Source organism: Cottoperca gobio, chromosome 6 (genome assembly GCF_900634415.1).
Source record: "Cottoperca gobio chromosome 6, fCotGob3.1, whole genome shotgun sequence".
In the NCBI taxonomy this organism is placed as follows: Eukaryota; Metazoa; Chordata; class Actinopteri; order Perciformes; family Bovichtidae; genus Cottoperca; species Cottoperca gobio.
Window position 1 is genome coordinate 21,731,014 of NC_041360.1, and position 288,358 is coordinate 22,019,371.

General features: G+C 42.0%; 11 protein-coding genes across 17 annotated transcripts in view; 4 read left to right on the plus strand and 7 right to left on the minus strand.

Moving 5' to 3' along the window:
* Nucleotides 1-54,328: 54,328 nt before the first annotated feature.
* fbln1 (fibulin 1) lies at nt 54,329-81,793 on the minus strand. The gene is given in 19 exon segments (XM_029433998.1): nt 54,329-54,950; nt 63,762-63,902; nt 65,175-65,320; nt 70,050-70,173; nt 70,278-70,409; nt 70,666-70,785; nt 70,967-71,023; nt 71,224-71,349; nt 71,491-71,616; nt 71,712-71,814; nt 71,816-71,859; nt 72,689-72,826; nt 72,929-73,066; nt 73,219-73,305; nt 73,407-73,469; nt 73,915-74,080; nt 76,271-76,400; nt 78,493-78,601; nt 81,720-81,793. Coding segments are annotated over 19 exon segments (2,145 nt in total). The 5' UTR covers nt 81,775-81,793; the 3' UTR covers nt 54,329-54,810.
* Nucleotides 81,794-84,849: 3,056 nt separating this feature from the next.
* On the minus strand, nt 84,850-95,205 carry LOC115010012 (transcription intermediary factor 1-alpha-like). Its single transcript, XM_029434379.1, is given in 20 exon segments — nt 84,850-85,621; nt 85,624-85,747; nt 85,860-86,015; nt 86,458-86,532; nt 87,363-87,498; nt 87,691-88,004; nt 88,300-88,432; nt 88,614-88,671; nt 88,776-88,827; nt 88,829-88,882; nt 88,959-89,087; nt 90,420-90,796; nt 91,798-91,912; nt 92,054-92,200; nt 92,408-92,522; nt 92,756-92,872; nt 93,188-93,320; nt 93,916-94,063; nt 94,288-94,406; nt 94,644-95,205. Coding segments are annotated over 20 exon segments (2,859 nt in total). The 5' UTR covers nt 94,921-95,205; the 3' UTR covers nt 84,850-85,541.
* A 196-nt stretch (nt 95,206-95,401) lies between these two features.
* Nucleotides 95,402-99,221, plus strand: LOC115010013 (3-oxo-5-beta-steroid 4-dehydrogenase-like). The gene is made up of 9 exons (XM_029434380.1): nt 95,402-95,783; nt 96,024-96,191; nt 96,267-96,383; nt 96,863-96,940; nt 97,507-97,629; nt 98,013-98,122; nt 98,523-98,688; nt 98,784-98,866; nt 99,039-99,221. Exons 1-9 carry the CDS (start codon nt 95,691-95,693, stop codon nt 99,079-99,081), a joined length of 981 nt encoding a protein of 326 aa, XP_029290240.1. The 5' UTR covers nt 95,402-95,690; the 3' UTR covers nt 99,082-99,221.
* Nucleotides 99,222-102,867: 3,646 nt separating this feature from the next.
* Nucleotides 102,868-117,957, plus strand: slc6a13 (solute carrier family 6 member 13). Its single transcript, XM_029434311.1, has 15 exons — nt 102,868-102,998; nt 106,660-106,860; nt 107,412-107,546; nt 108,560-108,700; nt 109,412-109,493; nt 109,775-109,907; nt 110,330-110,464; nt 112,576-112,679; nt 112,768-112,892; nt 113,152-113,264; nt 113,429-113,566; nt 114,100-114,202; nt 114,627-114,727; nt 114,995-115,165; nt 116,660-117,957. The coding sequence occupies exons 1-15, from the start codon at nt 102,992-102,994 to the stop codon at nt 116,822-116,824; spliced, it is 1,854 nt and encodes a 617-aa protein (XP_029290171.1). The 5' UTR covers nt 102,868-102,991; the 3' UTR covers nt 116,825-117,957.
* A 2,154-nt stretch (nt 117,958-120,111) lies between these two features.
* mon2 (MON2 homolog, regulator of endosome-to-Golgi trafficking) lies at nt 120,112-151,424 on the plus strand. 4 transcript variants are annotated; one of them, XM_029433491.1, is made up of 36 exons: nt 120,112-120,618; nt 125,497-125,560; nt 126,692-126,819; nt 129,269-129,400; nt 129,840-129,969; nt 130,155-130,252; nt 130,617-130,742; nt 132,046-132,240; nt 132,608-132,732; nt 132,830-132,969; nt 133,095-133,248; nt 133,893-134,083; nt 134,351-134,432; nt 135,289-135,470; nt 136,210-136,322; nt 137,440-137,544; nt 137,656-137,736; nt 137,832-137,905; nt 138,217-138,307; nt 138,456-138,557; nt 139,281-139,283; nt 140,125-140,235; nt 141,014-141,189; nt 141,359-141,521; nt 142,299-142,592; nt 142,767-142,965; nt 143,601-144,238; nt 144,969-145,112; nt 146,028-146,045; nt 146,615-146,743; nt 148,057-148,247; nt 148,340-148,400; nt 148,480-148,603; nt 148,880-149,087; nt 150,101-150,183; nt 150,664-151,424. In XM_029433491.1, exons 1-36 carry the CDS (start codon nt 120,511-120,513, stop codon nt 150,825-150,827), a joined length of 5,127 nt encoding a protein of 1,708 aa, XP_029289351.1. In that variant the 5' UTR covers nt 120,112-120,510; the 3' UTR covers nt 150,828-151,424. The 4 variants fall into 4 exon arrangements, with proteins under 4 accessions (XP_029289351.1, XP_029289353.1, XP_029289352.1 ...); XM_029433493.1 differs by lacking the exon at nt 146,028-146,045; XM_029433492.1 differs by lacking the exon at nt 139,281-139,283 and having other exon boundaries at nt 150,664-150,827.
* A 5,800-nt stretch (nt 151,425-157,224) lies between these two features.
* Nucleotides 157,225-182,992, minus strand: ppm1h (protein phosphatase, Mg2+/Mn2+ dependent, 1H). 2 transcript variants are annotated; one of them, XM_029434515.1, is made up of 10 exons: nt 182,886-182,992; nt 175,372-175,537; nt 173,785-174,141; nt 168,007-168,119; nt 167,815-167,899; nt 167,496-167,614; nt 163,174-163,237; nt 161,703-161,810; nt 159,338-159,489; nt 157,225-158,951 (listed from the first exon to the last, which is right to left on the minus strand). In XM_029434515.1, the coding sequence occupies exons 2-10, from the start codon at nt 175,429-175,431 to the stop codon at nt 158,804-158,806; spliced, it is 1,206 nt and encodes a 401-aa protein (XP_029290375.1). In that variant the 5' UTR covers nt 175,432-175,537; nt 182,886-182,992; the 3' UTR covers nt 157,225-158,803. The 2 variants fall into 2 exon arrangements, with proteins under 2 accessions (XP_029290375.1, XP_029290373.1); XM_029434513.1 differs by lacking the exon at nt 182,886-182,992 and adding an exon at nt 182,413-182,874.
* Nucleotides 182,993-194,574: 11,582 nt separating this feature from the next.
* Nucleotides 194,575-198,888, minus strand: avpr1aa (arginine vasopressin receptor 1Aa). 2 transcript variants are annotated; one of them, XM_029434534.1, is made up of 3 exons: nt 198,660-198,674; nt 197,347-198,423; nt 194,575-196,587 (listed from the first exon to the last, which is right to left on the minus strand). In XM_029434534.1, exons 2-3 carry the CDS (start codon nt 198,287-198,289, stop codon nt 196,304-196,306), a joined length of 1,227 nt encoding a protein of 408 aa, XP_029290394.1. In that variant the 5' UTR covers nt 198,290-198,423; nt 198,660-198,674; the 3' UTR covers nt 194,575-196,303. The 2 variants fall into 2 exon arrangements, with proteins under 2 accessions (XP_029290394.1, XP_029290393.1); XM_029434533.1 differs by having other exon boundaries at nt 197,347-198,888.
* Nucleotides 198,889-213,003: 14,115 nt separating this feature from the next.
* Nucleotides 213,004-217,073, minus strand: LOC115009956 (uncharacterized). Of its 2 annotated transcripts, XM_029434303.1 has the most exons (3): nt 216,740-217,073; nt 213,985-214,672; nt 213,004-213,772 (listed from the first exon to the last, which is right to left on the minus strand). In XM_029434303.1, exons 1-3 carry the CDS (start codon nt 216,745-216,747, stop codon nt 213,584-213,586), a joined length of 885 nt encoding a protein of 294 aa, XP_029290163.1. In that variant the 5' UTR covers nt 216,748-217,073; the 3' UTR covers nt 213,004-213,583. The 2 variants fall into 2 exon arrangements, with proteins under 2 accessions (XP_029290163.1, XP_029290161.1); XM_029434301.1 differs by having other exon boundaries at nt 213,004-214,672.
* A 32,746-nt stretch (nt 217,074-249,819) lies between these two features.
* Nucleotides 249,820-274,631, plus strand: ankrd26 (ankyrin repeat domain containing 26). The gene is made up of 43 exons (XM_029434502.1): nt 249,820-249,890; nt 250,982-251,276; nt 252,110-252,224; nt 252,351-252,524; nt 253,008-253,114; nt 253,209-253,346; nt 253,470-253,630; nt 254,044-254,080; nt 254,191-254,260; nt 254,342-254,393; nt 254,477-254,673; nt 257,266-257,443; nt 257,858-257,919; nt 258,006-258,105; nt 258,884-258,951; nt 259,037-259,106; nt 259,205-259,254; nt 260,207-260,468; nt 260,592-260,693; nt 260,788-260,858; nt 261,530-262,438; nt 263,658-263,833; nt 264,139-264,354; nt 265,076-265,106; nt 265,219-265,360; nt 265,514-265,727; nt 265,881-266,064; nt 266,239-266,385; nt 266,520-266,982; nt 267,211-267,716; nt 267,842-267,994; nt 268,232-268,407; nt 268,640-268,733; nt 268,913-268,939; nt 269,327-269,404; nt 269,918-270,052; nt 270,149-270,261; nt 270,621-270,768; nt 270,914-271,204; nt 271,432-271,667; nt 271,818-272,061; nt 274,151-274,196; nt 274,288-274,631. Exons 2-43 carry the CDS (start codon nt 251,077-251,079, stop codon nt 274,416-274,418), a joined length of 7,074 nt encoding a protein of 2,357 aa, XP_029290362.1. The 5' UTR covers nt 249,820-249,890; nt 250,982-251,076; the 3' UTR covers nt 274,419-274,631.
* A 4,232-nt stretch (nt 274,632-278,863) lies between these two features.
* LOC115010087 (myoD family inhibitor domain-containing protein-like) lies at nt 278,864-282,134 on the minus strand. Its single transcript, XM_029434496.1, has 4 exons — nt 282,002-282,134; nt 281,527-281,616; nt 281,053-281,304; nt 278,864-280,131 (listed from the first exon to the last, which is right to left on the minus strand). Exons 1-4 carry the CDS (start codon nt 282,060-282,062, stop codon nt 279,860-279,862), a joined length of 675 nt encoding a protein of 224 aa, XP_029290356.1. The 5' UTR covers nt 282,063-282,134; the 3' UTR covers nt 278,864-279,859.
* A 2,842-nt stretch (nt 282,135-284,976) lies between these two features.
* Nucleotides 284,977-288,358, minus strand: part of LOC115010080 (forkhead box protein P2-like) — a 10,002-nt gene continuing 6,620 nt past the window's right edge. Inside the window, exons 8-15 of the mRNA XM_029434483.1 lie at nt 288,075-288,212; nt 287,156-287,336; nt 286,997-287,067; nt 286,309-286,410; nt 286,081-286,202; nt 285,709-285,772; nt 285,466-285,539; nt 284,977-285,378 (exon numbers count right to left, since the gene is read on the minus strand). Of these exons, the coding sequence (XP_029290343.1) occupies nt 285,249-285,378; nt 285,466-285,539; nt 285,709-285,772; nt 286,081-286,202; nt 286,309-286,410; nt 286,997-287,067; nt 287,156-287,336; nt 288,075-288,212 (882 nt within the window). The 3' untranslated portion in view covers nt 284,977-285,248. The remainder of the gene's footprint in view (nt 285,379-285,465; nt 285,540-285,708; nt 285,773-286,080; nt 286,203-286,308; nt 286,411-286,996; nt 287,068-287,155; nt 287,337-288,074; nt 288,213-288,358) is intronic.

Here is a 288,358-nt window from a genome sequence, read left to right on the forward strand (position 1 = left end):
CATTTGGAAAATATTGGCATTTTTAATGTTTTTGGTTAACTTACACTGCACGCAAATGTTGTTAACAAGTTCCAAAAATCAGTCTTGAAGTAATTTGCTCACCTCAAGCAACTTCACTTCATCTCTGAGCTCACTGAGAAGCAGAGTTGGTCCGTTTGCTACTGTAAATCAACAAGTTGTAGCAGCAGCAACAAGTCAATTTCTCTTTTGCTCCACTAAAAGGGCAACACTTTAGAGTCTGGTCCAGAGAATAATCCAGGAATAGCTAACCCGAATACACAGCCTGTGCCAGGGAGATTCAGTGCCAGTGTATCATCCTTCCCTGTCTAGCCTGTGGAAAGAGCAGTGGTGGAGGTGAAGAGGTTCCATGATGTGGGTCATGTACATGGAAAGTTGTGCTGAATCCTTTGCTTTTCCATGGGGATGGAAGGTCACCGGAACAACACACAAGCAGCTCCAACTCAACATGTAGCTAAGTGACAAGAAACACTGGGCCCTGTTGTTCAAACTAATTATCTTACTAAACTTAATGGCTTTTTCAGCTGTGTCAAACCCAAGACGAACTCCAGATATTAAGCGTTTGTGGCAGGTAATGATGAGCGGCATGGTGACAACGTTTGCTTTACACAAGTGAACTTGTCCATCTCCCGCTCAGAGAGTTGATGGCTAACTCAGTCTGTCAGCAGAGCCCACCGCATGGAAAGCAACATCAGAGAAACTGGTTGCCCAGCGCTTGTATATTTCTGTCTCCATCTGTGTCACCGGCTGGAAGTGGGCTAGTGTACATGCCTTTGAATATGTAGGGCATTGGACACCAGCTCCATGTGGTTTGGGAAAAGTTAAAGGCTGGTTGGGGCTTTAATCCGCCAAACCCTCCTCCCAGTTTTTCCCCTCTTTTTCTTGTCTCTGTGGGTCCTGTTTCCCCCCACCAGCTCCCCATCTACCACACAGGCCCGTCAGCACCCGAGCTCCAAAAGACCCTCAGCTCCCCTCCGCCCCCCCCTCCACTGCCTCCACACCAACTGGGCCTTGCCTCTCCGCAGTCCTGACGTCCTAATGGCTGATGGATGCACCGAGGTCACACTGATGATCTAGAGAAGTCCTTTGGTCCATCATTCAGCCTTTGATCAACATACTTAACCCTTTCTTCCTAAGAACCCCCCTCAGTGGATGAGAATGTGGGGATATTGAGTTACACAGTGCTGGGGAGCGGGCAGGCTGACATCCCTTTGGTAACACATGTCTTTGTTTAAGGCAAAGCTCTGGCACTGACAGTCCTCTTCCAGGCTCCTCTCCTTCTCTTAATACCCCACTAGAGTTACCAGGGAGAAGATCTAGGGATGAGATCCAGTCTGTTGTCGCTGAGAAAACCTGCAGTTTGTTCCAAATGACCTGTCAATTTGTTCAGTCGACCGTGCTGTTAAACCAATAGAAAGCAACTCGACATTTTTGGAAATACACTTATTTGCTTTCTTGTTGAGAGAAAGATGAAACCATTGATACCACTGTCAAGTCTGTCCGTCAAAATGCACGCTTACAGCCAGCAGTCAGTTAGCTTAGCTTAGCATAAAGACTGGAAACAGCTAGCTTAGCTCTGTCTCAAGGTAATTCGCCTTGCAGCATTGAAAGCTCTAAAGCTCACTAATTAACACTCAGGAAGAAAGTGAATAAGCATACTGTACTTGCCCAAAAATGTCAAACTATGATATGTTGTTTGACCATCTAAGAAAGAAGATACCTGTCATTTTCGCCCTGCAACAATGCATTTCTTACTTTATTTAAATTAGCTTCAAACATTTGTTGTATCACATATCTAAAAGGTACCAATAATGCTCAGTTGTGCATAATCAGTTCATGGGAAAGACACATTTGAAGCATGTTGCATTAGTCAGTTTCAGTCAGCAATGGGAGTAATCGTTTTATTTGCAGTGCAGGTGTCAGCTTGTTGAGCAGGAGCCTCACTGGCACCAAAGCACATAATGTGTTTTAGATGCAGAAAGCTGTGTGCTACCACAAAGTCATTTAATTCAATAATGCTTCTTAGAAACAGGGTGCAGGTTTCGCTTGAAGCCAGAACTTGATGTTTTATTTACAGCTCATCGGAATAATATTTTCAAGCTATTCTGCAAAGTTTTTTTAACCAATTAACTTCTGTGGGTGGGAACACGACTATGAAGTGCCATATGTGTTGTAAATCTCATAACAGAGTGAAATGTTTCATTATATGGTGTTAATCAGATCTTTCACTTCTGTAACAAATCAAATTTATGTTCTCTTATTAGCAAAACAAAATCTTTGTTTCATGTTTCGAACAATTAGTTGAATACATTCCTTGCTTTGAATTTGTCCAGTGATTTTCATTAGGCATATAAAATGAAATGCGGTTTGAAAAGAGTAGTTCATTTTAGGATCACCTTACCAGTATTCGGATATGTTCTATCAATTAGCGGGCTTGGGCAGAAAGCAGAGGAAAAATTAATGTGTTTCTAATTCTGAGTATCATAGTTTCAGCATATGGACCTGCATATCATCCTTCCAAAGAAAACTTCTACCCTTCAGTTCTCTCTCTTTTATTGAGCTGAATTGCAATAAAATGTATCCACAAATGCATAAACACATTAGTCCTCATTGGGAAGTGCTATTAGGTCTGTCTTGGAGCAGCAGTAAAATCCATTTTTAACTCCTGCCAGTCATCTGGTCTGCGACGTGCAGTTAGACCTCTCAACACTTGGGCCATTTAAGAGTACTGCCTACTCCATGTGGAGTCGAAGTGATAGGGCACTCCTGTGCTGTCATGTCCCAACCATCTGCTTGGCTTTCTCTGGACCTTTCCCATGCGCGCAGGTTGGTGAGGCAACAGCAGCTGTCAGACGGTGGTTGTTGGCAGGGCGTGGTGCCTGACCAGTGGGTCTTACCAGACACTTGTGCTGCTACGCTGAGCCACGGGCAGAGAGTTGACCCCAAAGCCTGCCTCAGACTGCTGGTTGACGCGTTGTGGTTGTCGGGGTCCATGACAGCATGGATGAAACGCGGCAGTGTGGATGACCTTGACATCCTGGGTGTGCTTTGTCGCATTCAGATTTGGCTAACTTTGACAGAAGATGTTTGGGCTCCTTTTACATATGTATTCATCTTTCTTTGATTCAGCTTTATATAAGTTGGCTAAGTGACTTCACAGCTAAACAAACTGTGATTTGTGACCCGCAGTAATCCTGTTCTTTGGTCATATCCCTTCTATTCACTTTCCTAAAAATATGCTACTTGAAGTTCACTCAGAGGGATCTTTAGATCTGGCTGAAGAATAAATAATGAACGCAGCTTGAAGCAGAGTTGGTTTGAGAGGAATATGAGTGATGACTGTCACTATGGCAACCAGCTCATGTTTTCAGTTTGAAGCTGACATCTCAATAGGTCTTGTTGTGTCCTGATATGTGGGGATTGTAAATGTTATAAATGTAGGAGGTGAGTTATTAGTAAGTCTTTTAATTACAGGGGTGGGACGAGGTATAAATCTTGTAGATTACAGGCTGGATGTTAAGCAAAACAGTCTGCAAGCTCAACACTTACTGTAGGGCCCGTGATGGCAGTTGCGGATAACCACAATATAAAGACATTGAAAGAAAGACTAAATTATCAAAGTCAAGCTGAGTTTGCATAAAGTTGATGAATGTAGATTCATAAAATAGGTACGGGGTGGCCGTATGCAGTGACAGAACCAGTGCAAGGTGTTTTCCATGTGATACTGAATTATTCACATACTTATATCGTGTTTAACTTCAAACCCAAAAACAACATTTCTGATTGTCAAGTCCGTACTAGTCAAATCCCTGCACTGCCTTAACTTTAAGGACAACATATTACAACGTATTGTTTATTCTTTGTGTGCAAGTGTTTGAATTTGAGTCAGTTTTCTTCCTTTCTCAATATAAAGTGATGTGTGGTTTTATGGAAAGGTTTGCAGATTTGAAGTGTCAAATGGATCACAACAGAGGTGAAAGAAAGTGAAAGAGGAACACAAACACAAACAAACATTCCTACTGCGTGAGAGCAGGCGAGCCTGGTAATGAGAATGGGTCAGGAGGGAGACTGATGGCTGGAGCTGGAGAGACAGGTCTAGAGGTTGGAGCATTCATGCACAATGGGCCATGAGAGGCTCCTTTCTCTCCTGTGGCAGGCCCTTTCACAGGTTCCTCCTCCCCAGCCCTGAAAAGGACCCCACATGCGTCCCCACTGCCCTGTCAGTCCACTTTCCTTTCCCATCATTCCCCAACAGCTGTTTCTGGGTGGCGTTGTGTCATTATTTGTACTCATTTACGGCCCCCTGCCTATGAAGAGATTGGTTTTGTAAGGGTTGTTGTGGTAGCTCGCTCACATTTAGTTTCAAATATGTTGCATGTAAGTTATTTGATGGTTTGGCTGTTGACAAGCGCTGGTTAAACTAATTTGGGTGCTCATAGAAAAAAAAAAAACACAAGCCTCCAATGCAAGTGAACACTTAAACACATTTTTCAAAAGTGACGTCGTTTTTTCAGCACTGCTGTTCTGAAATTGCAGGAATGGTTTCCTTTAACCATAATATAATGTTGTTGGCGCACAATGTTTGAAAGAGATATTTCCTAATTATGACTGGGGAACATAATCTGTGATCAGATATCAAATGAAACCAACAGGGCATGTTTTTGTGTGGAGAGCAAAACTCCGCTCTGCAATTTTGGCGAAGCAATGAGATGTCTCAAACACTCACTGACACCCGCTCTGACTCAAAAAGACAAGGCATCGTCTACCACAGTAGCTCTGACATTTTCTGGATTTTGGATAAACAGGTGCACCACCACGACCATCATGGAAAGAGTCTTATGTCTAGAATCAACCCGCTATCACTCCCAATCCACATAAAGACCTTGTGGATTGTGCAAAAGGACAGTGGTGGATAAATCACGTGAAAAAGTGATACGGCATACTGTTCTGGTTCTTTGCCAAAAGAGCTATAGGGGAGCCATGTGTGGTCAAAGTGGTGAAGGGAGGCCTCGCAGAGTTGGCAGCCACGTGTGCTATACTTCACCAGATGCTGCTTCAACTGTCATTTGTTTGAGGCAATTGCAGATTTTAGGATCTACCTGCTTACTTTCTAATCAGACTGCAATACGCTTTTAGTACACGCTGTAAATCAGGCAAGTTTTGACGTTCAACTCTGATTTTAAATGTATAATATCGAAAGTCCCAAACAATCATGTGTGAGAATAAGAATTCAACGTATTTGCCAACACAGACCTTCTGAACTGGCTAAATAAGTATCACAAATGTCACGGTTTAAATATTGATTTTACTGAAGATTGTCCAATTGCCATGCATTTCACATTTGGACTCTGCTTGTGGCTCATGGAATGCTTTTAGCGGTCGATATAATTTGTTGCTTCGTAAACACATGGAATTTGTTACAAGGAATTCAGTTATCAAAGCTATACAGTAGTTTTTTTCTTCACATTTTTCATATTTTCATTGCTTTGTTGTTGACTTTGTTTCAAGCTGTGTTTTGTGAATGAGGGCTCTGGTATGGCCTCCAGTGTGATCAGTAATCTTAATATTTTGTGACTTACAAGTGTTTTTCATCACAGTGGGAAATGAGCTGTAACGTTATAGAGGAAAAAGCTTGGAAGTTGTGTGTTTAGCCATATTTTGGGTGAAATATGACTAGTTGGAGAACTGAGCACACAGATGGATTTGAGACGTTTGTATGGACATTTTTTCCACAGTGAAATGTGGTCAGCATTGAAATCCATTGTAGTTGACATGAACTCAAACTGGCCATGGACTGGAAATAAAGAACAAAACGACCAAGGATGTTACCCATTGATTTCTAAATAAGTTACACATAGGATGCAAGGATCCAATCAATGCTCATGTATCAATGCTCAGAAATATAGTTTCAGTTTCTAGCATTTCTGCTATCAATTACCTGAATTCATTCAAAATCAAATGCCTCTGACAAGTCCAATGCAACAAGATATAGAGATTTTGTGAATGTGGGATAAATGAACTGTACCGGATCAGTATTTGGTAATGACAGATACCCTTAAATGAGATATCTGAAGTGGGATTGGAAGAGAAAAAGTAGGATCGTTGTAAACCAATGTGTTTGTTTCATGGGTACACCATACTTACAAATTAGAGAGCTGGTTCTTCAGGAACAAACACTTTTCAGACATCAGAACCCAACAGATCATTACCATGGGGATAACTCAGTCATTCAAGTAGCAGCTGACAACTCAAACAAAATACCCCCCAAGCGTCCTTTCCTTCATTGTAATAGGAAGGTCATGGCTAATGGTGGAATCAGACCCATAGGATTTCCATGCCTGTGTATGTAAGTGGCCATGCCAGTCATGAGGCCTGGGTCACAACAGCCATTCTAGTCGGTGGTCACCATGGTCCAGTTGTTAATGATTGAATGTGTTCCTTATGCTGACACTAAGTGTTGACTCAGGTCAAACGGCCATTCAGAGGAATTCCATCTTGGACATTCCAATGCTGCTGTTCCCTCAGGTTCACATCACGGAGGGTGCGAGGGAAAAACGGTCGAACAATGTGATCTGGAATCTGGGAGGGAGTTTGCCACCGCTTGTTCACAGCTCCTGAGATATGAGTTAAACATGCGGAATGTTAATCTGTCAATGTGTGGTCATGGTGCGTTTTTTTAAGAGGTCGTGATTTGAATCACGAGGCCCTGCGGTTGTGCCGAGGCCCTCTCCGCCAATCAGGCGCGATTAGAGGTAACCAGTTCTGACACCCTGATGGCCATGAGAGACATCCCTCGCCCGCCAACAAAGCCACATGTCACACACGGCCATCTTGTTTTCTCGCAGCAGGCCTCTGGAATGTAGTTCATCCCCTTAGCCTCCTCAATAAGGCCATTCTACAAATTCAGGGTTGAAGGCTATTGAATCTTAACTCTTCAGGGGGATGCAAAATAGCTCTCAGCATGTGAAACTATGTAGAACGAAAGCATTTTAGCACCCTTTATCTGCCCCTCAATAGACTGTCTTCAATGACACAGGCATTCTGGAGCCTGTCTTGGTAAACTTGTCTCCAACATGATCCGGTGAAACAGCAGGGAAGACATATGTGATCATCAACTCAAGCTCTAGCAATGCTAACGATACTCCTGCACTGGAAATATAAATCTCTGGATTTTAAAGTTTACAAAAAACAGCCAATGTCGTTCGAAATAGTTTGCATGAAGTGCATCTGAGACCCCAAACCCGGATTGTACAAGTCATAACCCTCTATGGTTTCTCGTTTGAAGGAAGTGAAAAATGCATTTTTTTAATCTCAGTATGCAGGGATAGATCCATGCCATGTTGGAAAAACATTTGCACCACAGCTCTGGTTTGTGGCTGGCTATTGTACAGGGAGTGGTATTTCACTTATGAAGTGATTCCGTTACAGCTGTCCCCTCAACCATCCCCCCTCTGCACGCACTCACTTACTCCCATTCAACCACTCACTCATACACACACACACAGACACACACACAGACACACACATACAAACACACACACACACACACACACACACACACACACACACACACACACACACACACACGGGCTGAGCCATTTAAACACAGTTCTCCATAAACACGTACAAATCAGTTCCAACGGGTGCTCCAGCAAAACGCAGACATGGACCCAGACCCACAGCACTCAAAAACAGGTTATTTTAGAAATGACATGATATGCCAAGTTGCACATCTGCAGTCAGGTCCTGCCAAGCTGCCATGTGAAATATGATCTAACCCTGGTCTGCTTGATTCCAATGAATGACATCCTTACGCTCCTATCTGTTGAATAATGCATTTTGCTTAAGTCTTCATACAGGGGGGCTCTCTGGCTGTTTGGGGGGAAACAAATCTTGAAAGGATTATTGTATTTACTTTCTTTGGCCAGGCTCTGAATTGGTATGGGAGGTAGTTGTGGCTCTTGTGGTCACGTGTTTATTGTTTATGCTTTGTATTTATCCTTAATTAATGCCGCGCTGATCAGTGCTGTCACAGACACCAGCGAACAACGGTCGAGTCTCACGCAATGTGCGGATGATTTCCTCCCCACATTCAAGGCCTTGGAGAGGAGTAAAACGCTTCCTCCGGCTTGTCTCTTTGAGCCGGAGCAGGAAGACAGATGCTCTAGAAAAACACACACAAAACCAAAGACTGTCAATCTGTGTTCCCGCTACTCCTCAAGTGCACGTCTTTTTTTGGAAGCCCTCTTGTTTTCAGCATGCGCCCCGGAGCAAAGAGGAAGTTCAAAGACGTGTTTTTCGGCATCACAATAGTTACACATTTCCACCAGATGAAGGCTTGTGATCCAGATGCAGATCAGTCACGGGGGTCACTGCGAGGTCTCTCTGACCCCCCACCCTCCCCCCCCCCTCCATGTGGCTACTCCATCCAACCCATCTCTGTCACAGGATTATTGTTTTCAAATGATCTGCTCACTGACAAATGATGTGCGACCAATTTTATAATAATGCAACTTGTCTTCCCTGAGAAATTGAATCCTGAGATTTCATACAGTTGGAAGTTAAATGAACATGCTGTGTGGTATTAAAAGTGACTGATATTCATCAATATTTAGCTTTATACTTTGACGCTTGATTTGATAATCAATAATAGAACTTTGTGGCACAACATAAGACATACAAAATCAAATTTCAATGTGTGACAGAATATTCTAAACTCAAGGTTCACTCAAAGCTTTCTCTTCGCCGAATGGAACTCACACAGGGGTCAACTTAGTTTAATTCCCGACAGATACGTGTCCAGGTTAATGAACCTACAGTATATGCTCATGGTTAGGTTCAAACAAGTCATCTTCTCGTTTCACAGGAACAGCGGTCTCCTGGGTGAAGGGAACCCATCCATCCACTCTGACCTCCTCTTTATGTGGACACAAGATGACTTTTATTAGACACGTGTAATATCTAAAAAAACAAACATCATCGTGAGAAAATTTGTTTTTCTCGGAACATAATTGTCAATTTGTATTGCCAACTTTATTTGCTAAATGCTGCACTATGTACACCAGCTAGCTGCTAACTTTGTCTATCTACCGTTTGGAGCTGATAGTGAGAACAACTTCCTGCTGCATCTGGAAATGGAGCTGATGAGCAGCATTAGTGCAGCTTTTTAAAGACAAGAACAGCAATAAGTGTCCATCCTGCATAACTATAAGATAACGCACCAACATGCAATACAATCTGCCAACAGATGTTAGCAAGAGACACCATAAAACACACTCAATATTTAAATGTCTTCAGCTAGTTATCTCTATAAAGCCCAGTACTGTGTACAGTCACGTGTAAGGCACGTCTGATTCCCAGTCTTTGTTTTCTCTAGGATTTTCTGGAATAAGAGCTCTTCTATATAGTTTACAATAAAGATGTTAAAGACTCGTGTGGCTTGCTAACTCAACCATGGGGGAATGTTTTCTGGAGATGTTGACTCACCCTAAATATACTCTTCTCTATTTTGGTTGAAGCGCTTAACATGTCACGGCTGCTCTCCCCTATAGAGGAAAACACGGCTATGCTCCATTTTTGCCTGGGGTCAGGATCTCCCCGAGGGACAGAGCGGACGGCTTTCTCAACCCGCCGTATCAGCAAGACCATCCCAACACGTATAATCTGTAATGCACAGCTGCCTTTTACTACATACTACTGTTCTACCACTGAAGCCTGACAGTGCCAAAGCCTGTGGTGGCTAGGGCGGTGCAGGCCTCAGAAGTTTGTTTTTGTCTCGAAGGCTCCAAAATCATATCTCACCACCTGAGCACCTGGCTTCATGATTCACTACGGTGCGGTGGGAGAGTTGAGGATCACTTCACTTTGGATTACACAGATCTTTGTTTCACATGTACTGCGTCACAGGAAGACATGATGAGATTTGAGCACAATCTTAAAATCAACTCTGCCGTATTTATTCTGATCTAATGAACTTTTACAGTTAACTGTCCAGTCAATGCCAATAACAGGCAATTATACCTCAAACGGATTTTGAGGGGAAGCAAAGAACGCAAGCAGATGTTAAAGCCATTAAAAGAAATCATACAAGAGATCACGCACACAATAAAAGTACCATTCAAACACAGCTAGGACTTGAAACTGGCAACAAAAGCACAATATCCAGACTCAGCAATATAATCTATTTCTAATCCGTTGTGACATCTGAGCATCTAACACTGTATATTTGTGGATTTAATTGCTCAATTGAAGTCTACTTTAAGGCAAGATTGGACCTTTGCTGGACCATGTTGACAGACGAATCCTTTATTGACACGTAATGAGAGACAGAGCCTGGAAACCAATCAGGTCTACTCAGGACCAGGCCGGGGCAAACAGGGCCAAAGTAGAGCAGGCTCGATCAAGTCTAAAATTAAATAACAAACAGACATTGGTTCAAATTGTTAGCTCAAATGCTAAACATCAAAGACTTTAAAGTTATCCAAAATGTCATCCACATGTTACTGCAGCATGCTTTCCTTATTAAACTAACATAATCATATTATCCATTGAAGCTTCAGCATGTTGACGAGACAATAAACCAGTTTTTATCTGCAAGAGGAGGAAAGTGTATCTTTCATCACTTCTTCCACAGTGCCCAAGGCTGCTTCCTTCTCCGTGGTGTGGCCAGCACCCATCCAGCCACACAGGAAGCATCTTCCACTGCTCCCCCTCTCGCTCCTCTCCTCCTCCTTTCCCTCCTCTCTCTCTCTCTCTCTCTCTCTCTCTCTCTCTCTCTCTCTCTCTCTCTCTCTCTCTCTCTCGGTCTCCTCCTCACTCGCCCATGGTGGAAACTATTAACAGGGCAGGGTTCCATGGAGCAGTGTGGCGAGGTTATCGTTCACACAGCTTTCCCTCTCCCTTTCCTTCTGTCTGTTTCTCTCTCTCTCTCTCTCTCAGTGCAGCAATCCTCAACACACAGCCCAATATAGCGGGGGAGACTCGCTGCCCTCTGTTTTTAAACCTCTACAGCCGCAGGGTAACGATTTTTCCTGATACGCGCGTGGTGAAAATACGTAAGACTTGACCTTTTTTCATAGGCCTCAGTGTGTCACAGGCAGGGGTGACATGGGAAGGAAAATGTGATGGCCGACCGCCTGTAAAACAGTTTTGTTGAGTGTCAACAGAAGAGTAATGTTAAGAAGTAAACAGGCAGCAGCTCAGAGTTTAAAGGAATAGTTCAACATTTTGGTAAATAGGTACATTTCCAGCCACCAGTTTGTATATTTTAAATGTAAACGAGTTTGATGTAGTCATGGTCTCGACATGTCAACCTTATTCTGCTTCTTACATTCTAGAGAGAGCATTCATATCACGCTGCCCTTCACCTTACATGGCTCCACTCCTTTGCGGCAAAACCCAAATTTCAATAATAAGTCTTCAGAGTTGTACGAGGACCCAAGGGGCCCCCGTCCTGGGCAGCAAGTTGCATGTCATCTCCCTATCTGTCACAATAGCAACTGAAAAAAACACCACAGGGCACACATGGATCAGTGTTATGCACATGGAAATAGATGCGTACTTGTGTGCATTTGGCTGTATTCTTGAATTTCCATCCCTCCCATGCAACTTGAAATTCAGTCTCCCTGATTGTAATGTACCTACGTACATATTGTGTACTGTAGTGCAGCCTGTCTTCTCACTTTTAATCTATCAGCCAGCCTCATCATCCTCCTTTCCTCCTCCTCCTTCTCCCAGGCTGCTGAAAAGCTGTCATTGATGAGAACGCTGTGAGGGGGTGAGAGGTGCTCGGGCCCCATGGGCTCGTGTAGCAGCTCCACTGAAAGACTCCCATTTAAACACACACACCTGTTAACAAACAGCAACAATGGGCTGCATGGCTGCCAGCTCGGTGAGTTCCATACCCTGACCCCACTCCCACCCTTTGGCCCCCTGGCGGATATTAAAGAGCCTCTATTTACCCATACTGGCACACAGCTCACAGCTCACAGGCCCCAAAGAGGCTGGCCTGCCCAGGGTGTCCTCAATCCACCATTGTCCTGTGATGGAGAACTAGGCGGATGGATGGCAAGGAATGTTGAGGTAAAATGGAGAGCTGGATGGATGTTTCGTTTTAGTTCTGTCAGAAATGTTGCAGAAGGTGTGGAAAAGAAATGAGCCGTCAATTGAGCTAAATGGTGCCCTGCTTGTCCCATAGAAACTTGTTGTGGTCTATATTGCTCTGTTGTTAAACTGTATCATATCTGTGTTGAATATGCTGACGTTTTGTTAGATGTGCGGATGTTTTGTTAAGTGTATTTTTGATTTTAAATAGGGGGTGTCAGAAAATAAACCACATGCCTAACTAGCTAGTGGCTGCCAAGAGTTCATGGCAATGTCACTTTATGATATTTCTTTGACGTCGTCTTTTTCTATCTTTGTTTAGCAGGATTCAAGCGTTGGCTTGTCTACGCTACTAATAGTGATAGAGCAGGTAAACACGGAGAAAACACATTAAAGATGGCTTATATGAGGCTGGACTCGTCACACTTAAGTTTAGTGCATTAAAAGTGTAAAAGACCATTACAAAGTGTGTTGAAATGACTGCTTTGTGATCTGCCACCACTAAAACAGCTACTTGATTGTGGTTGGGGGATAATAATGGTCATGGTTTAAATAACACCGAATTTTGGTGGGATACAGGAAACAAACAGCAGTCTGCCATGTCTAAGTCATTGACCCAACCGTCCACCCTGACCACATCCACAAGATGTTTTGCAGTTTTATACCAATGTCACATCACACTACATCTGCCTTTGCAGACAACACTCATAATTCACACGGCCACAAAATATACAGTAAACAGTTCATTTTAGGCTTTTAAACATATGACCAATGCTGTTGTTTTTCTGGTGTGGACAGTCTCGCTATTTTAATCACAACTTGTTGAAGGTCTTACTCTTACCATCATTTATAATTATGTCAGGGCTGCAACTAAATATTTTATTATTTTCATGATTGATTAAATTCATAGGCCTATAATGAAATACATACTTATGACCCCTTTTCACCCCTTTTGTGGACATGATAATGAGTTTAAAAAAAAAGTATGATTATTGTTTAATTTAGAGGATTTCTACGAGCCTGAACATGAAACTTATTTATGTGACATTTATTTTTTAAAGAAAACACATTGGGACCCATTGGAAGGTCCAAACCCCCAGGTTGGGAACCATTAGTTTAGTCTATAACAATCAATCCCATTTTACGATGATATAAATCAGATAATAGCTTGAACGGTTAATAGATTTTCTGCAGAAATTTGTCAACAATATTGAAAATCAAATCAGGTGATACCATCCCCAAAAACTCAGCTGACTTTTCTAAGTCTTCTAGGATAAAGAAATAAGTCACTATTGAGACCAAAAGTTTTTGCAGTGTGAAAAATCTTTAGACGTAGAGCCAGCAGGGACCAGACTCCGCTGATGGCTACCATTCTTCAGATGGGGCCGCTCTCCAGTTCGGCTGTGGCCACTCCTTTTGTGTTCGCTGAGGGGGGCCAGCCATTCAACCCTACGGGATGGATAATAGCCTCGCTGGCCTGCTCCCCCTCCACTTCCACTACTGCTCCATCCTCCCATAAAATTCCCTACTTTAATTGCGTTCACTGGAAGCCAGTAGGAGAAGAGGAGGAAGAACTTAGAGGGAGGAGGGAAAAGAAAGAACTCTATAGTGGGGAGTCTGTATTCATCCCTGGCCTATGCATTGCAAACAACAAACTGCGAACCTCAGTCTAGGAAGAAAGCGGCACAACGGTCAAAAGCAGTGGAGGACTGGCCCACCAGTCTCCAATTCAGCGGGCCCTGGCTTCTTAAATAACTGATCGAGTTCACAATTAAACCCTGCTAGCTGGTAATACAAGTCTCCTTAGAGGCTCAATTGCCATTGGTGGGAGACAGGGCCACTGTTGTGTCCCGGGGATTAAAGCAGGCAGGGGGAATCAAAAGCCATTTTACAATACAGTAATCAGCATGTTTTCCCTCTGAAAGGCCCTCTGCTCCCCCATTTAGAAAACACAGAGCATTACCTCCTTTCTGCTCTCTACAAAACCCATTCAGCCACCCGCTTTATTATATGGATTAATCCTATGTGTTGTTGGGAGCCCTGGGGCTCTGTGAAGCAGGGGGGCGGAGGTGAAGAAGTGTCCACTCCAGACAGGTTGGTGAGGGCAGGGAAACCCATGACCTGGCCAAGGACACATTCCCCAGCTGTCCCCCCTTTACCCAATCTGCAGTCTCCCTCCTGTGTGCAGATGAACCCGAGCATGGTAAGTTGGAGACTCTCCCTTAATTGGATGGGAGAAGTAAAAAGATTTTACGGAAAACCACTGTGACTGATGATAGAAGATATATTGAGGCATGTTTTGTTGTTTTTGTTCTTCCAGGATGAACAATGAACGGTGACATTTAGTCAATGAAATATACAGTATTAAAATCTATTCTTTAAAGTCCAGACAAAATCCTTATATGGGTTTCAAAATGAACACTGGTGTTGAATGACAAGTTATAATACTTAGTTATTTACAAGCCTCAGTCAGAACAATTGATATAATATGAAATTAATTATCAGGGATCGCAGGATGTGAGGAAGACTCAAGATCAAATACTTTTTTTTATGGTCAAAAATGTTGACTAATGTAAAAACTCTATGCAATCTAAAACAAGAAACATCTGGAGGAGAAGGGAAGCAGACAGATGTGTTGCAGCAGTGAAACAACAATGCCATTTTTTTCTTAATAATGCTATCAAAGGATGTATTATATGGTCTGTTTTTCCATTGTGTCTGGGTATAACGTATTGTGAAAGGCAAGATCCATGTATTGCAATGGGGTGAGGAAGTATTCGATGTCCCTTCAGCTTCCCGATCAAAACCGCACACATCTGATTCAGTTTATCGTGCGTCATCCGAGGCCATTCACTTCATTGATCTACACGAGAAAGAAAAAAAACTGCTGCATGTCGTGGACTTCACATTCTTGACTGCAATGCAAATCAAGAAACACAAGCATTGATTGTTAGAGATGGGGTGTTTGCAAGTGCACACCAACGTAGGAAAACAAGCTAACTGCAAGCTGAAACCCTGCTGTTCTCAGTCACTAATGTAATGTTACAGCGCTGAACTTTTGTTAGCATAATGGTCCTTAACTTAATAGTCCACATCTGTAAAGTACTGGACAGCTTCCATGTACAGTAAGACTGTAGAGCAAGAGTTGAATGTAACAACCCAAGTGTTTTGCTTTGAGAAGCTCTGTTTGGTAATATAAGGTTTTAAATGTTTCATCTACTGTATCTATACTTGAAGGAGTCTCTGTACGTACTGTATGTCTGTCCTTCGATGTTCTGGACAACCGTCCATCCGATCCACTTCACAATCAGTGCATGTATCGCTGAGGACTCAAGGAAGTGCGAGCTCTTGAGATCTACGGGACACAATTATTAGAAGAGTGTTATTGAGAGGGTACCCCTATTAACTGTTACACCACCCAACTGCATGCAGGTACAGCCAGCTCCACGTCCCTCACTACAGTACATTCAAGAACAGATGAAGACGATCAAACTCACACTTGGCAGGTGTATTACTCAGGACCCAAGGGAGCGTAGTGGCAAGTGTGAAGGTGTTTGGATAAGCGGTTCTTCAGACAAGCTGCAATACAGGAAGTCAAAGCAATAGACCAGTTCCAATTGGCACTGCTCTTGTCAAACAGGAATTAATTGTAATATACGAACTCCAATCTCCTGCATGAAAGTTGGACGCACTCCACCACTATGACTTGCCACAACTATTTTGCTCATTCACAATATTACGTACATTTGACTAGCTTTTCTCACATAATGCATCAAAGTCAAATGTTGTACAATTGATTCTGGTCCGATCTACTTTGTCATATTGTGTTAAAACACTGAAGTAGTAAAGCTGTATGCACTGATACTATTTCTCATACATTTGTTAATGTTTTACGCACTAATCTGCACCATTGGAGGCCATTATCGGTGTGTTGAAACAGGCCATTAAAGGCATCGCGATGACATCAGTCTCACCCACCCACCCAACATCTCTACATGTTATCTTCTGCATCTTAAAACATCACTTTGCAGAAAAGAAAATGTAGCACAGTAAAGTACAAATCCATCTGACGCGTGGGCAGAATGGCCTAAAATAAACTATTATCAATTTGAAGATGCTCCCCCACATTCCTGACCAGGCCCCCCCCCCCCCCCACTGCTTTCTGTGCAAGCCTGTTGCAAGAACCTCAGTCATGGCCTCTGTGTTTGAATCAGAATTGAAAAATTCCAAGGAATAAAATGGAGGACTTCTTGAAATGCTTTTAGGCAATGGGAACGATGACATAAGATGGTACTGTGTCTCCAGGCCTGTTCTGTGGCAGCACACTGTGTATCATGACAGATTGTAACTTCACAGACATCTCATGTCTCTCTTTTCTTTTCCTTTTTTCTACGTTGGGTTATTTCTTTCATAAGGAAGGTAGGGGATTTTTTTTTCGCATTGGGGGGGGAGTTAAGAGCATGCTGTTCGAATGAGAGAGAGAGGGACGGAGAGAGATGGTCAGAGGGGAGAGGGAAAGAGACTGAGAAAATGGGAGGGATGGAGGGAATGAGGTGGAGAAGATTTGGAGAGTTTGGCAGCTTTCCACAGAAACCATTAAACATGATGTGCATGATCGTGTTTGTATATGTGTGTGTGTGTGTGTGTGTGTGTGTGTGTGTGTGTGTGTCTGTGTGTGTGTGTGTGTGTGTATTTTGTATGTGTTTGTGTGCTCTGCTCTTCTCTCTCCCAGGTTACCACTCAGTTCGCCTGGCTGGAGGTGCAGCACAGTAGAGAGTGGGAGCTGAGTCTCATAAGTCTTCCTCCCTCGGGGCGAGTTTGCTCAGTATCTTATACCTGAAGACGTCAGCACTGACGTCCATATCAGGTTTTAATGGTGACACAACAGACTTGTACGCCACAGATATTGTTTTTATGTAACGGCCTTAATGAGAAAGTTGACTAAATCCTAATATGATAAGAAATAATATGCTTTAAACATACCGACAACATGCAGTAAATATATATAAAACAAATTGAAACTCTTTACTATTAAAGGGAAATTCAGGTATTTGTCAACCTGGGTGTTTTTTTCATATTTTTGTCTGTTTTTGACTATTGGTCATGATAACATTTTACTCACCACTTTTGTTGTAGAGGACTTGCTGCCAACGTTTTTGGCTATTGTCCCCTAATAAGCAAAAAATAAGCAAAAATATAATAATAATTCTTTGGAAGCCTGAAACTGTAAACAGAGGCAGTATTTACCAAGAAAAAAGGAAACAAATGTTATGAAAAGGTAAAAAGTAAGTTTTTAGTTTTCCCTTCTTCCGTAAATCATTGTGACCTCAAATTCATCTCTTGACTCCTTTGGGAGGATCCGACCCCCAGGTTGACACCACTCATGCAGACATTTAGGAAATTCAGACTAATGCCAAGAAAAACAATCATCGTACATCAAAAAACATGAAAAATCCCTGTAATATTTTAAACATCATTTAGCCCAAAACTGATGCATTTACTCCTACTTCTCCTTATGCACGCGAGCTACATCGAGGACAATCGGCTGACCCTCACTAATGTTAACAAACCTGCCTGCGTGCATGAATACGTGACACCTTCTTATGCTCGTTTCCTCAGTCGATGTCATTTCTCGCCACCTTTCTCAAATATCTACAGAGATGAAGATCGCATGTAGAAACATATGTAAACATGATTCAGGATGACAAATCCCAGAATTTTCCTTTAACAACTTTTTGCGATAGTTTTTTCTTAGTTTGAAAACATATAGACAAACTCATTATATTAGAAAAATAGCCGGTTGTGTGTTGCTGTTCAAGTGCAGACATGTCATGAATGCTGATACTCTCCTCAGCCAAAGCACTGTGAGACTAAGGAGTCTGTGATTAATATTCCGTGGCTTCACTTGTTAGCATGCATCATCTGGTCCTTACTCACTCTCATACAAATACACTCATGCCCAGACCCACACAAACTATCCTCCCACTCTGCTGCATGGCCTCAAGTGCTGAAGGGAGATTAGATGCTGGGAGAGGCAATGCTCCCCATTACTTTCTTGTTCAGTGGCCCAAAGGTGAAATGAAAAATAGCCCTGTGGTCCTAATCCTGAAGACACTCAACACACTCATATTGTCCTCCCAGGGTGCACTTCTTTTGGCTTCCAGCGCTGCCATGGCGACAGGGGGGTTATAAAACCATTAGTGGATTTGTTGTGAAAGCAGCATGGACGCGTACGCATCAGAAATACAGAGCACACAATTTATAACCACAGCTAGACAAACATGTGGTCTCCTCTTGAACTCGTCCAATGTTTTACCCTGATTACAATGATCACTCTTCTTGCAACGTTTGCTGTCAAGATGAAAACGTATAAGTTTAGTGCAAGAAAAACAGCGTGAGGTGAAGTGAAAATCCCCTCAATTTGGGATCCCAATGATGAGTGGTGCTAGAAACCAGGCTCATTGCCAAGAAACCATTACTAATCCCTCGGGGCTGTTAGAGTAAGGAGTGTGTGTGCATGTTACATGAGTGCGAGTATCTTCCAGAATGCATGTGACTATGTCAATGAGTGTGTGAGTGTGTGTGTGTGTTTCCCAAGCTCCCCGTCCGTGACCACCCTCACGTCTAAAAGAGTCCCAACATCTAGTTAAAGATTACAAGAGCGCTGAAGGAGCTTCAAACACCTGGCAGGAGAGGAGAAATCTGTATATGTTCTTAAGCAAGGACAACATTTCCATACAGATATCAACAACAATCAAAGAGTAGGCCTTCAAATCCAAATAAAAGCCCATTTAAAGCATGAGTAAAAGCTCATTTAAAGCATGAGTAACTAATCAAAATTGTTTATACATAGTTAATATCATTTATGAGTTCCTTTACAACCGCTGGCACATTTATAGCCGGCGCAAAATATGCTGTGACAGCTAATGTGCGATTAAATACATGTCTTTCCATCTCCTTTTCCCTATAGGCCCGGTGACGGCCATAAAAAGTGTTTTTGAAAACATGATGGTGTTTACCAATGAAATACTGGCTGCAGGTCCATGAACTCTGTCCTGCGACTCAACAAACCCAAATAAAAACAACCTAACCCTTTTTTTTTTGTTGCCAAATGCAAAAAGGCCACAACAAACCTTTCCCATGCATGTCTACATGACAGCCTCCAATATCCTCACAGAAACCACAGGAAGATGAATGAATACCCACTGGAGTGCACACACACGTACACACACGGCCCAAGCACAGAGGAAAAGGGAGTGCCAACATCAAGCCGGTGGGTAAAGTCAAGTTCAAGGGTCAACACCGGACTGGCTTGTGGTTCAATTTGGCATTTGGGCACTAATTCACAACAGGTTTAGTTTTTACAGTTGAAAGGCTTCACTGGTCTCTTAAGAAGTGCATAAGTCCATTTTGAGTTCTAGTTTTTAACGAAATACAGATTGCACATTAACATCATCTGTCCCTGATTAGCCAACCATGTTTTGATCATATTCCAGTAAAATTAAGAGCAGGTGGTTTGGTTGTCTTTTGTCTTTTGTATTTCCTGAAATATAACTTCACCATCGTTTTGTTTTTTTTTCCTGAAATAAATCTTCCTTTCTCAGAAAGCTAAATATTGTTTTTTTTTTGTGTGCCAAGAGCATAACATTTGCTTATTTGCTAATCATATGTTCAAAAGAAAATACAGAGAGCATGTTGAGCTCACTGGCTCGACCGCAGGCATGACAAAGACATGAATTCACCCAACATCATAAAATGCGCCTCACAAGAAGCCAAGGCGAAAGCAAACACAAATAAAATGGCGTGCAAGTCTTCCCCCCCCCCACTGTTTCCCAATGTTCTGTGAATGAACCCACTGTAAAAACATCCTCACAGATTCTGCCAATTGAAACATTTAAGAGCAAAATTACAAGGACACCTCTCGCATCTGTCTGGCCCAACACATTTAGCTCTAATTGAAGGAGCTGGCCTGGAATACACAGTTGGCATCGGTTCACTTTGCCGCCTAACGTCTCCTAATTGATTACCGCAGATCCATGGAGCCAAAATAATTTCACACACACATACACACATACACACTCAACAACCTCCAAACCTACGGTGCATATGTCATTAACCATGTCACTAAGTGTACACTTAACTGTCCGAAAGCTTTTAGATCTGCCTATTTGTCACAGTGTCCTAATGTTCCAGTCACAGCGTTGAGTTATTAATCAGGTAGCAGGTCAGAGAGGACCGTGTTAAGTGAGGATTTAATGTCTCAGAGCTTAAACAACTTGTATCAAGTAAAGGATGACTGAGTATATGCCAGCCCAGAGTGATGCATTTTTGTATTCAGTAATGCAGTTATGCAGGAAATGTATTTACTGCACAGTGCTGGACAAGAACAGTTACAAGACACTTAAGAAACTGATGGAAATTAGAAAGAAATAACAGCAGTTGTAAAACATCTCAAAGCAAATCCAAGGTCATAGAAGGGAGGTCAAAGCAATAGTGAAAAGTCTGCCTGTAAAAGCCGTTTAATAAGTTATTTAAAAGATGATTGTCTCATTGCCCAATGTGTAACAAGTGGATACAAGACGCATATTTGAAGTGGTAACCTTTCTGCTCACTCTGTCTTTAGCACATGGTTTCAAAAGGTGACCAAATATGATTATATCTCTCCAGAGAGCCTGATGTAAGTCACACAAGTTCAGCAACAGTGCATTAGTCCAAGTCTTGAATGGATCGAGTGACACTATCTCTCCTTTTACAGAACATCTCTTTTCCTATTTTTGGTTGCAGCCTCCAGAGATCTGCACAATGAGATCCAGCTCATAAACACTTTGATGTATCATTTACAATTTGGAACCAGCGGCAAAATGGGATCAACAAAACCGAAAAACTAATTCTGAAGCTAACATGTGGGGTAAATGTACTAAAACATGGGTCAAGTTATCGCAAGGACAATGAGTGACTGAGGCAGAGTCTCTTCGCATCACAATTGCTTGAACAGATTGTGTGTCTATAAAACTAATTCACACGGGGAAAGAGAACCAAATCTTTACTTAAACCTGTGGCTACATGCGCGTAGATGAACATAGACACACATCTAGCGTTTGAGTGTGTAAGAAGAGTGTGTCCTTGTGAATGACACTGAGTGGAAGTGATGAGAGAGAAATATGGCGCGACTGCAGGTGTGCCTCCTTCTCATCCAGTGAGAGTGGATGCGCCTGACTGCCGTCCATTCCAACAACACTTCTGCCTGGGACACACACTGGAGCCTCCATCAGTCATTTCCACAATCTGTTGATGGATCTCTATTGGTACAGTACAGCTTCCTCTTGTGACTTACAACCGAGGGACGTTGGCTTACAATTGGGTGAATTTTACTCTCAGTAAAAGTATTGCACTGTTAAAAATGTTTATTTTAATGGCTTTTTAATGGGTTTTTATTATGAAAAATACATTAAAATTAACTGTTTTGCGGCTTTTATTGCAATATATGTGTATATAAAGATACTGGTAAACTTTATTGGAGTATTATTGTTTTGGACAATAAAAGAAAGCTTCTTATTCATACTTTTATGCCAACAAAAGTGTCATTGAAAGTGACTGCAGGCTCATTACAGTGGGTTTCTAATCCTTCCTCAGTGGTAACGGGTGGTCTGCTTTTTGCATAAGCCAACTCGCCTCAGAGGGAATTACAAACTGAAGCCAGCAGCCCTTTATTGCCGGATTCATGTCAATACCTCCATCTTGTCAGCTTAGCTTCAGACATGCAGACCATTTAAGTGCAAGAGTGAGCCAGTATTAAGGAAGGATTAGAGAATCTCACAGGTTAAACATTGCCTGACCCGGTTCCTTTTTTTCCCGCCGGGAGCTGGACCGATTAGATGTTTTCTTTTTGTGGGGAACAGCGTTCATTCCAGAGCAAATGAAGACGTTTTTAATTGATTCAACTTTTTAATTATACAGCGAATAATGTGGCTCACCCAGATAATAACGTCTTTGCTTTGTGTCAATATTCTTTGAATGTACATAATATTTTAATTATTGTGAGGCAGACTACGCTCTTATCATAGTATTCATAGAAAAATTAAGGAAAAAACATTGTCGTGCACATTTAAAGTTGATAGTGGTGAAAAGCCATGTTGATGAATGGAAATGATAAGAAATCATCCAGCAAGATTGAAAATGCATTTGAAAATAACCTTCCAGTTCCCTGAACCCTATCTAAAGCGAGCTCATTCCCCTTCACATCTCAATAACAACTGTACTTTATCTCACCCTTAATTCCACCTTTTCTCTTAAACCACACACCCCCTTCATCTGTCTCTGTGTCAATCATTCATTCAGGCAGTCAGACAGGCGGGCAGGCCTGTGCACTGTCTCCCAGCATGCACGGAGCCAATAAATGGGCCAAGCAGGGGTGAGTCATGCTGCAGGAGCATGCTACTGGATGTAAAACAGAACAGTTGCTTCCTGCTGAGTCAAAGCCGCAGTTCTCATTAAGTCATTATGCGGTAATTAGCCTGCGTGTTAGCGGATAGGTAGCGTAGCAAGAGAGCTGCAGTCATAATCTACTGCTGGAGATGTAAACTTGGGTCACTCAACAATAGTCCATTGGCTGCGGATGTTATTTGATCACGTTATTGATCCAATTTGTGTCGACTTTGACATACAGCACGCACACTGGCTAATGCGTAGTGCTTTCTGAGGCAGGTTAGGTTACAGTTACTGCAGGTCATTTTGTGCTCGCCTTAGTGTTTGGCTCCGAGTCCAGACAAGGTTCTGGCAACGCATCTCGTCCACTCCAGAGTGATGAAGAGCCACCGTGCGCATCCGTATCCTAGCAACAGACAAGCCCATAAATCAGCACCAGGCGAAGGGAAACACAGGACCGGCTAAAGACAGACAGAGAAGGTCACTTCTCTAACAAAACACTCCCCTCGCTTCTCTTGTATTCCTCCTGTCCTCTCCTCTCCATTTCATGGCGCAAACACTGCAGCCATTCTGTTTCCATGTAGCACAATAAGCAATCAAACAGGGGGCCATAAAGAAGATGTCATAAAAATATTTGAGTAAAACAGTATCAGGAAAAGCTAAATACTTGGTTTAAAGAGCAGATGTGACAAAGTGCTTTACAATAAAAGCAAGCAAGAAACATATTAATTCAGACCGTATAAAATGCAAAGAATCTGCTGAATCATCTGTTTGTACTCCAGGAGGGGTAAACAAGGCTCGTGTTCTTTTAGCTAACACAAAATGGAGAACAACATTTTGGATTTGAAACCTGCACCCCCCCCCCCCCCCTCCTCACAGTAACATTAGCTTCAGTGTCAGTCATGCTCAGGGACACAGAACATCAATGTTACAATGTAGTTGATGAGAGTTTTACTGCTTGTTGAGTCTGTGGTGTGCACGTACAAGACGTATTTGATTGGTAAACCCTTTTCTATTGTTTTCACATCGTGCTCCAGCACATGGGAGTTTGAGATGAAACAGCACGTCAGGTTAAAGTGCTGAGGTTTAGCTTTAAGGGTGTTTTCACATCACAATTTGTTGACAAATCTGATGCTGTTTCCGTGCTAATGCGTCGTCTGATTCTTCAGTTCTCATTTAAAATAAAAGACTCAGGCGATGTTTTTTTTATATTCTGTAAAATATTAATTCCATGTGTTTGCACAAGGCTTCTTATTGACCTAAGTATGTGTACAGTATCTCCTGAAATTATATATTTGAGACAAGGTGTGTTTAGGGTTGCAACCTAAAATAACACAGGTGTCACAATATATCCATTCACCCTCTCCCTGTAATTTCAGCATTGTTTTGACCTCATGACCTAACCTCTCTGCCTGGGAAATCCCTAATTGCTTCATCAGCAGATGCATCCAACAATCAGCCTCCATTTGTGGTTAATAAGGCTGGCATGCATCAAAGCCCCGACTGGAACGAGATGTTCTGAGCTGCCGTGAGCTGTCGTGAGCTGCTCCGAGGTGTTATGATGTGGTCTTATGATGAGCCATGACCTCAGGGGTCATTTGTCACCAACCTTAATGTGGTAGCTCTGAGTGAGTGTTGATGGTAAAGAGCTTCAGGACCTGGAACTGAACCAGCGATGGGTTTAGCCAAGGAAGCAGCTGCACTCAGCACATGAGGAGCTGATGGCAGGTAGAGCAGGTGCTCTACTCCGAACGAGGGCTTTTATCAAGCTTTAATGACACAAAGATTATGATTTGCTGGTAAATATAACTTTATATTCATTAATCATTTCAGAGGATTTTTAATACTGATGTGGTAACGAATGCCAAGGGCAAAGGTGACGAAAGCAAGACGAGGAAAGAGCCAAGAAAAGCTGGTGAGTAATTAAACGTGCGCCAGTGATCTTGTGAGATCAAAGGTGGGACTTATCAAAAGGGGCTTTTATTGTCCTCAGGCTACTTATGAACAGCTTGATTTTGTTTTGTATAAGTTTGCAATAACTAGTCTGTGTAGTTTAAAAGTTGATGCCCCATTTCCCTTCCATCAGACGATAGCTGAGAGTCAAAATGCATGTTATTTCTTCAGTTTCCATCTTTGAATACAAAATAAAACAAAAACACATTATCACTTCTTTCAAAAGCCTTTAAAATAAACTGTAGTATAGTCCTCCAGCACATTATAAGAGCATCTCTCTTTTTTCATATCATATTATAATCAAAATGATTTTCCTCTTGAAGGTGAGGTGTGAAGTGCAGATCATACGCATGGGACCGGCCACAAACCTTTATAGAAGAGTACAAAAATATGTGCAACAATGCCATCCCGGCCTCCACACAATCACAGTAATACTCACACACATCACAGAACAACCACAGATTATAGGCCACTTCTTCAGTAATTACTACTGGCCAGGCCTAAGGCATAATCTTGCAATTTCCTCTATGACGCGCAAAGCATGCAACTCCATATAGGCACCCAACTCCACATGGATCCCCACGTTCTTTATAGACTTGGAACACAGACTTGTGTGATCCTTCAGATAAGAGATTAGCCATTACTTTAAGTGTGCGTGTGTTTCAAAAACAAACACTGCTTATGTGGTTTAATTTCCTCGTGGCCATGGCTACCGCGCATTGGCCTTCCTCCTCGGCAGATGTCGTACACCTTGCTGCGTCACCGTGTAGCGCCGGCTGAACCACATGACCTCACGGTGAGGGATGTACCTACCACCAGGTCTCATTATCTCTCACACAAACATACGGGCGCTTACATTGAATAGTTTGGTCAAGTGGTGCAGAGACAGAAGAAGCCTTACTTTCAGTCCAGAGTATGGTCAAGTGCTGGATGCTCCAAGATAAGCCCTGCTGACATCCACGGACGTCATTTCTCAAACTCCTCCAGAGGCATTATACAACTGTTTTCACAGGGTGGTACTCCAAGTGATGTAAAATCATTGACGTGCCTGTTTCATAGAACTAGAGTTATAAACCTGATTTCCTTAGGTGTAAAGTAACTAGAGGAACATGAAACATCAGGCAAGATATACTAGTTCTGGATGGTGTAACTTTGTTAGATCGAAGCACCCAAATGCACCTTTTCCTTCTATGATTTGCTGATTCTTCAAGGGGAATTCAATCCTTTAAGATAGACTTTACTTACAGGTCACAACACAGTAGAGTGCCACCGGTTGCAGACATTTAAGGATGCATGCCTTACCTGAATCCCCGATGAGTTCGACTGCTCTCCTCGAGCTGGGAGTTAGCGCTTGGCCCCGGCATCCTCTTGCATTGCCAACTGTACGCTGTCGGCTCACAGTTCAGCATTGATTTAATTTAATTTATTACATATATAAGAAGACAGAAACTAAACCAAAATACTTCAGGGTTGAGGGTCATTATTCATTGCCAGTCACCATCTTGACAAATGTTTTCCTCACTATTTTGCTTTTTCCTCCTCGTCTCCCTTTTCCCTTCACAGGCCCATAAGACCCGACATTTGGCAACCGATCAATAGGAATTACAATAAAGTTGTTCTACATACCACAAGCGTTGCTGGAGTTCTGACCTCTTCAACCAATCAATAGGACAAATGACTGAGGATCTGTGAACGTGACAATTCCCAAAATGCAATAGCGGGACAGCGTGAAACACTAAGGCATTCTTGAAAGCTCATTACTTTGGTGGAGAAAGAAGACATGGCCTCGTCATCTTCACCAAGCACCTGTGTTTCCAGTACAGGGACAGTGGTGCAGGGAGAAAAGCCTTGTCGGTCGACTGCTACCGGATGCCAACAGTGGTATGCACAAGGCACCAAAGGGTCTACTTAAGTATCCACGGTGGAGCAGTAGGGGAAGAATTGGGTGGATGTTGAAGAAAAGTGGATGAAAGGGGTGAACGGGCACTTTTAACGGGGGGAAATCCTGTTTAGCTGAAGTACACACATGCAATTTTTAGTGTGCTCCTTTGCAAGCACGAGTGGTTAAGTCTATGGAGTTACACACAACAAACCTGCACCGCCGACTGCAGAACACCAGCTCAGTACTTCTTTCATATACAAATGAAAGTGCTACATGTATTTACTGCGAGCTGGCTACAATGCCTTGAGGCTGGCTTGGTTTTGTAAAACCGGGAACACCAATCCTCCTCCTTGTTCCAGGAACAACACCTTGTCATCCAGAATGAACTAATCTGCATAATCATCATGAGCCGAGCTACCGGCAGACGCTGAGCCAAAAACAACTGTGCAGTAATTCCAAACTAAAGATTGAGGACGAAGAAGAGAGGAAATACGGCCGCAATGAAATGAGGTGAAGGAAGAAGAGATCAGACGAGAAAGGAAGGAAAGTCAGATGTGGAAGGTCAAATGTATTCTCCCTCGGTGGCGCAGGATGCTGTTGCTCCACAGATCACCATCACGCCGCTGACGTTGTGCAGATCTTCCTCGGCTTTCTCCGCTGCCATGAAGAAGATGTAATGGAGTGTGTTATCCTCAATCCTCATCAGCACAGTGAGGCCCGAGGAGAGGTGGAGGTGCTAACTTTACCTTTTCAACTATTTAAAAATAGCACATTAAACAGGTCATGCACTTGCCTGCTTAATGATTTACTTCTTTTAACAGTACAATACCAAATAGGCCATGATATGTGGTTCTATTTTATGGACTCCGAGAGGAATGCGAACCAGTTGTATTAATCTATAAATGAGTTTTAATAGAGGAATTCTGTTTTAAAGATGTGTTTGGCTTTTTTATAGGGTGTTTCATAAAACTTGAGACGGAGAAGAGTACAGGCTTAATTGATGAATTAATCATCAAGAACCAAACTTCAAACGCTTTATTGCCAAGCACACATATAACCCTTTATTGCACGTTTCTTTGTTGTATGAGGGACTTTCAATATGGTGGAAGGAATAGTCATAACACTGTCATGTCATTGGCCTATTTTTCCTCTAACAAGATCTGCAAAAGTGGAATTTGAAAGGGAGCATCTATAACTGTTATCCTGTCTCTGTCATCCATTGAGTCGTGAGAGAATTTGAAAGTCAGTCAATAAAGTGAGGATGGAAAGTCTGCCGGCACCGCAAGAGCTAGACCCGACACTGACACCTAGTGTTAGAGCGAGCAACTAAAAGAGATCCCCTCACGGGCTGCTCACATTAGGTTTATTTAGGGTGTTGTGTTACAGCAACACAAGACAGTGCTTGTCAGTGATACTTCAGAATACAAGAAGATTAATGTAGGTATGAAAACAACAAACAGAGAGTTAGCAGTTCACTGTATGTTTGTGTTTCCCACGGCGAATTGTCAAAACAAACAGAAGGGAGGCTGGAACCAAAATATAAATTAGGGAAGAGGTGAGTGATGCTGATACTATTGAACGTGACATTGTTCCCCAAAACCACACAAATACACATGCCATCATAAGGCTTACCTACACACTAATATGCACACACACACACACACACATACACGTACAGTGAGCCTCTCAAAGCCATAGAGCAGAGAGTGATAATTATGCGTGTAAATTCCAGGACCCCTCTCAGCAGCTCTGCTGGCTGGTGTTGAGAGCTGCGTCCTATTGGCCCTGGTGGTAATGGTAACCCACATAAAGCCAGCTGTCACTGCTCAGAGCCCCCTATCATACACTTTCACTTCAACACTGAAGTGTTGGCATAATCCCGTTACAGAAACGTGAAGATAAATGTGTGCATTTAGAGCGGTGTGTATGCTCGAGCTGAAAGAATACGGTACGGATGAGCACTCGTGGACACGGACACACACAGGAATGAGACGAATGAAGATGCAGGTTTTTCAGTGTTGATTTTGATTTATTTACAGAAGTTTAAATCAAAGTAAAGGAAATTACAAATTCTAATGAAATGTAATATGCAGGCAGAGGAAACAAACCCCCAAAAGGGCTTATTCAATACTTCTTTCTCTAAGGCAGCCTCAACTCAAGGTCCACTTACTACCTTTTTCTGGAGCTTTCAGTAATATGGTTTAAGTTAAGTAAGCAAGTAAGATTTTTTATTTTATTTTACAAATTACAACTTTAACAATGAAGAAAATAGAAACAGACATATTGTACACGGTCTTCATCAGTGGGTGGACATTGCTCAGAACTCAGTAAATTATTTAAATAACACATATTTGTTATTTTTACAAATTGAGAAGAAAATTGAAAATGTGTGAGAAGATGAACACTTTGAAGTAGGAAATGATGTCTGGAGGATTTTACTCTCAGAATGCTCCTTTAAGATAAGGGTGGGTTTGAGTGGGCTGCAACACAAGTAACAACATGTCACATACTATGCAGCAGTATAAAAAGCTTGTGTACATAACACTAATGTATGTGCTCTGACTGGGAGATAAACAGACAGCGTGTCTTTTGTTATAGAAAGCAGTGGAGAAAGCAATGCAACAAACCAAACGTGGCAGGTGTTTGATTCAGAGTCGTGCTTTTCAATAGTTTGTTATAAGCGTGCCCTTGGTGCAATGACATTATTTGACGTATCGCACATACAGGAAACATTTGTCTACTGATTTAAATCTACAGGATATGTAACATGTAAACACGTGTGAAATGTGTCAGTCAAACTCATTACATTTAGAAGGAAAGATATCCCTATGCAATTGCAGCCATTTTTCTCCTCTACTTTCAGGGACCATGTTCCCCACCATTTTAAAAAGGTACAGTTAAACCCCCTTGTGCAAAAGCGACACTTTATAACCGGTGGTAAGCAGGCAATGAACATCCGTCCACACATTCATTTATATCAATATACAGCCACAATAATGAGGTGCCAGAGCTGACCTCCTCCTTCCTTCAATGATCATCCCATGATGTCCTCAATGAGGTCAGCACGACCACCACAACCACAGAAAGAGGTTTCCCCCTCCTTCATTTTTTTCCCATGGGAATTACAGCAGCATGTTTCCCTTCCTGCTGAATGTTTATTCTTGGAGGCATGGTGGTGGTGTGATATCTGAGGTGCAATGAGCCAAGGCTGTCGTGCACACATTCCTCGCTATACCTGACTGATGAATGTTAAGCATGTAGGTAATGTGAGTGCTGCTGAACCACACACCCCGGCTGCTGGGCATCTCACTTAGCTGTTTCTTAAGTACACAGGGACAACCATCAGGCTGAATTCACATCTGCATCTTAAAGCAGGGTGTCTGCGATGCTAAAAAAGAAGCACACAATTTATTGAACGCAGCTCATGTCTGGCTGGGCAGATGGCAATCACATAATGCAACTCTTTTAGCATCAGAGCAGCAAGCAGGAATCAGCTGGTTTAGTCTGGGAGGTGACTAAGAGGCGCGGAGAAGAGGGATTAGAGAGCTCTGTGGCGACTGGCCTGGTCTAACCTGGCCTGTACTGAGCTGTCAGCAAAGAGGCATATGACAAACACAGCAGAGTGAAGGAGAGGAGGGTAGTGGTGGTGGTGTGGGGACGGGGCTCTGATTCCTGTTACATCATCTGTGGCTGACACACACTGCGGCAGACTTATCTGTCTGTGGTCTCGGGTGGCATTTGTCTGGACTAGCAGTGAGTCACACTTTCTGTTTACCTCAACATGAACCCATCCCTGAAGCTCCTCATTCGCCATCCGCCAGCCTCCGTTCACCAGCCACATGAGGGCCGGTAGCAGGGTGGCTTCCACCCGCGAGTTCGCATGCGATGCCAGGAATGTGCTGTGCCCACACCTTGCTAAAACCATGACACCTTTCCTGTGGTGGAGGAGCTGGTTCCTTTCAAAAAGGTTCTCAGCTGGAACCAGGGGAGTAAATATAGCCCTTCTGCTGTAGCCGCTCTTCCTCTGGAGCAGACGTAGGTCAAACAGTGTTGAAAATACTGCTCTACTGTTTGTTTTTGCCTGCTGAGGAGCCAGATTTGTAGGATGTGCCACACAGGACAATAAGTGAATCCAAGGCTGTTTAGACAAGCGCAGGAAAGTGCTTGGAAGAGAGTTTATTACAGCTTTCAATGACAACTTAACAGACTATCTGAATTGAGCTGATGTGGTAAACCCCAGCCACCTGGTTCTCTATGACTGCTCAAATAAACACAGTCTAATATCAGGTCTGCTCTGTAGAGCAGATTTACACACGGTGTTCTGGTGTTGGCACTGAGAGCTGTAATGGAAGTGGGAAGCTTCCGCACATTATTATTTATTATTACTAGTGCAGGTTGTTGGAGAGTTATCACCTGAGATGTGTGCTACAAAGGTCCACCAGTGGCCTTTGAGTGGAGAAATGTCCTCAAGTAGAGACAAACCACTTGTAAGTAAATTCTACAGTATATTTGGGAGGTGATGCTGGTAGAGAGGAGCGTGTAAGAAAGCATCTGTTGCATATTGCACTGTGTTAATGTTAATTGCAAATATTGTAAACAGGAAGAAGTCATTTGACGAGAGTGGTGTCTTCTCATCTAACTCTTGGCAATAGTGTATAAAGATTTATAATAACAAAGTTATTGAAAGAGCAAAAAAATAGAGTTGAAATATTGAATTAAAGATCAAATTAAAATCATTATGTGTCTCTACAACATAAATGAGGTCTTTGATATTGTAAAACGTCAGTGCCCGGGCCACACACACACCTCTGTCCATCCCATCCCGAGCACATTAACAGTCTCCCCTCCTCCCTCGCACTGCCTGCGGCGGCTGCTTGGCAGCGGCTCATGTGACCCCCCATGAGCAAGTTCAACATTAACCAATGATGACAACATCCTCAACTGGTCAGGAAGCCCCATCAGTGGGACACAAACTCAGATTAGTGGCTCATCCCCGGTGAAAAGAGCCCCTGGCACTTTGCCCTGGCTTCCAAATCTAAACCAGCAGCGCTCTCGTGAGAATGACTGGGCTTGGACCACCGCTGCGCTGAGGCAGTTGCCTGGCGCTCCTTCAGCCAGGCAACTGCCTCACCCACGTTCATGTAAATATCTAAATCTGCTTCTTCTTTTGTGACATAAAATATGTAATGTAATGTAGGAAAACAGTGTTGAATATGATGGAAAGTGTCCAAGAATACCCGCCTCTTGTCTTGGTTCAATGTAAGCTCATAGTTTGTTACTAAAATCTGCGTAACTGTATCCCCCTCACCTATCTACACCTATCTGCTTCTTCAGTCTGCCGAGGAGGAGTAGCAGCCTCCGCATCTCTGTTTCCAAGTCGAAACTGAGGAAACCGCAGAGCACCTAACGAGACAACGATAGAGCCGAACAAGAAAACCAGGCTTTGCATTTATTATAAGAAGCCCAACAAAGACCCTGGACTCATGCCGTGGGGATGAGGCCACACTTCCAGTAGAGCAAGACTAATCATGAATGCAAATAAGCACAATGAAAGCAATGAGAGCGAGAGAGGTGCTGCAACGTCCTTTGGTAAACTTCTGGGAAACAGCACTTGGCACATCTCAGGAGCTCTACTTATCACTCAAAGAGAGACTGAAACACATGGCCGCTGAGACAATGATGTATTCCCACCGAGCAGACAGAGAGGGAGAGGGTAAATGAAAAGGAGAGAACAAGAGATTAGCAGATAAAGTTTGCAAAAAGGCAGTGTAATCATCTCTGCAGTTCGGGGCAACCAGATACACTCATTAGCGAGGGAACAACCTTTACAAGCAGAGCGTGCTGTAAAGTTGTATACATCATGAGGAGATCTTTGACAAAATGTTTTGGAGAGATGAGCAGACTGTGAGGAAGAAGTCTTAATGCGCTATGTGACAGCTTTATTGGGATTGATCATGTTTGAGTTGTGTGGTGAAACCTCCAGAGGGGTATCACTAACTCGAGTCTGGCAGTGCAACTGATATTGCTTCATCTCATGCAAAACTCCGAGCTCTGGGCCTGGCATTCCTCATTATCACCAGAGATTGTTGTAGGTGCAATCATATGCAATAGGATATATTGATAATAAAAGCCTGTAAATTGCACAGACACAACAAACGGCGTACAGACACAACAAGTAGTGTACGTACGGGCGATGGATCCAGACATTAAACAGAGCTCACAAACACACAACTAAAAATGTGTCATTTACATATATAAACACAATAATGTCTGTATCAAGTGTAGCATGTTGTTATGCTTGATTATGTGATTTAAAAATGTGTTTATGCTCGATGAGACCAGATACAGATACAGGTTTAAGTGGCTTCACCGTCCGCAGTTGAAATTGTAAATCAATAGTTGGAGATTTAGAGAAGCACACTATGGCTCCTGGCACCGAGCTGAACCGCTCAGAGCGTAGGCTATCTGGAACGTGGAAGAGTGTGCCAGTTCACACTGAAACATAAGCAAATACTCAATGAATGAGCCAGCTTCCAGGAAAAGCCAAAGCCCAGTGGAGATAGCTGCTAATCTGAGCATGAAGCAGAAACCCAAACAGAGGGCGACCGCAGGGCAGGCCGCCCGAGCACGACGGCCAAATGCATCAGACACCTTTGGGTGATACCAAACCGCACGACGCGCAAGAAGCCTGGGAGCCACGGCAAAAGCAGAGCAACTGTAACTCCACCGTTGAAACGACTGACCACACAGAGAACGCCCGTGAAGAACAACCGTGCCATCGCTGACTTTAAGGAGCAGGGGAACTCTGTACATTGCACTTTAAACATGCAACAGAGGATGCACAAGGTGTCCATCGACTGCCACCGCCGAGCATTTTACAACTGGTTGACATTCAGGCATTTCAGTATAAAAAGAATTCGCAGTGGTCTTAAAAGAGTTGTGCAAATCCAGGGAAAAACAGGCGTTATTAAAGGTTTTTTTGCCAAACAGCACAGAGCATTCAGAGAGGAAACCACATCGTATTGTGTAAGAATGTGTGGTACTATAGTTCATCGTTAACATTTTGTCACTGGGTAGCTGTTTCATGTCAATCTGAGGCTCAGAAAGTCAGTGAGCTTTTCTCTCGTCGCTGTGGGCCTGTCACCTCGAGCCAAGCGGCACCAGAAACAACCTTGATGATCTTCTCCTCCACCAAGAGAAACCCTCCTGGCCTTTCACTGCATCTCTTTTTCTTTCTTAGTTGGATAATTCAGTGCAGATCTTCAAGTTAAACTTTGTAAAAACATTTCTCATGTTGCTGGTCAGTCCCGCGCCACCTGCTTATCCGACACTCGACACCTGAGCAGCGATTCTCTCACGTCACGTCAGATAGAAAATTAGCTGCGGTGAACTTCTCCTCGCTGTGTGGTTCTTCTACTGTGTCTGTCTCTACTTTCCCACCGTCTCAACAAACAGTGCAAACGTTAAACGAGACAGCTCATTTACCCTTTCCTGTCCAAAAATAATGGAAATATTCAAGATTAAAGTGTCCACTAAGCTTACCACTACAAGGTTTGTGTAAATAAATAGTGTTTAGTATTCATTAGTGCATTAGTCGAACAGATTTCACCAAAGGGAAAGTATTTTAATCATGGAAATATCATAAACCACTAAGCACCATTAAAATCAGTCAGAAATCATCCTGTCTGAATAAATAGATATAGATTTAACTTTATTATAAGAGGAACACAGGCCAAAGCTGGACTTAATACAGAACATTTTTGTGTATGAAGAATATATTCTTAGTAAGGGATCTTTTAGTGATTTTTTATATATAGGATGCAATTAACTTTTATGTGTCTACAATGTGGCGCAATGAAGAAATTCTGTAACATAAAAACATTCAACCCACAAAAACATTTCTTGCCTCGCTATAGGAAATGCAGACAAGGCATTGGTGGTATATTTAATCAAAATGCTATTGTATCTCTTGTGAAATTGATAGTTTTTACAACTATTTGCACTGCTCTAAAGTGCCTTTTATAATGTTGTAATGTTGGATACAAAGAAATGGCATAAACTGCAAAAGAACAGACTCTTTTTTGGAAACCAAAATGATTATGGACCTTCATAAGTCACTCAATTAAGTTCTCCCGCAGCAAAGTCGGACAATGTTCGGGGATTCCTTTCACAGAGAAATGGACAATTATAGAGAAAGGCAAAACGTCTTCTCACACTGCTGTAATTCATATCGACAGGAAAACAATAACAGTGTGGTTGTTTCACAAACAAGTGGAAAACACGAATGTGGGCTTTCCCCATATTTTTGTTTGTGGAAAAGCCTGTTTGTCCTCAATATGTCACATTCTTCCCCACCAGTGGCACAACACACCACATGGCTTTGACCTAATGTTGTGGGTTTCCGCATAGGAGTAGCCAAGGATATTTCACAAACACACACTTCACACTAACATGTGTTGTATTGATAAGTTTCCGTGAGCAATTGTCATGGTATGTTAATGTAGTTGTATGAGTATTAAGAATAAGTCCTAATGATGATTATTTGAAGCAAGCGCACACAACTCACAACCGTTGCACGCAGAAATACAAGATCCTACAGCCCGGCGCCCACCCATAAGGACGTAAGCACCACATAAGAAAACAATATGGTAAACAGGAAACATGGGCGTAAGAATGCCAAATGCATTCTGCAGTTTCAGCTCCAGTCTGTCTTCAGCACAGCAGCATCTATTTCTGGGAAAGACTGTGAAAACAGCCAAGCGGGCTATCACTGCTGGAAAAAATAATCTACTCCTTGTTTTGGAGTGAAATAATATTGTATCATACAGTCAAATAAATGACAAGTCTAATCAGTTATAGTTGATATGTAAATGTGATGTTTATGAGCTCAGTTAAAACCATAAAGGAGGCCAGTTTTCCACTTTATTGTCTGCAGCTGCCTCGTTGAGTCACTGGCACTGTAAATTGGCGAGTGGGCAGCGTTTTTTTTTTTTTCAAGCAGACCTGGCACTCTGCCATCTTTTGGTTCCTGTCATTATCTGTGCTTTGTGTCTCAGTGATGGCCGCATGCACGTAATGAATAGGCAACTCTTTTCCATTAAAATAATACCCTCATCAAGTCGGCTCCTGTCAGCAGAGTTGCATCTGTGCCCGACCGAGCTCCGTGCTTCAAGACAGCTCATGGAGTGAGGGCCAAAGGCTGGAATTTTAATTGTTTCACAGGAATCAACTAGTTTTCAAACAGGCTGGCGCAGGACAGCTTTCCATGAAAGATGATGAGCAGATAGAAAGGGGGGGGGGGGGGGGGGGGCCTACATTAATCCTTGACAAGACACGGCTTTGGAAAGTATCGCCTTGTTGAAATGGACTACAAAGGGTCGACAACAAAGAAGGAGTGGACTTGAAAGAAGAGGTTGGACGCAGAACGAGGGGGGGATAGGCGGCTACTTGTGAAGTTTGCCAAAGGAAAGATGCATCCTTTTTAGTCTCAGGGAGATTAGACATTTCTTCAAGTGACAAAACACCTTATTAACCTCCGCCTGACCCTTTGAGGATTGACCTTTGACTTGTGACCCCGACACCGCTGCGCCTTACTCCTGTTGGGAGTCATCAGCATGAGCCTTTTCATTAAAACTAACGGTTGTGCCAAAATTCCAAAAGAAAGAGAGAATGTGAGCATTGTCTGGGACAGAAGATGGAGGGATAGAAGTAAGGGGGGATGCAACAGAGAGAATAGTTTAATTAGAGACACAGCACCTCTGGTAATCCACCCTCACCCTATTCACAAAAAGAATAAGGGTGGGAGGGATGGGCAGGGAGAGATGAGAAGTTTTTAACAAGAGGTCAGAGAAACTTTGGCTTAGAACATGGGCCTTTATCAAATCCACTGGCAAATCCGCAGATTAGTCCCTTCCATTGTTTTCAGGAAGTCCACTCCCACTGACCCCGAATGCAGGAGGCGGATTTAGGAACTTTGCAAGAGCTCCAAAACCACTGAGCTGGATGGCAGCGTGCACATGTGTAACTGTGTGTGCAAGTGTGTGTGTGTGTGTACACGTGTGCATGTGTGCATGGTGGGAGGAGGGTGAGTTGGGGTGACACAGTGAGGAAGGGGTTGTCAAGAAAGGTTGGGCTCAAATGCGAAGCTCTGACCAAAGAATTCCAATGATCGCTCATGACTTTCTGGCCACCAAAAGCAATGCAGACGGATGGCGGGCCGGTTTCCCACTGTGACCTCTCCATAGATAATATGTACTTTGGAAACTGTCATCCCTCATGGTTTCATTAAACCTTTTTTTGATATTTACATGGCCTGCCGAGCTGTTCTCTATACAGAGTCAATTTGGTCAAAATGTGAAATTCTCCCCCTTGAATAAACACTACGCTTTCTTCCCTGCAGAGTCATTTTACCACAAGCAAAGTCACTGGCATTTTAATATAGAGCTATGCTCGAAACAATTGTGGACAGCAACAAAAGTCAACAGAGGACTATGAATCAAATATTCAATTACTACATTTTTGACAAAAGACTAATTATTTGTGTCCCTCCTATACCTGTTACTCGTCACAATGTGTCTCCAGCACTGTGCTTCCTGTGTCCTATTCAGCCCGGGGAAATGGGGCATTGGAGTGATGACAAGGAGGAAGAATCACTTGCGAGCACTGAATCCGTCTCAGCACACGGCTGCACCTATTTAAAGTAGGCCTCTTTCAACTCAGAAACCAAGATGGAGGAGAGAAAACACATTAGCGAAATAGGCAGAAAGCTGAGACACAATAGGACAAATGATTTATTATAGCTTTCAGCAGAAATACCTGCGGAGGAGTGCTGGCCCTCAGGTGCTTCTCTGGCAGAGTGTAGAGGAGGATAAGAGAGTCAGTGCTGAGAGATGCGCTGGAATGAGGAGCAAGGGATTCTTTGGCAGAAGATGTTGGTACCTTTCCTCGCAGGTGAGGACTTCAGCTGAGGGAAGGGAGCTCTTGCCACTGAAGGGTAGCTGGAAAGCATTTCAGTTGTGTTCTTTTACATCACATGTTCATAACCCGCAGACGGGTGGGGTTTGCTCTCGTCTGCTTCCCCTGATAAATATCTTGAAAATATAAAAGAAATTAAAAAATAAACTTGGTATGATGCGTGATGATAATACGGGGGATTTTATTTGTACATTATAGACAATAAAATATATTTTTTGGGAAAAATTAGATTTTTCATTCATATATACCCCATATTATAAGAGAGTTAAAAGTAAGAGTTTAAATGTTGAGTAGTTAACTAAAAGTTACTAAATAAGAAATGAAGAAGTAACTAACTGAACAATATAGTAAATAATGATAGAAAGAACAGATATGTGATACATATATACATCACAAATAATTACACTGCCTTATTAAACACATTTTTTGTAATTATTGATGACTATGTACCTGGTATTTTAACTATTAATACCAAAAAAGGTTCGTATTCAATGTGCGTAAATGTGTCATTAATTAACTGGCAGTAAAACGTTAGCTACAGTAGGATACGTGGTTAGAACCATGCTGCTCTCCACAGTACGGGACATTAAAACGGCAACGTGATTAGGAAGTAATGATGTATTATTTTACTTTGGGGACACAAAAAGTGACATATATATTTCTAATACAATGTATAAGTTATTTAGCTACATGACATTTATCTCAAGAATGATTCATTAAGAAGGTCTGTTCTCGCATCACATGGGCCTTTCTTGTGTGGTCCAAAAACAGAGTTAGAGTCTTACCTCTTTTATTTTTTATTTTATTTTTTACAGCAGTCCAACCAGCCACCACTCTTAATAGAACATACGAACCAGTGGTGCTGGCTGAACAGCGCACATTCCTCCCGATGTGACAGCGCCAAGACTGTTGAGCTGCTTGAAATGGGAAAACACTGTGGAAACAAACTGTGTTGATCAACAACTTTTAAGTCATTACAGAGTTGGAAACAAACATCTCAACCACTTCTGCGACATTCCCAACCAAGTTGTTCTATTTTCTTTTTAAGAGTTCAGAGCCCCTTTTCAAAAAGTACCTCCTTAAGCATTTCTTATAAACGTCCAAGCTAAGGGTGTATTCACAAAGTTACTCATTAGGTTGCAATTAGCTTAAAATTAGCTTGTAAACTGGCTACATTGTGCACGGTGCCGTCGACTCCAACTCCATCTCAAAGTTGCAAATATCCGTAACCCGGAAACCCCAGAAAGATAGCCCCTTGCCTCGGACGCTTATTGCCTGCTTAGTTTCTCACCTCCGTACAGCTGGCCAATCACACGGCTCAACTGTGCAAGGTGGTGACAGTTCACTCCCCTCTCACTCTCACTGCAAAGCTTAGAGACATTGTAACCCTTTGTACCCTTGTCTTCTACCAAGTGCGGTGCAAATTGCTGCATAAAGGAGAAATGGTCATTTTATTATATGGTTCTGTTTTGGTACAGGTGTCTGGCTGGTTTTAGGGGTTCTCTATGTGACACAACTTGAATCACAGGCAACACACTGCATATTTGGTAGTATTTGAAACAAAAGACACAATGCATTATGGATTCCCCATGACTTATTTCCTATAAGGCCGGCCTTTACAAGACGACATCAACCTTTGTATTGCAGTCAAACTTAGCTAAACAGAGTTGCCCACAAACACAAAACGTTGGTCAGGTTGACTAAACAAACCTGGGTTTTTGTTTGGGTTTTGACATGATGTCACGGATGCCAAGTTACTCATTTGTGATGTCTGCATTTTGTCTCAGTGTAAGTCCTAGACGGGACAAGGTTCAAACAATCACGTAATGAAAATAAACATGACTTTACTCGCTTGCAATTTGTTGTTCTCTTACGTAGGGAATGCACCTCAGGATCTCCCTTCCTATTGTGTAATTGTGCCTTTGCTCATTCACAAGATCCCACGTCAACATCCACTCTCAGTATTCGTTTTCACACACGTCCCACCGGTGTCAGGTCCTGCTTTAGTTCTAAAAATGTCGTTGGCAACTTGAAAGAAAAGCAAATATTGAACTAAAACTTAAAAATAATTTTCCACCTCACTCAAGAGGACCACACACACTTACGCAGACACACACACACACTCACACAAACACACATGCATGTTGAGTGCAAGACTCTCCTCTCTCACTCACCCACACACACAGACACACACACACACACACAAAGCCACATCCTGATTCTCCTTCCTCAGGGGAGAAGATTTACACTGTGGTTGACTTTCAGGTACACCATAAGAGTTCTGTATTAAAGCCTCTACTTATACAAACCCCTGATTTTTGACTTTTTACAGCAAAATGGACACAGAAGGAAAGAAAGGAAAGGTGGAAGACCTGCATTTTAGTATGAAATCTTATTAGTAGCTTCATTAAAATGCCAAACGTGCATCTATAGTGCAGTGACTCGTTTCTTTCAGACACAAAGAAACATACTTTAAAGGTTAATGGGGGCTTGAAGAGGGCAGCCAAGGCCAGGGCACAGGAGGAAGCAGCGGAGGGGGTTTATCCAAGCCCAGCACATGATCCAGGTTAAGTATACTCCATTGGCCTCTACCATTGTGGCTTGAGTCAGCTGTGTAAGTGGAATTTATGAAGTGAAAAATGATGGTCCATAGCCTTGGTTGGTACCAATGTTCAAAGAATTTCTGGTAATATGAACATTTTACAGTCAATATCCAAATCAACCTTCTGCAATACTCAATTTGATTGTAGCTGTATCATTTTAATCGTTTAGACATTTGCAAGAATCTGGAAAGCAGCTTTAACTGCATCCAGCGTGGACCAGAGGAGACATGTGCGGCGGGAACACACAGTAGACTGCCAGTCGTAGCAACCGTCTCAAAAGTTCACCTGAATTTCAAAAACAATTAGCGGTTTATTTCACCATGAGCCGTGATTCACCGGCTAAATTGCTGCAATTCAGAACATAAGAAAATAATAGGACACATTTCTATTTTGCAAGCAGCAACATAACTCAAAGCAGCTGAGCATAGCATCATAGAGGAAGGTAGAGTGGGTGAATGTTGATGCTTTGACCTGCGGGTTGCGATACATAAGCAAATGTGTGCATGTTGGGTCAAGCTTGAGTTACACCAAACAGTATTTACCCAAGCTTTATATTTTTGAACTATAATGATAGATAATGTGGGACATTTTACCATTTTCATGTGCGATGCTTCATGGTTTTTAAATGTGTAGTCATGTAATCTGAGCCTGTCCAATCTCTATAGCATCCCAGGTATTACACAGTATAAAGTAGGCATAATTGTGTCTTAAATAAGAGGTGCATGTTACATTACATCAAGGGTGGCAAACATGCGGCCCGCGGGTCAAAACCGGCCCGCCAGAGGGTCCAATCCGGCCCGCGGGATGACTTTGCAAAGTGTAAAAAATGAGTTGTTTTGATCATAAAGTAAAAGCATTGTAGATACACTGTGATCTGTAAGTTGTAACACACACGTGTAAATGATAAACTAATACTATTGATGAAATTGCACCTTTTTTTCTTAAGAAATGTCAGGTTGTTCATACTGTTTTGTAAAAAGATTAAGTTTGAACATTATCAGAATGGACTTGTTTGCACTAAAACGAAGGGGAAAATATGGAGTTGTCGTTATTTAAAGGTTATTATTATGCTGTGATTTTACTGGTCCACTTGAGATCAAATTGTGCTGCATGTGGCCCCTGAACTAAAATGAGTTTGACACCCCTGCATTACATGGTAAATATGCCTTACTGTAATGGAACAAATAATACTGGATTCAGGGGGGCAGCTATTTGACCACGGAACAGTACATATTTGCAATTCCAAACAGGTCATTATATTCAATTCATGCTGACACTGATACAGTTTTACCAATCATTCTGTGACAGCCTATGCAGACGATTGGCTGCCAATAAACACCACCCACCTATCACAAGGGCCACCAATCTACAGTAAACGATGCCTTCGCTTCCTATGGCCAGCATAGTGTCAGCTAACACATCATCAGCATTCCTGAATTCTTTCCCAGTGCAAAGGTCTATTTACACTGCCATAATAACACAATTGTTCAAATGGGCTGTACGAAATATGAAATGAAACGGGAGAAGAACGGAATCCAGCTTGATGTGCTTGGTTTCAGAGAGGAAGGAATTGCCTGTCTCGCCTTGTTTACCATAATCAGGCAACATAAATCAAAATGCTGACAAATGTATATTTCTTTCCAATCTACGAGCATATAATGTCTTTGTGTGGTTTCTTGTCACAGGGCACTCTGTCAGAAGCAATTATGTACAGCAAACCTTCTTTTCAGAAATAAGCAATTTACAATAGAGGTAGCACTACACTCAGAGTTCAATTGATGCCCTCTGGGCTGCATTTAATGTTGTTTTCTTTGCAAAGTAGTGAGTGTATGTACAATAACATGTCTTTTGCAATTTTACTGACCTTGGAAAGAACACATGGCCTGAACAACCAAATGCCAACATGTCTGTGTTTCATGCTCAATATCGAAGGCCATGAGCAGATCGCATAGAGTACACACACAATTCCCATTGTTGATATCTTGCAGGTGTGTGTGAACGCTTCGCTGTAGATTCTTTAATACAGGTCTTAATAAAACACGACAAGATTAGACTCGCCAGTGGTCTCAAAACATAAACATTTGCAAAGAAAGCGGTAGACACCGAGGCTTCCAGATGTCGTCTTTCTATGAGGCAGGTTTCCAAGGAACTTGATCCAACAGCACAAGGTTGGACAAGGCGGAGAAAGAAAAAAGTGTTTTAGTCCGTGGCATTTCTGTCAAGCAGGAGATACAATCAGTACATTGTCTGATGGAGAGGTATGCATGGCTTTCCTGGAACAGAATAAGGGATAGCTCAACAAAACTGTTGCTAAAATAAAAACCTGCTGCGCATATACAACTGTCGCTCAGGAACAAAAAGAGGAAGAATATTTGGTAACCATGAACACAGGTGTTACAGGGTTACCAGTAGATTCTGAGCAATCACTTACTTTGACACGATGTTCTCTTTAAATAGACTTTAGAACATGCTGGGCTTTGAGGTGTGGTTTCTGTCACGACATACAAGATCTTTCACTCACATTATTATAAAATAATTAAGCAATACCTGTTCCATACTAGCAGGTGATACAACATCACTGCTGTTATGCCATGTGGTATATTGTGCGACATTTAGAACTAGCAGTGGCATATATTATAATGTTTTCTTGTGATATTCTTCCATTGTATTACCCTGAAATGCTTTACTCACTCTAAATCCTTATACCGCCTGCCATTACTGAACATATCAATCATGAATGATTATGGATAGTTTTACAATAGGTAATGCCTATGCCAAGTAATATGTCACGTAATTTACAAAACACTATTGTGCGCCAAGTGAAAACCATGTTATTGTCCATCTGTGGTCAGAGCGCCGGCTTCCCCACAAAACAAGGCCCCAGGGGCCAAATATTGCTGGATTTATGGCCAGGGCCAACATGCAGTTTGGCCATTACATGTGTCATAGATCTGTCCGGTCCCTTAATGGTGGAACAATGTGTCCAGGCTGGACTGAGAGGGAAAGCTTCCTGAGGTCAGGGGAGTATAACGCACTAGCTGGCTCTCAACTACAACTGGTTTGTTTTTCTTAAAAGGAGGTTGAGGTTTTTGGGTTTCAGTCCATCACCCCCACACCACCTCCACTCCTCTCCAGTTGTTACAATGGAAGCCTTATGGTGTGTGCATTTTGACCTTTTTTTATTTTAACACAAGGTGGTGATTGGCAGAAAACTTGTTTCATCATGACTGGAGTTCTGGTTTGGCCCACCTAAATGTCAGCTGTGTATAAAGTTGGTGGACTGTGTACATAGTGCTATTGCTGGGAAGGCTTTTGACATTAAGAATATTACACAGAAAAAAAAACATATTGTACATTATGTTAAAAACATAATTTGCAGTGACAGCCAATTCATGAATGGCCATTGCAACAGTTTGTTTCCAGGGTAATTTCATATTTCACAAAAATGGTTAACTTTAGAGACAAAAACAAATCTCTCAACGTTCACTGAGATAGGATGAGACAGATCTCATTGTCAGTCTTCATAAACAGAATGGCCAAAAACAGAAAGAAAATTGAGTCATCTCATTTTATAAGGTCATCCATGAGAAGATGTTTGTTTTATTTTTCTAAGCTATACTTAAGTTAGTGGCTGGCAAAGGCTATGGGGAAAAAGTTGTAAGAGACTCTCAATTCACTTTGTGAGATTACATTTAAGTGTGAATGTACTCTGTTAACCTGGAGATAGCACACATCCAATATAATTAAAGCTCATTGGGTGTAATGGTCAGTAATGGCCGGTGGTTTGGCAGAATCTGCTCCTCGTTACACAGCTCTTCCTGTCCACACACAGACACACACACACACACACACACACACACTGTATAATAAAGACTTCCTCAACAGATTGGAAAGCACTCCACTCTCACCAGCACTCTTGAGTTCCTCTTTCTCTCTCTACCCCCTCTCTCTCATACTTTCTTTCAGTCTTTCCCATTCTCTTTCTCTATCTCTCTCTTTCCTGCTACACACTGACCTTCCCAGGCTGGCCTGGGTCTTTATATTTCAGGCTTTGAGGCTACATCTGAAACAAAAGCAAAATTATGGGTCTGGTTTGGCTTGAGGAGAGCACAGTGACCCCGGCATGTGGTTTTCTTAGGCCAGACCAGAGAGAGGTGAGGTGGGGAGAAGAATTTGTGTGAATCTAGCTGTGTATTTGGAGAAAACCCTAACCACAGCTAATTTGAATGTGTCATTAGCAGGAGGGGGGTGATCTAAACTTGGGCTGGCCAGTGATGGAGTCAAATCCACATACTACCGAAGATACCACTTGTTTTTCCTTTTTTTGGGGGGGGGAGCATAGGGGCCATAGCCTGAGAGAAAGCACACTACTTATCACTTCATAAATCTTCTCACCTCCTCATCACTTGTCCAATTCAGAAAGATATTGTTTCTTGAATCTTCTATCACTTGTTGCTCTGGGCCATCAACATGAAGTGCTTACATACTATCCAAATCTGGACGGGTATTAGTGTCACAGAGTCAACGTTACAATATTGTGTACATATTTAATCAAATAATACACAATGCAATTTTTTAAGAAGATTATTGCAGGTGTTTCAACACAAGGCTTTGCTTAATGCATGTTTTTAAGACAAAACAAACACCTTGGTCACACAAGTCTGTGCTCCAAAGTGTGTGGCATGACGTCCAATAGATGGTATACATGAAACAGAAGTGTAGCAATGAAACAGATATAAATGGAGAAGGATGTATTTTGAGACCTTACACAGAACGATCACCCTAAAGTAAAACAATCAGTGAAGAAAGCTCTTCCTGTGTCTCTTAGAGTTTCCTACAGTGGGCCTGCATCGTACTGTGTGGTCTTGAACCCTATTTAGACCTAGTGGGTGACCACTGTACAATTAGGTATGCCATGTTTCACAGCAGCAGCAGAAAGTGGAATTCCTGTCAATGGAGCAGACCTTCTCATGTTTACTGCTCACATATTCTTTCTACCATTCATGGCAATGCACCCAACCTAGCTTATGGTTGATTGTATCATGCAGTATGAATAACACAATTATAAAACCCCATAAGACACTCCGTGTTTATGTAACTGCAGATCCTCCAAGGGAAGGACTTACTACATGCAAGGATGAAAGTTGATGCCTCAGATGGCAATTTCAGCTCTAACAGTGATATATGTTTCTTGGCCTTAAGGTGTTTGACACAGCTAATTTAAGGATGACACGGTTTCATGTCAGAGCGGGAAGTAGGTCAGCATCTCATAGATTTTCCTGATATAATAGTCATAAACATTTTATAAATATAATGCACATAAACAACACAGCATGCATTCTTTAACACATTATTTACACCAACATCTATGAAAATTGTAACCTTTAGTGTGATTATCCTTCCTTACAAGCGATCAGTGTGTCTGTGCAAACCCCTGCAGTGCAGAACCTGTTTAAGCAACTAAACTTCTTGGTTAGGTTCAGGAAAAGATCGTGGTTTGGGTGAAAATAACTACGGAAGAGACGTTAAATGCGTAGGGAAGTTACGTAACAAATAAGTATATCGAGATATTAGGATGAACCATCACATTTTCATGGGGGTCCTGAAATCAACGTTGACTTCTGGATTCACACCAGGACACGAACACCAGTCCCTTGGGTAAAAATCCTGTGTCTTTGGGCACAGCAACCTCCCCACTTAAGGACTTGTCGCTCTTTATTCCACATCACCTGGCTCACGATTACGTGGGTTGCATACAAATTGATTATGAATTATAATGCATTACTTTTTGTAGGAACAAGCACCAACAGCTACATTAATTGTAGAACATCTGTCCAAATGTACATAAGTTAGCTCAAAAGTGTTAATTTGCAAAGACAAAATAGTGATATATTGGACCATCCAGGGAGGATTTCCTCAAGACTTTGAGAAGACAGTGTTACCACCATAACACAGTCTTTAACTCTCCTCGTTTACTTTTAAGAAGGTGTCCGTTGCCAAGTATTTGACGTGTTTATAGATTCCAGTCAGTGATTGCTGGAAGATGACAGTTAAGGATATGCCCAATGTCAGACTAGTTATTTAGTTTTTAAGGGGTGAGTGTGCAAATTGGGGGAAACATTACAAAAAATTAAGAGAAATCACATTATGGGTTTTAATCCCCTTAGCCAAATGATGCCATGCTTTATTCATAATTGTGGAGAGTAGACTTGAAGCATCGAAGTGTTGAGGGAGGTCTTTTACCAATGACTATCTTGAGAAAATCCAGCAAAAAAAGCCACAGCTCAGGAATCACATGTTAAAATCATTACAGTGTAAGACCCCTTACCACTGCAACCATGGCCTAACGAGAAATCTATCCATGCTGCTGCTTACTGAGTAGTGTTGGTGGGAGGTTTGGTGACAGACTCTTGCATGAACTACTATTGCTTCATCACCATGCAGCCCAATAGCACATCCTTGAGATTAAGCTTCAGAGGCCTCCATGGCGGCTTAGCAAAGACCAACCCAACGCCATGTCTTCTCAGTATCCACAATGCGTTTGAACTGAGCCTTCTAGTTCTCCTCTTCTCTTACCATAATACCACACACACAGTCCATTTGAAAACACAGCCGACGTTCATAAATTGTTGAAACCATTGACTGATTGGCAAAAAGTTATTTTTCAAATAAATGGTTCTCTTAAATCTACCTAGTGGTCATTCAACAGTGGGAACCTTAACAGTCTGATGAGATCACGATATATTTTATAGCTTATTCCTCCCTTGAAACACGCACTCTTTAGTCCTTGTCTAAAATCTAAATGTTACATTTATTCTCAGAAATGTAAAACTTATTCTCAGCCTTTCCTCATAACAAATGGATGGCTTCATGGCAGGTCCATCTGTTGGACAGTAGTGATCCAAAGGGTGACCGGTGGTCACAGCCGGTACCACCATCTTCCCACTCTTGGTGTCTAGGCAAGTGGGCACTAGCCAGAACGTGCTCTGGTTAAAGGGCTGTGTGTGGTCCATGGAGCTCCCACGACAGTCCAGTGTTGTCCAAAAGAAAGCCAATGCCAAATCCACAATGTACGTAAAAACGTAATAACATTTCCTCGAATTTTGGGAAATCATATTTTGAAGAACATACAAAAGCACATGTACTCTTCTAGAATATAATGTACCGTAACTTATATTTTTCATTGTACATGTGTCAGTGTCCCTGTCAAAGTGTTGTTTGTCTTTCTCTATAAAGGACACTTTTTGTGGCACCAAAATGCAAAGGAAACTATTTTTACAATTAGGAAAACAATTGTGTCTTTAGTCCTAATAAATTCCCATTCTAACTCACAAAGAAATTGCTTTTACATTATGATGATTATTAACTCAGTAACTGTGATGACAAGACAGAACAATGGAGGAGACTATTATGATGACATTTTCTGGGCTGACATAGTTGTCCCTCTCGTCATGTCTCAGAGGAGATGGCAAAGCTTGCTTCTTCATCTTGTGCGTTCCCAAGCACACAGAGGGTCTGCTCTTAATTGTGGCAGAGGGAACATCGGCAAGACTCATTCTATTCTTCATTTCATCCCACAGACACACCAGAAAACAGCTAGTAGTTTCTGCAAGCTACATTTTCCACGGGAGACAGCCACAAGCCCAAGAGAGCAAAGCGCAATGTCATCACCCAAGAATCCAAGAAATACCAGAAAGTCTGAGTTTTATTACAAAAATCATCTGTGAGCACAAACAAATGTGGAGCACAAACATGCCTTTTAATTGAGAAGGCAGATGGTCCCATCACGGGCGGGACAGCAGTGAGAAGCGACTGTGGAAAACAAAGCATCCGCGGCGACCACGACCTTCCATTTCTGCAGCTCCAACAGGGAGACAGGGTCTGGGGTTGGAACCCACAAGACTCAAACAGAAATCACCATCGATGCCTCAGCGAGACACACAGACAGACCAATTCACAGGAACAAGTTGTATTGGGTTTCCTGGGGGAATGTTGTTTATCCACTTCATCATCATTGTTGTGTTTGTGTTCTGCTGTTTCTTTCATAGCTTTGGGAATGAAGTCACTTCCATCCCAACTTTACATCCCAAATGCAAAGAGATACCAGGGGAACAGTTGGTTGAAACACAACATTAACACTGAAATAAACACAACAAAGACTCTGGAAGTGATCTAAAGAGGGATCGTCATGAACATTTCCTGGTACTCACGTAATTTGAGGAGTTCCACTGGTTGAAATGTTGTAAGTGATTAAATAAATGTAAATGTTTTCTTTTGGCTGGGATTATAGTGAAGCATTCGTAGGAACTAAGTCTCCCCTAAAGATGCCTTCCCTCCCAGACTGATCATAGTAACAGGATCCTCTGTTTAATAGTTTGCTGTAGCAGGGGACTGACTGAGTGGTTTCCATTCCGCTGGGCTGTAACCGATTGTCCCAGTGACCACAACAAAGGGTAAAAAGGAAGGAGGGTGAGGGGATAGAGAATAACTCGGGGCTCAGTGTGGATTGGAGAACCCTGAGATCAATGACTCAATGGCTTCCAGAGTCTCCTCCGGCTTAGCTACATTTTAACCCTAACCTTATCTGTAGCATCTGCTTCATCCTTACCACACAACAAGTCAAGGCTGTGTTATGCATAGTTTCTATAAGATCATACACACACAGGATATGGTGTCTAACAACCAGTCTGGTTTCTCTGAACTTTACACTAATAGGTCGGAATCAAAAAAGCTTGATCTATTTAATTCACCCAGACATGAGAGGAAACAAAAAAAAAGACATCATCACAGCGGTCTACCAACAATGTAGGCCATATGTGCATTATGTAGGCATTTTGTTCTGTATTGGGAAGTAGATGTATGTGTTCACAAGAGTAACTGCTATGTCAACAGACTGTGTTGCTGTGAGCATTACTGTACATTCACAGACCTGCTCTACTGGTTCCATACTGTAGCGGGTAACCATTAACCGAACCTACTTTGTGTGTATCAGCAAGTACCAATGCGAGAAACAGTTTGATGGATTTCCCCAACCCTCTGAAGTTACAAAGGAAGAAAACACCCTGTTGAAAAACAAAATGTGACATATTAACTATCATTGGCAATTGTAAGCTGCATTTAGTCACACAGAAAAGCTCAATGCCAGCATTCCAGATTCAAAGGCCTTCCACTCATTAATATCACAGATGACCTTTGTCTCATTGTGCTTTCTGGAACCTAAATCAGCCTATAGTCATGCACAGAGTCAAACGGAGCATCGAGCGTGCTGAGATACAATGAGGTGAAGAGGAAAGCAGGCAAATGCTTTGTGACTTTCACCAAATTGAAAATGTGCCTTTTGACACTTTAAATCCTTTCCCCCATGATGATGCCTCGAATAATTGGATAATTAATTATCTAAATGACTTTTCTTTAAACGTCAGTGCACATAGAGACAGTGGTTTAGGAACAATGACATACAGATGTGCTCTGTAAGATCGAGCTTTGCCATTACAAACCCATGAATAGTATTTCTATCAAAAGAAAATCATTGAGCTCAGGCAAAGACAATTACAGCTTTTACATTGTCTCATAGCGGCGGATTTATTCTTCACTTCCCTTGTCAGACTAGGATTGGTAAGTTCGCAGGCTCCTTTTTGTCTTAGTCAAATTTGCTTCACACACATATGTATGTAAGGTCTTACCCAGCATATCTCTATAGGGACTCAGCAGCTAAAGCTCGGTGCTTTACACATTATGTTGATTGATTTGGCGATGAATTACTGGGTGTGATTCTGACCACTGTAAGTGATGATTTTAAGTGTCAAACTCAAAGGGCAAGTGCAAAGTAAGCTCCCGACGATTACATACTTGACACCTCAGCTCAAAACACACGGTACGTAATGGTTTCCCTTGTATCGGAAAGGCCAAAGTCTACCGACAACTCCCTGTGTTTGCAGAGCAAATCTCCTTTCTCCTGATGTGTTCCCTGTCTGATCACTGCTCCGAGACCCAAAGACATCTGAGACGGTGCAAGGTGTCCACCGATGGGTGACAGTTGGGTGTGTGTGTACTCAGCCATAGACAAAACAACACCTCGGCAGACACAGCAAACTCCCGGCTCATTTTCACATACAATGAAAGCTCAAACAGTTGAGGTCTGAAGGCCACTTGTGTCAGTGAAGTCTTTCGCAGAAACTTTGCTGTGAAATCATAGTCATGGTCAGAGAATATAGCTAAAGTCCATAGGGGCCAAGCAGACAGCCAAAGTGCAGACAGCTATTACGTAAGTTCGATATGGGACTAGAATCCCCTTAAAATCCTTTAATGTGTACTGAAACTGGCGTGGCAGACTGGAAAATGGTATATTAGCCTTATCGTGGCAGTACAACGCATTTACTTCTCTAAAACACTACGGCTTTAACTTGTAAAGAAGTATTTCAGACAAGCTCTGGGAGAATCCCTTTTTTTTATGTGTTATTTCCCATTATTGGATATTTAAATCTCATAGCTAGTGTCTAGGGAAAGTTTCCTCCATAAACAATGTGCTTTATATCCTTATGAAGAACACATTTGTTGCAACAGGCAATAAAAGTTGACCAAATATGAAACAAATAAATGCCACATCAAAATCACCCATTTCATTTGAGAAAAGATGACTTTACAGTCTAAGGTCAGCGACTATTTTAGGTGGCCATCGCACCACGTTTATATGTGGTTGGATTTGTTTCACTTCCTTCCCCCGTGATATGCATCCACTTCAGCACTATGGACGTCACAGTGTGTTCTGAGCTGCTTGTAACAACAGAGAGACTGCACGCTGAATTTTCATGAGTACAGCCTCGCTCTATATTCCCAAATGTGATTGATCCACTGTGTACTCTGGCAACAGGTCGAGTTCAGTAGTGGTTGTAAATGGTTATGCTTAAAATCTGTAAGTTATGGAGGGGCACACTTGTGTGCTTTGTGTTTTTCTTTGGGTCAAGGTGGAGCCCTTGTATAATTGGCGTACTGTCCGTCAACCTAAACCTCAGAAGATTTAATTGATTTAAAGGGCGGCAGTAATAGGAGTCCCATATCACAAAGACTGTATGGAACTTGTCATGAAATATAGAGTTGTGGAGCCAATCATCTACGATAATATTTTGGTTGAAGGTCTCAATCCACTTTTCCGTAACTTTCACATCAAATTCCCACATTGTTTTTTTGTGCAATCCAACACTTTGTCAGGGTTAAGTCAGAATCGTAGAGGATTTTTAATGTTGTACTATTTAGGTCCCGGTGGAATATATTTAAAAATGAAGCCTATAAATTTCAGTAAGTTCAAATTTTATTGGAAAGTCTGTCCTACTGGATAGAGGGCTGTATTCATGAGGGGATTTTTGGCTCTTTCTGCCATTGTAATGTAAGGTGGCGACAGTTGTTCAGGGAAATACGTTGTTAAAGCTCTCTGGCTGTGCAGTGTTGTGTTGTATGTGTCTGCCATCTATTGGACTTCTATGAAACACCACTTTGCAAAGTTCCTTTGAAGGCACAGAAGGGGAAGACTTTTTGACACAGGTGAAATATGTTTAAAAAGTGCTTAACAGTGGAGACAGTTACTCAGATGTGTTGCATGACAGACACATGAGCCAAGTTTGCAATAATTGGGCATCTAGACAAAACGTATCACCTTCTCACATTTAAAAGATGTTGGTGGTGCCCATCTACGAGAAACATTTTTGTGTTTATGGTAATAAGAAACAGTGGTTTGTAAAATAGAGGAAAAACATAAATACCCCCAAATTTATTAAAAGAACTCACTTATATCCTATAACATGTGTTGCGGTGGGAGCCGGGGTAGGACGCCAGGAAAAAGAGGGAGTGGGTGAGTGCAGGAGTCGGCCGAGCACGTGCCTCCTAACGTCCTCTGGTCTCTGTCTGGGATCAGTCCGCCTCACCAACCCCAGGGCTAGACTCCCATCAGCCCCATACTCCGTCTACTCTGGGCCAGACACCGCCATGACCACTTGCATTGAGAGGCCTGACCACCATTGTGCCACAGCAGAGTACACAAACAAACAGTGCAGACACACACAGGTCTGCTCCCCTGCCATTACGTCGACTCATCAAGCCCACTCGGCTTAGTCATACCATAGGCTTCCAGTGCAAGCAGCTCCCTCTTGGCTTTGGATGGAGAATCTGGCAGAAGATATTTGCTCATTTGTCCCCACACATGTATGTGGTTTGGTAACGCTGCTAGGGACTGCTGCCCCAGCCTTTCTTACTGTCCAGATTCAAAGCAGCCAGGCCTTTCCTGGGTAATGTCCTCCCACACAGTCTGGCTAGATGGCTTTGTGTTGCTCATGTTTAGCTGTTTACGTCCTTTCAATGTGTTTTTTGTTGTGGATTTTGGGACGGGCCAAATACGTACGCATTGTTTCATTTTGCAGAATTCTCAGAGTCGCTTTAAAGTGTTTCTCCAACACGGTTTCTCATGTAACTGATCAAATAGACTCTATTTCTATAGTATAGACAATGTACTGATTTATTTCCTGAATTAAGTGTTTACAGCTATTTCTGGAAATTGCACTCGTGCTTTTTTCCTCCTTCAAAACGGATCAAAATGGACACTTTTCTTTCTTCTGATAAGCATAGCAATTTAAAGATATACGCAAGATCCAAAATGCCATGAAGAAATATATTTCATACACATATTCTCCAAACAAGGCCATTTGAAAGTGAATAATTATTATAAAATAAGTGAGTTAACTCATAAAGTAAGAACATTGTATTAGAGGCATTAGAAAAGACGTACAATATAAAACATTGGCTGAAAGTGTGGTTTTAGAATTCTGGAGTTAACATACCCACATGCACACACACACACACACACACACACTGCATTTTTTTCCTCTTTTCATGTCGACCACAAGCCTGACCTGCTGGCCTTTATTTCCTCTGAAGAGGATATCCTCCTTCAGTAGAGCCTTAAAATCCATCACGGCAGACGTCTTGCGATCCTGATGTATGCGCCTCCTCCAGTATTGTCTTTGAAGCGTTGGGAGGCTTTGGTTGGGCCCCGCCACAGTGATGATTGCAGTCTCATAGTTAGGCCGTTACTGACATGTGTTCAGCTCACTTTCTGTCTGATGTCCCCCCATGTTTGAAGGAGAGAGCGGTTCTGGTTCACTGATAAATGTAATTAGGAATGTGGTTGCTGGTATCCATGCCCCATGGTCTTTAACTACTGCTGCCACCTTGTTCCCCTCCTCAGTAACTCTAGCAAAGAGGATTTTTTCTATAAAAAAAAATCTCCCAGCTCCCAGAAGGACAAAAAGACCACGAGTGAAACCCACAGTCAACATGTTTACACGCATACACGGAGTATACTGAGTAGAAGCTTATGTACATCCTCCAGCAACTCAACTGAGGGCATTCGGAGGACAAGCTGTCAATAAACGTCTTTACTGCCCCTCAACAGATATCACTGGGTGTAGAGTAAACAGAGTGTCACCATGGAAACTGACGCTCCACAGACCGCCATGAATAAAAGTAAACTGGGATCTATTTGCCCGTCTCTGTCTGTTAGCTGATATTGACATGTCCGAATTATCATAATCAAGTTTCCAGACTTCATTCAGGGCCCGTTCATTGCACGAGTACAGATGTTTGCACGACGAGTAAAATCGTACGTTGTAAGTTTACATATCAAGAAAGTGTGAATCGTCATCATTTAGAATGTGGCACTGCATCTCTGTACTTGTATCTATATGCAGACGTTAGGATTTATTTTAGTAAAAATTGATTGCCCAATTCTAGACGGAAGAAATTGGAACATTGCGTCACATGAGGGAGAGGGACCAAGCACAGACAAGTACAACAATTATAATGACAGATCCCATTCAGCGAGATGAGGTTTAAAATACTAAGTAAGTACTTATACACATTTAACAAACTGCAGCCTTCTAATTGTGTTCCTGCCAAAGGTCCATCAGCAGGTCTGGACAAAGAGAACTAATGGGGCACAACTTGATCTGTGGTGTGAGATGAAAGTGTGGAAAACTGGACTACTGTCTTGGTGAGCGAGTAGCGCTAGCTAACGTTACCTACTCTATATCGATCTGCTGCCGCTAGTGGAAGCAGATCGTGTGAACTGATGGGGCTGCATCATTTCATATGGTCCTGATTTTGATATTCCACCTGGAACTTCTTCATATTTAGAGAAATATAATCCTCGCTAAAATGACCACTTCACCACAGATGCAGCAGCTCTCTCTTCACATTCTTCTTTTGTGTTCTTTTGGCTTGTAAAACATACACATGGAGATATGTTCTCCTTTCTTTATCATCTTCCTGAACCCATAAGTTTAAAAAAAATATATTACTGGGGGGAAATACAATAAACAAATACTGTAACTAAAATAGTGTTTATTCCATACAAAAAAATACCTCATCCAATGCATACAGTGAGAAAGGAGACGTGAATGTTACAAAAACAAAGGCTTATAATGTCATGAAAAGAATATTGTTAAATGTAATCATGGTATCCTTTATTAATGACCTTTCTAAATGCATGCACTTTCTATTTAAAAACGTTCTGGATTTCTCATTTCTTAAGAGACTTTTAATAACATAAAGTTTCTCCATTTTTACAGCTCCGTTATGCCAGATGCGACGCAGGAGTGCACTTCAGGCCGAGCTTGTCATCGAAACAAAGTATAGTGCTCTCATCACAAGCAGCTAGTGGCCTTTCATCTCAGAAAATGTCAAAAAATGATCAAACATAATATTAAAACCTTGACACTGATCTAGGCATTGATATAACAGAACCAATGTGTACAGTGTTGACAATGGATGTCCTAATACATGTGGTAAAGATTTGGCGTCCACTTCTCAGAACCAGAACTCAGAGACGAAGACATGAACGTTGATGATGTTCTGGCCGGAGTCGCCCTGTGTTGTCAGGTTGCGCATGGAAAGTTTCAGTACTGTGCTCAATGGACCAATCAGAGACTTCACCTGGCGAACAACACCTGATGAGACATAGAAGAAGAACAATATCAGTGACAAGAAGCTCTGTAAATAGACTGCAGTACATGCACAACTAAACAAAACTGTTGCTGTGTCTTCTTTGTGGCGTAGTTATGGACTTTGATTGGTTTCACTGATATTTGTCCAATTTTTATTATATTGGTAGATTAAGAGCAGCACATATAAGATTGTCTTTGTGCTTGTTCCTTTTGATTTGATTTTGATCGTTTTGATTTGTGTATTTGCGTGAGATTTAAAGGGTCACCCTAAACATGTTTTCTCACTTATCCTTAGTGGTATCTAACAAAGCACATAGTTTGGGTTTTAAGTGCTGAGGTTTTTATTTCTGCTGCCACCCCAAGACAATTGAGGATAATAAAATGTTGTTTGTGGTGCTCAGCACATTGAAAAATTACATTTCTCTTTCAACCAGCAATGTATCTTTTTAAAAAACAATGTCCCGGTCGCAGGCTGTTTAAACCAGCCGTATTTCAGAATCTTCCTTCAGTCTTCCGTCTCACGCACACGTCTGACAGCGATTTCAAATTTACATACTTCCATTTTATTTAATGCAGCTGTCTACGTTGGTTGCGTAACGGCTCGCGCTTATAGACTCGGATACAAGACTGTTTTCTGTCTGACTGGCCTTCATTGAGTGTCTGTCGGGGTGTGAGTGCTGCCACCGCCAACTGCTTCTTGCGCTAGCTGGAAGCGTAGAAAAGATGTTACGTTGCGGATAATCCACACACATGATTGTCAGCAGTTTTCATAGAGAGTATTTCTAACCCTTAATCAATCGATAACTTTTCGAAAAGTTTGATTTGATTTGAGGTCAGGACTGTCCATGACAATCTGAATTGTATACTTCCCTCCCACCGTCCACCCTCTCCATGGACAACAGACACCCTGCATCATGGTAAAACAGATGGGAGAATAAATATCCTGCAATAGAGCATTACTGAATGCCCGTGGAATTCATTGGGTGCTCTTTTTAAGTGAACATGCGATTACACGGGGAGAAAAATGCCAGTGTTTATACAGGCTGTCAGCGGGCCTTTTCTCTGCACAGGGCTGGTGACATTTCAGCTCTGGCCTGTTTGAACAGCCAGAGTGCAGCCAGGCAGCACAATCCCCACACTGTCCTCCTATCACACCTTCAACCAACCCCTTTGTTTTTCTCATTTCCTCTCTTATTCACTAGTGACTCAGTAGAGTGTTCAAGCTTTGAGTATGATGACTCACGGGTTCAACTCAGCATGGATCAAAATGACGAAAGATCACTGCCTCGATCGCTCTGAATTATGAGGCTCCTTTCTGTGGCTCTTGTAATAAAGCAGTAAAACCCATTTGGTCGTTGTTCACCACAGGGCAGATGATGATCCATTATGCGCCATCCGCTGCGTCTTTTGGGACACTGGCATCGTATGATGGCCGATCAACCCCCCCACCCGCTCATTCTCCTCCTTCTCTTCCTCCCCTCTCTTCCCCTTCCTGAGGGGGCCTAGTGTTTGTGGCACCATCCCTGTGGCCCACAAGGGTAAATGAGTCCCATGTGTTTGATGGAGGGGAGCAGTCGCAGTCACGCGATATAGCCATGGAGGCATTCCTCCAGGAATCCATCTTCAACTCTGGAAGGGGCAAGCAATAGCAGCTTGAACTGCTGTCTCTCTCTCACTCTGTCACTTTTTTTTGCTCTCTCGTCCCTCTCCCAGTCGGATCTGTGTGCACACAACAGATTCCAGCAGATTCCGTCGATAAGCACTTGGAGGAGTGTGGAATGGGGCCCACTTCGACCAGGGTTGCCCCCTTGTTTTGGTGTTTTGGGACTCTGTTGCGTAGTGACACTAGACGGAGGGGAGCGGGACTGAGATTTTATTGTTTCCAAAGCGGCAGCGCCATCAGAAAAAGCTAACCTTTGCTTAAACCTAACAACAGCCGCAACATTAAGAGAAAAACTAACATGGAAAACGAGATTGAATTTTGAGTCTGAAAATCATTTTCAGACATAAGCTATTCGAGATGGCACGCAACTCAGAGTTAACCAATGCAAACTCAAAGTGAGTTCAGAAGGTTCATGATTTGTCTATGTACTTAAATCATACAAAATCATTCAGCTTCAGTGGTGAGTTGAGAAAGCTTACAATGAAGAAGAGTAAGATATTATGAACACAATATGGACCACCGCAAAGACAGTTGGGATTTAGTCCGCATTAAGGCAGTAAGTGTGGTGTCTATCTAACGAGGGCTTATCGCTATTTAATCAGGGTCAACTGCGGGAAGGTTCTGCACTGAAAATCCTTAAAAACATTTCTATGAAAAGAAGCTCAACCATCTCACGACATGAATAAATAACAAAAAGCACAGACACGAATCGCGTCCAAACTGAAAATGTATTAAGGACATCTAAATATTGCAATATGTGGAATGTCTTGTTTGTTTTGTAACCTTGTTTGTGGTCTAATTAGCATACGCAGAAGGCATAACTGTGCTCTCAGAAACCAAAATTCGGTTATAGTGCCCGATAGCTTCTCTAAATCCCCAACTCAAAACAAAGTTCAGTTTTCCTCACATCAAATTTTAGAGTCTGGGACTTGGTATTGGGAGTGTTAACAAACCAAGGATTGTATGTTAACATGTAAGGTGTATCAAAGTTACTGGAGTGGTCTGTGGAACTGTAAGAAACACCTAAATGGTCGAAACATGTTTTATACAACTTGTGCCTTTGTTTAACTTATGTACAGCCTTGAGGGCGAGAAAAGGGTAATTATGTTATTACAACGTGCACCAAATTCTGCAGAAAGAAGCCTGATACTAAAGTCAGTGTATGTGACCGTGATGACTCTTGTGATTCCGTAAGCTTCCCTTCAAAAGCACGGTGGTAAACGCAATAAAGGGAAAGCATCAGCTAACAGCTGGACCTCAACAAACTCACGGTGAACCTGAGGTGAAACCACAACCGCATACTCATCTTTAACATTTCATCCAGGCTGTAAGGCAAAAAGCCAACAGCCACAAAACAGGTTGACTTTGATTGGCCACCTGAGATTCATATAAATAAACATAGGGGGGGTGGGGGGTTTACAAAACCCTATAGCTGACGAGTCGCCCTGTGACTGGGTTGCAAGGTCATGTAATCTGAGGCCTGGAGTTCCTGAGCAGGAGATCCAGTTGTAGTGCTGGAAAGGTTTGTGGTATCTTTCCATCTCACTGAGGTATCTGCCACAGGGTGCAAAGGTGACTGTGCTGGCTTAAAAAGCCACCATCAAACAAACAGCTGTACAATCTGTCCGCTCTCCAAAACATTCCGCCACACCATAAAGTAGCCCCTTAAGTAGAAAATAGCCTTGAATAAATGCACGCTAGTAGCAGAGACACTGCCACAAAACAAAGTGAAGCCAATGCCAGGAGGCATTTGTCATCCTTCATGGCCACGAGCGCTGCACTATTGAAGGGTTACATGTAAACAGTACAATTTCTGGGTTTTCTGGTTTCTACAGCTCAGCGAGGAAGTATATGACAAAATCCAAAATGAGCTGGTTTAACACCAGAGACAAATGAAAAATATGCATTGGCCTCACCACAGTATTGTATAATGACACACTGGTTGTGGTGCTATGCATGCTCACTGCAGTGAAACCATTGGAGAGTATCCAGGTGGTGTTCCAGTATGCAAAGAGGGTACTGGAGGGCATTATTCATCATCATTATGGCTATAACTGTGATGTGTTTTGTATCTGACCATATCGCTGAGGTACACTGTCGGCATAAACATAAACGCAGCAAACAGTTGTTCCTTATTCAATGATTCTTTTCTTTTTTTTACTGACTGCTGAAACATTTTCTCCAAGAACCCATGAATGCTGGAAGACATGCAAAATTAATTGCTGACTAGCTCTCTTGTTACCCTACTCGCAAAGCAACCGATTTCAGTCTTGATGACCCGTCAGCGTCGATATAATCCTTTCAATTTGTCGACATAACCCACTGGACGAAGACTGAGTGCACAGGCACTGGATCTTGTGTTTACGGCCTGGTCACTGGTACAAGGATGGCCCGTCAGGTCAGGCTGTCCAAACACAACTCCGACCACTCCAAAGAGGGGGTGGAAGCCTTGCTCTGAAAGGCCAGCCTATGTGGCTTGATATTTTAAGGTCAATTAACAACGAGTCATACTTGCAGATCTCTCAAATGGCCCATGGGTCATTGTTGGACAGTGTCGCAAACCGGGTAGTGACATCATTGAAAAGTAGCCGTAGGGAATTGGTTGGTTCTTTTCTTGGACTTTCTGTTTTAGCAGTTGTGGGCCAGAGCAGCTGAGATGACATAACATGCACCATTATCTTTACCACAACCTTTGCACCATATTACAAGTGACCTTTTGTAGCTCAGACCCATAACTAAGGAGCGAAATATAGACTTGACAATGTAGACTAAAAAGGAAAGGTTATGAAAATCTGCTTCTGATTTCAGGATGTTGTATTACTGTATATTCTCCATCTACATTATAAACGGAAGAAAGTATACAGAATCTTGATAAGCTGTTTCGGTACTTTGCTATCTCTTTTGGCATGCTACTATATGAACATGGATAAAAAAAGCTATTACCTAAACAACGTTGCATGTTCTTGAAATCACAGTGCCAGACAGCAAAGAGTAATGACGAGTATAGATTCAATAGATCACCAACCCGAGCGAGATAAGTGTATGAATTATTAAGACAGTTTTATTGCAAGTTATATGTACTATGTGTTTGCATACCTATATCTTTTTTTAGCATGACATATCTGCATCGCTAACTCTTCATCAGCGCATCGGTGGTGGAGGACCACGGGGGGGGGGGGGGGGGGGGGGGGAGTAGTTTGACTGTGGGGTTGTTGGGTCTAGAGGACCCTGTTTTGATTAGCTGTACTAATCTCTCATGGGGCAGACAAGGGTTCCTTATGGGCTTGGCGCGCTCTAGTGGGCTCGCTGCTGCCATGTCATGATTCATACAAGCGGAGCAAGTTGTCTGCTTATCTCCACTGCTGCCCTCGACTCCTCACCAGCACGGCCACAAGCCAGAGCCACAAGCTCCACTGGCTCTGAAGTAGTCCTGCCTCACACGGTCGGCTCACATTCCACCAGCCACTGTGGACGGCCGCACTGACGACCATGACTACCTGCATAGAGACAAACTGTCCACTTCCTCTTCCATTCATCTTACTGTCTGCCTCACTGGCTGCCAGCCCCGTGTCAATGGCAATGCAAAAGGTATTTATCCTCTGCACAGGATATAAACCATGAAAGGCATATATTCACCTGCGTTTCAAAAATGAATGGAATTTAGCTACAGCGTCTCAGACTTTAAAGTTTCTCTAGAAGACAGCTATGATTCATGAAGAGAGGGTACTATATTATCTGTCGCTGTCCAGTACGATAAACATAAATCAGTTTTTCCTAAAAAGAAATTAGACAGCAGTGATTAATGGTACAGTAAAATCCTTCCATGACAAATTATTACTCATGAAGAGGAGTCATTTGGACACATTCAAGGGATGACTAAACATGAGCCGACTCTTTGGTTCCACAGTTGGCTACTGATTGTATCGTACATTTGATTTACACACAGTGACAATGGTCAGCCAGCTGGTTGAGTCAAGTTAAACTCGCAATATTCCATAAATATCATCTAGACGTATAGTTACTTTATACTTTACATGGTGAACAGGATGAAATGGTATTGGTGTGTTGTCACATCGTTTCCCCACATAATATATATATAAACATAACTTCAAGTACTAAAGCAAAGCTGAAAGAATTCATACATCAGCAAGCCCACCTCGATACACGAGGGGGGGAAGCAACACTAGCCTATGCTACCCTCAATGGGAGAGTTCAAAGACAATATTGATCCCCACAATGATGTACTGTATGTCACTGAGAGATAATAAAACAAGGGAAGCAGCAGCATTTTATCAGAGAGACTCAGACTCAGCCCATGCTTCCAGCAGAGACCACGGAGCCTGTGTTTTCAAAGGGAGGACCGTCCACCTGCTGACTGCCAAAATCAATCATCCCATTATCAACCCTATTCAAACAACCTGTCCCTAATCAAAAGTCGATGACAGCGTTAGCTTGAGTAATGCATTCCTGCAGTGTTTGTGTTTCCAAATATGTGTATGATGTGTCACAAATGTTGTCTTTGTCGTGAGGCTGACACGTATCCCTTCTGCTGTGTGTCCACATACCTGCAGGGGCTTTGTGCGGTCGCCGCTGTGCTACTGTAGTCGTCATGGGAATCTGTAAGTGTTAGATTGGTTCTGATCATGTTTTCCAAGTGCTGAGGGCTTGTTGTGTTTGCACAGATGCGTAAGGCTGTCAGGGTTGTCTTCCAGAAGTGACAATGCTGGGAAAGCCAGTGATGGATGACCAGGAACTAGGAAAGAGTGGTGCAGTGGTGTGTGTGTGTGTGTGTGTGTGTGTGTGTGTGTGTGTGTGTGTGTGTGTGTGTGTGTGTGTGTGTGTGTGTAAGTAAGTATACATAACGGAAAAGAGCGTCGGCCAATCAAACCTTTCAAGAATCACTTTTTCAAATAAGCAACGGATTCTGAGGATTCCTAATTGCCTCTCTTGTCCCTTTCAAAAACACAAGAAGTGGCCAAAAATAATGGCCAAAGTTAGTTTAAGTTCACGCACTTGTTCATTAGTGGAGCCTCAATGTCTGCTACTCTTCACATCCCACCAAGCTGTAATACCACTGTTGGAGACACTGGAGATACTGGAAACTAAGCTTCCTTAAGTGACACGTCAGCGAGCTTCATACAATGGTTACGCAACAGCATCATCTGTGGGCCAAAGCACCAGCAGCACAACCCACTAAATAAAAACCAAGAGGGCCTTCATCGCACTGTGGACGCCACACTTCACAGCGAGCGCTCAGTGGCCAAAGGCTTCAGTGCACAGGGCCTCAATTTGGATATGTGATGGGCAACTGGTGCTAACATGCAAGAGCTGCATCCAATAAGCATCCAATGGGTTTGGGAGAGAAGTGGCTCCTCACAAACAGGCCTTTCATGTGGTAGTCAGTTTAAGTGCTCTAATGCTCGGCGAGACACTGAGGCCTAGCGTGGGGAAATGGAACAATACATTTAACCACATGAAGCAAAGCGCACAGGATTACTTCTGCACATATTTTCTCTCTCTCTCTCTCTCTCTCTCTCTCTCTCTCTGTCCGTTTTCATTGAATCACAGTCTCTCACTTTGTCTTTCTCTCTCTGCAATTTTATTCTCCCTCCCTCCCTTGCTCACACACACACACACACACACACACACACACACACACACACACACACACACACACACACACACACACATACTTGCCCTTGCAAATGAGCACCAGTATAAACAGGGAATTTCTCCTAAATCCTCTTTACACACACGCACACAGACATCGATTTATTACAAAACAAGCATTCAGAATTACACCATTGCACATGCCAACAAAAACATACCATTATAAGACAGTGCAATATAATTATAACTGCTTCAACAGTGAATTATGTGAATTATTGCTGGTTATAAACATTTTCTCTCATGTCTGTGTGTGTGTATGTGTGTGTGTGCGTACATGCGTTTGTGCATGCATGTGTGCGTGCGTGTGTGTGTTTGTGTGTGAATCTGGGTACGTTTGATAAGCACACATCTGTTTCTGCACAAGTGTAAAAGAGAGGAGCACTTGCGTGCGGCCCACAATCCAGCCTGAACCAGTGACAGTCACACACTCCCCTCCTCCCTCTCTGCCTTTCATTCTGTAAAGACAGATGTGCATACTGACGGGCCATCCCTTCATCCATCAGCGAGAGAAGAAGAAGACGCTGTCCTTCCGCCACCACCCTGCCTGCATCTCAGCACAGAACCAAAACCAAAACACCTAGACGAGCCCAACAATGTGTCATCATTGGGCCCACAACACCCTCATCCTCTCAAGGCCAAGGCTCAGTTCAGCTCTCCCACAGGCGTGCAGCAGCCCTGGGTCACCACCAGACTTAAAGATGGGAATGGCTTCTCCCCAAACATGTGTTGTTGTTACACACCACTGGAGATGGTATCTGCCGCTCGTACTTGAACTAGTGCAGGGCTCTTTTTGCATGCTGGCGGTCGCTGAACAGGTAGTTATAATGAATTGCTTGTCAGCTGCAATCATTCGTGCATAAGTGCATGTGAACACACATATCTAGATTTATGCACTCCATGCCTGGACATTGAGACCAGCATAATTTATTGTGGAAAGTAATGATCTGCGTTGGATAAGCATAGCCATAGATAAGTGAATTAAATGGTACTTTGTTGAACCACAAGACTGTGGAAATTGATGCCAAATATTTGGTGAGACAGGAACAGGGCTTCGTCTGTCTCCAAGAGCCACTCAGGGGACAGCTCTCCAAAGACACAGACATCAAGAGCCCCCATGAAGATGTTGACAGCTACATGATGCCACAACACTGCAAAGACCATAACGGGCTGTGTCAGATGTACTTATGTCAGGCTGTCTAGACATTCCTTATGGGAGATTTTTCTATCTTTTTGTACCTTCTCAATGTGCACATGTGACTTTGAATTGTAAAAAAGAAAAAAATAATAATACACATATTTCATACATTTCAATATAATACGTAAAACCGCCCCCTTTGTCAAAAAGAAAATGCAATTTCCAGTCAAGGAGGCTCTTTGGTGCGACAGACTGCATGGAAAAGCTGCAATCCTCAAATGTTTGCACTGGTTTTGTTCATCCAGACTTCACAACACACAAAGCAAAGTGAAATCCCTGTACTCACCCACATACATTCCATTCTCTACCCGCTTGATGATGTCGAAGGCGTTCTCCACATTGCCCTCCAGGATGTCAAACTTGACGTCGTAACTGCCTAAGTGATAGGACCCGTAAGCCGGCACTGTGGTTCTCAGGAAAACAATCTCTGTTGGAAGATAACAATTAGACACAAAAAGCTTTTGGAGCCTAAACCCTCATAATCACACTGGGATTGCGCCGCCAAGCCAGTGCCAACTCTTGCTTTTCTCTTTTTTTTCTTTCCGAGAGAGAAAGACAATAAAATGGGAGATGGAAAGGTCTGTGTTTATTGTACACTCAGAGGGTCATAGGAAGGTTGAGGCTTTGCAATGCTGTTGTTCAGCTGAATGGCCTCGAGTCCTTTACACCCCAACTCAGAGCTTATGAGAAATGACAAGAGCTTAACTCCCCGTGACGTTGAGCATGAGTGTGTCTGAAACATGCACTGTATGCCAGCCAATAGATGCTTGTCAGCTGTCACTGTCTGCGAGTGATTACCGTGGTTACTCATATCCAACCAGCATGGCACTTACTCTCTGGTGTGGGCTAGCCAAGCCTGGACTGCATGGAGAACATCATGGAATAACTAATTTGGAGGTCAGAGGTAGTCATATGGATTCTGACAACTGCAGGGGAATTCATTTGATGGGAGCTCAGCGATTACGGGAGATAAAGTAGAGCTAAAGAGAGAGAAAAGGCGGAGGACTACATTGACACTAAAAATAAAACACAAGTTATCATGCTGTCTTCAAATCCATTGTTTCCAAAGATTTTAACAGGACATTCTGTCACAAAATGAAGCCACAAACATTGGGCTTTGTAGGTTAGTGAACATGTAGAGTGGAGGGATATGCAGAAGACATTTTAGGGGAGCTTAGATGATCAGTGATATATAGTAAACATTGTGTTAAGGCAACAGTTCGACATTTTGGGAAATCCACATATTTTTCTCTCTTTCTGATAGTTAAGAAGATCGATACCACTCTTATTTCTGTAGTGCGTACAGTAAATATGAACCTACAGCCATCAGCTGGTGAGTTTAGCTTGAAAACGGGGAGAAATAGCTAGCTTGTTCAAAAGTGCCTATTTTCAATTTTCAAACACGGAAATTGTTGTTTTTACACTTAGTTTTTTTATTAACTTCTGTAACATGTTTAGTGCTGGTCCTGTAGGTGGGTTTCATTACTTTGGGGCAGATCCAGGCTAGCTGTTTCCCCCTGTGTTCAGTCTTAATGCTAAGATAAGCTAACTGGCTGCTAGCTAAAGCTTCAGAATTACCCTACACATATGAGAGTGTTACCGATCATCTCATCTAACGGAACGTTGTGTTAATGAAACATTATGATGTATTTTGACCCTTTTTACACGTTTCCACTCAAAAAAAATGACTTGTACCTACCCTCTGGCTTTGTGAACTCTCTGAAGGTGGGCAATGAGATGAAGGTGTGGGACACTGAGTGCATGGGGTCCAGAACACAGGCGACGTCATTGGGTTGACAGGACTTTATACAGCGGAGGGTATCAGAGCGCTCAAGCCTCGCCACTCTAAAGGAGAGAACAAACATACACAGCGACAAAAAAAAACACAAACACACACACATGGCCTCTGACCTTTAGGTAATGTCTATATAAAGACTTCAGAGTCAACCGCCTTTGATTTCTAAAGCTCAAAATAACAGGTCATCCTTGGGAGCAGCCCACTGCGTAATCAAGAACTCAGTGGGGAAAACTCTAATGGCCACTACACAAACAATATCAGAACAAGACAGCAGGGAAATTGGATATAGCAGTCAACATCAAAAACAATCATATTCTGTGTGGTTTGGAAGAATAATAAACCAACAATGGCCATAGCTCATGTTGAAGCCAACCTTTGTAGCTTGTGGAGACGAGCGCTGCCATTGATGCTTTTCTGATGCATGTTTTCAAGCTGTGTGGGAAATGAATTACTACACTCACAGAGAATGATCCACAACCTGCTCAGGAAAATATTTGGATTTGCTGAGCATCCGCGGCTTCACATCAGATAATCTCTTGAGGAGGATTTATGGGGCAAGGGAGTGTTCTAAAAGACTCCTAAATTATGAGCAACATGACTAGACAACTCCCCAGCCTCTCCCCAGGGCAGCGCTCATCCTATTATTTAGGGCTTTGTTTATTCCACAGACTAATCAGTGACAGGTCGGAGGGAATGGCGGGCCTCTGCCGGCTCCTAAGGCTAACGCTACCTAAAGTATCGCTATTCACTACCTGTCTGTTACATAAGACTTTGAGAGAGGGTTCTAAGGCACTAACAACCTCATAAATCAAACGATGGGAGACTTGTGATCATGAGAGAGCTATTGAAACGAAATAGAAGCCTTGACTTCGGCATCCAAGATGTTAAATTTAAGCTTGGTTTTCACAAAGGAGACAAGTCAGTACACGGTTATATTGGGTTATGAAAATAGCCAAGTTGCCATGTATAAGTCCAGTTAATGTGCATGGCAGCCATATAGCCACATTGTGAGTCATGGGCCGTGGATCTCTGGCTCTCCTCAGGGGACCTATAGGCTGCAGCTCAAAGCCCAGGCCTGGCTTGGGTTGCAGGGCTCCTTCCATGGAGAGCGAGGAGAGAAGCCCCTGACAAAAAGTCAAGCCACCACTGGGTAGGGGCTTGTAATTAGCAATTAGCGGGTGGGTCCAAGTTTTGCTTTGGCCCACGCCAAACCCACAAAATGTTCTCTTAGTTTATAATACCACGGCCTGAGCTGCAGAAACACCCGAGTGGGGCTCTAGAGGATGAGGTGAAAGCTCTGTTGGGGTAGAGAATAAATTTACGAGAAGATAATGACCGAAGGTGAAATGCCCCCGTACACACAGATGGACACTTCAAAGCAGGGGCAACAAGTGTGTTAATGCATGTCTGCACCAAAAATACCCTAATGCATGTTTACTTTGATTTGTGCATTTGTGTCTTTATACACGCAAACATGCTTATGTGTGTGTGTGTGTGTGTGCTCGTGAATGAACAAATGTTCTTCATCTCCCCCATGCCTCAAATGGCCAAGCCCAGGAGAAAAACCCCAATACTTTCAGACCAGAAAGAAAAACAGACGTTTTGGATGAAAGTCCTCTGGTCAAGCGTAGGGCCTTTTATTTTTTTGGTAATTATTATTTATAGTCGGCACATTGATAACGCCCCAACACAAACACTGCAGGGCATCATTCATTCTGTGCGCGGTGATGTTGCTGTACCACAAATTGTTCAGACCACCGGCCAGAGCCCAGAGCCCCATAACTCAATGTCAAAGGGGAGGAAAAAACCTTATGTGCACCACTATGTTCTTATTTTAAGGATATCCCCACTAGGGACCAAGTGCATCCTTACGGGCCTGACAGCTCAGGACAGGAGGAACCTGGGACATCTGAATTTACAGTTATTATAAGCCACAGTCGTCGGGCAGCAGCCTCATAGCATGTCAAACTATTTATACTTTCTCCTGCTGGTGCACATTTCCCTCTCCATTGCCACTGCATCCCATCGTGTGTCACTTACTCAGCCTTCATTTGGATTATCTGTCTGCTTTGGGGTTTACAGCCGCAGTATGGAGTGGAAATCTGTGCATTTCACATTAAGCTTAAAATGTAATGGGAGCTAAAGAGATGTGCATGAAAATAACTGCCAGAGAAAGACGTATTTGCGGTGCAAGGTAACTGATGTTTCGGAAGTGGGAGTAACAATACATTAAAAGGCTCATTTCTGACGTGTGGAATTACTTTATGGACTTTATAAATAGTGACATTTGACATATATGCACTCATAGTAGCCTACATAACTGAAGGGTTTGACTTATAGACGGGAAATTTGACTTGTGTGCCTTTCTTGTTCGATTTAAATTACAGGCCTGGTTAGCTTCTGTTGCTACTGATGCAGGACAACTTTAAAATCATCAGGAGACATAAATAAGTTATGATAATATATGTTGTTTTCTAATGTAGTTTGTGTATTAAAATATCGTGTCTATAGACGTTTGTAGTCTTGTATCTTTAACTTTAAAAAATATGCATTTCTAGAGGCAAGTATCAAATGGATTTCCTCTTCACTGAAGCTGCTGGAATAATAGTAACATGAAACTATGTGAGGAAGTCTTCATGCCTCCATCTGTGATTTGCCCCCACATTCCAGCTACTCCCTTTGCTGTATTTGATTAAACCCCACAATGCACCATTATCAAGAACTGGATTTGACTTGAACATGTGTTATTTCTATTTCAATTTTAATAGAAAACTGTTCATCCAACACATAAACCATAAGATTCTGCAAAACGTCAGACTTTATCATGCAACCATCATCAAATTACACTTAGTTGTAGGCAGACGTGGGTCGTTACCATTTTATGATTTACCCTGACCTAGAACGCCACCTAGCGGCTATCACAACGCCTTACCTCCGAGAAGATACATTCAATTGGACCCTAATTCATACTGCTGAATAAAGATCCTTAATTCTAGTGTTAGAAAGTTGATTATGAAAATGCTACAGTACTAAGAAAAAATGTGCTTCTTTCTTCTGATTTGTGTGGTATCGCTTTTACATATCCACTCTTAAAAAATGATGTGTCATCTTTACCCCGTGCTTAGTGATGAACATATATTTTAGGGATTAATTGGCCCCTGAAAACCCCGGAGTCTCTGTGGTTTGTAGAAATCTGATGCATGGAAAATTTGTGTAAAAAGAATAGTTTGACATTTAAGCAAATACACTTGAATCACACTCACTTTCTTTCTGAGCGTTAGAGCGTTAGCTAGCTGCCTCCGGTTTCCAATCTGCTAAGCTAAGTAAGCAAACTGCTGGCTGTTGCTTCATAGTTAACGTACACATGTTAGAATGGTATCAATCTTCTTATCTAGTCCCCCAAAAATATGAAACGTTTCCCTTAAGATTTCAATATGGAGTGAAATTGCCTTTTTTTCACATTGTAAATGCATTTTTATATTTATAGAAGACAGGATAACGCACAACTACTGTAGGAAGGGGCACAGGCATCATTAGGGGGCCCACACCTATAATGTTAATTACTTGGGATTTATAATTTACATGTACCTGGATATATCTATGCAGTATGTTACATACCGTAGTCTATTGCATCATCCTGCTTTGCTATCAAAATACTGCATGGTCATCTCATGTGTTGGGTTTCTTCCTGTTTTCTGTACAAGACGATGCACTGAAAATGACACATCCTTTTTTTTTAAGAGTGTATTAACTTGTGTAACCTTACGGATGTTTTGTGTTTATTCTAGTAGGGGATTGTAAGGTACTCTGGGCTCATCCTGGGTGACAAACACCAGCACTTTAGCCATGTATATGCTTAGCGTGCCGTAGCGACGCAGCCTTAGCTCCAGAGACAGCTCGAAGTCCTGTGGCTTGCTGATGACCTTTGCCACCGACATCACGCCGCCGGTGGGCACCCGCTCCGTCTTGAAGAAACCCGCCTCATTGCCAGCGGTGATAACAATCTGGATGTCATCGCCGACCACGGTGTGCGAGGGGCCCATGCGGAAGATGTTGGTGAAGACGGGGATATTGATGGGGAAGGTGAGGTGGTAGTAGGTTATTCTCATGGGCATGGTCAGGCAGCCGTCAGCCTCATTGCAAAGCAAGCGTTCACATCGACTGCAAAGAGAGAAGGGTTGGGGGGGCAGGGGCAGGACGAGATGGAACAAAACAGGCACAGAGAGAAGGAGAGAGAGACCAGGTATAAATTTAGTTTGCCGTGCATGGCATGCATGCAGTGCAAGGAACATCAGTCTCTGCAGCATAATACTTTACAGGCCAGTCATGGTGCCATCTGTGAGATCATGCAATAAGTATTGTTGCTGGTGCCTGCATAGTTCATACACAGCCTCTACCGTAACTGAGCCAATGAAGAAAAAAATATCCATATGCATTTCATCATTCTAAAACAACAAAACATGCTAAAGTCATTCCAGCATTGAGCATACTGGACATGCAGAACCTTGCATAACATATGATTAGGGGTCGGTTTAAAAGGCCTAACTGTTGTACTCGGAGCTCTTGGGAGGATGACCAATCTGACTTGGGTGTGAGGAACATGGACATTGCTCTGTGAGTGTTAATGTGTGTGTGAGGTTTTCTTCTGATTTTGTCTTATTAATGTAAGTATTTTAATTAACATATTGCCCCGAGCACAGAGGACACATTCAAAGTGTCTGTTAACAAATGTGTCCCGTTAAGCAACAATGTGCACATCAATCCAAAAACACTCACGTCTCTCCAACGCGCCGGTAGTTGTTTGGACAGTCGAAGGACAGACATCTGAATCCTCCCTGTACATTGAAGCAGCTCTGGTTCTCTGAGCATGTGTGTGTTTCCGTCACGCATTCATCGACATCTTGGAGCAAAAAGACAAAGTGTAGAAGGATTGTGTTTTTTTTTTTTTTACAAAAATGACTTGTATCAAAATTGACATACGCCTGCACGCGAAGGATAGCTTACCCTGGCAGCTGCGCCCATTGGGTGACAAGGTGTAGCCGCTGAGAGGACAGGAACAGAAGAAGCTGCCGGGGGTGTTGTGACAGCGATAGGAGCAAATGTGACCTCCAGTGGGCAGGGCACACTCATCTATATCTAAAGGTTTCACAGAGACAAAGACAAACAAGTCAAACCAGAGAGTACAACTGCTTATGATTTACGTTTTAATATCTAATGCAGTTCTCTGTATTGCATGCTTACACATAAGATGACTCTTTAAACTAACACATAGTAGCTTCCAGCTCAAAAAGTACCACAGCAAGCAGAACTTACTCAATGACCTTGATCTTGGGAACACAGAGAAGAAAAAGTGAAGCATTTCTTCAAATATTCAAGTATTCCTCATCTTTACCTTCGCAGGTCATGCCATCTATGTCACTGAGCTGGTAGCCACGGCGACAGTAACACTGGTAGGATCCATACACGTTGGCGCACTCTTGACTGCAAGGGTTGGTTTCACACTCGTTCAAATCTAAGCAGAGAAAAGATGATTACAGACCATCATGAACTCAGAGTCTGTATTCTGGAGTCAAGGTTCTGCGTAACATCTGCTTATATTACATATATAGCTAAATAGCATTTATATTCATTATTATAAATATTATATTATATTATATAGGCCTATTTATCTTTTATATCATATTCACAAATACCTCTTGCTCCAGGGTCCAGTGGAATGGGTCTCCATACTGTGTAAGGAGATTTGTCTCCTAAATGTGCACGCCAAATGCTGTCAAAACTTTCATATATAATTCTATGATGTTCTATTTTATCTGTATTACATCCTATAATATTATAAATATAATATATAATAAAATAAATGCTCTAATCAACCATAAATTGAAGACCTCTGGGCCTACAAGGGTACACAACACATACGGTATAAAAAGCTTTTTGATATTTAACTTACCGTCACAATTCCTGCCATCGACGGCCAGTTTGAAGCCGGTGGTGCAGGTGCACATGTAGGATCCCAGAACGTTCTCACACTTATGAGCACACAGGCGGCCAGGGTAGTGCCTGCATTCATTAATATCTAAAACATACATTTGCCACAGTAAGAATTATTCTCTACACATTTTGACCAACACTAGACGTTTTATTTATTCACGTAGTAATGTAGAGGATACACTTGGATTTATGGAAGAACGTGAAGCGAGATGGACCAGCTGCTTACCCTCACAGACCCGACTGACGCTGTTGAAGATGTAGCCAGCCTCACACTCGCAGCGGTAGGAGCCTACCAGGTTGATACAACCATGACCTGCACAGACCCCATCAGGGCCCTTACACTCATCTATATCTGCAGAGGGGGACGCAAACAACAGAGAATGCCATGATATGCACCTCAGGTAGGTTAGCTAACATGCTTTGTTATCTATGAATGTGGAGCCGTACCAACACAGCGTGTGCCCTCTTCGTTGAGGTGATATCCTCGACCGCAGTTAACGGAGTTCCTCTGGCAGACGTAGGAGCCAACTGTGTTGATACAGACCTGCCCGCTGCGTTGGCATGGGCCCTGTCTCGCTAACACATTCGTTGATATCTAAAAACGCAGACACAGATGACATTGTCATATGACAAGTCCATAATGTCATTATAATTGTCACAACTTCAGCGAGATCCTAAGCATTCATTAACTTACCTGCTCTGTGTTCACCTGCCACACTAACTCTCCCTGACATTATACATCCAGCCACTCCCTCTCCCTCTGCAGTAACCCCATCCTGCCATTCGCCTCACCTGACCATCTCCACCCACCTACTCACCTGCTCCCCATTCCCCTGATTAATCCTGCAGTATTTACCATCTTTATCGTCTGCACTCTGACTTGTAAAATTGTCTAGTGTGCATCCACCTACGTTTCCAGTGTTACTCTGCCTGTATGTCGCGCCTAAAGTCACCTAAAATATTTATTTATTGTTGTACAGTATAGCTGTGATAAATAACTTTTTGCAATCCATCACTATATCCTGACAGTAGTGCGTGAGTAAAATAACCATGTTCCTCTGCCTCCCCCCCGATGCTCCTAATGGCATTTGCATGATTACAAAGGAAAACAACCAAACAGAGCCGAAGACAATTACTAATATGTTTTCATATTTGATCAGCGCTGCCTAGTTTGACAGTTTGATCAGAGTTCACGAGCAGTGATTGACACTGCGTTACAGACTCCTCGGCTCTGATTGGTTGTTTTGGATCTAAATGCCATTAGGAACACTGGGGAGAGAGAGGAACATGATTTTTTCACAGATTATCTCTCTCGTGCACTACACTGTCAGGATACTAGTGACAGTTTCAGCAAATATGACAAAACATTCTCTTAATAAAGTGACCAACTGCAGCTTTAAGGGCTGTCGTAGTACGTTGCTTACCAATGCAGCTGCCGAGGGCATCTTGGATAAAGCCGGCACCACACTTGACCTTAGGGACACAACGAAATGACCCCTGGCTGTTTTGGCATTCAAACACTGGGCCACAGTTATGGATGCCGGTCTCGCACTCATCAATATCTGGATAAAGAAATCACAGGAAAATTGCCACTGAACACACTGCTATAGAAGAATGTGTCGCAGATACACAGTAGCAGATGCTAACAGGAAACCTTGACCGACCTTTGCAATTGTTGTCGTCAGTGAGTTCATAGCCAGTCCCACAGCTGATCTCTCTCTGGCAACGGAACGAGCCCTCAGTGTTGATGCATCGCTCTCCTGCCCGACAGTTGCTGGCGCCAAGCAAACACTCGTTGATATCTGAGAGTGTGTGAAAGCAAAGGTTGTGTTATTGTGCTGATCTTTACGATAGAGACACACAGTATTGCAGTTTTTGTATATATGAAAAACACTTTTGTTGCGCTCTGCATTAAATAATTGATACGTTGAAGATGGGGAAGAGCAGTACCTACCATCACAGGTCTTTCCATCTGGTTTGAGTTTGTAGCCTTTGAAACAGGTACAAGTGTCATTGCCCACACAGTTATGCGCACATTTCCCTAAAAAAGAAACACAAACCTGTTAATAATTGATCACTGCATTTGCAAGATTACATCAGTTGGGTGTAGAAAAGATTGTTTATTGGCATATCATACTATACCTTTGCACGGATCACTTAATACTAAATTATCTTCATTTTTGTTGGTTTCATCCTTGCTCGGTACTGCATGAGAGAAAAGGAAAAACATGTTTATATGTCTCTCTCTCTCTCTTAAGAAGCAGCCCTAAAGATGTTTTTAAAAACATAAAGGGCTGCAACTAACAATTATTTTCATTTAACTGCCAACTACTTTGCAATTAACTGAATAAGTGTTTAGTCTATTAGATATATAGAAAATAGAGAAAGAAATGTCCAATACAATTTTTTTTCTAAAGGCCAATGTCCACATACATCCAGCAGGGGGCAGTGTGGGCTAATGTTTGACACTTAAACATAATTAGTATCCATTCTAATGCTAATATTTTGAGATATTTGATGTGTTTGGGCACAGGTTTTCACAAAAGTGCTCTGTTTTTCTATCCTGGTGTTAATTGCCTACTTTGAAGCAAACAAACTTTGCAAAATTGTATTTATTTTGCCTACTCCATGATTGATTTTGTTCACCCACATTCAGTTTTTGGTGTGGGTATGGTCTGGTTGTCTGGGGCTCCATCCAGGAGCAGGCAGCAGGCCCGGGACACCAGGCCACACTGGTAGCCCACCGACAGGTTGTGGTCACAGGATAGGCCCTGCTCCTGGGTCGCCTTCCCCAGAAGACAACAGTCGCAACACATCTACAGAACAGAGAGTAGAATACAAGTACAATAACTTTTGATGCATAACGCAACCTTAGCATACATAAGAAAAGAAGTAGAGGAAAAGCACTATCATGGATAAGTATCACCAGGGGAAGTGAAACCAGAACTGCAGGCCTGAAAAAAGGAGATTGTGGGATGAAAATAAAATACTGGAGGTGGATTAAACCGGCTTTTAAAGGATGTGATTCAGACAGACATCCAAGCACTCAATCAACTAGACGGACAAAACAGGAGGCTGATTGATAAGACATGTCAACTGACTGGCTTCAAACAGACAGATGAAAAGCAGTAAGTCAGTTAGCAAGACAGACAGACAGACAGACAGACAGACAGACAGACAGACAGACAGACAGACAGACAGTGATGAGATGACATCATCCCCTCTGGCTGAAGCATGCTCAATCAATCATTATGGCAGCCTAGTAATGTCAGCCGGGGAGGAGATGAAAGGTGCAGAGTGTGGGGGGTGGGCGTGTTTGAGTTTCAGTTCGGGCAATGAGGGTATGTACGTACGTGAAATGTAACCATGTGTGGTGTGTTTTTGTAGCGATGGTGATAGCAAGACTGGACACACAAGTCTTTCAAATATCACACATCTATTAGGTAAATACCAGCGGTCGTTAACTGCTACTTTGTTTGTTTAAGAAGTGGACGCAGTTCCCTGTGCCGTTTTGAAGCCTTGAGTTTGGCGTTATGGTCGTCGCCATCTTGTTTTTTTGCATGATTAGGTTGGAGCCAAGTGCAACCGAACGCTGAACAAGACATTTGTAGGCGACTGAAATGCTACAATTAACTTTAATGAACGGAAAACACACTGTGAAAGGGTTAAAGTTGTAAGACGAAAACACCCATAGCGGATAACTGCGTTGTAGCGACCTGTCAATCACGTGGTAGGTCTATTATGCTCTAAATGGGACCAGAATTTACTAAATGAACATCATGCTGTATTGATTGAGAGCGTAGACTAATGTTTACTGAGACAATAAATCAAGTGAAAAGTAGGGTCATTTTCCACTTAGACTTGCATATAATGAGACTTCTGCAAGGCACTTGTGCATCGCTTCCCAAAACCAACATAAAGGGGGATAGTAGGTTTCTGTCAGTGTTGTGTTTACAGCTTGTTTCCCAGTCCTCAAGGGACCACAAGCTCAGTTAATAAAAACGTGCATGTGTTGACCCAACCTCAATCAATCAATCTGAAGCCAGTTAGCTTAGCTTAGCTTAGCATAAAGACTCGTAACGGGGGTTAACAGGTAACCTGGCTCTCTCCAATGGTAACACAATTGGAATACTAGTATCTATAAAGCTCACTAATTAACATGTTATACCTTGTTTGTTTCCACTTGTGGTTTTAAGGGAACTTGTTTGCTGGACTATTTCTTGCAGGGACTATTATGACAAGACTTCACAAAGTCACTTTGCCCAATCAGGAAATAGTCGCGCACATAAAACTGTAAAACCACAAACCGTACTGTAATGTAGTTACTTGTCCATCGTATTATCCTGTTAGAGTAGGTGAAGCCATCTCCTACATATAAATATATTTTGTCTTATTCACCTTATCTGTGCACATTTACGTGTGAGCCCCAGCCTGCACTTCACAGTAGATCAAGTGAAGACAAGCTAGCAATTATGTCATCCTTTTAAGAAAATGCATCAACTTGCATCCCCTTGCATTTGGTAAATGTTGCCAAGCATTTGTCTTCCTGATGTGTTGATATGCAGTATGTTGTGAAAATAGACGGGCACATTGAAGGGTTGGGTCGAAGGAATAAAAACATAAAAAGTCTGTGCTTGGACTTGAGCCTGCAGAAGATTCTAGAGTCTAGAGAGTTGAATTTATAATCTATCTGACAGCAACGAGCTCAATTCCTCCCTGGAGTGACATGCCTCATCCTGCTCATGTTGCGCACACACACACACACACACACACACACACACACACACACACATACAGAAACACACATAAATGCACACCATTTCTCTCGTCAATCATTTGCCTCCAAACTGTCTGTCTGGCAGAGTGATGTACTGTACTTTGATTGAGTAGAGGGAGATTTCTGGTGCACACTTCCCTTTTTCTCTCTGTTTCGAGTATCTTCAGCTAGCGAGGCACACACAAACAAACATAAACATATGTATGTGCACGTACAGGTACAAACACACCTTTGTAGTCTTTGTCTCGCAGGTGTTGGAGAATAAAGAATCGCAGGCTCCTTGGTCTTTTGCCATGTTGATACCAGTGGTGCACATGTTATCCTCAAGCACTGTTACGCAGCACTGCTCTTGCACTATCCTGTCAGCGAGAAAGAAACACGAAACACAGGTATTGCATTTATTCTCAACTCTATCAAATAATCTCCTTGGTGCAATACAACTCTGCCTTAAAGTGTAGCCCATTAAAATGAGCCTGAGGCGAGCCTGATGGGGATCTCAGGGTTGTCACACTGAAAATGTGTGGATGAGTGGGTTGAGTAAGTCCTGTGTGGATTCCAGAGAGAGAGAGAGCACTGGACTTCTTCTTTTTTTATCTTCGCCATGCATAAACCTTTGGGGGGGTTGTGTGTGTGTGTGTGTGTGTCTGTCAACTGCTTATCTTGCATCCTACTAGGTCCATCAGCCCAATGTTTCTTTGTGCACATCATGACTGTATGCTGAAGGACCACCTCTCGTGGTCTGTTCCACACTTTGCCCCGTGTCGTGGCTCAACAGCTGATATCCATAGAACAGGTTGGTCTCATTGTGATCCGGAGCATCTGCAGATCAATTCTGTACCCGATATGTTATGATGTACTAAAGTTAGCCACGATACAAGATGAATTATATCCCCATTTTATATATCTTTGCCGCCATCTTGACCGTAAAGGGACGACTGTGTGGGATTGAACTCTTCTTTGTTGGAAGGGGAGAGTTCTGCACGTTACTGTGTGCACTTGTCTAGTTTTGTTTCGCAACACTGACATCACTGGACTTAAACTGGGTTGAGCAGCCCATTCTGTTGCTTAGGAGTCAAAACCAACATTTCAGTCCCAAGATGGACATTTGTCCACGTCCACATGTCCTTCCTCAGGGTCGGGATTGTGGTTTTTGAAGGAATTAATCTTATTATAACATCCTCAAAACAAACCACTCCCTCTAGATAAGCATGATGTGTCCTGTGAGAATGAAGGCAACTTGCCATCTAATCGGGCGACTAACAGTTGCCAGAAGCCCACGTACAGTTTGCTTCGGGTACATGACATCACCAGGGCAGAATCACACGTCGTTACTGCAACTACTCTATCCAACCTTGACCTCTGAGCTCGGATGAGGATCATAAAATGCATGTCTCTACAGGGATCGATAACATACTGTATAGTGCTGTGATGGCTGCTTAAATGTCAAAAGCAATATCTGGTACAAGCACAGCTGCACACATGAGACCATTATTATCAACATATTAGTTTTATCAGATTGCATTGTATTGTCTAGCAAGTGCAATCAGTTAAGAGCGGGGGCTGTTTCTGTCTGGTCTCTGTCTCGCTGCAGTTTTACGAGACAGAAAGCATTAAACGTTACCCCCCCCCCCCCCCCCTCACAACTCCTCTCTCATTCCCAACTAGCCTCTTTATCAACTCTTACCAGAAATCTCTTTCCAAATAAACTACTACTATACTACTATAGATCTCAAATTCACATGAAGACGCACACCTCCTCTGCAGAACCTTTTAAGGGCACAGTCGTGCTCCTGTTTTCCTTTTCTCTTCTCTTCATACTTTTTCCTTTTGGTGTGTGAAGCAATCGTTCAGATTTCCTGTTATTGCCTCTCTCCATCGTCACTCCATGTCGCGTTTCACCTCGAAGGTATTTCCTGGGTTTTGAAACAGCCACTCTTCTGACCCCCCCCCCTGCTCCCCCACAAACCTCTGCCCTTTCCTCTCTTCCCCACACACTATAATTTAGACAAATTTGGGATCACTTAGGGTGGCTACGGTTAAATGTGTTTGCCATCAGTGTTCACAGACGCAGATCTCCGTGGCTTATGAGCGCTGAACCTGTGGCAGCATACCCTCTAGGGTTACCAGCAGACCTGTTATTATCTCATCACTATTAGTGTTTCCTGCTCTCACGTGAAGTGAATAATGTGGCTGGACATTTACGGGAGTAAGGTAAAGCAATCTCGTAGTAAGAGCCTACAGACATCCTATACATGGTGCAGGCCAGATCCCATGGGGCCAATGCCGAAGGAGCTTCTGTGGTGCGGAGAGAAAATGTAAGATTGTGACAAATGGCGCAGCAGTTAATGACTTGTAAATCTGAATGAGCCACAGGCCAGTCTCCTCGGAACTCCTAGAAACCTTATGGTGTATAGATTTGTGGTCAGTGAGAGCAAAGTAGCGGCTGCTCACCTGCACGTGGTTGACTCAGAGATGAGAGGGAGGGACGCACAATCTTCGTTATCGTTGCCTCGGTTCTGGCCATCTTTACAGCAGCCCTCTATGGAGATCTGCTCTGCTCCTACAAACATAGACAACAACACAAGGTGTGTTTGTGTGAACAGGCGGTACATGTGTGCACATACCCAGTCACTGTGCTCCTTCACAGGGACATTTTAATATCTGGCATTTGTCTGGTTTGCCGCAGTGAAGGGACCCCCACCGACATCACCGCCGCAGGAGATTAGACCCCATATGGAGCACTGCTGCATCTGCTCCTCTTACAACACTTGCCTTAAGACTAGTTGTGTGCCCTTTAAGCTGCTCATGGCGAATCAAAGTGTATCAAATGGCATGGACCAAAGCATTGGTTCATGACATTATTTCTTTTGACACGACTTCTGAAAATCTAACCCAAACAAAAACGCCATCGTACTCCAAGGCAAGTGGCCCAGCGCTCTGTAAACAATGGAAAAACTCAATTCAAAATCTGTCTGGCAATTTAAATTGACCGTAGGACAATTTTGCCAAGGCAGTGAATGATTGATATGTTGTTGCAGACACAGGAGAACAACCTGGAGCACAACCAGCTATGTGGTGATCTGGCTGTTTATTCATGTGGATTAGAGAGCGTGGAATGCCTCAACTCTGTAAACAATCAGCCGTCCCAATCACATCAAGTACATTCATCCGCCTGTGGTTTGTGTGATCTGCCAAACGTGAAATAGTTTTGGCAGATCGGCTCCTTGGACTTTTTTTTTGCCCTCGGCTCAAACCGGGATGCGTGCGCCAAATTGATATTAACAATAAATCCCCGGAGAGAGAAAAAACAAGAAAACAAACTAACCCTGAAATGTATTTTGTCGACCCATTGTAATAGTATACGAGGTGTTGTTGGTGGAGTGCGTGAATGCTCTGTATTATTGTGAAATGTACTGAACAAATCCATCTGTTTGAGACACGGCATCTGCCGTGAACAGTCTGGCAAGAGTCAACTTCAGATAATAAGTTAAATTACGTTGGGAGGAGGAGGACAAGTGTCTGGAATAGCAGTCCTCGGTTTTATTTGCTTTCTCCCAGAGGGTCAGGAGGAATTTTATTATAACCAGTAAATCAAAGCTGAAGCACAAACAGTAATAGCCATAATCACAAACAGTTCTCTGCATTGATCAAGTGTGTAACAACACAATGTGAGCATTGCAATAAAACTCTCAATTGCTCAGATTAGTTTGCAGTAGTGAGGGCAAGATATAACAATGACTAAGAGTTTATTCAGATCCATATGGTTGTTCTTCTTCTGAAGAAAGCGAGTCATTTCTCCAGCGTAAGCTACAGGAAGAGAACGCACAGGGTTAAAATCATCGGGACCATTGCTGCAACACAAAGGATGATTAAGCTGGCAGAAAGGAGTGAATATGGAGAGAGGATTTATTACTAGACAGCCACATTAGCTGACTCACTACTGACTTCTGGAAGTCTGGCATATCCCAGAATCTTCTGGCCAATAAACCTTGTAGCAGCTGGATGAAATGAGATGGCATTTTAAAAGCTTTTCACATGGGCTTACCAAGTGGGCCCTCACAAATTCTCTCTCTCTCTCTCTATCGCTCCATGTCAAAGACCTCCATCTGCTTGCAAAGTAACACCAGTATGTTCCAATGAGACTAAAACAAAAACATTTAGCTTGCAAAAGTATCATCATATGGATATAAATGTCATTAATGCCTCATATAAAGGTGTTAACGACCAAAAAAAATCAAATACTACCGCACATTATAAATGATCGTACTGTAACTGCTCACACAGTTCTCCCCACAGTAGCTGATAACTAAACTCTTACCCACAAGGCATCACAGAGTCATTCCAACGCCAACACTGTCTGCTGCTCTTGCAAACCTAAATTGAAAGACCAGCAGTGGCTTGAAACTGTGCGGTGATGTTTTATCAGAAGGCAAACCAGGCGCAGCCGTGCTCCGGCCGAGATGCAGTCGGGCCACGGTGCTCTGTCTCTGTGATGCATTGTCTGTCTGCAGAGGGCTGATTTCCATCTTGGATGGCGGTGCTGGTTGTGAGGGCCATTCTGTCTTGGCAGAGCAGCACATGGCTTGCCTGCGTCTAGACGCCTCATGTAAACAAGGCTTAATGAGCCCACTGGTGGAGCTCCGCCCAGACAGAGTAGTTGGCCTTAGCCAGACATCCAAACAGCAGTGTGCATCTCCTTCACAGGCTGAGGCTTTTATTCCCAGGTTTTCTGTCAATGTTGGTGATATAAAAAAGCTTTTTATCTATATATCTATCTCCCACACGGGTACTGTTTGTGACTTTTGGTTATGTAACTGGTCGAGCTGACAGCTGACTGAATTTGACTCCAAACTAATCCGTGACACAACCCCCCCTACGAAGAAGGCAGTGTAGAGAAATGTGTCCGTGCTGACTGTGAAAGTTGCCCCATGTGTGACCAGGCAATCATGAGCATTTGGATATGTATAAATCACACTCCTGTGTCCAGAGCACGGCGTCCTGGTGAGACACCGGTCGTTCCTGACATAGCATCACAGCATACCAAGGCACTTAGCCTTTGACTCGCTGGGCAGGGAGAACCCACCCCTTACAACCTGTGTGATCTCCAGCATTTCAACACTCATTATGTCATGTGACATCTTCTTTTATCTAGGACCATAGCATAAACAAAATGTCATGAATGAAATGGAGAGTTAAAGACACAGAGTTGACTTTTTATGACTTTTGCAAGTTATGTAAATATAGAGCATCTGGGTTTATAGCAGCTAGAAATGACTTTATATAATATGATTACCTACATTGTAAGTTGGGATGGAAAACAATAGATACAGAAAAACTTTGTAAAGCAGTAATTATTATGTTTTGTTACATTTTATGTAATGACATAATGGGAAACGTTAACCCTGCTTAATGTCTATACAAACCTGCAACACTTTGAAGCACCCTGCTTTGTGAACTGTGCTTTCATCACATGCCCCAACTAGTCCTGTGACAAATGCATCACCTTCCCCTTGGTCTCACTCTTTCCCTATTACCACTTTCATTCTTACTGTAAATACCTTCATAAAAGTTATCTTGCACTCTAGTATTCACCCACATCAGTATATACACCAATACAAGTATTTGGCTCGGTTTGGATCCTCTCGTCACGTAGCAGTGGTCTTAGAAAGGTCACTTACCTTGGCCAAGAAGAACTCCGAACAGAGAGCAGAGCAGCACTACACGCGGACCCATTGAATGGAAAGAGATTGAACTCGGAGGGTGGAAAAAAAAAAGGAGTCCGAGAGCTTTGAGCCTTGCCGATGCTGGTTATCTGCAGGATGTGTGAAGACAGCAGTGCTCCTTTAAAAAAGACTGACTCCGCAGGAAAGAAGTGGATGTGATGGAGCTGAGTGAGTCGCAGTTGCAGCGTGACTGGAGGAATGAGCGTCCAATTATGACACCGCGAGGGGCGGGCTGGGGCCACAGACACTGACTTATCGCTAATCAAATGTTTTCTTGTTGTTTTTCCACTACAAACTCCAAATTCACGCCATGAATCGCTCATTTACAAAAGCCTATATTACAATAACAATAAAAAAAAAATGTTGGCCAACATATCTGTAATTTACACTTTGGTATACTCAGAGTTTAATTTATTACTATATTCAGACAGGAATGTTTATACTAAAGGCCTATACTTCTTAAACTGTGTAATATGATTGACAGATTTATGCGTCTTGGAAAGTATAAGACCTGAAATACTACCTAGGGAGATGTGGGATGAAATATTGTTTATTGCCTTCAGGAGGAATAGCAAGTGACTCCAGGCTACTGTGCCGTAAGGTATGCACGCACACATGGAAATTGTCTTCCCATCAATGGCAAAGTAGACTTTTTTTGTCTGTGACTAATGATTGTGCTGATTACTCAACATCTGGAGCCGGTTTTGGGGTATTTAAAAAAATAAATCTCGTGTGCCTGTGTCCAGACTGTAAACCTTTTGGATATCTCAGTTAGAGGGAATAAGGGAATAAAAACAATAGATCGTCACTGCCTGCAAATAACTAAGCATTCACTGACACATTTGAGTTTGCTGCACCTTAAAGAAGATGATAGATGGCATTAGAAACGGTCTCTGTGCTGTTTCATTCTGGCTTATATGTGTAATCCCCTTTGATATTGTATCTGCACGGTGGTATTAAAGGTCCCTAGGTCTAGCTGAGCCTATTTTTCTTTTTAGTTATTAAAGTTCACAACTGTACCAAAGCAAATGAAGCATTTTCCCCTCAAAGTTAATGAATGAAAGCTTTTGTAAGAGTGCCACATATGTGGGCACAGCGTCAGCCAAAGTGATCATGAACTGTGAGAAGGAAGCCACACACACACACACACACACACACACACACACACACACACACACACACACACACACATGTGCATACACGCACGAGTCTACTGGAATTGGCAAAGAGCAGAGAAATAATTGCTCGAGTGCATTATAAACATTTTGTACCAACTAAAGCCCTCTGCGAATTTAATCAGTCTACTGACTCTGGGCATGGTGACAGAGAGAGGTTAAATGATCTTCTAATCAGAGCCACATGTCTCCACTAGTCTATCCAGTCTAGAAACATCACCGAGGACTTGATATCAGGCATACAGGGAAGTATAAGGCAAGTTATAAATGGCTAACTGCACGGTGTAAGTGTAGTGTGACGAGTGGAGTCTCTGTGCTCTTCAGTCCAACACAGTCTACGTTTTCTCTTTGTAATTTAACTGTTCAAAAGATCTTTCTATAAAACCACACCGGTGTTTTGAATGCTTTGCATGCACAACATACATTTATGAATGTTATGTGTACCAGGAAGGTGTCGATTATCACTATTGCAGAGCTGGTTTAGGGAACTGGAGCGAGGAATTAGGTATTAAAAGTTATGTTATTTATCTGTTATTATATGTTTATTTACCTTATTTAGAAAACACAACTGTCTTTTTCAATATTGGTATCCAGGATACATTTTTCCCCCCCCCAATAAAACCCACTTGAAAAACATCCCCACTATGGTGCACAAATGATCGTACAGACAACTTGCTTGAGGTTGTAATCCATCACAGTGAGCAGCATGTCTGCTTTTATTTGTGTCTTGTACTTCACAGTTGCGTTGTAAAGGAATCAATCTGCACTTACATTGCCTCGCCACAGTACAGCGATGTAATCCTGACAACAACAAAAAAGCAGACATGGTGTTTATCGTAATGGATTTCTGTGTTAATACCCTTCAGCGAAAAGAATGAAAAGCAGTGTTTGGAAGGTGTAGGAAAAACAGTCCTCACACATAGCATCATACCTTGAAAGGTAAAAGTGAAGGTGCAAAATAAACACCTTTTATAGTCCTGGAAACATGTTTAAACTGTGCACTAGGTTAAAAGCAGACTGTTGCTATAGCAGCACAGATATAGTTCCTGCAGACATTTCCTGCAACCCCCTCTGTGATGTTAGTTATTACAACAACAAAGAGCCCCCCCCCCCCCCCCCCCCCTCTTTACTGTTGTCCTCAATCTTATCTTAGCCTTCGTGTAATGTGCAAAATAGATAATAGGCCTTTAGAGGCCCAATGAAGAAATGCCCAAAATGAGAGCCAGACCAGAGAAAGGCTTGAAGCCCGGCTGGCCAAAGCACAGTGAACATCTGAGGGCAACTTCTCACGTCCGCTAGCCCTCCACTCCACCCCCGAGTCTACATGTTGGGCTTTAACAAGAAACAGCAGCGTGAGCTGACCTCTTAGCTCATAGGTGGAGGAAATTGGAGTGGCATTCAAACAGTGTTAATCTTGTTGTGGGGGGGGGTGCAGTACAGTTCCTTTGAAGCTCAACAGAGCTTGTCTTGCCACGTCTGTGTCAATCAGCAGAGGGCCACTAACACAGCCGGGCAGCCAGAGGCCAGCCCTGTGGGGCCCAAATGACTTGTTCAGCGTTAGTCAACACAAGCGTAGAAACGTGTGAAAGAGGAAGTGGCGTAACTTTGTTTAAGTTGTATAATAAGGGAACAAATAAATCCTTTACAAGTAGGGTATTAATAGACTCCGTTATAGGGTGAAGTAGGTTTATGACATCATTACGAGACATCATCTATCATGTGCTATTGTACCCTGTTAACACCTGCAAGCTGACTTTCATGCAAGTAGCTTTAAAGCTACACGTTCTGTCTCTTGGATATTAGAAGACAACACTTCACTTCTGTGGTGAGTGAGAGGAGGACACGTTACAGACATAAAATCATCTTAGAAAACAATGTGTCACATCACATTTGCACTCTTCTGACCTCTCTACAGTAAAATCCAAGAACCTTTTTATTAAACAAATGAACATAGACAAATTAAATAGCACAAAGCATTTACCTTTACAACATTAGAAGTGTACTTCTGAATTATAAAAGACAACGTAAACTGTCTGTTTTATCAAACAGCTGTATGACTCCTTTGATGTTTTAATTGTACTGGCCTCGAGGAGCCTCGTATCACATCTTGTTCCACATATGATGGAGCCAACATCAAAGCTGCATGATTATCATCCTTCTATATTTACACATGGAGAGCTAAAGAGGAGAAACACACCAGACCAGACCGTGTGGGTGAACGTATCTATTGTTAGCAAATTGATGACGTGACCAAAACAGAAGACTTGCTCACTGTAATATCCGCTTCAGCTGTACCCTGTAAACACCTACATGTGCTGCATGTATGTACTTCTTTTGCATGACTCCCCATGACTTAATCTTTTTAGTCAGATAGTTGACTATTAAAGCTATTTCTTCAGATTAGCTCAGTGTAGAAAACAGAACTCATTTGAGTCCTGTATCATAGTTGTTTGCTGGCAATACAATTGGATCATTAAACATTATAAAACATTCATGACCTGAAGGTGATTGTGTATCAAATGTTTGTATATATAAAGTTGAGCACACCACACACACTGTATGTGTTTTCAAATGTCTCAACGATTAAGAAGTTTTTGTGCTTTCATACGACTCCCTCCTCTGGGAGCTGACAGCTGGGCTGGCGCTTTGCATGCTGGGATATATTGTCAAGAAATGAGAGTTAGGATGAGCGGTAGGCGTCATCTCCAGTTTGATTTCTGGAAAGGTGTGCTCAGGGAAGATGATCCTCAGGTGCTTTTCAAGCAGCTCCTTAAGCTTCCTGCCCGCCGAGGTGACCTCTGTGTCAGCCTGCCATGCAAAGTAAAAGCAAAGAGGACAAAACAATATATTACCAGGTGACAAAAACTGAATAATACTAAAAATAAAAAGGTTTTTTTGCAAACAATTATGTCTACAGTACCTGACCGAGGACTGCACAGTTCCCAACGATGAGCCTGATGTCTGATAGGAACTCTGCAGGGCTTGGGTAACACAGACTCTGCTTGGCCTCCAGTCGTTTCTTCACGTCGCCAAGATTCATCGGCCCCTTTATAGTCAGCCTGTTACTAGCACATACCTACAGTATGTAGAAAGGGAGAGATAATAAAACAACACAACTTCATGGGAGCATGTTGATGTAAAATCATGATTAATATCTCAAATATGTAAAGTATCACATGGCTGGATTGTGCACAAGAGGCTCGGGATGTTTACCTCATTGTGTTATGTCAGGATTTTACACTAAAGAGATATATTTCAAGACGGAAATGCGCACTGCGGTTAAAGTGCTGCACAGAAATATATTGTTGTAATATACAGTTTGTAGTCCATCATTTTTAATGTTCATCCTGTGTCAGCACGACAAATCCCTGTGTACTCATAATACCTGATTAAAGTTGCATAATGTCTCCGTGTTTACTGATAAATACTGCATATTACACGTCATTACAATTACAGTTACAGTAACTCCATGTGACATTAATCCTTGAGCCTGCAGTCAGCCGAGTTTCCAGACTCACCGAGGGGGACGCGGGCCCTTGAAAGTCCGAACTCAGCTTGCTGCAAAACAAGTGCAGCAACAGCCTCTCACACTTCTGCAGAGGTAGAAACAAGACAATTGACTTAATACAAATGCATACAATCAACACAATTCGCCAATCTAGAGTCTATTGCATCTGTATACACCTGACACAAGCATCACATGGGGATGTTGTGTCTAACGCAGATGCTTAGCTCTTCTTAAATCACTACATCAGTCGACATCTGGCATCTTCAATGGTACCATCACTAACGTATGTGTTTGTACGACATAAAAACAGTTGCTGGGCAAACAGTTATTAAGGTTGATTTCTTTAAGTGCTACTCCACCCAGACTCAGCATCACGCCCTCTCCCCCACCTGAGAGGTGGCTTGCAGCGTGCTAGCTGGGGCAGGCTTACTTAATGGTTTCCAACAGTAACAGTGCTTTTACCATCGGGAACAAGTGTCACGCTATGCATGGAAAACTTGTAAACCCACTTTCTTTTGTATTGTCCACCTAGTGTACATGCACAATACTTTGTGTAGCACTCACCTCCCGCTCCTGCTCAGGAGAACTGGACAATCGTGTGCCAATAAATGAGGATGAAGTGAGTTTGTCAGGCTAGCCAATGAGTGAGCTAGGATTCTGAGTGATTCTGTACAACGAAGGGACGTGAGGAGACGTGTGCAAACTATCATATATGCAGCTAGTAAGTTAAGGACAGAGGCAGAATTTGAGCATTCAGGCATATTTTGGGGAAATACGATTGTTTGCCTCCAAATGTACAGAGGTAAGGTGAGGTGTTTAACTATAATAGATTCTTATTATATAATTATATAATTCTATCATCTTCATTGTAGCCAAATTATTGTCATCATATTAAAAAAAAAAAAGAGTACTGACGCGTTTGTCCGCAGGGGCAAATCCTCCTTCAGAATCTGGCTCCTTCTTTACTGTTTTGGCCTCAGGTCTGTTTTCACAGTCGTAATCCATCTCAGGCACTAACAGGTCACGGCAGAAAGAGCAAAACCATTCCCCGCTGAAAAGAGACAGTGCACAGACTCAACACAGAAAGCCAGTAAGCATCTGTCAGGTGAAAACCTCACAGCAAAATGTGAAAACAACGTGTCAAAGAAACAGCCTCATTCTTAATAGCTGAATGCTTCTCATTATAAAACAGGAACATTCATCTGACACCATAAATTCATTAGTTTCCCCCGTCGGAGCTTGCCTGGGACATTTGAGGAGAGTTGGAACATGGCACGAAAGGTGAAAAACCTTGGGACACTTGTGACAGCACAGCAGCTCTCCGCCAGTGCGACACGCAGCACACAGGCCTTTATTAGAGTCTTCCAGCACGTCCACCTGCTGTTCTGCTCCCGGCGGACGGAGGTGATTTGGAGCGTTAGTCTTACTCTGGTCCCACGGGCTGCGTGGAAGCTGTGAAGGACTATGGGGTTTGTCGTCCGTGCTTTGGAAAGGAGCGCTGGTTTGGGGTCGGTCACCTGTGCTGTCAGGGAGGCTGGCTCTTTGATTGGCTTGTAACTGAAATTCACGAACAGAGAGCGAAATATTGTAACTGATATGTAATATAATAAATGGACATTACTGACACTTTCAGGTGCCATCATTTTTGGTTTTACAAATTGTCTCGCTGCTTCTTGCACCGTTTCCAGATCTCATCAATTACTGTGATAAATACAGTGTTATGGAAACTGATCGGGAAATTATAATAAACCACAGTTTTCCTTTAAATTCATACTCTGTGTTGGTCTAGTGCGTTAAAAAAGCACATATGGAATCGTCATTGGACTGTAATCATAATCTATTGTCTCCTTACGTAGCTACTGTCGTCATCTGGCTCATCTTTGATGACAATGATGGGCCCTGGTGAAGATCTTCGTCTTTTCTTCACAGCCGAGCCCCCTGTTCCACTAACCTGGTGCGGTTCTGGAGGTTTCCAGGTAACAGTCCTTCGGGGAGCAAAGAATGAACCAATTAGAATAAAGCGAAATTCACTGGAGAGACAAATGTGAAGGACGAGGGTCATATGAAAGCAGAACTGCTCAGAGCTGCACAACATTCAGAGCTTGTGTGTGTGTGTGTGTGTGTGTGTGTGTGTGTGTGTGTGTGTGTGTGCAGCTGTGTCCTTACCCTGATTTCTCCTCCTGGGATGCAGCAGCGTACCCTAGTGAATTCTGTTGTCCTTGCACTTGGGAGAAATAAAAATCTGTTTTCCTTCATCAAGAACACGGCAAATACACACACACAGTCTGAAAATGTATAAATGGCGGCTGAACGATGGCACAAACACACCATTTATGTGCAGCAGAGAAGGTGGCAGGCTTTGGGGATAGTTTGGTTTTCGGCATATATATCGGTCCGCTTGAATCATTCCTCGTATTCAGATGTGTCGGCTCAATCTAAACACAGCACGCAGCACGTTGTTTACTACATTGTAACGAGTATCAATACAATTCACTTTAATGGTTCACTTGCCGTCTGTCGTGAATGAGGCGAACCGACGCCCCCGTTGATGAGCAGTGGCGTTATATGGGTGTACAGAGGTGGAGAGGAAAATACGTCCATAGGTTTGCGTTGGTAGCTGCTTCCCATCCCCCTCAGAGGCTACAAGACGGAGAAACAGGAAGATGGATGGAGATCATTTTTATCCTACATTCCTGTCAGCGTCTGTAAGCATGTGATGATTGAGGTGGAGATGAAACAGTGAGCTTTCATTACCCCGTGCCTGGCTGCGTGGGTCGCCCCCCTGGCAACAAGCAGAACATGAGAGGACTAAACCATAAACAAAACATTCAGAAGTTCTGACTTCATTTTGCTCTGTTTCAGTGCAGCTAATCGTTCTCCTGCTGCAGGACGTATAACTACACATAACATTCCTATAAAATATTCAAATGCATGAGTTTAGTTCAGATACACTTTAAGGCTCATGCTAATATGTTTATGTTTTAAACGCATAACACTACTCTACAATGACACACCACTTTAAATCACATATATTTATTTTTAATACAAAGATCAGACAGATCAACACACTTAGCGTTAGTGTGTTACATTTAGCTTGTTAAGTCGCGGATATATAATGTTATAAAGAAATACTGCAAGTTTGCAGGGACTTTAATACTAACCGCTTTACTGCTTTTGCAAACCTTCCAGGAAGACATTAGTTTGAATTTATTTTTACAACGCTATAAAAATCAACTTGCCTCATCATGTCAGCTTTTCTATTTGTCACAATTACATGAACGCCATGAGGTCATTGTTCAGAAGAATCTGCACTTACAGTTGCACTGCAACACAAATAAGAGCAGACAAGCTGTATACTTCAAATTACAGACGTTTCAAGTGTCCTTAAATCTCTTTAAGTTGATTTCACCACAGTGACGTATAAAAAAAAACATCAGAATACCCAGAATGCAATCTAAAACAATATGAATATGCTTTGAAAAATACTCATTAAGTACACAAGATGTGCAGTAAAACATGCAAAAACCCTGGTATATGACACGTGAAAGGTCATTATGCAGCTACAACAGCTTGTTCTCATCAACATGACACAACGTATGTGTGCACTTCACACACCAGTGTTGTCCTGTGAATGATCCTTACACTCCAGCGCTGGAACCAAAACACGCTGTAAACTAGACTAAACAACTTGGATGACGAGATATTATCAACGCTTTTCTTTCATATGTGATCTCTGTCACATGTTGGCTGCTCTTACTGCAGATTTAGCTGTTTTATTTTATGATTTTGAGTCATACGCTCGTCCAAGACTAAATTCCATCTTGACAAGGAAAGACATAAATTGCCCGGGATGTGAAGGCTGTCAGCTCTATTTAGGACAATACCATCCACTGTCGGTGCTTGTTAAGAGCGCTTGTCTGTCACATGGACAACAAGTGACACGTGCACACTCACACACAGACACACACTAACCTGGGGGGTAAACCCAGGGCTTGGTAAGCTGCTAGTTGGGCTGACGTAGTTGGGAGGAGGCGCCATGAACCTGCGGCCTGGTTGGGGAAGCATACTGTGGGAGGGAGAGCCTCCTTGCACGGGGCCCGGGATGGTTCGCTGTAGTTGGACACTTTGGTACCATGTCCAGGGTGGAGGAGGTGGTTGGGGCTGCCAGTTGGCCTGCGGGTTTAGCTTGTCCACCTGCATTTGGAGCTGAGCCAGAGTATTATGGGGTGCTCCCAGGGCAAAGCTGTGGGGTGAGCCTGAGGGGCCCTGCCCAGGGAGGGAGAGCTGATGAGGGATACCCTGAAAACCACCCAGCTGGTGGCCTGGTACACTCTCCACCACTAAAGAGCCTGAGGGAACAAACACACAGAGACGTGATGAGCATAACAAGTAGGGATGAAAAGTACACAATACAGAACCAAACTTCTGCAGAGAACTGTGGGAAGGAGAAAGTTTGGGAAGTAATGCGGTAGAAAGTTTGAGAAACTTTGGGGGTTTTTAAAGGGGGAAAAAACATGTCATGCTATGAAACTAATGACACTTTTATCACTTAGGTTATGGATTATACTATTAATTCATCTGTTTTAGATTACGTGTCATGAAGAAATATTGAAAAATGTCCCTCACAAGTTCCCAGAGCCCAACGTGATGTATATATTAGAGATCATCTGTTTGATTTAAACAATGGATTGGCAGTGAACATTTTCTCTGTTGGCTGGCTCTTCTAAAACATATTTCAGTGCAATTGTCAGGCTCGAATGAGATGCAACTGTTGGGGCACATTTGGCTCCGGATCCTCTGAATTCTCATGCACTTTCTCCCCAACGCAGCAACATTCCTCCAAATGACAAAGGGGGGGGAACCAACAAATCGCTGGTAAGTGGTGTAATTTGCGTGAAGAGATGACAAGCGTCAACCTCTGTATGCAAGCAACAATAAAAAGAGATGTTTGGAAAACATGAAAGGGTTTGGTTCGTGCTGCGTCTGGGCTCATAGCATGTGTTATGTTGATGTGCGGATAGTATGAGTATTAAATCATTGAGTCTTTAAAGTGAAACAAGAGACTCTCAAGCAACAGATTATCATGACAAAGGGAATGTGACTGCCATTTCTGCAAGGTTTGCCATTTAAGCGTCATCGTCCACTAGCTTAATTGTCAAGCTTGTTTCATTTTAAGTTCATCAAGAGTCGCCTTTATGTTGCGGCAGGAGATTGCGTTGCAGTTAACCAGTTCAACAATAGTAGTAATGCACTAAAGTAACAATTGGGTGAGGTTTAAAGCCATCAAATAAAAACAGACTGAGAGTTCTAGATCAGCTTCTATAATAAGAGATATTTGTTTGTGTCTTACCCAGGTCAACATTTGAGGCCCAATAAGAGGATCGATTCTGGAAGCGTACAGTGCTCTGTGGTATGAACGTGGTACTGCATTTTGCCCGCAGGAGGTTTCCAATCTGAAACAGAATCTGCAACAGAAGGGATGCTATTAATAATTTTTAGAGGAAGACGCTTCATCACGTCCAGGACAGACCACGCTCCTAGCGGGCTTTCAGAGCAGAGCTGAGCTTCATGTTGGGAAAACAAGATTGCGACGAGACGAGCCTTACCAAACGTTTACAGTACAAGAGCGCTGTGCCCCCGTTCCTGGCTGTGGCCCATTTGGTGAAGTTGATGACATGATCCAGGTGTCTGGATAGATAGCCGATGTCCTCGTGTTGTTTTCGCAGGACACTCTCATGATCCTTTGTAACAGCCTGGAAAACATGAATAAGTGAACATGTGCAGTGTTCAAACAGCTTGAGGGTATGCGCTCTGGGCCTCGGGGGGGGGCGAGACAGCGAACTGAGTTTGCATGCAAGTACTGTTCTTCTGGAAACATCGCCACAGCAACATACCGCATGCAACTAATGGATAACAACGTTTCGTTACGTTTGTAATATATTCTAAAGGTTTCGTCATACCTCAAGTTGATTCACTAGCATCTTGCCCTTTTTGTTTATCTCCAGAATCAAACTGCAGATGGATTTCTTTATTTCGTTGTGAACAGACGTACGGTTCTGATCAACCTGAAGAAGTCTGAGAAGCATAAATTACAACTATCAAGTATTCACGTTTGACCAAACGATATGCAAAATCAAACAAGCAAGTATTTCATTACTGCAATGATGCATGCAAACAGTTGCTCTTGTTCATGGAAGAGACAAATGTTTTATTTCTATTAACAGTTCTACAAACTATAACAAGTTCAACGTTTGTATATGTTTTGCGTACTTGACATATGTAGCCTTGTGGTGTGGGGAAATACTTACCCGTTGTTTATGGAGTTTGATACCTCTTCGATCAGTTTCTTCTTCTCCTGCAGCTGACGGGTCATGCTCTCCATGTGCTGTTTGTGGTTTTTGTAAGCATCTTCAAGGAACTGGTAACTACTCCAGAAAGGAACATTAAGTCAGCGGATGCAATATTATAAATAATAAACATTCTCAACTGGGTGACACGGACGATGGGTGTGTACAACAGCGCTCCTAAAGCTAACACGGGTTCAGTGACACAGAGTGTTTACAATAAGGTTTTCAAGTATTCAAATATATCGCAAGATATAGCTTCAGTTAAAAAATGATGTCATACACATTTAACTGCACAGCGTTGTTACGGGCAAAACTGAAACAACCCTGAACCTTATGATTATGACCTTATGATGATATGATTATATGAAGTTGTATTTGATATTGTGACTGTACTTGTGGTCCTTGTGTTTGACTAGTTGGCAGTCACGACAAGTCAGCAGGTCGCAGGTTTCACAGAACAGCTTCAGTGGCTCTTGTTTGTGGATGTCACAGAACACCGGCCTCTGAGTCGACACACCGCGTACCTCTGGGATCAATAGAAGGGTCATCATTTGGCTTTAGTAGTAGTGTCTGGTGTAACATCTGAAGCTCTTGATAATAAGCTTTTGGCTTTTGCTTCTTTTCAAACTGCAACTTTTAAGCTACTGGATGCCTAAATTTCCCTGGGGATTAATAAAGTATCTATCTATCGAATTTAATTTGAATTGCGCTGCACTTTATGAGCAATGTGTTCCATTATCTAACTGAATGAAAAAGTTTCATCTGCTCTGATTTGCTTTTAAACTGGGTAAAATGAGTAAACAATGTATATTAATCATTCGGGCCATAAAAAATACTCTGGCAATATTTAAGTTTTACCATCCTTGGTAGAAAAGATTAAATATTAAATATTAGTAGAAGTCAAACCGTGCTGTAAAACCGGGTGCCAAAATCCCACAGGTTATTTAATTTTGTACATATTGTGTTGGATCTTGTAAGAAGAAGAAAACATGTTCAATTTTGATGCATTTACCCCCAAAATATGTGACAAGATCTACACTGAACCCAGAGCAAAATGTAGGATCTGCACTGGTCCCATAATACACCATAATTATTGAAGATGAGGACACTGGTGAGAATACCTTGTGATATTTCTGCCTTCTGTCTGATGGTGTGGTCTTTGGTGAATTTGACTCTTTCGTGGGCCTCCACACAGGTGGCACAGAGGTACTCAACGCAGTCCACACAAAACCCCGTGGCTTCAGTGTTGTCATCACATGTCATACAGAGCTACAGGGAGATGAAGTACTGTAAGCATCAGAGGCTGACACGTGTAAGGTGTGCAAGTAACATGATATTCAAGAGATGAAGCAAACTGAATTCTAATCCTAAAGACATAAAGTCGCTACAGCATAGCACACACAACCTTTCTTATCATGAAGTAATAGTATTTCCATGAAACTCCAAACTAGTTGCAAGGCTGCCCCCATATGGTAATGCCTTTTATCACTAACCTGGACTGCCTTCTCCACTGTGCTGCTGGGAGTCTCAACTGAGTCCTTCACAAAGACGTTTTCCATCACATCTACCTCCATACACTCCTGCCTGCACACCGGACAGCGGATCACATTCACTAGAACGAAACAGAATCAGACATGTAGGTCTAAATCAGTCAAATTGGAAATACATATGTGCTTTTTGATCACACATGAACACATGACAACATATATTTATAATCAAAGGCAGTCCATGTGTGTACAATGTATAAACACACCAGCCAAATAGAGCTACAATGAATTGTCACGCATGCAGGGAAGGTGAGGAGCCTTTAATCGATATATGGTCATTGTTTGTAAACAAAGTGACTCACGTGGTTTGGTCGCGCTGTCGACCTGGGAGTTTGGCGGCTCCGCCATGGCCAAATTCCTCGAGGGCGAAGGCAAACATTTCTTGCAGAAAGAGTGCAGACACGGCAGAAGTTTGGGCTCTCGGCTGTGAAAGTTTAAAGTGCAAACGGGGCAAGCGTCCAGTTGGTTTTGCCCGCTCACACCGGACTTTTCCTCTTGCACTTGCTTGCTCTCAGCTTCGTTCTCTACGACGATGGCAGCATCATCCCCCGGCTCCTGTTTTTCTGCGCGTGCATCCATTTGCTGCACTTCAAAGGCTCTCCGTGTCTACGAGAAGTAGTACCCGCACAGGTGAGCTGACCAGGCTCAACGGTCATTTTCCTCCAACCCTTCGCGAAAAGAGCATCTTCTCACACCTGCATGTTCCTCCTCACTGTTCATCCACACAGAGCTGAGGCTATATTATCAATTCTGCTAACATCTCACATGTCCGTTAAAACAGACAATATATCGACTGGAGCACAAACCTACAGCAGGAACAGATACAATACGTCCGCGTGAGGGTGTCGTGCCGCAGATGTTGTGAGGTGAGATTTGAGATGTTGCGTCGCACGCGCTCGTTGCGGCACGAGAGGGGTGGGGTCAAACAGCGCGCGTTCTTATCAAATTGACAACGAGGGACATTATCTGACTAATCTTTTGTTCTTAGTAAAAACCATTCAATTAAATAAATGTGGTGCTGCTTTTAATCATGTGTTGAACTGCTGTAATAACAACAATAACATCATGCTTAGGTTGTATTGCCTGTAACACAGCATGTTGAAAAGCTGGATATTATTTACATTATAAAGAGGGGGTGAAACCATTTCAGCTTACTGGAATAAACACTGTTTATAACCTGTCAAATAGCATCATGAGCCACAAGTCCATCATTGTAGTCCAACTGTTTGTGTTTGATTCAAAGAAGAAGCTAACATTCTTTATAACGTCAGGGTTCAACGTTCAAGGTTTTACCATAAATAAATAACCTAGTAGGTGGGCTAGAGAGCACTTCAGTTTACTCAACACACATGAATCTAATAGCAGAAAGCCACAGTACTCCGCTCAGTGATGGGAACCATATTCCACTACTGGGATTGGGCACCTATGGCGACCCTCGAACGGTGAGAAGAATATCATCTGTGTGTTTTCTAGATCTGTTTACGACCTAGGTTTATTAATGACTGCTTCACCTGGGGGACTCTGTAATGTAGTGACTGTTTTACTTGCTTGGATAAACATTAACAGAAACATGTCAACACACTTTCATAATCCAAACAGGAATACATATCACCACAAACTGCAGCACGACTCAATCCACACCAGATCTAATAATATTTACATTTTCTGTGGATTCACAATAGACACCCAAAGGCACAGCACTTGAGTGCGTCAAGCTGGCCATAGATGTGGGTTACAGGCACTTCGATGGGGCATTGGTGTATTTCAATGAGCACGAAGTGGGTCAAGCCATTAGAGAGAAGATTGCTGATGGAACCGTTCAAAGAAAGGACATCTTCTACTGCGGAAAGGTAATACGTTCAGTCTTGTGCGGACTTTGATTTAATCTCAATCTTTTCTAACTAGTTCTGTGTTTCCTTCCTCAGCTCTGGAATACGTTTCATCCACCAGAGTTGGTGAGACCGGCGCTGGAGAGGACACTGCAAGCCTTACAGCTAGACTATGTGGATCTCTACATCGTTGAGCTTCCAATGGCCTTCAAGGTTTCTATAGAGCACACGAAGAGAAGTGTCTGAACATCGCCCTTAGAGAGTCACAAAGCTGGTGTTTAGTTTAGATAATGCTCTTATTGATGTTCAGGTTTGAAGTAACAAGATACTTCTATTTTAAAACTATTTTGGAATAAAAATAAATAATAGAATTAGAGTAACACAAACCTCACAACATTTAGTTATCAAATATGCACTAGAGAAGATACCAACACAATTGTATTAAACTGATTTTTGCTTTTTGCATGGTAGCTGCATAACACGTTTATGCATAACCATTCGGCTGTGTTTACAGTTGGCATTCATCAGATATTTGTATGAGGTGTGAAGTAGTCCATTTGAAGCCAACATTTGCACCTTCACACCTTCAGATTGCACATTATTTGTACAGTTTGTTACGTGGAGAGATCATGCCACCGTTATTAAAGTATTGGAGTGTAAATGCACATTTTTGAATTGTGCTTTAATTTTAGCCTGGAAATGAGTTCTATCCAAAAGACCAGGATGGAAAACACATCTACCACCACACAGACCTCTGTGCAACATGGGAGGTGAGTTCTACATCACTTTGCTTATCTCCTCGTCGTCTTTTGTAATGTCTGGATATCGTATTTTCTTTGTTTATTATATAAGTACAACTTATGAAGCACTTATAGACATAAGTGTACATGCATTTGTGTTAGAGAGATGAAAAGCAGCATGAAAGAATTACAATAGCTTGAAACTATATCACTATTTAGACACAATCTAAATGTCGTATTGGATGGCATAAGATATAAAATGTGTTATTTCATTTAATTCTGGTGCATAAAACTGCTTTCCACTTCTCCAGCATGAAAGATTTGTTATTTTTCCTGTGCTTTTTAATAAATGTCTTCCAAAAAAATACAAAAGTAAAACAATGAATCAAGAGGGACAGCTTTAGCACGTGATATCCCTTCGTACTTGAAGGTTGATGTCAGAACGTTCTCTGCTGCAGAATCAGAAACTGCCAAGATCGGATCAAAGATCTGTTTTATTCCTCTTCTCTCTGCTTCATGTGTGTCTCCACTCTCTCGCTAAGTCTGTAAAGATAATCAATATCAGTCACAGGATGTAAATCTCTTCTTCTCAACAGGCTTTAGAGGCTTGCAAAGACGCAGGGCTGGTGAGATCTCTGGGAGTCTCCAACTTCAACCGCAGACAGCTGGAGCAGCTGCTGAACAAACCCGGACTCAAACACAAACCTGTCTCCAACCAGGTGATCCCAACTTGCCTCTTCAGACATCCACTGACATCAGAGATGGAATAGCAGCGCAGTCGTATATCAGTAGTATCATAGGCTATAGACAAGAAGGCAGCGCTTAGCTTTCCGTACTTTAGGGAGACTTCTTTGGGGTAAACACTAACATTCCTGCAATGGAAGACGTTTCAGTAGATGGTGCAGGATAGTCGTGTATTCTTTGGGTTGCTTATATAATATGCTTTGTACTCAACACGATCTTAAGAGACATCTTTCTCTAGCTTTAATGGCGTTACAATCTTTTCTCTCCATGCTTAACTTGATCCTGGCTTGTAAGAATATTAATGTGATTGGGGACAATGTTCTTTTAAGTGATTTGTTTTCTTCTCACTCACCTGTAGGTTGAATGCCATCCATACTTCACACAACCCAAGCTTCTGGAGTACTGTCGTCAGAATGAAATTGTAATTGTTGGCTACTGCCCAATTGGCTCCTCCAGAGATACATCCTGGTAAGAAATATGGACTTTTCACCTCACAGATGGTATTTTGTGATGTGTTTGTTCCTCCTGGTATTGTATTTATAGAAGAGTGGAAAAAAAAACTCAGGAAATAAAGCATTTTTCTTTTTAGACATAAGCAAAACACTGAAATCTGAAATCTCTATGACACGCGAGCAGGGGAAACACTGGAGATTCATTACATGACAAATGAATGTTCAACAACAAGTGAATAGACTTAATGAGCAATGACAGAAGCATTACACACAACCTTTCTCATGGAAAAACCCTAACCTACATCATGAAACAAAAACATCTGTTCAATAAGCATCATGTGGCACAACAACAATATTATTGTTAAGCAAAGCTGTGATCAATATCTTTGTCCTGGCTTCATTTGTCTCTTGTTAAGGGTGAATGTGAAATGTCCTCCCCTGCTGGACGACGAGCTTCTTGTGTCCATTGGGGAAAAGTACCAGAAGAGTACCGCCCAGGTGGCTCTGCGCTTCAACGCCCAGAGAGGAGTCGTCGTGATCCCGAAGAGCTTCAGCCCTGAGAGGATCAAACACAACTTCCAGGTGGGTGTTTTTTTAAATCATATATAGACAGCTTATGGTGCCATATATCCTAGTTTATACATTCACAAATTCATTTCAATCATATATTGTTCCAGATATTTGATTTTTCCCTCACTGAGGAGGAAATGAAAGCCATCGAGGCGCTGAACAAAGATATTCGCTTTGTGGAGCTGCTGATGTGAGTATAAGCTTTGATTTAAAATGATATGATCACAAGTGACTTGAACCTAAAACTGTACCTAATCTTTATGTAAAGGTTGTAGTTTGCATTATAATACATCGTGCTGCTGTTTTCTCACATCATCATGCTCAGAAATGATAACACCTTTTTTCTTATTGTTTCAACACAGGTGGAGCGACCATCCAGAGTACCCATTCCATGATGAATATTAATGTTTTAGACTATTCAGCATCTTTATTTCACCAATAAAGTTGACACACACAACACTTTTCACAGCAAACACTAGAGGGCTCTAGCTCATAGTAAATAAAAAGTAGATTTTACAGTAACATACAGCTCACATGTATGATGACAAAGCTCATATATATATATATATATATATATATATATATATATATATATTTTTTTTATATATATATATATATTTTTTTTATTTATAAATAAATAAATATATATTTATTTATATATATATATATATATATATATATAAATAAATATATATATAAATATATATATATATATATAAATATATATATATATATATATATATATATATATATATATATAAAAAAAAAATATATATATATATATATATATATATATATATATATATATATATATATATATGTAAGTACAAGAGCCAAAACTATAAGAAATGGCATTTTAGGGGAACGTTAAGACTTCAGTTGTTGGATCTCAAACATAAAGAATATCTCTAGTTCAAATATTTTTGTTGTGCAACCCTGTGGAAATAAATGATAGTTGAATCCTTGAATGTGCTGTTTGTAGAGGAGGTTAAGCATCTTTGACAGCTGTAACTGGAGAGGAGGAAAAGCAAGTGAATATTGTGGACTCTGCGTTTGTTTTGAGGTATTATGTTGTGAAACTAAAACAATTCATCAATGAGACAAATAAACACAAAGACCAAAGTCAAATATATTTACGGCACAATACAATTCCCCTGAGGGAAGAAATGTTCTGGGAAGAATACATCTGCGAGGCATAACATTCTCATTATCTTGCAGTTTCTGTTTAAGTCTCACAGATGCATTGAGCAGAATAATTGCATGTAGAAGCAAAATCCAAAAATCAAGAATGAGGACAAATGACAGATGATGCGATGATATTAGTGGAGGTTGCAAGTCCTCGTTGAAGTGGCCTGAGTTTAAAACCTCTTCTGTCTAAACACTTCAGCCCCTGAGGAATTTGGGTTGAAGAATTATTTACCACGTCCACGGCTTCATTACATTATACATGAAAACACTGGATCTTGATTTGAACCTGTGTTTTTCAGCCTCTTCATAGTCTGTCAGGAACATCCTTAGATTATTACACATATTACAACATATACACATGCAAACATGTAAGCAAAATACAACTGCAGCTGATACGTTTGTGTGTTAAATGTGTGTTTTCTTGTTGCGCATAATTGAAACTGTAACATGACAGAAAACATCTGTGTTGGTAATCCCCTTTAAAAGCATGCCGTGGACGAGACAACGGCTAACAACTGCCCGTCCGAGCTCTCTCTGTCTCGTTCAGTGAGAGAGAAGAAGAGTTTGATCAGACAGAATCTGTGCTCACAGTGTTGACACGCGGTGTAATCTTTGTGTACACACCTCTTACCTACTTTGAGGTCATAAAATGAAAGCAGTCAGTTTTGTTATTAATGCCTTTATCAGGGGTGTCAAACATGCGGACCGGGGGGCCAAACTCGGCCCGCCAGAGGGTCCAAACTCGGCCCGCGGGATGACTTTGCAAAGTGTAAAAATTAGTTGTTTTGATCATAAAGTAAAACACTGTTCCAGATACCTGTGAAGAAATGTGTTGTGCCTTTGTAGACACACTGTGATCTGTACGTTGTAACACACATGTGTAAATGATAAGCTGAGGTACAATATTGTTGAAAATGCACCTGTTCATAATGTTTTGTAAAAAGATCAAATTTGAACACTTTCAGAATGTCCTTGTTCTTATTTTGCACTAAAACGAAGGGAAACATTTGGAGTTGTTGTAATTTAAAGGTTATTATGCTGTGATGTTACTGGTCCGACCCACTTGGGATCAAATTGTGCTGCATGTGGCCTCTGAACTAAAATGAGTTTGTCACCCCTGATCTAAATCATCAATCTTTTAAGTCTCCTATGAGCGGTGATGTAAAATGTTTTTGTACTTCTTCAGTATACCCCGTTACTTAACAAGGCCCCTCTTGAAAAAAAAGGTTTGTAGTAAATATTTGTATGTCCACTGTTGATCATTTGACTGACAGAAGAAACCTAAAAGTGGGATAATTAATCTGGTGAACCCTCATATCCAAATGCTGCATAACATGACATGTGGTTTTCAATACCTGAAGCTGTTTTCTTCGACTGACGGCAAGTTAGCCAAGTTATTTATGCAATCTGGTCTAATATTAATCATTAACAAGGCCTGTGAGTGAGCCCCCCCCCACAATGTCTGCACTGCTGTTGACTAAATTGTGTCTTCTCATGCCTGGAGACGTTAAACCAGATGCTTCCACACATTTGATTTAACATTTGAGTTTGATCTGAAGAGACGGGATGGACCCTTCAGAGCACAATCTGAGCAGTGACCTGTGGCTGTATACAGTCACAGAACAGCAGGAAGCTGCGGAGAGAATGAAGAAATGCAGTTCATTAATGAGCCCCCTTCCGTGGTTTTGTCTTCATTTATCTTGTTTTGGACATTTGCAAGCATGACAATGGCTCTGGATGAGCTACCAGCATCCGATTGGGAAGAAAGGAACAGTTGCACAAGTAGACCTTTGCTGTAAATGACTGGACCACTGAATAATAATACAACATAATATATATATATATATATATATATATACTTTTTTTTAACCAGTTTTGTATCTCTTATCATGCAGAATCCTGTATATATACACGTTATTTGGGATTTTGCACATCCAATGAATAAGCATACTATTCCTTTAAGATACATTTAGAAGGGAAACGGGAAGACGGTGCTTCATAAATGTGATGAATGAAACTGTAGCACTTGTGAGGTTATGAATTTAACCACCAAGATGAACATGTGCTTGTTAGGGACTATGCATGTGGCAAGGAGCTATACTCTCGCTGTTATAGGTGAAGAAAACAAAGTGACTCAAGGTTTGAAGACATGTGGACTTATGTTTGGTTGTTCAGTCATTAAAAGTCTTAACTGCCACAAATCTAAAGTCAAGCAGACAGCTTCATTTTTAAAGAAAGCTAATGTGACCGTGTGCTGAATTATAATTTGATTTGAGGTGGGGGGTGGGGGAGTTTACATAAAAAACCTCACCCTGAAAGATTTCAGACAGGAAAAGCAGAAGCACATCACTCCCCCCGTCCCCCCCGTCCCCCCCGTCCCCACCTCCATAAAGACCCTCTGGATTGTGACCTTCTAACAAACGCCTTGAACCGGGTCACTCTGGACCCCTGCTGTGGGAAAATGTTCTGAATGGGCTACTGGGTCTGTGGGGGGAATAAAGACTCTTTTCCGGGGGCTGAATCGAGGATGTGTTTGGAGCAGGGGCTTCATGAAGCAAGAGTGATGTTTTAATGACACACATTCAGAAAAGATCAGTGAAATATTGGATTCTCTTATTGTAAAGCTCGTGCACACATTATTAGAAATCCACGGGCATTGTGTACCTTTGCCTTTCAGAAATATTTGAGCTCATTGCACACACACACACACACACACACACACACACACACACACACACACACACACACACACACACACACACACACGTGCATGCCTGTGATATATAATCTGAGGTGCCACCTAAATACAAGTGTGACCAGCCTCTCCCCCATTCTCCCGGGTTGCTCTCCGGACAGAAAGGCCCTGGGAGAATGTGTGTGTCAAAAGGTTACGCAATCAGCCCACCATGCTGAGACAGCACAGACCTCTAGTGTGCTGTGGGGAGTGAGTGTGTGTGTTTGTGTGTGGGGTGTCTGAATGGAATTGGATAAAGGGAGGGGGGGTCTTCAGAGAGGGGCAACTCAGAGGGAAAATCTCACTGCAGATCTCCGCCCCTCCATGAATGTTATATACTGAAACCTAAAACTGCGGCAGGCCCGTATTTGGTGTCTCCTTGAAACTGTCATTATGAAAGGTGAGTGCCTTTTTGATCATGTGATTATTTACTTTGCGCTCAGATATGGATAATAGGTGAATTATATGAGATATGAGATACAATATGCATATTCATAGACCTTTTACCTTTTTAGTTGTTGTTGACGGGGACGCTCAGTGAAAGCTGTTGTTTTAAAAGATATCTGTCATATTTAGTTTCTTTGAGAAGTAAACAATGCATTGTTTTGTCCAGCAAATGAATGGCCAGCAGTATAAAAAACATTATTAACATTCTCCAGTGCAGAGGCTGCATGGAATTAAAACGTGGCTTTTTATAACTTAGTTGTTGTACTTTGCAAATGTGTATGCAGGACAGTTCCATCCATGCTGTCCAATGCTGGAAGCAGAAAGCACATCAAATGGGACGACATGTGCTGTTGATCTTACACAAGAGTTGCTTGTATGGAATATTCCTTATTATTGATAGGACATTAAAACAGATTATTGAACAAATCTAATATATCATAGTTTAAAAATATATGTACGCCATTTTTATTCACAATTTATGCTATTGTTCCTTTTTTGTATTTGTTTTGCAGCAACTTGTGTATATATTATAATTTCCATGTAGATGCACAACAATTAGTATTCAATATCGCATGCTGCAACTGTAAATGTATGGTGTGCCCTATCTTATGTAACTAATCCAGTTTTGCATTAGCCTGCAATCATCCAACATGTTACAGGAGCTTATGAATATGTACGTGTTTAGAAATGGAGCCATCGTCAGGCTGTTGTGCGTACGTCTGATGTTATGAATGAAGCTAAGCACCATGCTAATGTCTAACGGATCTATCAGTGTAATCTTTCACCTCAATATCAGAGTGTGGACTCTACTTATCTCAGTTAGGGTCACTCACACTGGCTAAGTAGTTGTGTGCATGTACAACTCCGAATTGTATCAATTCTAAACAAAAGACAGTACAACAAACATCGACCACAGGATGTGTTCGTGAAGACAAACCCACAGAAAACTTGAAGGGCAGTCGGAGAGTCCAAGCGCCATATATATCGCTGTGTTTCTTGAAAGTGATCAATCGTTTGCGTATCTGCTCCGTGACTCGGAATCGCTCAAAAAGCAGCACAGAAAAACAAACCGTTAAACATCGCCTGCTTGGTGGAGGTAGTTATCGCCCGTATCTGCAGTTCCATGCAGCCCTACACAGTGTCTGAGTGTCTTTCAGCTCGTTGTTTTGGTTTTGCAGGCCTCAGTTTTACTGTTCCGGCTCACCTCACCAGCAGGTAGATGTTTTTCAGCAAAAAAAGCTCTGATACACTCCCAGTGCTCTACCTGCTCATGCACCAATCGGCAGTAAGCCAAAGTTAGCGACTAGCTTGTGCACATAGTGGAGCATTTAGCAGCTAAAAAGTCAGATATTTCCTCTTGGACTTAGTGGATAACATAAGGGTGAGCTCAAGGATGAGTGAATATTGGACTTTTGGACTATTGGAGGCAGGAAAACTACTTGCAGATAAATGTTAATGTTGCTCTGTATATGCAGAATGTGTGCATGTGCTTACAAATATCAACGTAACAGGGCTTTTATGTCAGTGTGACTCCACAGGGAGCAGTGTGAAGTCTGCTAAATGTTTTAGTGGCGTAACATTAGTCGGGGTTCCTCATCTCTGCTTGACGCTAGAAGCTCGAGGTTGCTACCTGAATACCACCTCAGAATCTCTGACCAAACTGTCAGCAGCCACGTTGCATTGTGGGTCACGTAGGCGCAAGGTTTTGGTAAGGAAGTAAAATGCTCGGAATATAAAAAAACGATATTATATGGTTTTGCTGCCTCCATTTTTATACTTAATTTAAACGGTCTATTGTGCGTCTGGTAATGTTATACAAGTTCAATGCTAATCAGGCGGACTATTGTTTCAAGAGCAATGGGTGTATGAGGACAAAACAGAGCTCTCAATGTCCAGTAAGTCAGCCATACATTAATTCAATCATTCAATAGGTCAGTCTGTCAGTCAGTCACTCAGTCAGTCCACAGCTTTTCAGAGTGAGGTTAAGTTGGCACTGTTTCCTGGGATAAAGCTCCACTGTGCCTCAATGAGGTCATTCTCAAACTTATTTTCTCACAGTGGTGCCTCTTCGCTGACGTTCTATAAGCATGTATGTATGAAAACTACCTCAGCCTGACTATGCTGCTATAAGTAATGCTTATAATTAGTCTCACCTATTAAAAGGAATGTGTTTGAAGTGAGGTATTTGGCCTGTGTGTTGAGCTTCCCAGCATTCACAAAGAAACTGTGAAAAAGTGAGGTAAACTGTGATCTGGCTGCAAGGCCACTGAGGATTCTCATTTGCCAGCACAGAGCGGTGGGGCTCCTCGGGCTTTTGTTGCACCGAGCCTTCCTTCCCACCAAGTTACTTCTGAAAACAAGGGGCTCTATTTTTACCTCAGGCCACAATTTGGCTCCAGTGCTGGAGAGTTTGGCTCCTAAAACGGGTCCAACCTCCAACCCCATGCACACAGCACACACAAAGTCACACTTGTGCTCCACCTCTGCTCTTTGCCAGTAGGAGCACATTCCTAAAGGTAGCTTCACACAAGGCTTTCGGCTGTTGTTTTCAGAACTACACTTTAAAAAGAGGCAGCTTTCGTTAGAACCAAGGTCACACAACATGTAACCTGTTTGTTTGTTTGGTATCCATATGTATTCTTGTAACTGAATCAGTTTGAGCATGTCTCCGGCAGACTGACGACCAATCCATTTGAATTTGGGCTGCAGCAGCGATCATGATGTGCTTGAGAGAGAGCTAAAAGGGTAACAGAGGGGCTGGTGAGAGGCCTGTTAATGCAACCTGACAGGAGTGAGCACAGTCAGTGAGTTGTCTGTTTCCTCCACAGAGAGAACTTATTTCAGCAGCACTGGCCCCTAAACAGCCGAGGGCTCGACTAACTTCCAGCATGGTCACGTAACATCCAGCCATTACTGGCCTCATGCAACACAGGAAGAGTAGTCACATACATTATACATCCGCTCATGTAAACACATGCACAGTGCGCTATGAACTAGCCAAGGTCCTGAAATTCCTTCTTCTTCCTCCAGGTCTTACACTTAATCTTCAAATAGATCCTTTTTATACTTATTGACCCCGTAGGTCCAATTAAAGCACACTGTAAAGCCCCTGGAGGACTATTGTGACATTTGAAGTTGGTTCTCTTTTGCACTCGTAGCAGAGTATTATGTTCGGCTGCGAGAATACACATAAAGACCGGCTGCTGTATTTGGAATTAGCTCTTAATGGATGCAAATGTAGGCTTGCTGAACAAATTGTGTCCTATTCAAATAATTATGGATGTTAAAGTGTCCAAAGACATAGTCAACGCTCATAGAATGAGAATTCTAGTTGGTATGATTTTTGCTCACATGTGCCGTAGTGTGGCGTATATCTCCGGCTTCATCACCAGTGATGTCGTTTGTTTCAACATTGCTTGTTGAAATGTACAACTTGAAACTGAGCTGTAGAACATGTACTGTGGGATTGTGTCTTTACATATTTGTCAAAGGGATTGGCACTGGAAAACAAAGATACGCCTCTCACGATATATCAAATAATGATGTCTTTTCCCCCTATTTCTTCTTGGTCATTTTACTTCTTTCTCTTCCACTCTTCCCCTTTATTCCCACAGGGGACACGGAGAACACGTCCAAAGTTGAGCCCTCCAATGGGCACAGCAGGCCCCTGGACATTGTACCCAGCACAGAGGAGAAGATGATAGACAGGGGTCAGTGGAGCAACAAGATTGAGTTTATTCTGTCAGTGGCGGGAGAAATTATCGGCCTGGGGAATGTCTGGCGTTTCCCCTACCTATGTTATAAGAACGGAGGAGGTGAGTGCTGCAATTACTGTGTAACACAAAAGCTTTTGCGTTTATATATAACTATATATATATATGTCTTGATTTACTCCACATCAGAAACACAAGGCTTCGAGAATTTCCAACTTTGCATTTGCTTTGGCAATTGCGTGACAGCAAAATGAAGCTTCTGAGAGGAGGAGATAATATAAGGGTTAATAAGTAATCTATTCCAAGGTGATCCATTTATCAATGAGGGTCATAGTTCACTAAAAATAGGAAAACAGCCAGACACATGTTGGCAGCCAGTCAGCTAATGTTGTGCAGCTATTGACTGATATACAGTATGAGAGAATAAATCTGTTGAACAATAAAAACCTTGGATCGTTAATGTCAAATAAGACGTAAAATTGTTTGATTGATGATTTCAGATTTATTCTACCAGCATAATATTGCATGCCTTTATATCATGACCTTTATTTATTAAGTTCAAACGATTGCACCAGTTTCTATACTCTACATATCTTGAGAGCACATTGAAGATATTTGAGTGAACTGTTCCTTTAACCTGTGTGCTTATACAGGTGCCTTCTTCATCCCTTACCTCATCTTCCTGTTTGCTTGTGGGATCCCGGTCTTCTTCCTGGAGACGTCTCTGGGTCAGTACACCAGTGAGGGAGGCATCACATGCTGGAGGAAAATCTGCCCGTTATTTGAAGGTACTTTTATTTTCTTACAGAGAAATATAATTAAATGAATGTTTGTACGATGGCCTTCAGGTGCCATGCACTCCCAACATCTGTATATTTTACTTCACTTTTATGACATCATTAGGACGCTTCCTGTGCTTTGCAAACGTTTATGTTTGGGCAAGCGTCCATCCTCATGGTGTTTTGAATGTAAATATGTATCTAATGAACTCAGTATGCATGTTCTTCTGAAAACAATTAGTTGCTTGTGCACCACACAAAGATTTATCAAAGCAGTGACAACATCTACGCGTGTCTGTACAACAAGGTGGGATGAAAGAGGAATTTCAGACATGTGTTTGTGTGCATGTATGTGTCAAACAACCATGAACGCCGTACAGATGTGGGATGGTGATGAATGTATAGTTGTAACGGCTGGCAAGCAACCAACACTGGCTAATGTTCAATTTCTTTGCCTTCAAATAAGTCTGCAATCAGCCGTAATCATAACCCACATAGGATGACAGCTGGTGAAGAGTTGAGTCAGTGTGCGATCATGTGTCGGAACCAACCAAAAGATTGTGCCGTTTACAATTTAACCTGCATCTAATTTACTGTACGCTGACGAAGTCATTTGAAAAAGGCAGCAGCGGTGATCTGATGGGTTTAATCAGGAGAGCTCTTGTCACTGATTCACAATCATTTATGTGAGTCATTTAAGAAACTCAAAGTGATTTCTTCCACGTGACGCCAAGAGTATAATGCCAATAATTTGATGTTTTGATGATTAATGTCCCCTTTCCTACTTTGAGGCATAGTGTGAGCAGAAAAGACCTCCAATACAAGTTCCTTAATGTATATGTTAATATATCACATATACACACATACACATGACTCATGGCATTGTCAAAGCCATAATGCAGAGATTCTCTTTGGTCACAACTCACAGCAGCCCCCATTTTTTAAAACAATGCCCCCCCCCAAGTTATAATAATGGCAGCATGTTACTGATCAGTCATACACTTAATGTATCTTTGTTCCAGGAGTGGGTTATGCCACCCAGGTGATTGTTGCTCTGCTTAACATCTACTACATCGTCGTGTTAGCCTGGGCCCTCTTCTACCTGTCCAACTCCTTCACCTGGGATCTGCCCTGGGCCTCCTGCAACAACACCTGGAACACAGGTGAGCCCAGACAAAAGATGTGCTTCTGCTCGACACATACGTATAATGTGTGTAACCAGGTGTAGCCGTTCTCCATCTTTGGCATGCTTATGGAGGTTTGAATAAACATTTTGACGACATGTGTATGGCGATGGCCGTCTGTCGCTCCAGCACAAATATGGACGCCGTTACATTCATGGTCCACATACAGTCGGATGAATCCTAAGTCCCTTTCCTTCATCATGAAGTTGACGTTTTAGTGAAACTATTTGATTCCCGCGACATTTCTTTCCCCCTCAGGATGAACTTTTGTGATTTCCTGACGTTTCATCTGTTGCTATGCTAACATTTTGGTTCACGACCAGATAGCTTATAAACTAATGGCTTTCCCATCAACTCCAGCAGAACTTTGTGCTAATTAGCTCATGTGCGCATAATAACTACCAAAACTAAGATGGTCAACATACACGCTAAACATCAGCATGCTAGAATTGAACTGCTAGCATGGCTGTAGACTTCTAGCGTCTACAGCCTTTTCTTCTGGTGTTCCCCTTCCTTATTTCATTAATGTATAGTTTCATTTTACCTTAAAGGGAGAGAATGGACCTGCACCATTTCACTCCTCCGCCTCAGTGGGGGCATTGTTTCACTTGCCTGTGTGTAACTTGGAAACAGGCAAGCTTGGATTTCTTTACAGGACTGAATGTCTTTCTGTCTTTCCTTTCATTCAAGATTCCTGTATGGCATTTCAGAGGGGGAATAGCTCCATCAATCACCATGAGAACACCACCTCTCCTGTCATTGAGTTCTGGGAGTAAGTGCCTTTTTGTTTGGCCTTGTCCTCAAATGGCCTTAAAGGTGCCAACAAGTTCACCAAATATTTAACTTAAGCATCTTGTATTCCATCCTGTTTTTAAAATGTATGATTATAAGAATAGACACAACCTTTACTACTGTTTCCAAAGTGTTGTAGTTTTGTTACAAGGCCTTTTTTAAATTGCTTATATACTCTTTGATTTTTAAGACTAGATAAAAAGATTAATAAATGTATGTCTTATTCGTGTGTGTGTGTGTGTGTGTGTGTGTGTGTCCCAGGCGGAGAGTGCTGAGAATTTCCTCAGGTATTCATCACATTGGCTCTCTGAATGGGGATCTGGTTATCTGTCTGGCCGTTGCATGGGTCATCTGCTACTTCTGCATCTGGAAGGGAGTAAAGTCTACTGGCAAGGTGAAACCGCTCCTCCATTTATGACAGACACATATTCACTATAGGAACAAGAGAGTATAAGTACTATTCTGCACTAGGATCCTTTTATAAAACGGCTTTTTACGCTTGTTTTGCTCTGGTTTTCATTGATGTACGCTTGCTGTGTGGTGAGGTTTTTCCTCCGCATGCAGGAAGTGTTGCGTTGTTTACAGTGGCAGAAGGACTAAATAATGCATTAACTGGGAAGCTAGTGCAATCAGTGTTAGCCACATGGGCTGAATGCACCAAGATTGGCACCTTCAAACCTCATCAACTTAAAATCGCGAACACAGATTCGACAGAATATTACATTTCACATTTTAGCCTCAACACACTATTGGAGAAGGAATCATTTGTCATTGTTGTAAGTTACATGTCTAAGAAGTGTTACTATCTCCCTGCAGGTGGTTTACTTCACAGCCACCTTCCCTTACGCTATGCTGGTGGTCCTGCTGATCAGAGGGGTCACCCTGCCAGGAGCATCCAGGGGAATCCACTTCTACCTCTACCCCGACCTGGGGCGGCTGTCTGACCCACAGGTAGGCTGGAATGCTCTTGCTTTTAGATATACATTCACAAAAAAATATGTTACACATGAAGATACAACGGAAAAAGACTATTATTCCATATCTTTCAGCATTTCAATGCTTTACAAAATGCCTTAGTCCTAAAACTGGTGCAAACTTGTACGGTTTTGCCGTGGGATACCCAGCCTTTCAGACGATTTATACACCTCCACGCTGATGTGATAATACCCACTCAAACTGACAGGTATTTTCAGCGTATTTCTTTAAGAACTTGGAGTTGCTGAAGTCTGTCAGGTTATATCAAACCAACACGTCCTCCCACGCTCCCTAAAGCTTATGTTATCTCTGGGGTTCCATAAAGAAACTAGAAGGGCAGGCCTTCCGCCAAAGCCATTTCCATAAGTGAAAAATAATGTGTGTAATCGCCTAGATTGGGATCTGCTCCAAAAATGTAATGGGTTCTTTCTTGGCTCAGGCCAGTAGTTCTCTGCTGACAAACAGACAAACCAAACTACACAACAGAAAAGATTACATCTGCCAGCCCTAGAAAGAAATCAGGACCATGTGGAGGAAGTTGTTTTAAACTGGACTGTACACGGTTGGCAGTTTAGGCATTGAAAGCTTTTTATTGACACCATATTTCACAGCATTTGTCTGTCTGAATGTGATCGCTCAGAAAGGCTACACTGTTAATAAAGTAGGTTCTTGTAAGTGCCTTATAGAATTTATGTTTCTGATCTGCTGCACCTTTCTGCTGAGGTATGGCTCGGGAAAGCTGTTTTTGTTTGCACCAGCCTGCAACTTCACTCTTTTGTTCACTCTCACCCCTTTTATAGAGTCATTCATGCCACAGCTACTAGCTACCTCCCGTACACTACCTGCTCAGCACCTCACGGCAGACAGACACACTTCACGACTAGCTGGTGTATGTACAGTAGTGAAGCATTTAGCAGATACTTTTCTCCTGAGTTAGCAGAGACTTTAAACAGATCTGAAAGTAAATATTGGACTCAAACTCGTAAACTAGGCGACAGTTTGCTTCTAGGTTTGCCATATCAACATAAATGGTGATAATAAAGTGAGTTGTGTGTTGGTAGCCTGCTTCCACTGTCTCCTAGAGGACAGACAACCTGCTATGTAAGGTTTAAGGACACGATGTGTGTCCTATCTTCAGTGTCAAACTCCTTTTGAATCCATCTATCACTTTTATGACATGTTGTGGCAATAACTTCACATTACTTCCTGCTTTTGCAAATAAACATAGTGTCATTTAATAATGTGTCCAGCAGAATGTCAAGGACTTATTACTGCTGAAGGAAAGAGAGAGGATTGGGAATGGTGGTGGAAACAGGGACTTTACAATTTCTTCTTTCCTCGCTGTTAGATTGCAACCAGTGTGAAAATCTAAAAGAGGGGCCCACTTAAATCCCTCTCAGGGCTCTGGGGATGAATACAGGCCCTGTGTGTGCAGGCCAAGACAAGCTAGGCTGGTGGAGTTTGTGCTTTGGGAATACCTGCCTTTGTGTAATGTTGTGTCCAGAGCTTGTGTTGCTGGTTGGACCCCCAGTCAATCAGATCTTCAGTGCTGGCTGCAAACTATCTAAAACATGCCCCACTGCCCTGGGACTAGTTTGCCAGAATTGCAAGCATAATGACAAACCTCATTTGAATTTTGAAGTGTGAGTGAGTGTTCAAAGACAGGGTGGAAAAGTGCTGCACTTTATGCCTCAGAGGGACGGGGATGGATAAATAGGCATTGCTGGGCGGGTGAAGAAGGTGAGTTTCAGGGTAAAGAGTTTCGAGATTTGAAAGGTGCCCTGGGTGTTGGATTGTGTTTTTAAGAAGAGATGAGATGGTGTCATAACTCTTTCAATATGACGGGTACATGGGAGGCTGTGTGAGGAGAGCAGTCCCCTTTATGTTTATAATGAAATGCTCCTTGTCATGTTGAACTCCATATTGTAATTATTCTGTATGTGACATCTCAGTTATAAAGGAAGCTGGTTTGGAAACAGGTTGAATACAGTCAGTATGAATAAATGTGTTTCTTAAAAGAGACATTTACAGTTTTTACGCCTGTGTTTATTCTATGTTTGATTATGTTGCTTCTCTTCTGTCCGAAGGTTTGGATGGATGCTGGGACTCAGATCTTCTTCTCCTATGCCATCTGTCTGGGTTGCCTCACCGCCCTGGGAAGCTACAATAAATACAACAACAACTGCTACAGGTAAGGACTGAAATGATAATGCACTTTGCATTACCTTTAACACATGCAGTTCCTAATCGTTGCTTGTCCCTCTCTGTGTTGTTTCCAGAGATTGCCTGTCCCTCTGCTTCCTGAACAGTGGAACCAGTTTTGTTGCAGGTTTTGCCATCTTCTCCATCCTCGGCTTCATGTCCTACGAGCAGAACGTGCCCATCTCAGAAGTGGCTGAATCTGGTTGGTTTTTCTCTTACTGTTTATAAAAGCAGTGTTAGGCCGTACTGTCCTCTGAGAGACTATCTGAGACTTCTATATCTACTGATTTACTGGGGTTGAATTCTTTTTGAAAGACTAGAAAGGATATAAGTCAGAACAGATCAATGGCCTTTATGATTTTATGATTTTGGTCAAATTCTTTCATTGCATTCACTTGAACAAGTATGATCAATAATGGTGATTTTAATGAGAAAATAACATAACATTCTGTCTAACTCAGGTCCAGGTTTGGCCTTCATTGCCTATCCTCGTGCTGTGTCCATGATGCCTTTCTCTCCTCTATGGGCCTGCTGCTTCTTCATTATGATTGCCTTCCTGGGACTGGACAGTCAAGTGAGAACAACATAATCACCGCACACAAAGAAAAACAATTTTAAACATAAGTCTCGCAAATGTGCACGGATCAATGTTGTTTGCTTGTTAGTTGTAACACACTCACATGCACAAACAAACATACAAACACCCATTGATACAACACGTGTTTCTTCCTTGATCAGTTTGTGTGTGTGGAGAGCCTGGTGACAGCCATGGTGGACATGTATCCCTCCACCTTCCGGCGTAAAAACCGCAGGGAGCTCTTCATCCTGGCGGTGGCTGTGGTGTCCTTCCTCCTGGGGCTCATCATGCTGACGGAGGTTGGTCTTGTTTCTACAGAATAAGATTACACAATGAGCTTGTACTCTTGCACAAAGCAGGGTAACGGTTCAGCCCTAGTTTATGGGGAAAAAAAACAATATATTTCAAACCAGATTTCAGAAACTTCTTTTTCAACATAATATTGGACAATCATAGATAAGAGCATAAAGAGGATAATCAATGATGGCTTGTTGAAGGCTTTTGTTTCCCGCTTAAGTGAAGACTTTCTTGTTTTAAAAATGTTTCAGCGTACCAAACTCATTTTTTAAATGAAACTGCCTATTTCCACCTACTGCAGTTTCTTATTAACAACCTTCAGTCCACTTGAACAGCAGATCCTCCCTTCCTGTCCAGACAATTGTTCCTTTAACTGTGTGGGTTTTGAATATGCTCATCTTAACAAAATAATTGCTGTTTTACACTTACATGAAATTGATGAGTGGCTTTCATAATATGTAGACTGGAGTCTCAATTTCTCTCATTATTTGACAGTTTGAGGTTTCGGGTTATAAACCCATGTCTGTCTCTACAGGGCGGCATGTACGTCTTCCAGCTCTTTGACTACTACGCAGCCAGTGGGATGTGCCTGCTTTTCGTGGCTATTTTTGAGACTGTTTGCATTGCTTGGATTTATGGTGAGTGTTTTAGGCAGGCTGTTTGGGAATGCATAAAGGGGGTATTTGAAAGACAAAGGCTTTATTCTCACTAGGCTCTATTCATCCCAGTACACACTGCCCTCTACATTCAGCCAATCACAAAGAATTTGGTGGTTTCTTTGCCTCACACATTCGAGCCAAAAGACTGTCTCAAATGTTATTTCGGTGACTTGGTTTTATTTAGTGGATAAAGTCAAAAATAAGAACATTCAGTAAAATCATAATAAAATAGCATTAAAAACAATGGTATGGTTGCTAAACAGTAATATCTGTCAATCATAAATATTATTAATGTATTTCTTTTCACATTTCTGCTGCTGAAACGGAGGGAGTCTTGACATGATGATTGTTCGACATTGATGTCGGTCTCCACTGCGTTTCCCTCTTCTCTGTCTGATTACAGGTGCAGACCGTTTCTATGACAACATCGAGGACATGATTGGCTATCGCCCCAGCCCTGTTATCAAATACTGCTGGCTTTTCTTCACCCCTGCAACATGCTTTGTGGGTCCCATATTCATTTTCAATATGCACGCATTCACACTACTCTCATGAAACAAGAGCAGCCTCTGCTGGCCAACATTGAAAATACATTTTTTTTTCAAATGGCAAACTAATGTCAACTAAAGTCTTCTTCATATATATATAAATAAGATAGGGATTAAAGTTAAGGTTATGTATAATTATTAGCTATTATTTAGTATTTATTTACTAGTATTTTTGCATAGCCTTACAGAACCATGACTTCTCTCTCTCTCTGTCTTTTAACAGGCAACCTTTGCTTTCGCCTTGATCAAGTATTCACCTCTGAAGTACAACAATGAATACGTATACCCATGGTGGGGCAATGGGATAGGCTGGATCCTGGCTCTGTCCTCCATGATGTGTATCCCTGTCTGGATAGCAGTGAAACTGTACTACACCCCTGGAACACTAAGAGAGGTACTGCACATTTTAGGTGCAAAGGAAAAACTGGCTCTGTCTTTGTCATTTCAGAAGAGTGAAAAGAGAAAAGAAAGTGGTTTACTGCATTTCAGATCATATGGGAATAAATGGTCTTTTTCTGTATTAGCAGTGGATCACATGATTATCGCTCTTATTAACAAACCCAAGGTGAACCATCAACGAACACTGCAGCTCTACTACAGAGCATTTAAGCATCTTTTAGCACATTGTCTTGGTTTCATAACTTTATTGATAGGTTTAAATCAAATCAAATCAAATTTATTTATACAGCCCAATATCACAAATTACACATTTGTCTCTTACAGACTGTGTACAGCATACGACACCCTCTGTCCTTAGACCCTCGCATCGCACAAGGAAAAACTTCCTAAAAGAAACCCCATAATTAAAATGGGGAAAAATGGAAGAAACCTCAGAGGGAGCAACTGAGGAGGGATCCCTCTCCCAGGACGGACAGACGTGCAATAGATGTTGTGTGTAAACAACATAGTACAAATACAACATGAGGTGATCAAATATGAAAAAGATTGATAAATTAATATTTTTATTAATTATGAGCAGGGTAACAGGCACAGCTGCAATTTGTGATCCAGACGTAAACTTTATCAGTGGCAACCTGCCAGATGAGAGACACAGAAACTCCGGGGATGATGCCCCGGATGGTGAGTTAGCAACATGCATTTAAGGGAAATGAATGCATACAGATAGAGAGGGAGAGGAGGAGAGGGAGGAGAGAGGTAGTCTAAGCCTATAGCAGCATAACTAGTAGCTGGTCCAAGGGAAGCCTGAGCCAGCCCTAATTGTAAGCTTTATCAAAGAGGAAAGTCTTTAGCCTGCTCTTAAATGTGGAGACAAACTGGGAACTGGTTGATAGCTGAAGGCTCTAGTTTATTCTCACTACTCTCTTGTTTCCAGCAGACAGCTGAACATAGTGGAACATTTAGCAGCTAAAGAGCCAGATATTTCCATCAGGAGTTGGTGGAGACCAACAAAGAGCTAAAAGCAGGATGAATATTGCACTTCCATTTGTCGGGTGGACACAAACAGAAACTCCAAATGAATGCTATTGTTGCTAACACATTCGCCATAATAACTTAAACCTATAAGGTTATAATGTGTCAATAATGTGTTTAGAGCAAGTGCCCGCGGGATAACAAAATAAATGTTTGTAAGTAAGAATTGAAAAGTTGTTAGATTCATGTATTGTTTTATAAAGACTAAATATGAGTTATCTTAAATTCTTAAAAAAATAAAATAAAGTAACGATTTGTATGCTGCCATGAATTGCACTACTGATCTTGAATAATCTCTTAGATAATGCTATTGAATACAGTTTTAATTAGAGGATTGATGTTGTTTCCTATATATTACAGTAAATATGTGGTTTGAAAATGAAAAGTCCTCAATTTGTCAAACAGTGTATCACTGTATGGCAGGTTTTCCTCCATTTTATGCATTTTTCGTTCGCAGCGCCTTGTTTTCTTGACCACTCCTTCCCCCGACTTACCGAAGACAAAGCAGGAACAGGAGAAGCTGCTGGCCATCTTCGCAGCGGACGGCGACAGCCTCCATCAGAAATCCCCTCCCACTAAGGAAGGCTACTTCCCTGTTGATGAAAAGGAGTCTCATTGCTAGAGACACGAGGGTTGGAATCAGAGCCTTGTAGGGGTCAAAGGTCACTCCTCAGCTTTGACACTCTGTCTGGCCCCATCCCAACTTCCTCTTTAATACCTCACCAGACAAAGTGGCGAAACAGGCACGGCGCAGACTTTAAGAGTCACCTTACCTGTAACTGCTGATCTGCTGCTGGAGCTTTCTCCTTTGAAAAACTGCCTTAAGTACGACGGCATCAGCATTCTTACTTAAAGAGTTACATCACTTGGTTACCATCTCGTTTGCCAGAGGCAGAATCATATTTACACTTGAAAAAATGTTGCCATTGTTGTAACACAATGGCTAAGAATTTACATTTGATCATGTCTGCTTTCTAAGGAAGCATTTTTTCAGTTATGGACAGCTCTAATGTTCAGTTAGTTTGACATTTCAGTTACTTTATTGATTCTAACAGCTATCGGCTGCAGACGGAGAACAAGCGGTGTCACGTGAATACAAGCTGTGTGTTTTGTGTGTGTTTTGAGTACAAGCGTATTCCATCCATCCATCCAATCATGCCGACAGCTCTGTTTTTTACTGTATAGTAGATTGTTATCATCTCAGGATGTTATATTTTCTAATAAAAAAAGGCATACTAATAACCAATGCTTGAGAAAGCAAGAATTGGATTTTAAATGTATATTTAGCTGAACTCATCAGAACTCAACTCAATTAAGCTTTGCTGTTGTTTTTAAGATTAATGTTATAATGTTCATTTATTCCATATGATTTTATTTCTTTTATCGCAGAGTTGCATGAATATGTTACATGATTTTTTGCAATCTTCTGATTATTGACATGATTTTAATTTAGTCAGTTTCGCCTTATCTCTAATGCATTAAAATGTATGACATTAAAATGTAAAGTGCCTGAAGGAGACAGTTGTGCCACTTAGATGATATGAACAGCTGGTTGAAGGGTTTCATTCCAAAATGAATATCTCTCATGTCATCTCTTTTTCTGCTGTTTTGTAATGAACTTCAGCATGTTTTTGTTTTTTTTAGATGTTGGAATGAGTATATGATCATTGATTGCCGATAGGGAATACTTTTACAAATATAACTTTTATATGCTAAAATTATTTTTTATGACTGAATAAAAATACTTTTATTTGAAACAAACATTTTTGTTGAAATATATGTTTACAGTCATGCAGTTCAATATTCAATACATGCATAATCTTAATAATAAAAATATAAAGAATATTCTTAATTGCAGCAATACAGTCCCACTTGGTATTAGGTCATATGTTAAAGTATTTAGGGAGTTAAGGGATGCTATGGTGTATGTAAGACGATCATTTCGATCATCATTTGGCATTTAAAGCAAAACATTAATTGGTTGTAACATGTGCACCCAATTTAGGCAGTGTAATTGATTAACACTTAATAGTCTACTGTTTATTAGAGCCTTAATTCTCTTTAAAAAAAATATTTTAAGATATGGCAGGTGTTAGATATTGCTAATTTAGTGTAATGTATGCTGCATAAATGCATCTTATCATACTGTCAATAATCATGAATTATGTCTAACACATAATATAGACAATACAATGCAGCATACACACTGTAGTATATGTCTAGACTCGATGTAACAGTTGTTTACTGCATCCAATAACATACTATATGCTTTATTGCATTGTATTGTATTTGTTATGTGGAATTTTGATCTAAACGTATGACTTATAATGAGTTACGACGCTTATTCATCTATCTCTGTGTTAACATTTAACTCACAGAAGGCCACCTATTATGCAGCTTTAACAGATTTGCCTTGCAGTCTCACAGAAGTCAACATGATTGCGCAAATCCAATAGATATAGTCCTTGAAGGTCCATCGCACGAGCTATAAATACATTTAAAGACATTCTGTCGCTTCAATTTCAGTGTCAATTTCATATCATTCACCGTTTGTGATCCATGACACATTCAAATCAGCAGGCTGGGTGTCATTTCACATCAGCAGGGTTCTGGAATAAATGAATATGAATTGCTTGGGATATTTCCTTTTATTGTTCAAACACGATTCAGAATGTGGTGCACAAGTCAGATATATACTTCCGACATTAGTGAAGTATTATAACCAGAAGTGTGGAGTGCAGCCTCTGTGATACTGAGAATAAATGATTTGATGTAATGACAGGCGAGACTGTTGCAACACAGTTTTATAATATAAAGTTCATAAATGTGTGCACACTTTAATTTAAAGCTAATGCTGAGATTCTAAACACTCAGATAGAACACTACACAAGCTCTAATCAAACATTTTCAATATTAATTATTACCTATTTTAATTTATACATTTAATAACAATATATTTGTAATAATAATTAAATATTTTCTTTAAGGCAGCCATCTGAAAGTAACTCCATCTACATGGTATAAAGATATTTTAAAAATTCAGCATGAATAATTTAAGATGCCACAGTCTGAATTATATGTTATCGCTATTCAATATTCTCTAGATCCTAGTATGTCAAAATATTGTCTGAGTTTCTATTCTCAGTTATATAATTAAATATTGAGATCATTTACTTAAGTAAAAAGAGCAATACCGCAGTGTAAGAATACTCCTGCATTCAAAAAGCTATTTCATAAATGTACACTATCAACAACTGTACTTTAAATATAATATTAATACATTATATACATTATATACAAGAATGGCCACTATCAGTGTTATATTACTAGATATTTTATTATTGGATTAATATGCTAATGCATAAACATGCAATCCTTTTAATGCTGTAGCTGGTTGAGTTCTAGGTTAATTCTAATGTACTTGGTTACTGTTAACCTGAACAATTACTTGGTTACTGTTTCATAAATTAGTCATGTGTTTTGGAAACAGAATATTAATCTGCAACAAACACTACTAACTACAGCTGTCAGATATATATAGTGGAGAAAAATTAATCTATATTTTCCTCTAAAATGTAAGAGTAGAAGTATAAATAAGCAGGGAATTAAAATACTCACCTAAAATACACATACATCAACATTATACGTAAGGTATTTGAGAAAGTAACATCCCACCACTGTATAATTTAAACAATGAAATATATGTTATAATATAATATAATATATACATAATATAATATATACAGCTGTCTAAAACTGCTCCTGCAACTTCTTTTTTAGCCTTTAGGCGGTGCATACTGTGCAGAAGTGTCCAGACGTGGCGTGTCGTTGTCTGTCTGTATCACGCTTTGCCAGCAGGGGTCGCTGTAGCCATTATTCTGAAACGTACACTGTTTACGGAAGTCCAAGTGACGTGTCACTGTCCAGCGAAGCATTGTGGGAAGGGAAGTGGAGCTGACGGCCGTTGATGGCAGACTGCTCAATTTGACAAATATCTTCGATTAATGAGCATCTTTAGGAAACAGAGATAAAGGGGAGTGGTGCTACTTCACGAAGCTAATGTCAACAGGCTTTGAAGAAGAGGAACATATGCCGGTGTCATCGCTGCTCTCCTGCGCACGAGCGCTCAAAGCAGAGAAGTGGGATACTGTGTCAATGGACCGTGGCGTTTTTATTTTATTTTCCAAGGCAGCCGAATAAAGTAGCAACGGATTATCTTCCCGCTGTGGATGGGTGGGGGGCGACTGCGCTCCTGCTTTCCTTATCGTTTGAAGTTTCTTGAGATTTCTGTCGAAGACGCCGTCAAAGATGTCGACCAGCAGTCCCGAAGCGGTGAAGAAATTGGTGGAGAACATGCAGACGGACCTGCGGTCTCTGTCCATGGAGTGCAAGAAGAAATTCCCCCCAGTCAAAGAGGTTAGCCGGCTACTTTAGCTTCACGAGCCGTTACCTCGGTGTTCAACAGCATGTCTCATTTGTGTTTTTGGGGATTTTACAGTCGGAATAATGTAGGTTTTACATATTAGTTTGAGCCCGTGTCCCCCCCACCACACACCGGGCCTCAGACGTTACTCTGTTGTGGGATGTGGACACTCTCCTCGTACTGTACGGGTACATTAAAAGTTGTGTCAGCTGCTGGGCCTTCCTGCCAACCAGGCGTTCAATTAAAGGGATATACAGGTGTTTTTAAAATGTGTCACACCTAACTGTTGGAAGTTTTAGTTCAGCCATTGAAACAATACATATGATCTTTTGTTAAAATATCTAAATGACACACTCACACAAGTGTTTTTCCACACATGTGCATCACAAAGTCATTGTTGCTCTATTATTCCAATGCTTTGAGCACCTCAAACTAATTTACATGCATCAATGTTGAGTCTCTACATCTAACACCAAAAATAAACAACCTGGGTACATAAATACAACTAGTAAGGACATATGTGTGAGGAACCAGCTGCTTTTAGTTGTGTACCCGGGTAGTAGTGCATTATGAGTGGACACTTCTCAGGTACGATCTCACATTGCAAGTTGGTTTCACAACAAGCTTGTCAGTATTGAAACAGCCGGGAGCAATTTCATACTGCATTTTTGTGTCTTTAAATTCCTTGCATTGAGTTTCTGTTTACAGCTGCTGAGTGTCTTCGTTGTGTAGCAGTGTTGGTGACATCATGGCTTAGTTTAAGAGCAGAATAGTACAAGGAGGAGCAATGACAGGGCCTTTTACAGTCTGTGTATTGTTAAGCGTCACGAAGACAACAGTCAACCTTTTATGTCTCCAATTTGACATCAACACAACCCAAGCAATCTGCGTTCAGCAGTCCACAGGTCTGAGTCGGAGTTAATTGACATCTGAATGTAATGAATGTCTTTTGAATCTTTTAATTTAATGGCTCGAAGTTCAACAAAGCATTATGAGGCTGGTGACATGCAGTACTGGATAAACGCAACCATTCACTCTGTCACGGTTTAACACAGATGCTATGTGTTATTATGTGATTCAACTGACACTTCTCAGTCAGATCCTCTGTAACTTAATTCCCTGTAATGCCCAGGTATAGTAAAGCTCACTGTTCGCTTGTATATTATGTAATAATGGTCACACGTCATTAGATGAAGCACTCTATGGGAGGCTTTTAAGGCTATGGAAATATTTGCCAGCCGGCTCAGCGAGGCAATACATATCCGGCTACACTGGAATAGTTCCCCCCCCCCCCTCCTTAATGTTTAAAGGCAACATTACAATGAAAAAGAGAAATAGTTCAGCAAGTGCGTCTGTGTTTCTGTCACTGCATACAGCTCAAATCTGGTCTCACATCTCTGGCTGCTTGCTGGCCCTTGCCTAGGGCCCTAGTGAAGCATCTCCTTCAATATTGATTATCCCCCCCCCCCCATGTTTCCTGGTCCCTATCAACATCTTCGCCTGAGGGATCACAGCAGGGAGCCACTTTGATGTTGCCCACAACCTGAGGTCACTCACACTCCGGTTGATAGAGTTGTAATTGAAGCAACCTTTTCCAATTTGGGCCGTCAAGGTTATATTTGCTCGGATGTCATCGTGCTACAAACAAGCCGAGTGCTGGTTGTTGTGAATCAAACTCATTTGTGTGCCTGTTTATAGCACACACACGTGTAAACCTAACATAACATTCTTTTAGAATGTGATTTTCTCTCAGTGCTCCACATTTCCAGCACTTGTAAATGGATTTGCTGCTTAGACATCGCAGATGAATTCCCGTCATGTTTGTTTCGTAAATTGTCAAAACTTAATACCGAAGCACTTTATCCTTTTTTTTTTTGTTTAAGCACGAGGAAGCCCTGTCCACATTTCCCAGGGCCATCGACATTCCAGTTCCCAATCTATCTCCCACAGAGAGTTTTCTCCACAGTGGCTGATCTGGGTTAAGAGCAGCCAAGAAGTGTCCCATTGATTGTTCTGCATCATAGCATCACACGCTGAACCTTTCTTTCATTGAGTAGCAGTCAGTGAAACCACCGAGGTTTGTTTGTTGTGTTCTGATTGCTTTTGCCTAGGTGAAAGAAAACATCAGACAGCCTTCCCCCCCCCCTCCCTCTCTCTCTCTGGATGAGTCAGGTGCTGTCAAAAGCATGTAGCTCACAGTGAAATGTGACTGCTTGTCTCGGGGAAAACCTGCAGAAAGCATTAAAGGCAACCTTTTGTATGTCTCGCTTAGCGCAACTCATTTGCTAGACAGGTCATGTAGGCTGTGCAGAGACAAAGTATCAAGCGACATGGAGAGAGGATTCGGTGAACGGACACTATTGCACTGAATAAGCCCCTTTCTTCATGATATGCTAAGTCAGTTCCAAAAAAAACCCCCAAAACTGCTGAGTTTCTAGACTCGCTGCATGTTTCTAAGGAAGACAATCTGATGAGCTTCACGAATGTTGCTTTTCAAAGAAATGAGCTGGCACTTAGACATGGGTCAGTTCTGCTTTTTGAGGATCTCAGAGAAGTACTGAGCGCTTTCTCATATGGTCTGGTTCATTTGTGCAGCAGAGACCAGTGTTCAATATCTCTTTCTACTGGGGTTTGAGATTTTAAAATCAACTTCTGTCCAGGATAGTATGATGTACTATACGTACTGCAGTCACAGTATTTGTGCTTAATTGTTTACATCCATTCTGAAATATTAGCATGGACAATACTTAGAAATAGTCTGTACGTCAACGTTATTGATACAAATGTCATACTATATTTAGAAAGACATAAGATAACCCAATAGCTGAATGAGGGGGTGGATTTTCTGCTTTCTGTTACAATGACTTCAATCCAGCTGCATTTCCCTCCAAAATGGTGGTGACTTCATAATGCTGACAGTTTTCAGAGAGAAGTAAAGTCTCCACTTTACAACAGAAAGCTTATTAAGCGGCACTTTCTATGAGGAAGTAACAAGAAGTAAAACAAGATGTTTTATTGTGGCGGCGATAAGGTTTTGTGCACAAACCTTTTATTCCACGTGCAGGGATTTATTATCGTTGGCTTCCTGATGGAGCATATGGGTCCACTTAAGGCGGAACAAAGGAAACCTACACAATCTGCTTCTAATGGAGACATTTATGAGTTTACTGGCTCTCTTTGGCTGACTCGCAGACACTGCCAAAAGAGGAAGAAAACATCTCTTTTTGAGGAGTTGTGCAGTGAACAGATGAGATTAATCAGGATGATGTCTCTTCATCAGCCTCCCTAACCGCCACTATTATCATTTAACAACATCCTGGGGGCCATATATATCTGGATTAAGACCTTCAATGCTCCCTACATTTGTATCACCCCAGCAATGGAGTCTTGTCTTTAGACATACATGGTCACCTCGGCTTTTGATAGTGGATTTGAGATACTATTTATAACATGTTGAATTGGAGAGAACGTGTTTTGCACTTTCAGTTATCCTTCATAGCCACAGTATAATATGGCTCTGTGTGAACAACAAAGGAGAAGAGGGAGACCAGCATATTTTTTAGGAAGATTAACTTTTTTGAGGAGCTGCTGAATAATAGGCCGGCCCAGTTTGTATTAACAGCCCGACCCACTAACTAGCGGTTGCTTGGTAACCGTCTGTTTCGGCAGGTTGTACATTGTTGACTTCCACAGTGGCTCGACCTTGTGGCTGCAATCCTGTTGTTAGCCAAATACTGTATTCCAGCCACTCTGACACGAAAGGAAAACGCATTGTTTCTCCCCTTCAACGGTGTCTAATCCACCGCAGGACTTATCTTCACATTGTGTCTAATAAGACATTTTATTCTCCGTGTTAGACTTGAAATAATCCCTTAGATACGAGTTCTTATTTTCAAAGTGTGGGCTCGTACTGCATGTGTGCGTGCGTGTGCAGAGACTCCAGGATGATGAGGCATTGTAACGCAGGCGTGCTCGGGATGTAGTCAGATCATGTAGTGGCTGCATGAAAAATGAATCAAGGTGATTCGGGCCCATTGGCTGTTTGTTCAGTTGAGGGTGTTGCTGCCACTGCTGATATCAGTGATATGCCAGATGTTGTGATTTATAGCTTAATGTTCAAGTCCTTTCCTCCAGAATAAAATGATAGATAAATAAAATGCTACATTTTACTTTATCGCAAGGAAAGTCAAATCGAAAAACACGCTGACCCCTTTGTTTCATCGTGAGCTTTGCAGATGCCGGTTACCTCCGCATGCAGACTTGCAGTGCACTTCTCAGGCCACACATTTGCACTCTCGTATCTAATAGTACCTCATTACATACGGTAATGACAGAACGTGTCAGAGAATAGAATGACGATGCATTTGGTAAAGAAGTACAATTGGGAATAGGTAGAAGTGTGAGGAGCAGAGGTTGGAGAGGACATCTCGACGGGCTTGCAGTTGTTGCGGTAAGATAACAGCCTCTGCTTTGACTGGTAAATGCTCGCTATCTCTTTTTCTGTCACACAGACTGACTCCCCCCCCCCCCCCCCCCCCCCCCCTCCTGCCCTTTCTCTCTCCTGACATCCCTCCTACACCCTCACCATTTCACCCCTGCCAGACACCTCACTAGGGAAATCACTTTCCACTAGCGCATCACTCTCAACTGTTCTCAACAGATCCTCCACCAGCCCTCATTCTGTCTCTCTGCAGCCAGGCCTTCCTGCTTCTCCCCTCAGGCCATTCATTACAAGACGTTGTGTCTACCACCACCGGAAGCACAGTGGTGCTGCACCATCAGCGCCTTTTGATGCATGTTACCTTGAATGTTAACCTAAATGTCTACTCTCTCTCTCTCTCTCTCTCTCTTCACCCCCCCCCCCCCCCCAGGCCGCAGAGTCTGGCATTGTGAAGATTAAGACCATCGCAGCCAGGAGTACAGGCATACTGGCAGGTGAGAACATGAGAAGGGTGGTGGTCAACCACAAACTGAGAGTGTGTATTGAACATATTGTATCTTGTTGAGTTATTTATATTGGATTTAATATTGTTAGTGAGATTATTCTTGATTCCCTTGCTCGGTCTGTTTCTTTGTCGGCGTTATTGTTTCGAACACTAACTATGATATATTCACAGGATTGTTTTCAGTGTAAATGTGGAGTAATGGGCTCCGTCAGCCTGTGGCAGCTCATGTGTCGTCTACTGTAAACACATGACCTTTGATTCCTCCAACAATATGTCCTATAATGTTCTCACTAAAAGATATAGGACACCTGCATATTACTATATATCAGTTTCCCCTACCATGGCTTCAGGTGGCTTTTATTTTTATATTCACAACTCACTTCTCACATTGAACAGGTGCTCTTTTATTCAATATACTAAACGCTAAGGTTATCAAATTGATGTGCTAAATAGAATGTGCGTAAATTGCCAAAAGTCTTTTAGCTGACTAGACATCTGCATGTTCTGAATTCACCACAAAGCCCTTTCAAACGTGGCCGCTCTCTTGAATACTTGAATAGAAAATAGTTTCTATGCTGTCTTGATCAACAACGTCCAGCTTTGCAGAGTTGACACATAGTCGACATTTTCAGAGTTCCACCGTTGACTGTCTGACTCCTGCTGGCCCACTGCAAACTGCAAACTGCAAACTGCAAACTGCAAACTGCAAACTGCAAACTGCAAACTGCAAACTGCAAACTGCACAGCAGCTCATTTATCTGCGTTTACAGAATGGACCCGTTAGTTGTCACAGCAGCGTAATGATGTGTGACAAAGAGACTGAGTGGTGAAACCTGTTAATGATGGAGGGAGAACTAAATATAATGAAGGTGAAGAGGATGCAAAAGGATCCACGATATTTGTTCCCCTTCCTCTGCAGTACAGCATCTAATTATAATAACAAGCTTTCATTTGTCTAAGACAACTGTGATTTACGCAGGGATGTTTTGTACCTGATATGTGTGTAAATGTAATGACACTTATCTTTTGATCTTCTCATTTCCCCCCCCTCCCCTGAAGTTCATATTTGAACAATCATTCCCAGTGACATTAAGCTTCATCTCTGTCCTCTTCCCCGCAGCTCTGAAGGAGAACAGCTCGGAGGTCGTGCAGCCTTTTCTCATGGGCTGTGGCACCAAAGAGCCGAAGATCACCCAGCTGTGTCTGGCTGCCATCCAGAGACTCATGTCCCACGAGGTGGTATCTGAGGTGAGCACCTTGAGCCTGCCGGGCATTTGAATAGCTGGCTTGTACACATACAGCACACTAGACTTATGTCCAGAGATATGTGCACACACACACACATATATATTATAAGCCTAATCAAAGGCCAATATATGAGTGTAATTGGAAAAATAAGACACGTTTGGTCTTTCTGGATTTATGGCATTCTTTATAAATGCCATAAATCTTTTGTCCCCTCTGCTTCATAGGTGGTGTATATCATCGCCAAGAATCAATACTCATTTCCCCCATATATTAATTAAGAAAAGCACTTTCTATGTGCCATGGTGCCGTGTGCCTGAGGCCTCAGCACATTTCCACCATGAATCGAGGATCATCTCTGTGTAGATGTTCTGGAGTGTGGAGTTGATTCTCACTTTCTCCAACCATCCCAGCAAATGCATATTGATGAAGACCTTGATGTTGTTGAAATGAGATTCTCTGCACATTCAGTGCACACACTCACACACACTCGCAAATTCAAGTTCACCGATGACCTTGCGCACATCCTTTCTAATATCCTACGGGTAATTCATTCAGATATATACAGTAATCAATACCCAATCAGGTAATGTAAATATTACAAGAGTTCATCTAAATGTATTGCATATAGTAAATATTACAAGGCTGCTCCAGTAGTTTCACATGATCTGTCTGTGCACTGGCTCTGAATGTTCAGGGGGGGAATAAGGTATACATCTCAGGAAATCATTTTATTAAGCACAAAATGTATTTAAATATAAGTTTCTGTGATGGGTAAAGAGGTTTTAAATACCCCCGCTGGAGTGAGAGCTGTTTTTAAAGATGGCACTCTGGAGCTGCTGCACAACGTCCTCGTTAATACACCGTAAAAAAGACTGTTATTAAAAGCTTACGGAGCCGTCTCATGCTTTCTACATTTGGACATCAGTGGTTTATTTAAGTAGGCTAACATAGGTTTCAAAGCTTCTGCCTCTGGTAGGAACTGTAAGAAAATTAAAGCTCCTGTCTCCAGCATTTTGTCTTTGTTTCTTTCCTTTACTCTCCCCCCCGTCACCCAGTGGCTTTTATCGCACTGATGCACTCGACAAACACCTCTTGGACACTTGAGAGACACACACTTCACATATTATAAAACACACACATCTTCTGATCCATTGGAAATCCTCTTTTGCACAAAAGCAATGTGTCTCATCAGAAACTCTGAGCTGCAGGGTTTAAAAGCTACCCGAGGGCCTCGCAAGACAAAGGGCCACGTCCTCGGCATTGATTGTTCAGGTGTCACTGGAGACAAAACCAGTCAGATACTTTGTCAAGTACAGAGAATGTGGTGATGGTTGGAGTCACTTCGTTTTCCTCGGGGAAGGAGATGGAGCTCTTCAAATGTCTTGAAGAAAATGTTGCAATATAAAAGAGCAGACACTGAATTCCCTGATGGCGCATCTATGCGTGCATCTGGTGGTGTCCTACACCCCAGGAGCAACACTGTCAACAGCACAGTATGCCCCTGAACCCCTGAACTGATGCATAATTCAATGACACTGATCCAAACAGGTTGTAGAAATGTTTAGTAGCTGCAATGTAGCATAATCTCATAGCATAATAAGAAATGACCTGTTACCCCAAATATGTTGAATGTAGCTTTGGATTTAGAGCCGAGTGTTAAACAGAAAATAATAAGACAACAGATTGATATCAATTGTTTAAGGACAATTGAAGGACAAACGTTTGCTGGCTCCCGCCTCCCCAATGTGAATATTTGCTGATTTTCTATCCTTTTGTTTGGACTGTTGGTCAGAAATAATAATAATTTAAATGTAAGTAATGAGTCCCCCTGTGACTCCAGCTCAAAGGGGTTGTATGAAGAGTTTTATTTTGTACATCTCGACCCAAGAGAGGACATGTAGTGTCACTGTGAGTTTCAAGTGACATGATTTTAAGTGGCAGCTAAGCTTTGGTGTTATTAAAGCTCTATGACGTTGTGACCCTGAAGCAGGCGGCACCAGCTGAGGCCTGCACACTCAGGATATCTTTGTGTCATCTGGCTTAACTAACCCCAACAACCGCGACCCCCCGCTAAGCGGTCCTACCGGGTGAATCGAACGGAGGGTTTCTGAGTGGGCGGGGTTTGCAGCATGTGGCCAATCACAAACCAGGACAAGGGTGCTGTCAGCAGAGCGTCATATTTTACAAAGAGTAAACTATAATATTAGACAAATAGGAAGACGTTTAACACATGATCCAGGTTTAAAGTTACACAACTGCGAAAGGACCGCTGGCAAAGAATCTCCCAAATGTGTAAATGAATAGATGTATGACATGTGTGTGTTTGTGCGTGTCGTTGAATTAAAGTCGTGTGTGTGTGTGTGTGTGTGTGTGTGTGTGACGGTCAGTAATATTCTGAGGTTTTCTTAAGATCAATGTAAACAGTTGATGGTGTTTGTGTGCGTGACAGGCCGCGGCGGGGAACATCATCAACATGTTGTGGCAGCTGATGGAAAACGGTCTGGAGGAGCTGAAACTTCTACAGACGGTCCTCGTCCTGCTGACCACCAACACGGTCGTACACGACGAAGTGCTTTCCAAGGTACAAGAACAACACACTCCCGTATCGCACCAAGTGTTTGTTTGTTTGTGTATCTGGACCTTGCAGGTATCCATATAAGCCCGTGTTGTTTAGTCATATGACTCATATTCCATATATTATTCAGCTTGAAGGTTTTATTACACCCATAAATAAATATATATGTTTGTGCAGCATCGTAGCACGGTGCGGACTCATTCTGCTCACACTGTTTTCATTAAATGCCACAGGATGGCAACATATTGAAGTAAAACTCTGATCTCCTGCATGAAGTTATCAGATCAATCTTTGTAATCTGTAGAGAGAACACAGAACATGATTTCTCTCCTCCCCCCCCCCCCTCCTGGAGATGGACCACACATGCAGCATGTAGGTTCAGCTTTATACAATGTATTTATATGCACCTGCTGCATAATTGTGTTTATGTTGTATCCCTGCCCAGGCCATTGTGCTATGTTTCCGTCTTCACTTCACCAAGGACACCATCACCAACAACACAGCGGCCGCCACCGTCAGACAGGTCGTCACTGTGGTCTTTGAGAGGATGGTGGCGGAGGATGAGCGTTTCAAAGGTCAGAGGAGTTCACATAGTTGGAATGTAGAAACGTTGATTGGATGACATGGATTTATGGAAGAGAACGATCTTTCTGTGCGCTCACGCTCACCTCGTTGATGAACTTATTTTACTGCTGTACTGCCGATGGAAAGCTTCAATGCATAAAATAAATACATGTATCCCCCCTCCCCCCCCCCCCAGGCATTGTAGAGCAACCTCCTCCTGTCCAGGGAAACACCAACAGGCGGTCTGTTAGTACACTGAGGCCCAGTGCTAAGGATGCATACATGCTGTTCCAGGTATGTCCACCAGGGGGCGCCATTCTTCTACACAGTGTTATTTATGCCCTCTTCCCAACATGACACCAAGTTGGTTTTGAAACATGCTCATGATCTTACCATTTGTGGAATAGAGACAACTAGACAACTGGAGATGTGTTTAAAGTTGAGAATAAGTTGGTAATTGTGTTTTTTCTTGGCAATAGTGATATTTGCAACAAGCTTGTCTCTTGCCATGCCTCACCCACGCTGCACTTTTGTGTGATCATGTTTATCCGTCCAGCAGAGCTCAGTGACGCCACTGTTTCAACCACTGTGGTGTGTGTGTGTGTGTGTAGTACATAATACTCCATTGTTTAAAATGCTGTTGTGCGCCTCCCTGCAGGACTTGTGTCAGCTGGTGAATGCTGACGCCCCCTACTGGCTGGTGGGGATGACGGAGATGACCCGGACGTTTGGCCTGGAGCTGCTGGAGTCTGTTCTTAATGATTTCCCCGGGGTATTCCTACAGGTACATGCAGCGCTACATGTTATGGCTGATATTATGGACACTTATTAGTTAAAGAATTGCACAGATGTAAAACCCCAGACAATGAATACCTCAAGAATAATGACCAAACTAGTCTTTTCTCAGTTCTCTGTGTGATATATGTTCTGTTTGATATTTCCACTGGTTTATAAATAATAATAAGATGAATTGAATCAGAAATGATGTGAAACTTTTGTCCACCTCCTGCATATATTATATTATCTTAACAGAGATTATGCAGCGCTGTGCTGTGAAACAAATTTAACAGTAGTGTCTCTCTCTCTCTCTCTCTCTCTCTGTCTCTCTCTGTCTCTGTCTCTCTCTCTCTCTCTCTCTCTCTGTCTCTCTCTCTCTCTCTCTCTCTCTCTCTCTCTCTCTCTCTCTCTCTCTGTCTCTGTCTCTGTCTCTCTCTCTCTCTCTCTCTCTCTGTCTCTCTCTCTCTCTCTCTCTGTCTCTCTCTCCTGTCTCTCTCTCTCTCTCTCTCTCTGTCTCTCTGTCTCTCTCTGTCTCTCTCTGCCTCTCTCTGCCTCTCTCTCTCTCTCTCTCTCTCTCTCTCTCTCTCTCTCCTCTCTCTCTCTCTCTCTCTCTCTCTCTCTCTCTCTCTCTCTCTCTCTCTCTCTCTCTCTCTCTCTGTCCTCTCTCTGTCTCTCTCTGCCTCTCTCTGCCTCTCTCTCTCTCTCTCTCTCTCTCTCTCTCTCTGCCTCTCTCTCTCTCTCTCTCTCTCTCTCTCTCTCTCTCTCTTCTCTCTCTCTCTCTGTCTCTCTCTGTCTCTGTCTCTCTCTCTGTTCTCTCTCTCTGTGTCTCTGTGTCTCTCTCTCTGTGTCTCTGTCTCTCTCTCTCTCTCTCTCTCTGTCTCTCTCTCTCTCTGTCTCTCTCTCTGTATCTCTCTCTGTCTCTCTCTCTGTCTCTCTCTGTGTCTCTGGTCTCTCTCTCTGTGTTCTGTCTCTCTCTCTCTCTCTCTCTGTGTCTCTGTCTCTCTCTCTCTCCTCTCTCTGTCTCTGTCTCTCTCTCTCTCTCTCTGTCTCTCTCTCTCTCTCTCTCTCTCTCTCTTCTGTCTCTGTCTCTATCTCTCTCTGTCTCTGTCTCTGTCTCTCTCTCTGTCTCTCTCTCTCTCTGTCTCTCTGTCTCTCTCTCTCTCTGTCTCGTCTCTCTCTCTCTGTCTCTCTCTCTCTCTCTCTCTCTCTGTCTCTATCTCTATCTCTCTCTCTGTCTCTGTCTCTGTCTCTCTCTCTCTCTCTTTCTTTTCTCTCTCTCTCTCTCTCTCTCTTTCTTTCTTTCTCCCCAGCACCAAGAATTCAGCTTCCTGCTGAAGGAACGGGTGTGTCCCCTCGTCATCAAGCTCTTCTCCCCCAACATCAAGTTCCGGCAGGGCTGCAACAGCGCCGCCTCACCAGCACCTGTGGAGAAACCTTATTTCCCCATCTGCATGAGGCTGCTGCGCGTGGTCTCTGTCCTCATCAAGCACTTCTACAGCTTACTGGTGAGGGACCAATCTGCAGTGATGGTCCACTGGCCAGAACCGTTGCCTGATGGATGCTTTACTGCTGAGGGATGTTCTCCAGCACAGAGCTGATACTCTTAATTGATCTGGTCTGATTAGCAGTGGATTAGGGTAGTAGTAGTGTTGTTTTAGTTCTGCTCCAAGCGCTTTTAATGAGCTTTAGCTGCATCCAAGTAATTAACTATTGCAGCTGTTCTTTTATTTAGTGAATCAATCTTTTTCCCGTCTGTCAAAACACGTGTAAACCACAAATTGGCATCAAAACCCGTGGGGGGGTTTTCCAGTTTACAGGACAAATCTGGCCAAACATCTGTCCCAATCTAATTGGTGTGTGTTTGTTTTAAAGGTGACCGAGTGTGAGATCTTCTTGTCTCTGCTGGTGAAGTTTCTGGATGGGGAGAAGCCACAGTGGCTCAGAGCGGTGGCCGTGGAGTCGGTCCATAGGCTGTGTGTGCAGCCACATTTACTACGGTAAGCGATTTATAATGAATGAGTCTCGGAGAAGATTAACATTTTAATATGCTGTCTTGCTTAAATGTTAACTCGGCTGCGTTTGTTAATGTTTCAGTTCGTTCTGCCAGTCGTACGACATGAAGCAGCACTCCACTAAGGTATTCAGAGACATCGTCAACGCCCTCGGCTCCTTCATCCAGTCCCTCTTCATCATCCCCAATGCGGGCAACACTACTGCCCTTAGTGCACCTGCCGGTCAGTTCACTGGTTTCAACCAACCGGTGTATTATTAATGTGTTTTTATTCAATAGTTATTATTCCTGTAACTGTCCTGTAGATGTTTCACCTGTAATTCAGAGAAAGTCATCATTTCTGTCCAGGTGGCTCAGGTTCAGGGGCTCAGGGCGCAGCGCTAGGCGGTCCAGGGGCAGGAGGGGTCGGCAGCAACCTGACCACCCAGGCTGCGTTTGAATACCGCGGCACCTGGATCCCACTGATGACCGTTAGCGTCCAGGGCAGCGCCAAGGCCACCTAGTAAGTACTGTTGCTACACAGACTTAAAAAACAGTTCACCTCTCTGACTGACCCATTTTCTTTCATGTGTTCACAAATGTAATTCCTAACAATTGTTTAGTGTTAAACAAGCCCTTGATCTCTGCACTATGATCCTGTTAAGCCTGCTTCAGGAGTGAAAATGCTTTTGTCATTCGCCTTTGGTCATTCCCAGAAAAGCAAGGTTTGTAGTGCGGGGAATTACATTAGCCAGGCGCCTTCCTGTCGCAAAGAGAGGGTGTTGTCCAAGACCTTTCTCATGGTAATGTCTTCTATTTGCTGTATTTAGGGTTGTTGCTGGTGGTTTTGGACGCTGACTTCCCTCCGTAAAAAGGAGAGTTCAGCACACACCTTTTGATGCTTTTAGTGTCTTAAACACAGAGTGCTCATTAATAAGAAGGAAGTCTGGACACTTGTGATAAGGGATGTAATGCAGTAGTTTGTGTAGAGGGAGGCAGTGTTTTGATTTGCTTCCTCCGTGTATGAAATGTGCTCTTTAAACACACGTTCTTTGCCTTGCTTTAACACACACACACACACATTTATTTATTTAAGGACACAATTCAGTTCACACTTTAACCTCCGTCTCATTTGCTCTGTTCCCCTTTTGTTTTTTCATCCTCTAGTCTAGAGATGCTAGACAAGGTGGAGCCCCCATCCATCCCGGAGGGCTATGCCATGTCCGTGGCCTTCAGTGCCCTGCTGGACCTCGTGCGGGGCATCACCGCTATGATCGAAAAAGAATTGTCCGTGGAGGAGGAGGCGGCTGCCGAGTTCAGGGAGACTCATCCTGATCAGCAGTGGCAGCCGCAGCCTGGTGAGGATGGAGCAGGGGGGAGCATGTTATGCAAACTGCACACAATCAGAAGCCTGTGTGTTTTTACTGCGTCATTGCCGAACCCATGAGGATTCTCTGTGGCAGCACTTCTCTGACCCCTGGTGGCCAGTGTTGTGCTTGTGCGGCTTCATCTTTTCTAATGAGATGTAACAATAGAGGCATGTTTCTGTTGCTGTTCCCCAGCGATACTTCGGTGAAATGATTTCTGAATAAACTCACGCATGCTTTTGTGTTTTGTTGTCACAGGAGCCCATCTGGTGTGGGAAGAGATGGTCAGCGCCTGCTGGTGCGGTCTGCTGGCTGCTCTGTCTCTGCTGCTAGACGCCAGGTAAAAGGACTCTCACTCTGACAAACTGCTCTTTTGCTGTCAGCGGTCATATTGGATGTCCACAGTTAGGAATCAGGCAGGAGATAATGAGTTGAAGCAGCCTAGTAGCTGCATCAACGTCTGCACGTCATCAACAGCTGACTGTCAAATCTAATAAAGAAAGTACAATTCAAAAAGATTTAGACAATATTTATTGTCACTTAACATTGAACTATACAGATATATATATAATACTGTAGATATGTTTAATGTTCTTCTCGGGCTGCATTTAAAAATATAAGAGAAAATAAATAAAGTAGCGTTTGAAAGATTGTGCATTAAAATAAAGTGCTTAATCTTAGAAAAATAAAGTGCAGCAGCAGCTTGAGTTTCCCTTTTTCTGTAACTGTTTCACATGTTGATTTAAGTCTCAACCAATGTTAGAATAAATCAGTCTCAACACCTCTTAACAGTTGAACAGTTTAACCCAGGCTAGCACATCCTGGGTTAAACTGCTCTCTGTGGCTGATGATGCTGACAGGTGGCCTATTTGCTTTATTTAGTCACAAATCAACATCACATTGGGCTCTGAGTGCTTATGTTCTGTGACTCAGTTCAGACCTGAGTGGGTATGTTTGGTCAGAAACGTTGTGCTTTGCCTCATAGTGGCGTTTCACATTACCACTGTTAATGAGCACCACGGTCTCTGAGCACATGAGACGCTGGCGTTGTGCTCCCAGTGGGAAGGATGAACAAGAATGAGTCCATTCTGGGTTGAATCATTGAGTCAACGTCACCACTGAAGTAGTTGAAAGTTAAAACATGACACAACAACCGTTTCACTGTTTCTTTTCTCCCTCTTGTCCCGTTACGTCAGCACTGACGAGACGGCCACAGAGAACATCCTGAAGGCAGAGCTGACCGTGGCCTCGCTGTGTGGTCGTCTGGGCCTGGTGACACCCCGTGATGCCTTCATCACAGCCATCTGCAAGGCCTCTCTGCCGCCGCACTACGCTCTGACTGTTCTGAGCAGCAACGCCGCCAACCTCTCCGGCAAAGGTACAGCTCTTTAGTTAAAAGCATGTATAAAACCCAGTAAAAGCAGTACCCTGGGTGTCCCCCTTTAACCTCTCTTTATTTGTACGAAAAGTCGCCTGAATAATAGATACTGTACACACACGACATACCTTTTTGATCGTACTGCGAACCGTTTGGGGCAGAGTTTTGTCTGAATGTATTCCTGCTCTGCATAATTGTACCACACACTTCTAAAAGTCTCCCTTTCCGACCACGAGGATGGCCTCAGGTCATGTGTGTTTATGTTAAACTAATGAGCTTTTCTCATCTCCCATATGGTGAGACGTGCATGCTGCTAAACTGAGCTTAGCATGTAAAGTGCCCGTCCTTGTTGCCCTACTCTTATTGCATTAATCCATAACTTTTCACCGTGGCTTCTAATTAGGAACACCGCGGAGAATGTGTCTAGGGAATGCAGATGTACCCACACGCAGCTGCTCTCAAACCGAGCACTCAGACATCATATCGTTATTTGCATATTAGCTTGTAGAGATAAAGCCTGCAAATTGGGTCTCTACTCGCGATGGATGTTTGCCTCGGAGTTAATTAAGAAAGCTTTTCTTGCATGTCGTAAGCTTGTTACAAAACATATTTGTGTGCATTACTGACTCTCATCGAAAGACCTGACTCCCGTGTGTGTGTGTGTGTGTGTGTGTGTGTGTGTGTGTGTGTGTTTGTGTTTGCGTGGGTGTGTTTGCACATCTCTGTTTATTCTCCGCAGCCTACTCGATCCAGGGCCAGAGCGTGCAGATTATCAGCCCCTCCAGTGAATCTCATCAGCAGGTGGTGGCTGTCGGGCAGCCACTCACCTCCCAGCCCCAGGGAACTGTGGTGGTAAGGCACACACACACACACACACACACACACACACACACACACACACAAAGAGGCTTTGGTTACACTTGACATTTTATTCATTTAATCTATGTAGAAAACAAAGCATATGCACATTTTTATAACAAGGACAAATGAGTCGACTCTTTTCCAGGACTTATTTAACAGCCACATAAAGAAGAGCCAACGTGTTGCTGTGCATGAGGATAAATACCCTGAGAAAGAGGCGTGATTGTAGTCCTGCCCACCAAAGTCTCCGACTGCTCACTAAATGCTAGTCCTTCCATTCATTAGAATCTGGGTGGTGCGTTAATAAGCCTGCGGCGGCGGGGGACCACGAGGGGATGTAAGGAAGAAAATGCAGAAAAGTTTTAAACGCAACCCACGTCGTGGCCGAGCACTGGCGATCCACGGCTGTGACTCTGCCGTGAGGGAGGACGAAGACGTTTAATCGTCGTGCAGTTGCTCGCCGTTAAACGGGCCATTTAAGTAACACTCCCCCCACCTTCAACCACCCCAGTGCTAACTGGCACAACGCCGGATTTGGTGTGAATGCAGCCTGAGGCAAAGACAGAGCAACGTTTTGACTTGACCCTCCTTTTGGGGGAGCCTCGAGTCCAAATGGTCGAGTCCCAAAATAAATAAGTATATGCAAAGCAATTTGTTTACCAGATCGTGCGTGTTATTAGTATGCATTATTTACACAACACCCACCTAAAAACAGACGCACTTTGTCTCTCGAGGCGCCATTAAGTTGAGGGAAAACTGTTAAGAACATAGAGGCTGAGTCAGCGTCTAAATTTCCCTTGAGGGCAATAACATTTCAAAATACATGGGCAATAACCTTGACCCCAACCTGTAATCATTATTCTTTAATTAGAAATGTCCCCATAGTAATAATAATAATGTTAACATGTTCTTTTGTTCTGGTCATAGCTCTTACATTACTGCGTGTGCTCATAGCTCCCCACATTCTTTCTGTCACCGCGGCTGCGACTGACTTCATGGTACTAATAGCTTCTAACTATTTCTCTTATTGTGAAGTGTATTGGCTAAAAACCCCTGATGACGTGTGTGTGAAAATGTTCTATAATACGAGTGTGTGTCCCTCTGTCAGCTGACTGCCAAGAACATCCAGTGCATGCGGACCCTGTTGAACCTGGCCCACTGCCACGGGGCCGTGCTGGGCACCTCCTGGCAGCTGGTGCTGGCCACACTGCAGGTACTACTACCACCTAACACATGACCTGCTACCAATACCTTTTTACAAACCAAAACCATCCAAGTGTCTCTTCACAACGGTCCTTCAGCTTCTCACTTTTCTCTCTCGCAGCACTTGGTGTGGATCCTGGGGCTGAAGCCGGGGGCGGGCGGCGCCCTGAAGCCTGGCCGAGCTGTGGAAGGACCCAGTACCGTGAGTAGCTGCGTGTTGAGCACTGCATGGTTTCCACCTCCACTGTTGATGCCGATGAGCTTAACTGGCTGTGGTTGTGTCCTTAACCTAAACAGGTGCTGACCACAGCCGTGATGACAGACCTCCCCATCATCTCCAACATCCTGTCCAGGCTATTCGAGAGCTCTCAGTAAGGAACAGTCATTTTCTGTTTGAAAGGATAGAAACTCCAGTGACTTATATCCCTGTATACTTACGGAGGAAGTTTTAAACATAATTAATGATTAAAACCTCAAGCTTGAATGTTTCTACTGTGGTTTGGAAAAGATTTGTTCCTCTTCATAAATAATTATTGGATTAACCCCGAAGAATAAACACTCACGCTCTCTTTATATAATGGCTTCATATAGCGGAGACCAGTTCCAGTCACTATTCATGCTGTGCAAAGATCTGCACATATCCTTTGCAATATGTGTGTTTTTATTTTTTAATGTGATCTAGGTACCTGGATGATGTGTCCCTGCATCACCTGATCAACGCTCTCTGTTCCCTCTCACTGGAAGCCATGGAAATGGCTTATGGAAACAACAAGGTACACACTTCTAACGTAGCACTTGGGTGATAGATGTTTGGGGATATGTCATTATTTAGCTTTGGTTAAAATGTCAGATGTGTTTATAATAGATAACTTTACTTATGCATTTGATCAGCGAGGTCTGATTCTCTTGTGTTTGTTTCAGGAGCCATCTCTGTTTGCGGTGGCCAAGCTGCTGGAGACGGGCCTCGTCAACATGGATCGTATCGAGATCCTGTGGAGACCCCTGACCGGCCACTTATTGGAGGTAACATTTATTTACAGCTGCATCCCACAAAGTGCCGAGTCGCCACATTTCATTTCTCTCTCTCTCGCTCGTCTAAATTTGGTAACCGTAATTGTCCCTTTTTTCCAACGCTTATGATCTCATTGAATATGTCATTGAAACATTTGGAAGCAAACTGTATAATAATAATAAAAGCTAGGACCTAAAAGAATGTCAAAATTGCCCCTTATACCCTTTTGGTTACTTACGCAGCAGCAAAGCTCTAATAAAGACATGTTTTCCATGCAGTCTGCAGCACACGTGTGGTTTAGTCATGAAGGAGTTATAGAAGGGTTGAACATTTTTTAATTAGTATTACAGATCTTTGATAAAAGCAGAGCGATGGACTCAAGTGTGTGTGTGTGTGTGTGTGTGTGTGTGTGTGTGTGTGTGTGTGTGTGTGTGTGTGTGTGTGTGTGTGTTTATTGATGGCACATCAATTCTAAAAAAAAGAAGAAGAAAATCCACACGCATATTTTCCCTGATGATGCAACATGAGCAAATGTTTGATCCAAAGTTGCATATGCTGTTTATGAAAGACGACATTGTATATGCAGTAGAGCCCTGGCACATGTCGTCATATCTGTAAAATGCTTCTGGTTGTGTGTGTGTGTGTGTGTGTGTAACAGTGTGTGTTAAGAGGTTTTCTTTACATTGTCTCTGTGTATCTCCCCCCTCTCTTTTTGCACTCCTGTCTGTTTGCAGAAGGTAAGCCGAGATTCCCTCCTCTTTAATCATTGGCCTTCCCATCTCCTTTCTTTTTTTCCGATATTTCCTCTCTCCCTCTCAGTCTGGCATCAACATGTTGGAGTTGAGAGGTCGGTGTGTCAACAATGTGTCCACAGTGCATTTGCTCCGCTGCCAGTGTTTGACCTTGCATTCTTGTGCGCAACTTTTGCACAATCTGAAGCTGCTATTTGCAAAGTCTACTTAATGCTAAGATACAAAATGCTGCTTATCTTCAAATTCAGTGCTTTTGTTTTATATTTGAAAGGAAATGTGACGATGACATCACCTCTTTGTTTTCATTTACAGAGATCGTACATTATGATAACGATTGAAATGTGACGCTTTAATGATCATGCAGGGCTCTATGGACGCCAAATGATTTAATAGATACTCGTGGACCATCTGGGTTCTGAAGGGTTACAGCTACTGAGCAAAAAACGGAGATTTTCTCCTCTTAGAAGTCACAATTAGTTTGACAAACTTCCATTTGCACCAAAGATGATGAATCTAGATCACAGATGAAAGTTAGCAGCAGGTGTTGTACCTGTTCTCCACTGAGCCCGGCCTCTCCATGTGTATCTATTCTAGGTTACACTGTCTGTCACGGCATATCTTACGATCACAGGGGGGGGGGATCCCAGTCTTGATCACACAGACTGTGGTTAATTTCACCCACTTGTTTTCACCCTCCCTCCCCCCCCCCCCCCCACCCACTGTGCACACACTGCTGGGAAAACACTTGTGCTGAGCAGCCTCTGCATCAAATCTGTCGTTGTGCGCATGTGTCTGCATTTGTGTGTCAATGTGATGTGTCCCGCAGGTCTGCCAGCACCCCAACTCCAGGATGAGAGAGTGGGGGGCGGAGGCGTTGACGGCGCTCATCAAGGCCGGCCTGGCCTACAAACACGACCCTCCACTTGCACAAAATCAGGTAGATGCATAGCTCAGCTGCAAACAACGATCTCTTTGCTCTTAGCCCTTCTTCTACAATATGAACATTGTAGGGACGGATGTATTGTTCCTCTTCTCTGGGTTTCACTCCTTTTTAATATTGTTGGTTTATAACGCTGACATTTGAGAAACCTCCTCCTCTGTTGCAGCGCATGTCACGATAGATAAGAGTGTGTGGCAAATGCTTAAAATGTGGGAAACCGAAATGTCACAGTCACTTTCTCTCGTCACTCACAAACACAGAGTCTGTGACCTTCACCTTTTTTTTTTTCTTTTTTTTTTTTTTTAGCTAGACAGATAAAGGGAACTGTGCAGAGCTTATCTGAAAGAGGGCAGAAGAAATGTGTGGAGGTTAATAGAAACGGCACAGAGCCATATACATAATGGCTGCCCTGTAGAAATGCACAACACAATTATTTCTTCAAGGCCTTCTTTCGCAGTGTGGGCAAGCTTTCACCATTGCCTGTTGTGTTAAATAATGTCATCATCCAACCAATTCATCTTATACAAGATAAAAAGAGAGATGATTGAGTCAGACTCACCGCCTACAATTGCACCCACATGAATTTATCAGAAATTAAAAGACCTTTTTTCATTTTATTGATTTGGACAACCTTAGCCTTCAGCCACCTTTCATTAGAACGTGTACACCCATGTATGTCCCCCCCCCCCAAACTGTATGTAATAAATGATATATTTATTGTCTATGTGTACTAAGCGAGTACATCAGTTACCGTTTCCCTCTCTTCGTCCCCAAGCGTCTGCAGCTTCTGTTGCTGAATCCCCTGAAGGAGTTGTCCAACGTGCTGCATGCAGACATCCGGCAGAAACAGCTGGAGAGCGTCCTGCAGATCCTGCAGAGCCAGGGAGACAGCCTGGGGCCCGGCTGGCCACTCGTCTTGGGTGTCATAGGAGCCATCCGCAATGATCAAGGGTAAGAGCACGGAGGAGGAGACGGACAAAGGAGGAGGAGGAGGAGGAGGAGACGGACAAAGGAGGAGGAGCTTTCAGTCCCTGAAATAGTTCTTGTTTTATGCTAAATGCAAGTAAATTAAGAAATGTAACTCAACCAAAGCGTGCCATGTGTCTTCTTCTCCCTTCAGTGAGTCATTGATCCGAACAGCCTTCCAGTGCCTGCAGTTGGTGGTGACGGACTTCCTACCCACAATGCCTTGCACGTGCCTCCAGATCGTAGTGGATGTAGCCGGCAGCTTCGGCCTCCAGAACCAGGAGCTCAACATCAGCCTCACCTCCATTGGCCTCCTGGTGAGATCACTGGTCTTGTGAGGTGCTCTGCACAGTCAGAGTTCCTGCAGGTGTTTAGTTGTGGTTAAAGGTCTACTGGGCTTTGAGGGTTAGTAGGTTGGAAGAGTATCGAACTTTAAAGTGTGTTGACGGCAGCAGGTCTATTAATTACATCCTACATGATCCAGAACTGATAAGAAAAGTGCTTCACCGACCCTCTTCCTCCTAATCGTAGCAACGCCGGTTCTGTTTCTGTACAAGACGTCCACGAGTTCGCTCACAAGATTAGCAATATGGAATTTATCATCAAGCCAGATGCCAAGATATTCATAATCCGTCACCCTTTCTCAATATTGGATCCATACGCAGCGGTTATACGCACACTATGGTGCTCAATATCTCAGGGGTGACTGTGTGTAGCTATGGAAAACCGACACGTTTCTTCCTTAATTATTATTATTACTGAGATTTATTGGTGAGGGAGAAGTTTGACGTTTTAGTTTTCCAATAGTTTTAAAGCTGATAATTCCTTGTTTTGCATTATTGTATCTAATTTAACAGCACTTAAGCTCTCTGCTGACATTTCATAGATGCTTTGTACAGTCTTCAGGACATCAAACCCCGGTATTGATCTGATTATTTATCTTGGAGTGTGGCTGGTCCTGCGAGGATACTTTATGGTAATAGGATAGCAAAACTGCCGGAAGCATTTTACCATCCTTCCTCTCTAATTTGCGCCTGCACTCCTTCCCCCCAACCCCCCCCACCGCCCCACACGCTTCCCTTTTTTATCCACAGTGGAACATTTCGGACTACTTCTTCCAAAGGGGCGAAGCCATCATACAGGAGTTGGAGAGGGAGGAGGAAGCTCTGCAGAAGCAGGCCCAGGAGAAAGGAGAGACCCTGAACCGGCCATTCCACCCGGCCCCTCCCTTTGACTGCCTGTGGCTGTGCCTGTATGCCAAGCTGGGCGAGCTGTGTGTTGACCCACGGCCCGCTGTGCGGAAAAGTGCTGGGCAGACGTTGTTCTCCACCATAGCTGCCCACGGGACCCTGCTGCAGCAGCCAACATGGCACATTGTGATCTGGAAGGTAACAGGCGGTCATCACTGTTGCTTTTACTGAATAAAAGGGGTTGAAATGCACTTTCTTTTCCTTAGATCAATACTCTTGTACTTGGTATCGTATTTGAAATGATTACAGACTTGAGTGGGCCGTCTGTGGAGCTCTTTCTGCCGACTGAACGATCTTTGTCGTCGCCCCTAGGTACTGTTCCACCTGCTGGGCCGCGTGAGGACGTCGTCCACCACGGCCGACAAGGAGAAGATCGAGTCCGGCGGCGGGAACATCCTCATCCACCACTCGCGCGACACGGCTGAGAAACAGTGGGCGGAGACGTGGGTGCTGACACTAGCCGGGGTGGCGCGCATCTTCAACACCAGGCGGTATCTCCTGCAGCAGTTAGGTGAGCCAGACTCTCGTACTCCCCCGCTGTACACGATGGAGACTGTGACACACGGCTGCAGTTTGCCACAGACACCACAAAATTGTAAACAATGAAAATTACATATTGAAATGTATTCGTGAGTCTGTGCCAAACGGCTTTATTACCACACATTAAGTCACGTAGAGCCCCGTGCGGTCAGGATTAATATGCCAGAGAGATATGAATGATACAACATGAGCTCCTCATTAACTGCACTCATCCCTCTTAACATTTTAGCTGCTGCCAAATTACAAGAGGTGACTCGTAATATACAACACGTTCTAAGCGTGCTACACAGTAAAGCACTCGGAGGCTGCTCTTCCTACATACAGCCTGGATGATAAAGACCTGTTGCTGACCTATAACGTCACAGTATGGGCCTCACAGGATGATAAAGACCTGTTGCTGACCTATAACGTCACAGTATGGGCCTCACAGGGTGAATGTATGTCATTGAAAATAGACTCAGGAAACTGTTTGTGACTCGTACACCTGCGGTTTGGGCCGTAGTTCTCAGTATGTGGCCTCTCTAACTCCTGTCAGTTATGTTGGTTTGAATCCTCTCCTATCAAAGCGCTCATTTACTCTCCCCCATCACTGCTGTGTATCTGCAGGGGACTTCTTCGAGGCCTGGGAGGTGCTGCTGAACCACATCCAGTCAGCTGCTCTCAGCAAAAACAACGAGGTGTCCCTGGCGGCCCTCAAGAGCTTTCAGGAGATCTTACAGATTGTTACACCCGTTAGAGACTCAGCAGGTGATGCATTCGCTTCTATGGGCGTCCCCCCAGTGCTCATTGACCCCCTCTCGGCGTCTGGTCCTGGCAGACCCCTGGTGCGCTCAGATTCACTTGTTGAGCGGCTGACGCGATACAACGGCGCTGAGCTGCAGGCTCCTCCCCCAGGGGAGGAGTCCGCCTTAGAGGACTCTGCGTTATGGTGGTCAGCGTGGAACACGTGGTATCGAACGGGGACAGACAGCACACGACCGCCGAGTGGCCCGACAGAGAAGTTCTCCTTCATCCCCAGCCAGCCCTTCCTCACAGCATTGATCCAGATTTTCCCAGCGCTCTACCAGCACATAAAGGCCAACTTCAGCATGGAGGATCTGAAGAAGCTGGGGGTCATACTCCACGGGGCCGTGTCCGTGCCTATCAGCAGTGACGCCTCGCCCTTTATCCTCCCCTCGTACACGGAGGCGGTGCTCACCAGCCTGCAGGAGGCTGTGCTCACCTCTCTGGATGTTTTGCAGAAGGTGGGCGAAGCTAATTGTATTGTCAGAAAACAAGAAAATGGGCAACAAATTGGGTTTATGTACTAAAAATGGCATCAAGATAAGAGCCAAGTAAGGTGTCCTGTTGACCTCGGGGTGTAAGATGATCATGTCCCCAGTTTGAGTCCAGCAGGAGACCTTATGTTGCATGTCAACCTCCTCTCTCCAAATTTCATGTCAATCTCTTTACTCAAAATGCAAGAACAAAAAAGCAACATTAAGGTAAGGAGTGGGAGCAGCCTTAAAGCTCAAATGGGATTTTTAACCTATATATCCCAATACCACAAAAAAGCGTATAAAGACCTGCAATTAATGATTAAAAAAGACAAAATCAATCGATTATGAAAATAAAGTGTCACAACTTGTCAGGCGAGAAAAGCAAATCCTCCCATTTGAGAAGGAGGAACCAGCAAATGTGACTCGAGTTCATCTCGTCATCAATGCAATGTTTTCATTGGACCGACATACTTAATACAATATGGACAAAGCATGTCCTTGTACCTTTTTTATAATTGACTCCTTTCACGCTGAATAAATACCAAGTCTTTGATAAAATCAGACCCTTAATCTGCCTGTCAGGCAAAAGTTATTTCTTCCCTTTTTTCTGCCAACTCAGTCCAGGAAACAATGTGTCAGTCTGCTAAATTATGCAATACGCAGTCCCGTGGTGGATGTCAGCAGTGTTTGTTCCTCCCTTCCCTCCCTGCTGCAGGCCATCTGTGTGGGACCGGAGAACCTGCAGGTCATGTACCCAGCCATCTTTGAACAGCTGCTCCTCTTCGTGGAGTTCTCCTGCAAGCCTCCTCAGTACGGCAGGATGGAAACTAAACACGTGGCCAATGCCAAATACAACCAGGTAGGAGGAAGTGGAGTTGGCCGTTGAACTGCTTTGGTTTTTGTTACTTTCCAACTTGTGTCTTTTTTTTTTTACAGTTTGTTTCATTAAAGTGTTGGATGGTGTACTCGGTTACTCTCTGCCCTTCTCTCTTCAGCCATTCTCAACTAGGTCATGTCTCTTCTTTTGATGTTCATGAAGCACCTTCCCTACCTCCCTCCTTTTAGTCTTTATGAAGCCCCCATCACGGCCCTTCGGGAGATTGACAGCTTATTCTGGACCCTCATTAGCAGCCCCAAGACATGTCTTCCTCGTATTCCCTCCCTCATGCTTTATCCTGCTGGCAGCACGCCAGAGAAATATTTTACTACTTTTCAGTTCAAACACAGTTCAAATTCAGATTTTATATATATATATATATATATATATATATATATATATATATATAATTTAATTTATAAAACCACAAACAATTCTCATTTCTTCTCAAGAACAGAGGTGTCTGTTCACAATATTGTTTTCCGATATCAGTGTCTTTCTTACTCATTGTTGTTTTGCGGAGACCTACAAAGTGCAGCGCGGGGGGGGGAAGGCTGAACGTTGTCTCGCTCTGACACTGGTAGGCCGGTACAGTTCTGCTGAGAAGTGTTAGCGCTGCAGATGTTCATGTCTCAAGTTAGGTCCAGACTCGGGCAATCAGAGTCTGTTTAAATTGTTTAAGTGAACAAAATCAGCCAAAGCGGATGTAATGAGAAGTCTTTATTGGCTCTTTGGTTGTTCAGAGTGTTCTCCCCCCCTTCCCTAAATCAGTCTTTGGTTATTGAATCTCATTTCGCCAACAAGCCGCTGCAAATTCTCTACAACTTAAAACACCAGTTTAATTGCGATCTTCTCTCATTCTGTTTCTTGGGACTACTCACCGGATAACCATTTTAGATCCAGCTCTTTGCACCGGTGAGTTCCGTCATCATCTCCTTCAGACCCCCCCCCCCCCCCCCCCCCTCTATAGTTTTACTAAGCTGTGCTGAATGGTGACGACCTACCCTCTGCGGTAGATGAGATATCACACCGCATGGTCGGCTCTCACGTCTCATCTGCGTCTCCTCCCTCCATGCTCCCCCCTCTCTGCCTGCCACTAACTGGTGGTTATGCCTCTGTGTGCACAGAACCCTGTGCCCTTTTCCTTTTTTCAGTTGATTTTTTGTGTTTTTGGTGATGTTCATATGCACACGTGTGGTTCTTTCTATTTTATTTTGTATTCTTCCTAAAGACACACTTTGTAGCATCAAGTCATTTGTTTGGCTGTAACGTTTCAGATGTGGTACTCATATAAGCCTAACAAAACTTGAAGCAAACTAATAGTCACCGCAACTTTAAATCAAATCTGTGTGATACTCGTGTACTTATACAAAGTGTGCCTTTAAAAACCGCTTTCAATGTGGCTCTGCGAAATAGTAGAGATAACGGGTTTTGAAATAATGTTTGGCTGATTATCCACTCCTGTTTTCTTCTCCCCTCCGCAGGCGGAATGGGTTGCCTTAAACTATGTGCCGTTTGCTGAGCGCTCCTTGGAGGTGGTGGTGGACCTGTACCATAAAACGGCGTGCCACAAAGCCGTCATCAATGAAAAGGTTCTGCAGAACATCATCAAGGTATTTCTCACCAGGAGTCATGGTCACCAAATGTCCAGCAGAGTTTTGGAATTGATAGAACATGTAAATATAATTGTGACGTATCAAAGCACCTCTCAAGGTCGGGGGGTCACATGTGCATTCTCTCTAACGTGGGAGTAATGCGTCAACTTTAGGCCGAGCTCTGTTGTTGTTGTTGTGAGCCAATAAGGACAGGGAGTTGTTTTCGTTTAGTTTCCCAACACTTTCTGCTGCCTCCCCGTTGAGCACCAGTTACTGTTGAACCCTGTGCGGTCATAAAATGTGGTGTAATGTGAGAAGGTTTAATTTTAATATATTAACACAGAATTACACAAGGGCAGAGCTTTGCTGCTGCACTGCTTTGAAACCTTTTAGGCAAGTTGAACTTCTGGCACACCCCCGTCAATGACGTCAAAACAAGTGTTTTCCATTAGCTGACTACGGCTCGTAGTGACGGACCTACAGGTTCCTTGCGGTATGAAGCAGCCCATATAACTCTGTAGTATTGTAGAAAGGAGGCGAGTGTGTGATCCTTATTCAGCGGTTTGTCGTTGTCATGGCTTCTAACGGTATGAATTGACTGACTGAATTACTTTCCAAGAGGATGGATGTATAAAACAAGTCCAAGAGATGCTTTGAATGCATTACATCTGGTGTATGTTGAACTCGCTAGTTAATTCTGTGTCCACCAGCCTCGGAGCAGCTCCACTCGTCTGTCTGGATTGATAGTATGGATCGCGAGGCTTAAATCTTACATGTAGCAGATGTGAAGTGCGGTCGGTGCCAAATATCAGCAGCATCTTTATGAATGCAGTCTGTCAAAAACCAAAATATTTAGTTAGTGCAGGTCATGGAAAACCTTCATTTCTTCTTGCATTTGATCCAGTTTCTGACACCTGTGTTTAACTTCTCTTTTCCCGTCGTCTTGTCTATAAGGAACCTTAAACTGAACAGAGTTCATTTGCCAAAGAACTACTATGAAGCTTCCCTATGGATGGATTAAATCTGGCCCCCCACCCTTTTTTTTTTTGTCTCCAAAACAAGAAGGCAATGCTTGTAAAATCTCAACCATAGGGAGCCCAGCTGTTCTCTCACAAGAGGACACAAGAGGTCAAGAAAAAGATGGTCTATTACTTTCTCCTGGTTGTGCAGAATGAACAGGACGACTGCTTCGTGTAAAGACATTGGTGACATCATACTTAGATGTTAACACTGAATGAGAAGAGAAGTGTTTAGCTTTATAGACTTTACCTTGAGGTCTCGTGATGTATTGTAATGACCGTCTCCTCCTTTGTTTCCCCTTCACCATCCAGACTTTAAGAATGCCCTTGGGTTTGAAGTACGCCTGTCCATCAGAGAGCACCTGGAAGCTCGCCGTTTCGTCTCTGCTCAAGGTGCTGTCTATTGGACTGCCGGTGGCACGGCAGCACGCCTCGTCTGGAAAGTTCGACACTATGTGGCCAGAGCTGGCCAATGCCTTTGAAGACTTTCTTTTTACCAAAAGGTACAGATTCAAGGCGACGTTAAAGCACAATTTGGAAGCTCTTAGTACCAAGCTCATTATTGTTTGGTGGTTTTCCACTTTTGTTTTTTTAGCACACCTCCAGATAACTTGTCCATCCAAGAGTTCCAGAAGAATGAAGCCGTAGATGTGGAGGTAAATACTTGTTCCCAGTAGATCGACGTGTTTCTTTGTGAGCCGGCCCCACATCAGCATTGTGTCCTCTTCGTTGTAGGTGGTCCAGCTGATCAGCACAGAGATTTTACCGTTTGCCAATTTCATCCCCAAAGACTTTGTTGGCCAGATCATGACTATGCTCAATAGAGGTTCCATTCACTCGCAGTCTCCCTCGTTTACAGGTAAGATGTGACTTTGGCAGCTAAAGCAGTTTGACTTGAGCCGTGGTGTTTTTATTATTTCTGACGCTTTTGGGACAGCTGGGTGGCCAAGTGCTGGAGTCACACTGGAACCATTAAGTCCTCGTGGCCCTCCCCGTGGCTCATCCCCAACAATGGCTCCTGTCAAACTCTTTTTGTGTTGAGCAAGACCGCGTGTCTGTCCCCTCATTGTAAATCACTCTGCAGAGCAGCGTCAGCAGAACGTGTAATATGTAAAAGGGGGATTTCTTTTGACAGAGGCTGAGATCGACGTGCGGATGAGAGAGGAGTTTTCTAAGGTGTGTTTTGAGACGCTGCTCCAGTTTTCCTTCAGCAACAAGGTGTCCACCCCGCAGGAGGGCTACATCTCTCGCATGGCGCTCTCTGTGCTCCTCAAGAGATCCCAGGATGTCCTCCGACGCTACGTAGAGGATGAGAGGTTGAGCGGACGCTGCCCCCTGCCCAGGTACACCCCACTATACACCTGGTGTGTGTGTTTTTACATGTTTTATGACAGATGTTCCCCATCAGACATCCAAACACTTTGTTGGTGTCATCATTTTTTTTTTTTTTTTACCACCGAGACATTTCGCAACGCAAAACCAAGACCGCCCCCGCTCCAGCCGCCCCCGCTCCAGCCACGCATCCATCATCTTTCCTTTTTCATCTTTTGTAAACAACACAAAACCACTGTACTTATCCACTTTTACAAACTGCCACCACATTGTAGGGTCGGGGGTGACTCTTCAGTCGACAGTGTTTACCCTTGGGCATCATTTAACTTCCATTAGCACAGAAAATGGCAACAGGATGGTGGTGGGGGTGGGGGGGGGGGGGGGGGTGAGTTCAGAAAAATAGAATAATTAGAATATACACATGAACAGCGAATGCAAGGTTGCTTTAATTTAGACAAACAACACTAATGAAAACCGTTTGCCACTAAAGCCCCCCAAATCCTACACACTGTTGTGAATGGTACTGCTAATGCTGCTACTAGCATTGTTAGGCCACATTAGCCGCTACTAGCATAACATACCCTAATCTCCGACCAAACAAAGGACTGCTGCTGCATAAATCAGATCTTTGTCCATTGCGAGTCCGATAATGTTGTAGGAGTGCGCTGCTAAATATATAGCGTACTCTTTTAATGACAGGATTTGTGAATGTGGGAGAAAAATCGCAACATGCATTGGATATAAATACTGCACATGTTCTATAATGAACGTCGGCTTGTAAGACGCATTACAAACTGGTCTTTCATGCGGCTGTAATGCAACACCATGACCCCTTTCCAGCACACACGGTCGAGTTCACGGGCGGCTGTAACGTTCTATAAAAATCTGATTTGAATTAAAGCGCATCAATAGGAAGTGGCATCTTAATTATTATGCGTTTCTGCCGTCCTCCTAACTGAAACCTACAGTTTCCTGTACAGCATGTTTTTGCGTAGATAATGATGATTGGTCTTTTTCATTTCAGGCAACAAGTGACGGAGATTATCTTTGTCTTGAAAGCCATCAGCACTTTGATGGACTCGCTTAAAAAGACACAGCCAGAGAATGGTGAGTATCAAACTGTGTCAAGGATGAAAGCGATGTTGTGAAGAGGTGGCACTGTGAAAACACTTCAGCAAATACAACGATGCCACCCAATCCATCTTCCATTCATTTCAGATTAATGTGTCGGCGCACAGTTGGGACCATTTTTCGAATGAGTTTTTATCTCCAATCTGGGTGGAACTGTTTACGTTTTCCAGCAAGGTCAATTACAAGAAATAATTCTTTTTAGCCGCGACAGATTGAAGTGAGACATTCGAAAATTACATTTTTTTTTAAGTGCCCTTCAAGATGTTTGCATTGCGTCGTCCTTTATTCAGAGCAAAACTCATTTCCATTCGCCTGTGGGAATTTCATGAAGGAAATTATTACTTTGATTGCTTTCTATCACAATTCATATTCTCTTCTTCCTCTCCCTCCTCCTCCTCCTCCTTATTTTTTTTTCCCCCTCTCTTGTTCTGCGATTCTTTTGTTTACTGTCTGCAGTGGATGGCAACACATGGGCTCAAGTGATTGCCCTGTACCCCACACTGGTAGAGTGCGTTACATGCTCCTCGTCTGAAGTGAGCTCAGCCCTGAAGGAGGCCCTGGGGCCCTTTAAAGACTTTATGCAGCCCCCCGTCTCCAGAGTCCAGAACGGAGAGTCCTGACCAGGCTCACTCAAATGTGTTTGTTTTTTTTATAATGAAGAAATCTTGAATGTGTCTTCTCGGCCCACGCGCTTCACAAGCGCACGGACATGAACTCGACGTGAGCCCCATCTTACGGTGACATGAAGCGACCCACGGTGAAGAGAGAGCCTGCTCGGACCACGGCAACGACCCCGACCTTCATATGCATCATCGTATGCTTCTCATGTGAGCTGATTACGCCTCTGCCCCCTCCATTCTCACACAGACGACTGACTGACTGCGCTCTTGTGTTAACTACAGAGATTTAAAAAAAAAAAAGAAAACTGCAGTGTTGCCTCTGGGTTCAGTTTGTTTTATTCTCCTGATGAGGACCCAATCGATGTACAGTGTGTGGTGATAGTGTTGATGATGTAATTAACAAAAAAAAAATGCAAAAAAAACCGGGGCTTTATTGATCTTAAAATTGAACACTTAGACTTTTTCCAACATTTTCCACAGTAAGGATTTTATGCAAGAAAACAAATCTTACTGTAACATTCCATGTCATCTTTAGCCAGCCACCTGAGAAGGGATGTACTTGTCTATATAAAATAAATGGGACAATTCTACGATCAGCTCTGTGCTCCGAGTGTGCTCAGTTACAATGCATGTTAACTTCCTTAACACACAATTTAAAAAGAAAGAAATATGACGTCCCTGTTGAAAAGAAAGACATATTTTCACTATCGGCCAATGACTCGACTTCTCACTTCATTTATCAGTAAACATTTTCATGGTTTCAATACAGCATAGGGATTATAGTCCCATTTAGAGTAAACTAGACGATAAAGCAGCGTGTGCTTCAGGGCGTGGCTACCCTGGGATTAACAGGCTACCACCACGCCCGGTCTAGGTGCTTTCTGTGTGTTCGTCTTATATATTAAACATTTCCACAGTGTGTTTTCAGTTAATGGTACAGTTAAAGGTAATTGTAACATTTTGGTCGCCTAAATTTTTTTATTTTTCAGCTTTTGGTTGTACTTTGCTGCACTCTCTTGTATCACTGCTGGTTCCAAAAAAAAACAAGATGGCGTCTGCCAAAATGCCCAACTCGAGGCTTCAGAAACCAATGGGTGACGTCACGGTGACTACGTCGATTTGTTATTTACACTTTATGTACTAAAAGTGAATTAGTGAGTTTGTAACTGAGAAACAAACATCACACAGGGAAATTAATTCAAAATGGTGCACAAGACACCTAGAATTTTACCATTTCACCATATGATTATCCCTTTTTAGATACTTAATTCCCAAAATACCACCTAATAATACTAATAATAATACTGAGCAGGCTTATTGTTATTAATGTGTGGTATTACAGAAGTATACCATATTTATTTTAATTTCCTGGTGTTAATATGTTTTCCAATTTTGAAATATTAAGGAACATTTTAAAGAGAACATGTTGAACATTGAGGTGCAGGTGTCGAGGTTTGTGTCCCTTGTACTTCACAGTCCGGGATGCCAGCTCTGTACAGTAGGTGGGGTTATAGCTGACAACAGAGAAAGCTCAGAATTAGAAAACACCTCTTTACACTTTAAACTCGTTTGTGCTCAGTGCCTACGCACGCGATTAAATATGCATTCTGTAGGGACCCCTCGGCTCCTTCTCACTGTCCCCTGGAGGTCCCCGAGCCTGAGTTTCGGTGCATCCAGTAGGTCATATGAGGGGAAAGGACCGTTTTGTGGTTTGCACTGAAGAGAAGGAGGAGGAGGAGAGCGGAGGGAGCAGGTCTGCTTGGGCGGGGTTTCCCTCTTATTTCAAGTCTGCACAGAAGAGCGAGGAGCGGCGCGCGAGAGCACGGACAGTCTCCGGCTGCATGGGAATGTCTCTGTGCGCGAGACGGTGCATTTCTTCACCTTTTAACGATATTTTAAGTCTTTACTTCTTCTTTTTATGTCGTCTTTTTCGTCTCCGAGTCGCATTTTGACCACGTACTGGCTGAGGTAGTAGTTTGTGCTGTTGGTTGGGTTGTGACACTGCCCGCTATGGAGATGACTGCGCAAGCTACTGCCTTGTTAGTGCTGGTGCCTCCACTTCGGCCGAGGGGGGGGGGGGAAAAGCCCTGCTCACAACGCTGTTATTCGGTTGTAACAGGTAATGCACACCGCTTGTGTCGCAGCTAGCCACCATGTTTTATTTAAAACTGTAATGTACTGTTTTTTTGTTTTTACAAAAAAAAAAAAAAAAAAAATGGCTTGTGGTTTCATTCTGAAGCCGTGAACTGTATCATGTTTCATCTAATAAAATAGTGAATGATTGTGAAGAAAAAAGCACTTTGTATGCAGTTTTAATTTGACACAATGTGAGATTTAGTCTCATGAACATGCATTTGGTTTTAACTGATGCCTTTTTTAAAAAAAAATTAATTTATCAGGATGGAGGGAAAATCTTTTATTATCCGTAATCCAAGTTTCTATCATTTGTATGCACATTTTAAAATGCACGAGGAAGTCGATATCTCGTATGGATTTGCATAGTTTTCACCACCTCCAGGCGGGAGTTGGCTGTGTCGAAAGCATGTAGGTCAACAGTACTGTTGCTATGAGGAGAGGAGTGACGTGGCTCCTGCTGCCCACAGAGGTATCTACAATATATCTGCTCTGTACACACACACACACACACACACACACACACACTGGCTTTATGGCTCTCCCTGACGTCCTTTGTTGATAATGCTGCATACCATCACACACTGGAGCAGATAGTGTGTGCTCATCCTGCACCTCTTATATGCAGGGCAGAGCTCAGAGACATAAATCTGTGCAGTGCTGTTGGCACTGCTCTAGTAATAATCTGATTATTATGCTAAATCTGTATGATGTGTCTCAGTATTTGAACTCTATGGTGTGCACGCGCAGACAGACAAACCACATGACCTAACCCCCCCCACAGGCGTTTGAGCAGTGGTGTCCTCACAGAGGTCTTTGCAGTGCAGCGCTGATGTGGGTCATGCGTTGTGAGTTAACCTTTTGAAATCCTCCCTCTGCTGCCCAACAGCATCTGGTTGCTCTGTATCACATTAGTATGGGCAGTCAGGGGTCTCGTGATGGGGGGTGGGGACCAGAATGGGTAATGAGCTTTGATTGGCTGCAGGGGCCAGGCCAGCACGGGTCGATGAAACCGCGCAGGGGCTGCAGTCTTTTGAGTTCAGACCCCCACAGCCCAGATGAGACCACGCCGCTCACTCAATGACTGACTGAAGATTGAATCCTGCGTTTGACCTTCCAAGAACACTCATGAAATATTTATGAGTTCACACTTGATAGTGTGTTAGGCAGAGTTATGCTCATCTTGGGACACAGCTCTGCCCACTGGCATCTGTGCTGATATCAAACAATAAACTCTACTCCAGAGATGCACGTAGGTTGAAAAGCAGTGGTTTTTTTTCTTTCACATAGGAAGCAGATAACTAAACGAGCCACACGTGAGACTCGTGGTTATTGTCATGCCTGTTTAATAGCAGGCCTACAGGTCTGCATTACTAGCCTATATATTCAAATAAGAGTCTGTCTCATGTAAGCAATACAAGTAATCCAGCCTCCAGGGTAAAACCAAACATCATTTATCATATCCGGACTGTGAAGAGAGCCAGCCTATGGACCAGTGAGCAGCTCATCCATCTTGTGTCAAAGCTCTCATTTGAGCCGGGCCGCAGATAAATCATACTTCAGGCAGCCGAAGCCTTAAAGCAGTTAATTCGAGCCCCCTGTGGAAAAATGCTCGCTCAGACGCGTATCACAGCTGCACCGCTGAAGCAGCCGCACCCTTGTCCCGACAGGACAGTTGACCCTTATGTGTGTCCACTAAATACCTTTCAGCATGCTGCTTCTGTAATGCAACATGTTATGGCATTAGTGCTGAGACAAATAGTCGAATAATTGATTAAAGAATAGTCAGAAAATTAAAAAAAAACCCACAAAATATTCAAGTCACTTCAATATAAGAGCAAGAAAAGCTTCTCAGTTTAGCACCTGTAAAGAAATGTAGCGGTTAAAAACAGTTTCATCAATGAATGAATGGATAATTGTTGCAGATTTAATTGTATTATTTTTGGGGTTTGGAGTGTAAAAACATATGGCTCTGAGAAATGGTGATGGGTGTTTTTCACAATAAAAGCTTTAGGTTTTATCAGCCAGACAAAAGAAATACATATTCAGAAAATAATCCAGAATGACACAGCCGATTGTCAAAAAAATATAAAGAATAATATATTGTCAAATGTATCCTCGTCTGAAAGGAGGCTTGAAGGCTGTGGCCCCCAGCAGCATGTCACCTTACCGGTACAAAAGATGAGTATCTCACTGCAGGCCCACTCAGCAACTCCCTCAGATTCATCCACGGGTGGGGTGGGAGTGCTGTAACCTTGGAAAAACCAGCCGCCCACAGGAATGACTGTGTCATCATTGCCGTCATCCAATCTGGACCACACACGCGAGTGGAGTGCCAGATCACTGCTGGCCTGACTGGAGGAGGATGCGGCACTTGGCCTGTGGGGGACCAGATGGCCCTCCAGCTCCTGCAGAGGACCCGGGAGTGTGAGACTCCCATGACAACAACACTTTATGATCGTCTTAAATGTGTACGTGTGTGTGTGTGTGTGTGTGTGTGTGTGTGTGTGTGTGTGTGTGTGTGAAAGCATTCATTATGGTATGTATGTGTGTGATGCACTCATGACCCTGATCTTCACGAGTGGGTAATATAACATGAATCAAGGGAGTTATAAAAGCGATTGTTTACAATTGTTGAAGACATGGGTGGTCCATAAACCTTTCCCGCTCTGTTAACCCTCAGAGCATTTACTTCCCATCCTTTGTGTCTTGTTTACGTACTAACTTTACTTTTATCTTTTATTTCAGACATTAAAAAGTCCAGATTTTACTCAGAAAATCAAACAGAAGAAGAATTAAAAAACTTTGTAAAATGAATGGGAAATGCCACATAACCCCCCCCACCCCCCAGCACAAAGTCATCAGTCGTCATGATTCCATGTTTTATACGTTTGATTTTCAAAACACTTTGTAAGGAATAAAAGACACAAAAGGATTTTCCGTTGGCCTTCCTCCTCAGGAGACGCTTCGACATGTCGCAGGAGAAGCACAGGTGTAAATATTGAAATGAATGATCGCTGAGTTCCATTGAGCTGCTTCATTGTCCTGGTTGCGTGCACGCTGTCACACTCACGGCTTACTGGGACACTTGCATAAGACGATGCCGTCGTTAATGTTACGTAATGTAGCAACACCTGTGCTTCTCTTACTACAAGTCTAAATGTCTGCTTTGAAAAAAAAGCCACTTTTAACCTGATATTGACATTTCTTTGGTGCAAATATCAGATAATGTGCATTTTGGCAGATACTGTATATAAAATGTATAAGTATCTGATATCCGTGTTTTGTAGACAACATTTTAGATCCAAATTCAGAAATAAATGTTATAAATAAGTCACAGATACTGTCTTTCATAAGGAGAAACAACCTCTATAGGGTTCTGTAAGATAGAGCACTAGGGGGTATATAATGCGATGGTTTCCTTTTACGACTCGCAACCCATTGACCTGGAATGCATTTCTCATATGATACCTCTGTCACGTCATGAACGCTGAAAGCTTTATCCTGTGATTTGATTTAAGTCTTTCATATCGCTGCACTTAAGTATTGCACAAGTTTCACCTAAAACGTTGCTGTTCCACACACACACACACACACACACTTTTATGTGAGACTCTGAAGGGAAAGACCAGTTGAAATAGGGGACGCACATCTCGAGTGAGTGATATTGTGTGTGTGTGTGTGTGTGTGTGTGTGTGTGTGTGTGTGTGTGTGTGTGTGTGTGTGTGTGTGTGTGTGTGTGTGTGTGTGTGTGTGTGTGTCAGTGTCAAATTACGCCCTCGCTGCAGCCTCCGCCATGACATCTTCTGTCAGGCTATTCTGTGAACTGATACCCTTCATCATATTGCTTTGGGACTTCGCATGACACAGTTTGTCAAAAGAGGTGACAGTCTTATTCTATACAGTTACTGAAATGTAAAGGGGTTTGCCCCCCCCTCCCCATTCAAGTTCCTAAACAAGTTCTTACATTCCCTTTTGCATTCGACAGTCAAACATCTGAATATACAGAATTTAAATGTCAAAGAAGCAGTTTTAACACAGATTTTAGGATTTAAAATACTATAACGTGTATCTGCGTTCAGTTGTAGAGCCGGGACATTAAGCGTTAAGGAATCTTTCTGTTACTTTCCCCCCCCCCATTTGTCTGTTCACTCCCACACAACACAAAGAGAAGTGCATCGTGGAGCCAGGATCAATCAGCACCTCACATCTGGTTTTATGTCTTTACAGTGACTACACTAACTTTTTATCAATAACACAGCAGTAAAGTTTTTTTTTATTTGTTTTTTTTAATAGAGCAGAAAAGTGAGCATTTAAACCATTTCTTTTACACTGTTCCTTGGTTTCCAAAACAGAACAAAGTACGTCTTTTTGTTTCAGTAAGAAGTACATCACCTACAGTAAAAGAAAGAAAGTATCCACTTAGAACATTATGTACATTTTTACATTTAAATTAAGCGACTCTGTTCCATGTTTCACATACTTCCGCCACTCGGACGGCCGTTTAAGGTACAATATCTGCGCACATTTAGTAGAAGTGGAAAACTACAATCGAACAAAGGAAAATGTGGAAAGCCACGGAATCAGGGAACAATATTGATTGTAGACACATAAGATAAGTTGTCTATGTAATCGCCTGCAGTGATAGTCTTATTTATACTTCCTTTAAAGTGACACATTGTTAGAGGCACCTGCTATTCATAAGGATAGGTTTATCTTAAAAGTGACAATACATCCAACTGATACTGAGAAAAGGTAAACATGAAAGCATGACAAGTAGCATAATATATATGAAAAATATATATATTTCGTACAACACTTTACCATCACACACACCCTGTGAGACTTTTCTTTTTTTTTTTATCCCTTCAGAACATTTTTTTTTTACAAATCTTGCAGGTACAGGAGCAAATCATTGTAACTTGAATAATGGCACAGGAAGCGGCCGGCGATGCAGCTGACGTGGCGTGCAAACGGCCACTCAAAAGAGGACGATGATAATACGTGTTAATAGAATATAAAGGAAGAAAATGATGAGGTAGATGGCTAATGGTTAATGAGTGCAACGGAAAGACTTCTTTTAAAACTATAAGGAGTTTTGCTGACACGGACATCTTGAAAAGTAGCTCCTTCTGTTAGTGTATTCTTCATCAATGTGTTCCTCAACAGTAAGTACAGTATTGCAACTGCAGCATCAGGAGAACCTGCTGACGTACCGTCTGCAGTTTCCCCCTATGGACAACAGACTAACAATGGCAGATGACTGAACGTGGCTTATTTAAAAGCTTTACATGGAACAGAGGAGGTGTGATATATGACGGACATCAGTCTTCAGATTAGTTTTTTTTTTACGTTTTTTTTTATACACTGTACAGGTTTTCAACCAAACATACTAATCAAAGGTCTTACGCCTTGGGAGTATTTACATTTTCACATTTAGAAGTATTGTGCATGAGTTAGTAACTGCAATCCTGAGATGCACATCACCATCTCATCCGTGAGTCTAACGCTCGTAACCGCACAACAAGGTTCATGATGGCTTCCTCGAGATTGAGTTCAACTCTTCAAATGCTCTTTTCATGTTTCTTTTCTATAAAAAAAAAAAAAAGTACCGGACAAAAAAAGAGACCTTCCTGATTGAGGATGATCAAGGGGGGGGGGGGAAACAGCCTGGGGAGAAGAAGAAAAAACAATCCCATTTGTGATCAGAGACATCTTGGATCCCTCAGCGGAGGAGGAAGTCCACACTAAAGCACTTTAAAGAGAGCACAAGGGACGAGGGGGAACTGCAGAAGTCAAGGCAGGGTTACGTTTCGGGTGGTGGTTGTAGTTTCGTAGTGTGGCTAGTTCTGCTTGTTGCCGTACATGAGGGGAATGATGTAAGCCGAGATGTCATCTCCAGAGCCTAATCTGTCGTTGGATATCCTCCAGCCTCGATCCTTCAGCACCCCTCGTGCTCTCATTACCAGGTCTTGAGCTGCCATTGTGTACCTGACAAAATAAAAGTGAGAAATGATTACGGCGTAGCCTAGCATGGTGATACACAATAAGATAAATGGTCAAATCTGATAATAATTATGCACAGTATTTGACTAAGTACGCCTGCAGACAGATTGGGCGGGGCGGGCAGGGGGGGGGGGGAGAGAATCGGAAAATATTATGTTAAACTCTGGAAACTAAGCTCACAGGAGAAGAGGAGTCAGAGTGCCTCGTTAACATTCTTACAAGCTTTTCCTCGACATCAGAGAAATGACAAAATGTTTGGAGATTTGCATAATTACAACAAGATAACAGCGTTCATCCTCTGCAAATAGGACCGGGGTGAGGGGAAGTTCAGCCCTGACTGACGGCTGCAGCTGTGTGATGAGCCAACGTGCCTGTGCTGGTCGTCGGGGTCGCAGTTTGCCAGGAAACAGGTGACCGCTTCAGCTACTTCCTGGTTGGAGAGGACGTCCCACAGACCGTCGGTTCCCAGCACCAGAACGTCATCGGCTCCATGCTCGCACTCAGTCAAAGGGTAAACTTTGACCTGGAGGTGAAGGGGGGAAAAACGAGGCAAGGGTTGAGAGATGTATGGTTTCTAGGAATCATTTGAACCTGCTGCATTAACTTCCTGTGAATATGTCACGTACATAGCTGCATGGCAGAATACAAACGGCACAAACAGCCTACATTATCTACTCTTATTGCAATAGCATCAGCTGAGTTGATTGTATTAGTTTTAGTATATATATTTTAATTTGATGTAGCTGACAGCCGTTGTTCATTTGCAGCCGTTCTGCCAACAGTTTGATGACACGTTTGTTGGAGATACCATCTGCGTTTGTGATTCCCAGTATCGTGATATGACGTGATTTTTTCCCCCACTCTGCTGCTCATAATTACAATTTAAAGGATAGGACGTGAACGCACCATAAATTCTACTTTGAAGATGTTATATTACCAAAAAATCCCCCCCCCCCCCCCACCCCTTACTCCTGATGGTGTTTATAGTGCACTGTTTTTGACAGAGTAAAAAGAGGTTCTTACAGAAATGAAATAGTTTCAGTGTCAACACGTGTGGATTATATATAAACCATTTCTAGAAGGACATTTTACTATTGGACTTTCTATACAACCGTTTTTTTTACAGATACCTTAATAACGTAGGCAAGAATTTCTTTTGACACATCTCTCCTTTATATTTATTCTTCTGAAAGTTATTGATGGCCTCAAGCTTTCAACGATATCCAAAGATATACTGTACGTTACTGTGGCAACTCTTTTGTGCCACTATCTATGCCTGCGCAGAAAGCAGAAAATAATAGCCCCTGGCCTTGGCATTTGCAAAACCAGCCTTCATGTAATTTCTAGGCTACCCTGGGGGATTACCTTGGGGGGGGGGCTATTCACAACAAACACACCTATTTCTGCAGAGGCGATGGAGGAAAAAAATGAAAGCGGTTATAAAGGAATCAGAATGACCTCCGCGTGGATCATGAGCCTCTCTATGTTGGAGTTAAAGTCAAGCTTTGTGACAGAGAAAAGGACTGAGGCCGTTCATGGAATTGATTCCAATCCAAAAGCAATAAATGATCTGGAGAGGAGGGGGGGGGGGGGGGGTGATGACCTGCCACCGCTGAACGCCCGTGTTAGATCTCGTGACGATATGATGACTCAAAGTGTCATGGTCAGCGAAGAGAAATCAGTAACTCTAACTTGACATGTCTTACATATACTAATAACGTGTTTACACTCTATATCGGGGGGGGGAGTCAAACATGTGGCCCGTGGGCCAAAACCGGCCCGCCAGAGGGTCCAATCCGGCCGGCGGGATGACTTTGCAAAAAATGAGTTGTTTTGATCCTAAAGTAAAATACTGTTCCAGATGCCTGAGACGAAATGTGTTGTGTTTCTGTAGATCCACTGTGATCTGTAACTTGTAACGCACATGTGTAAATGATAAACTAATACTATTGTTGAAATTCAACCTTTATTTCTTCTGTAAAAAGATAAAGTTTGAACATTTTCAGAATGAACTTTTTTGCATAAAACGAAGGGAAACATTTGGAGTTGTGGTTATTTACAGGTTATCATGCTGTGATGTTACTGGTCCGGCCCACTTGGGATCAGATTGTGCTGCATGTGGCCCCTGAACTAACATGAGTTTGACACCCCTGCTGTATATGATCGGGAACAACAGCGACGAGCATCTGAAAAGAAAAGAAATGCAACATCTGAAAAAGGAGGCTGAACTACGACTGAACTCAAAAAGGCACTGAATTAAAGATCAAGACGATCCACGGTCTTCGTGACTGCTGCAATCATGTGCTGATAGACGCAGGGAATGTTAATGTGCACGTCGTTCACAGTGCGGACTGTTAATGCCCAAAGGCCGAAGTATTGAGGTGAAGGGAAGATCCACACACGCTATCAATGATGAGAATCACATTTCCATTATGTCAGTGCTGTAGTTTCCATATGCTCCAGTGTGGATGATGCGATGTGCTGAGTTTGGTAGCGGAAATGCAAATGTCACACATGAAACAATAACTAATGCTTACTTTAACTTTAAAAAGAAACTTTTTGAACTTTCTCACTTCCCTTTTTGGACATTAATCAGTCAACCAGAAGAGAAGAGGAGGCATGCAATAGTTTCTCTTGTAGTTGCACTCTTACTGATGAGTAAGTACATTTCAAAGTGTCTGTGCACACTGTGACGGAGGACATAATGAAGGGACACATTATCAAAATGGAGCCTACCTCTGGGCAGCAGGACAGGAAGGGCTTGATGTAGATGTTGGAGTCGTGCACTTTGAGGTTGTGATCCCCGAGGCCTCTGGTGACTCCGATGGTCGCCAACACACGAGCCTGCGGAAGATCAGAGGCATGTAAAGCACGACCTCTACCCGAGTCACACAAAGCAACGACACGTTCTTAAAGATGCTACTCTGAGTTTATTGGAACATGTGTGCGTGTGCAACTGACCAAAGGCGATACACTCCTGGGATGAAGTTAAGGCTTAGTTCGACATATTCCATGGCTTCAGGGAACCTGATAAGCGTAACGAATGACCTAGGACACATCGCAGGTGGATGTATGAGTACAATTTAGGCAAACAAGCTCAAGCTCATCGTCTGCCTCTTGAAGCTTTCTGAGTGCCTAACAGTCGTTCCCCGGGGCCCAGACGCCATCGGACGTATGTGTAAAGCTGTGCGAAACTCCTTTAGATTCCTAATGTCTGCACAGGTCAACACCACCACCGGCTGCTGGCACAGGACTGGGGAACTGGGCTAATTGAATCTACCGGACAGCTTATGAGACAGGGCAGCACATAAGGTCGGGGAGAGGAGCGCGAAGGCTACTCAGGCCTGGCAGGAATGAGCGTGGATCAGTATGCAGCACATGGAGAGAAGGAGACAGAGAAGGGAGAGCGTTTTTCAAAGCTCCTCCGGCGGAGAAGGGGAAACATCTTGGGATTAAACGTTGAGCGTTGGGGCCCAGCGGGCTGCACACCGGGCTTTGAAGTGCTCTGGCGTTCCTCTCACTCGCACAAAGCCCCCTCGCTCTATCTAGCCATCCATCTCCGCGCCTCACTTCAAAGGGGGAGAGGACGCGACGTGGGCACGGCCAACTGTGCAGGGGTAAAAACCCCAATGTGGTTGCAGGCGGAGAGAGCACTGTGGGGTGACATCTGCCCCGGTCATCAGTCAAACATAAATCTCCCGTCTGGGTTAAATAGAAAACGGCGAGAGCGTATTCAGATCTCTTACGTTTCCTCTCTGACCTTTTCAAATGCAACACGGACAAGACGCCGCACACCACCACATGTGCAGCATCACTGGGGGAAATGTCACGAACAGCGTGCTGAGCTCTTGACCTTTTCTTTTGTGTTACGTGTCAAACGTGTCAAATTCAAGTCAAGGCCTTCAGCGACGTTATATTCCAATTACCCAATTTCCAATTAGGGCTTCCTGTTACCTGAGGGACATAAACGCACAGAGTCCACTAGAGCAGAGATATCTTCTGTGCCATGGGTTGTGGGTGCACGATGTGTGAAAGAGGCCGGGAATGCCTTCCACTGGCCGTCTCCTCCACACAGTGACAAGGGGGGGGAGGGGGGGAGTGTGTGGGGGGGCTGACTAATGGTGCCCTGGTGAGTTTTGATTACAGGCAAGGCGCACAAGGCCGTGGGAGTAACTCTGTCAGCAAGCGGCCGTCGAGCACTTCTTACCTTCTTTCCTTCGCCGTAGATCAGGGGAAACTTTAGGTCATCGTCCTCGATGGTTTTATACGCCCTGCACAGAGGAGAGACGACACTTTAATTGCTTTTTTTGGTTTATGGCAGGCAGCGTACACGTGCCCTGGAGATACATCGCCCCCGCAGGCCCTGCAAGCCGAGCCGACTGGCACGAAGAGAAAAGAGCAAGCGAGGAGGGAAAAGAGAGACAGCGAGGGAGAAAAAAAAAATCCACCCAGACATCACACGGAGAACAGAGCGCGGGCATATCTTTCTCCTTTTTTTCTTCCTAACTGATCTTGTAAAAGTCTCCCTAGCGACAAAGAGAGAGACGTCTATGGATGTACGAGACACTCTTGGTTTACTGTTGGTTTTCTGTGTGACTGTGGCTGCAGTTGTGTGTGTGTGTGTGTGTGTGTGTGTGTGCATGTATGTATCTGGAAGTCTGAAGGGAAAGCAGCTGAATGATGCAAGAGTATCCACGTTTACATTCCCCCTGCTCTCAGAGCAATGTTTAAACTTCCTCAACTAATGAATAATTTACCGTTTTCAGACTGGGACCAGACAGCGCTGCAGTACAAGGAGAAAAAAAAAGAAAGAGACTGAATAATACTGTATGTATTCATGCCAGGTCTCGAGACACTTTTCACCTCTGTGCTGGAGCTCAGAAGCCAGCAGTGGAGAAACCCTGCACTCTTGCTCACGGCTGGTTGGACAGTTTACAGCTGTGTCACGATGCAGCACCACAAACGTTAGAAACGAGCTGCCAGGACACACTTTTACAACTCACAACTCACGGCAGGTGCTGCCAATAGAAAAATGGAAGGAATAATAAAACAAATCATAAAAATAGTTTGAAATTCATTTAGATGAGAAAATTAAAAAAAAGGGACATATTCTGAAAAGTCGCTTAAAACAAAAGTGTTATTTGCAGATGTCATGTGATCCCCACACACACACACACCTTATCCAATGTATTTCAGCTATTGTGAAGCAGATTAGCAGGGACCGGGATGGTTTTTACATTACCGCTGGTTCCACTCAGAGAGACCATATGTTTCCACCTTAGGCGAGCGCTGTACTGCTGCACTCAGCACTTTTCTTTTAACAGTGTGCAGAGCGAGGACTAGCACAGCGAACGCAGCCCACAAACACAAAAATACAGTTTGCAGCCTGAGACTCTTCAGAGCGCTGAGCTGTAATGCCAGTCCAAGAGTTTCCTCACTAATAGTTTGCAATATTCATGGTGTGGAGAAAGCTCTAAAACAGCAGTTTGATGATGTAAAACCTAAAAAAGAGACTTAATTAATGACGGGTGCAGGTATTACCTTCGCTATTTAAAAAGGGGAAACAGCATTTATCCCTGCAAACTTCTTTCATTTGAGTATTTCACCTTCAAGAAGTGAAGAAATACCACTACTACACACTCTTTATGTCATTATTTCAAAGACGTCTGGCATGAAATCCCCAGAGCCTGCTGTCGGAGACAGTCTCCCTCTCGAGACTTTTGTTTACAGAGAAGCCATCCTGTCAGGCTTGAGATAAGGAGTGTGTGACAGAAAAAAAAGGAGAGATACAAATTAATCCTGTTATGATACCTGCTTCCCGCTCTGGGACACAAATTACCCAAAACAGCGAGGAGAGAGTCGCTCAAGGGCCGTACTGTTTGACCACAACACTGAGCGCTTTCACATTCACGGGCTGCTCGGTCGCCTGATACGTTGCAGAGTGTGACCGACAGAGAGAGAGAGAGCGAGAGCGAGAGCGAGAGAGAGAGAGCGAGTGGGGGAGGGGAGAGGAAGAGAGGGATGCAGGGAGGGAGGGGGTTCTATGTATTATCCTCCCTGCAGGTGACGAGAGACGGGCAGGAGAGGAGTGATGTCATCTCCCCTCGGTGCAAAGAGGGGTGACAGAGAAACATTAGCAGTGTGTGTGCTTGGCATCCACATAATTATATACATCTAACACACACACACACACACACACACACACACACACACACACACACACACACACACACACACACACACACACACACACACTTTGAGGTGACTTTGTGTCAGCACTTGACGAATCAGACAAATTGGCGCAATTGACAGTTGGGTTCAAATAAACTTTTTGGTCAACCTTCACGGGCTCTCCGTAGATGGAGCGGTGCTTTCAGGAGCAAAGCAAGGCCGGAGTTAATGGCAGTGACCCAACGACTCTCCAAATGTAAGCTATCAGTCATATCGGTGCAAAGGCATAATGGACAAAGAAGGGAAGAAGAGAGGCGGGAGCGGGAGAGGGAGCGAAAGTGGATGACAGTGATGGAGGTGTGTGTTCGTCTCTCTCCTCTCACATTCATTATCTATAGGATCGGGGGGGAGAACAGACACCCTAGTGGGCGTGAGACAGCTTGAGCGCTGCTCATTGTCATTTCTCTCTGCCCTCCTATGTGGCCTACACACCGTCTGATTTTCACAACATTTTTCTTCCTCGCCCTTTTTCCCCCTCTCCTCCTCTATCTCTATTTCTATCTTTGAAACTTACATTTCTCTCTGTCACTGTCGCAATTTCCTTCTCATTTGTTCTCCCACCTCTCTCTTCCCCACCTTCCCCCCCCCCCCCGCCCGCCCCGGCTGGCTGTGTAGCCGTGGTGTTTGGATCGTGTCGAACACGGCCGACCGCTCAACATCCATCACTCCGGGACGTTTCGCAAACAAAACTGCCTGCCATCCTGGGCGAGCATTACAGTTTGCAAGGCCAAAGAGTCCAACTATCCGAGGGGGGGGGGGGGGGGGGGGAGGCGAGGCGAAGAACGCGAGGGAGGAAGACAGACAGAGGTGGGCTGCGGGCCTGTATGCCTTCATTAGAGCGTGGCCTTGATCATGGATGCCTTTGAGGGAGCTAGATGTCGGTGTACACCCACACACACACGCAGCATGTGGCCACACTGGCTGCACACACTGACAGGAGAGTACATGTGCAGCCTGAAAGGATCCTCTGCACCTATAGAGCGTCTGAACTGCACCTATACAAGATGACACAGTTATGTCACACCCACGCACATCAGAGCCACGCCGGCTGACAGGGTACTAATTTAAGACCTCGACTTAGTCCGGGTGAAACGAGCAGAACTGGGTTATGGTTAGAACCCGATTAAAAATACATCACAGGCCGTCTGCGCTGCTGAGAGAGCGAGCAGGCAGACGACATGCTGGGAGTTCTCGGCCCAATAAGGAACACAGCGGCTGTCTGACCTACATCTGATGAACCGAGCGGCGCCAGTGAAACACAACTGCACCTCACTCACCTGCACTCACATATCTACATGCATGTGCACATCCTTACTTACTGTTGCTAACTGGCAAACGCTGCTACACAGGTGTGTTAGGCCTCCTGTCCCAATCATCCAACACGGTTTCATTTGGCATGTCCCACAGTTCACGTAGAGTTTGGGCACAGATCGTTTATTTATTTATTTTAATCACAGAGTTGATTGCGGAACCTATTTTGATGGCTGAGGACGCTGCCAATTGGCATTTAACTTAATGTGACCACAGCAGTGTTTGTAATCTACTTTAGGATTAAAGTCCTTGGACACTTTGTTACTTAGAAGAAAAGATAGCGCACGTGAAATATCTTTCCCTCCCTCAGATTCCCGTTCCCTTTTCTCACCCTTTCACATTTCCATCCGTATCTCAGTCCTTCCAGTACGCACTCTCTCTTTGCTGCTTTCTCACACAATTTCCTAAATCTCTTTGACCTTTTTTAACCTCTCTCTCTCTCTCTCTCTCTCCACTGTAAGATAAAGAGCTGTCCTTGCTGTGCCCACAGATTCCTTCTTACATTCCTCTCACACACACACAGAGAGAAATGTCAAGGCCACTTCTTGGCCTCCTTCTCACGGTGAAGCTTTGAATGGCTTTACACTGCTGCACACTCAACAGGATAGAGATTGCTATTACTGGCTATTTCATGAGGGGCACGTTATAGGAAATCGCCCAAACGTAGATAATCACAAAAGTAAAGTCCCACCAAGGCACATTTATTAAGAGGCTAGGTAGCAGAAAAGATGTTTGACATAAAGTGCTCGTGAATAGATCCCACCAGATAAAAAAGGAAGTCTAATGATGTAAAAAAAAAAAGAAGTAATTTCAATGTTTAGCGTTAGATGATTTAGCAGGAAGGCTCACACACACACACACACACACACACACACACACACACACACACACACACACACACACACACACACACACACACACAGTGTCACTTGTGCATTGCGTTTGACATTAAGAGATGAATCCAGTCAGTAAATCACTCAAACCCACCATCCTGACATGGTGAAGTCACGGTACAGCATCCTCTTCCCCACCTCTTTTTTCTGGACTCTCCTCGGGAATTCCAGATGTGTAAACTCGTTCCCTAATAAGTGGGGCTGCATGTAGGCCTTTGATATGAGAAAGAAGGAAAAGATTGACATACCCAGGGGATAGGAAAAACAATTCCATTGTCTATTAAGCTGGCAAAGTGAGCCGGCAGTATAAGAGAGACGGAGCTAAGCATAGCCAGTATCTCAACGGGAGGGGAGGTCAGCGCCGCTAATATCTGACAGCTGTGCTCGCTAGAAAGGAGCTGCTTGTCTCTTACCAGGAACTGCAGTCGCTGTCTCTCTGACTCCGGCGTGAACTCTGCTGACATGGGGATAACTTCCCCGCCCCGGATAATGATAGCTCTGCGGGATAGGAGCAGACAAAACAAAAAACGTCTTTATTTAAGCCGAGGCAAAGAATGCGCGTCATCGCAAAAGACGCACTCATCCCACGTGCACGTGCGTCTCACCTGCTGTCTCCAGCGTTCGCGACGTAGAGCTTCCCCAGCAAATAGACGACCGCCAGAGCAGTGCAGCCACCTGAGATGTTGTAGACGGCTTTCTCCTTCTCGATCTGCACATCCTAAATATAAAACACACGTATACAAATTCATCTTCTGATGAGAGCACTGGTCCAAACACATCATCTGCAGATAATCACGTTTGTAATTGTCATCCTATCACGCCGTGGCAACAGAGCGCTTCGGCAGGAACCTTGACCACGATGCTATTATTAATTATAGCACCATAATGAATTCATTTATCAACAGCGCCATAAGTCTAGGAGCAACAAACGGAATGAAAACCAAAAGGAAAGGAGAGATAGATCGGCGGGACCAGTGGTTATTATACCAGTTAATTAGCCCAGATTAATTTGTGGCTAATTAAACTGAAACATTTTTTTTTTTTTTTGAAAAGTCCCATGTTATAAATTCATTAATTAGATGAATCATTAGCCTGTCAGTGAATTAATCAGAAATGTTAAACATAAATTTGAACCAAGCCGCTCACACTTGCTTTAACCCTTTTAAGCTCTCTGTGGCTGCACTGTGCTGCTGCTAACAGCCCCGTGCTGCTGCTAACAGCCCCGTGCTGCTGCTAACAGCCCCCGACGGGCCGTTAACGGCAAAACAGAAGCAGGAAGTTATCCTGGGAAAATGGATGACCCCTGTGGCGCCTCCTTCGCATCCCTCCGTCACTGTCAACAAAACGAGTTGGATGAAAAATGTTGCCGAACACATTTGCAGCGAGGCGATCCCCAACATGTTCTCCCATGAGGGATGTTACCCAAACTTAAGCATCTCGCCTTCTGCTCCACTGCTGACGACCTCCATCTGATTACAACTCTGTGGACGTGGGTGTTTGTGTACAGTGTGTGCGTTTCTCTAACAGGAGGCAGCAGTTTTGTACGTGTGCATTGTGTGTGTGTGTGTGTGTGTGTGTGTTTATTTGGCAGAAAAGACAGTAGTGTGTGTCAACCAGCGTGCATGTGTATGCATGAAAAGCAATCAATTGTGTGACCGGATGTGTTTGTACGACTTCACACGTGTGTGTGTGTGTGTGTGTGTGTGCAGACTGTTTTGTACGGGGCATGTGTGTTTGGGTGCATGTGTGTGTTTCTGAAATTCTGCACTCCATCTTTCTTTCCACACACACACACACACACACTTGTTACTGTACACATTTCCCAAGAGTGAGAGGGCATGATGGAGTATGGATACGTGTGTGTGTGTGTGTGTGTGTGTGTGTGTGTGTGTGTTAGGGAGGGTGAACAAATGTGTCCTTCACCCTGAATGAATTATACATCCATAGCGAGCCATACATATTTATTCTCGCTGTTTCCAATACCTCTTGCTGCAGGCAAAGTCTTTAATAATGAAAATGTCTGCATAAACATCTACACCTTTCTCTTCTCCACTTCCACAAGGAAGAATCTAACAACTGGGCAGGCAGAGAGACAAAATGGTTTCTGCACTGGTACAAATTAAGCTCTTTATTGTTTCCTTGAAAGAAAGAATAAAATGCCACGAGGAAGGACTGACAAATCAGGAATTACCAGATTTCACATCCATCTCACGTCACATCATATGACCTAATCAGCCATTATAACAACAATAATTGTCTTTAAATAAAGTAATAACCCAGTAAGTACAAATAAAATCTAATCTAAGGACAACAGAAGTTTATATTCTCCAAAAACCACTATAAACACACACAGTACACACCCACACATTAAACTACAGTCATGAAGAAGACACAGAAACTCCTCTCATCTAAAACACTGTTGTTGTTTTAACCTTTTAGATACGTCCTAAAAGATCACCTAGTGATGTGTTTGACCATTAAAGAAGAATAAGGTCACCTAGCAGGTGTAAAGTAAATGTTTCATATCTTCAGAATGAGCTTTTAACATGGCCACCATCTTCACAGCAATGTGCAAACCGGCTTACTCTCCAAAGAAGATGAGAATGTTTGACTGCTGTTGAGTCACTGTACTACCTATGAGCTACAGGTCAGGGCGAACACTACCTTCTCCGTGCTGTTTGAAATGTTATACGTTAGTGAGTTTGCAGAATCAATGAGAGCCTAAAGCTGTTAGGTCTAAAAACAGAAGAAAACAAAGAGAAGCGATGGCAGGAAAACAGGCGGAGCGTCACAAAACTATGGAAAACTGACAGTGAGACGCGTAATTAACTGAATGAATCCTTTTCACTGATTAGCAAAACATATCAGCTGTTTTTGAGGGCTAATGTTCCTTTAACACACACACACACACACACACACACACACACACACACACACACACACACACACACACACACACACACACACACACACACACGATTCATTTAGGTCAAAATTGTTAAAACATATTGATTTAGCTTCACTTCCTGAAGGTTAATGCTTAACAACTACATACATCATGCTAATAACTACAGTACGTAGCTTAATGGAATAGTTAAATATTATGTGAAAAACACTTCTTTGATGTCTGTCTGAGCACGAGGAGATCGATACACTGTGAGGTCTGAAGCCAGGAGGCTGTTAGCTTAGCTTAGCATAACCAGAAGTGGGATGGAAACAGCACGCCTGTCTATTTATAGTGTTCATAATTATGACCAAAACACTTCGGCTCCAATTAAAAGCAATACTTCGACATTTTGGGAAACATGCTTTAAACTTCCTTGCCAAGAGTTAGAGGGGAAGATAAGTGTGATAAAGTATGTTGCCGCGAGCAGCCGGTTAGCTTAGCTAAGCCTGGCTCTGTCCAAAGACAACACAATCTGCCCAACAGCGTGGTACGTCTTACGGGTTATGTGCGTGACTAGTTCTTGGCCGGGAGCGCTGGCTTCCTGGAGTTTCCTCCGTTTTGCATGGCAACCTCACGGTGATGATAAGACGGTGATTTCACACCACAGTCTTTGTACAGAATATACAAACAAGATATGTTGTGGTGAATACTGAGCTTTATAGGCTAGAGCTGTTGCTTTGTGCTCAGCCCTGTAAATCACATGGTGGTAAAAAAGTCAAGTGACAGTCTGCACAAGAATAGTGAAACCTGACCACACACACACACACACACACACACACACACACACACACACACACACACACACACACACACTAGCAGGTAGAGGTTACGTGTACATGTTTTACACTGAAGAGGATCGTACGAGGCTGGTGATCTCATCTCCTCTCTTTCTTTATATCTTTATAAGCCTTTGTCTCTGAGCTACATGTTGTTGTGATGTTTACACATCCGGCTTGTTTATCAGGCTTCAGCAGCCACACACGCACACGCACACACACACACACACACACACACACACACACACACACACACACACACACACAGGAATGCAGTGAGTCGTGTCAGAGGAGAATTAAAGGCGGATCCCGCTGATAAGATACAGACTCGATGAACTCGGAGGCAAAGATTTAGAGAGATACCAAACCTTCCCGACGTTCTCTCGACACTTCCCCATTTTCTTAAAGAATGAGCTTCATTAAAGAAATATAAGACTGGAGGCTTTTAGGGGGGAGATCCTGCCAAAATCGACTTTTGGGTAGTTACTCAGGAAAAGTTAAAGTGACAGTGTTTTTGTTCCAAGATGAAATGTGAACCAGATTGCATCCAATTTCATAAAGATTATGACCGAAATGTTTTTAATTTGGTGGTTGCATCAGTTTGTTCCCCACCTAAGGGCTCTAAATACAAGTAAACCCGTGTGTAATTAATGTGAAATACATTGTATATGCTTTAATATATAGCTTTCTGAAGAACAACTCTAAACCAACACAAGACAAAGTTGAAGCTACAACATTTGAGCTGCTCTGTGACATCAACTGTTTGAAATGGTGGATTTCAGTGCAATTCCCCTTTAAGAAACAGCGAGGACACGGAGGTCAAAGAGTGCAGATCCAGAGCGGTATGAAGAGCCAGAAAGGCACGTGAGAGAAGAGACGTAGATGTTTGCTGGGGGTTGTGGGGCAGATATACTTCTGACAAGGGGGAAAAAAAGGAGGGGAGAACAGAAGCAGCAAAGAAAGAGAAGCTTTGTAAAGTCAAAATATGCGCCGACTTTGTGAAAGTGGATCATAATGTCTGTTTCAATTCATCCATATCCTGAACCCTGCTCAAACAAATAGATCTCTGCACATTACTGCCATTCTACTTTAACAAACGTTATGGGACGTTAACAACAATGTGCAGCTCTAGTTCCTCATGACTGTGTGAAACAAAATCATCTCATCATTAACCATAAAGTGAGATTAAAACCTTTCAATTAATTAACTGATCTTTATACAATCATTAATTACACCTACACAAGCCATAAGTGCCCCAACACACTACTTCCCCTTTTATGGCCGTGTCGTTAGTTAGGAATAAGTAATCGCACACTGCCACCTAGTGGTGGAAACACCAGGCTGCACTGAGTATTATATATTTATTTAGCTCCACTGCCCTCTTATCAAGATCTAATTTAACCTCCCGGAGTGACACAAATGTTTAAAAGCATTTGTGCTGTGCAGAACGGGCTCGAGCGTTACTGGCGTTCTGTTTTAACCTGTTTATGCCGGGGTGTAAAGCAGCAGGACGTCTGTCAATCACACAAATAATAATCTAAATAGATGTTACTCATGTTTTTAATCAGTAATGCTTCATGTGCTTTTTTTTTTTTCTTCTTTTAATCCCACGGGGCCCACTGTATCTTGTGTCCTCAGCTGAAACTATTTAGCTGAATATAATCGTATGGAGATCTTTCCTCTTTCACAAACCATTGACCACAGGCCATTGACCTTTGACCTGAAAACAGTGTGTGACCTCTTCCCTATTATCTTCTTGTATTTATTTCTTCTTGTGAAGCACTTTGTCCCATTGTTAAGAAAAGTGCTGTATAAATAAAGAGTATTATTATTATATTATTATCATCATACTGAGCACACTACGAGCAGCAGAGAGGGGAATCATTGTGGGGAGTTTTTATGGGTGTTTTGATAAAGTATATTTTCCACCGGCCGAGTAGAATAAATTGTAACTGTGAGTTTAAGATGACCACATCCTCAGCCCTTCTGAAAGGAAGCTGCAAAGAGCTTTCTGCGTCTTTCTTTCCAGTCTGCTGAAAGGGAAAGGTTTTTAATTCTTAAAATATAGATTTTGTATTTAGTGTCGTTTCCCTGGTTTGAACGGGGTTTAGACATTCTGTATACAACGTGTTGTTTTATTATTAAGGTCTGTTGTGATGTGGGTGTAAAGTAAATTGCAAATGCATGCAATAAAAAAAGAAATGATGGTATTTTGATTGAAGGTTTGCATTTAGAAGACATTTCTTTCTTGTTCCAGCGACTCGTTGTTTTCAAGCAATGCAGATGGAAAGGGCCACGACTCGCCCTTTTTTTAGCCCAACGCCGGGCGATTTGACGAGTCCAATGTTATTCTTGGAATTATAGGACATGACTAACCAAAGTAGCAGCAAATGAGGAGCATTAGGGGAAAGTCTATACGGAACAACAAGTCCTAAGAATAATATATTACACATCATAAACTGATATAATGCGTAATGGCACAAAAACTGAATCAGTGACATCATCATTAAGATTTTCTGAAGGTGAAATCGTCCTTTTTTCCAGGATTAGAAGTTCGTTTTGTTTTATTTAGTCTTCGTCTTGTGTTCGTATTTAGTCAACCTCAACATTTTTATTTAGTCAAGCTAAACTAAACTTCCCACCAATCACGCGCCTCTTACCATGTCTTTGAAAGCGTTCTCGATGGCGCCGACCACCAGGCTCTCGTGTGAAACCTTCTTCTCAGTAAAGAAGCGTGTGGGTGGGGTGCTGGGGGAGCCAGGAGCACCTGCGGCGCCGCGGAGCGAGGCGGCCCTGGTGAGGGCGCGTTGGGACGTCGGGGTGAGGTGGTGATTGACAGGCTCCTCCCCGAGGCATGTAGGGGGCAGCAGGTTTGGAGTGCACACGATCTCCAACACCTCCTGAAGGTGCAGGGCGATGTGGTGATGTAGAAGGCGGGAAGCCATTACAGCCACCCCGGAGCCGGCGTGGCCGTCGAACAACGCCCAGTAGTGGAAGGTTAGTTCTTCGGAGCTCTCCTGGATACAGATAAGAGTCAGATGCACATCAGACGCATCAATCAATGGATGGAGTGCATCATCATTATGTTTGTCAGCTGATAATTGTTATGTCTCATCACGCGTCATATGATGTACTGCTGTGGTCAATGACGTTTTAGTATCCTTCATCTTGGGGGGGTGAGGGGGGGGGGGTGCCCCACCTGGTCTGCTATGATGTTAATGTGTGCTCTGGGATCAAAGCCTCAATATGCAGGTTTTAATAGCCCCGACATGATGCACTGTGTTCATCTACACAAGTGCCGCCTCCCACACAACGTTTAGACAAAGTGTCTTTTGATCCGGTTTTATTCACTGCACACCTATGATCTTCTGCCCCCCCCCCTCCCCCTCCTCATTCTAAATATAGAGCAGGCAGATTGTACAACATGAAGCAAACAAAGAGCAGTAGAAAGGCTCGACTCTACTTCTATTCTTGGGGGTCCAGTATCACTGCAGTGGTGAGTCAGAAGGTACTTGCATGAGTTTGCTGTAGGCTCTGGGTGGGCCTGAGTAAAGTACTGGTGGGCTGAGGGGGGGACATGTGTTATCAGCAGTATTACTTTTATACAGATATCTATTGCCTTTGAAAAATGAAATGACAAAGTGCTTATTATGAACCGTTAGAGATGAAAGAAGAAGAGCAGGGAAACACAGAAACCACAGAGGGCACGTCAAATGGAGAGATAGACGTCAGTGTTTAGTGGTCTTCAAAGTTTTCTCAGCTGAAAATGGACAGTCATTGAATAAAGTGAGTCAATGCACTGTGCTCGCTGTGAGCTTAGGGTTAGCCCTTTGTACACAACATACTGTATTTGCAGAAGGACACGTGGTTAACTTTCGTGTGTTCCTGTGAGCAAATGCATCGTATGAGAGGCTGTCGAGAGCTGCTGAAGGCCGAGGCTGCGATGTGTAAAGGACGCTGTGCTGTACGCCCCAATGAACTGCTGATGGGACGGGACGAGGGGACAGTGGGTCCCAACAGCAGGCCCCCAGGGGCATTCAAGGACTACATCCACCATTACCTGGAAGTCATCAGTGAAGAAATGCTACACATGTAGAAGCTTCCAGTCTGTGTCCAGTATTAGCATTTTATTCATTCGTGGCTCAAAATTAGCATTTGATTTTATAACATGTGTGTGCAGATTCATCATTCACGCTGGAGATGGTGCAGAATTTCCCGATGGGAACAGACCCGTTAGTTTGACTCACCAGACTCTCCCGGGGGCCCACACCCTCTCCGTTGGGCAGGGAAGACCTCCTGCGGGCCATGGAGGTCCGGTTGGGCGTGGAGCATCCTGCAGGTCTCTTTTTGACCACCAGCACCTCACAGCAGGCCTGGTCCTCATTCAACGCACTCTTTCCAGCATTGATCACCCTAAACAGAGAGAGGGTAACAGGACACCTTCAGGTATGAGATAATACAAACAATTATAATTAATTAAGTTAAAAAACGTATACATTGCACTGTATACAATACTATATAATAAATATTTGTGAACGAAATCCAGAAATCTCGTAGTGCAACAGGAGAGCACGATGTGTGAACTATACATGGTACAAATACAGGTACAAGTTTGAATAATTATCATCATTAGGTCATTTAAGGGATTAACATTTCAAGCTGTGCCCTTTAAATCCTATGGTTTTACTAGGATACTATAAAAGGTTCCCTTTATGACAATGGGAGATAAAGTCAGCAAATACACACTCTTTAAATACACATCTCAGTTTGAGACCCACGCGATAAATGCTGCAACACACAGCACCTGGGAGCTGGTGCACTGCTGCTGCCAGCTGCTGTGGACGTGGAGAAGCACACGCAGCTTAACAATGCTCCAGGCATTCTTCATTTAGCCACACCGTAGGCGATGTTAAGTTTACAGAGGCCCTATTAAAACTGTGCATGTGGTAGATAGACGGAACAAAATATGTATTTGTGGAAGTCTGTCACTTTTTACTTCAACAGATGGCTGTCTGGTTATTAAAGACGTAGAGACTGGTAGCATGTCTCTATTTCTTTAAGCAAAGCTTAAGTGAGAATCACATCAAAATGAGACATTATATGGCGACACATTGATGTAAGAGGCAGCCATAATTAGTCCCCCATTACTTCCGTATGGAGGATCCTGCATAAATAATCCTAATTGGTCATGGAGAGGACCATGCAGAGCACAGATCCTCTGTCTCCAGCTAAGAAAACACTGTAGGTTGTAAAGCGGGCAGGATATTGACTGGGCAGACCTTCACTCAGGGAGATTGATTTTAATTGGGAGACTTACACAATGGGCTATTCACCATGTCCCTGTCCTGAAAACTAAAAATAACACACTCCCTGTAGTGTGTTAATAAGACAGGTTGAGAGGAAACGTCTACACACAGTTACTCAACTACTGTAATAGACCTACACCTGGTTATATAAGTGTGAAGCATGGAAAGATGCTCCGTTCAGAACAGTGCGGAAAACATTTGTCAATTAAATCGATTTGTGTGTCGAATCAGAATTATTACCAACAATAAAAAAAATATAAAAAACGTCATTTAAGTCATTTGTCCACACAAGATATATATATATATATATATATATATATATATATATATATATATATATGGCGACAGCAACTATTATATTAAAACAAAACTAAATATATAAACACTTATATATTTATATATAAACACTTATATATTTATATATAAATATATATATATATATATATATATATATATATAATAATATATATATAAATATATATATTATATAATATATACAATATATATATATATATATATATATATATATATATATATATATATATAAATATAATATAAGTGTCTATATATATTTAGTTTTGTTTTAATATAATAGTTGCTGATTGAGTCACACATACTTTAGAGAAATCCCTGATATTACTACAAAGTTTTTCAGTTTTATTGTAAATTACTGCAGATTATTTTTTCCAAACGTTCCCGGCAGCGTTAGGTTTTTTTTAAGTTTGCGCCACAACTCTCAAGTGTTGTAATATAGTTTAAGTTTTCACACAAGCGTTTAAAATCCGTTATGCTATGAAATTATGCTGTGGTTTTAACTCCTTTCCCGAACTTCATGCGAGGAAAAGAGGCCACACACTTCATGCGCCATCATGCATGTCTGAGACCAAAGCACTGCAGGGAGATGTTAGTTTTGACCCGGGAAGATCACAAGATCACAGTTGTGCTGTCGAGACTTTCATCTCTGATATGAGAGGGAAAAGCCATCCGGACCCTCGAGGCACGAGTCGGGTCGGAGAGCAGGGCTGTCACATTCGGTTACCTCATTTCATTTCTTCACATTTGAGACAATGACATGACCTTAATTACTCTGCCAGAGCTGTAAACTACAGCGTCCTTCTTTTCAGGAACACTTGACCTGAACTTTTGCTTCCAAAAAGGCAGAATCCAACATTATATATTATACAATGCAATATTAAACACTTGCATAATGTGTCAAAAGTGAATACTTTCCCACTCAGCTGTATAGCAAACACACGCCATACTTCTTCATACATACAATTAATCGATTATTGATCAGCAGAAAATGATTAGACAATCAATTTGACATGAATTGCACAGCCCAAAAGCAAACATAAGTGATGCCAAGCTGTTAAAGAAACACACATGTGAGTACAGTTTGTCAGGTTTGCTATTGAACCGCTGCATTACCTGATGCACTGTAACTGATTCTCATGCAGCACTTCATTCAATGTATATGTTGTGTTTAAAGTTCCATGAGGAGTCTTTAATCTACATCTTGTATATTAAATACTTTTGGTAAATGCATCATCGTGTTGATGAAGCAGGAACAACACAAACACATGTGCTGCGTCATGTGACTGAGCACTAAGTGCTGCTCACGTGCTTCCTAACCACAGTTGAGTGGAAACTTAACTTAATTTCGCTCCTCGACAGTGAAAAGAATCTGAAAAGATTGAAGAAAAAACAAATGCTTAAACTTACAAAAAATAAAATAGAAGGATAACGTGCACAGTAAAGACATTACTGTTGTGTTTACAACACGTGTGAACACTTCTGCATGTGGAGCTTTCTTATCTCTATTTCCTTAACCTAGATATTAAAGCTGAGTATGCAAAAGTACAGCCTTCTGCTGACACTCACACATGCATCACCTGCAGACAAAACATGGCGTTAGCAGTGGCGGTGCTAGTGTTCAGCTTCCAGACACACATATTGATTACGCATTGATAAGGACTGCTCCTGAGGTTGCAGTATTTTATTGAAAGAGTAAGTGAATGAACGAGTGGCTGGGAAAGCTTTGTCACAACATATTCTTCACCCTCTCATCGCCAACGAGCAAGATGGAGAAGGTGAAGAGAGAAAAGAGGTGGAGGAGAGGGAGAGCTGAGCTGAAGCCCATTTAAGAATCATTTTCCCATTGATTAACCTCTTCTTCTTTGGCATAATCAGGGAGAGAAACTTTCCGTCTACTATACCTACGCTAACTGCCAGCCGAGACAATACTGTGCGTCGAGGAGGAGGAGCCCACAGTTTTTTGCACCGTTATTATTAATTATATGAATTAATCATAAGAGGATCTTACACCGGTGACTGTAACTAAGGCTGCCACTGATGATTATTGTCATAATCAATTTATTTCTCAATTATTTCCATCATTAATCGATCACTTTTACATTTGACCGCATCCAAAGAATTAAGTGACGGAAAACTTGAGTTTAAAGTGCTGATGGATATTTATGAGGTGGCCTTTAATAACTTAAGTGCACAAACTGCTGTATATGTACACTAAGTTGAAGGTGGTGATGTCAGAGGCCACTTTATTAGGTACACTTGTATGAAAATGTTTGAAACACCTCTCAATATAATTCAGTCTAGTACAACAGCCACATTTAACTGTGACTAGTAATGAACAGGTGTACCTAATAAAAATGGCCACTGTGTGCACATATGACTTGGCATTTTTTGAGTTTGCAAAAAAGGAAAGAGAGACAAGCGAGGTCAAACCCTCACAAAAGTGAAAAGACTTCCTGGAAAGAGTGATTTAACGAGTGATTTAACTGGAGGTGACACCAGGAGCAGTTTCCTCCATGCCAAGCGGCATGTAAAACAGCAGCGCAGTGATCTACTGGAGAGGAACAGCATCGATGTAGCCCGTCTATATAAAAAAGGGAGGCCTGTAAGTGCGCTGGAGGAGAGAGGGCGTCGAGCAATACTCACTGATCCATTCAAATGATTGTGCTCAGCGGAACTGACAGTGCACCCACTCACAAACAGTGCATCAGAGTCGCTCCCGTAAAGCTAGAACTGCTCTCCCCGTCTCCACAGGGAGCGAACGCAATAGCCCACGATAACCTCAGAAAGCTCAGCTCAGAGAGGCCTACTCAAAGACAGGCAGGAGTAGGAAGGGAAGAAACCACAGCTACAGATCAGGAATGTGCAACTCATCAAGCTAAACTTTGATTTTACATTCTACTGCTAATGATACCAACACGATGGAATCCTCTCACGTTCATTACAATGAGGAAATAATGAGTACGAGCGTTTATATTCAGCTAAATCGACTGGATGCACACGCTGTGAAGATTCCCTTCAAACCATGTTTTCTTCAAAGAACATATTGGATATATATATATAAATAATAGCATCAGGCATTACAGGCCTACACAAAGCTACCGGGGCAGCTGGAACCACCAAGGCTTCAAATGCACCGCAAGTATCTACGCTGGCGTTTTATCGGTCTAAGAGATCCGCACTGTTAACCCCTTACATCCCATCATCTCATACGGGCTCATGTTTTCTCCACAGGCAGTGAGATTTCACAAACAACAAAGCCCGCTGGTCAGCCAGCTGTTGACAAATCCCCAGTATGGCTCAACCCTGGCTGATGCTACTGCCAACCTGGCACACACACACACACACACACACACACACACACACACACACACACTCTCTCTCCTAGAGCAGCAGCATGACGTGTACTCGTGAAGTAGGGCTGTTCAACTGATCCCGTACATCTTGTTCAGGTTTGGTGACACCTCAGTAAAATAATGGTGTTGTTTCAATTGTAAACTAGCAATCATTCTAAAAATAGCTGAAATGATGCAGCCTACTTCAGAACATGAGTGAGTATGGTTTCCTTTTCTTTTTCGAAAAGATTAAAAATTCTTCAAGGCTTAGATTAGCATAAAGAAGCCTAGCGGAGGGCGTGTGTACGAGGATCAAAGGATTTCTTCATTCCATAGGAAGCAGAGAACACATGGATCTCTTTTAGTATGGAAACTGTCAATTAATCAATCGACACAAATCAATTACCACCAATCAACACATTGATTCAATTAGATAATAAATCAGCAAGAAGGCTACATTTAGTCTCCTTCCACTTTCTGCAATGTGAAGATTTGCTGCCGGTTTGTGTGTTTTTTTACATCACAGCAAATTGAATATCTTTGACAAAACAAGCAACTCAAAGACATCACCTTGAGCAACACTATTTTCTGACATTATGTTTCAAACGATTCATCTGTGAAAAAGGAAAAATAGCCACTGGATGAATAAAATGTTAGTCGCGACCCTAATCTCTCTCTACATGCTGGTAGAGTGTGAATATGTCCTTGGGGGGGGAGTGAGACTGACCTGGTCAGCCATGTCGAAGCCCTGGCTGACTTAAGATGACAAGTCTTTGCACATGTACGTTTGAGTTCACAGAACGGATGAAACATCGGACGCAAATAGAGAGGGGGAGTTTCTGCATGCAGCTTTCCTACTGAACGTCGAACATCATTGATTAAACAATACAACTTAAAAAAAAAAAAAGGAACAGACGCTCTATCGTAACAGGATGAAGACGTCACGTGAAGGGAAAAACACAGAGCAAACTGACTCTTCTTTGTGAATGTATGAATGCAGGGCACTAAACAGCTGTGTCACACACTGTGCAGTTAGGATTGTCTCAAGGAGTCAACTGTGACCTCTATAGGTTATGATACAGCCTCACTCTTCACTAGACCACCCGGATACTTCATGTGGGACTGCATGAGTAGAAGTGATAGTGACTCTGTGCTCTCGGGCGTTAGATGATGATGAGTGTATCCTACTTTTGGGTTTTGTTCCGTCAAAGATAAATGTAAAGATGAAGTGAAAAGGTTGCGCAGGTCTTGTTTTAGCCTGAGATGGCATACGGCACACTGCTCTTATACCGCCATGCTGGCTTCCCCTTCCAGTTTGTTGCCATTGGAAAAATATTTCACAAACTCTGCATTATCTCATGTTATTTTGCCATTTGTCTGCAGCTGCACTCTGTACTGACAACACGGTTTATAGAGGCAAAGTAACAACAAGACTTTTCATGAGTCAAGCTGCTGCACGAGATGCTGTTTATAATATGGCCTTTCAAAATACAACACAGCTGCTTTATTACAGGCTTGGCATGAGGATGATGGGAGCCAAATGGATTGTGTACACCCAAACATAAGATGCAATATCAATAATAAAACAGGTGATCTTACGGTTTGTCCAGTTGCGATTCTGGTCTCAGTTGCCAAGTAGAAAGAGGACGACGTTTAGCGTCTCACAAGACAAGAATTAAATGAGTCAAACTTCCATCCTGCTTTTCTACAAGTGATAAGGCTACTGTGTCTGTGTGTTTGCTACTACACGGTCAGGTCTTACCAGCTTTGCTGAGACACTGCATCGTGTATGCACACAACATAGCACAGAAACAGGTAAAGTGGTAAACCTGGTGACTATTTGTGAGAGCTTTCCTGCCTGGCCTCATATATAAAGTGCCAATAAAACATGTTGCTATTCAAAATAAAACCTAGCTCTGTGGATGCAGTTTAATGTTGATGGCAGTCACTATGATGTCCTGTTTTACAGTGAGTCTGCACCAACAGTAAGCTAATGGTACTTCTCAATGCACTACGTAATCCCAATAATAAAGCAGTTGTATATGGCCTAGATTATAGAGATCTGTTAGGTGGAGGTAGGCTATGTTGTATGCCCTATGGTATGGAAACTGTGATGTTTGTTTATACTGTGATGTGAGCTATTACTGGAGGAATAAATGGGGAAGGGCCTCGGCCTATTTTTTATTCCACATATACATGAATCATGCAATAATAACAACAAAGGCTGGTGCTCATGTGCACGCCTTGCTGGGTGATATTAGCGGTCCGGGAAAGGACGCTCTCACTTCCAAAAGGATGCTGTGCAAGAAAAGATGGACGCATGCAGGTTACTCACTCTGCGTAGCCGGTGGACCACGGGAGACGTTTGGTCTCCTTCAGTATGAGGATCGGTCTCGCGATGTGATCCGCGGAGCACTCTATCTCGTCCGGCGACAGTCCCAGGAACTCCGGTCTGCTATACGGATATTTCAGCGGCAGATCCGAGCCGCCGGGATGGTCACCGTTAGAGCCACCAGCCATCATACCTCCCATAAAATTGGCCACCGCCGATTTCACCCGCGTGAGCATGATCCTGCTGCAGCGTGGGTCCAGGCGATGCGATTGCGTGAGTTTCCCCCCGCCCGACAGATCCCCGCACGGCGATGCAATTTCGCGGTGTGAAAGGTAGACACACAGCGGCCGGGAAAACTCATTCAGCCTCGCGCTCCCTCGGTGAACGCGGAAATAAAAGCCCCACAGTAGACACACACACACACACACACACACACACAAGGCAGGCAAGAGCTGCACGCTAGTCATGTGACAAACCGGTTGCTGCTGGTGGATTTGGTCGCTGTGGCGTCTCAGTGAGCAGCTTACTGTTGACAGTGCTGGAGGTCAAAGGTGCGTAAATCCCGCAGTGACAAATACCTCCTGGGCAAGGTGCAGCGGAGCACTGGGTGCTGCCGTCGGAGGGATGACCCATGAAGAAGTAGGCCCTCATTCACACAGGAACACATATTAATAAACACACTTGTAATACTCCACATGTGAGCACATTTCCCACATGTTAAACACACAATGCATTGTACATTTAGGCTACTCATAGTACATTGAACTGGACAAATAATATTATTAACCAATATGTAGTTAAGTATTGAAGTGGTAACCTTTCTCATTTGATGAAGGTGATAAAACACTGAAATGACCATGTGGTATGCTATATCGGCTATATATATATAAAGCATATATATTATATACAGATATAATATATACAGCATCCCACAATGATGTTACTTTTGTTTGGGGTCAATTAGAAGTGTACATCCCTGTTAAGCCTCTCAACTTTTATAATACTCCAATAAAATAAATCCTAATAGAATTATTTGGGATTTGGGAAGAATAGTGCTGCATAAAAAATACTGTCAGCATCAATCACAGTTATAGGCCAAGATATGAAAATCCATTGTATTTAGTCGTGTTTTACAGCAGGAGGTCCCTGACTCCCCCGAACACATGTGAGGCATCATTTTCTGGAGTGGATTTTGAAACATATTATCAGATCAAGGAATTGTCTCATAATTCAGTTTAGTATGTGTGTCTGTGTGTGTGTCTCTCTCTCTCTCTCTCTCTCTCTCTCTCTCTCTCTCTCTCTCTCTCTCTCTCTCTCTCTCTCTCTGTGGCTTTCTCTCTCTCTCTCTCTGTGCTCTCTCTCTCCTCTCTGTCTCTCCTCTGTCTCTCTCTCTCTTTCTCTCTCTCTCTCTCTCTCTCTCTCCTTCTCTCTTCTCTCTCTCTCGCTCTCTCTCTCTGTCTCTCCTCTCTCTCTCTCCTCTCTCTCTCTCTCTCTCTCTCTCCTTCTCTCTCTCTCCTCTCTCTGTCTCTCTCTCTCTCTCTCTGTCTCTCTGTCTCTCTCTGTCTCTCTCTCTCTCTCTCTCTCTCTGTGGCTTTCTCTCTCTCTCTCTCTGTCTCTCCTCTCTCTCTCTCTCTCTCTCTCTCTCTCTCTCTCTCTCGCTTGCTATCTCTCTGTCTCTCATCTCTCTCTGTCTGTCTCTCGCTCTCTCTCTCGCTCACTCTCTCTCTCGCTCTCTCTCTCTCTCTCTTTCTCTCTCTCTCTCTCTCTCTTGGCCTCTCTCTGCTGCTGCTCCTCTCTTCTCTCTCTCTCTGCTCTTCTGCTCTCTCTCTGGCTCTCTCTCTGGTGTGTCTCTCTCTCTCTCTTCTCTTTTCGATCTCTCTCTGTCTCTCTTTCTCTCTCTATCTCTCTTCCTCTCTCTTCTCCCTGTCTCTCTCTCTCTCTCTCTCTCTCTCTCTCTTCTCTCTCTCTTCTCCTCTCCTCTCTCTCCCTCTCTCTCTGCTCTCTTCTCTCTCTCCTCTCTCTCTCTCCTCTCTCTCTCCTCTCTCTTCTCTCCTCTCGCTCTCTCTCTTCTCTCCTCTCTCTCTCTCATGTCTCTCTCTCTCTCTCTCTCTTCTCTCTCTCTTCTCTCTCTCTCTCTCTCTCTCTCTCTCTCCTCTGCTCTCTCTCTCTTAGCTCTCTCTCTCCTCTCTCTCCTCTCTCTCTCTCTCTCTCTCTCTCTCTCTCTCTCTCTCTCTCTCTCTCTGTCTCTCTCTCTCTCTCTGAAGACAGTGTGAGAACAGTCATCTGATGTTGGCATGCTCTCTATACCTCCTGACTGGGATTCATATATGAAGTGTAAACTGAGTAACATAATAGTTGTTCCTTAATTACAAAAAGGAAGGTTTGCTGTAATATGACACACACGATTAGTGGATTCATATCAATTTCTGTCGTTACTTTGGTGTTTTCTTCATTTCAAATTCTTTTGTCAGTTTGTTCTGGCCTGTGAGTCTGTGAGTTCAAATGTGATTGGCTGGTCGTTCACACAGCCCACCAGGATGTGTGTCTAGACATTCATCAACTTACAAACACACTTGCGTTTTGGAGTAGTAAGCCTTACAGAATTATCTGTTATACAATACTGCAGTCTATACACCAGCCAACCCACAGATCAGACTTGGCAGTGTTGAAAGGTAAAGTTTGAAATGTGATGTATTTTAATGTATCTGGCTGCTATGACGTTAGCATTTTCCTCTGGAGATTATTAAAGTAAACTATTGAAGATCCTGACAGTCTGAGAATTCTTTTTTATATATATTCTACTTTTAATGACTGACACAAATTGGCACTGTTAGACTCATCTGGGAATAGATTCAAATCCATTTAGTACAAAGGTTCACTGGAAAAAATGCTGCTATTCAGACAGTTTACTTCTGTCAACAGTGAACTGAAGGTTGGCAGACGTCTGATCAGCCTTCGAATAGAAGTTCACATGTTTAGCATCAAAATCACAAGCATAACTGATTGAAGACACTAACTTTATCTCGTACAGTATGTGCATTATTGTGCATTATTGCTTGTTTAAGTCTCAAGTTCAGCAGTTTGGTTGCCCCAGGGCAAAAACACATTGCTGTTAGCCTTCACTGGCCCCACACCTACCCACCTCCTGCTTTACTATACACACAGATACCAGTATACTCCAATCATAATACCACTTCACATGTTAAATGTCTGAAAACCCTACATGCTTATAAGGTCATTTATCAAGCGAGCTATTTATAGTCTCACGATACCAGACCATCGGAGATCTCCGCCTACCGATCTATTTGAGCGAAGTGTTTATTGACTTGTGAGTCTAAGATATTTATAACCCACATGTGAATTTATATATTTTCATGAAACACTTTCTATGATGTCTATAAAGCATTATAAGCATACTTATGATGCTTTATAATTATATATAATAATTATAGTTTTAAGCACTCATAATATTCAATAAAGCATTGTATAATGACGTATAGGATGCCGTATAATGCATTATAATCATATATTATATGCAGTATAATTATAATAACTGCATTATAAGTATCTACTCAGGCCAATGACCCCCAAACTGGTGTAGCATTGTTGTAAGGGTCTTGTGGTTGATTGTTTCAAACTGAGCAGCGCGTGACTCTCTGAAGATTACAAAACAATAATAGTATAGTACTTCATTTAAATTCACCAACACACACAGAATTATTTTCAATCTTCACAAGTGCACATGCTCATTACAGCCGTGTGCTCAGTCATTATACAGAATGTCTCCAGTGAGAGTGAATGAACTCCAATGAAAGTGGAGTTGCCAAATTGGCAGACTATATCAAATCAATAATTCATGGGTTTGCCAGCAAAGAGCTTTTCTGACCTAATTACACACGTCACGCCAGTTGGTGAGCCGGGGTGGAGGAGATGATGTACCTTAGGCCGGAGATGCAATCATCCATAGTTAGTGAACGCAGCACTGAATGGGACCCTGGTATAATCTATGCTACAACCTGTTTCAACATGACAACGCCTCCTCACAAAAATAAATAAAAAACATTTTTCCAGTTTGATATTGAAGATCATGAGTGACCTAAACAGAGCCCCTAACCTCAACCCCATTAAAAACATTTGGGATTAATTAAAATACCGATTACATACCAGGCCTTATCACCCGACAGCCATGGTCCCAAAGGAACCTTCCCCAAAAATGATCAAATTAAATCAAATCAAATTAATTTATACAGCCCAATATCACAAATTATACATTTGTCTCAGTGTGCTTTACAGGATACGAACACCCTCTGTCCTTAGACCCTCGCATCGCACAAGGAAAAACTCCCCAAAAGAAACCCCATAATTAAAGGGGGAACAATGGAAGAAACCTCAGGGAGAGCAACTGAGGAGGGATCCCTCTCCCAGGACGGACAGACGTGCGAATAGATGTCGTATGTACAGGATAAACAACATAGTACAAATACAACATTTGATAGAAATGATGTTGTGATCAAAACAAGAGAAAGTATGGATGAATCCAGGATATGAATACAGGATTATGGCTGTAGATTAATGCACATGGATTTGAAATGAGATTAGATCGCTGTAATAGTTGGGTCTCTACATACTTTGTTTGGTGACGTACTTTTGGCCACAGTACCATGCCATCTAGCGAGGCTACAAAAGTGTTCAAGGTCACGTAAAGCCCTCTATATGTCTGTCATCAGTGCAGCACGTCAACATGTAAAAATGTTTCACTATGAGCGCACACCTTCAACTCTTGTAGGATGCAGTTTCTCGGGTTGAACTAACTGCAACATCACCAGAGGCTTTAGTCCTCAGGGAGGAATAATTAATGTGAGCGAGCGAGTTGACGCAATGATCTGTCAGGAACATAAATTGTGAGGGAGGCTCTGAAGTGATTTGAAAACAATGGGAGCCACCTTGAAATCAATAAAGCTCGTAGGCAGCTTCTGAAAAGATGAGAGCATAAAATACATTTGTCTTCGTCCTGTAGGATAAATAGTGTAACCGTGGCAGTGAGTAGAAAACCACTTACAGTAAGTGAAGTTCCACATCTGCATTTCAATGTTAAAAAAAGGGATCAAGGGCATTATCATTTAATAATTCCTGCGTACATTTTAGTAATGCAGATTTGGGTCAGAAATCTTGTTTCATCTTTCAAACCTGCTTGTGGTTTTAGATTGGATCAGTCAGTTTACATGAAGCTCTAACTGTGATCTGTTGTAGTCATGAATTTTGAGACCTTTCCCCTTCCCAGATTACATCATTTTGCAGTATTGATCAATAATGTTGGACAAATATCTACTGCAACTCTACTGAATGCTAATGTGAGATTGTTTTCTATTTTGTGTCTCCACTCCCTGCACACCATCATCTCCCTCCTGCTCTGTCTCCGTTTTATTCATCGCAAGATTATGAAAGTGATGACGGGGTCAAGATGCCTTGATAAATGCATTTGTTATAGATGCCTGTGTGCGTGTGTGTGTAATCAGCCTGCTACTCCAATTCATGACTCACAGATGGCACACACTCATCCCAGAGATTAATCTGGAGGTGGTGAACCCGTGTCTGAGTGTGGGCGATCGCAAAGGCTGGCGTTTCGTCTGTGTGAGACAGACAGTCCAACACATCTTCACGTCAGCACTGGCTGCATACGTTTGTCTTTTAACTCAAATACTTGAGACGCTACAAATACGATGCAGTAATCGCACATGGTGGTTGTGTTTAGGTGAAAGTAAAAAAAAAACAGCAGCAACTAAACTCTTCAATCACCACGACTACTTCCACTACTGCTCCTGCTACGATTGTATTTGTACATTTTATTATAACTCAAGTTGTTTTATCTCATATTATATGATGTAAATAATGAGGAGGAAGAGCCAAATAAGTGCAAGCAAAGAGCTGCATGTGGCTTATGCAGCACAATATTGCATTATTTCTAGTCAATTCAAACCATTTTTTTTTTGTTTTAATATTGTTTTCACGTTACCATGCAAGCTCTGGCCTGTTGATACACCCTTTTCCAAAGTTATTCTACTCTATGCACTAACACTGGGGGCGAGTCCCCAATAGTGCACACGACAACAATACAATTTAGTAAACAGTATAAAGTGCAGCCTTGTAATCACTACAATAAAATCAGGGAGTGTATCTAGTCTCATATCGTGACATTAGAGACGCTGGGTTCTTCATCTATCCTAAAACAATATGGTATTGATATTGGATGTTGTATGGCAGCATTGGAAAGGTAATACATTGCAAACTTTTATTTTATTTTATTGATTCATCTGTTGAGAGTTTGGTCAATAATTCTTATTTTACTCTGAAACTTGATATTGAACTCCTACTCTGCTGCGTGTGTGTGTGTGTGTGTGTGTGTGTGTGTGTGTGTGTGCGCTGCAATCAGGGATTTTATTTTATCCGCTTTTGTGGGTTGCTTGTTGTTTTAATCTCTGACCAGCAGGTGTCACCAGCGTACTGACAACCTTACAAGAGAAACCTTATCTTACAACTATTTTGTAAAAGCCCAGCATGCCTTGGTGTGTGTATGCATGTGTGTATGTGTGCGTGTGTTGCCTTAAGTGTCCAACGCAGACACAGATATGTTTTTGTGTTATGAAATAAGGGAACAACATTGCATTGGTCACACACCCCCAACAGGGCTGCTGCTGGTGTTAAACTGTGAATGTGTGTTATTTATGGGTGTCGATGGGTCCAGGTTCCGTTCCCCTCTGTCCCATCAGAAGGTTAAGCTCGGGGTCTTAAGGTGCTCTGACCTTTTGACTGTTATTGCCTTCCTGTCTGCGTGATATACAGCAACTTTAGTTAGTGTCTGCCAATGGAAAAACAGGACACATATGTTGTTGAAGTTATTCAACATGTATGTGTTGTTTTTGGCGAGAACCTTCATCAATAACACATATCCTATATCTTTTTATTACCGGAGAGGGACTCTCCACATTGAAAAGCTGTCCATGTGCTACAGTCAGCCAAAAACTAAAAAGATTTATACAAAGGCTAAAGGTGTTTTTCTTTGTATGTAGGTTTTATAGTGGGGTTTTTTTCATGGCACAGATCTGGAAGTGGGCTTCTGTTCTTTCATCGCCACAAGGTTATAGTTGTGATGTCGGTTTAAATGCAAGCACACAGGTGGCAAATCTGTTCTGCTAAAGATTTAGTACTGAAATTACAGAAAAATACTAAGTGTTTCATTGTTGTTTTGTATAAAAATGCACAACATTGACTAAGATCCAGTCACTTATAACTGCTGCTCATCGCTTATTGTTCTTTTGATTTTTTAAACAAAGTTTTTTTCAGATATTTCTGTTATCACAACTTTGACAGTCTACTGTACAAACACATTTGGAGTGAAGTTGTTTAGATTTTTTTAAACAATGTTCTCCTTGGACACAACCCAATGTAGCCGTGGACTTGACAGTCGGCCACATCACCCTGGCAACTGCCTCACGCAGCCGCCAGAAGACCGGATGAAATCCCATTTCACAGAAGGCATCAGCTCGCCTCTGTCAGACGCAGGAACATGCAGCACTAGCCTGGCACGGAAGGGATTAAGAGCAACACCTCATCTCTCTCCGGCTTGTGACATTACTGTTCACAAGTAAAGCTTTCTTAATTAGAGAGGGTCATGTTTTCCCTGACCTGCAGGCATGAGCAGGGAACTCTATCGCAGTGACGTTTCATTAATCATTGCCCAGCCAGCCAATTTAACCTGCTACTGGTTTCTAGGCAAGGACTCCGCAGTGAAGGCATCACATGCTCTTAATATTTTATTGGTTGTGCTGTGTGTTTGTGTTTGTGAGCGTCAGTCACTTGTATCTCAAATGATAAACCTTAACATTTTGTGTGAATTTAGAATATATACATAGCGATGTATATTTTATACAAGGTTTTCAGGAAGGCATGTTCCCTATGTGTGTGTATGTTAGGTAACATACAGAGGCTGGATGAAGGATTAGATAACATGTCCAGTAGCAGTCTCATCTCACCTGCCTGACTCTGCCTTTGATTCCCACCTGGCTCTGGACTTTCAACCAGCAAGTCAATCATCTGTCATCCTGTGATCCCACAGCACATCAAAGCACATGTTTGATTATTAAGGTATCTGTGTGACCTTTCCAACTCTTTGAGAAAGGAGCCTTGTTAATGCCAGCAGCTGTGTGAAGCTGTAATGGAGCCAATGGATGGGTGAGATGAAAGACAACTTAGTTTCTTCTCCATTTTTCGTAACAGGTTTGTATCTTTGGTAACAATCAGTTATTGTTTGGATGCAGATAATGAGGTTTTTTTCTTTCTTTTTCGATCCGTGCCTGTAGCGGGGTGAAAGGGAACAATTATCACATCTTGTCCTTCTCTTCTGAGTCCAGAAAAGCTAGAACCACTTTTTCATTCTGATGTGCGTGTACCGTACAAACTAGTTCATTTTGATCATACCGGTCACGGTTCAGGACTGGGGAGGACCCAATTGCAGGACGCCAGACAATTTTAACAAAAAGAGAACTTTATTAACAAAAGCTTGCAAAAGTACAAAGTAACAAAATAACAAACCAATGAGAGGAAGACACGAGGTAGACACGAGGTAGACACGAGGTAGACACGAGCAGGACACGAGGTAGACACGAGCAGTACACGAGGTAGACACGAGCAGGACATGAGGTAGACAACAGCAGGACACGAGGTAGACACGAGCAGGACACGAGGTAGGCACGAGCAGGACACGAGGTAGGCACGAGCAGGACACAAGGTAGGCACCAGGTAATATCAATGACGCTCCGACAAGGCACACTGGGGCAGACAGGGATATATACACAGACACCAAACGAGGTAGCAATACACAGCTGGGGGAGAAAGGCGAAGACACAAGGGTAGAGTAAATGAACACATGAGGAACAAATTAACAATCAGAAAGGGAGGGAAAACACACAGACAGGAAGTACAACTAGACATGACACAAGGAATGAATGAACATTTCAAAATAAAAGTGACAATACCCAGTAAATCCTCTGTACAGTGGATGTTGAGCGACTTTTCAAACTCTGGCTCCTAAAAAATACTTTTATATACTTCTGATGTTTAACAGTGAGTGCATTTTGAAAGAAACATGTCCACATTAGATTTAACCAACAGACAACCGGAGGAGGACGTTCTGTAAGCTCAGCTCTACACTGTCATTGCATGTTCACCGTGAGCTGAACGCTAACATTGATACTGACATGCATGTTAACTATTGATCATGTTGACATTTAGCATAAAATCATCATTATTTGTGATCATAATGTGGCCTATTTAACATATTTCTTACTTATTTTAATGACATCAAAGTGTACAAGTTGTTGCAGCAGCCAGGGTTCCAGTATTTATTAGTATCAAAACATATATATTGTAAGTTTAGTTTAAATAAGTACACGGAGCGTGAAGGTTAATTCTTGACCTTGGGAATAGGAGTTTGAAAAACTAATCTTAACTTAACGTCCACTTACTGAGATGGTGTTTAACATATGTTTAATGCTTACTTACAGTGTTATTTCTATGTCAATAGTCATATATTGTCATAACCTTTTGAATTATTTTTTGACAATATTATTGTTCATACAACTTCCCTGTTTTCAGCTACTCTATTTGTGTTTGTGACGTTTCATATCAATGGGTTGCTTCCTGTTTTACAATATTTATGTATTTGTATTTTACAGGAAATCATAAATAATTCTGTTGTTCTTCTTTTTTGTAATATTAGCAAAGAAGAGCAGAAGTGTGTGTGTGCCCTTTATACCCTGTCACCCACGTTATACGGTCATTATCTTAATTAGTAGGCAAATTCCTTTGGTGCTTTTTTCGAGGACCTCAGCAACAAATACGAGAACTAACAGCGGAAACAATAACTTCCAGACACTGAGCTGACACAAGAGTTAAGCTGACAGTTGAGACTGGAGGTTCACAATAGACAAGGTAACAATTGAACGCAGATCCTGTGAAGACAAAACAGTTTTGATGACACCAAGAAAAATCTTGTTCTGCTAAGCAAACCTCCTAGATAAACATAGATTAAAAAAACAAAAACTAGGACAGGCTATATATATATATAGTTTCCTCAGGGGGGGGGGGCAACAATGTGAATGTACAGTCTAACTATTCTGCCTTATTCACACAGCCTGACTGTGTTGGAAAATAACATTTGATTGCGTTTGTTGTGTCCCAGCATGTTTAGACATTCTTGTTTCCATGTAACCAATGACCTGTGGGTAGTGACGAAACAGCACAATACTAAACAGAAACGTTTGTTATTTTTGAGGACGATTGAAGGAGAACAATGGAGCAGGAAGAGGGAGGCTTTATGTAATCGAAGCCGGGATCCTCGTCTCATCTAAGTCCTTTGATCGGAGCGCTGAAGGAAAAACTTGTTCACGTCTAATCCATTAATAACCAATGAATCTGGCCCGCTGTACTGACCAACACAAATCTAGTTCAGCGAATCTCCATTTGTTACTTTGTACACACTATTTAGTTTGTTTCGTTTATGCTGGCCGGCCAATAGACGTGTCTGTATTGGGCTGAGGAAGGGCCGGAGTGTCAGGTGAAGGGAAGCCAGCTGTGGACACAATTGTCCAGACGGACAGAAAACAGGACTTGTTTCCTGTGCAGGAAACTTGGAGAATGTTTAATTACTAAGAAAGGAAGCCTGCATCTTCTTGGCATTAGTCCCACACAATGTACAATCAAAATGTTTTTCTAGTGTAAAGAATACAGGGGGGGGGGGGGGGGGAGCGCCATGAGGCAATCTTAGTAAACATGTTTTCTTTGAGTAACTGCATTCTTTTAGATACTTCTGTTCCAGATCCAGAAAACTGATGATTAAAGTCATGTGTTATGTCTGAGAGACTACAGTTTCAAATGTGTGAGGTGATTATTTCGAGATGTACCAGGGAACAATTGATCTTCATATGTAAGTGCAGCTCACATCTTCTGCTTATTTGTTCGACCTCTCACATCCCTTTTTCTCCCAGAGAATTGATAAATAAAACATACAGAGGACACAAAGGATACGAAGGTCTTTGTTGTCGTTGCTCTTCACAAACCCCTGTCGGACGCATTTCTCTGTCTTCCTGCATTCATCTTACGAGCAGCTCAGTACATACTGTACTGTTTGAACCAGAGACTGTGGAGATGTTCTGAAAAATGCAATGATGAAGCTGATAGATTACAGTTTGTCAGAGTTGATACATTTTACACACAGACATGTATTGAGTGAAAGACGTGTCTATTTCCATGTGCAGAGAATTATTTTTTGAACTGGTACAAAGAGCTTCTTTTATGGCAATGCTTCTTGTTATGTCACTCTTTATAATAACAGTCTGTTTTCTGGCTTTCTAACTTTAAAAAAAAACTCTCTGAAGAAACTAAATCACTGCCTCTTAAATATTTTTCCAGTCTCGACTCTGACGAATGACCTTTGCTTAGATCATGTTAGCATGGCGAGCCTTTCACAGGCATGCTACTTAACCATTGGCATGTCTAATAAGAGACAGAGCGAGTGCTGGACGGGGAATTTGAGATATGTCCATCAGAGCTACAGCGATAATGCCTCCATACCCCCTGAAGTAGAGATCGTAGCTGCATTATCCCAGTTCATACCAGGCGCGATTGCCTGATGCTTGTTTTATTCTTCTTTTTATTGCTGACCACGACCACCTGTATCCTTTATGGTAGGTCTTAACTTTCTCAACCGTATTTGAAGGGCTCACAATATTTCCTGTAGGACTTCCTATACGTCTCTGCGATATGACTACCAGACCTTCATGTTATGAGGTCAGATGGTCAGAGATAAACTGAATCAGAGGATTAAGGGTTCAGTTACTATACGGGAAACTGGTCGATATCACCGGCTCTGCAGAACAATGTGCATCACCAGAATACTGTGACAAGCTGCTATAATTACCAATAATAACCTTAAAAATGTCGTAGAATTTAGATTTTGTGACGTCTAACTTTTGTATTTTTCAGCAAGAATCGGAATAATGTGAACACAAACTGCGACTATAATATCTTCACATATTCAAATGAAATGATGTTGCACTCCCGATGGAGTCCAAAAGACATCTCATCACCCAAATGATACAAAAACAAATATTTTCAGAGTATGAGCCATGCAGATTTGCTTTTATTTACACTTGTTTTGAGATCTCTGTCTTTCTTTGTTTAGACTTTTAAGTGAGACAGACAATTTACATTCAACAGCTTTACAGGCCATTACATTTTATGTTCATATATTATAAGATTTATGGAGGTGGACAGCTTGTTGACTAAAAGCCATCCATTAACAGAACTTCTCTTTCACATCGTTTTCAATTGAAAGGTCATAATAAAGGCATCATTCCAGAGCTTGGCAGCTTATTAGTGCTTAGATTGGCTACAGATATACATTTAAAATTGCTCAATTTTCTGCAAAAATAAACACCGGAGATTAATGGTTGTGTAGCAACTGCATGAAGCATAAACAAAGCAAACCACCCATGCCGTGGTTGTGAAAACAGGAGTCCAAGCCAGAGTACTAATCAGTGCATCAATATGTGTATTTCAACATATATTTAGATATTTAGATTATTTTCAATTTACACAAGCCATTACAGACACGTATAATTCATGTTGAACAAGATTTACATATAATATTCCTATTTACAGATTTCTAAGGGCCTTTTCTATACAAATATTCTGTACAGTCTGATAGAGATGTCTTGATACATCATAACATTCATGTTCTAATAGTGGTCTGACAACTATTACGCATTAATGTGCAGGAGATTGTTTTCGTCTGGAGTGCAAATGAAGACAAAACGTATACTGTAGATCCCCTAATTGGTGCAGGATGTCCGGAAAAAAATCAGGAAGCGTGTTGACGTGGAGTGTGAGGAATGTGTAAGCTTCTCCACAACATTTTGTGGGAGGGGCCTGTGGGTCGGTAGGTAGACTCCACTAATGTCCTGCTATTTTATTGCCTCTGCTGAAAAAGAAATGTGAGTGACTCCCAGCTGCAACATTAAATGTGAATTCACGCAACAGCCTGATTAACAGATGTAACCTAAACCCCACACACCCATTGTTTTTCTTCTTCTTTTTTTTGGTCATAGGTCAAAGGAAAGGTTTCTTTTTTTTTACATAAGCTGCTAAAATATGAGTAAAACAACAAGGTGGAAAGCTACACACAAAAGATGAGCTGACTGCCTCGGTTTCTTAGAGACGTGCGGTCTGGAAGAGAAGCTTTCACCACCGCACGCCTCCTGGCTGCCATGTAAGTTTTATCTCTGTAAACACTCCAACAGGAAAAGGGTGTTCGGCAGCACTGCAGGGAAACATAACCACCAGTAAAAGCACGAGTATTCCTGGAAAACTGTTTTCAAAAAGAAAACCCTATTGGGACTCTTGACTATTGTACTTGGGGCTTTCAAATGTTCAAGTAATTCAACGGAGTTCAAGAAAATGTTGCGCAATTCTCTGCGTCTTGTGCTTTTACAAACAATTGTGATAAAAACTTTGTTACCCAATGTTTTTCTAATATTTTTGCGAAGATTCTGTGAAAAAAGAACACTTTTGCACACATAATCTATCAAGAAGACACGGATAATGTGCCAATATTTTCTGTCCGTGTTGCAAAATTCTCAGTCGACACCATATTTCCTGATTTCCATGCAAAAAAAGCTTCATGTGCTTTAAACGTTTTGGAGTTTGGGGGACATTTCAGTCACAGTCAGTCATGCCCAGGGTTAAGATGAGCTGATACTGTACTGTATGTGCACCTTGATGCCACTCCCTGACATGTTTTCATCCCCACACCAGTCAACAGAGATGCCTGGCTGCAGGTTTACTCCGCCTGAATGGAGGACTTGGGAGACATGTCCAGCTCTCTCCAGTTGCCAGAACTGCCCGTGGGGCTCCGATTGGTCATCCTAGTCAGTAATGTTGTTCTGCGGATACTGCTGTCTGAGTCCTCCTTCTTGAAGTCAGTGTTAATTCTGAGGAAGCAGGAGAAGCAGTGCAGAAAATCCTGCAGGAGGTGACCACTGAAGATCATGTATATCCACGGGTTACAGCAGCTGTTGAGACTGGCAAGGAGCGCAGACAGAGTCACTGCTGTGTTCTCAGAATCTAGAGAACAGAGAGAGGGAAGAGGAAGGGGATGATTAATCTGCAAAACATCTGGTCCAGGCTGGCTGCTACAGTGACCTGTCTAAATCAATGTATCTGGTGTTGAAATCTACAAATCTAGAAAATCTACGAAATGAGTTTATGTTGAAAAATACATTTTTGGAAGACTTTTTGGATCAAGTGTCATTTTCTTGATTTGAGTGAACCGGTCAGTTTGCTGCAATTTGATTCTGTCCCAGAAAAGTTCATTAAACAAAATGACCAAGCAAGTGTAACTTATCACCCAATTACATTGACTTTGTTTCAAGATAAAATATTTATCTGGCAGAATATAAGAGTAAACTTGGTATGAGTTAAAGGGTGGTGGCGTTTCTAAGAGCCCACAGCTGAGGAGGCTGCAATCATGAAAACAAGTAAAAAGCAAATTAAAGATATCATATAACTTTTCATAAGACCGTTTCTGCAGGAACATTTTAGTTGAGTGCTGCACTCAGTTATTTCATGTAAATGTTGTGGCTTGTAAACAATCAGTTCAAACATTTTTCTTTGTGTGGTTTTCATTCATTTGTGTATGCCAAATCAATCTGTGCGTAAAGGCTGTGCGCACGTGTTTGCGCACGGTGATTTTCTTTCATTTTGTAACAAGTGACCAAGTGTTTGTTCTGGGCTGTTATGTGTTGGCAACATGTCATCGTTCGTAAAGAGTTTTACATTCAGTAATAATGAATACAGTTCTAGTTTTATTTATTCAGCACTCACCGGCATACTGGAAGTTTTCATCCCACACAGACCACATCTGCACGATGAAAAACGGCCCCCAGCAAACAATATACGCCAACACGATCACAAAAGTCATTTTAACAGTCCTCAGTTTGGCTCTTGATATCGTTGTAATGCTGCTGACTGAATTCTTCCCAATCAGCCCCTTCTTGCTCACAGCACCACCCGTCGATTTCCTTTTCTTGTATTTGATATTTTTCCATATGCTGTGGCAGATGAACCCGTAGCACATCATGAGGATCACCACGGGCACGAGGAAGATGCCCACAGTTATCCAGGTGATGTACGCCTTGGCGCCCCACGGCTCGATAAAGTAAGCCCAGCAGTCGTAGACGCCCGAGCCGTTCTTGACCTCGCTCACGGAGAAGATGAAGTACTGCGGAGTGCTGAACACCAGGCTGCACATCCACGTGGAGATGATCATGATGTAGGAGCGCTGGGTGGGCTGCTGGAGGGTTTTCAGAGGGTGGCAGATGGCAATGTAACGGTCCAGGGTCATCATCACCATCATATAGGTGGACGCAAACATCCCCATCACCTGGAGGTGCTTGACTATCCTGCAGAGAAAGTCTGGACCGTAGAAGCGGAAGGTGATGTCCCAGCAGAGCTGCGGCAGCACCTGGAAGAAGGCTACCACCAGGTCAGCCAGGCTGAGGTGTTTGATGAAAAGGTGCATGCGAGACATCTTCTTCTTCGTGCTGTACATTGCCAGCAGGACGCTCACATTCCCAATCACAGCCACCACGAAGGTGATACTCAGGACCATGATCTCAATTTGGGCCACATCCTCGTTGCGCGCAAATTGATCCGAGCCGTTCGTGTGGACGGTGTTGTTTCCAGGCTTTTCCATCGTTAGGTCATTCCAGGGACTGAACACCAGAGACTGGTTCCCTTCGCTCAGGAGCAACGCAGGAGTGTGCATGGCACTGTCCCTCCGTGCGCCCTAGCAGATACAATGCCAGGGGCTGTGAGGTGCCTCTCCAAATCCGTATAAGGAGCTACCTGATGCTCGCAGAAAGGAATCCGTTGCTCTGTGACTTGTGGCGGCTGCCCGGGCTTTATAAACGCGAATCGAATTTCAAAAAGCGTGTGCGTAAAGCGGATACACTGCAAAAAATACCTACACCTAAAAGGTTATTTGGTGTATGGATAAGTCATAAAAACATGGCATGACATACATGTTTTATTATTTAATAAAGTAATGTTAATGTTTCCAGTGCAAATTAAGACATTAGATATTAGAGGCCTATTTAAATAAATATATATATTAATAACAAGAACAAAATATTTACCAGTGCTGTTTCTTTCCTTCTTGTTTTTGCTTTGTGGATGTTTTATAGTTTATTACAATGGCTAAGTATTTCTTGCAGTGGGTATAGCCCTTCCCCATGGCGTTAGCCTGCACAACCCCCACATCACCACCGACCCTCCCACATGGGCAACATGTTTAGAAAGAAATGTTGTTTGAGTTAAAAAGTCACAGAAAGAAACAGTTGCTATATTTCAAGGGAGTAAGTTGAGTAACAAACAGTTCAAATAAGCAGTTTCTACCGCAATAGTAACACTGCATTGACCAACACACTGGAATGTTGTTTGCTTTCGGCATGCTAAGTAATTCCTCGTGTAATGACGGACTGTTTATAATTGTTTATCTGAAGTGTTTTGCTCGAAGAATCACCAGCCTCGATTTGTTCAGGGTCAGTGGCAAACTGAGTGAACCATTCCGGCTGTGAGAAACTGATGTTGATCATTAATGCTGTTCAAATGAGGAGTTTAGTTTGGTTTGTTCATGCTTTATGTGTATGTAAGCATGTGGTTACTGATCATTTTGTTTATATTCCAAGCTCATTTTAAGCAGAAATCTCAGAGGTGGATATCGTTTGAAGTTATCTGTGGGATAGATCCCATCTGCACCTTCTCCTAAATATTTTTGATTTCAAAAAGTTCACTAAAAAGTCCATTCTCAGTGTCTGTGCATGGGTTTCAAGTTCCCACATAAATGTTCCGTAAATGATATTGTATTGTTTTGTATTGGACTGCTTTACAAACGCATGCTCATGCCTTAAACTCAGAATAAAGATGAGCTCTTTCAACCTGCAGCTAATTCATTTGAAAAACATCCTTCAGTGTCAAACTCTGCACAGACGTCATTCAGCACAGATCGACACACCCGGGTGGAGGGAGGGGTCTTTAACATTTTTTATCTTGACTACCTAATAGCCTTTTTGTACTTCCTGCATGCTTCTCTGTCTATCTTATAGCTTCCCTTGTTAGATCACCCTTCTCCACTGTTGCACACTCGTCTACCAGTTATTTGCTTTTCTAGCACCGCCTCAGTTTCCAAGTGACATAGAACAATATGAATTGCTTATTACAATTTCCATTACGAAGGAACATGATTGCCAACAGGCGGTGGGTATCCGTCAGCTATTAAGCTCATCTGATCCATGTGTTGATAGTGAGGATAGTTATCTTTATTGCTTTCCCTTCGCAGTCACTGTCCAGATCTGCTCCCTTTCACAACCAATGGCCGCCTGTTAGTGACTGGTGGAAACTGGAGCCCCCTTCCTAAAATGTCCTGCTGGCCGTTTGAACTGGCTCAGTGGTATAATGAAGTTTTCACAATTATCCCTGTGTCAGTCTCTGCTAATCTTTCCATCAGGACCACAGCCAGGGCCGTTTCTGATGCCTCGGGCTTCTGTTGACCAGCTAACCAGCCTCCTCCCATGTCTGATCTATTCCCCCCACATCCACTCCGGTACAGTCTCGTCTTCTCGTGGGGGTTCAAGGACAGTAGAACGGATGTCTCCCTTCACGCTGGACTGAACCGTGTTTACCCTCATCTCTTGTTTTTGAAGACGTTCACCGGAGACTCCCTGCGCTGTTATTACAGCTCCAGGCTTGGATTGTCTCATCTGTTCATCAGAACATGAAGGTTCACCACTCTTGTGTGCGGACGGTGTGTCTGGGGCCGGGAATCATGGGAATGCATGTTGTGTCTCCAGTAGCTGGAGTAGTCAGTCTGAATTATTTCCGCGATGTTTCCCTTTTGCTCACTGGGCTTAAGGTTCTGTAAGAGCACCTCAGACTCTCTGGCAGTTGTTTTATCCTTGGGGATAAAGAAACTTGTTAAGTTTTTTCTTTCATACAACAGAATGTCTTTCATGCACAACATATAATCAGAAAGCTTTGTGAATATCAGCACATCTTCAATACACATTTTAATTGAAATACGTAGCTTGATTAAAGTCCAAGTCTAAAATGGAGTGGATCTCACAACCTAATGTCTTCCTCAGATCTCTCCAATGTTTCATTTACTGTGTGGGCACAAAGGTACACTCACTAGCTCTGTTCATTCTCACATCTCAGTCAGTAAAGGATCAATCTGTTACGAAACAAATCGTTTCTAAAAGTTAAACATTACGTTGCAGGGGCTTATACATTGTTTATGTCGCTGCCATACGTAATCTCATGCATGAGAAGAATGTCTGCTCTTAACAAACCGCATAGTATGCATGCTTCCCTTGTTCTGTCTGGCTTATATCATCAGCACCTCAAGCTTTAATGTACCCCGTCAGTTTGTTCCCGCTCCCTCTCTATGACATAAACTGTGCTTATGACATAGACTGACAGACAAAAAAGTCTAAAACTAAAGAAGCTGAGAGCGTGAGCAGCGTGCACCTCCTGAGTCAGAGAGTTACATCTATTTTCTTTATAGTAGTCATAAAAGCACAACTGTTTGTCCCCTGGGCAACCTCAGTCCTGCGAAGATCATGTCAAACAAAACATTTAATTATCTATATATCTTTATGGATGAAGTAATGAACATTACCAGGACCTCCGCAGAGACCAATAATACATTCGTTATGTAAGTTTATATGTATTTTCTCCTTTAACCTCGGGGCTGATAATAAATCAGTGCTTCAGTAAATAAAACATTCAAGTTTCTAATCGTGAAAGTCCGTACCTGGTACACACAGTGCTTGTGCAACCTGGGCCTACAGTACGTAGATGATATACTGAAAACTCTGCAGATACTTTAGTTTGAAGACTTCTGTGTTTGAATTTGAAATACCACAGTGGCTCACAAATACATGTACAAACCACAGGTAAGGTTGGAGTTTTGGTTTCTTTTATAAAAAAATATTATTTTTCTTTGGGGTTAAAACAGAGGAACACGACAAAGGAGATTGAAGCCAGTTAACTATATCTGCTATGTAAAAAGCATGTGGACCCTGTCTTCATACTTTTGGTCTAGTTCAGGCCCCTTAGTCACAGTCATAGTGAATCTTAATGCAAGATATTTCAGATACAACAGTATGCTTTCAACTTCGTAGCAGCACTTTGGGTATGGCGCTTTTCTGTTTCATGTCATGCCTAAAGCCAACCGCGCCTTCTGGAAATTACTTTTATATATTACGAGATTGCAACAGCAAGATATGCTTTGCACCATGATTGTGATTTCTATCAACATAATGAGGAAATGTTGTTCATTAACAAATACTTCAAGTCGCAAAAGCCTATCAGCAAACATGTTTAATGGTAATGTATTTAATTTGGAGGTGTTCCAGGCACGTCCAGCTGGGAGGGGACCGCGGGGAAGACCCAGGACTCGGTTGAGAGATTATATCTCCTCACTGGCCTGGGAACGCCTCGGGATACCCCAGTCGGAGCTGGAGGATGTGGCCGGAGAGGGGAAGTTTGGGGTTCCTTACTGGAGCTGCTGCCCCTGCGACCTGACTCCGGATAAGAGGTAGACGATGAATAGATGGAAAATACAGTAATACATTTAAAACATTATATTATCATAAATTATACAAACACATGACATTTTACTATAAATAATAGAGTAAACTGCTGCCCCCGCGACCCGACCCCGGATAAGCGGTGGACGATGGATGGATGGACAGTATTTAATTTATGCTTTTCTTTAACGTACACCCATTAAAAGTGAGGGAATGGCCGTTGATGTCATAAAGCCATCTTTTAAGACAGTGTGATGTATGGTTAACCCTTTTTATGACTGTTGCTTGTAATATATATTGTTATGATTTTAATGTTGTTGTGCGCTATCATGGTGATGAACTCTTGTTGTGTATAAATATTTGCATGCTTCCTTTTCCACAAACTGTCATAACAAAGACACACAGACTAATTGACACACCTGAACCCAGCATTGCTAATTGACACACCTGAACCCAGCGTTGCTAATTGACACACCTGAACCCAGCTAAAATCAGCGATCTCCGAACCAGACCTGGAAGGATGTAGACCCTTAAAGATGTTTCCCTCGCTGATCCTCCTTGCCTGGTGACCCAGACCTTGAATGATGTTTCCCAGGACAGTTGCTGCCTTGCCTCCCCGCAGATCGGACCGGATCGGATCCCTTTTGCTCCTCGCCGCGCACTGATCCTCCTCAGCTCCTCCTCGTCTGGTAAACCAGACCTTGAAGGATGTCTCCCAGGATAGTTGACTGGAGGATATTTCCCAGGACAGTTGCTGCCTTACCTCCCCGCAGATCGGACCGGATCAGATCCCTCTTGCTCCTTGCTGCACTCTATCGACAGTCCTGCTGAAGCACGCCCTTTCCCTGGCGCAAGGGAAAACGGAGCGGATATTCCATATTAACTGGACTGGACTTTTGGTATTTTAAAACAATTTGCCTGAACTATTGCTTGACACATTGAACATTATTTTGACTATTTATTAACGTGGTGTTTTAAAGTAATGTTGCAATAAAAGTAAATGTTATACATTTTCTTGATGTCATTCTCGCTGTGTTGGTGTTTAATCCAAACCTTTTAGATAAATTTGATGTTATCAGGCTATTCTAGTACGTTGACTTTTTGACGTTTTATATTGAAAAACATCCAAAGTGATTTGAACATGGACATTTGAGCAAACCCAAGATCATTACTGAACCTTACCCTACAGGCTCAGCACTTTGTACATCCACCATCAATCACCAGCAGAGATAAAAAAAAAGAAAAAGGCACACAGAATTATGAAACACACCGAAACTAAACAATCGTCACCTCGATTACACAATCTCAACAAACTGCATATCATGACCTTCACAAAGCTGTTTTTTTTATCACAGGTCTTCTATTCAGTGACTGCTTGTGTTACAAAAAGTACAAAACCTGGAGCTCAAGCCTCCTCACAGATGTCACATAGATATTTGTTGGATGATTTTGTACACTGATAGAGTTGTGATGTGTTCTTTCCAACACAAACAAGTCATTTATGATAGATGTGCTACAGGTGTTATAAGAACAAGATAAGGACAGCTCATTTTGTTTCTGAGCGTTGTCGAAGTCAAACACTTAGACGTGATTCTAAACTAACAACAGAGCAGAAATAATCTCTGTGTAATGGGAACCGTTCAACAGCTCTCATCACATTATTGTAAATGGTATTATTACTTTGATATGAAATCACTTTATCTACAGATTATGAAAACATGGCAGTTTTTTTTTTTACACTCTCAAAGAGATGTTCGAGACCAATTCTTCAGCGGACGGATCCACTTCTCCCGACCGACTGTTCTGCCGTCACACGGAAATGGAAGTCTGATCCCGTCTACTGCCAGATCCCAAGGCCAGTATCCCATTAACAGATTTCTCTTCACCTTTCATTGGGTTTTGGTTTCTATTAAAGTGCATTTTGTAATAAACAATACACATTTATATCCAGTATGTTTCTATACTTCTTTTCCTTAAACTGCATCTTTACAGTGAGGCTTTAACATTTTAAAGTGTGAACTATCCCTCAGTAAACTGGACAGCATAGAGGAGAAGTCATGATTTAAAACAAATGCTGCAACATAATTAAGTGTCCTAACCAGTGGTGGGCCGTCAGGGCCAGCAAGGCCTTCTCTGCTGGCCTAAACATCATCAGAATATAAATTTAATTTTGATATATTTTTTCCACATATGTATTAAATTATTCCCCATAGTCTATTCTCTTCATTATATTGATTGGATAGCACTATTGAGAGGCAGAGCTATGCGCAAAGCTAGCAAACTTGAACGAGCTAATTTGTGTAGATTTCTACGAGCTGTTTTTTTTCAACCCACAATGGCTGAAGGAGGAGAAGAGATCGATTTGGTCGCAGATATTCATGAATTAAAATGCCATTTTCATGACGAACCTTTCAAGAAAAGATAGGACATCGTGAGAAGAGAACGGCCAACCCCGACACTAGCGAGCCTATCACAGCCGGGAAAAGGGTTTGTCCGCCACTTTCAAATCACTAACTGTGAGCGGTACCCCGGCTCACAGCCTCCGAGAGCTGGGAATGCCTGCTATTTACAACTAAATGTTTCGGAAATATCAATATAACTCTGTTAAGGTGATGCAACGCCCGGTTATACTGCGTTTCTATGTATAGTTTCTAGAGCCATGGTGTCATAATGATGGTATTAAGAGGTGGAATAATTCAGGTAAGACTGTGTAGGACATCACTTGAAGGCCTAGGTGTGAAATGCACGGCCCGCCACTGGTCCTAACTAATGCACTGTACTTAAAGCTCCATTAAGACATTTATTTTTTAGCATTGGCAGCAGTATGACCGTACGGATTGAAATGTCAATCTGTCTGCCCACCACTTTGGTGCAGACCAAAATATCCCAACAACCTTTGGACGGATTGTCCTGACATGTTTGACAGACACTAACGGTGTATAAATATCTCATAACATTATCCTTCACACGCACCATGAGACATGACGACATGTGTGGTTAAATTACAATTTGTCCAAAGGCTTTCACCTGAAGAGGCAAATGTGCATTCATTCTAATGGCCAGCAGGGCGCGACTCCACAGCAAAAAAATTGTGGTTGTATAGAAGTCTATGAGAAAATGACTTCTTACTTGATTTATTAGCTCAGTTAACATTATAAATACAAGTGTATGGTCTCAACCGATATGTTCAAGTTTTATTCTATACAGCATGATGTTCATTTTGTAAAATACGGTCCCATCTAGAGTAAAATAGAAGATAAAGGTTGGTATGCTTTAGGGCGTGGCTACTGTTGTGATTGACAGACAGGGGGTCATGACATGCAGAGGAAATGGCTTGAACACTAAGGCAAAAGCAGGATATGACACAACAGGAGAGCTGGTATGAAGCACTAAAGTGCTCCTGCCACTCAGAACACTATGAGACGCACATAAAAACAGACTTCACGTCCTGTAAGAAATCTGGAATACAAACTAAAAATCACAAATTAAAAAGTTAGTCAAACAGAACAGATTCTCCACTCTGATTCAAGTGTATATGTCCTATAAAAAATACCACCCGGAACATATTAATGAGGCAACTTTGAATACAAGATAACAAAGCTGGCTTGAATTGAGCAATAATGGATTACCAAAGTGTACAGTGTGTTCATATTACACATACAGTTTATCAAATATATATCATATTGAAACCTCCCTGAAAGGTTTATCTGATGTGCAGCTCACACTGCGGTAAGTACGTAATCTGATTTACTGTTACAAGACAGATATATAAGTAGATTGATTGCACTTTCAAGTGATTGTCTGATATATTGCACTCATACAGTAGACGTATAAAAAAAAACCCATTACATTTTGAGGTACGAGCACGTCCATATGATTCCTGCAACATGTGGTCCGACGATGTGAGACGTTTGTAAAGGATATGCATGCGGCACTGATGAGAAAGTTACTTCAAATAAACAGTAAAATAAAGCTGAGTTATTTATATGAAGATAGATTATCTGAGAGGAAATTCTAAAGCTGTGTGAGTTCTTTTTTTCTGTGCAGATGTGAGTGAATGCGGTGGTTACTGTGTGCGCATGTGTGTCCTGCAATCAGAGTTTATGGGAAACTCAGAAGCATCGACACGACTTATTATCTATCACAAGAGAAGACAGCAATGTTCTCACTGCTGTTTCTTTGAATCCGCATACTGTGACCTAATAACATCAACTCTCTGGGGGAGCATCTTGGCTTCACTCTGATCTCGTCTGTTAATTTGGAAAGGAGGCAACTGGACTGTTGAGTATCACAAGGTTTATCACAAACTGTTCTATTTGTTTGATTATATAAATATCCTAGTCCTCGCTTTCTATGTCCCTCATAGATGTATGCATGTGTGTGTTTCTGAAATTCTGCACTCCATCTTTCTTTACACACACACACACTGTTGTTACTGTACACATTTCCCAAGAGTGAGAGGGCATGATGGAGTATGGATACGTGTGTGTGTGTGTGTATGCTGCCACCAATGCAGACACCAGTGATGATTTCAGTTTACTTTTAATCCAACAGATGCAGGGAGTACAGTTGTATAACATGTTAAAAGTGGATTTAAATAAGAAATACCAGTTCCTATTCTGCCGTCGTTCTTTTGTTCAGCCTCCAAAGGATTTACAGATGTTGCCATTTAGGGGAATTTCAAGTGATCTTGGTCAAGATCGGGGAAATAGTTGATAGGAAAGTGAATGTTGACCAAGGGTCTGTGATGTGAAGTGGACTTCAGTCTCCTGTATGAAAGTCAGATGGACTCCACGCCCATCCACCTCCTCAACCTCAACATCCTGACTGTCCACCTCCCTGTATCACACACGACATATTAAAGACTCTGCCTCCCTGGAAGGTTAGCTCGGCCCCTTCAATCAGCTTTAATGTCTTCACTTACAAACGTCAGTCTTACTACAACGTAGCGCCTTAATCATCTACTTCCTCTTTAAGCCCCCTAGTTTCAAGATCTCCCTTTTAGAAACATGAGGTGTTGACACAGACACCGAGTTTATGTTTATTCTACAATGTTTGGTCTTTCACTTTAAGGCACTTTAAAGCATCCAGTCAGGAAGTGAGCTCCTTTTTCTCTTTGTACATCTGTTAAACATGTGAGACATGTTTCAGCAGCACGTAAATCAAAAAGCACCTTTGGGGACTCTGTTACAGCTTGGTGATGAGTTGTTTTAATTCACTGGATCAGCTGTTATCCACATTATTAATTTAGAATTTGAGGTTTTGAAGACCTTTTCCCTCACTGACCTTTCTGCATCTTCCAGTGTTTGACATGTGTCCTGGACACTCTGCAGCCTGTAATGATCACAGTATCACAGCATCACTTTTCTTCTGCCAGTGAACACAAGACTAATCTATGTATTAAACTACTCATTTATGCACGGACATGCTTTCCAATACAGGAAACCAAAGAAGAACAGTGGTTTGTGTGAAATTGTAAACATGCTGGTGAGAGGTTGATTAGAGCCAGGCTGGTCTCAGAGAATGAAGGACTCTGCTCTCCGTCAGCGGTGACCCCAGAGATCCGGTTCACAGAGGAAACTGCTCAGTGTTCACACCCCACGTTGTCCTCAGAGTAGAAGAAACCCCCTCATCTTCTTAAAGAGGGATTAGCTATTGGATAACAATACAGTCACGCTAGCAGCTTTGTGAGACTGTACTCTAGGCACAGATGTGATATTTTGGTAAAAAATACAAACTATTGGAATAATGAAATGTTTTGACCTGATGAGGGAGCTAGACGAATACTTCAGGATCAACAAAGTGTGTTCAATTCATCCCGAGGGGGAGCTGAATGTCTGTACAACATTTATTTGCAATCCATTGTTGTTGAGATATTACAATTACACATTTTGTACACATAAATCTTTTGTTTATTTTTGCATTGAACTTCCACAAACCTTTTCTTTTATCCTTTTCTTTGGTTTCATTATTTAAAGTGAATGAATTAAAACCATTTAAGGCAGATAATCGAAACTAACGCGACTTGAAATGAGGCAAGAGTTCAAAATGATGTAAAAAGTTACAATGAATCTGATGGGTGAGTAAAGAAATCACACTTTACTTTCACATCCTTCTGGTCTACCAGCAGCAGACACAGACGTGCCACAGTCAGCTGACCAGCAAGAAGAAACAACAGTTTTCTCATTTCTCAAACATAAAGGGACCATTCCACAATCTTTCTACACTTATTTCTCAATTGCACAGTGTTGAAGTGAAATATGAGGCACATGTCAGCTCTCTGAGTCCAGATGAAGATTGGTGATCTTCCTAGAAACCACACAAAAATCTTCTGAGCCAACGCACGACATTATCTCAGTCTGGCAGCTTTACCATTATTGCTTAGTCTCACGCTACAGGATTCGACTATCACAAAGAGTGATATGTGGGATCACTGATCAAGATGTTCCTTTGTAATGTCTGCCATTTAGATATACAGCGGCTCAGCTTGCTGCCGGATCAGAAGCCATTTGGAGAGCACCAGGGGAGTTTGACAATTTCTCTTTTACTTTGTCAAACTGCATTGCGTTGGACTCTAATCCTCGCCAGAACCATTCCTGCAGAATGTAGCCCGTGAGCCATGGCGGCCTATTTAGCCTCTTGGCATTGCATGCCTGAATAGTTCCCGAAAAAATGATAATGAAAAGCTGATGAGATGCACATCAAGCCAAGCTGTTCTGTGGGACGGTGCAAAGACTTGATGTTGTGGGAGAGAAAGAAAGCAAAGAAAGAAGATAGCAAAAGAAAAACTAATGGATTTTTGATTAATATTTGTTCAGAGTACTTTTTTTTAAATTAATGGATAATTAGTACAAGAAATCTATTTTTCTCGGACCGTATCTGTCCATGTGGCTGCTGTTCTTCCCGATAGTATCTGTGAATAAGCCCTCTCAATACTTAAACTGACCTGTAGCCTCCAAAATAATAACTTCAAATGAAACCTGAGATTCTTTGGGCAGCTAAATTTCCATTTCCAGGTGCTGATAAATCTACGTGACAAGGTAACAACTGATGTGGGTCGAGATTCTTTGCTTTCTCATTGTGGCTGATATACCGTCAACTTACATAACAAGTGTCTCTAAGTGGTTTAAGAGTTGGAAACGGAGGACCTCTTCATCTCAGCGTCTATAAAATTAAATCAAAGCATTAAGGAATCTGCCGGAGACATGAGCAGACAGCACGATGACCTTTAAGTTACACATGTCGTCACAGGTCGTAAATTAAATAGATTTGAAACACTTGCATTTGAGCAAGAAGACAGAGAACTGACGTTATTATCATGTAATGTTGTCATGCATGTTTTTAAATCTTGTTGTACTATCTTTAAAACTCCAACTAATGTATAATTAGTTCTGTTTTTTTCATTTATATGCAATATATATATATATATATATATATATATATATGAGCTACTCTGTACATCAAACATGCCGAATCTGCGTTTTTTTTTTGCGCCACTTGAGCTGGCCAGATGTTCATGTTCTCATTCTGGCTTACATGTCTGACAGGGAGCAATGTCGATAGCTAACCTGCAAGTGCGTTAAGGTGTCTGTTCTTTCAGATCAAAGTCACCACTAACTGAGCATTACAGAGTGAGCGGCTGCTGATGAGGTCACCTGCAGCCCGGTGTTAACTGAAGCGTCAGGACTGACCTCCGACCTGCCGTCCTTCTCTTTCTCTTTACATTGAAGTTGTATTTCAGGGTCTCGGCGACGATGTCACGAGGTTGTCCGCTGATAAGAGAGTTCTTTATTTTATTTTATTTTGGTTTGCCCAGTGAGATTATATCTGCTAAAACCTCTGCTGAGTATCAGGGGTTTGATATATGGTGATGGTTTAACCTCAGATTGTGTCACAGTGCACGGTATTTATGAAGATTTATGTAATGCAGATAGGCATGCTATAGATACAGCCTGCAAAGCACACAACCTGAACTGAGAACATTGACACATGGATGCACACACTTTGTCAATACTGTACATTAACCTCAATGGCCTTTATATACCCAGGCAATATCATGAGTATGTTCCCTACAGATTTTAAGCAAATATAACATTAACTATCTCATTATTATTATTATTATTAGTGTTCAGTACGAGCATGCCAAATTCAAATTCATGAAATTCAAAAATAACAACTGTTGGCACTTAACCCCCCCCCCCCCCCCCCCACACACACACACACCCTTTTCCTATCACGCTGACACAGGCAGCTTGACAAAAGCTCAAATGGAGCGGCTTCTATTCTTGTCTCAGCTGAAGGAACGTGTTTCCTCAGGAGCACACTCATCATGTTTGTCTTGCCATACCAGAGCCAAACAATATGAGCGAGCATGGAGCAGAAATAAGCACGCTGTCGTGAAGTGTGGCGCTGCACCTGTATTTCTACACGCAGATCATTTGATTTTAATTAAACAGAAACGTTTATTTGATTGCTTTACTGACACAAAACAGTTAGCGGGGGGGGGGGGGGGGGGCTATTCACATTGAGAGGCTTTAAATCATGTCAGAGATAAAAAGGTAAAAATGAGAGTAGAAACTTTATCTTTACTCTTGTCATGTGGAAGAGGTGCTGGGACTTTTTATCCTAGCAGCTTGAATGGCTCAGCTCAAAGGTAATGAAATCTGCCTTCCGGCAAAATGCCAAGTTGTGGTGTGTGTGACTATTTCTCGGCTGGGAGCAGTGACCTCCTCCCTCATTTTTACACTCATCCGCCACTCATTTGAATTTTTTCTTAAAACCCATAAAGTCCAGTTGCTTTGACTTCCTACATGAGCTGTGTGACTGAGAATCCGCTTAGATACTGTCGTACATACTAAGTTTACAAGTTCTCTGCACCATTTGAATATGGGTAGCATGTTTCTCGTAAGTCCCAATTTAATACAGTAAAACACTATGATTATTTTGTTTTTCAAAGAAGGGTTATATTTGAGTCAGCACCCAGTTGGCATTATGCTTCACTGGATGAGAGTGTGGCAACCACACTCCTATAAAGCCAGCCAGAGCAGCTCAATGTGAAATGGGATGTAAGTGCCTTTGTGAAGGGCATGCCAGTGATTCATTCACAACTCTGAGGGCTGTGGATGAAGTGACTGAGCACAGCTTCTTCTTCTCTATGGGAGATAAAACCGATGCAGTTTAGGTGCATATAATTGAAACGTAATTGGATAAAACTATTCCTTTAAGGATTAAAGCCGGATCACAGCCACTGCAAACCTCCACTGGTCCCCCTTTCTAATCCTTATCGAGTGTTAGATACTAAAAAAAATAACAAACCAAGTCATTTTCTTGTGTCAATCATTTTACTAGTTCAACAAGTCATTTTCCGTCTGCTGTTTTTCTTTCATCGCTCCATCCCGCACCTCGTGGCGTAGGAATGTTTTAATTATTCCCATTGCAATTCAAAACACGCCGCAGTGTAACAGTAGCTTGTATGAGGAAGTTGTGAGAGCTGTTTTAGACACATTTCAGCGCTCAGGGCTCTTCGCACTTGAGAACAGAAGCATTGACATTGCAGCAATAACTGTTGTGAATCGGGACATAACATATACAGTGTAATAAGGAATAAGCACACCTGTACATGCACAAGGACACGTATAGAAAAAAAGCTTTAATAGATGTGACGGAAGCGAAGATGATTGAGCTAAATCAGCATGCAAGTCATCTCTGAGGATGAGATTGTTCTAGGTCTGAGCAATTATCCCGCCACGCTACACTTTCAACATGCATGCACACAACATGATTATACGACGGCAAGGCACTTTGTTTTTTTTTCCACCTGAGACGTGTACGCTTAATACATCTCGGTTCAGTTTTAATTGAACTGCAGCAGTTAGAGGACATTTCTACCTCTCATCAGACACGGTGATAATTAAATGAGCTCAGTGTGACCCAGGCATCACCCCGCTGATAGGCAATCTTGGTCTGGTTCATATTCTCATGTTAGGATTTGTTGCTACAGACCCTTCAGGCAACAGGGTCTTGTCTTTGTTTCATATCCTGAATCCTGTCCCTGAATCTCGTAAAGGACAGCAAATATTGATCCTTCTTCTGTGGTACACGGCGGACCTCACGACTCAAACAAGTCTTTGTTTCCGATAAGGTGGCATCGGTTGGAAAGGTCAACAAAATGTTGTCAAAAGAGCAACGGATAAGAGAATCTTATACTTTAGACCTGACTTATATTAAAACGTTATATAACTAGTTAGATTTATGATGCATCTGACACAGTTAAAACAAACAAAAAAGGGTTTAATGAGCTTAACCATTATTTCTTGCTGAAAGTAAAACCCTAGGGCAACTTTTATGTTATTAAACTATAATATAATTTAGCAGCAAAAATCAATCTTTCACATATCTCTAAATGGTTACTCTTAAAAAGTTTGTTGAGCCAACACTTTATAATAAACTTATACTCATGTAATGCATCATGATTTAATCTGCGTCTTTATACAGTAGTTTGGTATATTTATTTATTCAGTAATAATTTGCAAATGAGTATCACAGCATGACTTTACTTGTAAGTTATAGTTATCTTATGTGTGGAGTAATGATGAAGTAGTGATGAATACTGTCATGTTTACACTCATTGTACATATTCATATCCATACAATGGCTGCTTCCGTTCAGCTTCAACATGTCATTGTGTCTTTTGACATCTGTTAGATGGTTTTGGTTTTAGTGCACCATTCTCTTCCTTTGCTACACGACACTTCTTTCAACAGCAACAAAGAAATGTGAGGAAATAAAATGAAAACGTGAAGATTTAAAGATTTATTGCTATAATTGCTGAGAATAAATAAGTCATCTTTTTCTCTTACACCATTTAAATAAACAGCATAAATACAAATGGTGATTGTGATGTAATACATTTTATTGAAGTAATTTGAAATTGAAACAGAATGAAAATTATCAAATATAAAAACATGACAAGTAACACAGTTGTTAAAGTATAACTGCATAAAATGGTGCAAGGACATTTGTGGAAAATGAGATGCCATGAACAGGGAATATTTAAAAGGATCCCAGATAAAATGGTTGGTCTTTAATACTATTATGAAAAAACAAAAACATTTGTAAAAATAAAACCAAGCTTGTCACATGTCTAAAGGTTCAGCAGTTCATTGGCTACACGATACTGTTAGCGGGCAGTCCACCTGTTAACTGGTACTAGCATTGAGTTACTAATACATTAGAGGTCCATTCAAGGTCCATACTGTGACTGCTAAGCCCATTGGTCTGTTCTCAGCTGCTGGGAGACATACTGACAGAAACACACGCTTCCCTCCAGGTGACCGGTGGAGCCGGGCTGGGGAATGGGAAAGGGAAAGTGTCTTTTAGCAAGGCAGCAGGCGTAACCTGATGAGAAGAAGGTCAGAGCTCTTTGAAACATATCTTCAGCAGAAACCTGGTCAGCAAATGTTTCTGCAAACTCATGTTTGCAACCGTCCAGAGAAACATACACAAGATAGATTTTTGAATTGGATCGACTGCCCATCAACACCTTCTCCTCCGAGAGGATTAAGTTTGCCTGGCCTGCAGCTTTCTGCATCTCCTTCAGAATGTTCTTCTCTGCCTCCTTCATCCAGAGACAGATATTGATAAATAACCCCAATGGAATACTGTAGAGAGAAAGAACGGTAAGTACCCATACTGAAGTAGGGTATGTGAGCTGTTGGGGCAACATGTCGGCAAAAGAAACTCCTAATGTTAAATATGTAACACACATGAACAATAATATAAAAAATGTTACAGCAGTAATGTAGATCAGTACTATAACCCAGAGTTGGCGCAACCACACTTTATTCTGAGAGACACTGTTGATCATCCTCACAGCCTTTCTGTACTTCTCTTGGTCCTCAATGATCAGGCGCAGTTGATCTGGTACCTCCATGTCACTGAAGTGACCACAATCCCATTTGTTGAGTCTCTCCTCATTGACAGCATTCAAAGGCTGCAGGACCTTCCCGTTGTAGATTGAAGGAGGCTGGTAGGGCACCACAGTGGACCCTTGAAGCTGCTGGTTGGGGGTGCAGAGCACCTTGAGTAGCTTATTCTTAAAATCGGGGTCGTTGGCCTCCAGGTAGGTGAGGTGGCAGAGGTGGAGAGGAACAGAGACTCCTGGCTCCAGCAGCACTGGGACAATGGGTTTCCTCTGCAGGCAGTCTCTGAACAAAGACATGTTGGCCTCCAGGAGACACCAGCGGCTCCTCACAAACTCTGCACTGACAACCAGCAGGACCTTCTGGCTCTCCTGGATGCAGTCGGACATGTTTTCCAACACGGTGCGGCCAGGAGTGAAGTCACGATCATGGTAGCAGACCTGCAGGCCGCAGGACTCAATCTGGTCGATGAGGGAGTGGCTCCACTGGCAGTCAGTGCTACTGTAGCTAATGAAGACATGGTAACACTCACCTTCTCTCAGTGTGGGAGGAACATAAATAGAGGGAGACAGTGGGACAGCAGGCTGTGACTGACTGTCTGCTGTTTGCAGTTCATTGGCTCCATTATCTATAAAAAAACTAAAGTGAGAAGAAAATATGATTTAGAAATGTAGGCATGTCTTAAAAAGATTTCTAGCAGTGTATGTATGTTAGTTTAGGTCCAAGAGTCATTAGAAACCACATTTAGAGGTCATCCTACTGCTCAGTGATCACGCTACTGCTCAGCATAATTCCTTAAAGTCAGTTCAAGTTTGAATATGATGTAAGAATATTTTTACTTTCAATAACGAATTGGAATACAATTAAACACTTGTGTAAATGAAGATCAGTGATTATATTTGTATTTTAATGACTTTATTGTTGTTTTCAGAAATTTTGGAGTGTGATATACGCAGAATGTATACGACACACAAAGGTTTTCAATCATCCAAAAGTGACTGGATTAGAAAAGCTCATCATTCTCAACTGAAGCAAATCAGCAAGTAAAAAAAAAACACTTTTTGAAAAATATCCCTTTCTCACAGGTTTAGACTCAGTCTCATGAAAGGTCCAGTACTTATATGTAAAAGCGAAAACAAAAAGTAATTTGTTCATTTTTTCCAACCGTCAATAAAACATTTATATCTATTTCAGTTCTGTCATTCACAAATACAGTCAATTTCAAAACACATATAAGCTTCACCAAGTCATCCTGTTACTCCCACATGTAATATAGCCTAAAACAAAACGTTCTCAAAAAAGTTTAGATTTAGGATAAACATGAGTTCTGTTACTAATGTGATGATTACAAATATCATAATATATTGTAAATTCAAACAGACGGCAAATATTTTCAGTTGATTTCAGGTGTAACAATATCCAAAATGTAAAAAGTGTGATGGTACATCCCTCCCTGCAGAATCATCAGCATTCAAGCAGCTCAGTGCTGCTCCAAATATACAGTAAGTACCCTCTCTGTGTAGAAAGAAGCAATCAAATAAACGATTAAAAAAAGAAATCTAATTAATTACAATCTTTGTGATTAATCGCATATATAAATATTTGCTGTCGGAGCTCCGTGCTGTCGGCAGTGGCAGTTCTAGACCAATATCACTGGGGGGGGGGCCTGGCTGGGGCCAAGTGTTTTGTCAGAGGGGCACATTCAACCCGAGGTACATTCAAGCCGGGACAATAGAGACGAAGCAGTGTTCAAGCCTTCAATATTTTTAGTTAAGTATAAACAATCGCGCACAACAAAAACAATACCATGATTGGTATGTTGCTGATTACAGCATCTCTCCAGTGATCAATCATGGCATGCGTGTTTTTATTTAGGTTCCCATGGTAACGTCATGGGACTGCCGGCTCTTTTCAAAGATCCGGCTCTTTTGGCTCTTACGGCTCCCAAATGTCTCTTCATTTAGTATCACTCGGAGCCTTCTATTTTAGCCTAATTTAGCAATTATAAATGGTTTGTGTGTTGGTAAGCAAGTTTTCATTCAGTGTTTTCATAAAAGCCTTATTGTTAGGCATTTTTTTCGTTACAGAAAAAAATACACATTTACTATTGTTTAACATTTAATTAAACTTAAATTAACAACTTTAACACAGAACCACAGCAAACAAATCAAATAAATAAAGAACAAAGTCTTAATATTATGACACTTTAGATAAAAGTCTTTAGTTCAGAGCTTCTTTTTCGGTTTTCGCTCATTTATTCACTTTCTCCCGACCTGTTGCATTTAAATCCCCGTCTCTCTGTCGCTCTGTGTGTATCTGGCCTGTACCACTACACTCTTTGGAGCGTCTGCCCCCCTTCCTTCTTTCACATAATGGTATGATCCTAGTCTGTCCTCGCATGTGATATAAAGTCCCGACCCTGCCTGGATCGTAGCAAAAAATCAGTACTTTTTTTGTATATTGTACAATCTTCGTTCAGAGGGGGGGGGCACAGGTGGGTCCAGGCTCAGTGTTACCCCCCCCCCCTCTGTGATTACGTAATCGAAATGAATGCGTTAATTCGACAGCATAACATAACGTGTACATAACAGAATAAAACATTTATCAGTGAAGTTAGTTCATGGATAAAAAAAGCTGCTTTTCTTAAGAATGAAAACTATAATCACACAATGATAACAAACACTACACAACAATGTACATTCATACCTGTCCATGACGCCGCAAATTCAAGCAAATACAATGAAGAGTGTTTGCACTGTGTGGATGATAAAGAACTGAAAAGACATTTAGGAAGCAGAGAGTGATAAACATCCTTCCTGTTCTGCTTTCAGATTTGTTAAAGCAACAGCCTTTTTCTGATATCTGACGGGCTTCTAACGGGAATAAAGTCACTGTGCCTTTAATGGCTGGAAGTGGCTCGTATTAGTCCAGACTTTACGTTGATTGGGTGAGTTTCTATCAAATAGTAAAGACAAATATGTGGACAATGTTAAGCCCATTGGTCTGTTCTCAGCTGCTGGGAGACATACTGACAAAAACACACGCTTCCCTCCAGGTGACCGGTGGAGCCGGGCTTGCGAAAGGGAAAGTGTCTTTTAGCAAGGCAGCAGGCGTAACCTGATGAGAAGAAGGTCAGAGCTCTTCGAAACATATCTTCAGCAGAAACCTGGTCAGCAAATGTTTCTGCAAACTCATGTTTGCAACCGTCCAGAGAAACATACACAAGATAGATTTTTGAATTGGATCGACTGCCCATCAACACCTTCTCCTCCGAGAGGATTAAGTTTGCCTGGCCTGCAGCTTTCTGCATCTCCCTCACAATGTACTTCTCTCCATCCTTCTTCGAGAGACGATACTGAATCAACGACCCAAATGTTATACTGAACAAACTATACACAGTGAGCACAGGGTTGTCCTTAAAACCATTTAAAGAGTTTGGAAAATATATAAATAGAGCTAACATAGTAAGTATCACTATGACAGAGGTAATGATGAGCACATCTCTAACCCTGACACGGATGTCATTCTGAGAGACACTGTTGATCATCCTCACAGCCTTTCTGTACTTCTCTTGGTCCTCAATGATCAGGCGCAGTTGATCTGGTACCTCCATGTCACTGAAGTGACCACAATCCCATTTGTTGAGTCTCTCCTCATTGACAGCATTCAAAGGCTGCAGGACCTTCCCGTTGTAGATTGAAGGAGGCTGGTAGGGCACCTACAGTGGACCCTTGAAGCTGCTGGTTGGGGGTGCAGAGCACCTTGAGTAGCTTATTCTTAAAATCGGGGTCGTTGGCCTCCAGGTAGGTGAGGTGGCAGAGGTGGAGAGGAACAGAGACTCCTGGCTCCAGCAGCACTGGGACAATGGGTTTCCTCTGCAGGCAGTCTCTGAACAAAGACATGTTGGCCTCCAGGAGACACCAGCGGCTCCTCACAAACTCTGCACTGACAACCAGCAGGACCTTCTGGCTCTCCTGGATGCAGTCGGACATGTTTTCCAACACGGTGCGGCCAGGAGTGAAGTCACGATCATGGTAGCAGACCTGCAGGCCGCAGGACTCAATCTGGTCGATGAGGGAGTGGCTCCACTGGCAGTCAGTGCTACTGTAGCTAATGAAGACATGGTAACACTCACCTTCTCTCAGTGTGGGAGGAACATAAATAGAGGGAGACAGTGGGACAGCAGGCTGTGACTCAAGGTCTGCAGTCTCAAGTGAAATCATTGGCTCAAACATCTAAAGAGAAGACAGAGGTGAGAACATCACAATCATTATTAATGACCAGGCCCATGCATTTCTATGGTTCTCTCCATACTTGCAATTCTTCATCCATCCACCACACCCCCTCAGACATAAACACCAAGTCCTAGTTACCTGAACACTATTGCACCTGCTCACCTGTTCCCCATTCTCCAAATACCCCTCTTGCAAAGACTTGCCTTTGCATGTTAGCCTTTGTATCAGTTTACCATTAAAATGACTGAACTGATCCTGTTTGCCAGATTGTGCTTGCCTCGCCCACACACCTTGCGACACACACTGTATATATCAATAGACAGCGTAGACAAGCAAAACACTTCTGAATAAAACACATTATAATTCAACATGACTGCAGACTACAGCCTCAATATGACCATGCAGTTTATTTGACTCCAAACCTATTTAATAACAGTTTCAATAAAAACTACACATCATAATTCAGATGTTTCCTACTGTTGTTTTCTGTTACTGGTTTCACTAAGGACAGCTAAAACAATATATTCTCTTACCTGTAGATAACAAACTCCTAAAGCAGGCCGAGCAATGGGTCGCCAACAACAGAATAAGGAAGTTTGAAAACTAAAAACTAAAAACAATGCACTGCTCTCTTAATAAAGGCAGAATACTGTATTGTCGAGTAACAACAGCGGGAGCAGGTTACAGTGACTGTACCTTAGACTTAATGAAAGTCAAATATAAGATATTACATCACCCTGCATGTCAAGCCTGTCTGCCTGTTGCCTGATGTAGTAGTACATAACACAACACATTGGCAGTTCAGCTTTCTGCAGTGTAAGAAAACACATTTATTAGCATATGAAGAATTTTACCTGCACATAAGTTTTGAGTCTTATTCTGGTTTAAATCCTATTTTAATAGGACATTTACATGAAACAGCTACACTTGGTTATTTAGCTCCCTGAAAACATTTTCCAGGTATTTTCTGCATGCAGGTGTGTCTTGTAAACACAGTTTAAACTCAACATTGCCAGTGTTAGACTTTCACTTTCATTCCATGTTGTTTCAGACATGTTGTTTAACATCACTTCTTTTGTTTTACTGACTTGGCACAATGATGCAATGAACATCTTTTGAAGATTCACTTCTGTTGAGTGGAGAATGACAACTACGGTAATGACGCAGTGAAGTCTTTCTTTCCCCGAAAAAAGCATAGAATTGTTTTATATTAACAATGCCTCTCCGGGAACCATACCGTGTTGGAGAGGTTTGTGTGTCTCTATGAACCTGAGAGCTGTGTTGTCTGGAGCCTTGTGCTCCTGGTAGGGTCTCCCAAGGCAAATTGGTCTCAGGCGAGGGGCCAGACTAAGAATGGTTCAAAACGACCTTATGAAAAAAAGAGAAAGAGAAGGAGAGACCCTGCCTGTAGGAAGCATGGGGCCCTGTCTGGAGCCAGGCCCAGAGGGAGGGCCCGACAGCCAGTGCCTGGTGGCCGGGTTTGCCACAGAGCCCGGTCGGCTACGTGGTGCCTCCCATCCATCCATCCTGTGGGCCCACCACTCACAGGAAGAACCGCTAGGGTCGGGTGCGCTGTCACACGGGTGGCAGTGATGGTCAGGGACCTCGACGGACCAGACCCGGGCAGCAGAGACTGGCTCTGGGGACGTGGGACGTCAACTCTCTGTGGGGGAAGGAGCCGGAACTAGTGCGGGAGGTGGAGCGCTACCAGTTGGATCTGGTGGGGCTTACCTCTACGCACAGTCTTGGCTCTGGAACCGTACTCCTGGATAGGGGTTGGACTCTATTCTTCTCCAGAATAGAGTTGCCCAAGTTGTGAGGTGTTGAGCGGTTGTGGGGATACTCACAAGCCCCCGGCTGAGCGCCGCTACGTTGGAGTTCACCCCGGTGGACGAGAGGGTCGCCTCCCTACACCTTCGGGTTATGGAGGGGAAAACTCTGACTCTTGTTTGTGCCTATGCCCCAAACCGCAGTTCGGAGTATTCGGCCTTCTTGGAGACCCTGAATGGATCCCTGCAGGACATGCATCCAAACTGTAAGGACATGAAATACCAAAATATATGAGCGATTTATTTACAAAAGAACATAAATTGCGAAGTAAATTAAAATATGAGACGTGATAATCAGTGATCAGTAATGTGCATGTTGATGTGTGTGGATAATGTGGTGTAAGGTGTTGTGAAGCAAATCATGAAACAAAAGACAAAGCAAAACAACGGGGTTTCCTGGATCAGGCAGGGAGCGAGAGAGCAGCATTGCGGATGCTGGGCCTTTTATGTCCTGAGGAGCGCTGCGCCCAGGTGCTCCAGATCTGACTGGATACTGCCATCAGCTCCACTGACACCTTAAAGATATACAACACAGTGACTGACACAAGACAGGTTAAGCAGGGGCCGTCGATCTTCGTTCCTACCCTCAGCTATGGTCATGAAGGCTGGGTCATGACCGAAAGAACGAAATGACGGGTACAAGCGGCCGAAATGGGTTTTCTCAGATGGGTGGCTGGCGTCTCCCTTAGAGAGAGGGTGAGAAGCTCAGCCATCCGGGAGAGACTCGGAGTAGAGCCGCTGCTCCTTTGTGTTGAAAGGAGCCAGTTGAGGTGGTTCGGGCATCTAGTAAGGATGACACCTGGGCACCTCCCTAGGGAGGTGTTCCAGGCACGTCCAGCTGGGAGGAGACCCCGGGGAAGACCCAGGACTCGGTGGAGAGATTATATCTCCTCACTGGCCTGGGAACGCCTCAGGATCCCCCAGTCGGAGCTGGCGGATGTGGCGTGGAGAGGGGAAGTTTGGGGTTCCTTACTGGAGCTGCTGCCCCCTGCGACCCGACTCCCGGATAAGCAGTAGACGATGGATCGAAGTCATCCTGTTACTCCCACATGTAATATAGCCTAAAACAAAACGTTCTCAAAAAAGTTTAGATTTAGGATAAACATGAGTTCTGTTACTAATGTGATGATTACAAATATCATAATATATTGTAAATTCAAACAGACGGCAAATATTTTCAGTTGATTTCAGGTGTAACAATATCCAAAATGTAAAAAGTGTGATGGTACATCCCTCACTGCAGAATAATCAGTATTCAAGCAGCTCAGTGCTGCTCCAAATATACAGTAAGTACCCTCTCTGTGTAGAAAGAAGCAATCAAATAAACTAAAGTACATATTTATTGGGAGTTATAAAGATCCATGATGTAAAAACATAACGTGTACATAACAGAATAAAACATTTATCAGTGAAGTTAGTTCATGGATAAAATAAATAGTTTGAGGACACGTACAGTAAGCTTTCATACCTTGATTGATGTTTCTATAAACAACAACACCAGAATCCTACTGCTTTTCTTAAGAATGAAAACTATAATCACACAATGATAACAAACAGTACACAGCAATTCATACCTGTCCATGACGCCGTAAATTCAAACAAATACAATGAAGAGTGTTTGCACTGTGTGGATGATAAAGAACTGAAAAGACATTTAGGAAGCAGAGAGTGATAAACATCCTTCCTGTTCTGCTTTCAGATTTGTTAAAGCAACAGCCTTTTTCTGATATCTGACGGGCTTCTAACGGGAATAAAGTCACTGTGCCTTTAATGGCTGGAAGTGGCTCGTATTAGTCCAGACTTTACGTTGATTGGGTGAGTTTCTATCAAATAGTAAAGACAAATATGTGGACAATGTTAAGCCCATTGGTCTATACTCAGCTGCTGGGAGACATACTGACAGAAACACACGTTTCCCTCCAGGTGACCGGTGGAGCCGGGCTGGGGAATGGGAAAGGGAAAGTCTCTTTTAGCAAGGCAGCAGGCGTAACCTGATGAGAAGAAGGTCAGAGCTCTTCGAAACATATCGTCAGCAGAAACCTGGTCAGCAAATGTTTCTGCAAACTCATGTTTGCAACTGTCCAGAGAAACATACACAAGATAGATTTTTGAATTGGATCGACTGCCCATCAACACCTTCTCCTCCGAGAGGATTAAGTTTGCCTTGCCTGCAGCTTTCTGCATCTCCCTCACAGCGTACTCCTCTAAATCCCTTTCCAACAGAACAACCTGAGTAAGCCACCCACATGTTATAATGCCCAAACTGTACAGAATGAGCACAAGAACAGTTGTATTCTTGTCTTTAAAAACATTTATATATATTGGAACACATATAAATAGAACCATTGTAACAAAGAACATTGTCAAGACGGTCATCACAATCAGCTTTACAGCACCGAGTGGGTCCATGTTATTCTGAGAGACACTGTTGATCATCCTCACAGCCTTTCTGTACTTCTCTTTGTCCTCAATGATCAGGCGCAGTTGATCTGGTACCTCCATGTCACTGAAGTAACCAAAATCCCATTTTTTGAGTCTCTCCTCATTGACAGCATTCAAAGGCTGCAGGACCTTCCCGTTGTAGATTGAAGGAGGCTGGTAGGGCACCACAGTGGACCCTTGAAGCTGCTGGTTGGGGGTGCAGAGCACCTTGAGTAGCTTATTCTTAAAATCTGGGTCGTTGGCCTCCAGGTAGGTGAGGTGGCAGAGGTGGAGAGGAACAGAGACTCCTGGCTCCAGCAGCACTGGGACGATGGGTTTCCTCTGCAGGCAGTCTCTGAACAAAGACATGTTGGCCTCCAGGAGACACCAGCGGCTCCTCACAAACTCTGAACTGACAACCAGCAGGACCTTCTGGCTCTCCTGGATGCAGTCGGACATGTTTTCCAACACGGTGCGGCCAGGAGTGAAGTCACGATCATGGTAGCAGACCTGCAGGCCGCAGGACTCAATCTGGTCGATGAGGGAGTGGCTCCACTGGCAGTCAGTGCTACTGTAGCTAATGAAGACATGGTAACACTCACCTTCTCTCAGTGTGGGAGGAACATAAATAGAGGGAGACAGTGGGACAGCAGGCTGTGACTCAAGGTCTGCAGTCTCAAGTGAATTCATTGGCTCAAACATCTAAAGAGAAGACAGAGGTGAGAACATCACAATAATTATTAATGACCAGGCCCATGCATTTCTATGGTTCTCTCCATACTTGCAATTCTTCATCCATCCACCACACCCCCTCAGACATAAACACCAGTCCTAGTTACCTGAACACTATTGCACCTGCTCACCTGTTCCCCATTCTCCAAATACCCATCTTGCAAAGACTTGCCTTTGCATGTTAGCCTTTGTATCAGTTTACCATTAAAATGACTGAACTGATCCTGTTTGCCAGATTGTGCTGCCTCGCCCACACACCTTGCGACACACACACTGTATATATCAATAGACAGCGTAGACAAGCAAAACACTTCTGAATAAAACACATTATAATTCAACATGACTGCAGACTACAGCCTCAATATGACCATGCAGTTTATTTGACTCCAAACCTATTTAATAACAGTTTCAACAAAAACTACACATCATAATTCAGATGTTTCCTACTGTTGTTTTCTGTTACTGGTTTCACTAAGGACAGCTAAAACAATATATTCTCTTACCTGTAGATAACAAACTCCTAAAGCAGCCGAGCAATGGGTCGCCAACAACAGAATAAGGAAGTTTGAAAACTAAAAACTAAAAACAATGCACTGCTCTCTTAATAAAGGCAGAATACTGTATTGTCAAGTAACAATGGCGGGAGCGGTTACAGTGACTGTACCTTAGACTTAATGAAAGTCAAATATAAGATATTACATCACCCTCACCCTACAGGTTCAGCCTGTCTGCCTGTTTCCTGATGTAGTAGTACATAACACAACACATTGGCAGTTCAGCTTTCTGCAGTGTAAGAAAACACATTTATTAGCACATGAAGAATTTTACCTGCACATAAGTTTTGAGTCTTATTCTGGTTTAAATCCTATTTTAATAGGACATTTACATGAAACAGATACACTTGGTTATTTAGCTCCCTGAAAACATTTCCCAGGTATTTTCTGCATGCAGGTGTGTCTTGTAAACACAGTTGAAACTCAACATTGCCAGTGTTAGACTTTCACTTTCATTTCATTGTGTAGACATGTTGTTTAACATCACTTCTTTTGTTTTACTGACGAGGCTACACCTTAACTTGAGCTAAGGATTCATCTGTAAATATATATATAGATATATATTTAATTTTAAAAGGGAAAATCATTTATATAAGGTTGATGACCCACTGTAACTTCTGAGCTATAATATGTCATGTCACAGTATCTGGGAGTGCTCCAGCTAGCATATTTCTAGTTTCTCAAAACTAAAAAAAAAATTATAACGACCAACTTAAAGCTTATTGATTACAAAAAATCGTTTTGCTTTGGCACATCTTTTGAAGATTCACTTCTGTTGAGTGGAGAATGACGCCTACAGTAACGACGCAGTGAAGTCTTTCTTTCCCCGAAAAAAGCATAGCATTATTTTATATTATTATTTATTATTCATAATTAAATATGTTTGCGATACTTGTAATTACCTGAAAACATCACTGCCACAAAACTTCTGATCTTTGGTGACTGAGTGGTACGAAAAGTGATTAATCAAATGTTTTTTTCTTGTATAATAAAGAAAGAATGAATATCATATAAATATATAAATAAATTAGATTAGATGATGCAACACCTGTAAAATAGATGTGAATTTATTTCATAAGGAGGTTGTACTTCAACATGTTTGTGTGTAAGAATGACCCTTTAGGAGCACTGAGACAACATACGACTCTGTGGACGTGCTCTTCTCACTTAATGCTCATGGGCCCCTTTTTCTGTGATGCACGGGGTGAATTGTTAAATTGCTGTATATTGACCAAAATCAGCTGCAGACTTTGGTTCTAGGGGAAAGCCTAAACATATCTACTATAACAAAAAGCTTCATTATTCACACTCTTAAATCCCAGTAGTGACTCTGGAGAGAACAGAAGACCCAATAAAGATCAGTAAGCGAGGCAGGTTTGTGTCAATGACCTTGGGCCCTTTTAATATCTGTGAGATACTGAAAGGGGAGTTTCATTCATCAAAACCACCTTCCTAACCCAGGTGACATTATGGAACAATTTAGAATAGAAAATCAAACAGATCCATCTCTCCTCTGACTTTATTTCATTCACAAATAAAGTTCTCCAGCTCATTACACAAAGACACAAACAGAAAATAGTGCTTGTCCCTTGTGTGTTTTCCTGCAGACTTCTAGTCTTTTGGTGCCTCGAGGTAGGAAAGAGGAAAGCTGCTGTAACAATGTAATGTAGCTGTAATCTAGACAAACATCTGCTGCTCTCTTCATGCACCCAGGCTGAAAGAGCAGTGAGCGGACAGGCTGCTGTACGCTTTCACACCCTTTACTCAACCCAAACACAGCAGGGACATCAAGCTTATCAAAGGTCAGAGAATGGAAGTCACTTCAGGCACCACACAGGGTTTATCTTGACTGTATTCAACATACATTTTCCAGAACTAACAGACTGACCATCTTCATAGATCTGGGACTTTTCAATGAGGGAGAAGGACTAGATGTATTATGTAAATTGACTTTTTGTGTGGGAAAAACTATTTCAGACACAACTTATTGTTATATAATATATAAGGGAGAGTGGGGGGGGATCTTTAATAAATAATGCACGTATACTTTAAAGATTAGTTATAAGCCAAAATGTGGGGTTGCCAAGTCTGAAAAAACCCTCCAGTATGACTTTTACGCCCCCCATCAAATAAAATGTAGGCTTCCTGTTTGTCTCCCCTGAATTCTAATGTTGATTATCATTCTGTTTGTATTATTCTAATTATTATTCTTAGTATTTATAATTTATATTACATATTGATTATATTAATTTAGTATTTCAATTCTTATAATATTTTTCTTATTATTAGGCTGCTATATTATGTTATTATAAAAACTCAAATTCTCTGAGATTGAAGTTACATAATAACATTTCTAAATAATAATAAATATTATATTATTAGACAAATGTTTTGTTGTTTTTACCTTCAATTGCCCTGATACACCATGTACCCAGGGAGAAAACAAAGACATTTTATTAAGGAGTGTTAAACAAATGCAACGGTAAGAAGATTCAAACTGTAACCGGTAATAAACACAGCAGCCTCAGAAATGTGAAACAATTGGCACTCTTAAGTGATCCAACGATAAACGAGCACGTTAGCTCTGCTGATGTTAGCTCTGCAGGTGTTAGCTCTGCTATAACGTTAGCTCTGCTGATGTTAGCTCTGCTGATGTTAGTTCTGCAGGTGTTAGCTCTGCTGATGTTAGCTCTGCAGGTGTTAGCTCTGCTATAACGTTAGCTCTGCTGATGTTAGCTCTGCTGATGTTAGCTCTGCAGGTGTTAGTTCTGCTGATGTTAGCTCTGCAGGTGTTAGCTCTGCTGATGTTAGCTCTGCAGGTGTTAGCTCTGCTGGTGTTAGCTCTGCAGGTGTTAGCACTGCTGATGTTAGCTCTGCAGGTGTTAGCTCTAATGTATGTTAGCTCTGCTATAACATTAGCTCTGCTGATGTTAGCTCTGCTGATGTTAGCTCTGCTGGTGTTAGCTCTGCAGGTGTTAGCACTGCTGATGTTAGCTCTGCAGGTGTTAGTTCTGCTGATGTTAGCTCTGCAGGTGTTAGCTCTGCTGGTGTTAGCTCTGCAGGTGTTAGCACTGCTGATGTTAGCTCTGCAGGTGTTAGCTCTAATGTATGTTAGCTCTGCTATAACGTTAGCTCTGCTGATGTTAGCCCTGCTGGTGTTAGCTCTGCTACTACGAGCAGCCAGAGTGCAGCTCGTCTGCTGCTGATCCATGTCCCGACCAGAGCGTTAATGTTTTAACATTAATTCAGATTAGTTTTATTCATGGTGTATCTTTGGAATAACATTAATGCTTTCGAGCAGTGGTAGCTTGTTTTTGTTTTTCAAGCAATACTTTATTGCTCAGCAAAATAAAAATAAAAGTCTAAAAACACACAATGTTAACTTTATTCAAACGCACTCGACTCGTCCTTTCAAGTTGTGCAATTTGACATGTTTCGTGCTGTAATGTAGCTCGAGAGCCTTTTTCATGACCGCAAGCGCGTCCACACAAACACTGGCCTTTTACTTCCACAAAGAAATAATCGTTTGTCCATTTCTCCTGGAACATTCCGCATCCAGCTTTCTCTTTGTTACACTCGCCATGCTGCGTTCGCTGATGTCAATGACCGTCTCGTTTAATATTTAAGTTTTTGACATGACGTGACCGCGTGATGACACGTTATGCTCGTGTTGTGTTCAAGGACCCTGACCTTGGCCAGAAGAAACAGTCAGTCGCCGGTTATATTCTATATCTGACTAGATTTGAACGCCCCCCTATCTAAAATATTGCTTCCAGCTCCCCCGTTGAGAACCCCTGCTATAAACCATAATAAAGAATACCTTTTTACAGTGGTAATACTCTCTTTTTATATTTTGTGTGCACAAAATTGTGCCCTGTAAACAGCAGTGTCACAAATACGGTACAGCTTTGAAATGGAGTCATTGCTCCCTATAAATCACCAGAGATCCAGTTCACAAACTAAACAAATTAGTTTCTTTCTAAAAGACAGTTCATATATTCCATCTGCAGACCCGATCAAGTATGATGGTTCTACATGAATACCATCTCAATTTACATTTTAAGTAAACTGAACCTACAACCTGCAGCAAACTTCAACTCCACTCAAGCATAAGCATATCAATCCAGAGTTCCAAACTGCATAAACCATCATTCATGCAGTTTAAAAAAAAAGCTATTTATTAGTTAGAAAGTTCCATGACAGGTAGATGGGTAATGAGAAGATGGAAGAGGCAGTGGAACAGGTTTAGTCATTACATAATACAGCGGTTGAGCAGGGAGAATGAAAAATGCAGTTCATCCCAGCTGCTTTTGTCACCACACACGAAACATAAATTTGCAGTCATGACTGCTGTGGTCTATTTTTTCTTCTTCTTTGTTTATGTTATAATTAATCATCTTCTCATGCTGCCTTGACAGACTTCAGTGACCTGGCCAGCCTCTCCTCATGATTAATAGAGTAATATCACAATGGCTTGTGTGTATGTCTGTTTGTACAGGCATGGTCCTGGTGGATTTGAACTATATACAAATGCATGCAAGCGAGACTGAGTATTAATACATGTGTTTAAAAATGAATACAATTATCTGTTCACACATTTTTAATAACTTTGTCTCGCTATAGATGGAAAAGTCTGTCCAGCATTGGCTTAAGGCTGAAGAATCTCAAAAGCTATATTATGGATTGCCATAAAAACATTGCATCATTATCATTGTCATCATTTGCATTTAGCTCAAAGCATTTCTGTGTCTAAGTACAGTTTGTGCAAGGGGAAACTATCCAAGTACAAACCATCAGTCATTCAAAAAAGATACAAGGGCACTCGCTTTTATTCTCTAAACTGTAAACTTCCAGTACATAATCTAATTGTCTGTTATCATATTGATAAGTGAACCAAGGGCCGGTTTGATCTGTGACGTAAAAGTGGTAGCCAGACATGATACAGTGCAGGCTAATGAACACTTTTGCTTTGTGTTTCTTCAGTGTTCCCATTTTGTTCATTGCCGTATATCCTGTGCAAATGCATTATGGCAATCTGTGTTGACACTGGGACTACACAGACAGGGGAGGGCATTATTTGCACAGTTTTAAAACAGGTCAGCTGAAGATGCCCCAGATGAGATCCACAGCAACAGACAGGTCATGTCAAAATGTGATGAAGTTATGTATTATAGTGCAAATTCAGTATGTGCTCCATGGCTCCATAAATAATGACTTTTACCTTCACAATAAAGATTAAAGGAGGGACATGTTACTGAAACGCCATAAAGAAAATGATGGATGAGTGGTGTAGATAATTTAACCTTAACATGTTTATATCATTTTACCATTAGCTAACAGTAATGGGGATGTGGCTATAGTGTTAGGAAACTAAACCTTGATTCAAATGTTTCCACTGCCTGTACCATCCCCTTAATTCTAACCTTGAAGAAATACTATAGCATGACCTTTACCGAGACCTTTCGCTATACAATTTCACATAATGAATACCAACGATTAGCATAATGAAAATCCATTATGCTAATGTCACAAAGCCGGAGTTCATGTTGGAGAAATACTATGTAACTTCTGACTTCCTCCAGACCCCTGGCATTCTCCATCCATCCACCAGATGCCCTCAGACTTTCCAACCCGTCCCAGTCACCTGACGCTCTTGTTCACCTGCTCACCTGTTTCCACTTTCCCTCATCAACCTTGCAGTATATATATCCCCTGCCAGATTGTGATGTGTGTTGTGCTTTCCTTGTCCTTGTCCTTGTCCTTGTCCTTGTCCTTGTCCTTGTCCTTGTCCTTGTCCTTGTCCTTGTCCTTGTCCTTGTCCTTGTCCTTGTATCGCATGCCTGTATCTCTCTACCTGTAAGCCTATGTATCCTTGCTTCTTCAATAAACCACTGAACTCTTCCTGTCTGCCTGGATTGACTGCATTCGAGTCCTTACCCACCTGCCTAACAAGTTTCTAATGTAGCCTCCAGCAGAGATGAGGAGCTACAGAGGTATACTCACTTTTTTCTAACTCCACTCCCCTTGATTCTTTTCATTTCATCACTTGAGGTAATTCATTCACAAAAAGCTTTTATGCAAATTTTCTTCTCATAAAAGGTAATGCTCCACAAGACCTGTAAACAAACTTTGATGTGCAAAATTGGCGTAGTTTCTTTTTTTAATATACATTTTATTAGCTGCTGTGTTGTTGTTTTGCATTGTGTAGTTGTTTCTGTCTCTTTCTTCAAGGATTGAAAGTCAGGCTGGGGCACCTTTGTTGTACCTGCAGCATATTTATTGAAATATCATCCGTAATTGTTGTTTTGTACCAATATTCAAGCACGAGTTCAAGCAAATATTACGAGTTCTAAGCTTGAGGAATTGCATTGCTAACCTGTGTCCACTTGACATTTGCACACTTATGAAGTATGTAAAGTTAATACTGCATATTCAAGTGATTGTGTCAATATTTATTTAGATGTAAACCATAACCTATTTGCTATACAATAGCATAATATCCAACACGCATCACTCCAGATTATACAGCAGGATTTATTTATTTTCTGTTGCTACAATCATTCAAATGTAAAGTTTAAACTGCATGCTATATATGTGCCATTTTTCTTTTCAAGTCTGTAATCATACAGGATTGTACATGCTGTGGGCAGAACATTAATGGGAAGGTACTTGTGTTGTTTAATCCTCATGCACTTCTCTCAAAAACTAAAATTTCCAGTTAATTTAATCCATTTAAATCACTTAGTGACTCATTGATTTATTGAACACATGTTATCTGCTGTACATATTACAGAGTGTGTGCTGGTATCTAAAAAGGAGCGCACTACTTTAATGCAAATTAAAGACAAACATGTCAAAACGTGCTCTGAATAACTATGACTGCGGTAAGAATAACAATGCGTGTCATTGACCACATCCATCTGCTCTTGTGTTTGAAAGCATTGGCATCTCATAAGAAGTGCTTAATTGTAGTGTTTGTATTAAAGTATTATTCTATGAGTACCTATGCTTACACTTTCTTGTCATGTGACGAGACCCACCGGACTCAAAAACCTCAGATATGTAAGCTTACCGTGGCTGAACCTTTTTAATCTTACAGGATGCAGTGTCGGTGCATTCAAACATATTTCCATGCGTTGATTGATAACATGACGTCTGTGAACGATATATTTAACTAGGATATTGTGCAGATCTCAAAGGAATGCGGATTGGATGAGAAAACAACCAGTACCTGCTTCCTGCCAATAGAGTATATATCCCAAAATCTGGATGTGGGAGTTGAATTGCTGAGGAAATGTGACCCCCCCCCCACACCATCTACTCCATCCTATTGGGTCTGTCTGTGCAGTTCATGAACTATAATGAATGTCCCACAAACATTCTTCTCTCAGCTCATGTGGTCAAAACTATACAAGGCACCAATAAATCCTAGACTGGAGGGACAAAATAACCAAGCTTGACATTCAATACTTTGCATTTGTTTTAAATGTACATGCACTTGTTTTCTGTGTACATACTATGAAACACTTTTTTCAATTACATTCCTAGAAGTGATATTCTAAGAATAACGCACATGCATGACCGCTGTCTGGCCGGTTTGGGATTACTTTTCATTTCAGGAGAACATGAAGCCGGTTCTTGTCAGCCAACTCACAAGGAACAAATTATTGTGGGAAATGTACAGTAGAATATGTACAGCATTCAACTAGTGTTTAGGCTCTGACCTCACCACTCCCCACATGGGAACGGCACAGCAGAGAGTGAATGAACTTCCAACTGTAGGGGGAGGTAGACTCGGAGCCTTTGTGGATGCATCAGAAAGTGACAGCTTTCAGGTGAGCAATATGGCAGCAGACCATCAGAGAGTTGCATGAGAAGCATAGGTCATGATGCAAACGTACAAATGTTGTTTTGCTCTGTAAGACAATCTGCTGGCTCTCAAGTCGGTGATTTATTGTTTTTTTTTTGTTTCTTGTTATCTTAATCCTATTTTAAGTATGCGACTGATCGTGCGTTATGAAAGTACTGTGTTATACACTTTTTGTTCAAAGATTCAAAAGCAATATTTAAACGATATCGAGCACATTCATGAGAGATGATTAGGAACATCTATGAATTGTAAATGACTTTAGTAGTTGGATGCATTATTTAACAATCCCTATGACAGTAAAGTTCAGGGAACACCAGAGCCTGGCCATCTACACATCTCCAGGAAACTTGGCCCTTAAGGTTCCCTTGATGTGAAGCCAAAGACGTATCACACATCACTGAAATGCATACAACATGTTTCAGTGAACGTACGTGCAGCTGGAGAAATTTACATCCCACAATAAATTCCTTAGTGTGTTTGTAAGAGGTTCAAATACATCCTTACTTTAAAAGGTATGAGGAGTCTTTCAGCTGGACCGCCTTGACTGGCATATCTCACACAAGATTAGAGAGAAGCAGCATGTGACCTTTTTAAGAAATTGTTTTTGTTAAACACTTTCTTTCTCATAATCCGTGAGAGTGTTAATCATCAAGGCATAACAACGCAAGTGAGACGCTCTGAAGCCCCCGTGAGGATGGTCAACCTTTTTTCCCCCAAAAATCCAATAAGCTTGCACGATATTAGGGTTTTGTTTTTCATTATGTCCTTGTTTGTGGATACATCTGCGAGCTAATGGCAGTCATGTTTTTTTATTTTATTCATAGTATCTCATTTGTTGTCATTAAAGCGGCATCATTATAGAGCATGCATTCATTTGTTCCCTGCTACATTTCTATTATAATTAAAAATGTATGCCTTGTGATAAAAAAGTTATGATGAAAGACCCAGAGGAGACGGTTCCTCATCTTCACAAGGGTTGGTGCTGACGCTGTAATTGATCCAATCAGTTTTCATTACACTTCCAATATGAGGGCTGTGGTGGGCAAAGCGTTCATGTTGTGTTTTAGATTAAACTTGTGGCTGATCGTTTGTCTTCATACATTATTTTTATGATTTTGTCAGATTTTAGTGAAGCTGTAAGAGAGCAGCGTGCTGAGCTTGGTTTTTAATGCATTAAAAGGTTGAAAAGTACACATTTGGCAATCGTGGTAAAGTCAAACCACGTTCTCAAAGAACTCCACAAGAATGCTTTTCCGGTTTCCTGGAAACATATTATTTCTTCTTTTTAATTCAAATGATCTTTCGCTAAGCCCTGCCTCCTGTCGTTAGCCTTTACACGATTTGAAATAGCGTCCAACGGCTGATTGGTTGCACATGGGTCTCCACACAACCAGAATCAGTGGAATTTGTTTTTTTGGTACAGCATGAGGGGGAAAAATGTTCAGAACAAAGTATCAGCAGCACAAAATATAGACATGACATATAACATAAGGAATAATAATTACAATATTCCAAGTCGATAAAGAGTTCACGGACGGTGCCAGATGCAAGGATTAGAAATTAAGGGGCATAATTCAGTTTCCTGCGGCAGGACTAGATGGATTTTGGCGAAATGATGACCGACACTGGCAGATTTAATCAGCTATAGCTCGCTAGCAAGAAAACAATCTCCTGCTGACTTTTTTTAACACTTCCAGCTGACTCATTTTAAAAGCAGAACAGTGTAAAAGGGATTTTAAATATGCACTTGATTACATGATATGGTGCTAAAAGACTGAGGCCACAGCTGCTAGACATGCTTCGCTAAATAAAGAAAGGGCATTGTTCCTTTGTGTTGCAGTTTGGAACAAGTCAGTCCTAAATAAGTATATGAAAAAATGTTGGATCAGATTTCAAACAAATGAGAATAGGCTTTTAGGATGAGGACTAACCATAGAAACAGAACAGGAGTAGAACGGACATCCCTATTCAGATGTACCACGTGACCCTTGATGGGGTCCAGACCTCCAGGTTGTGAGCCACTGATTGAGACCGATCTGGAGCTGAACCTTAAACTTAAACTGTATTTTTAAATATTTTGTTTTGTTTTTGTTCAGTGCATGTTGCATAACTTTCTTTATCTAAAATTCGTCAGCGCACACTAAAAATATCTGAAAACTGGACTTCTCAAGAAACACAATGACTTATTGGTTCTTCTTAAGTGCTACCATGTGATGCACCTAAAAATAAAATCCATAACGTTTATTAATATCTGCATTCTAACAAAATCAGCAGGTGTCTGGTACAATTATATTTTCACAATACTGACGATCAGGTGAAATACTGTGCAGCAGAGACCCATCAGGAAAGCTAAAATATCTGGTGATGGATCTCACAATACAAAATTCTTTCTACAGTAATAAAAATACATCTCACTTTTTTGGCTTGAGAACAAGTGCATGAGCGTGCTTCTTCCAAACAAAGAATACGAGGCGCGAACTGAGTTCAGACACACACACACACACACACACACACACACACACGTCTCAGTGACTCAATGCTCGCTTCGCCAGATGCTATTATTGATCGTTGACAAACAACCCCATCAAAGCCTCAGCAGTGTATTATCGTCCGCTCTTATGAGTACCGCATAACTCATTGCAGCCTCAAACTTGCATGGCCAGAAACTCCCTGAAAGAGTTATTATAGAATCCATGTTGAATTCCACGCACTCTTTGACTCAGAAATATCAGAAAATGAGCCTTAAAAGGTTTGACAGATTTATTATCATATGTTGACAGGCAGAGTTGAGGCAACCAATCTGCTAATAAATGACAGGTTTCATCAAAACCAGATTTTCTTCATTCATTTTTGTCATCAATCTTTAAATCAGGAACAAAAGCACAAAGAAAATGACGGATTTATAGATGTTTGTTTTCTAAGATTGTCTAAACTTACTGTAGAATATCTTTTTTAGTTTGTTTTACTCTGTGCACTGTATTGTATTTTCCCAGTCAACGTGGTACCAAGCCTTTAATGTTACTCTTGTTACGTGTAAACATACGCCAACAATCAGAAGAAGAAGACGCCAAAACAGTTATGTTTATAATTTCATGTTGTAAATCTCGTAAACTACATTTTGTGTCAGGCTAGAACAGAAAGTTTGGAGCTGCTCAATATAACGACTCTAAAGACACAGCTGAGGGTTAATCTAAAAATAGTGCTTCCAAAAAATATACATATTATTTCAAGTAATAAATTGTATTAATGGGTAAATTACTTTTTTATATAATTGTTCTGCAGTAACAGCTGCACAGGAAAAGGAATCTACAAAATAATCACTAAACAATGTCCTAAAGTGAAAAGTGATTAAATATCACAATATGTTTTTTATTTCACTTTTTATTAAAATATTATAAAGTTCTACATGCATTCATTATTTGGTTTTGGTAGAACGTAGGAATATAGATTAGAAAATCATTTAAAAAAAGAGTTTTTTTCCACGGCTTCTTAGTTTATGGACTGTGGTGAATAAAACGAGACCCTTTAGAAGTTCTAGACGAGATGGTTTTACAATGACAGTCTGCAGGTCTGTCAACACGTGATGTTGCATGTGCATATCTCTCCCTGGACCTTGTATGTAGCTGGACAGATGATCAGCAGTGCATTCCAGTTCTTTTACTATCAGATAGAGGAGCCAAGCTAAGTGGAAACATGTCTCACATGATGACACTAACCTGGCATGCCATCCTCTTCACCCATAATCCCCTTTAATCTCAGCCTATTCAAGTCAAGCATCACTCCAGACGAGCTGTGTGGAGGAGACAGCGGTGTAACAGGGCTGCAGCAAGCAAGGACAGAAAGGTCTTCTCATCAGGAGAAGTGCACCTTCCTTTGTCTTCCACACAGTGTCTATTTACCCTCATTCAAAACATAATTGAACACTGGTTGTGCCAAATCTACTAGCGGAAAGAGCAACAGAGACATTAAATATGGTTATAGTAGGAGTTTAAGGCCATTCCTTCCCTCCCCTGAATTGTTGAGCCCCACAGGCGATGCAAATTTATGATATTGCGAGTTTTGTTGAGTGAATCCTGGACCCTGCTTTGGTATTGCTCAACTGCGTTTGAAACCTGAAACACGCACAGGCCACGCAGAGAGGGGCCAAGTAAAAAAGGTCAACACAAGGTTGGCATTGATCATAACGTTGTTCAGCAGCATGTAATGGCACATTGTGTGAAATACCTGACCTGCTGCTTTGATTGTAGGCACCTGCCTTCACTCACGCGAAGAAGAGTCCCTCAGAAGAAAGCATGTGTCTCATCGATTACTTTCAAAATCATATGCTTTGCAGAAGTTTGTGTGTTTTTCTTTTTCTCGTTCTCTGTACGAGAAAAGGGGGAGGCTTTGTCATTCACAGCTGCAATAAACAACGTCTTTGCCAAATTCCTGTAATCATTCTTTGATGTACAGTTTTTAGTTTTAAGTTTTGCAACAATTAAGTTATCATAAATGATTATTCTTTACTTGGTTACATTGCACTCTTTGTTAGTTACATCACACACAAGGATTTTACATACAGAACACATGTGTTCATAAAATACATCAACAGTATATAAAGTAGTATAATTACACATTAATGAATCAATAATTCAACATTAAAAATCATTCTGAATAATGAGCCCTTCAAAATAAAATCCTATTTGTCCATCTTCTGATCAGGGGTCGACTACTGAACTACACAACTAATCACTGAAACGTAACACCATCCATCATAATAAGAAAATATCATCCAATGGTGCAGAAAATGGAAAAAAACCATCATTAATAGCGTTAACTACAGATTATACAGTACATGCACTGTGTTGGCAATCTGAAGCATACAGTTTCCAAATATGCACTCTCAAGTCCACAGTGTCATCTCAGTGTTTCCTGTCAATAGCTGGCATGAATAGATAACGTCAACATGTTGGCAGTTTACATTTCACCAGCTGTTAAAGCAGCTGAGGGGACGAGAAGAATGTCTGTGGCAAGAGAAACCTTCAGTGGGCTCTAAGAGCACCGAGCTACTATCTATCTAGCCACATGACTGCTGTATTGATTTCATTTGTCTGCGGTCACAGATGCCCCAACGTTGCATCTCCTTTAAGTTTAGCTTATGATCCTTCAGAAAATAAAACCCGGGTCAATCAATACACTATGTCTCAGAGCTCCGACGCATTTCTGTTGTTTCCTCAATAGTTTCAATGTTGGCTCTGACAAAACGAGTCTTACTCATTTGTTCCGTTGAAGAAATAATTGTACACTTTCCAGCTCAATGAGTGTGCCAACTCCACTTTCCCACAACAAAAATACAAGCAGCCTGACTCTAATCTGTCACTTCACAGCGGTGTTCTGCCGGAAGCTGCTCCTCAGTGAATACCAGACTGATGTGTCTTTCATAAAAATGAATCTTGCAATTACTCGGCCACCATATGCTTTAATTTGCTCAAGAGATGAATGGATGCTGACACAGACGTGGAACCTTTGCCATCCTCTGTGGAGCTCAATCAGTCCGTGACAATGGAAGGACTCATTCTACGATTTTACAGTGTTTATAATTCCTTTGGCATGAACTCTTCCATTTGATTATTAATGATTACAAACAGACACTAATACTGTTTGAATTCAACAACAGCTGTGACAGCGTCTCCAATCACTCAGTACATCTGTCGCATTTTTACCCAGAAATTCCAGACAGATTTTCAAAATAAAAGCAAACTGTGTGTCCATCTCTGTCCACATACTTTCGTATAGTTTTGTTCTGGGGTAGTTTTTCATGGTTTCTTATTTTCCACTCAACGTAATATTCTCGAAGAGTTTCATTTCTGTCTTGTCTGTTAAGTCATTTTCTATCGCCAAAAGAGGAAACACAATAGGTGATTGAACATATGGCCAACTGCATGCACAATATTATGAACTAGGCGACACTGTTTGGAACTCTGGGAGGTGAGATGTGTGCTGGTTTCCTTCAGTTACAAACCAGACAAGTCAGAAAATGGTGTGGAGTTTTATGCAATTCAAGCCCAAATATTGTCCAATTACCTCCATTAAAACCCGTATTACTCTTCTATAATACTGCAGGACGTCAGAGAGTGACGCATATGGTTTTGGGGGAAAGCTACTCCAAGTCAAACATGCTACTTCCTCGGTGTGCCTGGGAATGATGTTTCAAGTACAAAGCAAGATGCCAAACCGTCTTTGTTAGTTAAAAAGTGAATGGATATTCTTTAGACAATGAATATAAAGTTGAGAGCAATTTTCAAACTTTATTGAAATTATTGCTCTTTTAAATAAGATATGAACGGCATCCATTAAAAACCCTGGACACACAAAGACAATTAAGTTTGGGCGTAAAACATTTGTGTTTGACGATCGATGTCTCATTTTTCAGTCTCTTACTAAATGAACCCTACAGCAACCTACTGTACTGTACCTGTACTCCAGGAGAAACCAGATGACTGAAATGATCTCCTCTATCACTTCAGATCTTCACCCGACATTGACACAAACCACATCTCGCAGTCCCATTTCCCAGCACAGCTGGCGTATACATGCAGCATAATTCTCGAGTGTTTATTTTTCCAGACGCATTATATTTCGGAGATTATTCTGTGGTCTTGATGCGAATTAAAATGGAAATCAGAAAGTGAAGTTTCATCTCGAGTAAAGAGGAAAAAGAAAATAGAGAGATGGCTGTAATACTAAGGTCAGGAAGCACCATTGATGATAATTAAGTTTGGCAAGGAGGCAAACTTAGGAACACCTCACTGTCAATCAGAGCCTGGACATTATTGAGTCTTACTTCATGTACATTACTTTTATAAATGCATAATATTGAAATGAAGTATGTATCTGTGCTCTCATCGTGTTCATCACACTTGACCTGCCTCATGAGGTTTTGAGTGAGACCAGAGAAGTGATTTTGTTGATAAGAAGCCGGAGCTGCACTTTATTAGACATTAAACGTTCCCCTAGCACTTGCCCTCGAGGGAATTCCCCCCCCCGCTACGATGAAAGTCGTTCTATTTGTCTGAAAACAGAAGTGAACTTTGTGAGATCCTTCCTCCGGCGGCTGACGGAGCGAGTGAACAAAGATGGTCACTCCAGATGTTTATATCACCCACATGGCAGTTACGCAGTTGGTGCAAGAAACTACATCCGTGGTTAGGTTGCAGTAATCTACTTTAAACTATGGTTGCTTACCATAGAGGAAGGAGAAAAGTTAATAACTTGAAAGAAATAAAATAATACATTTAAATTAAATTAAACAAATTCATTATAGTTATATACTTCTGTATAAACTACATGTGTTTGAGTCAGCAGATAGATAATTAAGAAAGTCTCATTGATAAAAGATATTTCCACGACACATACTTGTTGAGCTTGTGCCATTTCTTTATTCCCAATATTATTTGTAAACTCATAGAAAGAAAATATTATTTAGCAAGATATCATAAACTCATAGAAATAATGATAATCATGATCACAAACAGAAACTGATGCAGCTAATTTGACAAAGTATTGCAACTATGACTTTGCAGGTATTCTTGGTTTGTTAGAAGCAGCATAGCGCTGAGACTACAGCTGGAAGGTCGATCCTCCAAAGCGTACAAGCCTTCCATGAATCCCCTGCTCACGTTCCCTCTATATCTTCAAGAGGCCTCCATGCGACCTATGCTTACTTAGTAATACCAAGGGCTTAGGGGAACTAATAATGAAACGCAGCCATGGACCCGGCCCCCCAGTGAGTCTGCCTGGCTTGTTGATTTGTTTGGATGAGTCACTTTGCTCACACACACACACACACACACACACACACACACACACACACACACACACACACACACACACAGATGCGACATTCTTTCTTAAAGAAAAAGAAGAGGAAAAGGAGAGTTCTGTTTTTCCAAATTTGTGGAGCCAGTATTAAATGCTGAAGATTTTCTCCTGGCACCGTGTTCACCACAAAAAGCAGCTTTCGTACTGTACATGATGGTAACGTCACTCAATTGGTGAAATTGAATTGTGGTAAGAAATGCAGTAGGTGAAGCCGACCACAAGTAATCATACGTGTGGCTCAGACTTTCCTAATTGCTGGACACACTTTTCTGTGCGACCTCAAGCAGAAATCGCTCCCAGTTATTTTCAAATAGGGTACATGAGACTTAAAACTGCTTTAATAGATGTAAAACGTCCCATCTAATATTACATAGACATTGCAGATATGTAGCTGTTTTACCTTAAAAAATAACAGCACAGTACTTCCACACATATGAAGTTAATTTGTACGTAACGATTGATGATTCACTGGAATTATTTAGTAATGTGGCACTCATACAGCTCAACGGAACATTTAAAATGAGGCCGGCCAACACTGAATGCTTGGGTTTGTATTCAGTCGCATCCTTTAAGTTAGTCAGAGTTTACTTTTCCCAGATTTCTAACCTTAAAGCAATACTCCACCTTATGTTTATTCTGTGATAATCAAATATTCTGCTTGAAGGGTTGATCTGAAAGGTGTGTACCGACACTGGTTTCCCCCCAAAACCTGGGAACAAAGTCGACGGAGCGTCAGATTCTGTTTGTTGTCGACGCCAACAAACTCAGATTGTGAGCGGATTGCATCACATTCATTATCATCTCTCAAACATCAAGCACTGAACAGGTTGGGGGTGTCAGAACAAACAGGAATAAATCCATGCGTAAGGTTTAGCTTTAACCTTTTGAACCGAGCACATGGTACGACAAATATTTGCATATGAACTCCTCCACCATTTGAATAATACTAGAAGGAGGTCAAATCTGACACTTAATCTTCTAAAATGATCAAATTGACATTTAAATGAGGATAAACAGGTTTTAATGAATGTACTGCAACATTTTTCAATGCGGATGTCTGATGATTTTATATGTAAGAAATGTTTGTTCTAGTGTTTATCTTAGGAACACACTGAATCCAAGCGTGATAGTGTGTTTATCCTCTCTCTCCACTGTGCATCATAAAATTCCATGGGATTTCATTTGGTTCCCATTTGTTAACAGACTTGTTGTCTTCATCCAAATGTTCTGATTTCAGCCCATTAAATGACCGACACACACACACACACACACGCGAACGGGCAAACTGGCCTCCAATGAGAAAATAAACAACGCTTTGACTGATCCAGGATGCCCGTTGTGAACGTTTCCCTGAACACACTGCACGACAGGTGCTAACAGTTGGACTTCATCAAATGTGTTTATCTTTTGAGGACATTAAGTACAGTATGTTGAGGTTGCCAGAGATTTACTGCGATTCGATGTTTGTTTCTATGATCAGTCAGTAAGTCATGGGGAGGGTTTGTTTTGAAAATGGTTGGAACATGTATACAACAGCAATGTCTTACAGGTATTCACATTTTTTGCCCATTTGGAAATGATGTGTTTTCATTTTGTAACACACACACACACACACACACACACACACACACACACACACACACACACACACACACACACAGACACACACAGACACACAATAGTATGTCCCTAATAGTATAAACTGGCTGGATAAAAATAGAAACACCTCTCATTACAGTTCGACATCACTACAAATGACAGGCTTTAAAATAACCATGAAACTAAATCAACAATGGAAGTTGTATTGCAGTGCTGCTGTACAGATGACAAGTTGTAGTTAGGTGAACCATATAAACTGCCACCTGAGAATACAATCCTGTATAATGTGACTACTCGTTGACCCCTGGGAGACTCTGCTGCTCCGTTGTCCTTAATGTGTTTTCTCATGGTCGGTGACTCATTAAACATTTCCATTAAGATGTTGCATGCCAATACACTCCCCTCCCACTTTCTCAGCTGATGTGACTTGGGCTATTGCTGTGCTTTCTTGACATCAAGCCAAGGTTCCCAGCCGAGCAGATGATGAGAAACAAAATCCTTTCCAGATGTTCCAACCCCTGGCCCTCATTTATCGACAGAGGAGTTCAAAAACAAAAAAAAGGGGGTGATTTCCTTCCAATCTACAGCAGCAAGACTCGTCCCTGGTGTCCCAGATTGGGGTGAAAATATATGGCTGTGTTTGTGGTCTCACGCACTGACCCCTGCGGGTGCCTCATAAGTTTGAAATAACACGACCCCCATCAATGTACGTCGCTTAAATGTACGCCGCCAGCAGATATGTTTACATGTTGAAGAAGGAAATGAAAAAAGCACATCTGACCATCATATCATTGTGAACCTTTTCACAGCATGAAAGGCATATTGTTTTAGACTCAATCCAGAATCCTACTCCGTGTTACACAAAAATAAACCATAGATTTTGTGGCTCATGTGGTTTCAGACATTTGCACCAAGCTGTCTTTTCTCGTGTTGCTGTTTCTTTTCCTACCTTCACTCATGCTGGCCACCTGTCAGGCAAGTGTGCCGTTTGCTTTTAATGAAAAAGATCATGTTTCTGCTTTTAATGAGATTAAAACTCTACGCCCACGTCACCGGAGAAGGATAAAGTTAATCACAGCTAAACATGACATAAGAAATTATAGAATGATAAGAAAATGACATGTTCCCCAAAAGATAATATGTTATTAATTACTGGAAAATATGACTGAGTATGCTGAGTACAAGCCGCAGTGGTCTGCTACCCTCTCATGTCAAATCAACAGGTCGCTAGTAGTTGTTTTGGAGGTTTCTAGTATATCACATCATCTTCAGCTGCAGATGGAGCACGTCCAGTTGTCATGGAAATGTAGATGTTCATCTTGTGCATGCTGTCTCAAACGTTCTTCACCTCCACGACACCTGGGAAAGATCCATCTGCTGATGAAGATCATGTGACGTGATCAAAAGCTCGTTAATGTACCTTGTGGTGAGATTCTTTCTGCAACATCTAGACAAGACAAGTTGATATTTATTTTTACAAACAAGTTTATCTGGTGCTCACTTGGTGAATATTCAAACTAAACAACATATATTCTAATGACTGATTTTAGATTTTCAGATCAGGATGTTCCGGAAAGGAGCTGTAAGAGGTTCAAAGTGTCAAAACACATCTTCTATTTCTGCAGAAGAGACTTCTTGGACGGCATTAAAGCTGCTGCTGGTTCTCATCATCACTCTTTTGACAGTCTCCTGAAGGGAGCAGCACATGTTAGCACCATCACTCATTTCTGCATGACACCATTTTAGCTTAACCAGCACGACCTTTATTCAACCTCTGATCTTTCACAGCATCAGTGTTCCTCACGTCCACCTTTATCATGCATGCTTATACTGAATAGTTAACTCTTATTCACAGGGTGTCAACTTATGGCATGTTATCAAAAAATCAAAACAAAGATGTCCCTCCCTTGACCCCAGTCATGTGTATCGCACTTTCTGTGCCGGCAAAAACAAGTCTATCTTCAAAACAAAGCATGTTAATCATCTTTGCACTGATTAGCAAAGACTGAATATATACTTACACGTTTACATGTCATGGACTGTGACATAGCAAAGATGCTCTTCCAACCTAAGTACAGAATGACAAATGTCCTCGTGGCTTCTTCCTCAAGTTAACTCTTCTTGCTTCTTGTCTTCTTCCCTACTTCTGTATTTAAGCAACAGTGACCATAACAGACTTGATGTGCGGGCGAATAAAAAGCAAAGGTTCCCTGGTGAATCGAATGATTTTTCCAGATCTGCACGAGTTATTGCTGCTATGAAATTAGACTATTTTGGGGTGTAAAAGCTCAAACTGGATTTGAGTCCAAGAGTCTTGTACAAGGCTCAACACTTCAGATCCAAATTATGTTGAAGGCTTTGGAAGACAGCCTTTGAAATATAGAATTAAATGTATAAATCAACAGAAGGAACGGAACATATCAGTTCTTCATTTCATCAGTAACCTCCTTATTTCACATGTGCAGTTTGTAAATAATATCCTGGAATACTCTTTTCACATTCATCATTAGAAATGTGCACACACAGTAGCTCGTTTTTGTTAAAGTTAAATGTTTTTGCATTAATAACAATTTGTCTGTCTCCAGTGATAACTGATTTGTTCAGAGAATGAAGCATGAAGCGCCGGTACTTATCTTGGGAACGCAGTTAGCCGGGTTGAAAGAAAATGTCTTTCAAGCAACTCTGCGTGAAGAGATAAAAGTCATGTTGGTAACGTAGACGGGCTGCAGCGAATCTGTGTGATTAGAGGGGATGTACTTTTGTCCTGACATTTAACAGTCTTGTTATTTACTCTCTTCCATAACAATATGTGCTCTATAAAATGCTCTGGCATTGTAGTGAGAAATATTTTCTTATGCTGCTATTCTACACAGCACTTTCCAAGGAAGCACAGAACCACCATTGTTGCATTTAAACCTAATAATAATAATAATAATGTGAAAAACACTAAGTGCGTTTGAACTTAGGAATGTGATAATAGTCTTGTGGTGTCATTGCTGTTACAAAGCAAAGAGTAACTGTAAACATTCTCTCGTCTCAACAGGAACATTTCAGAGGTAATTTAAAATGCAGCAGAACATCTCATCTGTGCACACAGTGAGCTGTAGGCAGGAAGGACTGGCCATTGGGGAAGTTTGGGAAGAATGGTCGATCCATTCCAGGCACTGTGAAGTCTTTGGTTACCACATCTGTCACCTTGTAGTGAGAAGTCCTGCTGTATTATGACTGCAGCACTTCCCCCAGTCAGTTCCTAAACTCATAGCTCACAACTTTAGCATCCTTCCTCTGTAGCGTTAATTCAACATTATGATAGTAGTTAATACACTGTGAGTATGGGAGAGGTCCTTTTATAATCAAGTGTTGAGGTCATTTTGTCCCTCTTAATTAAATAATATTGCATATATAAAACAACATTCATTTGTATTATTTTAAATAATGTAACTGAGGAGTAATATATTTATATGCAACTCGTGATTGATTAAGCTAGCTAGCTTGTACAGTAACATTAGTAGCTATATTACACAGCACTTCATCTTTTTAAATGAAATGTTGTAACCAATGTCTCACTAATGTACAATTTAAACCACGTTACGATCTCCATCCATATAAGGCACCTTCATCAGTAACTGGGGGCCACTGCCTAACGTTGTCAATCCAACTACCCCATGCTGCTATCCCTGTCAACAGGCAGCAGCAGGCTAACTAATGCTGTGTGTGTGTGTGTGTGTGTGTGTGTGTGTGTGTGTGTGTGTGTGTGTGTGTGTGTGTGTGTGTGTGTGTGTGTGTGTGTGTGTGTGTGTGTGTGTTGCAAGAACTCCAGTCTTCAGAATGGACATGTCATTATAATATCATATTATGTCATATTACAAGTTTCTATCACTGACTACGTTTACATGCACACAATATTCCTGTTTTTGCCTTTATTGTGAAAAACACAATATTCTTGTAGTGGATTGGGATTTGAAAGTTTAATTCGTATGAAAGATGTGTGTGTGAAAAATGTTCAAGGACTTGGTTTCCTGTAATCCCTCAGCACTCACTCACGGTGTGAACACTGTGAATCACTAAAAAGATTACTGAGCCGGAATTCATCTGTGAATGTTATTTTCTTCTTCTCCCCGTGCCTCATATCCCCCATTAACACTTACACCTTTCACAGCTCTGGTAGAGGAGACCATGTGTTGACTGTCAGTCATTTTGATGAGGTGTTGACTAGATACTAAGCCGACTCTTGTGAGGCGTGCTGCCATGACGTTAACAGGATGCCACTGTATGAAATGTTCAAGGTGTTTTTGTATTAAACACTATCAGATAACTGGAATAGCTCAAGTTATTTATGTTGTTTTATTTATTTGGACTCTGGAGAATTTTTTTTAGTTACTCATACTGATTTTTCCTCGAACACCATGAAGATGACACTTTTATTTATCAGTGACATATCTAGCAGGGTGGTGGTAGACTCCTGTTACTCAATTATGATCAGGACGGAAGAGGAGGACATCTGTCTGTTAAGTTTATTGGTTCAGATAAATCACAGCACTGTGATGATGATGATGATAATAATAATAAGATGACCACATAGATCATATTAGATAAGATATAACCATGTTTATGCAACATGAAGATACTTACATAACCTAATATGTATGTTGAAATGATTGAAATGTTGTTATGTCTGTACTAGGACAGGATGGGAATGTTAATAACATTGAGGAAATCAATAAAGCATCCTAAAGAGCCGAGAGGCAACAAAGACGATGGTGGACAAAGATATTGGGATTATGGAGGATGAGAGCCATCCTCTACACACATGTATCTTGTGGAGAGACATTTTAAACATAGAGGCTGAAGCTTCATACTCACAATATCCCTTATCTCCTTTATTAAAAATAATAATAATGATTTTATGTAGGACACAGAAAGATGGTCGATAGCGTACTAAATTAAAAAACAGACAATATATACAAAATACAATAAAATACAGTAATATTTATTTATTTATTGTATAAAGCAGGGGTACAAAAGCAACTTGCACATACTACTACATAATGTACATAACAATACTATCAACCAGTATTAAAACGTTTTGTGTGAGGTTTGTATGGATAGTGTGAATCTGAGCATAAGTCACGTGTGATACATTCTATCTTTATTCTATCTTCTAAATATTTAATTTGTATATTTAATTTGTACATTCAAATCACACACCTTCAGTGAAGGTAGACCAGACACAAAAATGACATCTGATGGAGATGGTGGGCTGGATGGCTTTATAACGCGTCCTCTTCAATTTGAGGAGCTGCAAGAGTGAACATATAGTCCGTCACCTGCAGTGGAAGATTCAGTTTAGGAGAGACAATAGACCCAGAGATGTGACAACGATGTGTGTGTGTGTGTGTGTGTGTGTGTGTGTGTGTGTGTGTGTGTGTGTGTCTTTAACAATGATAACAGAGAGCACAACACCAGAGAAGTGCACAGTCTTCGTTCTAACTGCAAATCCAACTGCCATGCTATGAGACATGTAATTGGTCCAAACAGAGCAAGTGGCAAATTGAGCAAGTGTGTGACAATAACAAAGTAACTACTCAACACTCTAGCCCCTTTTTGCAACACAGATTGGGGGTTTAGAAAGTCCAACTAATTTATCAAAACATCTTCGTTGCAGTAGCATAGAGGGGTCAAACCAGGATAATTGCTTGTCATCCATAAGCTGCAAAATACCTGCAAAGACACGACACATTGCTGTAGTGTCAGCTCCTGTTCATCAAATAAAGACAGTAGAGAGATTAGAGAATATTGTTCTGTTGCTTGGAATGTTCCCTCAATAGGCCGACCTCCCACAAGATAATCCTTTAAACATATATGATAATTACTAAGTAATTGACTTTTAATACTTTAATGAATAGATGATTGATGGACTAAAGTGTGCAGTGGGGTATATTTTGTTTACAAGCTTTCAATTGGAGGTGGTTGTTTTATTCATAATCTACGAGTCAATATTTGATGAGGCGCTCCAACAAAACCACCATGGTTCACAGAGCATGGAGTTTAAATCCACAAAATGCCACAAAAAACGTATTGACATACAATGTCAACATTAATACCATAAAAGGCGTCAATGAATTCCAATACTTGCCCGTAGGTTGTATATATTATAAAATGTCTATGGCCAGCACATCTGTTAAACAGAACTGAGGACTGAGGAAGTATGGGATTAAATTATTGGCAGCAAATCTACTTGGATAAATTAAGATACTTAAGAATTGGACTTGGAAGTTAAAGACTCATTACATACCTTGAGACATGATGACTCCAAGGACTTGACAGTGTTCATTTTATGTTTTCAGTTTAAACATTAATGTTAAATGAATGTTCATCGCAGTTATTACAAGTGTCTGTGTAACGCTAACTGGTATGCGAGTGCACACTGGGAATGGCATTGTCATGATTGTATGACCGTCCTGTCAGTCAAGCTCCTCGCGACGCTACCTGATGGTATATGGATCAGATCGGATCATAATCATGATGCCTTTGCCAAGAGTAGTACTTTTTAGATTCAAGAGTTTCAGAAAAAGGCAATTTGCCAACAAGACCTGCTCATCACAGATTTCTGACAACCTGACTACAACATCAAACTCAAGACTCATTCAGATTATTTAGATTATTATTAGACAGGTACTAATACCTCGTCTTTTCTCTTGATAAAGAACGGATGCTGCAGGTTAATCTTATATGGCCAAGATGTTGCAGAATCAAATTGTATGTATTTAGCTATTCTTGTCATATATTTGACTTCATGCAGGCTCTGATATACTTGGCCTCTTGACAATGTGCTGGTAAAAAGATTGGTTAATAGTTCACAAATAACAGGCACTTGGGATTTGAATTGACATATGACTCTGATTCATTGATTTGTTGCTCAAAAATATCCCAGATTCCAGCAAATGATGACATAACAAGCATATATTATATTGTTATAATTGTAATATTTCCTCTCATATTCCTTAATGGTGGTTAATCACAATAGGCCTACACAATTCAAACATACCTAAACAGTTAGTATGGTCCGAGATATTATTGTAGACTTTTTAATTTTAAATAGTTTTTGTCAATGAGACATTTCTTACCATTATGACCAGTGGGTGGAAAATGTGTTGAATCTAAAACTCTCCAAATATCTGAATCTTTTGGTAATGTAACCCAAATATAAATGTCCTCACTTCACACAATGCAATATTGCTTTACATTAACAATACATACATTTAATTTCTAACAATGCTGTTACAACATAAAGCACAAAGCTGTTTTGAGCAGCTGTGTTACAGGGGACGTGAAAGTACATTGTGCCATTTTAATTATCTGTATCACATTGATCTGTATAATTTTGCTCAATTCTAATTCTAATTATGGTATAGCATTATGACACCTGAACAGGCTGGCAGGGGTGGATTTTATTTTCCATCCTGCTGTAGTTAGACTGTTGGATGCCATTCTCCCTCAGTGCAGTCACATTGCTATCTCGCTGTGTGTAATCATCCTGTCAGGGCTGTAATTGTGTTCACTGTTGGATTCAGGACTAAACATATCTTATTATGTACAGGGTCATAATTCTCCTTTTGTTTCTACATTATTTGGTATACAAAGTGCATATTCGAATAAGAATGATTTCCCTGTAAAATGCCACTCATTCTTTAAATGCCATGACAGCAAATAGTTAGATTAATAATAATCAAATGTCCAATGAACAGGAGATTCAACATTATTCTTATATTTACTGCTCTTAGAGGATTGTTTGGATTTATCATATTTCAAGGAAAGACTCATCACAGTTAGTTCAAATCACTGAGTCACTGAGCCAATCACTTGTTAGCTGAGTGGTTGCAGTGCATGCCATATAACCACAATGTCCGGGGTTCAATTTCAGCCCTTGAACCTTTGTTGCAAGTCACCTTTCTCTCCCCTATTTCAAATAAAGGCAAAAAAAACTAATGATATTTATAATAAAACTAAAAAAGTAGAACATTAGAGACATAGATCCCTGTCCTGGATCTCAAATATAAACATTGTCTAAGCATCTACTGAAGCTTTGAGCAGTTGAGAAAAGCAATAATGCAACTCGGATGGCTTATTGAATATTAATTAGTGCTGTTACACCTCACTTTAATTTGATTTTTGTCAAGCAAATCAAAGCTGTCTATTGCTCACCACAAAAAGTTCTTAATTCAGTGTAATGGCATTCTTGAGGACATAGACTGATATTGTGTTAGTTTGCATTATATAAGATATTTATGTTCATTGTGTTCACCAGAAAGACCGGACAGATTTTTTTTAAACATAAACATATTATTCTACTGGGCATATATGCCTAAATTAAATAAAACAATGATCTCTATTTTAAGTCACTATTTTGATTCATATTCTAAATGACAGGATTGCCCGACCAAGAGAAAATGTATGGAATTAGGGTCTTCTGCAACTGCTGGCCCTTTGAGCTCTGGCTAAGATATGATTTCAAGACAAATGTCACCATCAAGTGATAAACGTTTGCCATTACATAACAGACCTTCGCTTTCAAACAACCCTCCGTGTTGACCAACCTTTTACACACAGTTGAAGCCGCCTATTGGTCAGTACAACGACTTGTTCCCTCGAATTCGTTACTGATTGGTTCCTTGAAACCCCAACAGCCAGCACGTTTTCTGCGTATACTTTCGTCAGTTTAGCTTCTGATAGTTGTCTGGCTCCGACAATCAACAGGTTAGTGTTTGAGTTAATATATATATACTGTAAGTTAAGAAGCATTAAGTACACACGTGTTTACGTGAATTTGAGTATTGTAACCTCACATACCTCCTTTGTATTCATCTTAAAGTTATCATTCTTGGTAACATACCTAATAATCCTCATCTCGGTTCTGATTTTAGCGTTTGCTAATTAGCATTGAGTTAGCAGGGTTAAGTTTATGTCACTTTAGGTTAGCATTAGCTAACGACTCATTCACGCTTGTTGAAAGATCAGCACAAGTTTTTCTGAACCGAACAGAGTCTTGCAAATTACCTTTAGCATAAGCAACCATCCCCGCTGTGCTCGTCTCTGCTACACATCCAGTTTAAATGTGGCGGTTTGCATCATTTGTGAAGTGACGACGTGGGAGGCGCAGCGCGAGCCAACTGAGGCTAGGTTGCTAGGCAACAACTAATCCTGAATCTAGCTTTTACGTTGACCAAAAACTTAAGCTTTTTATTTTTATACCATAGTAGTAGGTGTAGCAGTGTGTGTTGCAATACAGCATTAAAAACAGTGCGTTTATATAATTCTCAACCTTAGCAAATTGGATAACCTCTTAACGTTACGTTAGCATACCATTTGCACAGTTACCATAGTAACAAGCCACAAGCTATAACGGTAACTACCTTTTATATAAACAACGCTGAGTAACGTTAGCCAATTTGGACATGTCCGGTTCTGTGCATCGTAATTGTATAATAATTGTTCTAATGAAACGCTGACATGTTTTTGCTGCTAAATAACGCAGAGGACGTCCTTGTGTAAGGTATGGTCAAGAAAATGACGGTACACGTAGCTTACTGTTGTTAGCATGACAGCTGTGTTTTTACACTCACCTAAAGCTACGTTGACGTAATTAGATGCTAAACATTATGCTTATTATCTCCCTAGATGTAGTTGTAGCCGTATGTGCGCTAACGCTAGGTTAACTCACTTTATATTAATGTCTTGGGAACATTATTTGTGGTACTTAGTTAACGCCATATCTAATGAAGAGACACCTCAGTCTTCTCAGCGCGGTTTTATAGCCTTCTAATCCGCTTTACACGTCTTATTTTTAGGCATGGGAGAGCCGCCTGTGGTGATCCTCCGGCACCTGATGAGTGGCAGGTAGCGCTAGTGACGGGGCAAAAGCAATGTTGTGCTGTTGTGTACAATGAAGAAGATATTCAGCTTTACTAAGAAGAAGAAACACCCGTCGGGTACTCCTGACAATGGGAGTGTGCTTTCTGCTGGTTATGAACTGAAAGAAAAGGACCTCGGGAAGGTTCACAAGGCTGCCTCAGTGGGGGATTTGGCAAAGTTAAAGCAGCTCGCCAAAAAGAATGATATCAATCAACTTGACAAGGAGAACAGGTAAGTTGGTTTAAAGCACTTGTTGTCACATCCTTGAAAGTGTTTGTCTTTGCTGGATACATTGATGTCTACAATATATATTAGTAATGCAGTCTACATAGCTTAATAAAATGTCATGATTTTTTTCCATCTGTCTTTTAACCTTGTCTATATCTCTTTTTTAATACATATATTATAGTCTTTCCACAATTAACCACTGACCAATATTGATAGGATACAGAATTTCTTTGTTTCGCATATTAGTTGATTTCAATTTGTAAATTGCCAAACTGTCCACAATGATCACAACCATACAGATGGACCTCTTTCTTGTGCTTTTTAAAATAAAGTATTTTCAAAAATAGTGTCACAATGCTAGAGATATAATAATAACGTAGCAGCTCTAGTGTATATTGTTGATTATACTAACAAAATATTTGCGTATAGTAGAGCTGGGTTGTTGTACAACGATGTCCAGTATTTTTACTGTTAACAGCAAACTGTCAGCTGTTTTGAGCAACAAGTACAATGTACATGACACCCCATTGTTTCTTTTCTACTTATGTTTCAAGGTAGGATCTAGTTACCATTCACAATTGTCAGAAGTCACTGAGTGGTGTACGTATAGTACTTAAGGCAATTTACAGAATGGCGTGCGATATATCATCTTTGATTTATAGTATGTTAGGCCCCTTAACGTAGTAATGGCATGTTTAAAACTGTCTGGGTGAAATAACTTGCAAAGTGAAGCTTATGTTAAAGATGATTATACAAGTCCTTGTCAGGTCAGTGGAAATGTTTGAGTAAGAACAATAATGCGTGCATATGAGAAACTCTCTCCTTTCCTATTACAGAACTGCACTTCATATTGCCTGCGCCAGTGGACATGTTGAGGTGGTGCAATTCCTCGTTGAGAGCAAAGCCAAGCTTAACCTATGCGACAATCAAAATAGATCCGCCTTAATGAAGGTAATCCTGGATGATGAGACTTCACCACAGAGTGATTCCTCATTTATTGTTACATATATTGTGATGATCATATATTTTAAGCCTTGTCCAGGCCTCTGCAATCATGTCAATCTCCTCCTATATCAGGCAGTGCAGGGTCAGCATGAGCCCTGTGTGAGCGTACTGCTGGAGAATCATGCCGAGCCTAACCTGGTGGACATCAATGGCAATACAGCGCTACATTTAGCAGCAAACATCCCATCCATTTCCACTACTGTCGCGCTGCTGGAGCATGAGGCTGACATCAATGCACAAAATAAGGTGATCCTGTCTTTTTCTCTACCACAGCACAATTTCTTAGCCTTCGGGTAAACATCAGGATAATCTTCAGTTAATACAGTAGATCCAGCGAAGACACTTGGGGTTGGACGATATTGAGCATACACCTGTATCTTGATAAATAAGTTTAAATCATGCTACCACAGTTCATATATCATAATAACAGTCTTAATGCAATAACCAACTATGGCCAATAAGGGAGGACCTCTAAGTGGTTGTTGGTTTTAACCACAAATGGTGCACAACACCAGGCACGGCATGTCATAATAAACCAGAGCCATCATGAATATCTTTAGTTACACACTTGTGATTTTCCTTCTATAAAAAGTCAAAATGTTCGCTATGAGAAAGATGTATTGTGCTTATTACTTGTCTGGATACATTGTATGTGTTCAATGACGTGTCTGTAGGCTTCAGTAAATATCTTGTAACATTAAAAAAAGATGTTAACTGAATTATTGTTAGGAGGGATTCACACCTTTGACAGTGGCAGTCCGTGAGGACCATATCGAGATGGCGGAGTTTCTTCTCAAGGAGAGTGCTGGTGTGAATTTTATGGACCAAGGCCAAAGGTCAGTACTAAATGACACGTGTGATGCACGTCCAATAATCTTAATGTTGCTGAAGTAATTTGTTTCATTTTGCTATCATTGATTTTACCTGCAGGTCCCCATTAATGTTAGCTGCTGGCAATGGACAAATCGCTATGTTGCGGCTGCTCTTGAGGTTTGACGCAGATATCGCACTAAAGGATACCAAAGGATGGTCAGCTGATGACTACGCAGTGATGAATGGCCATCATCCGTAAGCTGTGCTTCCTTTTATTTGTTTGTGTATTCATTTGGAAACAATTTGTTTTCACAGTTCAATACTTCCTTTTTTCTTGTGACATTTTTAACCCTTTTCACTGTCTTGACTCTCTTGTAGTTGCTCTCTCCTGATCATTGAGCACAGTACCCAGAGGAATGAAGAGCCATCACAATCACATCAAGGTCTGAGCAAAAAGAAGAAAAAAACGCTGTTGGGCAGTCCGTCCCAAGACGTTGAAGCAGGCTTCTCTCTGGGAGGGCCAGCCACTGACAAAGATGGTAGGGAGAAGTGTTTTCATCACATAATAATGAAAGTTGACTGAGGATATTATTACTGTCTCTAATTATAATTGACTTTGATTATTTTATTTATTCCTCATGCATTACCTCTTGACTGGATCTAGAGCATGGAACAAAAGAAGCAGGTGGAGGTATTACTTTGCTTAGATGAGTCAAACGCTGTCAGTTTTGTGCCAGTACAGATCAGTAGCAGTTACTGACGATGGACGCTCAACCTACTCCTGTTTTCATGAAATGCACTTTTTTAGGTTGCTTTAGAGTGCAGTGCTTTGTGGAACATACTTTTTATGCTTTTTAGATTTAAATGCTCTCAAGATCTCACTATTTGACAGTTTTGATATTAAAATGTACCTTTTTCTAAAATTAATTAATTAAATTCCGCTTTGTTGCAGATTTTGAAGACAATTCTCAGTCGGAGTCACTAAGTCGGTGAGCACAATTAAAAATGTAAAAAAAAAAAAAAAAAAAAAAAAAGTGTGATCCGTAACTTATAGTTACAATTGAACTTCCGGCTCAAAACATTCTTCTTCCCTCTTCAGGGTTTCAAAAAGTGCTGCAGATGAATGGGCTTCATCAGAAGATGATGATGAATCGGTTTTAATCGAAAAGGTGGGTGCTGCATTTTCTTCTTGTAGAGGTTGTTTTTCCTAAATTTTGTTCTGGCCTTCATTTTAATATGCTGTATTTCAGAAACCGCAGAGGGTAAACCTAAGGAAAATGATTGCATCTAAAAGAGGAGAAGGTACTGAGAATCTTTAAGCCTAGTGTCTCTCCATAGTTTGTGTTTATTTTGGTAGTAATCTTTCATCCCTGCCTGCCCTGTAGCTTCTGCACTGCCTGAGAGATCCTTAAGCGGTTCAGAATCTGAGCCAGAGAGTGAGAATAGAGTCCAGAGAATCCCATCCCTCCCAAAGGCTTTACCGTCCAGCAAAGCTCCACAGCGTCCAGTAGATCCCTCTCCCATTCCCTTCCTTTCCAAAGCACCCCAGATGACTTCTACCCCTCTCCCAAGCTACAGAAAGGTAAACTATTTGAGTTGAAGCTGTGTCGATTGCATTTGTATGACATCTTTCTCTTCTTCTATTTCCCCCCCCAAATGCCTGTAACAGCAGGCGAGCAGGAGAAAAGCAAACACTCTGAGCAGCCTTCAAGTAGTAAAGAAAGATCAGACTCTCAAGAGGGAAGCCCAGAGGCCGAGGAGGAGGACGAGGAAGTTGGAGACGAGGAAGAAGAAGAAGAGGAGGAGGAGGAGGAGGAGGAGGAAGAAGAAGAAGATGATGACGACGACGATGATGATGATGAGGAGGAGGAGGATGACGAAGAGGAAGAAGAAGAGGAAGAGGAAGAAGAAGATGATGATGATGAGGAGGAGGAGGAGGAAAGTGAAGAGGAGGGTGAAGAAGAGAATGAATGCGAGGAGGAGGACGATGACAAATGTGTTGCGTCTGTCGAGGCCAACACTACTGAATTTGAAGATGTACAAAAACCATCTGTTGCTGGTGCCCTTAAGATTATTGACACTGCTGATGCCCGACACATACCCGGTACTGACCGCAGTGAAACTTGTCCTGCTATTGAAGGAGCCTCAGAGATGGATGCCAAAACAGAGACTCTTGCAAGCTATGCAATGCCAGCAACATTAGATGTAGAGGAGGATTGTGTCGTGTCAGCCATTAGGGTGGAATCAAAATTTTCTGATGAAGATGACAGCCTTGGGAAGGACTACATATGTTCATCAGACCTGGGTTCAAAAGGAGGCCCCACACCATCCAGACATCACGCAGGAACTTGTTCACCTACGGCGGTTAAGGAGGAAGAGTTTGAAAGAGAGGTGGAAAAGGATGATGATGATTGCTCGTGGAGCAATACACAAAACAGTGGTGATGCAGTTAACAATCACAGCGATGATGAAGAAGAGAATCAAACCACAGGATTTGGTCGCAATACAGTAATAGCTAATCGAAGAAATGTGGGGCTTAAGGATGGAGTTGAAAATACAGACGGTGCCTCTGATGCTGGATCAAACAAAGAATCTTTCAAAAAGGAGAAACGCAAATCCTCGTGGGGCTCCTCATTAGAGGACAGTGACACTGACCTGCCCAAAGAAGATGAGGTAAACAATGAGATGTTTGATCAGAAAAATGATGTTGAAACATCAGATTTGCAACCAGAAGCAGCAACACTGCATTCAAAATGCTCATTACCTCAACCAAATGAAGTTAACCCGAATACCTCGTGGGATTCTTCTTCACCAGTGGGACCATCTCCAAAGCGTGTCTCGCATCAGCCAGTGATGGATGAACTTATGTCCTCTTTGGGCTTATGTTCAACAAGCACTCCTCAGTCCAAAAACAGACCACCCAAAGCAAAAGTAGATGAATCAAAGTGGGATTCGTCTTCTGAAAATAATGACCATGACGGCTCTTTCACTAAAGAGGATGTGCAATCACCAGTTTCTAAAACAAATATTGTATCAGCAGACCAGACTGGAGAGCAGCAGTGTTCTGATGACTGCTGGAAAGAAGAAGATAAAGAAAGTGTTGAGAAAGAGTCAAATGAGGAAGCAGTGTCTCCAGTACCTGAGGATGAGAAAACAACCAGAAGCCAAATGCTAGATGACGATGACGCTGAATCAATTGGTCAGTCATCACAAAGGGAAGGAAGATTAGAGTCAGACAATGAGAAAGGCGATGACAGTAGTTGGGATGATGAAGATGAAAGTGGCGAGTCAGAAAAGCAGAAGGCAGTGGTGACGAAGGATGATGAAGCCCGTGGTAACGTCTTGAAGACATGTCTTTCTAGGCCAACAAGTGCAATAGACAGAGAATTAAAAGGAGATGAAGACAATGAAAAGACTCCTGAATCTAATAACGGTGGAAAGGATGAGTCCCCAGAGGATAACGGGCTGGAGGAGGAAAAGCCGGTGGGTGTTGACGAAGACAATGCTAGCCATGACGATGAGAACAGTGAGGACTCTGACAGCCAGCACCAAAAGCTGCAGTACGATTTTGCCACTGCCACAGTCCAAGTGTCTGACGGTGACGATGAACACGAGGCTAGATTAACTGCATATGTTCCACTAGAGAATAAAAGTGCCATCATTCCCCAGACAAGAGTGTCATCAGATGACCTCAATGAGGAACCAAATAGGGAAAATATTTTTTCAAGCTCTCCCACTGCTGGTCAACACCATGACTCGCACGCAAACGCATTGTCTGATGAAGCGTTACCTCAGACTGACATTGATGATGTTGATCTAGCCTCAGCTGATGAGGCAGAGAGCATAGGCATGAGAAGTCAAGAGCTCAGAAACATTGACGAGCCTGTCATTCAGGTAAAACAGGAACACAACAGGTAGCTTTAGTTGTAGTGTAGCAGTTTCCGAAATGCAGTGTGGCCTCTTAAAGCAACACTTCACACTCGTTTCTTTCATGTGCTTGTTCTCCGTCGTTTTTCCTTTCATTAGAAATGACATGCCCCTGTAGGAGTAGGTGATTATGAATGTTTTGTTTATTTATTTTTTTACTCAGAAAGAAGATTCCATTGAGGATGATGATGACCAACAGGAGGAGGGAGATGATGATGACGATGAGGAGGAGGATGAGGAGGATGAGGAGGAGGAGGAGGAGGAGGAGGAGGAGGAGGAGGAGGAGGAGGAGGAGGAGGAGGAGGAGGAGGAGGAGGAAGAAGAGGACGTCTCGGATGAAAATGATCAACCCGAAAAGAGTGGAGAGTCCCTTGAAGGCACGCCACCTCTTCCTGAAACAGAAGTCTCTAAAGATAAGAAAAGAGGTGAGGAGCAAACCATTTTATAATAGATGTTCTGAACATGCGTGAACAACTGCACTTACTTTACATTGAGGTTGTAGTATTGTATCAGCAGGCAGCACAATCCCATCCACCCCCTTTGTTACTGAGGCCACCTTAAACAACTTACCTACAATAAGAACATGGCAAGCCATCTTGTTGTTTGATTTAATGACGGTTTAAAATCGCTGAATGGGGGGAAAAAAACCATTGTTGTTTACTTAATGGACTTTAGTAATGATGTTATTGTAAGTTTGGTCATATAGTAAGAAAACATAGGGATGCATCAAGACTTTACATTTTAATTGTAGCACCATAAAGAGCTCCATCCTGTGTTGCTCTATAACTACCGTTGCTTTTCGGTTATATCATTGTAATGAATCTACACCTGTGAAATAGATTTCCTGTCCGAGCTGGGTCTAGAGAAGGGAGAGGAAGAGCAGGATTCTTGGGACTCTGAGGTACAGTAAAAACACATTTCTGAATACCTTGGAGGATCAGATGATTGCTATACAAATTCTCATTGATTAGTTTTTTTCTCTTTCAGTCCCACTCTGGAAGCCCCAATACGCCTCATGAAGAGAAACAAAGCTTACCTATTCAAGTTAAAGAAGAGAAGTCCATCGTTGAAGAAGATATTAAAGAAAGTAGGTCTATTTTATTTATTTCTTCTTCTCTTTTTTTTTTTATTAAAGCAATCATTCCAGGCACCATTTCATGCTGCAGAAACAGTGTGACCTTATTTAATCGTAATCATAGAAAACTGTGCTTTAGTGTATTAATGTATTAAAATGTGTCTGTGAGTAAGCTTCCTGTTTCTAGTGTAAATATTGTGTAGACTGTGCAATGCAATATAATTTCCGTCGATCGAAACGGCCTTTACAACAATATGTTACGTTTCTTTTGTAGACTTGTTTTATATTCCCTCTTTTTTAAGAGGGGAAGGAGGCAATAGGATGGCAGTCCTAGAGCCTCGGAGGAGTGTAGGCAGGCCAAGAGGCAGCCAGGGAGAGGGTATGAATGCCTTGAATCATAGGTCTGAGGAACAGCATGTAAACATTCACCTCATGATCACCATAAGAGAATGCATGCAGCATGCACCACTCCACCCTGCCTGCTACCCTTGAACCCTATTTCCCCAAATTTCAATTTCTTAGCTAGCTTGGTTTCAGCAGGTTTTATCTGAAATGATATTGATAAGTGAGCGTAGGACTTATCTGCATTCTTGGCTGATGCTGAACAAGGAATCCAAATGCTCGTCCGATGCCTTCATGCTAGTTACCCATGAGCTTGTTTGCATGGGAATGCTTTTTTGCAAAGTTCTGGAAAACTCATCCAGCTTCGTCAGAATGTTGATTTGTTTTTTGTTTTACAAAAGAAGTTCTTTGTGCCTCTAACATGACAGACATGTCTTGTCTCTTGCAGTTAGAAACTACAATGCTGGTGATAATGGAGGCGAACATGTCGATAAAGATGATACGATACAGAAAGAGGTAGGTTCAGCAACTAAATGCCGTAGAAAGTCAAATAGATTGTGATATTGGAATCAAATTGCAATATTTTTTCCTTTTCTACCAGACTGAGAAGTCAAAATGGGAACCACTTCGTGTTTTGAGCCAACTCGAAGGAGATAACGCACAAAAGACAGGTGACTAGAAGAACTTGGAGCATCCTGGTTCCTGTTGGTCTAAAATGTAAGACTTTATTTGATTGTGTATATAACATACATATGTTTCTCTTTGACAGACTTAATGGAAGAGCTTGGTCTGGGTGATGTTGATGATATTGAAGGTAAGATTAAATAATGAATCCTCCACTTTGTAGCAATATCTTTACTTTAATGTGTTTATGTGATCATCTAATGCCTTCGTCTGCAACCTAAACTTAATGCACATGCATCCTTACAGCAGGGGACCCCTTACAAGATAGAGAATATACCGGGGACCCCCTCATGTATGTCCCTATAATTTGACCTAGCCGATTTCTTACACTTCTATAGTCTTAGTCTTTTGTGAAAGAACACACAAAATATATTAGAAAGATATGAAGTCAAATAAACTGTGCCATCTCAACACAGAATACACATAAAACATTGACATCAGTTCAGTTAACTATAACACACACACACACACACACACACACACACACACACACACACACACACACACACACATTGGAGGGTTTCACTATTAGTGCATAAAGTGACTAAATAAAACACAGATTCTGATTAGGAACGTTATCTGTGAACTATTTTAGATTTAAAAAAATAAAATAATTTAAATGAATAAATCTGAATGTTTTTTACGGACCCCCTGGCAGAGCGCCACGGACCCCACTTTGAGAATCACTGCTCCACAGTGTCTCTGCTGGTAAATTGTCTGATATCTGAAGCTTGACTTTTAAATACTACTTTAAAAGCTACTCTACATTATTTTTCTAAATGTCTGTTTAAAATCTATCTGCCTGCAACTCTGGCTTTACTACCTTTTTCTATCTTTCTGTCACCTTCACACTTTTTGAAGCTAAAAAAGCAGGTCAGTAAACATGAACTAGCTGATTAGACAAAGTGAACTGTGCACACTGGTAGCTGTAGTTACTAGTTCGAGACCTCCGTCCCAAATCCCAGATCTCTTCCATTAAGTGGTGTTGTCGGGTGTTGTGGTTATCCCAAAGTAAACTGACCTCCCACCCTCACTAACATCTATGTCATATTATATTCTTTGACCTACAACCTCTTGTGTTAATGACTCAGACTGGGACTCAGCCAGCACTACCAGTAAGAGAACCCTGCCTGGCCGCAGAATGCCCTCCCCTGGACTTGAGGAGTTCCCAGAATGCTCCACTCCATCTGTCAAAGAGCAGGATAAAGACATTGCTCCAGCTGCACCCCTGACACCTCAGAGGAGCATCAACTCCAACAAGACGCTGCCAGGTACACCCCCTCAACCCGGGCCCCAACCCCAGCCTCGAGCAAGGAAGATGGTGCCTCAGAAACCAGAGAGTGATGAAGGTAAGGCATATTAAGCCGTCCTGCGATCTTTTTGAAAACACATTTGTACAGTGTATACCATTAAAACAAAGGATGTGTTTACAGCATTTCTCTCTGTCTTTTACTTGACTTGCTCTCATTAAGAATCAGACTGGGAACCAGACAATGTGGCGTCCTCTAGCAATACAGACAAAATTGGCAATCATCTGCGAAACACAGCTGAGCTTCAGGCTGTGGTTCCACCAGGTAAGGCTCACCGGTCTTTTTTTAGGTTGCCTAGATATGCCAGATATTTGTGTGCACATCCTGTGCTCTGGATAAAGACTCTCTGTCTCCTTAGGTTCTCCTGAGCGCTCACCGATGGCAAGAGACAGTAAAAATAACGTAGAGTCTGACAAGCCGCAACAAAAGGTGAGAAATACCCACAATATACCACATATATTTTTTATCCTGGCATTCTTGTCACAGACACAGCATCACCATTCATGCTTTCCAGGTCACAGGGAAATTAAAAGGCATCATCAAGTCATGTCTATTTGTAAATTTGTGTATATTTCAAAGTAGAGTTATATGAAACGGAAGCTATCCAAATTTAATCACATGATCTCTAGACAAGATCAAAGACTCATCATGTTTGTAGTTTTGGCAAGTGGTAAATAACTAAGTTGGTCATCTGTCATCTCAAACATTGAGGGAAAAATTAGATAAAACATTTAAATTTGCATTTGCCAATGTGCGACACAGCTCCAAATTCTATAAGCATGAGAGCCACATATGTTGTTCTGACCTCTGACATCTTTACGGTGCCAGAAATCAACAGTTCTGTTTGAAAGTGTAACAAATAAGTACCAAACAAGTTATAACTCATCCCAAATAACATTGCTGTAAATATCATTTTGGACTCTTTTCTAAAACTAGAATGTAATTTGCTAACATTATTAGAAGGGTTATGAGAATGTCATTTTGAATTTCCCCCTTATTTACTTGAATATTGTGTTTTTTTTATTTAAAATGCAAAATTGGTTTGTGCATTTGTGTCTTGTCTGTTTTGTGTGTTTCCTTGTCCAACCATGCCATCAAAGGAGATAGATGATGCAATAGATACATGCGAGTTAGATCTAAATAACCCACGCCCATCTTGCCATGTGGGATCTGACGGTGGAGTGAAGGATAATGGCTTTAAAGATCAACGCGGTCCTGAAGAAAGAGGTGAAGCTGGTAATAAAGTCCCATGGGAGAATCGTTACGAGAAGCTCTGGGTAGAGGTGGAGAAACGGGAAGTCAAATCCAGCTTCAAGAATGTTGCTGCTGAATTAAAAGAGAAGTTTGGAGAACTGCTTCGATCAGGACCTTCTGCCGAAGACGTCGCAGAAGAAGAACAGAACATGGCTGAATCTACTTCTGCAGAAGAAGAGTCAAGTGATGAAGAAGAAGAAGGGGAAGTCATTGTGCGCCCCATGGCCAGAGCGAGGAGTACCGTCCTTCTCACCATACCTGAGCAGAGGGAGTCTGGACAGGAAGACTCTGTCGCGGAGTCAACCGACAACTCCTTATGTGAGGACGGGATGCAGGTGTGTGAGCCTCCGCGTAGTCAGAGCGGGTGTCGAGAGCTCAATCCACTCAAAGATGATGTTCTGGAGGAGTGCAGGTCTCCGTCACCTCGACTCACCGCAGCTCAGAGAGACGGCTGCATAGATCGTGTTACCACAGCTTTTACTGACGATCATACCATACCCATGTCGGATGTTGACCGGAGCACATTCTTAAAAGATGAGGCCAAACTTGGGCCATTCCAGAAACCAAATCTGGACTTTATCTGGAAGGACAGCGCTGCTAATCTAGATGAAGCTGAGAAAGAAAATGCGAGTTCAGAAGAAGATCCTGAGGAAGTCAACAAGTCTCGCCCCGCCTCACTAAGCCGACGTTCAGCATCTGTCCCAGGTGTTTCTGATGAAGAGCTGGAGGAGGACATAGAAAGATTTAAACTTGAGGTAGGGGTGCTGAAGTTTGTCTTCCTGGATTTGGAGAAAGAAAAGGCCCAACTCCAAAAAGAGGTACAAGGATGGCCGCCCCTCGTATCGTCCCCTCTTGATCGCCTCTCTTTCTCTTCATTACATCCATGTACTTCATTTCCTTTCTTTTAATCAGCTGTTTCAAATGGCCCAAACCAGCCATACATCTTATTTCTTTCTGTTAAATGTTCATTTTCCATTTCTTTTAGGTTTGATTTCAAGGTGAAGAGTCCATCTTGCATGTTTCACCTTACATGTTTGTGTCTTTTTAACTAACATGTAGATTTGAACTACGGTTTGTTGAAGGTCATTTGCACTCAAGCAACCTAACACATGTTGGTTGTGTGGCATTCTTCGATTTGTACTCCAAAACTAAACAAAGTTCAGTCTTATGTGTTCTTTAGTAGTGACTTGTCCTTCATCATGCATGGACCTTGCATGTATCTTTACGTTGATGTGATGTGATGTGAAGATTGTATAAATGATAGCCTTCTTTGCCCCAAAAAGAAGTGCTGTTGCGATGATATGGCAATTTGCTGGATCATTTAAAAAAAAAAAAAAATGATGCATGCTGTGCTTAAATTAGTCTTTATACATACATGTACTGATCTCCAGGTTAGGAATAGATAACACATTTTGGCCAGCCTTTTGTTTTGACATCTCTGTGGGAAGAAGGAATAGCAAGAAATACACGTTGTACTGTCGTTGCTACACAGTTTGGCATTTTGATTCTCAGAGAGAAGAACTAAATAGTTAGATTGCAATAACATGCATAAATGGCTCGAGATAACACTTTAAGAGATAGTAATACTGTAGTGTTGAGCTCTTTTGAAATGAGTAAAGAATCTTTAGATGTAGCTTTCTTTAGATTGCAGTTTTAGTTTTAAGAGGACCTCTGTCTCTTCTAGTTCTTGGATGTTTTACAATTTCTATCAGACTGTCCAGAATTGATGAGATTTTACTCAGTTCAGGTATTCAGGTGCATCCTTGTAATTTAACTGAAAATACCATGTCAAATACAGTAACCACGCTAAGGTGTTAGGTCTCCAAAGGGAGGGATGATACTAAATTATGTACGACAAAGTGTACAAGTCCCTGCTCCAAAACGCATCTTAAAAGGCTGGCCCCATCCTGTTTCAGTTCGCAATAATCTCTCAAGTCCAGTTATCAAATATTATACCTTTTTATATTTTTTCAGGTTGGCAAAGAGACGACAGAGAGTGCAATGGAGGAGCAAAAATGCAGTACTTCTTGGGATACTGGTGGAACGGCATTGGAAGAAGTCAGTACTGAGAAACCTGAGAGCAGGTTAGGATGCCTGTCAAGTCAAGCTGGAGCAATTCACCAGGAGCGGCAGCCTGTGGCCACCAAGAGGTAAGCATTATTTTGCTTTTCTACATTTTTATTCCCTCCATAAGCAAATGAGTGTGTGCGTGCAAGCGTGTGTGCCTGCGTGCATACGTGCACATGTGTGTGTGTAGTTGTCGTCTAAATCAGTTTATAGGACTCTTTTTGATAAATGCCCTTCAGCTACATTTATTTTTCAGTGACTCATTCAACATTCTAAACTTTATTTTTTATTAATTCCATTTAATGAGGTTTTCTTCAGCAAAACCTACAAGGGCCCTAAAGTGTAGAGGTCACAACGTATTGACTATCAGGTGTATTGCTCTCCATAGCACCAATGGGGCACCAGTGCAATTGCAACTCCCACTCCAGCAGACCTACAATAGCAACACACAGGAGGGACAAGCTGTAGAGGAGACCTTACAGCTGGAGCTGGTCAGAGGGGCCCGGCGCAGCAGAGCCCCTCAGACCAACACTCATGTCAATGGAGATCCTCTCTCTGTGTTTGACGATAGCACTTTAAGTGAAGTGTCGGACGATGAAGGAAGGTATATATGCAGTATGCCACTTTTTTGTATCAACTTCAACTCTCTGTCACTAACTCTTAAGGTGTTTTCAGACTGAACGCAAAGTGAATTATACAGGAAGTGAACAGCCACAGATTCTAGGGAGAGCAAAGACGAAATGGATCAAAGAAAATGAAAAAATTCATACTTTTTTACGAAACCTGTAGTGCTTCACTTAAAGGGATAGTTTTGTTTGTTTGAAGTAGGGTTATATGAGGCACGACCATCGTCAGTGTTTATTACCTACAGTAGATGGTGGTCGGCACACCCCCAGTTTGGAGGCGCAGACAGGAGTTACTGCACAGAAGCTAAGCAATGTACTGCTGTGGAAGTATGACCTCATTAAGAGAAACTACTGGAGCTGCTAGTAAGTTTAGATCATGTTTGTGCATTAGTTGTTTTTGATGATTAAACACAGACAGAATAAAGCGAGGGAGAAATTTGCTTTGCATTCAGTCCAAACAAACCTTCACAATATTGGTGGTGGACGGTCAGTAGAATTTCTATTCTTCTTGATTTTAATTATGTTCCTACCTACAGTACAAAGTTGCATGACTAACCACTGAGTTTTCGAAAAAAATTGAATAGTATACTGCATTATACCATCACACTTCCAATAACTCTTCAACGCAGCTCTCATAGCTTGAGAACATGCACAGCGTCAGTTTTCCATATAACCGCTGTTCTTCCTCCCTGGCCTCAGGTTTCCAAGCAGTGGACAACAGAAAAACGAGGTAAAACATCAATTCTGTTAGTAGCTGGATTGGACTGGATGGTAGTTTGAGTTACACGATACAGAATGAGAAACTGAACAGTGTTAACACCTCAGTTTGTTTCCATATTCAGAACCCTGGAGAAGTGGAGATGGCAGAAGACTTTGATGAACTCACTCAGTCATCCGACACAGCCACAGATGACATCGACTCTCCCACTTCAGGCTATCGGCATGCATCGCTCCTCATTCAGAAGCTGGACTCAGCCACTTTGGGTACTGATTTGAAATGCACATTTATGTAATAATACGTCATTATTTCTGCTCTTTAAGACTTTATGACTCAAGCAGTTTGTTCATCTTGTTTGTAAAAATACGTGTAAGCAATCCACCTTTTTTGAAAGAGCCTCGCCATATTATATCTCACAGACTCGAGAAGCATGGTGAAGCTGCAGAACATTTTCCACGAATATGAGCGCTCCATCCAAAAGGCAAGGAGTCGCCATGGGTACCTGACAGACAAGGTGAGGCAACTGGAAATGGAGAGGGCGGAGTTGAAGAGCTCCTTGGAGGAAGTTAAAGATGTTAAATCTGCCTTGGAGCGCAACCAGCTGGAACTGCAGACTGAAGTCACAAACCTCAAGTGAGAACTACTTCCTTTTCTCGAACACCAGTACTCTGTAGCCATTTCTTTACATGACCTCGCTCCTTCTCTTATTTATATGCATCATATCTTATGTAATGGCCTCCTTTTTTTTTTTTTTACTCCAAAATTTGTGTCTGAAACTTGCTATAGGTTTCAGCTGAAGCAGGAGCAGGAAAATCGCCGCAACGCCACCATGATGTACAACACAACCAGAGACAAGCTTCGCAGGATGGAGGAGCAGCATCAGCTAGAGGTTCAGGAGAGACAGAAGGTGGAGCTCACCCTCAGGAATCTGGAGCTGGAGATGAGAACACTGGTCAACAGCATGAAACAGGTACAGTCTCTCTGTGCAGTGGTTTTCTGATGCTGTTTTCATTGTATTGATGTTGGCTAATGTTTTTATTAATAATGTGATATGACTTGTGTTTTGTCAGTATCTAGCTTGTCCATTTGTTGTTTGGTGTATATATGATTGTTGCATTCATTGGTTATTTTGTCAACCACGCAGCTTGAAGATGACCACAGTGAGACGCAGAGACTGCTGGTTCAGGAGCGCAGTGCTCGGACGCTGCAGGAGAATCTGCTCAACAGTCATCTCCGTAAGCAGCAGGAGATAGAGAACGAGAACAAAAGAAACATAAGCAAAAGCAATGAGGTAATCCTCGCACAGTGATATTCATCATTTCGTTTGGTTTATTGTTAAGATTATGGTTTTAAATCGAAACTGAAAAGAAGTCCTGCAGTTTCGACGCAATCGTAACTTAACATGTGTTCTCCTGTCGTTCACAGGCTTTGTCTCAGCTCACTGAAGCCAGTGACAGGGAGAGGGAGTTGCTCCAGCAAACTGCGACCTTCCAGGAGCAGCTGTCCATCCTGAGAACAGACCTGGAGCGTTCGCAGGCCAACAGCAGTCTGAAAGAGAGCCACCTTTTGGAGGAGAACGAGGCCCTCAAGGAACAGCTGGAAGACATTCGTCGAGACCTCAAACTCAACAGTGAAGCCCTGACCCAAACCGTCTTCAACTGCAATAACCAGGTGACCACCCTGAAGTCTGAGTTAGCTATAATGACAAACCGTCTGGAAAATGAGCGGCAGACTCGCGAAACACTGGATGCAGAAGTCGAGTCCACTCGTGTCCGCCTGGCTGGAGCCGTAAAGGAGGCAGAGCTTTGCCTGGCAGCTCACACAGACTCAGAGAGAGCTCTGCTCCGGGAGAAAGAGGAACACCAGCGTCTTAAGGACAGACTCACAGGTTAGTAGTGGTCGGAATGGAGATAACACTGTAGCAGTTTCCCAGTTGCCACTGACTAAATACCACACCACTAAAATCATCTATTCAGTTGATCTGGTTGCCTCTAATGGCATCATTTAAACCTGTAACACTCTTTACTGAGTCTTTTGTTATGTGCATCTTTTAATCCTGCATTCTGTTGACTTTACTGGGAGCTTGTTTTAACCTCTGAGGTTTGTACGTCTACAGTTGAAGTAGCCAATCAACGTGAGGCAGTCGGCAGCCTTTCCCAGAAGCTGGCCAAGGCAGAGACTCGTGCAAATAGCATGGAGAATGAAGTTCATCGGGCCACACTGCAGCTGACAGAGAAAAGCCTGCTGCTGGAGGTCCTACAGCGGGAGAAGGACCAGGAGGCCGTACGTGTCAAGGAGCTAGAAACGTCACTGCATGCCAAGAAGGATCTGGTCAGCCGTGTCGGAGCACGCCAGGAAGCCACACAGGAGCGGCTAGCCCAAACCCAGAGTGAGGGCATGTTACTGCGGCAGCAGCTAGAGGAGGCCCAAAACAAAAGTGTTGCAAAGGAGCGTGCAGTGACTGATGCCCAAGAGCGCTTCAGTGACATTCTGACCAAGCTGCGCTCTGACAGCGAAGAGAGAGTACAACTAGTGGAGGAGAGAAATAAGGAGCTCTCCAGTAAGGCTGCTGACCTCCGAGATCAGATCTACAAGTTAGAGGAAGAGAAGAGCGAAAGAGAGGTAAGATTAGGACCCTGCAGGGTAAGAGGATTACCAAGCGTCTTCCTCCAGACACATGCCAGTTAAGGATCTGTCTTTTATATCTAATAAAACCCTGCTTTCTTTTGGATTCTCTCTGAGCACAGACTAGTATCAGGCAGCTGCAGCAGGAGCTTGCTGACTCACTCAAGAAGCTGTCAATGAGTGAGGCTACTCTGGAGGTCAACACACGCTATCGCAATGACCTGGAGGAGGAGAAGTCTCGGCTCTTTAAAGACTTGGACAGGCTCAGAGGAAAGGTAACGGCAGGAAACAGTGCCACCTTGTGGCAGCGTATTATCACCATGTCTCTGATTCCAAATGTCTTAATGATTATGAAGGACATGCAAAGCTGATTTAGATGGATCATTTTAACAACTGTTAGGTGATAGAGCAGTTGATCAGCAGTAACCTTCAGCACATGTATCCAGTGAACCGACAGTTAAGTCCACTGTTAACACTGCTGATGAGTTGGATGCTTTGTCTCCGTCATGCAGCTGGAGGAAAGCGAAGACCAGTACATGCAGGCTGAGAGACGTATTAACAGTCTAAAGAGCAGTCTGGATGAAAGGGAAAAAGAACTCTCCACCGCTGCTCAGCATCACCAGGAGGCGCTGTTCGCCTCAGCAGCTTCTGATATCACCATCAAACAGCTGGAGGAAGCTGTGCAAAGGTATGTACACACACACACACACACACACACACTTAGAATTGAAAGTTTTTATTTTTTATTTCTATTATTGAAAATATAACTATGGTGTATTGTGAAAAAATAAGCCAACTCCATAACACATGAATAATTATATATTGGTGTTAAAAGCATTGTCAGCCATGTGTCTAGATATGTTTGGGTATGCAGTATATGAATATGTGTGAGACAGAGTGTCAATGTAATGTGTTATTAGGCTGGAGATAGAGAATGCCAGGCTGGAAGCTGCTGCAAAGCAACAGTCCAACAAAATTGATGCACTTCAGAAAGGGACTCAGGAATCTGCCATGGTGAGTGCTGCAAACCTAATCTAATTACCTGCACACACACATTTAATGCAGCTGGTGCCATCTCTTCTTTTTTTGTGACTCAAAAAGGAAAAATACAGTATCTCAGTACGGTTATTCTTTGAGAAATCTCGCCGACATCAAACATTATGAAGTCATTAAGGTCTCCAATCTTCTTCCAGCTACCTGACTGTTCGCCTGGAGGAGGGGTTAGTATTGTGGATGTAGGCTTAGTCTCTCTGTGTGTGGGTTTACCTCTGTTGTTTTTTATTATATACACCGACGGAAATGATAAAATCATATTTCATCTATTTACAAAGTGAATGCTTTGTGGGCTTTTTGCACAAGCGGCTCGACGAGGAGTTCAAACATACGGAGGAAGTAATAGCTTTGTGTCGGTTTGGGGTTTTTCTTGGTGACGTCAAAATGAATTTCTCCGTTAAGTCTGATCTTGGTATGTGGGGGTCTTTCACTTCGTTTTGTTCAAGCTGCATGATGCATGCTACCTACCGTACATCTAAAGTGTCCTCTCAATTTCTTTAAATGATAAACAAAAGACACCCTCTTTATTTGAACTTTTCTTCTTATTTCTGTAGGTGAGAGGTCATTTGGAGGACTTGGTTACAAACCTCCAGAGTAGTAAGATGACTTTGGAAGACCAACTCAGTCGAGAGGTTGGTGGCATATTTTGTTTCCTCACTAAGAGAACCTTCAGCTTAGATTTCCATTCTTACTTTTAACTTCTTTTCTGGTCTTTGTGTATGTAAATGAAGACCAGACTGAGCAGGGAGCCTACAAATGAGGAGAGTAGCCAGCTGAGGAATGTTGGTGAAATTTTCTCTTGTCATTCTCAGCATGTTTTTATGACGAGGCAAGCAATTTTTAATTCAGACATTAAACTGAAAAATAGCCCTATTTGAAGCATTGATCAAATATTTTGTGCAGTGTACAAGAATATCAATAAGTAGGCCGAAACTAAACTATTGAAGCAAATTGTTTCCATTTCTGGAAAATAGGAACCAAGCGCATGTTTCCTCTTACTGATACATTCTAATAAAAATGAGATCAGGTTAAACAAATGAGAAATAAGACGGAGCTTCTCACAGGTCAAATGAACCCAACTGGTGAAAATGTGTAGATATATTTGTAGATATATGTAATAGTTAAATGTCTTGCCTCTTTCTTAGGTCCAGAAGCAGAGCATGCTGTCTCACACAGCCCACGACTCTCAGGCCTTGTGGGAGGAGGAGCTGAAGAGCCGCTCTAAGTTAGGACTGCGGCTGGCAGAGCTCGAAAAGGAGAAAGGAGACCTGAGCACCCAGGTGATCACAGTGATGCATTCACGTTGTCGCCATCCCTACTGATAATATACTTTGGTCTGGGTCTAAGAGTCATCGGCCATGTTGCCTGTGTTCCAGATGGAAATAGAAAAGAAGAAAGCCAAAAGAATAGCGGAGCAGAAGAAGGCCGTCGACACCCGGCTGGAGCAAGAGATGAAGAGAAACACAGAGCTCCAAAAAGAAATGTACAGGTGACTCCTAGCCTCCCCCTCGCACCCTCCTCACCCACGGCACTACTTCTTCCTACTATTTAGACACAACTAGGATCCAGTAGAGCGCAGTCTTTCCTGGCTTATGTGGCTGTGGTGCACCCATGTGTATATCTGGTGTAAGGGTGTCTGGTTTGTTTCCGCTGTCCCCGTGTTCGTCTAGTGCGTTTGTTTTTGTGTGCTCCCTCAATTGTGACCGGTTTTCTGTTTGTTAGTCTTTGAGGTACGTTATTCTGTAGAGGAATTTTGAGTTTTCCTTGTTTAGTAAGAGTTTTGTTGTGTGTTGTTTTGAAGATATTCATTTATTTGTTATTTCTAATATGTGTGCATATGTGTTTAAGGTTGCGTACATTATTAAAGACTGCAAAGAAGAAATTGCGAGATCAGGAGACAGGTGGAGCTGAATTTGGCTCTCCTATGAGCAGTCTACGGATGGACCAAGGCAGACACAGCCAGGCAGAGGGAGCTTTTGGACGAATGAAAGAAAAGGTTTGCTCTATGATTTCGGTTCATACCCCCACAAAATAAACTGCTACTAGTGGTAGACTTTGAAACCACTCAGGACCCCTTGAGTCCCTTAGATGTAGTGTGATCCCTCAGCTGTTAGACCCTGGCCTCTTTCTTGTATAACCAGGTGGACGATCTTCAGGTGCAGCTGGAGAAGGAAGTGTCCCGTCACAGCCAGCTAGAGAAGGTGAACGGGGACCTCAAGGATCAGCTGGCCTCCGTGAACAGCTTGAGCCGCAGTAATGACCAACTGGAGAGGAGTAAGAGGCAGTTGGAGGAGGAAGTACTGGACCTGAGACGGCGAATGGAGGCCGCTCAGATGGAGCAGAGCCAGGGGGAGCAGTATCGCCATGATGCAGAGGAGAGGGCCCGTCAGGAGATCCAACAGAAACTGGAGCAGGTCAACATCTTCCTGCAGGTAAAAGCTTCGAAAGAATGTATCACAAAGTGGCCTGAACACATGTGACTGAGGGAGTATCTGATTACACGGCACCCTTTTCAGACAACCGAGTGCACATCAGAAACAGAAATGTAAAAGAAACTTTCGTCTTAGGCCTTTTGACGAACATATTTCATCATATTATTTGTTAACGAAATAAACGCCGACTAATCCTGATTTAAAATGATTGTATGTTTGTCTCTCAGTCCCAGGCAGCATCCCAGGAAGCATTGGATCAGATTAAAGCGGCCAATGAGACCAACCTGCGCTCCCAGCTGGAGCAGAAGATCCGGGAGCTGGAGGGGGAACTGGGCCGGGCCCGCACCACCCATCATGACAGCCTCAACCAAAGAGACTCCACGCGCATGGAGCTAGAGCGATACCGCCAACTCTACGCAGAGGAGCTGCGCTCCCGCAAGTCCCTAGCTGCCAGACTAGAGAGGTGAGACCGGCTGGTTCTTTACAGTGTAGTGCCAGGTTCTCTCAGGGGGATACTATGATCAGTCTTTAACACCTGATGTCTATGATGCAATCAGACATGCATAGTGCTGATGGTGACAAACCTGTATTGCTTCAATGATTTTCCCCGCAGGGCCAACAGTCGGCTCGCAGAAGCCAATTCCAAGTTGCTCAACGAGCGCAGCAGGTCTCTGATCACCAGCAGCATCGCAAACGGTAGCCTTGGAGGGCCCGCGCTGGACGTGGGCTCTTTGGGTTCACCATCACACTATGGGGCCACACTGGGGCCCCTCAACAGGAGTCTAGGCCTGGGACTCTCCCTCCTCAACCCTGTAACTGAGGGGCAGAACAGCAGGGTGGAGGATTACCTAGCCAAGGTCTGTACGGTTATTCATTGACACACTCGTGGTGATTACAGTGGAATATTCTTTATGGACACAAGTTTATTTACTTTGGGCCATTTTCACTTCCATAGTGTCACGGTTTTCACTGTTCTTCGTGTAACTGTTCATAGATGTTGCTTTGACACACGTCATAACTGGAGAGACATAATAATCTGTGGGATTTGAGGAAATACACATCAGACATGGCTTTCTAAATTCTCTTAACACCTGTCTTGCCTCTACAAGGACACCTTCAAAGCTGAAGTTATCTCTTCCTCCATGTTCTTTTCTTCTCTTCCTCGTGCACATTGTTTCTTCCACACTCTATCTCTATCCTTTCTGGTAGTGGGACTTCACCTCTAACCTGTCTTCTATTTCTTACTCTTTTTAGCTTCTAGCTCAAAAGTCTGTCTCTCATCTCTCCTCTCTTCAGCCAGACCCATAACCAGGTGTGTAGATGTGTTCAGCTCAGTGTCTGATTGGCTGCTGTTTAGGGATGCATCGCATTTCTGGAAAGAAACATGTCTTACAAACTGCATGTCGCTCTGACACGGTTGACATTTTCTTTATTTTTTATTTGTAAACCAACCACCTGTTGCGTTCTTACATCATGCCAGAGTCGCTGACTCCAATTCTGACTGCAAAACAATTAAACATTAAGCCGGCGCAAAATTGATGCAACACATCAGATAATCATCAGCGAACGTCGTCTCATTTGCCAACAAGGCGGATATCTAATCCGATGTTCAGACGATTAATCGGTGCATCCCTACTGGTGTTCCCTTTACCCTGCTGGTGGTCCTACATGTATGGCTTTTGTTCACATGCAAATCATGACGTTCAGGGTTCACACAGTGAAAAGATAGTTGTTGTAGAACGTGAAAGTTTTTTTGAGGGGAACCAGCAAACGTGTATTCTGCATTTAGAGGAATGTATTTATTTTTCAAGTGGTTTAGTTTAAAGCTGAAAGAATAAAATTGTAACCCTGTAAACAAATCAGATTTCTTGAAGTGGAAATGAAATATATGTTTATTAAATTACAGTGGTCGGATTCATTGCAGAGCTTTTTCCCGCTTCATCTTTCAGGAATGAGCTCCATAAGGGATTCACACAGCTGGTATTATTACTGTGTTTTATGCAAGTGACATAACACGTGCATAAAGAATTCAACACACTAGACTTAGAATACTCTACGTGCATATTACCAACATACCTACCATGCCAATACACAAAACATACAGAAGTTGTGTGTGTTTTGGTTCCACCAGCCTCATGCCTTAACTAATACACATCTTATTTTTCATTTTAGGAAAGATACAATACGTAGCTTTACCATCCAGAAATGTCCAATATACAATATTTGTATATTTGTATCTACTATAATAATAACAATAATGATAATAAAGCTTAATTCATACAGCCCTTTTTAAAACAAAGGTCTAAAATGCTCAAATAAAATCTGTTAAGTACTGTATATAATGTTTGTGTATATTCACAGGCACGTCTAATTGTGCGTGCAAAATACATACAGTTCGACCTGAACAACGTTTTTCTTTTAATGAAAGATTCATTCAGATGTTCACCAAAAGGCATTTCATCAGTGTTTTAAATCTTGTACACAATATTTGAATCATTTGGGGAGAAATCTGACGTCAATTGACCGTTTTGTGCTCGACTTGATTTTAAAAGGACAACATCTGCAGAAGCTCTACACTGAGGCGGAGCTTGCATGCTTGGCAACATCCCGCAGTGTTTCACAAAACAGTCCTGATTTTCTTGCAGTGTTTTTTCCACTATCCCGTAGGGCTGGGTGATATGGAGAAAATCAAATATCACAATATCTTTCACCAAATGCCTCCTATTGATATATTAAGATTTTGCCTTCACAAAATGTTTACACAGTGAGATTTGTGATTAATAATCACATGGTGTCATATCACGATATCGATATATTGCCCAGCCCTACTTTCCAAGTCTTTGTCATTCATTTGTGTTGCCATGTGCCATATTATTTTTCTTAGGCAGTTTTTAAAAATATATATATTTAACCTAATACAACTTTGCCTTTTTTTCTTTTTTCCAGATGCAGAGCGAGTTGGATAGAAACATATCAAAGGAATTATGCAATGGTGAGTGCACGGCCCAAACTACTCGATGGGAGCAGTATTTGACTTAAAGCCGCTGCTCAATGACTATCTGTGGTTTCTCTCCGGTCCTCAGCCTCAGCAGAGCTGGACGTTGCTTCGGCCCGCTTGTCCCCAGTGGGCTCTGCCTCGAGGGTGGAGCTGGACCCCGTCAGCAGGGCGACGCAGCAGTACTTGGAGGTACTAAAGAAGAACAATATGATCTGAACACACATCATCACAGCTGCTCGCAGTCGTCACACGTTGCATTTCAGCCAGTAAAAACTTTAAATGCTGACTGCACCCCAACAATAAGGCCAAAGCAACCGGCCATTAATGTTCCACCAAGAATCCAACTTTGTACATATTTACTCTCCCTTCTTTTATTAAAGAAAGCAAACATAAGGCACATTGCACTTAACCACTCAGGAGCAAAGGGCATGAGTCAAATATATATATATATATATATATATATATATATATATATATATATATATATATATATATATATATATATATATTATAATATATATATTATAATATATATATTATAATATATATATATATATATAATATATCTACATATATATTATAGATAGATAGATATATTATATATATATTGCATCATCGATGGGTATAATAAGAGAGAACCTCAAAGTATTTGTTCCTTCTGACTAATTTTGTTCATTCTGTAACTGTTTTGTATCTATTAGCAATATATATATATGTGTGTATATATACATGTATATATATATATATATATATATATATATATATGTGTATATATGTGTGTGTGTGTATATATATATATATATATATATATATATATATATATATATATATATATATATATATATATATATATATATATATATATATATATATATATATATATATATATATATATATATATATATACACACACACACAGAATCGTTGTTTGGATTTTTATTTGTGAATATTGTTTGCTAAATTTCAAAGTATTTGATGTTTGCATCATTAATAATTTTGCCAAGATTTTTACATTTGGTACGTGCCATCGAATGGTGCAATATCTGTCTTGGTCTTACTTTATTAGACTCATTGGAGTATTAATGTATTTATTTATTCATTAATATTTTTGTATGCTCATGATATACTTGAATAAGACCAGCTGGAAGGCTCTGGCTATTGAAACAGGGTGACTACATTTGTATAGGCTTTGCTTTTTGGGCCACCAAAAGGGAAAAACACTTTTTATGTTTGTTTGTTAGTTGTTGTTGTTTTTCATTATTCATAAATACCGTAACAGAATACATAGAGGGAAACATTTATGACGCCTGTACATTACAGAAGACTCTAAAGTTGTAAATAAAAAATAAAAGTAAAAAAAACCCTGAACTTGAGTTGATGTCTGGAGGCGACATGGGAAGTGAAGATAAAATAAAAATGACCAAGAATTTGTACCATATTTTTGTAAATCACTAATTTTGCTGTAAAGTAGTCTGAAAATGTGACTGGTGTAAATTGTTTTTAATTTGTGCTGAACAACATACATATAACACACAAAACAAGAAAAGACAAGAGAAGAAGAAAACCCAAAACATTCAAATAAACTACAAATAGCATGTAAAACAAAAATGCATAAAACTAAAGCACGACATTGGAGAGAAAAACTTAATTCTACACAATGTATTTCCATATATGTCCTGCCCCAAAGCACCATCACTTATGTTATAACAAGTTTAATTATTATTGCTGTTACTTATTATACAAATAGTACATTTACTCTTAATGACATTTAGCAACAACAACATGTTTTCCATGTACTGTAACGAAAGGTTTGTCGATTCTGACTGAATAGTTATGAACAGGTGTTGAACTGAAACTGCTGAAACTCCAGTTTTGTACAGTATTTGCTTATTGAATCAATTTGAGGCGTAGAAGAAGAGCACTATCAATCACTCCTTATTCTGTTATTGTGTGCAGAACTTGCTTTAGATTCCAGGTATCTTAAATTCAAGATAAACATGCAGCTTGCCATCAATATTTCATGCACAGCCATTTTTAACCCAACCCTCATTAGCTATGTTTTGATGTACTTCACCCCCCCCTCCTCCTCCTCCTCCTCCTCCTCCTCTCACACTCCAAAAACGCATGAAACTTGATGATATGCGCTGGTTTAGAAACCATTCCCCTCACTTATTAAAATGAGACAATGTGTTTATGATTGCCCCCCCTCTGGTGTGTCTCTCTTCCCTTTGATCCGTCCTCTCTGCGTCAGCCTCAAATGTTAGATATTCAAATCTGGTTACATTTATTTTTGTTTCCTTTACAGCAGATGGGCACATCTGACAGACTGACTATTAGGTGTTATTATTTCCCCTTTTTTCAATAGACGCCACTTCATACACTACACGTAAACCTTGTTTTGATTGAGGAGGTTACAACCATTGTCATAAAGCTTTGGAGGCGGGCGAGAATACAAATAGACAGATTCTGATTTTTAAAAAAGTGTTGAAAGGATTGTTTTTGAAAAGCAGCTCGGGTTTAAAACAAACCGCTCCTCAGAGGGTCATCCTCCGTCTGTGATGCCCGGTCTTCTTATCTCAGACTGCCAGTCCAACAGCTGTTAAGAAAAGAAACAAGGTGTCGCTTTGCAAACTGAACGGGCTACCGTGATACCAATGTGCAAATGTGCAAACTCTGACTGACGCCCCAATGAAAGCATGAAACAAAATAACCAATCAATAAATCGAACCATGTCAATAAAGATGCAGCTTTCAGAAAACTTTGCCCAGAAACCAAACGGGTCTCTTTTATTTATTCACTTAAATGCTCGTTCTATTTGCCAGCATGAAGGTCTGAATCGGATCTACAGGCCCCGATTAACGTATTAATTACAATCATTTTCTCACTCTCTTATTTTATTACTCTGATTAAAGAGCACTTGACACTAAAATGTCTCTTTCTAACCCTAAAAAGACATTTTGAAGAGGGTTTAATATGACTATATAATCTTAAACAGGATTATTAAACCTGCAGAGCAGTATGGAGAAGTGAAGTTTTGTTGTTGCCCCAAAAGTAGTTAAAAAAGACTTGAATCAGCTGATGAATCACAAACCATGTTGAAGGTTTTTAATTATGGAAAATAAATAAAAATCCACATATTTACAAAAACAAAGAGGACAAAATAATAATGTGGGTCTTCACATATGAGCATAACTATCATTATTATTATTAATAATTATTAATAATAATGTGGGTCTTCACATATGAGCATAACTGTATCATTATTATTATTATTAATAATTATTAATAATAATAATGTGGGTCTTCACATATGAGCATAACTGTATCATTATTATTAATAATTATTAATAATCATTAATAATTCTTCTTGTAATTAGTTTTCACCTGTTACTTTATTTTATTTTCTTACACCTTCTTTGTACATTTGCTTTTTTATGATTCAGATTTTATCAAATTACTAATTTACTTTACAAACAACAAAGAATTGCAACTAATTATTATTATTATTATTATTATTATTATTATTATTATTATTATTATTATAGAATATTAATTAATCTAATTCATTTTTTAATTCACAATTTCTCCAAGCCCAATGTGATGATTACTCTTATTATCTTATGATTAAAGATATATTGAAGATTTTCTGACCCATAAAAGACAGAGAAGCAGTTTGTTCTTCTCTTCTTGAACGACTTCAATGATTCATCTACGAACAAGACAGTTTGGTCATGTGGTTCGACGAAGCGAGGCTTCTGTCACAAAGGCAAATACATACATCCCTCGTACAACAATGTATTACTGTGTGTCTGCAACATATGAGGATTCTGAATTCACTAATATCAGCTGTTTGTGATGTGTGGAGGTAGACACCAGCTGCGGGTAAAGGGTAGAACAAATTGAGGGGGACAAGTGGAACAAACCTGAGTGTTTATTTGTTGGTGTGTGCTCGCCATGCTCTAAATTGGACGTCACCGCTGTTTCTTGTCACTAGCAGAATCCGAATGTGTTGTGGGCAAAAGAGATACTTAAATTGGATTTACTCGCTCTAACATGATTTAAATGAGCCTCTTGGCTCGCCCGGACAGATTGACAGCGTTGTCTTTATCGCCGCTTTGTTTTATTTTTGGCTGTTTGCTCTGCTTCTCTGCTGTCATCTCACGCGACGACTTTAAAGGAGCCGACTTCAATCTTCGCAGATGTGGAGAGAATAAGCATCCTTTTATGTTCTAAGTGCTTTATATGACAAATATGAAAAGGGATTCAAGAGAGAGCTGACAAGTTTTTTGTCGCCCTGTTCCTCAGCTGCAAAGAGCTGCGCGGGGAGAAGTCAAACCTGCAATCTTATAACATGAGAACCCGCATACAACTGAGCCGAGAGGTCGCCGCCTCTCGTTCCGGGTCTTACTGGGTCAAATTCATTAAATGCAACTTGATGTACAAACAAAAAGCTTTATTTCTGAAGAATAAAACCTGTATCTTAAATGCACAATAAGCTATTGTTGTGTTTTATCCTTTTGACGAGTGCCACACAAAGAGGCTGTGCATATGTTAATTGTATGTCTTTTTTATATAATAAAACAAATGAGTGCAGCAAGTTTCTGTGCTTGTTAATCAAAAAACACCATTTGGTTGTGCAGCAGAGTATCAATGAGTCCAGCTCTGGCTTCAATGTTATTCAGCCAAGATCTTTAACAAGCAGAACAAATGACCTTGACACATTTCTTTAAATATTTCAAATCAAATCTCTTTTACACAAAATTAACCAGGAGATACATAATGTATCTGTTCCTTTAGGTTCTCAGCGAGGTTACAAAGATCTGAGAACGCACTTCATGTTGCAGAGAGTTCGATACGAAGATGTACACCACCGTCTTAGCATGAAGACTGGAAACAGGTGGACCTCGTGGGCACGACAAGACTCCATGTCATGTAATAGTGGACTAAATAACCCTCTGTGAATGTTGTTTTTACACTTTGGTCCTTGTACTTGTAGTTTGCTGAGCTCTAGAGGTTCTGCTATGCAGATGTGTTTCCCAGCCTGTGAGCTAATTGTCTCGTGACAATATGAGAGTGGTATCAACCTTATCATATTACTCTCTGCAAAAAAGGGAATAAGTGTAAGTATGCAGGTGATTAGCTTAGCTTAGCTTAGTTTAGCTTAGCTTAGCTTAGCATAAAGACTGGAAGTGTGGGAAACAGCTAGCCTGGATGTGTCCAAAGTTTGGAAATGGGCCTATCAGTGCATCTAAACCTCAATAATTCACACTCTGTATCTGTTTAATGTTCAATCTGTACGCAAACAGAAGTGTACAAATGTGTGGAGTTACGTAGAGCAACAGCACGTAACTACATATTTCTGTTGGTGTGTAGATTAAACAAACATTCGTGAGCCTTAGAGATGTTGGGAGTCTTCCAGGATTCATAGTCATAAGAAATGTGAGTTTTCCCAAAATGTTTTGCTTATTGAAAAATGTTCTAGGTCACACTTAAAATCCCTTTTACTGAAGAAAAGCGTGAAGCACTAAAGTCAAATCTTCCCTCTTTTGTTTTAGTGAGAATAAGTAGTTGTTGAGTTTGGCAGCTGTCACAAGAAATGAATCCCACGTTTCAGTGTCTTCTACATTAGTCCTCAGGCCTGGTGGTCCAGCTGCCTCCTAGCTGCGATGGCAGATCTCGCAGCACTCCAGACAAAACTCCAGACACTCGGTTGGCTCGCAGCAAGACTCGAACATCACCGAGTGGCAGTGGGCGTGGCAGTTGAGCTCCTCCAGGGGCACCTCCTGGATGGCCGAACAGCAACGGGCGCAGGCGTTGCAGCAGGAGGAGCACAGGGTGTGGAGGCAGGAGGAACAGGCCTCCAACAGACCCAGGAGCAGCACGGAGCACTGGCACGACAGGCACGCCAGCAGCAGGTGTAAACAACAGTCTGTGTGTGAGGGAAAAATGAGACAGAAAAGTGACTAATCTACAAATATCTCATCTGAGGTCACAGAGAAGCTGCGGCGCGTTCTAAAAGCCTGTCAGACACCGTCAGAAATAGGGATTAACAATTCTATTAACCCTAAATTAATCTCTTGCATGTTTATTTGTCGTGCCGACTGGAACTTAAAAGAGAAACTACTCTGCGGCGGTGATCAGGTGTGATTGTGTTTACTTAATCACAGAGCTTCGTTCAGTCCTCGGGGGAAAATAAAAAAGGCCACGAGGCTGCCAGTGATGAACAACAACCAGGAAGAAGCTGTCACAAGATAATTGCTCTCCCGCCCAAATTAGGTGCAGATGAAATTGCATACATTAACCCCACTGGTGTGTTAGTGCATCTCTCGCGATCCCAACCGTTGTATTGTTACTCAGCTACCGTTTTCATCCTCACAAGGACCAGATAGTGAGTGAGCTCATGCAAATCGAGCTGTTTTATCCTGTTTACTCAAGGAAGTAAATGAAAAGCCGATGGCAGAATTCCCTGGGGAGTGGGGTTCAGCGTTTCTCTGCTTAGCCGCTCGAATTATCCACCCCCGCACATAACTTATGCTAATATCCATCTATGTGCGTAGATGAAAAAGGAGCATTATGTGTGGCTACCGTATTGATTTAATGCATAACTTCACAGAGATAACAACATGAACACAAGGATAAACAAGGAGTGGCCCTCCCCACGCTTTGATCAAACTGGGAGAAAGTGCAGCACTTTGAAAGTCTTCAAGGGAAACTTTTCTGAGCTCCATTTGTGTAAGATTGTCTTTGGTGGTAACAGAAAGATCATTTCAATGTCTCACTCAGGTTTGTAAAGCTCTCTCTCTTTCCCATAAGAGTGGGTGATAACAGTGAGCCGCATTAATGTGCCTACCAGCTGGTGGAGCAGTGGGCCGGTGTGAGCCCTGCACGCTCCCCCTGCTCCTCCTGCTGCTGCCGTGCACCGACGAGCAGCAGGAGCCCTGCAGTCGGCTCAGGCCGGCGGGGGAAGTGGGCAGACTGTGGTCTGGGACTGTGAGGCCGCATCGTGGGCAGGTGGGCTTCGGGGGGTCACACTGAGGCTTCCTAAACCCCGCTGCCTCCTGTGAGACCTCTGCTGGTGGGGCTGCAGCAGGCAGAGGCTGGGCTGCAGCAGCAAACACACACACACATACAGGGAAGATGGTCTCACTATGTCATCACAGAACAGGAATAGAGCAAATACAAGCGAGTTTAAAACAGTTTTGTGATCCTTGTGGAGCTCCTCATTTTCTCCAGGTGTTTTGGAAGCAGATAACTCCTTGTCTACACTCACAGCATGAGATTTTGCTCACTGTATTGTCTGCTGTACAGGTCGGTTTCCACTTACTGCTGATGAGGTCAGTGGGGACGGTGTTTCCTCTGCTAACAGGGTCACGTGCTGAAAGGATTTCCTGTGCCGATTTTAAAGACGCGCTACCTTGAGACGTATCAAAAGAAAGTCCTGTTAGCTGCGAAGCTATCGAAAGATACGACAGATTCCTCAGATGTCAATCCCGACAAAATGTTTCACATAAAGACAGTCCCATATAATCTGCCTGATAACCCTCACGTAATTAATTAAGATGCACCCGTGTCCTGTGGTGTCTTTTGTTTTGTGGTTTAGGGTTCCAGTTTCTTCTGGGAAATACTGAAAACTTTAAATATTGTTGGGATAAAAATGCTTAACCTTACAGATAAAAGAAATAGCAGTACTATAGTACAAATATCTCCCCTTTGTTTATCAGTTAAAGCTTAAAAACAAGTGGCCAGAGCAGCACTGTGTAAGTTTCAAGTCAAATAAAAGTTCTTTCAGTTGTACTTGCCTTCAGTTGTGTTGCTCTGTTCCTCCGTCCCATCCACATGTAAATGTTCTTTTAGTAACATGTCTGATGCTCATGACGGCTCAGGATCTCTGTTACACTTTGATCAAGCGTTCTCCTTATTCATCCTCCTGCTTTTGTCGGCACCGAGAGGTCAGGAAACCTCCCAACAACACCCGACATGCCGGACTGAGTCATCGCTCAGGAGACTGTGAGCTATACTGTGTGTGTATGTGTGTGTGTGTGTGTGTGTGTTTTTGTTGTTCAGTGACCTTAATAACACTCCCAGTCCCAGCAGATCCCTGAGTGGCCGCTCCAAACATGCTGATGGCAGAACAGCAGAGACGGCCCGAGGCCTGGTTGTGTGACTTCAGGTTGCCTTCTCTGTTCTGCTTTTAGTCACCTAACACAATGGAGACACATACAACACAAGTGTGCTAGCTGCATACTGTGTGTATGCAAGCTCTCTCGCCCTCTTATGCACATACGCATATAAATCTGTCAAAGTAGCACTATCTGGCATTCAGAGTGGGAATAAATGCAATTACTGTTTTACTCTGTAATGCTTTCAAATGTTGTTTGTTAGTCCGTTTTTCTTACAACACATTTGGTCCATCCCACATGGGATAAGAAAAGAAATAGGTAAAACATATATTGTACAAAACAACAACAAAACATGTTCTTGTTATAAAATGATATGTACTTTTATATACTTTTAAATAACAGATAATCGATCATAAATGCACAGAAATGAACATTTAACATTGATTTTCTTCTACTAATTTAAATAAGATTATCATGTCATATCATTATCATCTTCATAATGTAATAATAATAATATGTAACAGTTATTTATTGCACTAATGTTATCATTTCATATCATTATCATCTTCATAATGTAATAATAATAATAATATGTAACAGTTATTTATTGCACTAATGTTATCATTTCATATCATTATCATCTTCATAATGTAATAATAATAATATGTAACAGTTATTTATTGCACTAATGTTATCATTTCATATCATTATCATAACGTGTCTGTTACTGCAGTACTCTACGTGCCTCTGCAAAATGCTCCACGGGGACAAATTAATGTGTTTTGAAGTTAAAGGTCAACTTACTAGCTTTTAACCAAATCTCATGGTCTTCCTCAATGGATAGAATTTGCAAACTCCATGTCCATGGCCGGACTATTTCTTACCGACATTGTCTTAACATGCGATAATAAAAAAACACTGTTATTTAATGTTAAGTATGTAATTTCAGAGTCAAACATTTAATAAGTAATTTATTACAGTCAGTGACATTTAAATCTTTGTACGTGGAAATTGTGTGTTTTCCCACAGATGAGGATTTCAGGAAGAGATTGGACAGCTGGGCGACAGCATCATCCCGACATGCTGATGAGAAGATGAACAGAGACCAGCTCTTTCTGAGAGGCTGTTGACTAAGTGCTGTCAAAAGTGCTGCGTTGAAAAACATGTTGACTTGCCCGCCTCACCGTGAGTATATGGCACATCAAAGCAACACATAAGTGAAGCCGTTGAAGTTGTCTCGCACCACGCTAACTTTCAGTCAGTGAACGCAGCGTGGAGAAGGCAGTCAGAAGAGAATGTCATCTAATAGGCTGACAGCGAATCAAAGGGAGCGCTGAGAGGCAACAGCGAACTTAAAGCTAACATTGTTATCAGCAAAGACAATTACTGACATTAGTCAAAACAGGGAGCTGAAAAGAAGTGAGGCCTTTGTTCTGTGTCTTCACTTCATGGCGCTCATCAGTGGATGAGACGCCATCGCTTATTTATTTATTTGTCTTATTATTCTAGCGTTTTACACGATGATGTGATAAAAGAAAGGATAACCTAAAGTATTTTTTTACTCATAATAAAAAGACAAACAACCCATGAATATTAACAACATTTGTATTATTGTTTTAGTTCAAACAATCTGTTTGTATAATAATTTAATGTTGATCATTATTATTTGTAGGCACCTTTAATTCATGCATAGCGTACATTCATTTTTCCTCATATTTATAATTAATTGTTTCAAACACATTAATAAATAAACATTAAAAACTGTATTTTTAATCAATATTGTGAAGGATTTTAATTGTACTGATTATCTAATGTACTGTTTAGAAATATCCAATCATAATTCAGTTTGATTATTCTTATTTTTTATTATAATAAGCCAAACTAAAGCCCTGGGCAACATGACCCTGCAAAACAATATATTTAAAAAAATGTATTTTCAATATAAAATACCCGTTTACACACTCACCGGTGTAACCATGCCAGGTTAGTGTAGTGTAAAAGTATACTTGTGAGTAACAAAGCTTATCAGTGCACAACATTTATACTTGCTCTGAGAGTTTTAACCATTAATCACACGTGTGAATTATAAAATAAACAGCACTGACCAACAATTAACACACATATATTTATTACATTGTAATCAGACACTTTGGACGTACGATCACAGACACACACATTAGTATAAATACAGAGAGTTGTATGTGCACAGCATCTAATGCAAATACTCAAAATGTTATAAAAGTGGAATGTTTTTGCACAATCTTTATTTCAGTGGAAACATCGCCGTGTTAAACACACACACACACACACGTTACACACAGAGAAACGGGACAACGCGCACGAGACACAGTTTCTCACTTTTAAAAAACGGACATTGATGAAACACATGTGAGCAGGCTGATGTGCAAAGACGACAGAGAGAAGCCACAACACACACTATACATCTTATCAAATATTTCATCAGCACAACACATCTCTCTCTTTAATGTAGCATTCACCTTCACCCTGTGTTATGTATTTAAGCTATCACAATAGACAAAACAACGTTAATTCTCTACATCATATTATAACAAACATTTCTGTACTTTGGCCTTTGTATAATTACATAAAAGGGTTTTTCATGGTGAAAAAAAAAACCACAATTTCCCCCCCAAAGCAGCAGATCCCAACTCTATCGTCTACTGTGTACATCCTCCTGTATTTTATTTACATTGAAGCTAATCTGAGCTTCGAATGCATTGAGTCTCATATTTACTGCTTTTATCACATATTTAATCTATTAGTTTGAATATTTAGTAGTAGGCCAACACAGAAACCTCAGGGGGCACTATACTCCACATCCTTTTTCTTTAAGGCTACAATGTCAAAAGAACAAATGGACCGCCGCCGACACGTCAACACAATCGGAACAGTTTTCACCGTCTTGTCATTCAAGGTCAAACAAATGCTCTTCGTCGTCTTCAGTCAGGTCGTGCTGCAGGCTGGCTGCGTTTACTGTCGGCATCAGAGAGTCTCGCTCATGCAGATTCAGCGCTTCTTCTTTCTGGAAGAGAGACCTGCAAGAGGTGGACAAAACAAACACATTACGATCAGTTATCGAAGCGGCAGAGTCATTTCGTAGATTCACGATAAACAAAACTCACTGCTGGACGTTTTGTTTACTGTCGATGTTTGTTGCTTTGTTCTCCTGCATTTGACTTCTGCTAACACACTCCGTCTACAAAGAAGAAGAAGAAGAAGAAGAAGAAGAAGAAGAAGAAGAAGAAGAAGAAGAAGAAGAAGAAGAAGAAGAAGAAGAAGAAGAAGAAGAAGAAGAAATCAAACGGTGACCTCGACCAGTTCAACCTTCTGTAATCAGGAAAGTGTACTCTAACACGTGCTCTCACTTGTACGCTGTGAACGGTCCCATAATCGAGATTGGAGGACACATTTTTCATCAGCGATGGACTCCTGTGGGATAACAAAGGTAACAGAATAAAAAAAATGGATACAATCCATGTCTAATTCATGGCAAGCAAATCAATACCTTGTGTATATTCAACAGGACACAACATGGTAAACAGCAATAGTTTGAGGCAAGGTCAGAAACATTCAGTGCAATGCTGTGGATGCAATCAGGAACCTCTTTGGACACAGGGAGTACATGTTGTGCTCTACATCTCACAACAATGGCAATTTACAATCATTATATCCTCACTGAAATGTGTGCAGACACACTGGTGCCAGCGCTGTGGTAAACAGGAAGTCCTCTACCGTACCCTGTGATCTTCTGGGATCTCCTCCTCTGGTACTCCACCTCATCCACCGTCCACACCGCGCCTTTCACGTTCTCTACGCGCACAAAACACTTGTGCAGACTCAGGTTGTGGCGCACTGCGTTCTGATCCAGAGAAAATCAGAGTGAAGGAGATATTACTGAATACATGCTGCATAAATCAGGTATGAGACACACTGAGGTCACAGTTAATTATCTGCCGGAGCGATACCTTCCAGGTGGCAGCGTTGCGTCTGAAATAAGCAAACGTCCGCGTGAACCAGTTGTATATCTCGTTGAGCGTTAGTTGCATGTCTGATGTTTCCATAATAGCCTGTAGATAGAGAGGAAATGTAGGACATTACATCAAATGAATGCCCTGACTTCTTCACTTCTGATCCAAGGAAGTAAAATGTATTCTATGAATTCTCTTTAGAATAAAAGGTCAGTAATCATCTTATTGACACAAGACAAGTGCAGGACTGCAAATAAGGGTTATTTTCATTATCGATTAATCCGCCATGTTTTTTAATGATTAACCCATTATTCAATCCATCTTTTTCTTCTATTCAAATCCCTTTTGTTGTTCCATTGGCACAAATATATTCAGTTTCGTATCATAGGCCAGCAAATGATCACATTTAATAAACTGGAACCAGGCGATTCTTAGTTGAAAAGTTGCTTAATTGACGAAATTGTGTCGTAGCCAGGTGATAACATGGCAATCAACACAAGAGATGTTGTTCATCGGCAAGAAAGGCCTCTAATATGACCACCGAATACAAAATAGGAAAATCAGAAAGGAGAAAACATCTGGATGCATCTAAATTGCACAATTAGTCTACAAAAACAATACATCTAAGTTACCTACACAGTGTCTAAAGAAAGAAATCACTTCTATTCCAAGTCATAGACTGTACCTGTCTTATCAGTGTTGCGTAGGTGAAAGGTGGTCTGATATCGTTGTTCTTGTAGAGCTCGTATTCATTGTCTGAAACAAGACAAGTCATTGTAAGTGGAAGATGTGCTGTGAAGTATTTATGATTTATGAACATATAAGTGATTAGTATTTGGTTAACCTGAGGACAGCGAGTAAACCAAAGGGTGATGCCGATGTCTTATGGCCCCGGCACATGATGTGTGAGTGGGCGACTCTCCTTCGCTCCCCTGGGATGGAGTGCCGATGGGGGCCAGAGGTTTGGGGGACACCTGGGGGGAGTCTGACGGGCTCAGGTTGTCGGTGGCAGCGACTGAGCTGAGCTGAGAGCGACACGAGCAGATGATCCAAGTTAACAAAGGAACGAGGGGAAGGAAAAAAGACTGACGGAGAAACAAAACAGATTGGGAGATTTTCAACCGAGTGTAACAGAGCGATTTGATTCGCCTCCTCAGAGGTGATTCCACTAATACCTCAAGAAGAAGGAAGCCAATTATTGTTAATTATAGGGTGAAATTGTTTGGAGAGTGTTGTGATTATGGCGCAATATTTGCAAGATTAACATCTGATTAGCTTCCACATTACGAGAGCATGTCTGCTGTCTGAAAACACAAAGGCAGCCAACTGGCGCTCAACAGCTGGAAAAGGAAGCGTTCAGGACTCGCATCGTGCAGGAAGGATGGAGATCTCAACAAAGGATAAAGTCATGTGAGAGGTTATGGTAAAAAGGCGCAAAAAAGATCAAACTTTTATAAAGAAATGTGTTTGTGATCCGATCTGGCAACATCTTTCTGAGTAGGTTCAAACATTTCTGACCTTCATCTCATGCAGGTGTAACCCCTAAGCTATGCTTTTTTTGCAACATATTTTTGCAACTCATCCGACTGTAAAAGGTCACCGGGTCAATTCCAGGCTGGCGGTATCTTCATCATCAGTGCTACAGAAGACGAGGTTTTATTTTCACTCTCCACTACATATTTGGAGTTTTTCTCACAGCTCAGAAATGCCGTCCAGTTCACGGCTCATTTACTTTGTCTCTGTTGTTCACTCAAACTATCTACCTGAAGACTGTGGAGGTCAGCAGCCGTGTCAGATTGTGGCGACTGGAGACTCGCGGGTGCAAAGATCGACTGAGACTCTAAAGATGGCAGATGCAGGTGAGCCATCATCGCTCGCAGACGCTCCCGTTCTTTGCAGAGCTGTTAGAGGAGATGAAGGGGGGGAGAAGGAAATCAGAGTGAACGGTGTCACTGAACACAGGTTGTTGAAATGGGAAGCTGTGAACCAAACACATTAAGCGAGGGACATTTTCTTGCTGTGTCAAATATCAGAGAGGAGGCGGTTG

What these genes read in the sequence shown, in the direction of transcription:
- LOC115010087 (XM_029434496.1), bottom strand. Translation starts at nt 282,062, where the DNA reads ATGTTACTAAAAGAACATTTACATGTGGATGGGACGGAGGAACAGAGC. An exon ending in ACAGAGCAACACAACTGAAG is followed by an intron (nt 281,617 to 282,001) that starts GCAAGTACAACT and finishes ATACGTCTCAAG; the next exon opens with GTAGCGCGTCTTTAAAATCG. An exon ending in CCCCACTGACCTCATCAGCA is followed by an intron (nt 281,305 to 281,526) that starts GTAAGTGGAAAC and finishes TTGCTGCTGCAG; the next exon opens with CCCAGCCTCTGCCTGCTGCA.
- ankrd26 (XM_029434502.1), top strand. Translation starts at nt 251,077, where the DNA reads ATGAAGAAGATATTCAGCTTTACTAAGAAGAAGAAACACCCGTCGGGT. An exon ending in TGAAGAAGATATTAAAGAAA is followed by an intron (nt 258,106 to 258,883) that starts GTAGGTCTATTT and finishes TGTCTCTTGCAG; the next exon opens with TTAGAAACTACAATGCTGGT. An exon ending in ACATAAGCAAAAGCAATGAG is followed by an intron (nt 266,386 to 266,519) that starts GTAATCCTCGCA and finishes TGTCGTTCACAG; the next exon opens with GCTTTGTCTCAGCTCACTGA.
- mon2 (XM_029433491.1), top strand. Translation starts at nt 120,511, where the DNA reads ATGTCGACCAGCAGTCCCGAAGCGGTGAAGAAATTGGTGGAGAACATG. An exon ending in GGAGGATGAGCGTTTCAAAG is followed by an intron (nt 129,970 to 130,154) that starts GTCAGAGGAGTT and finishes CCCCCCCCCCAG; the next exon opens with GCATTGTAGAGCAACCTCCT. An exon ending in TCACCTCCATTGGCCTCCTG is followed by an intron (nt 141,522 to 142,298) that starts GTGAGATCACTG and finishes TTTTATCCACAG; the next exon opens with TGGAACATTTCGGACTACTT.
- ppm1h (XM_029434513.1), bottom strand. Translation starts at nt 182,645, where the DNA reads ATGCTCACGCGGGTGAAATCGGCGGTGGCCAATTTTATGGGAGGTATG. An exon ending in GACTTCACCATGTCAGGATG is followed by an intron (nt 163,238 to 167,495) that starts GTGGGTTTGAGT and finishes TCCTCTGTGCAG; the next exon opens with GGCGTATAAAACCATCGAGG. An exon ending in TCTACGGCGAAGGAAAGAAG is followed by an intron (nt 161,811 to 163,173) that starts GTAAGAAGTGCT and finishes GATCTTCCGCAG; the next exon opens with GCTCGTGTGTTGGCGACCAT.
- avpr1aa (XM_029434533.1), bottom strand. Translation starts at nt 198,289, where the DNA reads ATGCACACTCCTGCGTTGCTCCTGAGCGAAGGGAACCAGTCTCTGGTG. An exon ending in TGAAAACTTCCAGTATGCCG is followed by an intron (nt 196,588 to 197,346) that starts GTGAGTGCTGAA and finishes TCTGTTCTCTAG; the next exon opens with ATTCTGAGAACACAGCAGTG.
- LOC115010013 (XM_029434380.1), top strand. Translation starts at nt 95,691, where the DNA reads ATGAATCTAATAGCAGAAAGCCACAGTACTCCGCTCAGTGATGGGAAC. An exon ending in ACATCTTCTACTGCGGAAAG is followed by an intron (nt 96,192 to 96,266) that starts GTAATACGTTCA and finishes TTCCTTCCTCAG; the next exon opens with CTCTGGAATACGTTTCATCC. An exon ending in ACAAACCTGTCTCCAACCAG is followed by an intron (nt 97,630 to 98,012) that starts GTGATCCCAACT and finishes ACTCACCTGTAG; the next exon opens with GTTGAATGCCATCCATACTT.
- slc6a13 (XM_029434311.1), top strand. An exon ending in ATGTTATAAGAACGGAGGAG is followed by an intron (nt 106,861 to 107,411) that starts GTGAGTGCTGCA and finishes GTGCTTATACAG; the next exon opens with GTGCCTTCTTCATCCCTTAC. An exon ending in AATCTGCCCGTTATTTGAAG is followed by an intron (nt 107,547 to 108,559) that starts GTACTTTTATTT and finishes TCTTTGTTCCAG; the next exon opens with GAGTGGGTTATGCCACCCAG.